Consider the following 259852-nt stretch of genomic DNA (forward strand, 5'->3'; position numbering starts at 1 on the left):
GCGCGTTCATAGTCCACGGGGCTTGCAAGGAGCCACGCATTTGGACCCAGTGGGGAAGGTGTAGGGCGAGGCACCTGTAATTTGATATTTGTAAAAATTAGTATGTAGTCAGCGGGTGTCGAGTGAGTGTTCCGTATTGTCCTATATGGCCAGACTGCTTAATATTCAAAACAATTAATAGGGTGGTCTCGACTAATATTGTCCCTTTGCTCATATTTTAATAATTTTTGGATCTAAATTGTGATATGTGAATATATGATAGGTTGAACTAAGTATATAGAGTACTTGATGAGAAAAATCACTTTAAACAAGCTCTATATTTTCATGCCTCACCTTACAAAGGTGATGATACTGGGTGGTGAGGTAGTATGTGAAAAAAACTAAGTGATGGGATCTATGTGATAAAGTGTAACATAAATAGAATGTTACTGATAAGTGTTATCGATCAGTGCCAAAAACGTGGGGTCTGTGTAATGAAATATAGCATAAATAAAGTGTTATTGATGTGTGCCAAAAACAAAAACAAAAACGTGTAAAAAAATGTAACAAACATGTGAAAAAGGGAAAAGAACTGAGAAGGCTGGTGATGTGTGATGGTGAAAACAATCTATACAAGGTGAAGTAATGTGAAGTGCCTAATAAAGGAATATCTAAGGTTATAAACAAGTGGTGAAAATAATAATACTGTTATTATTACTTATTATTGGACTATGTGTATAAGATGTCAATGTGATAAATGTATTGAGAAACCTAAATATAGGTTTATGAAAAGTATAAAGTAAAGTATATGAATATATTCCATACTATGTGAGCTGCGGCTGTCACTAGTGTCACTAAACCCACAACAGTAAAATCAGTCTGAATATGCAGTAAAGCATGCTTGTTATACGCACTGTGGAACCTAAGGGGTGAATCCTCTGCATTGTGTAAAAAGGCTGTGTGATCCTGTATGCACAGATCCTCCTCTTCTTCCACTGACTGCAAAACAGGTCCAGATAAAACGGAGTTACTGGAGTCAGGCTGCACATGCTCAGTTAGGTGTGTATTGCTAGAGTTTTTTTGGGAGAGTGCATGTGAACAGTACAGGGTCAATCAGCAATGTCCAGAAAGAGGGTCAGGGGTCCTGCAGGCTGATAGGAGACAATCGTGGGAAAATTAAAACTCCTCCTAAAAGCTTTAACCAGGCACTGATAGAAGTCACAAGACTGCTATATACTGCTGATGAGAAAAGGTATTTAGCAGTTTATATTTACTAAAATGATTGTATTTCCATGTTCTGTGTGCTGTGGAAGACCAGATATAATGAATGCAGAGTCCCGAGTTTAGTAACACTAACTGTCAGAGGTGACTCATTAGGGGTGCTGAATTTAATCACAGCATTGATGCATGTCCACAATTCAACATCAATGCCACGACCAGCATAATTGATTGTCGGATGATGATGTCATCCACACGCCACGCTGTGCCCTGCGTCCCTGAACGGGGCCACGCCTCTCCAAACAGAGCCGAAAGGAGCGAGGGCGTTAGCCGCGCCCTTTTTTCCCACCTCCCGCTGACGTCATCCAGGCATGGACTGGCCATCGGGACTACCGGGAGTTTCCCGGTGGGCCGATGGTTCAGTGGGCCAGTCAGGTGCGGTCCTGGAGCCGCTCCTCACTGACAGTGAGTGATTGCAATTTCACTCCTGTCAGGAGGAGCTGCTTCCGTCATTTGTTGGAGAGAGCATTAGGCATTATGCTCCCTCCAGCCTGCAGGGGGAGATGGACAGCCGGCAGACTTTCCTTCCTCTCTCCCCTATCACTTGTTATCACATGACTGGAGAGAGGAACGAGCCTTCAAAACGCTGAGTATATGTGGGAGGGGGAGGAGAGGGAGGACTCTCTGATGTGAAGGGGACTTCTGATGGGGACTCTCTGATGTGAAGGGACTTCTGATGGGGACTCTGATGTGAAGTGGACTTCTGGTGGGGACTCTGATGTGAAGGGGATTCTGATGGGGACTCTCTGATGTGAAGGGGACTGCTGGTGGGGACTTTCTGATGTTAAGGGGACTGCTGGTGGGGACTCTCTGATGTGAAGGGGTCTGCTGGTGGGGACTCTCTGATGTGAAGTGGTCTGCTGGTGGGGACTCTGATGTGAAGGGGACTTCTGATGGGGAGTCTGATGTGAAGGGGACTTCTGATGGGGACTCTGATGTGAAGGGACTTCTGATGAGGACTCTGATGTGAAGGGGACTGCTGGTGGGGACTCTGATGTGAAGGGGACTTCTAGTGGGGACTCTGATGTGAAGGGGACTTCTGATGGGGACTCTGATGTGAAGGGACTTCTGATGGGGACTCTCTGATGTGAAGGGGACTTCTGATGGGGACTCTCTGATGTGAAGGGGACTTCTGATGGGGACTCTCTGATGTGAAGGGGACTTCTGATGGGGACTCTCTGATGTGAAGGGGACTTCTGATGGGGACTCTCTGATGTGAAGGGGACTTCTGATGGGGACTCTGATGTGAAGGGACTTCTGATGAGGACTCTGATGTGAAGGGGACTGCTGGTGGGGACTCTGATGTGAAGGGGACTTCTGGTGGGGACTCTGATGTGAAGGGGACTTCTGATGGGGACTCTGATGTGAAGGGACTTCTGATGGGGACTCTCTGATGTGAAGGGGACTTCTGATGGGGACTCTGATGTGAAGGGGACTTCTGATGGGGACTCTGATGTGAAGGGACTTCTGATGGGGACTCTCTGATGTGAAGGGGACTTCTGATAGGGACTCTCTGATGTGAAGGGGACTTCTGATGGGGACTCTCTGATGTGAAGGGGACTTCTGATGGGGACTCTGATGTGAAGGGGACTTCTGATGGGGACTCTGATGTGAAGGGACTTCTGATGAGGACTCTGATGTGAAGGGAACTGCTGGTGGGGACTCTGATGTGAAGGGGACTTCTGGTGGGGACTCTGATGTGAAGGGGACTGCTGGTGGGGACTTTGATGTGAAGGGGACTGCTGGTGGGGACTCTGATGTGAAGGGACTTCTGATGGGGACTCTGATGTGAAGGGGACTGCTGGTGGGGACTCTGATGTGAAGGAGACTTCTGGTGGGGACTCTCTGATGTGAAGGGGACTTCTGATGGGGACTCTGATATGAAGGGGACTTCTGATGGGGACTCTGATATGAAGGGGACCGCTGGTGGGGACTCTGATATGAAGGGGACTGCTGGTGGGGACTCTGATATGAAGGGGACTGCTGGTGGGGACTCTGATATGAAGGGGACTGCTGGTGGGGACTCTCTGATGTGAAGGGGACTTCTGATGGGGACTCTGATATGAAGGGGACTGCTGGTGGAGACTCTGATATGAAGGAGACTTCTGATGGGGACTCTGATGTGAAGGGACTTCTGATGGGGACTCTGATATGAAGGGGACTCTGATATGAAGGGGACTTCTGATGGGGACTCTGATATGAAGGGGAATTCTGGTGGGGACTCTGATGTGAAGGGGAATTCTGGTGGGGACTCTGATGTGAAGGGGACTTCTGATGGGGACTCTGATGTGAAGGGACTTCTGATGGGGACTCTGATGTGAAGGGACTTCTGATGGGGACTCTGATGTGAAGGGGACTTCTGATGGGGACTCTCTGATGTGAAGGGGACTTCTGATGGGGACTCTGATGTGAAGGGGACTTCTGATGGGGACTCTGATGTGAAGGGGACTTCTGATGGGGACTCTCTGATGTGAAGGGGACTTCTGATGGGGACTCTCTGATGTGAAGGGGACTTCTGATGGGGACTCTCTGATGTGAAGGGACTTCTGATGAGGACTCTGATGTGAAGGGGACTGCTGGTGGGGACTCTGATGTGAAGGGGACTTCTAGTGGGGACTCTGATGTGAAGGGGACTTCTGATGGGGACTCTGATGTGAAGGGACTTCTGATGGGGACTCTCTGATGTGAAGGGGACTTCTGATGGGGACTCTCTGATGTGAAGGGGACTTCTGATGGGGACTCTCTGATGTGAAGGGGACTTCTGATGGGGACTCTCTGATGTGAAGGGGACTTCTGATGGGGACTCTCTGATGTGAAGGGGACTTCTGATGGGGACTCTGATGTGAAGGGACTTCTGATGAGGACTCTGATGTGAAGGGGACTGCTGGTGGGGACTCTGATGTGAAGGGGACTTCTGGTGGGGACTCTGATGTGAAGGGGACTTCTGATGGGGACTCTGATGTGAAGGGACTTCTGATGGGGACTCTCTGATGTGAAGGGGACTTCTGATGGGGACTCTGATGTGAAGGGGACTTCTGATGGGGACTCTGATGTGAAGGGACTTCTGATGGGGACTCTCTGATGTGAAGGGGACTTCTGATGGGGACTCTCTGATGTGAAGGGGACTTCTGATGGGGACTCTGATGTGAAGGGGACTTCTGATGGGGACTCTGATGTGAAGGGACTTCTGATGAGGACTCTGATGTGAAGGGAACTGCTGGTGGGGACTCTGATGTGAAGGGGACTTCTGGTGGGGACTCTGATGTGAAGGGGACTGCTGGTGGGGACTTTGATGTGAAGGGGACTGCTGGTGGGGACTCTGATGTGAAGGGACTTCTGATGGGGACTCTGATGTGAAGGGGACTGCTGGTGGGGACTCTGATGTGAAGGAGACTTCTGGTGGGGACTCTCTGATGTGAAGGGGACTTCTGATGGGGACTCTGATGTGAAGGGGACTTCTGATGGGGACTCTGATATGAAGGGGACCGCTGGTGGGGACTCTGATATGAAGGGGACTGCTGGTGGGGACTCTGATATGAAGGGGACTGCTGGTGGGGACTCTGATATGAAGGGGACTGCTGGTGGGGACTCTCTGATGTGAAGGGGACTTCTGATGGGGACTCTGATATGAAGGGGACTGCTGGTGGAGACTCTGATATGAAGGAGACTTCTGATGGGGACTCTGATGTGAAGGGACTTCTGATGGGGACTCTGATATGAAGGGGACTCTGATATGAAGGGGACTTCTGATGGGGACTCTGATATGAAGGGGAATTCTGGTGGGGACTCTGATGTGAAGGGGAATTCTGGTGGGGACTCTGATGTGAAGGGGACTTCTGATGGGGACTCTGATGTGAAGGGACTTCTGATGGGGACTCTGATGTGAAGGGGACTTCTGATGGGGACTCTCTGATGTGAAGGGGACTTCTGATGGGGACTCTGATGTGAAGGGGACTTCTGATGGGGACTCTGATGTGAAGGGGACTTCTGATGGGGACTCTCTGATGTGAAGGGGACTTCTGATGGGGACTCTCTGATGTGAAGGGGACTTCTGATGGGGACTCTCTGATGTGAAGGGGACTTCTGATGGGGACTCTGATGTGAAGGGGACTTCTGATGGGGACTCTGATGTGAAGGGGACTTCTGGTGGGGACTCTGATGTGAAGGGGACTTCTGATGGGGACTCTGATGTGAAGGGACTTCTGATGGGGACTCTCTGATGTGAAGGGGACTTCTGATGGGGACTCTCTGATGTGAAGGGAACTTCTGATGGGGACTCTCTGATGTGAAGGGGACTTCTGATGGGGACTCTGATGTGAAGGGGACTTCTGATGGGGACTCTGATGTGAAGGGACTTCTGATGAGGACTCTGATGTGAAGGGGACTGCTGGTGGGGACTCTGATGTGAAGGGGACTTCTGGTGGGGACTCTGATGTGAAGGGGACTGCTGGTGGGGACTCTGATGTGAAGGGGACTGCTGGTGGGGACTTTGATGTGAAGGGGACTTCTGGTGGGGACTCTCTGATGTGAAGGGGACTTCTGATGGGGACTCTGATATGAAGGGGACTTCTGATGGGGACTCTGATATGAAGGGGACCGCTGGTGGGGACTCTGATATGAAGGGGACTGCTGGTGGGGACTCTCTGATGTGAAGGGGACTTCTGATGGGGACTCTGATATGAAGGGGACTCTGATATGAAGGGGACTGCTGGTGGAAACTCTGATATGAAGGAGACTTCTGGTGGGGACTCTCTGATGTGAAGGGGACTTCTGATGGGGACTCTGATATGAAGGGGACTGCTGGTGGGGACTCTCTGATGTGAAGGGGACTTCTAATGGGGACTCTGATATGAAGGGGACTGCTGGTGGGGACTTTGATATGAAGGGGACTTCTGATGGGGACTCTGATGTGAAGGGACTTCTGATGGGGACTCTGATATGAATGGGGACTTCTGATGGGGACTCTGATATGAAGGGGACTCTGATATGAAGGGGACTTCTGATGGGGACTCTGATATGAAGGGGACTTCTGGTGGGGACTCTGATGTGAAGGGGACTTCTGATGGGGACTCTGATGTGAAGGGGACTTCTGATGGGGACTCTCTGATGTGAAGGAGACTTCTGATGAGGACTCTCTGATGTAAGGGGGGCGCTGTTGGGGACATTCAAAATTAAAGTGGGCCGGTCATGAGGAAGTCCAGGACCAAATTTTTGTCCCAGTCCAGCCCTGATGTCATCCCCAGCCTCCCGGCATTGCTGTGTTGCAGGCTGCTGCGGGAGACCTGAGCGAGCATCCCCAAGTCCCGATATACAGGGCTCACTTGTCCTCCTCCCAGTCTCACACACTGTCAGTGTCATCGGGTACTGAGTAAGGACATCAACTTCCCACTGATCTCTTTCTTTCTGTTTAACAATGGCTATAGACTAACTGTCATTTACCCAAGGATATGGTAGCAATCTATCAACAACATATGTATCTCCAGCAGCAAATAACCCAATAGTTTATCTACCCAATAGCAATACATTTACCTTTAGATGTATATATTTCCCCCCCCCCCCTGTAGTGTATATGCTGTACTTCTAGGAGAAGATGTACTTTTTTATTATTATAGTGTGATTTGTTAAAGTGATACTAAAGGGTATTATCATTTTTTCTTTAAAATAAAAAAGATATACTTGCCTGCTGACTCTCCTGTAATATCTCTGCATTGCCTGATCCTCTCTTGTACCATGTCTGCAGTCTCTGACAAAATATTACAGCGCACACATGCAAAAAAGACATTTACCTGCAGGGCCATTTAAAACACCTAGACATTTTAAAAAAACATTATCAAAAAATATGGGGATTTGGTCACTCCATATTGCTATATGGTACTTAAGCCCACTACTTACTGCGACAAAGTACCCCATGATTAGAGGGTCCTACACTATCCATAGACTGGGAGATCCTGCTTCTCTGAACCATGGGAGCCATACACTCCTCTATATGGGAGAACTAAAGGTCCCCACCTATGACACAGGTGGACACTAATGAGAGGCACTGATGAGGGAGTGGGGTGCTCCTGCCCAAAGGGATTTGGTCAGAATCCATACAATAGACAAACAAGATATTTGGGGGGCATTAAAGATGCATTAAAGATGGTGCTGCCATAAGACCATACAACAGAACAAAATGTCTGTATTCTCTGACCCTCTCTTGTATCATGTCTGTATTCTCTGACCATCATCTATAGTAGGTCTGCATTCTCTGACCATTTCCTGTAGTATGTCTGCAGTCTCTGACCATCTCCTGTATCATGTCTACAGTCTCTGACCATCTCCTGTATCATGTCTACAGTCTCTGACCATCTCCTGTATCATGTCTGCAGTCTCTGACCATCTCCTGTATCATGTCTACAGTCTCTGACCCACTCTTGCATCATATCTGCAGTCTCTGACCATCTCCTGTATCATGTCTGCAGTCTCTGACCATCTCCTGTATCATGTCTACAGTCTCTGACCCACTCTTGCATCATATCTGCAGTCTCTGACCATCTCCTGTATCATGTCTGCAGTCTCTGACCATCTCCTGTATCATGTCTGCAGTCTCTGACCATCTCCTGTATCATGTCTGCAGTCTCTGACCATCTCTTGTATCATGTCTGCAGTCTCTGACCATCTCCTGTATCATGTCTGCAGTCTCTGACCATCTCTTGTATCATGTCTGTAGTCTCTGACCATCTCCTGTATCATGTCTGCAGTTTCTAACCATCTCCCATTTCATGTCTGCAGTCTCTGACCATTTCCTGTAGTATTTTGGGGGGGCCTGGAGCTCCTCTTTAAGTTGTTCTGCTGTGTTTAGACTTTTTAGACTCTTTTTTTTTTTTAAGAACAGACTTTTAACTGCTTGAATGTTTTGGATGAAAACCATGCGCAGTTATCGTGATGCATCGTGGAATTGAATCGAATCGTTCACATGATAATCGTAATTGAATGGTAAGACCAGTGAAAATGCGCACCGCTAATGCAAATAGCATAGGAAGCAGAGAGTCACCACGGAAGGTGCTTTGGATTGAGGCTACTACACACTATAGAGGGCAGGGTGGATTTGAAATCAAGTCGATTGTGTGTGCGCACAATCTTAAGCAGGTCTGTTCATTTTTTACTTCTATATTTTCTTGTTACACAGAGGTGGAGGGAGGCTGAAGTCCTCCTTTCATCCACTTTCAGGCCTCGGTTACACTTGCCCTCTGGGGAGCGATCCAGATTGCTTTTCAGAGGGCACTTCACAGGCAGTGAAAAGGCATTATATCACCACCTCATTGTCTGTTTTAACTCCTTAGGCCGGCCATTAACAGTTCAAATCTTGGCTGGTTCAGCAGGAACTGTCTGATATTGGAACCATACATGGGCAGGCTGAATGTGCCAAGTTGATCACATGATCAACTTGTGTACAAGCATCCTGTCAGATTTTACATGTGATTATCGCTAGTGGCTGGTATTGTTGCTAGCAATAATCACTGCCTTCTCCCAGCAGGGACAGCTTCCCCCTGTCCCGGGGCATATAATGACTCGGCGGGAGGGATTCCCCTGTCAACCTGTGGTTGTAGGAAAGAAATTCGCTACCGTGTGGCCTACCTTAAACCCCGCACCAGTGCGCCATAACTGTGTGCATTGCATGTGTTTGCTGGGCACCCTTATACAGTTGAATGGGTCACATACAGCAGGAAGGACTGACACATGACAGCAGGGGATCGTGTTTGCCAAGCATCATGGCCTTGGCATATGCACTTCCTCTCTGCTGACTTTGCAGCATAAGGGAAAAGCGTTGGGGGGTGATAAAAAAAAAAATGCAACTCAACCACACGTCTTTACCAGCCCCCCCAAACACAGATGTAAAAGAGAGCATTTCTCTCATCCCCTCCCAGTGAGCAGCTAAGGATAAATTCCCTGTGGGGGGGGCACATTGGTGTTCAAAGTTTTTATTTTTTCCTCGCCCACAACTGGGTATTTCTCCTTTCGCTGACCAACGACATCAGACATTTTTACTCCCGCCGATAAATAAAGTCTGAATCAAGGTTTCTTTTGACTGAAATAGTTCATTTGGACCAAGCTGGTGCAGGCAAACTATTTCCTTTACTAAGAGATGCACCTGCTGTCAGCGCTGTATAAAGTGTATGTTGTCCGCCAGCTCCATACAATATACAGCACTGTGTTCCGACAGCTCCATACAGTATACAGCGCTGTGTTCCGGCAGCTCCATACAGTATACAGCGCTGTGAGTCGGCAGCTCCATACAGTATACAGAACTGTGTTTCAGCAGCTCCATACAGTATACAGCACTGTGTTACGGCAGCGCCATACAGTGCTGTGTTCCGGCAGCTCCATACAGTATACAGCGCTGTATTCTGGCAGCTCCAATCAGTATACAGCGCTGTGTTCGGCCACCTCCTTACAGTATACAGCGCTGTGTTTCAGCAGCTCCATACAGTATACAGTGCTGTGTTCCGGCAGCTCCATACAGTATACAGAGCTGTGTTTCGGCAGCTCCAATCAGTATACAGCACTGTGTTCGGCCAGCTCCATACAGTATACAGCGCTGTGTTTCAGCAGCTCCATACAGTATACAGCGCTGTGTTTCAGCAGCTCCATACAGTATACAGCACTGTGTTACGGCAGCGCCATACAATATACAGCGCTGTGTTCCGGCAGCTCCATACAGTATACAGCAATGTGTTCCGGCAGCTCCAATCAGTATACAGCGCTGTGTTTCAGCAGCTCAATACAGTATACAGCACTGTGTTACGGCAGCGCCATACAGTATACAGCGCTGTGTTCCGGCAGCTCCAATCAGTATACAGCGCTGTGTTCCGGCAGCTCCATACAGTATACAGCACTGTGTTCCGGCAGCTCCATACAATATACAGCGCTGTGTTCTGGCAGCTCCATACAGTATACAGCGCTGTGTTCCGGCAGCTCCATAGAGTATACAGCGTTGTGTACCGGCAGCTCCATACAGTATACAGCACTGTGTTATGGCAGCGCCATACAGTGCTGTGTTTCGGCAGCTCCACAGAGTATACAGCGCTGTGTTCCGGCAGCTCCAATCAGTATACAGAGCTGTGTTCCGGCAGCTCTATACAGTATACAGCGCTGTGTTTCGGCAGCTCCATACAGTATACAGCACTGTGTTCCACCAGCTCCATATAGTATACAGCGCTGTGTTCTGGCAGTGCCATACAGTATACAGCGCTGTGAGTCGAAAGCTCCATACAGTATACAGCACTGTGTTACGGCAGTGTCATACAGTGCTGTGTTCCGGCAGCTCCATACAGTATACATCGCTGTGTTCCGGCAGCAGCAATCGGTATACAGCGCTGTGAGTTGGAAGCTCCATACAGTATACAGCACTGTGTTCCAGCAGCTCCATACAGTATACATCGATGTGTTCCGACAGCAGCAATCGGTATACAGCGCTGTGAGTTGGAAGCTCCATACAGTATACAGCACTGTGTTCCAGCAGCTCCATATAGTATACAGTGCTGTGTTCTGGCAGCGCCATACAGTATACAGCGCTGTGTTCCGGCAGCTCCATACAGTATACAGCGCTGTGTTTTGGCAGCCCCATACATTATACAGCGCTGTGTTCCGCCAGCTCCATATAGTATACAGCGATGTGTTCTGGCAGCGCCATACAGTATACAGCACCGTGTTCCGGCAGCTCCAATCAGTATACAGCGCTGTGTTCCGGCAGCTCCATACAGTATACAGCGCTGTGTTCCGGCAGCTCCAATCAGTATACAGCGCTGTGTTCCGGCAGCTCCATGCAGTATACCGAGCTGTGTTCCATTAGCTCCATACAGTATACAGCGCTGTGTTCTGGCAGTGCCATACAATATACAGCACTGTGTTCTGGCAGCTCCATACAGTATACAGCGCTGTGTTCTGGCAGCTCCATACAGTATACAGCGCTGTGTTCTGCCAGCTCCATACAGTATACAGCGCTGTGTTCTGGCAGTGCCATACAGTATACAGCGCTGTGTTCCGGCAGCTCCATACAGTATACAGCGCTGTGTTCCATCAGCTCCATACAGTATACTGCGCTGTGTTCAGCCAGCTCCATATAGTATACAGCGCTGTGTTCTGGCAGTGCCATACAGTATACAGCGCTGTGAGTCGAAAGCTCCATACAGTATACAGCACTGTGTTACGGCAGTGCCATACAGTGCTGTGTTCCGGCAGCTCCATACAGTATACATCGCTGTGTTCCGGCAGCAGCAATCAGTAAACAGCGCTGTGAGTTGGAAGCTCCATACAGTATACTGCGCTGTGTTCCGCCAGCTCCATATAGTATACAGCGCTGTGTTCCGCCAGCTCCATATAGTATACAGCGCTGTGTTCTGGCAGTGCCATACAGTATACAGCGCTGTGAGTCGAAAGCTCCATACAGTTTACAGCGCTGTGTTCCGGCAGCTCCATACAGTATACATCGCTGTGTTCCGGCAGCAGCAATCAGTATACAGCGCTGTGAGTTGGAAGCTCCATACAGTATACAGCACTGTGTTCCAGCAGCTCCATATAGTATACAGCGCTGTGTTCTGGCAGCGCCATACAGTATACAGCGCTGTGTTCCGGCAGCTCCATACAGTATACAGCGCTGTGTTTTGGCAGCCCCATACAGTATACAGCGCTGTGTTCCGCCAGCTCCATATAGTATACAGCGATGTGTTCTGGCAGCGCCATACAGTATACAGCACCGTGTTCCGGCAGCTCCATACAGTATACAGCGCTGTGTTCCGGCAGCTCCATACAGTATACAGCGCTGTGTTCCGGCAGCTCCATGCAGTATACAGAGCTGTGTTCCATCAGCTCCATACAGTATACAGCGCTGTGTTCTGGCAGTGCCATACAATATACAGCACTGTGTTCTGGCAGCTCCATACAGTATACAGCGCTGTGTTCCGCCAGCTCCATACAGTATACAGCGCTGTGTTCCGGCAGCTCCATACAGTATACAGCGCTGTGTTCCATCAGCTCCATACAGTATACTGCGCTGTGTTCCGCCAGCTCCATATAGTATACAGCGCTGTGTTCTGGCAGCGCCATACAATATACAGCACTGTGTTCTGGCAGCTCCATAGAGTATACAGCGCTGTGTTCCGGCAGCTCCAATCAGTACACAGCGCTGTGTTTTGGCAGCTCCACACAGTATACAGCGCTGTGTTCTGGCAGTGCCATACAGTATACAGCGCTGTGTTCTGGCAGTGCCATACAGTATACAGCGCTGTGTTCTGGCAGTGCCATACAGTATACAGCGCTGTGTTCCGGCAGTGCCATACAGCATAAATCGTTGTGTTCTGGCAGCGCCATACAATATACAGCACTGTGTTCCGGCAGCTCCATACAGTATACAGCGCTGTGTTCTGGCAGCTCCATACAGTATACAGCGCTGTGTTCCGGCAGCTCCATACAGTATACAGCGCTGTGTTCCGGCAGCTCCATACAGTATACAGCGCTGTATTCCAGCAGCTCCAATCAGTATACAGCGCTGTGTTCCGCCAGTTCCATGCAGTATACAGAGCTGTGTTCCATCAGCTCCATACAGTATACAACGCTGTGTTCCAGCAGCCCCAAACAGTATACAGCGCTGTGTTTCGGCAGCTCCATACAGTATACAGCGCTGTGTTCCGCCAGCTCCATATAGTATACAGCGCTGTGTTCTGGCAGCACCATACAATATACAGCACTGTGTTCCGGCAGCTCCATAGAGTATACAGCGCTGTGTTCCGGCAGTTCCAATCAGTACACAGCGCTGTGTTCCGGCAGCTCCATACAGTATACAGCACTGTGTTCTGGCAGCTCCATACAGTATACAGCGCTGTGTTCTGGCAGTGCCATACAGTATACAGCGCTGTGTTCCGGCAGTGCCATACAGTATACAGCGCTTTGTTCGGCAGTGCCATACAGTATAAATCGTTGTGTTCTGGCAGCGCCATACAGTATACAGGTCTTTGTTCCAGCAGCGCCATACAGTATACAGCACTGTGTTCCGGCAGCTCCATACAGTATACAGTGCTGTGTTCCGCCAGCTCCATACAGTATACAGCGCTGTGTTCCTGCAGCTCCATACAGTATACAGCGTTGTGTTCCGGCAGCGCCATACAGTATACAGCACTGTGTTACGGCAGCGCCATACAGTATACATTGCTGTCACTTCATCCACCCACTTCTAATGATGGACATACATGCACCATTTTTTTTTAATTGTGGTGGTGAAATCACCTCTGACAGCGCTGGAGTCACGGCTTTATGTATTAATGATGGTTAACAATAAAACAAAGTAACATTAAAGTATAACGGTAAGACCTACCATACCTGCAAGGCAAATACAATAAAACATAGTAAAAATAAAACCTTTTTTTAACGCAATCTGTGCCTAAAAAATATATGCCGAAGCATGGGGGCAATCCACCCCTAATGTTAGGAGCAAATCGCTCCTCCACCCCTGCCCCCATGCTTCGGCATATATGATCTTTTTTTTGACTGTGGTGGTGAAATCACCTCCTACAGCGCTGATGTCACAAGTTTAAGTATCGTGGGAGCAAACGCTGTTGCTGTCAAAATAAAAAAACCCGTGGTGCAGCTGAATGGCGTACCTGCTAAGCAAATGATGGTTAACAATAAAACAAAGTAACATTACAGTATAAAAGTAAGACATAGCATACCTGCAAAGCAAATACAATAAAACATTACAGTTCTAAAATACAGTAACAAAAGAGAGAGAACAATAGAGTAGACTATAAAGAGCAAACGTAAGAGAGTGAACAATCGAGAGAAGAAAAATAAAACCACAACTATTTTTGGCTTTTTAATTTTTTTGTGTTTTTGTGTGTTTTTTACTTATTTTTATTTCTTTTACACTTTTATATAAACTGTATACTGTAAACGTTCCAGATTAGGGTCTCTCAAAATGTGATGGCCATCTCATCTTTCGAGACCCTGTGTTAGTATGCCTAGGACTGTGCAATGCTGTACCCTACGCTAATATTCCACTAGTGTGTGGTAGCGTTCGAAACAGTCACCAATGCAAAGACCAGGTTGGTCAGGACAGGAGGGACAATAAAAGCAGGTGTCATGCCTATATCCGTGTTTTCTGCAGACACATCTTCTTTGGGGATTTGTTTGGGTAGGGGTACCAGAGAGGACATGCGGAAAATGCCTCTCATGTAGCCGGCTCACTGCATTTGGATTGGGAAGTTGGGCCACAGCACGGTCTGGAAACAGAAGGGCTGTGATCTCTTCTTGGAATTTAAGGAAGGATCAAGTTCGTCCTGAAGCTTTGTATAGCACAGGGGTGCCCAACCTTTTGAGGAGCGAGGGCCACTTTATTGAATCTGGGCTTGCCGACCCGCCATCTCAGAGCAAGACATGGCGGGCCACATCGGAGGGCCTCCCTGGTATAGCACATAAGCATTCAGCAGAGCCAATTGAAATAAGTATACAGACACTTTTTTTGTACCAGCGTCTGGCCTTACAGGCAATTAGGCACGGCGCCAACAACTGGTCGTTGAGGTCCAACCCCCTATATTAAGGTTATAATCGCGGACACAGAGGGGTTTCTCCACAACACCAGTCACCGTAGGACCGTCGTGTCTGCATGAAGGGAGGACAGAACGAAAACATTCCTATTATCCCTCCACTTCACAGCGAGCAAATTATTACACTTCAAGCAGGCTCTCTCCCCCAGCTTAAGACGGGAATCTGCAAGCCGCTGTGGTAAGCCCCGGCGATTAGATCGCACGATGCCACAAGCGCCAATACCATGATCAAACAAGTGACTAAAAAGTGGCACGCTCGTGTAATAATTGTCCACATACAAATGGTACCTCTCACCGAATAAGGGTGACACCAAGTCCTACACAATCTTACCAGCACTCCCTATGTAGTCTGGCCAGTTCTCCGGCTCTACGTAACTATCTCTTCCCTCGTAAACCATAAAAATATATGTATAGCCTGTGGCCCTGTCACAGAGCTTATACATCTTGACCCCGTATCTGGCACGCTTGCTGGGAAGATACTGTTTGAATGACAAGCGGCCAGAAAACTTAAAAAGAGACTCATCAACGCAGACAACTTGATGGGGAGTAAACAAGGCTGCAAACTGTTGGTTGAAGTGGTTTACGAGGGGCCGAATTTTGTAGAGCCGATCAAATCCAGGGTCACCCTGAGGACGACAGAGTTCATTATCATTGAAGTGCATCAACCGCAAGATCTGCTTGTATCGTGCCCTGGTCATGGAGGTAGAGAACATGGGCATATGGTGAATTGGGTCAGTGGACCAATATGACCGCAACTCACTCTTTTTAGTTATGCCCATGAGTAGGGAAAGGCCCAGAAAGGACCTAAATTCGGAAACCGTAATAGGTTTCCAATCTCTGGCAAGGGTCAACTGGGGATTAGCGGCGATGAATTGACCAGCATATAAATTACTTTGGTTCACTATAGATCTATAGAGATCTTCCATGAAAAACAGCAAATAAAAAATCAAGTGGCAAAAAAATCAACAGTTTCCACCTGAATTCTAGGTTGGCCAGTGATTGGGGGAAGTACGGGTGCTGCAGAAGTGTCGGGCTCCCAATTAGGAATGGCGAATGCAGCAGGAGGGGCACTATGGGCTCGACGGGCCTGTCTTTGTCTTCTTGGTGGCTGCGGGATTCTACTCATGCTAGCTACCTCACCTGCTTGAACTGCACTTATGGGACTTGCCATGTCACCACGTGATACTGCAGTGCTGGATGTACAACCAGAATGTATTAGGCCGCTGGTGCTTGCCAGTTCACCAGAAGGGTGAGCGGCACTAGTACTGGCTCTCTGCTCCATACGAGAGCCCTGCGGTTCTTGCATGTCAACGCAGAAAAACGGGGTCGGGTACGCCTGACCTTGGCAGGGACCACTGCTCCGTCGTCAGAGCTATCTGTCAGGGTGCCGCTGCTGTCTACAGGTTCGTATTCTGAGCCTGAATCTGACAGATGAGTGACTTCCTCTTCACTATCTGTCATGCTCAGAAACGTGTAGGCCTCTTCACTACTGTACCTTCTATTTGACATTTTGGTCTCTAAATTTACTGGTACACTAGTGAGACTCACAGGAAAAAGAGCTCCTGACAGTCAGCGACTGATTCAAATGCTACCAAAAAAACTGTTAGCGTTCGCAGGGATCAGGCCTAGCTCTGCGAACGCTGCAGTTATGTGTGTTGTGTTTTGTAAGTGACAGTGATCGATTGATGCTGCACTTGGGTGGGCTGGGCAGAGGGGCTAAACACAGGTGCTAGCAGGTATCTGGGCTGATCCCGCTAACGCTGATTTTTTGGGAACCCTAAACTGCTGGCGACACTAATATAGTTCTGATCAGATCAGATATTGATCCGTTCAGACACTATACTACTAAGGGAGGTGTATGGTGCGTGCGTGGGTGTTAACACCACTGGCACTAATCTGACGCTGCCTGACTGACGCTAAAAACCTAACTGGTGTCACCCGCCGGGTGATCAGGGGGTTAAACCTTTATTGGGTAATATACGGCAGGTACCCTGACGCTATAAAAAAATATCTAACTAACCAGCGTCACCTGTGACACTAATACAGTGATCACGGGGTGATCAAGGGGTTAAACCTTTATTAGGGAGGGCTAGGGGGGGTCCCTAGACCTATCACTAAGTACATTAATGCTGATTAGTGTCACTAATGACACCATTATAGTGATAAAAAAAAATATGAACACTGCACTGGGTGACACAGTGACAGGGAGTGAACGGGTTAACTGGGGGGGCCGATCGGGGGGTGAAATATGTGCCTATGTGTACTGATGTTAGTGTAGTGTTGGTGCAACTCATGGTTAGATGTTATCTCTCCTCTCTCTGGAACGAAAAGGATTCCAGGAGGAGAGATTACATCACTTCCCCTGTCTGTGTTTACAGTTACACAGGCAGGGGAGGATTTCATTTGTCAGGACCGATCAGCAGGTCAAGGCCATAAATCATTGGCCTGGGCCTGGACACTGATCGGTTCTACAACTAATCCGATCGTCATGGCCGCATAGGGGGCATGCACGCCCGACATAACTTTGATTTGCCCACTGCAGCGGCTGGTCAGGAAGCGGTTAAGTAGCTGAGGCCACATACAGTTCAGTCATACAGTCATACAGCACTGACAGCACTGACAGCAGGCGCATCTGTTAGTGAAAAAAATTGTTTGTTTGGGTTCAAATGGTCCCAATAAACTATTGTGCATTGGCTTTAATGCTGGCAATGTTCTCCTCCTGCACTCTATACATTGGGTGCATTTACTAAAATTGGAGCAGAAATGACTGTTGTATAACAGATGCAACTCTACCACCACTTATATACCCCAACCTCTTAACCTTATTAATTGAGACCACACCAAGGTTGGAGTAACCAAGGCCGTAGCAGCCTAATTTATTTAAACAAATATATATATTCAAATTAACATAAACATCAAAACATCTGTTAATCAACTCATCTCCTAGCGTTGGTCTTTGCAGGAACTTCATAACCATCTGTGGAAAAACAATACTGCACTGCGGTACCTCTCCAAGTGTATTAATAGGCCTCAAGCCGACAGGCTGGCTCAGAGACAACCACTGACCGCAGTGCCCCATTACCACTTTCCAGCTAACCTCCGTTAGCTGGAAACCACCATCAGGACCCATACCAACGATAGTTCCTGAAGTCTTCCTTCTGAAATATCTTCCTTCCCCTGCAAAGACCAACACCCGCCACTGCCACGACATCCAGGATTAAACAAACCTGTCCTAAAAGAAAAGCAAGAAAAACAAAACAGCCAAAACAATGAAGCCAAAGGGAGGGTGGGCGGGAACTTTTCCCAAAACTGTGATGACTCATAGGGAGGGGCCTCCCTTTTATCTGGAAGAAGTTCAAGATGATGGTCAATCTCCCTCAGTCTGGGGCTCCATGCAAGATCTCACCTCGTGGCAGGGCCAGACTGGCCTACCCGGATACCGGGAGATTTCCCGGTAGGCCGCCTGAGTTGCGGCTGCAGTGCTCCCCTCTCTCCTGCTCCTGTGTGTCACGGAGCTGGCTGGGTCTGTGTTCGGCGGCCGCGCTGTAACACGGTCCCGCCCCCCCTACACCGGCTTGTGTGATAGTGGATAGAATCAGTGTTCCGCCTATCACACGAGCCGGTCTAGGGGGGCGGGACCGTGTTACAGCGCGGCCGCCGAACACAGACCCAGCCAGCTTCGTGACACACAGGAGCTGGCTGACACACTGCCCCCACAGTGCTCTCCACCTCTGTTCTTTTTGGACCCCCAGTGCTCTCAAGTCCCCCCCCCAGCGCTCTCCGCTCCCCATCCCTGTGATCTCCACTCCCCCCTGCTCTTTGCCCCCACCCATGTGCTCTCCAACCCCGCCAGTACTCTCTGCTCCCCCTTCTTTCCAGCTCCCACCCAGTGCTCTCCACTTCCCCAGGACTAGAGGACAGGCTGACTGGGGCCGGAAAATGAGGATGGCTGAAGGTGCAGGTGGCCAGGGACCACTCCATCTCACAGCAAACCGATCCTCTGGAAGGAGCACTGTCCCCATCCAAAACGAGAACAGACCCTGCCTGCTGTTGGCCATCATGGATATCCTGCTGGCATGCAAGGTACCGTACCGAGCATCAACAACACACCTTCCCACAGACAGGGACTGCTGACTGGGCCATGGGGCACAGGAGGGGCTGCAATGATGGGCACAGTGAAGCTGCATTCCTGGGCACAGTGAGACTGCATTCACTGGCACAGTGAGACTGCATTTGATGGGCACAGTGAGGCTGCATTGATGGGCACAGTGAGGCTGCATTGATGGGCACAGTAAGGCTGCATTGATGGGCACAGTGAGGCTGCATTTGATTGGTACTGATGAGGCTGCATTTGATGGGCTCTGGTGAGGCTGCATTTGATGGGCACTGGTGAGGCTGCATTGAGCTCCTGTATCATGTCTGCAGTCTCTGAACATCTCCTGTATCATGTCTGCAGTCTCTGAGGGAGTCTGCAGAGGAGTCAAGAGTGGGAGCACCGCCGGGACGGTGCACCTGAGAGGAGGTCAGTGACAGCACCGCTAGGCCAGTCTGAAGGGGGGGTCACTGATGTACGGGGGGAGTGAATACGATAATGTAAGGGGGCACCGATATAAAGCACAGCCTTATATCAGTAACCCACCCCCCCTTACCTTAGTGTATTCTTTCTGCGGAAGTTTGCTTATATATATATATATATATATATATATATATATATATATATATATATATATATATATATATATATATATATAAGCCCTATGTGATTTCATATCTGTCTTATCTATATATAATACACTCTTCAAATGTGCATTTTATGGTTTTCCCTTTCATGAACAAGAAATCAATGACGTTATGCTGTTGCGGTGGTATAATAATGCTGTGGGGCTGGTATGAAATTTTTTCCAGGGCCGGATGTTATTCCCAGTCCGGCCCTGCCTCGTGGAGCATCAATGATCATGAGGAAGATGACAGATCAGCCCAGAACTACACAGCAGGACCTGAAGAGAGCTGGGACCACAGTCTCAAAGAAAACCACTAGTAACAGGCTATGCTGATTAAAATCCTGCAGTACACGCAAGGTCCCCCTGCTCATGCCAGAGCATGTCCAGGCCCATCTGAAGTTTGCCAATGGCCATATGGATGATCCAGAGGAGGAATGGAAGCAGGTCATGTGGTCTGATGAGACAAAAATATAGCTTTTTGGTCTAAACTCCACTCGCCTTGTTTGGAGGAAGAAGGATGAGTACAACTCCAAGAACACCATCCCAACCGTGAAGCATGGAGGTGGAAACATCATTCTTTGGAGCTGCTTTTCTGCAAAGGGGACAAGACGACTGCACCGTATTGAGGGGAGGATGGATGGTGCCATGCATCGTGAGATTTTGGCCAACAACCTCCTTCAGTAAAAGCATTGAACACAACCCAAAACACACAGCCAGGGCAACTAAGGAGTGGCTCCGTAAGAAGCATCTCAGGGTCCTGGAGTGGCCTAGGCAGTCTCCAGACCTGAACCCAATAGAAAATCTTTGGAGGGAGCTAAGTCCGTATTGCCCAGCGACCACCCCGAAACCTGAAGGATCTGGAGAAGGTGGTCTATACGGAGCAGTGGGCCAAAATCCCTGCTGCAGTGTGTGCAAACCTGGTCAAGAACTACAGGAAACGTATGATCTCTGTAATTGCAAACAAAGATTTCTGTACCAAATATTAAGTTCTGCTTTTCCGATTTATCAAATACTTATGTCATGCAATAAAATGCAAATGAATTACTTAAAAATCATACAATGTGATTTTCTGGATTTTTGTTTTAGAATCAGTCTCTCACAGTTGAAGAGTACCTAGGATAAAAATTACTGACCTCTACATGCTTTGTAAGTGGGAAAACCTGCAAAATCAGCAGCATACTTGTTCTCCCCCACTGTACATAACAAAACACACTAAAAAGTACATCATTTGATTGTGCCGCAAACTATTGTATATAAGGATAGTAAATCAAAGCCATTCAAATGTCAGAATAGATTTTTTTGCAGAGCTGTAGCTAGCTAAATATGTAATGACATACAAAGTGGAAACAAATGTAAAAAATAAAGTTTTTAGAATACTATGCCGGAGGCATTGAAGAGATGATGATAAATTTGTGTCCCAATTCCTCTCTCACACCTTATGCGGTGAAAAACACATTATCCTAATAACATTTTGATACATTAGGAAAGACTTCAATACGTATCTTGCTGCATTCTGAAAACCTTCAAGCAGAGTTAAAATTACAAATTCTATGGTGAGAATGTCTCCAATGATTATAATATATGAGATTTATTTTTTTCAGACAAAAGAACAATGCAGGAAAGGTGTAAAGCTGTGAAAAAGAAGCTTTGATGAATTTGTATCACTTTCACAGTATCATGAGCTCAGAATCATAATAGTAAGAACTGTCTGATAATACAAAAACTTTAACCATTTGCGGACCGCCCCACGCACATATACTGCGGCAGGGCGGTTGCTCTGTGCCAGATCACATACCTAGTATGTGATCTTACCCTCCCGAGTCTAGAGCGGGCACGCGCGCGCCGCCGGCGACATGCTACCGCTGTGATTGGACAGCGGGAGTCAATCAGGGGTTCCAGCGGACTCGATGTCTGCCGGGACCCTTCACCCTTCGGGACACAGGGAGAACGGCAGTCTGCCTATGTAAACAAGGCAGACCGCCGCTCTGTGAGAGGGGAATGTACTGATCCTGTGTTTCTGCTAAGCAGGAACATGGATCTTTATCTTCCCCCGGTCAAAGCACCCCCCCTCCACAGTTCATGAGTACTCCCTAGGAACACATGTAACCCTTTGATCGCCCCTGGTGTTAACCCCTTCCCTGCCAGTGTCATTAGTACAGTGACAGTGCATATTTTTTAGCACTGATCACTGTATTAGTGTCACTGCTCACCAAAAAGTTTCAGTTAGGTGTCCGATTTGTCCGCCGCAATATCCCCGTCCCACTATAAGTCACTGATCGTCGCTATTACTAGTAAAAAAAAAATAATAAAAAAATATATATCCTTAGTTTGTGGGCATTATAACTTTTGCGCAAGCAATCAATATACGCTTTATTGGTATTTTTTTTTACCAAAAATATGTAGCAGAATACATATTGGGCTAAATTGATAAAGAAATTAAACTTTTTACAATTTTTGGGGGGGTATGTTTTATAGCAGAAAGTAAAAAATATTGTTTTTTTTTTTCAAAATTGTCGGTCTTTTTTTGTTTATACCGCAAAAAATAAAAACTGCAGAGGTGATCAAATACCACCAAAAGAAAGCTCTATTTGTGGGAAAACAAGGACATTTTATTTGGGTAAAGCGTAGCACGACCACTCAACTGTCAGTTAAAGTGACGCAATGCCATATCACAAAAAAATGGCCTGGTCATGAAGGGGGGTAATCCTACTGAAGCTGAAGTGGTTAAAGTAGAACCCCAGATGGTTTTCTTTTTTTTTTAGTCAGGACAGGGTAAAGAAGGGTTAGAATCGTTGTCAGATATTTAACGCTGAGGACCCACTGAGATTTCCCTTCTCTTCTTGTCTTGGTGACCACACAAAGAGTGATGGGGAATCTCATTAACAGCAAAAAACCTTCTCCACTCTACAAAGCTGGCCCCCACAGAAAAAAATATTTTCACTTCCTGTCTTAGTGACCACACAGGGAGTCTTAGTGACCACACAGGGAGTAAGGGAAAACCCAAACAGAAAGACAGAGAGCAATGAAAACCAAATGTTAACACGAGAGGAGAGGGACAACCGGCCGGACATCCGTCTTGTCGTCTCTGAACCAGCATGGAACACACTCCGAGACGACAAGACGGATGTCCGGCCGGTTGTTCCTTTCCTCTTGTGTTAACATTTACACAACACCATCCACTGGGGACCCGCTGAGTGACCAAATTATTATACTGTTATATGCCTATTGATCTTTATATTAGTGGGAGCCAGCTTTGGCCAGCTTTAACATGTATTACAATATGTTTGAACTAAAAATAATTTTTTTATTGCAAAGTTTGCTATAAAGGGCACAGTATATAGCAGTCCAGAATTTCTAGCTGGGGCTTCCAGGTGCAGCAAATGAGCAAATACATTCGTATTTTATGCTATACGCCCATATGCCTGTATTTATATCCCTGTACAGAAGCCCTAAAAGTCAGCAGCTACAAGTGCTGTAGCTGCTGACGTTTAAAAAGAACACATACTTTCAGCACAAGAAGTCCAGCTCTGACTTCCTTCAAACCTTAGTCTTCTGCTGTCTTCATTCCCCTGCTGCCATCTGGAATTCAGAAGTCGGCTGTGACCTCTATATCAGTTACAGCTGGTCCCCTACTGTACATATATGAGGTATGATGACTGGAGGAGACTATCCTGAAGCCTCCTGGGATGTGTGACTAGTGTCCTAGGAGGCTTTGGGCTGGGGGTTGTGGGTGAGTGTCAGGCAGTGGTGGTGCGTTCATAAGGGCGCACGGGCGCCGCCCCTTCTCTCCTGCCACCCCTCTATCACTAATAAATAGATTCATGCATTGTATGAATCTATCTATGGCCGCTGCTGCCACCCCCTATTCAGACGCTCGGCCCCCTTTTGGGCGCAGGGTGCCTGAATTACAGCGGCGGGGGTGGTTTTGAAGCACCTGATTAGAGCCACAGGCTCTAATAGGCCTCAAAAAAGGTGACCCGAGAGCGCCATGCTGGTCCCTTAGCTGTGTTAGAAAAGCAAATGAATATTCGCTTTCCTAACACTAAACCGCCCCTCCGCCAATCAGGTGCTCAGATCTGTTACCCGTCACCTGATTGGCTGAAACGACAGGCGCTGTGATTGTAAGCCAGCCGTCCAATCATAGCAGGGGACGGGTGGGGAGGATGGGAGAAGACATCGAGGAGCTGTCCCACCAAGACAGGTAAGTGCAGACAGTGGGCAGCACACTGGCAGCATTTGATATGGCACAGTGGCTGCGTTTGATGGGGCACAGTGGCGGCAATTGATGGGCACAGTGGCGGCAATTGATTGGCACAGTGGCGACAATTGATGGGCACAGTGGCTGCATTTTTTTTAGGGTACAGTGGCTGCATTTGATGGCACAGTGGCTGCATTTGATGGCACAGTGAGGCTGCAATTGATGGGGGTTTTTTCTGAATTTTTCAGTTTGTTGGGGCACAGTGGCGGCAATTGATGGGCACAGTGGCGGCAATTGATGGGCACAGTGGGAGCAATTGATGGGCACAGTGGCTGCATTTTATGGGGCACAGTGGCTGAATTTTATGGGGCACAGTGGCTGCATTTTATGGGGCACAGTGGCTGCGTTTGATGGCACAGTGGCGGCAATTGATGGCACAGTGGTTACGATTGATGGAACAGAGGCTGCAATTGATGTTTTTTTTTCAGAATTTTTCAGTTTGTTTGCACCCCTCAAAAATTTTGAGCGCCAGCCACCACTGGTGTCAGGCATTGCCATCCTTGCCTAGGTGAGGGATTAGGAGGAGGGAGCCAGTGCTGCTGGAAAAGGTACTTGCTATACTTAAAAAAAAAAAAAAAAATCCAAATGTGTAAAAGAAGAGGAGTGGGGTGGGGGGGCGCTAAGAATATGACATGGATAAAAGACAAATTAAAATCCATTTTAACTTCAAACTACTACTACAAATACAGAAACATATTACAGGACAAAACATTACTACACCTTTTTCTATATATTCAAAAGCTTTACTACAATTAGTTGTAACTTGTAGCAATATAACTCAACACTGAAAATTGTAAATGTTTCATGCAGATAAAACTGCAAGCCCTTATACTGCCATGTGGCGATTCCTAGCCTCTAGGTTGATAACAATTTGGGTGCAACTCAGAAAGTGGCGGTTTTTACTGGTAATTCAACTGTTTTGCAAGCAATCTTCATGTATGCAAACCGAATAGAGTAAATATAGGTCTCTTCAAGTTTTAAAGAATACTGAAATGAAATGTAAAGCAGCAGGAGAAATAGGTTAAAGATAATACAAAATAAAAGCAAATTGCTTGTGTGCAAAAATCCTTGACATATTTGTTTGCCTTCTTCACAGTATATCAATTTGTTTATTTCAAAAGAAAACAAACCAATATTTCACAGCAGTATATAACTTATGTCTGATACAGTTATAAAGCTTGTTGGAAGTCATGTTAAAGCGGAGTTCCACACAAAAATGGAACTTCCCCTTTTCGGAACCCTCCCCCCCTCCGGTGTCACATTTGGCACCTTTCAGAGGGGAGGGGGGTGCAGATACCTGTCTAAGACAGGTATTTGCACCCACTTCCGGCATAGACTCCCATGGGAGTCTGTGCCTCTTCCCGTCCCCACCGCGCTGTCTGCTGGGAACACACAGCTCCCAGGAGAGAGCGGGGACCACTAGGGACGCGCAGCGCGACTCGCGCATGCGCAGTAGGGAACCGGGAAGTGAAGCCGCAATGCTTCACTTCCTGATTCCCTCACCCAGGATGGCGCCGGCAGCTGCCGAGAACCGAGCGGGTTCTCGGCGTCCCCTGCCGACATCGCTGGACCCTGGGACAGGTAAGTGGCCATGTATTAAAAGTCAGCAGCTGCAGTATTTGTAGCTGCTGGCTTTTAATATTTTTTTTTTTGGCGGTGTGGGTGAACCCCCGCTTTAAACACACTGGTTATAAAAAAGGTAATAATTTTTGGAATCAAATATGGCTACAAATTGCACAGAAATATTAAGCCAAGTTAAAGTAACTTGATTGCTTAACCACTTCAGCCCCGGAAGGGTTCACCCCCTTCCTGACTAGATAATTTTTTGCGATATGGCACTGCGTTACTTTAACTGGTAATTGTGCGTTAATGCGACACTGTACCCAAACAAAATTTATGTCCTTTTTATCCCACATATAGAGCTTTCTTTTGGTGGTATTTGATCACCTCTACAGTTTTTATTTTTTGCGCTATAAACAAAAAAAATACAGACAATTTTGAAAAAAAGCCTATATTTTTTACTTTCTGCTACAGTATAAAACACATCCAATAAAAGTTTTATAAAAATCTAATTTATTAATCAATGAATGCCAATATGTTTTCTGCTACATATTTTTGGTAAAAAAATCCCAATAAACAGATATTGATTGGTTTGCGCAAAAATTATCGCATCTACTATGAGATATTTTTTAAGGCATTTTTATTTGTACTAGTAATGGCGGCGATTGGCGATTTTTAGCGGGACTGCGAAATTGCGGCGGGCAAAGCTGACACTAAGTGACACCAATACAGTGACCAGTGGTTACAAAAATGCACAGTCACTGTACAAATGACACTGGCAGAGAAGAGGTTAACATCAAGGGCGATCAAAGGGTTAAATGTACTCCTAGGGAGTGTTTGCTAACTGTGTGGGGAATGCTTTGACTGGGGAAGACAGAGATTCATGTTTCTGCTTAACAGGAACACAGGATCTCCATCTTCCCCTCTGACAGAACGGCGATCTGCCTTGTTTACACAGGCAAACCACTGTTCTGCCTCTCTCGGGAGAGATCCACGGTTGCTGGCGAACATCCGGTCTGCCAGACCCGCTGATTGGCTCCCACTGTGTTCAACCACAGCAGGAGCAGATTGTCGGTGGCACGCGCGCGCCCCAGACCCGGAAGAAGCCGCAATGTAAAGGTACGTGATTTTGCACTAATGGACCGCCCTGCCGCAGTAAAAGTACATGGGGCGGTCCGGAAGCGCAAAATCACATACCTGTAAAAAAAAAAAAAAAAAGCTTACAAAAGATCGTTAAAGCAACTTATTCACTAGAATAAAACTTTACAGGAACATTATTATTATTATACAGGATTTATATAGCGCCAACAGTTAATGCAGTGCTTTACAATATAAAAGGGAGACAATACATGTATAATATAATAAAATACAAGAGGATTAAGAGGCCCCTGCTCAGAAGAGCTTACAATCTAATAGGGTGGGGCAGGTGGTACAGAAGGTTGTAACTGTGGGGAACGAGCTGATTGAAGTGGTAAAAGATTTGTTTGGGACGTGATAGGCTTTCCTGAAGAGATGAGTTTTCAGGGATCGACTGAAGGTAGCAATTATGGTAGCTATAAACTACTGTACAAAAGTTTTAGGCAGGTATGAAAAAATGCTGTAAATTAAGAATGTTTTTTAGAAATAGAAGTGTTAACCACTTCCCGACTGGCGCACGCCGATGTACGACGGCAGAATGGCATGGCTGGGCAAATGGGCGTACCCGTATGTCCTATTGAATTTGCCGCTGTGCCATCGCGTGCGTGCCGCTTGCGGAACGCGTGCCGGCCGGGAGCTCCGTGAGTCGGGTCGCGGGTCCCGCGCACTTGATCGCCGCGGGGAGATGCTAATGTAAACAAGCATCTCCCCATTCTGCCTAGTGACAGTGTCACTGATCTCTGCTCCCTGTGATCGGGAGCAGAGATCAGTGACATGTCACAGCTAGCCCATCCCCCCTACAGTTAGAAACATTCCCCAGGACATACTTAACCCCTCCCCGCCCCCTAGTGGTTAACCCCTTCACTGCCAGTGTCATTTACACAGGAATCAGTGCATTTTTATAGCACTGATTGCTATATAAATGACAATGGTCCCAAAAATGTGTCAAAAATGTCCGATATGTCCCCCATAATGTCGCAGTCACGATAAAAATCGCTGATCGCGGCCATTACTAGTAAAAAAAAAATTATTAATAAAAATGCCATAAAACTATCCCCTGTTTTGTAAACGCTATAACTTTTGCGCAAACCAATCAATAAACACTTATTGCAATTTTTTTTAACCAAAAATATGTAGAAGAATACGTATCGGCTTAAACTGAGGGAAAAAAAATGTTTTTATATATTTTTGGGGGATATTTATTATAGCAAAATGTAAAAAATAGTGCATTTTTTTCAAAATTGTCGCTCTTATTTTGTTTATAGCGCAAAAAATAAAAATCGCAGAGGCGATCAAATACCACCAAAAGAAAGCTCTATTTGTGGGTAAAAAAGGACATCAATTTTGTTTGGGAGCCACGTTGCACGACCGTGCAATTGTTAGTTAAAGCAATGCAGTGCTGAATCGCAAAAAGTGCTCTGGTCTTTTGCCAGCCAAATGGTCCGGGGCTTAAGTGGTTAAAGGAGAAGTCCAGCCAAAGCTCATTTAGCTGGGCCTCTCCTATGGATCACAGGAGTGCAGATTGTTTTGCACTCCTGTGACCCGTTTTCAGCAGAGAAATCAGTCTAGGCACCCTGTCATCCCGACAGTGGAAGTCTGGATCCGTCAGGTGCCTGGAGTTATACCCGGCTCAGCCTCTCAGTGAGCCGCTGAGAGCCTGAGACGGCCCACTCCTCCCCCTCCACAGCCCAGCACTCCAATGAGCGTGGAGGGAGATGAGCAGAGAGCTGTGACTGACAGTCTACAGCTCTCTGCTCACGGAGCCCTGAAAACCGAGTGATCGGCGGTGTTCTATCGCTCGGTTTTCAGTTTAGAGGCCTCGGGGGACAGATGCAGAAGACAGTTCTGAATGACATTGGCTGTATGTTTGGGGTCGTTGTGCTGCTGCACAATACATTTGGGGCCAATCCAACACCTGCCTGATGGTATGGCACGATGGATAAGTATCTGCCTGTATTTCTCAGCATTGAGGACACCATTGATCCTGACCAAATTTCCAACTCCATTTGCAGAAATGCAGCCTGAAACTTGCAAGAAACCTCCACCATGCTTCGCTGTTGCTTGCAGACACTCATCATTGTATTGCTCTCCAGCCCTTCACAAACAAACTTCCTTCTGCTACATCAGTCCAGAGCACCTGCTGATATTTTTCTGCATCCCAGTTCCTATATTTTCATGCATAGACTTTTCACTTAGCCTTGTTTCCACGTCGGAGGTATGGCTTTTTAGCTGCAATTATTCCACGAAGACCACTGCCAGACTTCTCAGACAGTAGATGGGTGTATTTGGGTCCCACTAGTTTCCGTCAGTTCTGTGCTGATCGAACTTCTGGACATCTTCCGATGTCGAAGGGAAGTAAGCATGATCTGTCTTTCATCTGCTGCATTAAGATTCCACGTTTGACCACAGAGTCCTCAACTTGGCCCGTTTCTTTGTGCTTCTTCAAAACAGCTTGAACAGCACATCTTGAATCCACAGTCTGCTTTGAAGTCTTTACCTGGGAGAGCCCTTGCTGATGCAGTATAACTACTGTGTGCTTTGTTGTTGTGCTCAGTCTTGGCATGGTGTATGACCTGTGACATGAAACGGTCTTTCGCAACCACATCATAGTAGCAGAGTTTGGCTGTTCTTCACCCAGTTTTAAGCCTCCTACACAGCCGTTTCTGTTTCAGTTAATGACCGTGTTTCAACCTACAAATGAAAGTGACGATCATTTGCACCTGCTGGCTATAATTGGTTAATCATACACCTGACTCTAATACTACAAAATCCCTGATTTTGTGTAAGTGTACAAAGTGTGCAAGTGTAAGAATTGATGCTGGTTTAAAGCCAAAGGGTGGTCAAACCAAATATTGATTGATTTTTCATCTGTTCGCTCACTTTGCATTCTGTAAAGTGAAAAAAAATTAAATAAAGCTATTATATGTTTTTGAAAACATTCCTACTTTGCAACATTTTTTCCCACCTGCCTAAAACTTTTGCACAGTGCTATATACAGGATGTACTCATTATATGGCAGTGATGGCGAACCTTGGCAACCCAGATGTTTTGGAACTACAATTCCGATGATGCTCATGCACTCTGTAGTGTAGTTGAGCATCATGGGAAATGTGGTTCCAAAACATTTGGGCAGGGCCGCCATCAGAAATTTTGGGGCCCCTTACACAGTTTTGGGCCTGGGCCCCCCTTATCCCCGGACCTGACCATCAACATTCCCCAGGGCCAGCCCACTGGCAGTCCTACCAAGTCCTATACCATGTCCTCCTCTTTCAGTCTCATCTCCCCGATCCCATGTCCTTCTCCTCCTCCTCCTCCAGTTCCCTCTCCTCCATCCTAGGTCCTCCTCCTCCAGTCCCATCACCTTCATCCCATGTTCTTAGCCACCTCCATCCCATGTCCTTATCCTCCTCCAGTCCCATCGCCTCCATTCTATGTCCTCCCCTTCCCATGTCCTCCTCCTCCTCCAGTCCTATCCCCCATCCCGTGTCCTCCTCTTCCAGGTGGATAATTCAGTACAGACACAATGAACAGACACAACCAGCAGTGTATGAACACAGTGTTATATCCCTGATTCCCCAGAGCAGGAAAAGAGAAGAAACCTCCCAGTGGGGACTCCGGGTCTGGTGGCAACTGTCTCCAAGGGAATTTCTCTCTCACTACCTGCTGTCTCTATGGGACCTCACAATGGGACACAGATGGTAAAAAAAAAAGAATGGGGTTTTACCTCTTCCATAATTTAGCCAAAATGGAAAAACGGTGCTTGCTTTATATATAATTTTTATACATAACTAGAACATCTAACAGGATTATATCATTGCATGAGATTTCCCCTCACTTCCTGTCTTAGTGTCACCAGAACAGGAAGTGGGGGAATCTCCCTGTGGGGAAATAGCTTGCAATTGTTGCCTTATAATGTCCATATTTTATACATATATAGATAGATAGATAGATAGATATATCTATCTATCTATAGATAGATAGATAGATACAATTGCTGGCTATATCCTCACAGGGAGATTCCCCCACTTCCTGTCCTGGTCACACCAAGACAGAAAGTGAGGGGAAATCTCCTGCAATAACATAACCCTGTTAGATGTTCTAGTTATGTATAAAACTAAAGTATGTATAAAGCAAGCACTTTTTCACCATGTTGGCTAAATTATGAAAGAGTTAAAACCCCATTCATTTTTTTCCCCATCTGTGTCCCACGGGTTGCAGGAAATTTTTTTTATCTGCACTCTAGTTGCAATCTAAACAGGGGCCCCATCCAGTTTTTCTCAGCAGGGGATCTGTCTGTGGATCCCTTGCTGAGCGGGCAACTGACAGGTCTGTGTCCGCTCATGCTGTCCGTTTACACCCAAGTGCCCTCTGATCCGGTCAGACGAAGGGGAACGTGGGCCCATCCATCTTTTCTTTTTGCCAGATCAGATCGGAGGTAGGCGGGTGTAAACGGACAATTTTCCATTTAAATCTGCTGTTCCATAGAGAACAATGGGCGGTCCTATCAGGTTTGCCTAAAAAACAGACAGGAGGACCCAATGGGACCACTCATGTGAAAGGGGCCTGAAATACAATCCACTTGGATTGCTTTTTAGAGCATTGGCTAGTTTAGTGAACCTGGAGTAATAACAGTCACTGTAATGCTACCCATATTGCTGTCCTTTTAACATGGTGACATCAGCTGACACCTATACTGCACATGTGTAAATTTACTTTCACCCTGCTAAAAGGACAGCAATAAGGCTGGCAATACAGTGATTGAAATTAACACGGAGGGGTGGTGCACAGGCTGTGCACTGTACATGTCATCTAGAAGCTTCAGAGAAACACTTTTTTTTTTCACTTACCTCGATCTCTCCAGCAGAGGAATTCCGCCCCACCAGCACAGGAGGCATGAGGCTCAGCAGTGATGGACAGTGCACCCTGTGTACCTATTGGCTAAGGAGGCAGCAGGAGGCGGAGCAGCCCCTGCTGCCTCCTCAGCCAATGAGTAACTGAAAGGCTGTTAAGTCCCTCCCTCATAAAAATCTCCCGAGTCCCAGCCCTGCCAGCTTACTGTGCTTAGTATGTGCTTAGCCTACGGTGTCTCTCCTGCCCTATGTCTCCTCCGGCTCCTCTCTCCATCACACTTCCTGGTTTCCGGGCCCCTCCAGACACTCGGGCCCGGTACATGTGTATCGGCTGTACCCCCCCTGATGGCGCCCCTGCATCTGGGGTGCCAAGGTTCACCATCACTGTTATATGGAATGGAGGAGGTAATACCTTTACCCTCACATTTACAAGTATTGCTGATCCATTTACTTTGATCTTCCTGAACTTAGAGCTTACTCATGAGGATGGTCTAATTATAACCAGAAATCAAATAAAATCAGCAAGCGGGAACTCATATTTACATTTCAACAGTTGCCACCACCCTTCATGGAACAATAATATACTGATGGGACAGTTTATCAAACTTTGAAATAACTGTAGTAAAAAAAGAGGATTATACACAACAGACTACAGAGAGATAAATGTAAGAAAACGGACTATCCTAGTGACAGGTAATAAAAGCATACAACAAATATCGAATTCCTCATCAGAGATAAATTAAGTGACATAGAAAGTAGTATATGCTTCATTACCAAATTTAACCATAGTTACAGTGCCACAGCAAATAGCAAAAAACAAACAAAAAACTTGTATATTGTACTCCAATCACAGAATTCACCATAGGTGTGCGCAGGGGGTGTGCCAGGTGTGCCTGGGCATACCCTAATCTACTGATGCCACGCAGATTCCCCTGCTGATATTTCACCAAAGCCCCCCCAATGCAACTCCTAAAAAAATTGTAAGAAGTAATAAAAAAATAATAATTAATTAAAAACTACTGACACCAACTTCTGACCTACTGACAAGTCCACTGCTCTACTGACGCCATCCACTGCCCTATTAACACCATCCATGTTTTAATACATTTTGGGGTGCATATCCTAATGCAATAGGCTGCGCACACCTATGGAATTCACACAGTAGTAAACAATTACAGGATTGTTTACTGCAGTGACTGATCACTGTGATTGGTCACAGTGATCACATAGTACCAGGGCCGCTCACAGCAGCCCGGTACCGCAATTGGTAATCTGATGTGTCTGGTGGACGTAGCAGTTCACAAATTGCCCAGGTAACCGTACAAGTAAAGTATATCTAAATCCCAATTTTTTTTGTTGCCTTTGAAGTGCCATTTGGGAGAGTGGGACACAACAAACAAGAGGGAGTTTTTTCAAAGGGAGGGAATCTTTTCTTAGATAGTTGTCATCAAAACAAGTTTCCGCACTTCAATACCTCCACCTCTATCTCTGTTGCAGTGACAATAAAGTAGCTTACCATTCCCTGCTCTAACCAAAATGAATAAAAAAGTTTTAGCTTCAGATAAACTTTAATCTGTTCAGTTTCATGAGTGATATTACTGCCCAAGAACCAGCATCCAGTCCAGGAGTAAAGGAAGAATACCTTTCACCTTAGGAGTCTCACATTTTACTGTGTTGCATTTAATTCACATAAACTGAGAGGACCTCTTGGTAATACTATAAGGTCCACGTTTCCTGGATAGAATTAACAATTATGCCCTGTACACACGGTCGGACATTGTTCGGACATTCCGACAACAAAATCCATGTGATTTTTTCCGACGGATGTTGGCTCAAACTTGTCTTACATACACATGGTCACACAAAGTTGTCGGAAAATCCGATCGTTCCGAACGCGGTGACGTAAAACACGTACGTCAGGGCTATAAAGGGGAAATAGCCAATAGCTTTCATCTCTTAATTTATTCTGAGCATGCGTGGCACTTTGTCCGTCGGATTTGTCTACACACGATCGAAATTTAAAGGATCAGATTTTGTTGTCGGAAAATTTTATAGCCTGCTCTCAAACTTTTGCCCTGTACACACGGTCGGATTTTCTGACAGAAAATGTGTGATAGGACCTTGTTGTCGGAAATTCCAACCATGTGTGGGCTGCATCACACATTTTCCATCGGAATTTCCGACACACAAAGTTTGAGGGCTTGCTATAAAATTTTCCGACAACAAAATCCGTTGGAAATTCAGTTCGTGTGTACACAAATCTAACGCACAAAGTGCCACGCATGCTCAGAATAGATTAAGAGACAAAAGCTATTGGCTACTGCCCCGTTTATAGTCCCAACGTACGTGTTTTACGTCACTGCGTTCAGAACGATCGGATTTTCCGACAACTTTGTGTGACCGTGTGTATGCAAGACAAGTTTAAGCCAACATCCGTCGGAAAAAATCCATGGATTTTGTTGTCGGAATGTCCGATCAATGTCCGACCGTGTGTACGGGGCATTAGTGTGTCGGAAGGTCCGATGGAAAAAGTCCGATGGAGCCCACACACGGTCGGAATCTCCAACAACAAGCTCCGATCGCACATATTCCGTCGGAAAATCCGACCGTGTGTACAGGGCATTATACAATTTCCCTGGCTTAGAGTTGTTCCTTAATATCCCTTGAGAAATTTCCTTTTCATTATCTTATGCACTTCTTTGTACAGGTTATTCTACTGTCAGACTCCATAGGGAAAGAAAGCCTGTAATTACAACACAATAACAATACATTCAGATGACAGATTACCTGAATATGAACAAAGCTCGGCTGACAGTGTCAGGGTTTCGGTAAGCTTAACTGTTCCATCATGTAAAATATAGATTTTAAGGAAAAAAATGTTCATTTTCTTTTAAACCTATGTAGCAGTAACCAATTGCAGTATTTAAAATAAACTTAGAACTGTCACTGTAAATCTATTTAATGTTAATAGGTTTTCTGATAGTTAAAAATATCACATAAATAATTTGCTATAACAGATTCTACTGATTCTACAGATTATACTGAGAGGACCTCTTATTTTTGGAAGCTGTATCTTCCTAAATTTTTGCCCTTTTACTGATCAGTGACAGTAAATGACAATTAGTAGGGGAAGTCATCAAGAATTCAAGTAGTTTAAAAATGTTACCTTTAACTTTGAGGAAATAGGTGGGGTTTCCGCATGGCACCGGTGAGACGCATCTAAAGAGAGCTCCACCAGGGATCCTGCTGTTGATCAGGCTCACTGCTGCATAACTACTGTGAACTCCACACAAAAATGGGGAAAAGACCCAGAATACCCTCCTTGGCTAAGCCCTGCGATTCCGGGTCTATCAAGCACTTTCTAGCCCTGGGTACAGAGGATTCTTTGGAGGCCAGGGACTTGGCCATGCCACATGGCGTCCAGATATCACCGCCATACCAGGACGGCTCATGGCACAGTTCTCCTACTTCCTCCTGTGGATCGGATTATCTCTGTACTAGATACTCGGTCTGAGACATGGATGTGGCTGCCCTGGTGAGTGGTCTCCCCACCAAAAATTAGCTTGCCATCATGCTGCACAACCTGGAGTTTTCTATTAAGAAGAAAGTCTCCTTGTCATGAATGGGTGTGACCAGATTGTGTGGACTGCAAAGAGGAAACCAAAACGCATGTAAAGCGAATAAGAATAATGTTTATTTAAGATAAGTGATATAAAAAAGTAAACACCCCAAATACAAACAGTGCTCAACCAACCAACAGAAACCCACAGACAACAGATAATATATACAGCCAAAGGGAAGTACCGAAATCAAACACGTTAGCCAGGCCAGGGTCATACACAGGGAATCAGCAACTGAAAAAGGGCAGGATAGGAGTGGGAGATAATGGAATGGAATCAGGCTACAAGGGAATAGGAACACAGGAGGGACAGGATCAGGATGGGATCGGGTATAGGCTCGGGTACAGGCTCAGGTGCAGGCTCAGGTGCAGGCTCAGGTGCAGGCTCAGGTTCAGGTTCAGATACAGATCACAGGTCAGGGCGCAAGGAAGTAAGATACCAAGGCAAGCATGTGAGGGCTTGCCGGGTATTTATAAGGCTGCAGTAATTGACCTCAGGTTACACCTGAGCGCAGAGGGTGCTGTCTGATCCACACTGCCAGAGTACACAAGCTGGTGGACACCGGTACTACGGCCCAAGGATGCAACAGTGCCACCAGCAGGTGAGTCCTCTTATTACAGGTCCTAAGTGTTGGAAGACACCCACTGGTGGACACTGGTACTGTGATCCAAGAGACCGATAGCGCCACCCACGGGTAAACCTTTTCATGACAGTACCCCCCCTCAAAGGAGTGGCCTCCAGACGCTCCAACTAGATGAAATTGTCCAAAGTTTATGGCCTCAAACCGAACAACAGATGAGGGCACATCAGGCTGGGCATCGGGTACTTCAGGCTGGGCATCAGGCACTTTAGACTGGGCAACAGATATGTCAAACCGGACAGCGGGCACATCAGAGCAGACAGCGGGCACATCAGAGCAGACAGCGGGCACATCAAAGCAGACAGCGGGCTCCGGGGCATCGAGCTGGGCAACAAGCTCCAGGTCGTCGAGCTGGGCAGCAGGCTCCGGGTCGTCGAGCTGGGCAGCAGGCTCTGGATCATTAGGCCAAACAGCGAGCACCGTAAGGGCAGGCTGGATCACAGGCACTGGCTCAGCAGGCTGGGTAATGGGCCCCGGCCCAGTGGGCTGCATAACGGGCCCCGGCCCAGCGAGCTGGACACAGGGCACTGGCCTGGAAAGCCGAATAACGGGTACTGGCTTAACAGGCCGAGTGACGGACTCCGATTTAGTAGACTGAGTAAAGGGCACCGGTTTAACAGACTGGGTAACGGGCACCGGCTTAGCAGACTGGGTAACGGGCACCGGCTCAGCGGATTTTGTAACGGGCACCGGCTCAGCAGACTGGGTAACAGGCACTGAAACTTCAGGCTGAGACACGGGCACCGAAACTTCAGACTGACACACGGGGCACCGAAACTTCAGGCTGACACACGGGCATCGAAACTTCAGGCTGACACACCAATATCAAGACATCCGGCTGGAAAGCAGGCAAAGAGACAACAGGGGAAGGCAGGCAATGAGACATCAGGCTGGAAGGCAGGTACCAAAACATCAGACTGAGAAGCGGGCACATCAGACGGGGAAGTGGAGACATCAAGCTGGAAGGCAGGCACTGGGACATCAGGCTGGAAGGCAAGCCCCGAGACATCAGGCTGGAAGGTGGGCACATCAGACTGGAAAGCGGGCACATCAGACTGGAAAGCGAGCACATCAGACTGGAAAGCGAGCACATCAGACTGGAAAGCGGACACATCAGATTGGAAAGCGGGCACATCAGCCTGGAAAGTGGTGACATCAAGCTGGAAGGCAGGCACCGAGACATCCGGCTGGAAGGCAGGCACCAGGACATCAGGCTGGAAGGCAAGCATCGAGACATCAGGCTGGAAGGTGGGCACATCAGACTGGAAAGCGGGCACATCAGACTGAAAAGCAGGCACATCAGACTGAAAAGCGGGCACCCAGACTTCGGACTGGAAGGCAGGCATTGAGACATCAGGCTGGAAGGCAGGCATCGAGACATCAGGCTGGAAGGCGGGCACATCAGACTGGAAGGCGGGCACATCAGACTGGAAGGCGGGCACATCAGGCTGGAAAGCGGGCACATCAGGCTGGAAGGCGGGCACATCAGGCTGGAAGGCGGGCACATCAGACTGGAAGGCGGGCACCGAGACCTTGGGCTGGAGGGCAGGCATCAGGACATCAGACTGGAAAGCGAGCACATCAGACTGGAAAGCGAGCACATCAGACTGGAAAGCTGGCACATCAGACTGGAAAGTGAGCACATCAGACTGGAAAGCGGGCACATCAGACTGGAAAGCGGGCACATCAGACTGGAAAGTGGTGACATCAAGCTGGAAGGCAGGCACCGAGACATCCGGCTGGAAGGCAGGCACCGGGACATCAGGCTGGAAGGTAAGCATCGAGACATCAGGCTGAAAGGCAGGCACATCAGACTGGGAAGGGGGCACATCAGACTGGAAAGCGAGCACATCAGACTGGAAAGCAGGCACATCAGACTGGAAAGCAAGCACATCAGACTGGAAAGCGAGCACATCAGACTGGAAAGCGAGCACATCAGACTGGAAAGCGGACACATCAGACTGGAAAGCGGGCACATCAGCCTGGAAAGTGGTGACATCAAGCTGGAAGGCAGGCACCGAGACATCCAGGTGGAAGACAGGCACCGGGACATCAGGCTGGAAGGCAAGCATCGAGACATCAGGCTGGAAGGTGGGCACATCAGACAGGAAAGCGGGCACATCAGACTGGAAAGCGGGCACATCAGACTGAAAAGCGGGCACATCAGACTGAAAAGCGGGCACCGAGACTTCGGACTGGAAGGCAGGCATTGAGACATCAGGCTAGAAGGCAGGCATCGAGACATCAGGCTGGAAGGCGGGCACATCAGACTGGAAAGCAGGCACATCAGGCTGGAAAGTGGACACATCAGCTGGAAAGCGGGCACATCAGGCTGGAAGGTGGGCACATCAGACTGGAAGGCGGGCACTGAGACTTTGGGCTGGAGGGCAGGCATCAGGACATCAGACTGAAAAGCGAGCACATCAGACTGGAAAGCTGGCACATCAGACTGGAAAGCTGGCACATCAGACTGGAAAGCGGGCACATCAGACTGGAAAGTGGTGACATCAAGCTGGAAGGCAGGCACGGAGACATCCGGCTGGAAGGCAGGCACCGAGACATCAGGCTGGAAGGTAAGCATCGAGACATCAGGCTGAAAGGCGGGCACATCAGACTGGGAAGGGGGCACATCAGACTGGAAAGCGGGCACCAAGACTTTGGGCTGGAGGGCAGGCATCAGGATATCAGACTGGGAGGCAGGCACATCAGACTGGATAGCAGGCACATCAGACTGGAAAGCGAGCACCGAGACTTCGGGTTGGAAGGCAAGCACCAAGACATCCAGCTGGAAGGCAAGCATCGAGACATCAGGCTGGAAGGCGGGCGCATCAGACTGGAAGGCAGGCACCGAGACTTTGGGCTGGAAGGCAGGCATCAAGACATCAGACTGGAAAGCGGAAACATCTGACTGGAAGGTAGGCACATCAGGCTGGAAGGCAGGCACATCAGGCTGGAATGCAGGCACCGAGACTTTGGGCTGGAAGGCAGGCATCAAGACATCTGACTGGAAAGCGGACACATCTGACTGGAAGGTAGGCACATCAGGCTGGAAGGCAGGCACATCAGGCTGGAAGGCAGGCACATCAGGCTGGAAGGCAGGCACCGAGACTTTGGGCTGGAAGGCAAGCATTAAGACATCAGATTGGAAAGCGGGCACTTCAGACTGGAAGGTAGGTACCTCAGGCTGGAAGGCAGGCACATCAGACTGGATAGCAGGCACTGGGTTGGCAGGTTTAGGTGGGTCATCAAGTTCAACTGGCATGAACGCAGGCTGGAACAGGTTGGTTGGTGTGGAGGCAGGTTGGGTTACTGGCAGGATGGTGTGGGTCGGGAAAAACTTCTGTTTCTTCTTTGCCTTAACTGCTGATGATCTGTAGGTGGCTGTAGGACTGTAGACAGGAGGTGAGGCATACTGAAACGAAGGGCTGGGATATGGCAAGGAAGGGGGAACAGCGGCCAGAGGAAGTTTTTGTGGGGAAGTTGCAGGTATTAGAGAAGAGGCAGGTGGATTAAAGGCAGGATAGGTGCAGGAAGTAGAAATAGGGTATTAATACTTGGTGGGGAGCAGGGTATATTGGACTGTAGCTGAGGTTGCCAGGGGTGATGGGAGAAAGGACATATGAGCAGGCAGGTGTTTAGTAGCAGGTCTGGGTTGTGGAGAGCTGACAGAAGCTGGGCATAACAGGTCTGACCATGCCTGAAGTACAGGTAGCACAAAAGTGCACTTCATCTATACAATCTTTCAACAACTGTTTGGGACAATCCAAATAATGCTCCAAAAAGGATGCAGGGTCATCCTTCAACAGCCATACTAAGGACGCAACCTGGTTAATGCTGAAGGGGGGAGAAAAGTCATCATGGCCCTTTGGGATACAAGGCAGAGCCAGCTCTGTACACATTCCAATCGAAGGTTGAACATCCTCAAACAGTATACTGCCCTGATCGACACAGAGTGAGCTAAATGGATAATCTCCAGCAGCTGATCACTGGACCACCCTTTCAATGTCTGGCGGAGATATTCAGAACTCTCTGTTGCCAGCAGAGCATAATAAACAATTATATCTGAATTTGTCCCAGCAACGTGAAACAGAACCGAGATGGTTCCCCTGTGCAGCCACGTCTGGTCAGAGATGGCCTTGGTATACTGTCATGAACGGGTGTGACCAGATTGTGTAGACTGCAAAGAGGAAACCAAAACGCATGTAAAGTGAATAAGAATAACGTTTATTTAAGATAAGTGATATAAATAAGTAAACACCCCAAATACAAATAGTGCTCAACCAACCAACAGAAACCCACAGACAACAGATAATATATACAGCCAACGGGAAGTACCGAAATCAAACACGTTAGCCAGGCCAGGGTCATACACAGGGAATCCGCAACTGAACAAGGGCAGGATAGGAGTGGGAGATAATGGAATAGAATCAGGCTACAAGGGAATAGGAACACAGGAAGGACAGGATCAGGATGGGATCGGGTATAGGCTCGGGTACAGGCTCGGGTACAGGCTCAGGTGCAGGCTCAGGTGCAGGCTCGGGTTCAGATACAGATACAGATACAGATACAGATACAGATACAGATACAGATACAGATACAGATACAGATACAGATACAGATCACAGGTCAGGGCGCAAGGAAGAAAGCTACCAAGGCAAGCATGTGAGGGCTTGCCGGGTATTTATAAGGCTGCAATAATTGACCTCAGGTTACACCTGAGCGCAGAGGGTGCTGTCTGCTCCACACTGCCGGAGTACACCCACTGGTGGAAACCGGTACTACGGCCCAAGGATGCAACAGTGCCACCAGCAGGTGAGTCCTCTTATTACAGGTCCTAGGTGTTGGAAGACACCCTCTGGTGGACACTGGTACTGCGATCCAAGAGACCGATAGCGCCACCAACGGGTAAACCTTTTCATGAAAATCAAAAAGTCGCGCTGGAAACTGAGGGTGACAACAGGAGGTGTCAAAAAAATCTCATAAAAATATGAGGGTGAGTGATGATCACTGAGTGAATAATAGAAAATTTTGTGCTTATCAATGTAATTAAACACTGTGAAAATAAAAAATAAATCTGAAAATGACAATTAGTTGATGGGACACAGATATTGACCACTATGTCCGAAAAGAGTAATCAATAATAAGTGACACAATCACTAACAAATGAATAACTCAAAATAACAGAAAAAGTGATAATGTGACACATCTATGGAAACCTTTAGGTCTCCTGTTAGTAAGAGACCAATTCCATCTGGTAAGAGGCAGCATTTTTATTAAGAGGTGGAGGTCTATCTGCGCACTCTACTGTCATCACAGCAAGTTTATGTTCCATTTTCACAGAGCACTTGGAGACAAACTTGGTTTCATGCATGTCATCTAGCATGGATGGACTTTAATCATTATTTTTTCATTTGAGTTATGGACTTTTTTTGGGTTTATTTTTCTTTATTTCTATATTGTTTTTATATATGAATTATGGTATAGTTTCCATAGATGTGTCACATTATCACTTTTTCTGTTATTTTGAGTTATTCATTTGTTAGTGATTGTGTCACTTATTATTGATTACTCTTTTCGGACATAGTGGTCAATATCTGTGTCCCATCAACTAATTGTCATTTTCAGATTTATTTTTTATTTTCACAGTGTTTAATTACATTGATAAGCACAAAATTTTCTATTATTCACTCAGTGATCATCACTCACCCTCATATTTTTATGAGATTTTTTTGACACCTCCTGTTGTCACCCTCAGTTTCCAGCGCGACTTTTTGATTTTTATATGATTTATGGTTTACTACTTTCTAGTCGCAGCTTATGCCAATTAGTGTAAGCGCAGTATTTATTTAAACCTTTTCATGACACTCCTCCATGAAGTCTGAACTTGCTCACACGCTGCAGAATTTGGAAGACAGGGACCAGTGGCTAGATCATCACCAGACCGCGATTTCTGACCTCCAGACCCAGATGCACCATTTAGCCATGGCTCACCACATGGCGTTATACAAGTTAGAGGATCAGCAAAAATCGCAATAGGAGGAACAACCTCCTCATTAGAGGGCTTCCAAAGGCTATGAGGGATTAAGACTTCGCTGATGCTATCAGGGGGATTTTCAACTCCATCCTGGGAAACCTGGTCACAGATGCCTTGCCTTTTGATCAGGTACACAGAGCTTTCCGTCCCCGCAACCTCTCCACGGATGCCCTGAGAGATGTGATCTGCCAACTTTATTACTATACTGACAAGAAACCATCATGAAAAAATTGCAGGACATTCCTTCCTATGACATCGATGGGGCCACTATTACCATCTACCCTGACCCTGGAGTGTCAAAGAGCACCACATCCTTTACTGGACAAGTTGAGGGAGGCAAATGTGACCTACAGGTGGGGATTCCCTGCCTGTCTCATCGCTACCAAAGATGGCCACTCTGCCACTTTGCGATTCCCAGAGGACCTGGAGAAATTCTGCCAAGATATGCATATTGATCCACTGGATCTCCCGGGCTGGCAGGAGCATCTACCTGTCTTAACACCTTTTCCAGAGCAGCAATGGCACACAGCTTCTAAGAAACGTCGTTCAGGCACACCAGGTTCTTCACACAAGAATGAGTGAGATCTTATAATTATAATCTCTTTGTGAGCTATGGTTTCTGTTGAGCTAATTTAACCAGAGTCTGATGCTGGAACTCTAGACTTTGTCTACTGAGCCGTTAAATCAGCCTTTGTTTTCCCTGTTGGGTTGCTGTTCAATGTTTTTTTTAATTGAAGATTGGTTCTCTGCTGCTAATTTTTCCCCTTTAAAAGCAGCTGGCACAGTGTCCTTTCACAAATTATAGATCCCTATTGGATAACTACTCTACCCTTGAACTCACTGTTTTGATATGTTATTTTGTATTATACCATTACCTTTACTAGTTCTACTGAACCCCCCTATTCTGTACAGGGGCTCCCTTGGGCTTGCACTCATGGTGTTGGTGTTCTTGATGCCCCGTACCCTGGAGGATGGCTGGAGGGTAAACCCCCCTGTCCTATCACTGCATTTATTTGCATGACTTACCAGATGTTTGGTTCCATCTTTCTATATTCTCTGTCTCCCTTTTTCACTTAGGGCTAGTTCATACCAGATGCAGTCCAGTGTGTTTTTTTTTCTGCTTCAAAAATGCATACACAGTGTTTCCCATGTATTCCAATGGCTGAAGTTCACACCAGTGCAGTCAGTTCCAGCCAGTTTTTGGTGCAGAAAAAAAGGAGAACATGCTGCATTTTTTTCTGCACAGAACTGTACTGTAACATAGCAAAATGCATCAAAATGCACTGAAACAGAGTGTGGTGTGAACTGTAAGCACAGACGTATTTGGAATGCATCCGGGGTGCTTTTTTGTGGTGTGAACTGGCCTTTACTGCTTTTCTTTACCTTGCCTTCTTCTACACCTAGGTGCCTTTCCTTCCTCACTATACAGTGCCTGAGATCCCAATCTTGCATATTGAAAGCAGTCTCTGATCTTATTTACCCATGGAGACTATAAATACTAATTCCTATAATGACGGTGGCCTACATGCTGGCATCAACTAGTATGTGAGTTGCAGTGTCTATTCTGTGACATAGCGTTTCTACAAGAAACACACCTTAAACACACTACTTTCTGTTAGGATAACCTCAAACATTTACCCCACTTTTTATTATAGCCTGAGGATGTTCATAAAGCTAAAGGAGGTGCCATCGGGTTTCATGGGAACATTAGCTTCCAACTGCAAGACATGGTGGCGGACCCTGTAGATTATTGTTCCTGAAGGGACTCTCCGGGAACACACACTGCACCTTGGCAACCATTTATTCACTCAATTAACAGGAGGTTGAATTCCTATCCGAACCTCAGGGAAACTGTCCACTTTTGCCCAGGGTTTAAAAAAAGAAGAAAAGCAACGCCAACCTAGGTGCAGCATTAAAACACACACATTTTAATGTCAGTAGAAATGCACTCACTCTGATTATGACAAATACAGGCACATCAATAAAATCGGTCCGGGTAGGTCGTGTGGTGGGCAGCAGGGCTCTACAGGGGGTGATCCTTGTGTGCTGTGGTATTCTCGTCTGATCCCGTCTGGCGGCACAGGTGGATTCCAGTGTCAAAGGCTGGGGTAGAAGAGGCACAGCGTGGATCATCAGTATGTTTGGTCCCGGGTCGCGGAATGATGACGTTATGGGCGTGCACGCGTTCGGAGCATGCGTGCTCCTTCGTCGGGCATAGCAGTTCTTCATTTTGGAAAAGGTTTAAGAAGGGCGGGCTGGCCAATCAGCAATGGTGTTCCTAGGGGGGGGGGGGGGGGCAGAGGGGGCCCTGACCCCCCAACATTATGCTGTGCCCCACCATGTGCCCCCCCCCCCCCCCCCCAATTAAAAAAAAAATTTTTATTTTTTTTTACAAAAAGGCAATGTCTAAGAGGGAGAGCGTCCCCAGTCAGCTCCTGTGGGTGATTCCTGCCCCCTCCCTCTGCTCACTGACACTGCATAATGCGAGCACTCACACAACCACGGCCGCCCGATCTGCTCCTTCTCCTGCATCCTCATTGGCAGGGAGAAGAGCGAGTTGCAGGAAGGACTCCACCAGGACTCTCAGTTACTGAAAAAACAGACTGATTTCTCTCATCCTTAGGACAGGAGAACCAGCCTGTAAATTCCAAGAGATGCCAGACCAGCGTTGTCAATAGCAGGGGCAGGACAGCAAGAGGAGGCTGGGGAACCCCACAGTGGCAGAACACCAGGGCCCGGTGGCAAGACAACCTTTGCAACCCTGATAGTTCTCCCATATATCTACATATATCTCTTGTTTTCTGCCACCCTGGGGGGGGGGGGCAATACAGTAGGAAGGGAACTCACTGCAGAACATGTGAAAGGGCCATTGTGGGATCATAGTAAAGGGCCCCAGGATATATATATACGCGTGCACGCCCATAGCGTCATCATTCCTCGACCCGGGACCAAACATATGGACGATCCACGCTGTGCCTCTTGTACCCCAGCCTGCGACACTGGAATCCACCGGCGCCGCCAGACGGGACCAGACGAGAATACCACGGCACACAAGGATCACCCCCTGTGGAGCCCTGCTGCCCACCACATGACCTACCCGGACCGATTTTATTGATGTGCCTGTATTTGTCATATTTAGAGTGAGTGCATTTCTACTGACATTAAAATGTGTGTGTTTTAATACTGCACTTAGGTTGGCGCTGCTTTTCTTCTTTTTTTATCTTTTTCCAAAGGTGATTTCTGCCCTTCAGCATGCTGCCTCCTGTGTTTTGCCAGTAGTTTTCCGCCTGAGGTTACATACCCAGGTACCAGACTTTGGTTTCCCTCCCCCCCTCCCCCGATTCCCCCCCCTGTATACCCCCACCAGGATTTTTACCTATTTTAATTTAATTCATTTTATTTCATTTTATTTTATCTTATTTTTTTTGTTTTGGACTACTGTTCATCCACCCACTGCTGCTCCTGGACTTTTTCAATCCATCCGATTGTATTTATTCCACTTATACTTTATATTGATTTATTATCGATACTTCCTATACACAGCCATAATTTTGTTCACTCCATTTATTCTAGATACAGCTGTCATCTCTTACCGCAACAAAATATTGTGTATTTTTTGCCCAGGGTTTACTGGTGCTAACAGGTGAACTTAATGTAGCCCTTGACCCTCAGACTGACATGTCTCGCAGAACCTCATGCATCACTATAAAAAAACTAGCCTATTTACGTAGACGTCTAGATGAACACCAACTGACACCTGGTGGACACTACACCCGAATGGACGAGATTTTTCTTACTATTCTTCTTTACACTTCACCTATTCGAGAATCGACTACATTTTGTAGTCGATTCACCTGAAATGGCTCCGAAAGGCTACCATTGAAGTGTTTACTTTTCAGATCATGCGCCCATTACAGCACATTTCTGCATACCAACGATTCATCCAGACTGGCCAACTGGAAACTCAACGACCTTCTCCACTTCAATCCTGCTGATATCTCTGTACTTACCACTCATCTCCGGCAATATTTTGCTGACAATGCTGCTGAGGACATTTCCCCCTCTGTTCCCTAGGAGGCGCATAAATCCTTCATGAGAGGCAAACTGATGGATATAGGGTTTCGCAAGAAAAAAAAAAAAAAAGAGTACGCTGCTCTATTTAAGTAGACATTATGGCAGGTTGGCGAGTTAGAGAGTACTCACAAGTACACTAATCATCCTTCTATCTTTCTGCAGCTTACAAAGAAATGGGAAGAACTGAAAACGCTTCTTCATATAGAGCACAAACATGTTTTCCAGTAAATAAATCAGGAGTTTTATGAGTGGGGGAATAAACCCAGTCAGTTACTAGCTTATGCATTTAACTCAAAAAAATATTTTTATCTCCAAGATTAAGGCCCCTTTCACACTGCTGTGACTTGAAAGTCATGTGATTTTACCGTGATTTCACGGCCGCTATTTTGACGTGATATTAGTGGACCTCAACTCGCATCAAAGTTGGACCAAAGTAGTGCAGGGACTACTTTGAAGTCGGTGCGACTTGAAGTTGCATAGATATGAATGGTTATCATTGAGAATCATGGGGTACGACTTGTCATGCAACTCTGATGTCGGAAGTCGCATAAAAAGTCGCACAAGTGTGAAAGGGGCTAAGTCTGCTACAGCATGCCTCGACTGACATTGCCAAAATATTTAGGGATTTCTAACAGCGTTTGTACACTGTACAAAAAGAACATCCTGTGTCAGACCCTGATGTCTGTAAGGCACTTGTAGCTGACTTTTTATCCAAAGCTGACCTTCCTAGACTTCCCACCACCACGCTAGATCTCCTGGAGGCTCCCATTATGGAAGATTAAGTGAGTACTGCCATCAAAGCACTAGCCTCTAGTAAGGCATCTGGGCCAGATGGGTACATTGCTAAATACTATACAGCTTTCCAAGGCATCCCGCTTCTCCACTTAAAGCGGGGGTCCACCTATCTATCGTTTTTTTTTTTTGGAGTTCATTCACAAACTTTTCTTCTCATAATTATCTACTCACATGTTCTGTGTAATAAGTCCGCCTGTGTCCGATTTCGTTGTAAAGAATAACGTATAAAATTCACTGAAGGCGGTTTCCATCTTCATTGTGGGCATTTGAAGCCCACAAGCATGTATTTCCTGGATGCGGTGAATGCTGTGCTCCCAGCATTCACCGAGATGTTGTGATGACGCTGTTGCACAATGCATGCTGGGAAGCCTGAGACTAGCTCCCAGGGGACTGTGGGAGGTCTGGGAGAGGCTAGAAACATGCCTACTCCCATGGGAGGAAAACCAGGAAGTGCTAAGAAGATTAGAAAAAAAAAGGTAATTACAGCGATTTAAATTTTTTTACACAGCATGTCAGCATCAAGGCAAGGAAGAGAATGCATAGAGATAATGTTCAAAATTTGGGTGGAACCCCGCTTTAACACAATATGCCAACTTTGTATCTGGGGAGGGCCCCTTTAGACCTGAAACCCTTCATGCGCACATTACTATCATTCCAAAACTGGATAAAGACCCCACCTGCTGTGGAAGCTACAGGCTCATCTTGCTATTAAACAAGGATGCCAAAATTTATGCGAAAGTTCTACCGAACCGTCTTCTCCCCTTACTTTTAAAATAGGTCTCTCTGGATCAGACAGCGTTTATTCCTGGTAGGGAAGCTAAAGACAACTCTCTAAGGACACCGATGCTGATTGCACATACCCGAAATTGTTCCAAGTCCACCCTGTTATTTTCTACTGATGCTGAAAAAGTATTTGATAGGGTGGACTGGAAATATCTCTTAGCGGTCCTATTCCAATTAGGTTTGGGCCCGTGGATGCCTAATCGTGTAGTGGCCCTCTACAGACAACCCACCACACAAATCAGAGTCAATGGCATACTCGGTGATCCTTTCACCCTACACAATGGTACGCGACAGGGTTGCCCCTTATCTCACCTTTTTTTTTTCCCTCTCCCTTTTTACCTTTTCTATCCCTTATTAGATGAAACCCTAACATTCATGGCATAACAGTTGGACAAAAAGAACACAAATCCGCCACGTTTGCGGATAACATTCTTTTCTACATACAGCAACCCAGGATCTCCTTACCCAACTTTATGTCTGTATTCTCAGTCTTTGGTAAGGTCTCAAATTTCAAAATCAATCTCACAAGGTCAGAGATTCCTAACCTCAAGGTCCAAAAATAAGGAAGTTTAGGTCCTGAAAGAGTCCTTTCAGTTTGCTTGGCACAGTTCCTCATTAAAATACCTTGGGATTTCGCTCACCTCTTCCCTGTCTAGACTATTTCAGGCTAATTACATGCTCCTGCTTAATGCCATCAAACTTGACCTGAGTTGCTGGAATTCATTTGCATACACTTGGCTAGGTAAAAATAAATGTTAATAAGATTAATGTGTTGCATCGGTTGCTATTTATATTCCAAATGATCGCTTCCAGTGTCCCGCCAGGTTATTTCTCTCTTCTTCAGTCCATTAGGGGTAAATATGTCTGGAAACGCACTAAACCTTGTGTGTCAAGGTCAATTCTTTGCAGGTCTAAAAGTCAGGGGGGTCTTGCCCTACCAGATTTGAAATGTTATTTTCAGGCTGTTGTTTTGAATAGGATTGCAGAGTGGTCTTTTCAGTGCCATAACAAACTATGCATCCAACTAGAATATGTACTCAAACCTTGTTAAACTTACTGACCTGGATCCCGAGACAATATTCTTCCCCCCTAACTTATTAATCTCTGGCTATTTGGGACTTTATCCTAAAAAAAGTCACACAGAGTCTACAACTTACCTATGCTACCACTGTAGGGACACTCCTACTTCTATCCAGGTCGCATAGACACTGGCTTTTTCTCATGGGCTAACGCTTCGCAATTACTACTACACAGGGCTTTTTTTCTCAGACAACAGGTGCAGGAACTCCCCCTTTCCGAGTCACCCCTTTTCTCCGCCCTCCCAGTACCGTACCAGAATTAACATTAGATAGGCTGCCTCAAAAGCACATGATAAGGCCCCTGCATTTTAGGGCATCTCACAAGCTCTGACAGTTGCACAATTGAGAGTTCATATCCCTGAACCGGTAGAACCAACATCCCTTCATTACCTAATCAACATCCCCTCCCCCCTACTTGAACCCCTGTTCTCCACAATCCTCTTCTTAGGCTTTCCACAAGCACTCCACTCTTCCTTGCACCACCCACTTTCAGCATTCCCTTATCTACCCCCCTACTTGAACCCCTTCTCCCCCAATCCCCTTCTCAGTCTCTCCACTCTGCCTTGCCCACTACACCCCACTTTCAGCATTTTCTTAACTACCTGTGCTCTTGAGGTTCCTTAACCCCAATCCCCCACCCAATTTTCAGTATCCCCCTATACTGCACCCCTTTTTGGGGTTCTCCCACACCCACTGATGTGCCTTGTCTCCCAAAGCCCATTTCAGCATTCTTCAATCCATGCAGCTCTGTTCAGCAGTTACCCAACCAGTTGTGAGACTTTGTTTACCCTTTTTACCAGTCACTTCCCCCATCAGTTCCCATCTCCCCACCCTTTTTACCAGGCACTTCTTATCACCCCACATTGCAGCTCCCCTTATGGTGCCAAGCAATATAGGTCATTGTCTTCACCCAATTATTGAATTAAATCAAGCCGGTACTGGGATTTGAACTCACAACGCCTCGTTACCACAGCCTGTGCTTTACCCACTGCACCACCTCTGTAGGTACTTACAATAGGGCAGAAAAAATGGGGCCTTGTCAGACATCCTAACTGCATACTCTCAAAGGGATTTTATTACACCCTAGATCGCTCCATAAAGAGGACCTGTCATGGCCCATGCTTTCGCAAGCGTTGTTGTTCATCGCTTATGATAGGAATGCAGTTGATCAAAAAAAAAACCTCCAAAGGAACAGTTTAAATAAGAAATACATTTTAAAGTGCTCAAATGAGAACGCATACTTAAGTCACGTACACGGATGTAAATGGTAATCACCAGGGCTTTTTTTCTCAGACAATAGGTGCAGGAGCTCCCCCTTTCTGAGTCATCCCTTTTCTCTGCCCCTACCCACCTCCCAGTACCGTCCCTTTTAGACAATATAGAACCAAGTATCATTTTGAGGTGCTAAGTAATTTGTATGGAATTTGGAGGCTGAGCTCGTATAGATGATAGAGCGCAGGTCTACAACGAAGCGACGCCACTGATGTTGCAACAACGTTTCGGCGCATTCGCACTGTATACCACAGGCACGCGCCTTCCTCAAGCATTAAGGGAGGAAGGCTCATAGGAGCCTTATATGTGCCCAGTGTGCGGAGCCATCTAGTGGGGATTGTGTATAAATACACACCTCCACCAGAAACACTCCTCTAATGATAACATAAACTAAAAAGACTATAGGGACAATGAAAATACAGGGGGCTTTTTGGCGAATAGAAGAATTATTATGAAATTGCAAAGATTATATATGTGAAAAATATATATATATATATAAAGGAAAAATATATGAGGGGGGGAGGGGGGAGGGGAAAAAAAGGGGGGGGGGAAAGAAAAAGAAAAAAAGGGGGAGGGAGAATAGGGGGAAAGGAAATAATTATTATGGAATAGGGAGGGGGGGGCGAAAAAAGGGGGGGGGACCTAGGAAAATGATAATGAATAATTCTTATGGATTGTTGTGCTTGTTTTTTTCCAAAAGACCAATAAAGGAATATATTATGTAAAAGTATATATGAGTACACACACTACCCTCAGCAGAGGGATTATATGTAGTCTACAGTATATACATATTGTTAAAGACAATAATAAAAACAATGATAAAAACAATGAACTACATGGTGAAATAAAGATATATGAACCACTTCTACAATAAAACAATATAAAACATAATGAACATATATCCTGGCTCTGGTCAGGTAACAAAAATGTCTGGATGCAAATATGTTATTTCCTCAACGATCTCAATAGAAAATGGAGCTGACTACACAGGAGAAAGAAGGGGGAGGGAGGGGTTGATCAGACTACAGAGGAAGGAGATCAAAAAGATAAATTTAATATGTACTCAGGACAGAATCGTGGACAATTCCAAAGTCTCATTGATTCCACCTGGGGACAAAGTGTTGAGGGAATATATCCAGTATGTCTCTTGTTCGCACAGCCTAAAAAACCTTTCTGCTTCAGACAGGCTTTTAGGCATTTGTTCCAAAACCCACACTTTGAGGCCATGGGTGGAACCCTGCTGACATTTGGAGAAATGGCAGGGGACACTATGTTTATCTTTGCCTTCCTCGATCTTCCTGCGATGTTCCCCAAACCTTTGTCTTAAAGGGCGAATGGTGCGGCCTACATATAATAGTTGACAGGGACAATATAAGCAATAGACCACGAAATCGGATGAGCAATTGTAAAACTCACTGATATTGTACATCTTGCCTTTGGTGGAAAAATATTTCTGGCCATGTTCCACAAATTCGCAGGTTTTGCACAGAGCTTTTCTGCACTGAAACATACCATGTAGTGGGAGTAGGCATAGGCGGCGTGGGCTGAGCAGTATAAGTAGAGGTTTAAGATTGCTGGGAGCAACTTTATTTTTGACATTCAGTGCTCTTCTATAGGTAACAGTTGGAAATTTGGGCAATGAGGCCTTAAGATGGGGGTCCTCCAGAAGTATTGGCCAATGACTCCTGAGGATAGTTTCCATTCTCTTATGATCCCGGTGAAACCTGGTGATGAAACGGACTGAGTGATTGGTGGCTGCTTGTTTTTTGGCCTGTATGGGAGTATCTGCTAGGTAGTGCCTATACGCATTTTGGATGAGAGATTCGGGATATCCCTTGTCTCTCAATTTGGCACTAAGCACATGGCTTTCTTTAACATAATCTAGCAGCTTTTGAGTTGTTTTCTCTCACAGGGATCAGCTTAGAAAATACCTTGGGGTATTTGCTTTCCAAAATCTGGGCGATTTGTGGGTGTTCCCACTGTCCTTGGGCCTCCAAAAATGTGATAGGATATTAGATGAATAATTTATGCCCCTAGAAAACCTAATGGTGCTCCTTGGATTTTGGGCCTCTCTATGTGGCTAGGCTGTGAAAAAGACTCACCATAGTTTCACTATACTCAGCATTAGCATAATGTGTTTTGGGGTGTATTCCTAAGTATACTTAGGCTGTAAGTTAGAAATATCTTATTAATTAATAACTGTGTATAAAAATACATTTTCATTCTGCATTTTCTAAAAACTTGTGGCACAAAAATGAATGCAGTAGGGAAAGGAAGTCCTAAAAGTAGCACATCACAGCAAAACCCTGTGAGGAGTTGTATGACAGCCTCAGCCCAGGCCTCCAACACATTTTACTATGCCGCCGGAGCTTAATCATGGGGGGCGCACCAGTGCATGATGTCACAGAACTTCAGTGAACAGAGGCTTCTGGGAATGGGAAACATGTCAGGTGGAACTGCATCCATGAAGGAGTACACTTGGTCAGCAACAATGTTTAGGAAGGTTGTACATGTCAAGTAACATCCACATGGCAAAATCTAAGAATTCCCATCAGATCATTTCCCAAAGTATCACACTGCCTCCGCTGGCTTGCAATCCTCCAAATGCTGCATCCTATAGCCATCTCTTCCCCAGGTAAGCAATGCACATGTACGCAGTCTTTCTTATGATGTAAAAGAAAATGGGATTCATTACACCAGGCCACCTTGCATTGCTCTGTGGTCCAGTTCTGACACTCACATGTCCACTGCAGGAGCTTTTGGCTGGGGACATGGGTCATGTTTACTTGCTGCCTAGTAAAAACCAACCGACTCTTGTAAATAGAAAGGTCATTGCAAAAGCAACCAGATAGGGTTGTACACATGGCATAGCCACAAAGATTTGCTTTGAGGCATAGAAAAAATGATCAGCCTTGTCACATTTGCAACCCATTCAAGTGAATGGAGATGAGTAACAACTGTAAGCCAAACATTAGGCTGGTGGATGTGGTGAGGTGGACGTGGGAAAAAAAGGCATTTATGAGGTGCCAGCATCACTTCCTGAATGCCTGTCAACTGCTACTATTCTCTGAATAGTAAAGCACATGAAATCTGTTGGATGCTTACTCCCAGGAGTACAGGAGCAAACTCCAAGTGCAACAAGGCACGATGTATTGGTTGCTAACTGTGAATTTAATTTTGTGGGCAGGCATCTATGGAGTGGGGGAGAAGGACAAATGACCCACAGGTATGACAATGACATTAACATTTTACAAAGCTGCATACATTATTTGATACCCGTTGGGGTACCTTGACTGCATAGGCTATTATCTGAAAAGGGTGAACTTAGCTTTTAAGCCGTTAATGTATTTTTAAAAGGCATTGCTATTCCATTGTGCTTCTGTGATGTCACCCTGTTAGAAGGGCTTCTAATGGAAACTAGAAGAGATTATTTCAAAATAGTTATAAACAGTCATCCCCCTATCAGAAAACCCACCATAACAAAGGACATCCAGCCATCGCTGGAGTGCATGTAGGCAGGATGTGGCTCAAAAGACAATGCAATCAATCAGTAACGTTGAGGTGCAACAAATAATGAGATAATGAAAATTATTTATTTACATGGCAGTTGTGTATGATACACAGTGCTTTAGAAAAGCTAAATGTAATTAAATTATGGATTACATCCACTCTAAATCTGTACATTCAGATTCTAGTATAATCCTAGACATGACAGGTTCTCTTTAAGCAGCAAGGAACCCACACTTTTAGAAAGTAATGAGATCTGACAGAAGGTGAAGAACAGTCATTCAGCACAGAGAAACTCTCAAGCATGAAGACATCACTGCAGGATTATTTGTTTCTAAAATAACTATCCATTTCCAGGGCTGCCACATTGGAGTCCTCATTCTGAGATCTGCATAACTGCCATATCATTCACAAATTAAATGCAAAAGAATATTTCTTTTACCATCCTATCATCTTAAAGTGCAAATTACCATGATCTCACAGCCAGCATGATAAGCATCTGGTGAAGAACTGGAAAGCCTCTTAATTATAAGAAGCCGTTAAAGCTGAAATTACAAAAAAGAGCTGGTAGAAGGGAGCACACCTTTTTGGAGCCCCATTAAATAAATCAGACATGATCAGGTGTCCTTAAGACCTTTATAGTTGTCAAGTTAATGAGCCCCATGCAAGCCCATCATTACATCTGTCTGGGACAACTATTTTACAAGGCAATAATGATTAGCTTGCTCAGATTCATGTATCTATCTAGACCTTTATTTCTGTTTAAGTACAGGCCAGAGTGTGCTTCTTTCATGCAAAAAAGCTTTTTTTATTCAAAGCCAGATCTATAATGTGCTCAAACAATACAGAGATTTGAGTGCCAGGCACAGTATCTCCAGTATAATACAAATTCAAGCAACAAGAGCTTTCTAGAAGATAACGTATGGTTTAGATCTTTACATATTAGAGTAACACAAAAATTCTTTAGGATAATTCTGTATAAAGATCATCATCATTCAGAAATCATTCAGAAATCATTCAGAAATCTATACAACATCCACGTATTAGCGCCATTCTACCCAAGTTAATGTAAAAAATAACCCTGAAGCAAAACCATGACCCACTCAAAACAACTAGGAATCAAAGCAACTTAGGCCAACCATAGATGGTTTGAATCTCGGCAGATTCAGCAGGACGGGCAGGCTGAAAGTACAGTGATAACTCGGTTCGCGAACAGAAGAGATCAGAACCTTTTTGTGTGTTTTTTAGTACATACTGTACAGTACTGTACTGTACTGTACTGTACATCCCTGTGCACACTTGCTGTAAAGCTTTTTTGTGTGCTTTTTATCACATACTGTACTGTACTGTACCGGACATCCAGTATGGCTCCAAAGAAAAGTCAGAGCAACCATGGTGGTAAGAAAAAAGTGCGGAGCAGTAATGAAGGTGACAAGACTCTTCAGAGCAAGCATGTTGTTGAAAAGAAAGTGCAGAGCCGTAATGAAGGTGACAAGAATGTGCAGAGCTGTGATGAAGGTGACAAGAATGTGCAGAGCGGTAATGCAGGTGACAAGAATGTGCAGAGCGGTTGTCAGGATACACCCATCAGCAGACAGCCTCGAAGATGTCTAAGGCTCAGAGGAAGACATATTCCTGTTGCACACAGAAACCGGGCTTTGACATTTAGACGTGCGCATGCGCGAACAAGAGCGCAAACAGTGGCCGTCACGCATTCCTGAGATACGATCGGCACCCGTACACTTCCGTACGTATCTATCGCGCGCACTAGCGCTCGTTCACGTTGGCGCCAAACGTCCTATTTAAGTCCAGCTGGTGCTTGGCCTGGTGCTGCCTTGTCTTCAGCTTCTGAGTGTCCAGTAACCTGTGAACCTGTATCCTGACTCCTGGCCCGGCCTGTTACCTTTCCTTGAACTCTGCCTGTACCGACCCCGGCTTGTCCTGTGACTAATCTTCTGCTTTCTCCCTGGCTACCGCACTGCTGATCTGGTTTGACCCGGCTTGTTCCTGACTACGATCCTGCCTGCACCTAGTACCCGATTTGATCTACCGTGTATGACCCTGCCTGCCTGACCCTGCTGCTTGTCGTTGTCGTCTGCACCTGCTGCCATCTGCTAGTCTCCTGCGGAAGCTTTCCTGTGTCTCTTCAGCACGACCGGACCCGCTACCCTGCTACCACCAAAGACTTTCTGGCACTCGTGCGACTCTGTACTTTGGTGCCTCCTGTTTGCTCTATCAGGGGCCCTAAGTCAGAGTGGTAAGAGAGGCCTTGCTCCTCCATTCAGGCTCTTCTACCAGGTACGTGATAGTACAAGGCAGCCATGACTGAGCCTGAACGAGCAACCTCCTCCGTAGAGCAGCTGTGTCATCACCTAACTGCATTTACTCAAACAGTCAAGAGCCTGCAAGCAAGTTACAGCCAGCTGGAAGAACGGATTCATGAACTCTCTCCAACACCTACTCTAGTAATGCAGTCACCGGAACCCCGGGTTCCGATTCCTGAGAAGTTTTCTGGCAACCGTGGCAAGTTCAGGACTTTTCAGAATGCCTGTATCCTGTATTTTTCATTACAGCCCCAGACCTTCTCTCAGGAGATCACCAAAGTAGGGTTTGTTATCTCCCTCCTGCAGGGTGAACCTCAGTCCTGGGCTCACCGTTTAATGGAACAAGGCAATCCCTGTCTGTCAAGCCTGACCACTTTCTTTGCATCCATGGCTCAAATCTACGAGGACCCTCTGCGAACGGCCACGGCCGAGTCTGCTCTGCATGCGCTCCAGCAAGGCCATCGAGCCGCTGAGGACTATGTAACGGACTTTAGATGCTGGAGCGCAGACGTCGAATGGAACAGTGCTGCTCTCTGTTACCAATTTCGACTAGGACTATCCGAACCCCTAAAAGATGAACTAGCTCGTGTTGGAGTACCTGAATCCTTAGAAGCACTCATCGACCTGACAATTCAAATTGACAGACGTCTGAGAGAACGCAGTGCAGAGAGATCAACTGAACGATTCCAGCCTCTAGGGCTGCTACCACAAGAGTCTGGTCCATCTAGTCCATCTCAACCCAGCAGGTTCCATCCCTCCCTCTCTCCAGAGGAACGTCTGTACCGTCGTCAGAACCACTTGTGTCTGTATTGTGGAAGGGATGGCCATTATGTGAGTTCCTGTCCTGCCAAGATTCGGAAATGTCTGACCTTTCTCCCTGCCAGCCAGTCCTTCCGGCCTACCAAGTCTTCCCACCTGGCCGTACAGATCTCACTACAACTTTCAGGAAGAGTGATCCAAGTACCTGCTATTGTAGATTCAGGGGCTTGCAGTTGCTTCATTGACTTGACTTTTGCTCTTCAACATAAGATTCCTCTGCAACCCAAAACTCATGGACTATCTATCCACCTGGCAGACGGGTCACATATTAAATCCGGTCCGGTTACCCAGGAGACTATTCCGTTATTAGCTACTATTTCTGGTGACCACAGAGAACTGTTACGCCTGGATGCCATAGCTTCACCACTGTTCCCTATCATTCTGGGTATGCCATGGCTCCAGGCACATAATCCCTGTATCCATTGGGATGTCGGAAAAGTCGAGTTTCCCTCTCTCTACTGCCAGCAACATTGCTTCTCCAGACCCTTCTGTTATCCATCCCCCTTGCTGTGCATGGACTCAGATGATGAAACCCGTTCTTCCATTCCAGCACCCTACCAAGACTTTGCCGATGTGTTCAGTAAGAAGGGAGCTGAGATTCTACCTCCACATAGACCATACGACTGCCCCATCGAGCTCCTCCCTGGGGCCGAGATACCTTTTGGGCGAATCTTTCCCTTGACTGAACCTGAACTTGCCGCCTTAAAAATCTATATTGATGACAGCCTGAGAAAGGGATTTATCCGTCCCTCTACATCCCCAGCCGGAGCGGGGATTTTCTTTGTTGAGAAAAAGGATCTTTCCCTTCGCCCGTGCGTGGATTACCGGGACTTAAATAAAATCACGATCAAAAACCGATACCCCTTGCCTCTAGTACCAGAGTTGTTTCAGAGACTCCGTTCTGCTGTCATCTTCACAAAGTTAGACTTGCGAGGGGCATATAACCTGGTACGTATTCGTGAAGGTGACGAATGGAAGACGGCCTTTCGTACCAGGTTTGGACATTTCGAATACTTGGTGATGCCCTTTGGGCTATGCAATGCCCCAGCAACGTTCCAGCACTTCATTAATGATGTTTTCCGGGACTATTTAGACTTATTTGTTATTGTATATCTTGACGATATCTTGATTTTCTCTCCTTCTTTAGAAGCCCATCGAGAACATGTCAGAAAAGTTTTGGCTCGACTCAGACAGCACAGCTTATTTGCAAAAATAGAAAAATGCGAATTTGAATGCCCAAGCATCCAGTTCCTGGGCCTTGTTCTTTCCACAGGTGGCATTAAGATGGACCCCCAGAAGGTCTCGGCAATCCTGGATTGGCCGGCTCCTACGGACAAGAAAGGGGTGCAACGGTTCGTAGGATTTGCGAACTTCTATAGAAGATTTATCAAGGGGTTTTCCGCAATAATTTCTCCCATAACTCAACTGACAAGACAGTCCCAACGGTTCCAGTGGTCTTCCGAGGCGCAAACCGCATTTGAAACTCTGAAAGGTCTTTTCACAGCTGCACCTATATTACGTCATCCAGATCCTGCTCTTCCGTTCGTCCTAGAGGTAGACGCATCAGAGACGGCAGTAGGGGCAGTTCTGTCTCAACGCCAAGGGGCCAAGTCCCTACTACATCCTGTGGCATTTTTTTCCCGCAAGTTGTCCCCGGCAGAGAAAAACTATGACGTAGGAGACCGTGAGCTTCTGGCAATTAAAGCTGCTCTCGAAGAGTGGAGATACCTACTGGAAGGTGCAGCTCATCCGATCCTGATCTACACCGACCATCGAAACTTAGAGTATCTGCGAGTCGCAAAGCGCTTAAAACCCCGGCAGGCCAGGTGGGCACTCTTTTTTACAAGATTCACCTTTCATATTACCTACAGGCCAGGATCTAAGAACATTAAGTCGGATGCTCTATCCCGAATGTTTGGCACGACAGAAGAACCGGTTCCTCCGGATACCATTCTTCCTCCCGGAAATTTCCTTTTATTACAGGAAGATTTGTTGTCACAGATTAGACAAGCCACTATTGATGTCTCACCATCTCCTGAGATGACGTTACAAGCTAAAGATGGCCTGTTATGGCACAACAACAAGATCTTTGTGCCTGAAGGTCTACGAGTCCCCACCTTGGGTCTCTGCCATGACCATGCCCTTGCAGGACACTTTGGAGTCCACAAGACAACTGAGCTCTTACAGCGTACCTTTTGGTGGCCTTGTTTAAAAGAAGACTGCAAGAAGTACATTGAAACCTGCCCTACCTGCGCCAGAAATAAATATAGCCGAACAAAATCCTGGGGTTTGTTGAGACCCTTACCAGTTCCAGATAGACCCTGGCAGATGATCTCTATGGATTTTATCACTGAGCTCCCTCCTTCCGAAGGTTACTCTACCATCTTTGTAGTCATAGATCGGTTGTCAAAGATGGCACATTTCCTACCCATGAAGGGTACCCCGTCTGCCTCTGAGACAGCGCAGGTCTTTATTAAAGAAATCGTGAGACTTCATGGACTTCCTGCCAATATCGTGTCGGACCGCGGGGTACAATTCACATCTAGATTTTGGAGAGCCTTGTGTAAATCCTTGAAAATCGAACTATCCTTTTCCTCAGCTTACCATCCCCAGACCAATGGTCAAACGGAAAGGACCAACCAGACGTTAGAGCAATACTTACGTTGTTTCTCTTCCTTCTCACAGGATGACTGGTTGGCACTATTACCTCTGGCGGAGTTTGCGTATAATAATTCAGAGCATTCTGCCATCAAACAAGCCCCATTCTTCGCCAACTATGGGTTCCATCCCTCATTCTTGACTGCCTCCGCCCCAGAATGCCCTGTTCCGGCAGTTCAGGACACAATAAACTTTTTCAGGACCAACAATCAGTTATTACAGAAGACGATGACCAAGGCCCAGGAAGACTATAAAAAATCCTTTGACAAGAAGAAGCGGGGAGAGTTGATTCTGGAACCTGGTGATCCGGTCTGGTTAGCTACGACTAATCTGAAATTAGCCTGCCCATCCAGAAAACTGGGCCCTAGGTTTGTGGGACCCTTCAAGGTGAAGAAAAGGATCAATAACGTGGCTTATGAGTTGGCACTCCCGGATTCCTTCAGAATCCACCCAGTCTTCCATATCTCTCTACTGAAACTTGCTAGTCCAGATCCATTTCCCGAACGAAGTAGTAATCCTCCTGCACCTGTAATGATAGATGGGGAGGAGGAATACGAGGTCGAGGCGATCATGGATTGCAGGAAGAGACAGAATCAGGTCCAGTACTTGGTCAAATGGAAAGGGTACGGACCTGAGGAGAATTCCTGGGAACCAGAGGGCAATATCCATGCCAACAGACTTATCCAAGCATTCTGTCAAAACCATCCGGAGAGACTAGCTCAGTTGGGCATCCGGAGGCTGCCCATTGGAGGGGGGCAATGTCAGGATACACCCATCAGCAGACAGCCTCGAAGATGTCTAAGGCTCAGAGGAAGACATATTCCTGTTGCACACAGAAACCGGGCTTTGACATTTAGACGTGCGCATGCGCGAACAAGAGCGCAAACAGTGGCCGTCACGCATTCCTGAGATACGATCGGCACCCGTACACTTCCGTACGTATCTATCGCGCGCACTAGCGCTCGTTCACGTTGGCGCCAAACGTCCTATTTAAGTCCAGCTGGTGCTTGGCCTGGTGCTGCCTTGTCTTCAGCTTCTGAGTGTCCAGTAACCTGTGAACCTGTATCCTGACTCCTGGCCCGGCCTGTTACCTTTCCTTGAACTCTGCCTGTACCGACCCCGGCTTGTCCTGTGACTAATCTTCTGCTTTCTCCCTGGCTACCGCACTGCTGATCTGGTTTGACCCGGCTTGTTCCTGACTACGATCCTGCCTGCACCTAGTACCCGATTTGATCTACCGTGTATGACCCTGCCTGCCTGACCCTGCTGCTTGTCGTTGTCGTCTGCACCTGCTGCCATCTGCTAGTCTCCTGCGGAAGCTTTCCTGTGTCTCTTCAGCACGACCGGACCCGCTACCCTGCTACCACCAAAGACTTTCTGGCACTCGTGCGACTCTGTACTTTGGTGCCTCCTGTTTGCTCTATCAGGGGCCCTAAGTCAGAGTGGTAAGAGAGGCCTTGCTCGTCCATTCAGGCTCTTCTACCAGGTACGTGATAGCGGTAATGCAGGTGACAAGAATGTGCAGAGCAGTAATGCAGGTGACAAGAGTATGCAGAGCAGTAATGCAGGTGACAAGAATGTGCAGAGCGGTAATGCAGGTGACAAGAATGTGCAGAGCAAGCAGGGTGGTAAAAAAAGTGCAGAGCAGTAATGAAGGTGACAAGACTGTTCAGAGCAGGCATTGTAAGAGTAAGGTTGTGAAGAAAATAACCATTGAGCTGAAGAAGGAAATTGTAGAAAAGCATGACCGTGGTATTCGTGTGACTGATCTGGCCTCGGAGTACAAGATGGCGAAGTCGACAATCTCGACTATTTTGAAGAAGAAAGCTTCCATCAAAGGAACTGATGTGGCAAAAGGAGTAACGATGTTAAACCGAGCAGAGGACGCAAGTGCTGGAAGAGGTGGAAAACTTTTGTGGTTATGGTGTCCGTTTATGAAGCAGTAAAATCTATTCACTGCTTCACAGAGGAGATCTTTCTCCTCTGTGTTCCAGTTTATGAAGCAGAGTAGATCGCTTCTCCTTTGGAGGAGTGAAGTGATCTACAAACGCTTCCAACAGTGGAGAACGGCCCCTGATACTGGAATCTCGTGAGACTTTACGAGATTACAGCACCAGAAATTCACAGAAACACTGAGATGTCAGTTTATTAAGCAGTGATAAATGATCACTGCACAGTACACGGACAGACGGCATGGTTAATGTTAACAAAATAACGAGTCCCCCTACATTTTATATATATATATATATATATATATATATATATATATATATATATATATATTTTAGGTACATCACGGAGTACCACGATAATTGGGGTAATGATCATTATCCACAGTATAGCCATTCCCCAAGGACACCCACCAGGGGTAGTTGGTGGCAAGAATCGAATCATCTTCCAGCATCCAATTATCCTGGAAGGGACGGTCCAGTGGGAGGTGGACCCAGTAGGGTTTTTTTCATGCGGTCCAGAACAACAAAAGGGGCAAAACCCAAAAGGGGCTCCAGAGGGGGGAGGAGAATCCGCACAAAAAAGGAGGCGGGTCTGAAAGACGCAGGCCTCTTTAATCTCAGTAAAGCTATTCTTTCTAATGAAGAGAAACATGTCTTTAAACATGGCCTTAAGTTTGCCCCCTCTAAAGCTTTGAACAAATTCGAGACATTCATTGATGTCCAAAAATTTGTTCGCAAAATCAGCATCCAAAGCCATATGATGTGTAATCCCTACCACTGTAATATTGCAGTTTCAGTGGACATGAGAAATTCTAGATTGACTAATGCCTCATTATTTAATCCTCTAGGCCCTGTGGCACCTGCTATCACCGTTTTTAAGGATCTAGTTAACAAAGATATACATTTACTGCAAATTAAGAAAAATAGGAGGGAATACGCATTTAAGAAAGGACTAGAAATGCTCAAGGATAGGGATGATATAGGTGTACATCCGGCAGACAAAGGGGGGGGGGGTAGTTATGCTTGATAAGGAGGCTTATAATGCTGAGATGTCGAGACTATTGTCTGATCGCACTACCTATCTGCTTTTAAAAGGGAACCCTACTGCAAGTTATAAAAAATAATTTATTGTTCTTGTTGAAGGTTTTCAGAAGAGGATCATCTCTAAAAAGGAAAAAGCCTTTCTGATTCCAGTAGCACCGAGAGTTCTGGTCATTTACTATTTACTGAAGGTGCACAAAGATCCTGTTTGCCCCCCTGGAAGACCGATCGTTAGTGGCATCAATTCAGTCACTTCCAGGGTGGGCAAATATATTGATAATTTTTTGCAGCCTTTGGTCATTAAGACCCCCTCTTATTTGAGGGATTCTACCCAGATGATCAACTTGCTTCAGCATTTGGAATGGAAGGACACCTATATACTTGCGATTGCAGACGTCTTTTCCTTATATACCGTGATTTCGCACCAACATGGGAGGGAAGCAGTAGACCATTTTTTACAACAGGATACTCTCCATGTCCAACAGAGATTATTTATCTTAAGGCTTCTGGATTATGCCATGGAGCGTAATTATTTTTGGCATGATGGCTCCTATTATGTGCAGAATAGAGGGGTGGACATGGGGGCTAAATTTGCCCCAAGCATGGCTAACCTTTTTATAGCCAAATGGGAGGAGGATGTTGTCTATCAAGAGTCCAGGTCTGAGCTAGTACTCTGGAAAAGATACATAGACGACATCCTCCTCCTGTGGGATGGTAGTTTGGAATCCCTTGACAATTTTATTGTTGGTCTGAATAATAATGATAGGAGTATTCTCCTAACTCATGAAGCAAGCAGTGTGGAAATCCATTTTCTCGACCATAGAATTAGAGTGATCGAGGGACAGATTGTGACATCAACTTACTTCAAGGAGACCGATCATAACGGTTTCATTGACACCAAGAGTTGTTATCATAAGGCTTGGTTGGAATCGATTCCCAAAAGTCAGTTTCTGAGGTTGAGGTGGAACTGTACCAATCTGGATGATTTCAACAGAGAAGCCTCCATCCTCAGGGGATGATTCCTTGAAAAAGGGTATAGTGCAAGCGAACTTGATGCTGCACTCAGTCTGGCCCAAATGAGAAACAGAGATGACTTGTTGGTTGTTAAGCCAAAGGTGCAGGATGATTCTTTCAAATTTTCTTTCATCACTGGTTATTCCAATCAGCATTATGAAATTAAAAAAATAATGCAAAAACATTGGAAAGTTCTGCGAGGTGATCGAGTTTTGGGCCCGATTTTACCTGAATGACCACGGGTTGTTTACCGGGGAGTTCCCCCATTGAGGCTGCAGGTTGCCCCGAATATAGTGGATCCTCTGAAAAAGGTTTGGAAGGTTTCTACCCATGCAGGAGATGTCCTATTTGCAAATTAAACGCAAGTAGGAGAAGGAGGACAGATTCCTTCCAGTCAACTTCCACTCAAGAAATTTTCCTGATTAAACCCTTTATCACGTGTTCCACTAAATACGTGGTTTACGTGATTAAGTGTCCATGCGGGAAACAGTATATTGGGCAAACTAAACGCATGCTCCATATAAGACTCAGTGAACATGTGGCCAACAGTAGATGTGGCTTTCCAAAACACAGCCTTTCTAAGCATTATGCTTTGAAGCATGACTGCAACCCAGAGGGCACTAGTTTTCTGGGTATAGACAAAATTTGTGGACATTGGAGAGGCAGCCATATGGTGAGGGAAGTTTCACGCCTAGAAACAAAGTGGATCTATCAAGCACAGACTTACGCTCCCTGCGGTATGAATATCGAATGAGACGTTAATGTATTTATTAATAATGGGTAGAACACTTAGATTTATTGATTGTTCTGGACTTACCATATATTAATATGTGATCCCTTTGTGTGATTTCCACCATACGGCTGTTCACCCTTTTTTATTGGGTTGTTTTATTTTCTACTTTCTAGTTTTATTTTATTTTATTTTTGAGATTCTTTTGCTTTGGGGTTAATGAGGCTGCTATCTTATCCAATTTCTATTTATTTTCGCTAGGTTTATAGACCGTTAGTCAATTTTTATTTGGGTTTATTGTGTTTCATGTTTTATATCATGATGTATGAGCTAATGTTGTTTTATGTTTCATATTATGATGTATGTATTCTAGTTGCTTATTGTTTTATTACCATAAAGGTCGCCGCTCCATGAAACCTATACGTACTCTTAATCCCTCCTCCCATACTATACTCTATTGAGTTTCAAAGATTACTCAAGAATGAATTTATTCAAATTTTTTGAGATCTTTAGTAATATTTTTCTTTTTTTGGTTTAGGGAGTCTTTGTTTTCTTTTTTTGGGTTAGTTGAAAGCCCAATTTTATTATCTTATATGGTGGTTGCGTTCCGGTGTTTAGGAAGTGTTTACTTCCGCTATACGGAATGCACTATGTTGTTCTGTTTATCAACTCATTATGCCTTTCTTTTCTTTTTACTTAATGTGCTCCCGGGCCATGGCTGACAATCATCTCCGGTCTGTGGAACGCACTTTAGACTATTTTTCTGGGAGGTGCTGTCTAGTGGCCGGAAGATCACTACTTCCGCCCTGTGGAAAGCACATAACTTCCGGGTTGTGCGGTTCATTGGTCAGGAGATGATGACTTCCGCCCTGTGGATCGCACTCAATATGCGGTTGTGTGGTTCATTGGCAGGGAGGTGATGACTTCCACCTGGTGGATCACACACAATATCCGGCCTCACATCCAAGTCCGCCCCCAACAAATGGAAGCATCACACGTCATGACCATGCCCCTGAAGATGCACGTTTGTGAGGAAACATCAGGTTGAGTATGGGACGAGTGACGTAGTGGTGTGGACAGAAGAGTGGCCGCCGTCTTGTTGGTAGGAAGCGCGGGACGCTTTCTCTATGCCTGTTTTGCACACATCACATGTGAGTTGTATATCTAACTTTTAATGATATAAATTTACCCTTTTTTGGATGTCTGCGCAATGAGAGTATTTCTTTCATTTTCCATATACATGACCACCGTGCTGTACCTGTGGAGCATATTTCTTAGCCAAGGTGTTGAAAAGATTAAGCTATTTCTGGTGGGTCTGTGGAAGAAGGATCTCTTTGTGTTGGTGACGGTTCTCTCTTTCTTCATCTCATTGGAGTTTTCCAGATGGACTGTATTTTTACTAATTAATTTTTTATGCCATAGAATTTATTACTTATGAACTTTTTGCTCAGTCAATGCCATTTTTTAGCGCTACACCTTTATCCCCTATTTTTGTTATTGTGCCCAACAATATTGTGTTAGCAGCTATTAATTTTTCGTTCCTAGGTTAGGGCAAAAAAACAAATCTTCTCTCTCTCTCTCTCTCTCTCTCTCTCTCTCTCTCTCTATATATATATATATATATATATATATATATATATATATATATACATATATACACACACACACACATTATACATACATGTATATACACACACACACATATATTATATATTTTATATATATATATATATATATATATATATATATAACAGGGGGACATGGTTACAGTGTTGGGGGGTCTGAATGAGTAGAAGGAAATTAAAAATCTTCCTCCTTTCCCCTCAGATCCCCCCACATTCCCTCTTCACTCTCCGATTCTCCTCCTCTGAACTGGTGAATCGGGGAGGGTGAATTCTGACACAGATCGCCAGTGAAGTGCTGAGATCACAGCTTCTTAAACTGGCCGTTACTGTGTCAGTCAATGAGGATTCTCGGTGTGTGGAGATCATCGGCGGGAGAACATGTTCAAACACTTCTCCCCCGATTATCTCTGTTTCATAAACTGTTTATGGACTGTGATCAGCGGCGATCCTGGGGATCACCACTGTTCACTGCTTCATAAACGGACACCTAAATGGGAAACAGCTGGCATGTGATAGCATTAGTCAAGCTATGATCTGTGAAAAAGCCAGGAAATTGCACAGTGATTTACTGCAAAAACAACCCTTTGCAAGTGAAGACTAGGCCGGTGCAGAGGCCTACAAGAAAGAGTTTGCGGATTTCATGAAGACAGAAGGATACGTCGCTCAAAATGATGAAACAGGGCTCTTCTGGAAAAAGATGCTGAACAGAACCTATACCACGCAGGAGGAAAAGGCACTGCCGGGGCACAAGCCCATGAAGGACAGATTGACCCTTTTGCAAGCGCCCATCTGAAGATTAAGTCACTACTGGTGCACCATTCCCAGACCCCTCATGCATTCAGGAAACAGAATGTGAACAAGGCCAGACTGCCTGTCATGTGGAGGGCCAATGCGAAAGCTTAGGTCACAAAGCAATTGTTCATGGAATGGCTGCACGAGGTGTTCGCACCCACCATAAGAAAATATCTTTCTCACAACCAACTGCCTGAAAGGTGCCTTCTTCTGATGGACCATGCCCCGGCACACTCTCCAGCCTTGGTGGATGATATGGACGCTGAGTATGACTTCATAAAGGTCAAGTCCCCCCCCCCACACACACACACACATGACACCTCTTCTGCAGCCTATGGACCAGCAAGTGATCTGCAACTTCAAGAAGCTGTACACAAAGGCGCTCTTCACTGAAGAGAAGTCCTTGAGTCTGAAAGAATTCTGGAAGAAACATTTCCATGTTTTCCACTGCATTAACCTCATGGACAAAGCCTGGGAAGATGTCACTCACCGAACTCAAAAAGAACTCAAAAACATAAAATATGCAGTGCTGTGATTATAAAAGCTAGTTACATAAACATAAAAAACATAAAAATGTCCTTCTGTATTAAACAAAACAGTCCAATGATCCCACTCAGTAAGTACAAAAGAAGGTGTCTGACCACCATAAGGATTGAAGGCTTACCAGAATTTGCGGCTACACAATTAAGTGCAGCAAACACGCTTTGATAATGCCACTCATGTGGAGTATAATGAATTCTCTCCTTTAATCCTCATCCCTGGAACTCCAGATAGGCTGGAAAAATAAAAAAAACAAATATGGTGTAATATTGTTACCACTCTGAAAATTACACCCAAATGAGTAACACTCCTTGGATAAATATAAGTGCAACTGCCGATCACCAGCCTCCACCAGCTTTCACTGCAATGCAGTGCGCACTCACCAAACAAAAGATCATAAGACGCATCAAAGGTGAAAACGGGAAGTCCACAGGTTTCAGTACAAGGATTTCCTCTCATATTATCTAATTTCACGGGGTAGAGCTCCAGCCTGGAGGAAACTGTGGCCAGAATGTGTCACTGAACATGACTTTGAAGGGTCTGATGCAGAGGTAGTGGAGGAGATTGTGTCCATGGGCAACAGTATGGGTCTGGACGTCAATGGTGCAGCCATAAAGGAGCTTGTTGAGGAACAGAAGGAGGAGATGACCACAGAAGAACTTTCTGAACTCCACAGTGAGCAGCAGAAGGCACTTACTGAGGAGCATTCTACTGAAGAAGAGGAAGACAGGTTACATAGTTACATAGTTACATAGTAGGTGAGGTTGAAAAAAGACACAAGTCCATCAAGTCCAACCTATGTGTGTGATTATGTGTCAGTATTACATTACATATCCCTGTATATTGCGGTCATTCAGGTGATTATCTAATAGTTTCTTGAAGCTATCAATGCTCCCCGCTGAGACCACCGCCTGTGGAAGGGAATTCCACATCCTTGCCGCTCTTACAGTAAAGAACCCTCTACGTAGTTTAAGGTTAAACCTCTTTTCCTCTAATTGCAATGAGTGGCCACGAGTCTTATTAAACTCTCTTCTGCGAAAAAGTTTTATCCCTATTGTGGGGTCACCAGTACAGTATTTGTAAATTGAAATCATATCCCCTCTCAAGGTTAGTAGTGATGCCATAAAATCCATTATTGGAAATTGGAATGAGTGCCATGATTTTTTTGAGAAGCACCACCCCAACATAACTAACGAACAGAGTGTTAAATCTGATGAACAATAACGTAGTCTCTCATTTCCAGAGGGTTATGCAGCGCAGGAAAAGACTAGTGACATTGGACAGATTTTTCACCAAAACTGAGCCTGTAGCTAAGAGACAAAGAAGAGAGGAAACCCCTGAAGGAGATCTACCCAATCTCCTTATGAAGGAGGACTCTCCCTCCAGACAATAACTGCCTCCCACCCACCTTCCTCCACACCAGAAGTCGTCTCAAGCAAGGTTAGTGTTCTCTCTCTTCATACTGTACTGTACTTTGTTTCATATTTATGTGGTTCGAAAACAAAAAAAAAGTTCAGAACAGATTAACCTGATTTACATGGAACCCTATGGGAAAACTTGACCATTTCTGTTTGCGACCAGAGTCGTGGAACGAATTAAGTTTGTGAACCGAGGTATCAATGTACCAAGTTGATCGATCAACTTGGGTACAACCAGCCTGCCTGATTTACTTATGATTATCGCTAGCGGCTGCTATAGCCGCTAGCAATATTCAATGTCTGGGCAGGGGGGATTCCCCTGTCAGCACTGTCTGTGATGATGGGGGAATTATGCAAATTTCTTTCCTGCAGCCGTGGTTGCAGAAAAGCAGGGCTTTTTTTTTCTCAGCCAACAGGTGCAGGAACTCCCCCTTTCCGAGTCACCCCTTTTCTCCGCCCCCCCCCCCCCCCCCCATCTCCCAGTACCGTCCCTTTTAGACAATATAGAACAAGTATCATTTTGAGGTGCTAAGTAATTTGTATGGAATTTGGTAATGGTATCAAGAAAAGCAGTAAAATAGATCCCCTGCAGCAATAGATTAGGAGGTTGTAAGCTTTTTTTTTTTTTTTTTCTTCCCGCAAATGCTGATTTTTGCTTGTATATAAGCAATGTCAGAATGCAGCAGGTAGTTAACATTAGATAGGCTGCCTCCATGATAAGGCACTTTAGGGCATCTCACAAGCTACTCTGACAGTGACAAGCCCAGTGAATGATAAGTATGTGGTAGAACCAACATCCAACCATTACCTTATCTACATCCCCTCTACTTGAACCCCTTTTCTCTTCTTAGGTTTTCCACAAGCCCTCTGCTCTTCCTTGCCCCACCCCTTACCTACTTAAACCCCTTCTCCCCCAATCCTGTTCTTAGTCTTTCCACTCTGCTCTTCCTTGCCCACTGCACCCCACTTTCAGCATTTCCTTATCTACCTGTGCTCTTGAGGGTCCTTCACCCCAATCCCCCACCCATTTTCAGCATCTCCCTTCACTGCACCCCTTCTTGGTGCTCTCCCACACCCACTGATGTGCCTTGTCTTCCAAACCCCATTTCAGCATTCTTCAACCCATGCAGCTCTGTTCAGCAGTCACCAGTTGTGAGACTTAGCTTACCCTTTTTACCAGTCACTTTCCCCATCAGTTCCCATCTCCCCACCTTATTTACCAGTCACTTCTTATCACCCCACCCAAGTTGCAGGTCCCCTTATGGTGCCAAGCAATGTCACCAGCCCTATACTTGGGCAGGTAGGTCATAGTCTTCACCCAATTATTGAATCATACAAGCTGGTACTGGGATTTGAACTCACAAATCCTCGTTAGCACAGCCTGTGCTTTACCCACTGCACCAAGTCTGTAGGTACTTAGAATAGGGAAGAAAAAATGGGGCCTTGTCAGACATCCTAACTGCATACTCTCAAAGGGATTTTATTACACCCTAGATCTCTCTATGAAGAGGACCTGTCATGGCCCATGCTTTAGCAAGCGTTGTTGTTTATCCCTTATGATAGGAATGCAGTTGATCAAAAAAAAACCTTCAAAGGAACAGTTTAAATAAGAAATACACTTTAAAGTGCTCAAATGAGAACGCATACTTAAGTCACGTAAACGGATGTAAATGGTAATTGCACCACACTTAACAAAACTAGCAGACCTCAGGGATTCAAACTCACAACCCCACGTTAACAGTTTAGGCACTTTACCCACTGCGCCACCTCTGTAGTTACTTACAATAGCTAAGAAATAACAGAGCCTTGTCAGACATCCTAACTGCATACTCTCAAAGGGATTTTATTACACCCTAGATCTCTCTATGAAGAGGACCTGTCATGGCCCATGCTTTTGCAAGAGTTGTTGTTCATCCCTTATGATAGGAATGCAGTTGATCCAAAAAAAACCTCCAAAGGAACAGTTTAAATAAGAAATACATTTTAAAGTGCTCAAATGAGAACGTATACTTAAGTCGCGTAAACGGATGTAAATGGTAATCGCACCACACTTAACAAAACTAGCAGACCGCAGGGATTCAAACTCTCAACCCCACGTTAACACTTCAGGCGCATTACCCACTGCGCCACCTCTGTAGGTACTTACAATAGCTAAGAAATAACGGAGCCTTGTCAGACATCCTAACTGCATACTCTCAAAGGGATTTTATTACACTCTAGATCTCTCTATGTAGAGGACCTGTCATGGCCCATGCTTTTGCAAGAGTTGTTGTTCATCCATTATGATAGGAATGCAGTTGATCCAAAAAAAACCTCCAAAGGAACAGTTTAAGTAAGAAATACATTTTAAAGTGCTCAAATGAGAACGCATACTTAAGTCACATACATGGATGTAAATGGTAATCGCCAGGGCTTTTCTTCTCAGACAATAGGTGCAGGGGCTCCCCGTTTCCGAGTCACTCCTTTTCTCTGCCCCTACCCACCTCCTTACCTGGCTGCTGCTGCCCCTCAGGACATCCAGCCGCAGGTCCCGCTCCATGTGCAGCCTCCTGGATCTCGCCCTCCTCCGAATCAGCGATCTCCCCCTCTGATATGCTGTCCAGTGAGCTCTCAGCCTCTCTACGTTCCGGACAAGTAGCCTGCAACGGTGTATTCCTGGGAACCGCCAGGCGCCCTCCAATGATGTCATCACCGCGCACCGTGCCAGAACTCACTTCCCGCTCCACGCGGCCTCCTTGCTGGGCTCTGGGCCGGGCAGGGGAAGCCTGCCTAGCCGCCGACTGGGTCTGCTCCTCCACAAGGCCCCCACCATGTCGATGGGCTGCCGCCGACGCTCCTCTCCGCCCACGCCTGCCAGAATTAGAGGCCCCGGCCACTCCAGGCATCAGGCCGGCACCTACCAACTGGTCTCTCCCCCGCCGAGCCGCCCTCCGAGCGGGCGGGAAGCCAGCAGAGGCAGCTGCACCGGATACACAGTGAGTAGAGGGGGGGGTGAGAGCAGGCCGAGCAACATCGCCCCCACCCCGGGTCCACCGTGGGCTGGGATTCCTTCCGACCACCACGCTGGGCGAAGCAGGCTTCCTCTTGGCCAGGGGGTGTCGAAGGGTCCTGGGAAGGGCTCCCTAAATGGTCTTGGACGCCACTCGTCGCCTCCAGGCTTAAACGCTCAGGAGGCCTGGACCTCCTAGCACATGGGCGACCATGAGGAGGGGGACCCGCAGGTGCAACGGGGGAGGCCTGGCTGCGTCCCTGGATCAAACTAGAAACTGTGGCCTGTAGCCAGCCAGCGTAGCCTCTCGGAGCTGGGACAACAAGGCCTTAAGATCTCCCATGCTAACTATGTCCCAAATGAAAAATCAAGTCCATAGTAGCTGAAATCATTCCAAAATTGATAAGTGACTGATAAAAAATTAACGGATAAAAGCAGTGAAGGTGAATTAGGTCCATTCATAGAGAGTTCAGTGAAGATACACCAATCATATGGGAAGGGATCACATATCCACAGTTCGTTTAAACACAGCCCATGGAGATGAGAAAGGAGGGAAAAAAAAGGTATGAAGAAGAATCCCAGCAACCGGTGACTTCAGGGGGCAATAAGGATGGATCCTTACCGGACACGATGGACTTCCTAAATAGCAAGGTCTTGTGAGCGTGCAGATACAGCCCTCTGCAGGGACAGGTGGATGGCGGCGTCTGAATCCTAATTCCGACCGTGAGTCCATGAACACATGGAGACAGTGAGTGCCTTCCTCGAGACTGACACGCTGGAATTGCCTCCGGTCGGAACGAGGATTCAGACGCCACCATCCACCTGTCCCTGCAGAGGGCTGTATCTGCACACATAGATTTCAACAAAACCTATAAACAGTACCAGTGTTACAGTGTAAACCGACATATTTAAGCTCACCGCAGAGTTCAGATGTAAAGATGACATGTTCACTATTAAAAAGACACTGATGACTTTTAGGCACGCAGTCACAATTAGTCAGATTGAAAAATGATATCCACGAGTTTAACCAAATAACAAAAATAAAATGTAAAACCTTGCATGCTCATACCCCTTAACCCTTAAGTGATCCAGCAGAAGTGAAAAACCCTTATGAAGCCTGATCCAATTAGAACAAGCCAGGTGAAAAATTGCATTCCGACACCTAGGGCTGAGCTTTGGGACTTGATCTGAACTCAGTCTGCAGCCTTGAGCTTGCTTTTTAAATTGAGGTCCAGACCTGCTGGCTCCTCAACTGAGGAGCTACTAAACTCTTTATTAGTTTGCCCAACCCTGCTAATGGGGTACCCTTGTTAAAGAGCCTTTGTAAGATTTACTGGGGGGGGGGGGGGACCTTTTAAAAATTAGTTTCTCCATTTGTTTTGGGCACCAGCAAAAAAAGAAAAAAAAAAAAATAGGTGCTATGAATCTGACCAAAAATGAGTACAGTATATGTAAGTCTTTCACTATTAGACACTGTGAGAATGTTATGCTAATATATATATAAGCATGAGAAAAGTAAAGGTTAAGACATGGCTATGACGAGATACATTCTTTTAACTCCCTTTTGATTTTTACCATCAAATGTGAAATGTAGTTCCATTGCTTGTCCTCTGAAGATGAAAGACTTTTTTTTGTACTGAATAGGAGACTTTTCTGTGTGATGTTCTGTTTCTTTTTGTTCCTCCTAATGCAAAATCTCATATTTAAGGTCTTGTATGTCCATTGGGTAGACTATACTTTGAAACCGAAGGGAGAAAAGGAAGAGCAATGCAGACAGAGTTGTCATGGCAACTTCAAGCTGAAACAATGTGTCTAACAGATATTAGTATTCTAGAGCCAAGCCCCATGTAAAAAATATTCTATAGAAAAGAAGAACTTTCCTGGGTCTACAATCCTAAAATCTGACACATCTATAAGATTTGCTATATTCATTGAATGGTAACACAGTGTAGTAAAAAAAAAAAAAAAATCCATACCTATAGTATATGCAGAGTTTAAATTTTACTACAAAAAGACTCATTATTTTATACTTTTGCGCCCAGATTCTATATTGGCTGCTGGGTTCTTCTTCATCTGGAATCAGTTAATGGTTCACAAAGTCAAAAGGGACACTCACATCAGTCACTCTTGATGCCCACCATGTATGCCACTAACGTCAGGGGCAATAAGATGTATTCAGGTGAACAAATAAGTGCATACCCGCACACAGCATGGTGTTGGCCTTCAGATGGTGCTATCGCTATACAGTCACTAAGGGTCTGATTTACTAAAGGCATGCACTTTGCAAGGGAATTTGCCCTTTCCAAGGGAATTTAACCCAGAGAGTTTAGGGTTTCACTTTGCAAAGAATACCCAATCACGTGCAAGGAAAAAAAAAAACAGCCCCTTTTGCTTAAACAAGATTGGATGATAGAAGTCAGCAGAGCTTCATCTTATTCGCTAAGCTCTTGGGGCAAATACCCTTTCAAAGTGCAACTTAAAATCAACTACTAAACATCCACTGAATATCATTTCTTACCCAAGCAGACAACGCACTGGGAGAAAATGTAACCGGTGTATAAACAGAAAAGTCAGTGCTACTATCCATACACCACATAGATAGCAGAGCTGACAGGTGCTCGATCCACAGTCGCTGGCTGAGTAGAGTAATGTAGAAAAAATGATCCACACTTCGGTTGTTGCTCTTAAAATTTCTTAATTTTTTTGAATAGCCACAGTGAACAAACGCAGATTAAGTCAGTTGACGCGTTTCAGCCAATAAGACCTTAGTCATAACCCCTTGAAGTTCTCTTCTCATTCATTTCGGATAGGGGCAGCTTCGGAAGCAGCCAGAAGGGGCCTGGAGGATTCGGCCATTAAGGAAATGGGGAGGTGGAGGTCTAAATGTTTTAGATTGATATATAAAGCCTAATTTGTTTGTTTAATTTTCCAGACTTACACCGAACGGTATGGATTCTGGGGCATTCCTTTGTGCACTGGGCCCATAAAAGAGCGGCTCAACGTCCTTATTTTTTGAACTTACCATTACAGCCAGAATCCTTTAAGTTGCTTTGGAAGGGTGTGCGAGGCCTTCAGTGGCATCAATTATACTTTCCTTTGACAAGGTTATTTCAGGTGTGGCCTCTGCCCTCCATCTTGGTGGTTCATGTAGGGGGTAATGATTTAGGGAACATTAGGACTTTAGACTTGTTATTCATGATAAAAAGAGATCTTCACCGCTTCAAGATTACTTCCCCAGATACGACTATCATATTTTCCAAAATAATTCCGCGCCTTTCTTGGCTGGCCTCGCCTCAGAGGGAAGTGATGGAAAGGATGAGGAAATGGGTGAACAGGGCCACGGAGAAAATACGTATATATACACTTGATTCTGCACTTTCGCCCAACAGGCACGCACAGATCAGCCTAGGGGGCAGATGCCGATCAGCGGGTTCCGGGCCAATTGATGTCCACCGGCACCCGCTAATCAACAAGGAGAGACATAGGATTGAGCTCTGCCTATGTAAACAGAGCTCCATCTTATCAGTGGGAATGTGATGAATTTTCTTTCCCTGCAAAGGATACCTGCAGGGAATAAAGTCAATCACATCCCTTAGTAAAAACAACACACATAGTACACATAAACAGTAGTTACGCACACATTTGATCACCCTAGATTTTAAACCCCTTCCCAGCCAGTGTCAATAGTACAGTGACAGTGCGTATTTTTAGCACTGATCACTGTATTAGTGTCTCCATAGTTTGTAGACACTATAGCTTTTGCGCAAACTAATCAATATACACCTATTAGGATTTTTTTTACCAAAAAATATGTAGAAGAATACATATTGGCCTAATTTTTTTTTTTTTTTAATGGGACATGCTTTATAGCAGAACGTTAAAATTTTTTTTTTTTCAAAATTGTCGGTCTTTTTTTGTTTATAGCACAAAAAATAAAAACCCAGTGGTGATTAAATACCACCAAAAGAAAGCACTTTTTGTGGGGAAAAAATTACTAATTTTATTTGGGTACAGCTTTGCACGACCGTGCAATTGTCAGTTAAAATAACGCATTGCCATATCACGAAAAAATGGCCTGGTCATGAAGGGGGGTAAATGTTCTGGAGGGCAAGTGGTTACAATCAGGTTAGAAAACCACCCAATTTCAAGCAAGAAGTAGATGTATCTAAAACTCATGTTGCAGTGAGGAGCACAGGCCCAGGACTGCTGGCTCTATTACACCTGCTAACCGCATAGTAGGTTTGCAAACATGGGACGCTCATTAGGATACTGAAAACATTATTCTTCACTGGTCTACATACGCTTGTGATGTGCCTGTGCATCTTTTACCAAGTGTGAGCATAATGGTTTTTTATTTCTCATTGTGTTATAATAAAAGGATAATCTGTGCTAGGGTTGCACTTCTCCTTTTTTTCATAAGAAGAGAACAGAAAGGGCGGGACTTTGCATGAAGCATGTGTGCGATAAGGGTTTGGTTATTAGTAGGGTAATAGACATATCTATAATACGATATTTAACTTGATTTCACATAATTACTATCTAATTGGCTGACATTGCTATTGTTCAGACAATTACGTAAGTGGACATGGGAATAGATACCTACTAAGTTAAGCTTAATGAACTACTCCATAACAGAGATGAAGTAAAAGGGTATACAAAGATAAAATTTAACAGCTTTATTGTATAAATATAAAATAAAATATATATGGTATGAACAGGTCCATACAGTATTAAAAGAATATAAACAGCAATACATGAACAGAGAATATTGATAATGCATTATGGAAATACTGGTTGTGACACATAGTTAAACACATGATATCTGTTGGTTCTACGCGTTTCGCAACTTATTATCGCTTATCAGGAGCAAACATGTATTGTGTCTAGGGTGTCCATGTACTGCTGGCCTGGGGGCCCAGCCACCAACGCCACCAATTGCGGGCACCGTTGCCCCCCCGGGGCCTGAGACGGGGGACCCGAACGGCAGGCACCCCATACAGGGCACACCCAGGGTAGATAGGCATCACGCTATAGTGAAATGTATAAGCTGTTGGGTAAGTGAGAAGCAGTGGCTGTGCAAGAATCTGGAGGCGTATGATGAGTGTAACTCTGGAACGTGAGGAATAGCCAAATGCACTCACCATACGCCCTCATTTAAAGTCCCACCAAATCTTTCTCACTTCTCTTTTTTTCTTTACAGCTTGTACACCACCTATGGACTGTTGGAAGCTACACAATATTTAGAGTGGCTCTTAGACTACCGTATTTGGAGAGGAGTTTGGTTTGGTTCCAGTACAACACCACAATTGTTTTGGTTTTTGATTGTTAATTTTGGCAGACCAGAAGACTCGTGGCCTGACAGTGTCAGGTCATGGGAGGTGAGGCAGACCTGGAGTCAATCAAAAGACTCTGTTACAGCAGGTGGTTTAGACTGGGTCTCAGACTCCCAAGCCCACTAAATGGAGGGAAAACCTAATTATATCACTGCTCTCTGAACAATTGACTACAGCAGGGAAGTGACAAGAACAAAAAATTAATAAACTGCGCTAAACAAAAAATCTTATGTTTGAAATAAAGTGATAGTATAACCTAACACCAACAAATATTTAGAAAATAATATAAAGTCCAAATCTTCACAGTAGTAGGATGTTCAGTTTGAACGTAAATAGTAATCAAAATGAGCTATGATTGCTCTTACCAGAAATACCAGTGATATGAGCGGATGGCAAAAAAACCCTGCCAGGGCCTTTGGAATGATAGACCAGTCAGCACCGTTCGTTTTCAAATCAAAAACCCCTCAGTGGATGCAGGAGAAAAAACAAACAAAAGAAAACGGCTCAAGGTGATAAGCAGGCTCTAAATGAGTTGGAAGCGGAACAAAAGTTGGCAAGGAACACTTAGATTCATCCACATTGGCCCGAAGTTCACATCATCAGTACACCACCCAGAATACAAATGATAAGCTTTCCATGGTGAAGTACGTATAAAATCAAGTTTTAATAAGTAAAGTAATGCACTTACAAAATAAAAACACTTGTATCGCATAAAATATAAGTCGCCGGCCGGCATACAAACATGGAAGCGAAGCTCGTCCTACTTCCTGGTCTCGTGGTAGCGTCGCTGCGTGCGTACCCAGACGCGTTTCGTCATCAAAAGGACGTCCCCATTGAGAACGTCCTTTTGATGACGAAACGCGTCTGGGTACGCACGCAGCGACGCTACCACGAGACCAGGAAGTAGGACGAGCTTCGCTTCCATGTTTGTATGCCGGCCGGCGACTTATATTTTATGCGATACAAGTGTTTTTATTTTGTAAGTGCATTACTTTACTTATTAAAACTTGATTTTATACGTACTTCACCATGGAAAGCTTATCATTTGTATTCTGGGTGGTGTACTGATGATGTGAACTTCGGGCCAATGTGGATGAATCTAAGTGTTCCTTGCCAACTTTTGTTCCGCTTCCAACTCATTTAGAGCCTGCTTATCACCTTGAGCCGTTTTCTTTTGTTTGTTTTTTCTCCTGCATCCACTGAGGGGTTTTTGATTTGAAAACGGACGGTGCTGACTGGTCTATCATTCCAAAGGCCCTGGCAGGGTTTTTTTGCCATCCGCTCATATCACTGGTATTTCTGGTAAGAGCAATCATAGCTCATTTTGATTACTATTTACGTTCAAACTGAACATCCTACTACTGTGAAGATTTGGACTTTATATTATTTTCTAAATATTTGTTGGTGTTAGGTTATACTATCACTTTATTTCAAACATAAGATTTTTTGTTTAGCGCAGTTTATTAATTTTTTGTTCTGATTGGTGTTGTCGCACTGTTTACTGCTGCTTACCTTATATGCTTCTAGCGCGGAATTTTTTGTTATATACAGGGAAGTGACAAGACCAGTGGTCAGTGGCATAGTGTGTATAGCGGCCACTGGTGTGAGGGGGACTGAGGCCTGGCATGGAGGGAAATAATTTAGGGTTTCATAGTTTTACTATTCCCATGATTGAAAGAAACACTGAACTATGACCATGGACAGGATGTAAGTTGCGTGACATGGTATATCAGTGGCCAGTGGTCCTACAGACCCCCCTCTTGAAGAAAAATTGCTGGACAGCAACCTGTTCTTCGACTTGGGACTCATTGGGTCATAACTTTGCCCTCCTATACATGTTGGAGATGCCCGAGCTTGGAAATAGCCTCATTACTTTCACTTGTGAAGAAAAACCTGACTCTTTGCATACACCTTGGTAGTGGTGACCGTGGTAGGAGGACAGTCCCTACACTCGCATGTGGGGGGCCTGTTTGCACATTCCTTGTCCAGGGCTGGTGTCAGGCTTGGATCTGGGTATGTTCTGCAAAACTGGTCTTCCAAGGAAGTAGTTTCTAGACCAGGGGGTGTCAAACTCAATTTCACTGTGGGCCACATCCGCAAAATGGTTGTCCTTAAAGGGCCGATTGTATCTGTAAGACTATATAAATGTATCTATTCTTTATCATACTAAATAATTGTCTCTGCATTCGATTATTACTGGTTTTAGTAATAACTTAAAGTGATATTAAAGTCTTTGCTTTTTTTTTAAATAACAAACATACACAGAGCAGCCCAGATCCTCTTCTTCTCGGGTGCCTCTTCGGCACTCCTGGCCCCTCCATCCTGCCGAGTGCCCCCACAGCAAGTAGCTTGCTATGGGGGCTTTTAGAGCCGAGCCTCTGCTCTGTGTGTCCATTCAGACATGGAGCCAGGGCTCTGCCCTGCTCCCTCTCTCTCATTGGCTCGCTGACTTTGACAGCAGCAGGAGCCAATGGGGACCCACTGCTCTTTCAGCCAATGAAGAGGGAGAGTACCGGACAGCCAAGACTCTCAAGGCGTCCTCCTCTCTGCTGCCGACTGCTGAGACCAGGTTGGGGCGGAGACGAGGGCGAGGGGGGGGGCACAGCTGCAGGAGAGGTGCGAGAGCCACATGAAAATGGTCTGGTGGGTTGGTTTCGGCCCATGGGCCTTGTGTTTGAAACGTGTTCTAGACCCTGCAAAACGCGTTGAGACACCAAACAGAAACCATTTTCACAGAGATATAAGTTGGTGAAAAGTTCTCATGTGAGGGCTTATGTCCAATTAAATATAATGGTGCTGTAGTCTATGTACATTTAATGCTTTTTATGTATGGGAAATACTCATTTGCATAGAGTTTTAATAATTCATGTAGAATGTTTTAAATCAGGTTTTTTTTGTTTTTTTGTTTTTTTGAATTGTAACAATAAACTTAATAGGGGAGACTCCCATCTTTTAAATGATCTATGTGTATATGTTTTGTGGGCACCTCATAAATCTATTCAACATAATTTAACTTTCTGTATGATTAAAAAGAACATATTTTTTAATCCTTTCACTGCCACTAACACTGGACTTAGGTTGCAGCAGTGTAAGCACATAGACTGGTGGCACCTACGTACATAAGAAAACAGCAATTGTGTTAAATGTGCTATATAACGCCGCACACGCCAGAAGGAGGGCAATCATTTATGGATCATTATTTATGGTAAACTCTAAATTGATAACCTTTAAGGGCTTTCAAAGCCTGTCCTATGGAAAATATTATGTCATGAAGTTTGCACCAAAATTAAGGCTTGAATGTTGTATATCCATTTATTCAGTGCAACCTTAGTTTTTACTGTGACAGAAAATTGAATATATTCTTTCAGCGCAACAAGAACGAGTGTCTGGCTTTTTTGCAGCAGCAGAAACGGAGACAGATAAATCCTGTGTCTATTCACATGCAATAAGTCCATATAACAGGGGTGCTCAACCTTTTGAAGAGTGAGGGCCACTTAAGTGATCTGGTAACTGGTCACGGGTCCAACTCCATGCACTCTGATGCCATGGAATGTCAGGTCAGCAAGCCCAGATCGCCATCAATGGATTGCGGACCCTGGTCATTTGCTTCCCTGGTTTGAGGTCGATGGGCCACTTCAGCGAGCTTCGCGGGTTAAAGGTTAACCACTTGCCGACCAGCCGCCGTCATTATACGGCGGCAGGTCGGCACAATCCCGCGACCGTCGTAGCTATACGTCGGTCCCTTTAAGCGGGATAACAGGCGCGTGCCCACTGCACAGCAGGGGTGCCAATGCTCGTGACCGGGGGTTGCGATGACCACCGGCCAGGAGTGATCGCGGGCACGAGAGGCAGAACAGGGACGTGTATGTGTAAATACACACATCCCAGCTCTGTGAGGAGAGGAGAGAGGGATCGTGAGTTCCTACGAGTTGGGAACCACGATCTCTCATCTCCTATAGTCAGTCCCATCCCCCACAGTTAGAAAACACACATGGGGAACACAGTTAACCCCTTGATCGCCCCCTAGTGTTAACCCCTTCCCTTCCAGTGACATTTATACAGTAATCAGTGCATTTTTATAGCACTGATCGCTGTATAAATGTCAATTGGCAAAAAAATGTGTCAAAAGTGTGTCCGCCATAATGTAGCAGTCTCCATAAAAATCGCAGATCGTCACCATTACTAGTTATACCCCTATTTTGTAGACGCTATAACTTTTGTGCAAACCAATCAATATATGTTTTTTGCGATTTTTTTTATTACCAAAAATATGTAGAAGAATATATATCAGCCTAAACTGAGGAAAAAATTAGCTTTTTTTAAAAAAATTGGGGCTATTTATTCCAGCAAAAAATACAAAATAATGTGTTTTTTTCAAAATTGACACTTTTTTTGTTAATAGCGCAAAAATAAAAACCGCAGAGATGATCAAATACCACCAAAAGAAAGCTCTATTTGTGCAAAAAAAGGACGTCAATTTTGTTTGGGTACAGTGTCGCTTGACTACGCAATTGTCAGTTAAAGTGGCGCAGTGCCGCATCGCAAAAAATGGCCTGGTCATTGAACAGCCAATTCTTCCGGGGCTGAAGTGGTTAAGCACCCCGGTCATATAATATAATTTCAGTCAACACTTGACAAAAAGGGTTTTAGAGAGTAGCATTAAAGTGATAATAAATTCTAGTTTTTTTCTCTTTAAAAATAAACAAGTCATACTTACCGGCTCTGTGCAGTGGTTTTGCACAGAGCAACCTGGATCCTCCGCTTCTCAGGGTCCCTCGCTGGCTCTCCTGGCCCCTCCCTCCTGTTGAGTGCCCCAACAACAAGCAGCTTGCTATGGGGGCATCCAAGCTGAACCACAGCTCCCTGTGGCCATTCAGACACGGAGCCGTGGTTTGGCCCCCGCCCCTCTCTCTCCTCATTGGCTAACTGACTTTAAATGACCACAGCCAGAGCCAATGGCGTCGCTGCTGTGTCTCAGCCAATCAGGAGAGAGACTCTAATTCAGCCACTCGTTATCATTGCTGGATCAAGGTGGTGCTCAGGTAAGTATTAGGGGGGCTGCTGCACACAGAAGGTTTTTTTATCTTATTGCAAAAATGCATTACGATAAAAAAAACTAACTTGGATAGGTAAACAATGTTTTTACAGACTGTCTATTACTGCTAATTTATACACATCTTTTGACAAGCGCAGACTGAAATTATACTGTATTTTACCAAAAATTGGGCAACATATTGCAATAACATTAATTTTAGTCTATTTTTTTCCTTAAAATGTGTTTGATAAACAAATGTGCTAATATCCTGTAACAAAAAAAAAAAAAAAAAAAGTTTAATGCTAATGTACCTAGGGCTCCGTTCACATCTCCGTGTTACGAACTGCGGGTGGAATCGCTGCGATTCTGCCTGTGATTCGCAATAACAGCAAATTGTGGTATGCCTATGTGTTCCCGGCGCATTGCATATTGATTTTAATAGCACCCCAAACACGGCGCGATTTTCCTGCAATTCGTCGGGCAACAATCGCGTTAAAAGCGCGCAAACAGAATCGCCCAAAAGAAATACAGGAGCTTCTTTTGGGTGATGAGCATCCCATGATTCTGTTTGTGAGTTTTTACCACGACTATCGCCCCCTTACGCAGAGATGTGAACGGAGCCTAAAGGACAAAAAAGTGTGTATGTATAGCACTGTTTATGTATGATGTGGCCAGTTTCGTATTTATTTACACTCTATTTTGGCTTTTTTTAGGATAGATTAGCCTTACAAATTTGATCGAATTGATGGTGTGCTAGTCCACTGCTTTTCAGGAAAGCATCAAAATAGATTTTAAAAATGTGTATAAATTTATAAACACACACATACAAAAAAAATGCACTCCCGTATAGTACATACTTGCAAAAAGAAAAAAGTAGCCTCAGTAGTGTAATCCATTAGAGGGCACTGCAGCTCTGCAAACTGAAATCATTTAAAAATGAGTGGCTACAAAAGTGAAATTAAGTCAAATTCAGTACAAAGTAGGACTGCTTATTTACACAAGGCTATCAAACTGTCGATGGTACTATTACTGCGTAACCACATAACGTATAGTTTTATTAATACTGGAAAGTTTTGTTGCTTACTGCTATGCTAAATCAAAATCTGCAAAACAGAATTATACCAAGTCACGTTTTATTTGATAATTAAAAAAAAAGAAACAAAAAAAAAAAAAAAAAAAGAAATTCCCTAGCACTAAGGACCCTTGGTCAGACTGACCTTAGGGCCCTTTTCATACCTTGGCATCTTTATGCATTGTGTTATCGCCAGGGCTGTTTTTCTCGGAGAATAGGTGCAGGAACTCCCCCCATCTGAGTCACCCCCTTGTCTCTGCCCCCTACCCACCTCTGACCACCGTCCCTTGATTCCACCCCCTACCCACCTACCAGTACTGCCCCTTTTTAGAGAATACAGAACCAAGTATCATTTTGTGGTGCTAAATCATTTGTATGGAACATGTTGATGATAAAAAGAAAAGCAGTAAAATAGATCCCCTGCAGTCAGCAACAATCGAATCCCAGCAATAGATCCCCATACAACAATAGACTCCCCCAGCAACAATGGACTCCACCCCAACAATAGATTCCCTGCAGCAACAGTGAACTACCCACAACAAAATATCACACCCAGTAACAAAATATCCACCCAAGCAACATTAACCCCCCCAGCAGCAACAACAGATCTCCCAGCAGCCAGCATCAATAGATCCTCCAGCAGCCAGTAAAAATAGACCTCTCCCTCAACAGTAGATCCCTTCCAGCAACATAAGACCCCCCCCAGCAACAATAGATTCCCCATCAGCAACAATAGATCCTCACACAAAATCAGATCCCCACCAGTGACAATAGATCCCCCAGCGGCCAACATCAATAGACCCTCCAGCACACCCCACACCCCATGCTATTACATACATTCAGTCAGGGGCGGACTGACCATTTGGGCACTCGGGCACTGCCCAAGGGCCCCATGCCACTAAGGGGCCCCATCAGGTTTGCCAGCCTCAATAAAACCAGGGACAGTATGTAAAAATCTGTGTTTTTTAAAAAATCCCAAGATTATAGCTGCCCCGCCTCTCCAGTACCTTTTCAGTGTGTGTATGTGTATTATGTGTGTGTATACTGTGTGTGTATATTGTGTGTCTGTGTGTGTATACTGTATGTGTGTCTGTGTATACTGTGTGGCCCCATAATCTATTGCCTGGGGGCCCCATAATCTCCTATTGCCTGGGGGCCCCATAATCTCCTATTGCCCGGGGGCCCCATAATCTTCTCCTATTGCCTGGGGGCCCCATAATCTCCTATTGCCCGGGGGCCCCATGAGTTGTCAGTCCGCCCCTGCATTCAGTGCTGGAGGTGCCGGAACTGCGTTCCCCCGCGTTCCCGCTGAAAAAAAGCCCTGGTTATCACACTTTTTTTGCACATTATCATGCGTTGCATCAAGGCAGCCCATTCAAATAAATAGACTTTGTGGTGCAACAAAACAACCAAAAAACAGACACACGTATTTTGGCAATGCAGCACACCACAACGCACAGTAATATATTACAATGTATTATAATGCACTGTGGCATATTGCATTGCCAAAAATGGTGCACGTCTGTTTTTTTAATGTTCTGGTGCAGTGTAAATACCTCCGTTGGAGCTGTGTTGCTTTAGTATGATGAATGACAAAGTGGTAACACAAATAATATTGCCCACAATGCACCGCAGTGAAAAAAAAGTTTTGTCCCTGAATGAAGGTTAAACCTTTTTTTTTTTTCTTCTAAATAATAGGCATGTTATTATTACCAAAACCATTGCACAGAACAGCCCCGATCCTTCTTTACTGGGGGCCCCTGCCAGCACTCCTGACTCCTCCTCTTCTGCATGTGCCATCATACGAAATGCATTCAGCTTAAAACATGTAGCCTTTAGAACTACATTAACAAAGGGGTCTTAGTGCTCCAAAAGTTTGCGTTATTAAAAAGCTCTAACTTTTACAATACCTTAACTTTATTTTTTACTTATGTATAAATGTTAGAATCACTAAAAGGTACACTCCAATTAACAATGAAAAACTAAGATACCTTCAGGCAGCATAGCCTATCTTTCTCAATGCTTCAGTTATTTCGCTTGGCATTGCTGCTGTCCACCCCACTCCCTTTTATCACTAACCTGTGAGTGAGCTAGTACTGTTTGTGTTTTAACATTGATTGGAATGCATTATAAACGGCAAGACAAGTATCTCTACTGCAAACTTGATATTTTTGAATTGTATGCCTTGTTCAAACCTGGAGACAACGTAGCTACAGTCTAAAAGTACCCACCCATAGATCCAAGATGACTTTGGCCAGAGCAATTGACAATTTTAACATCAGAACTTTCAGACAACCCCCAGCCAACTGAAATTGAGGTAAAGAGCAATCAACTGATACCTTCAGCGAATCATTATTGTTACAGAATCCAGAGAAGGGATGGGCGAACGGTTCGGCCCGAGCATCTGTTCAGGCCGAACATTTGCCCGTTTGCTGAACATCCTAAATTGCAGGGAGTTCACTGGGTGTTCGCTCCAGCGAACACCCTGCAATGCACTGAGCGCTGCACAGTGTATTCTGCTTCCTGATTGGGCAAAGCTTTGCTCAATCAGGGTGCAGTGTAGTCTGGTTGTTAAGAAGAGGGGCCGGGAAGCTGGCTGCGGCGTCCTTAACAACAATGGGTTTCCCCGCTGACAGCTGAACAATAAAAAAAAAAAGTGCCTGTTAAAAAATAAAGATATAAAAATAAAAATGAAATAAAGATAAAAATAGCATGGGGTACCCCCCAGTTCATATCAGGCCTGGTCTGGTATGGATTTGGAGGGGAACCCCACACGAAAATGTTTTTAAAAATTGGCATGCCCCCCCCCAAATCCATACCAGAGCCTTATCTGGCCATGCAGCCTGGCAGGTCAGGAAAGGGGGGGCATGAGCGAGCGGCCCCCCTCCTGAACCATACCAGGCCACATGCCCTCAACATGGGGGGTGGGTGCTTTTGGGCAGGGGAGGCTCTGCCCCAAAGCACCTTGTCCCCATGTTGGTGGGGAAAAGACTCTCTACCCAACAAACCTGGGCTGTGGTTGTCAGGGTCTGCAGGCTTACTGAAATCTGGACGCCCCCTTAAACCATCGTCAATCACGCCGACCTGAAAAATAAAAAATAAAAATAAAAAAACATCAAAATCAAATCCGCCTCCTCTTGGGAGGCCTCCCGCAGAATGCCTCCTCTCTGCTTTGACATTTCTTATATAGGTAAGGGGTGGGGCCACCTAGCTACGTCACCCGGTGGCCCTCATGTGACCTCACATGCCCAGCATGCACTAGTCTCTGATGTCAGAAGGGGGCGGTGCCACCGAGTGATGTAGCTAGGTGGCCCGCCTCTTACCTATATAAGAAATATTAAAGCGCAGAGCAGGCAGTCAGCGGGAGGCGGAGTGTTTTTTATTTTTTCTCGTCCTGCGGGCAGCGTGATTGGCGATGGATTTACATCAAGGGAAACTATTTTTTTTTTATTAAAGGATTTGTCAAAAACTGTCTCTTATGTTTATTACTTTTTGCCACTTTTTTGGTGAATGGGTGGGGGTACTATGTACCCGATACCCATTCACATAAGGGGGGGCCGGATCTGGGGGGCCCCCTTGTTAAAGGGGGTTTCCAGACTCCGGTAAGCCCCCGCCTGCAGACCCCTGACAACCACAGCCCGGGGTTGTCAGGTAGAAGCCCCCCCCCCCCATGTTGAGGGCATGTGGCCTGGTATAGTTCAGGAGGGGGGGGTTCTTGTTCGTCTCCCCCATCTTTCCTGACCTGCCAGGCTGCATGCTGGCATAAGGGTCTGGTATGGATCTTGGGGGGAGGGACCCAACGCCGTTTTTTATTTTAATTTTGGTGTGGGGTTCCCCTCCAGATCCATACCAGTCCTGAAGGGTCTGGTATGGACTGGGGGGACCCCATGCCATTTTTTTCTTTATTTTTTTCTATAGCCGGGTGCTGGCAATTGCAACTGCTAGTCATTTTAAATGGGATTCAACTTTTTTTCTTTAGAAATGTCATTTTTGCTGAAGCATGTTTTATGCATGCTACAGATGCGCCACTTGACAGGCACATTAAGGAGGACCCCCGGGCACTATATTTAAAGTAATTTTTCATTTATTTATTGTTGCACTTTAAACATAATAAAATCACTGCTTCTGCAAAAAACAATTGTTTAAATAAAAAAAAATAATTTATACATGTCTCCCAGGCAAGTACCCAGACCACCTTTTATGGCCAATTACTTGCATACAAGCCTTCAAAATGGTCACTTTTGATTTTTCCTGTTCGGACCCCCCCCCATAGACTGGGTTAGAACATTTGCCCTGTTCGGGAGTTCTGCTGCGAACCAAACAGGGGGGTGTTCTGCCCATCCTTAATCCTGAGATAAACCTCTCGAAAGGCATCTGTTTATGTTTGTTTCTCCTCCATGAAATAACATACATAAACAGCTAGTCCAAAAGCACATGTTTAGGTAAAGGTGTTTTAGGCCCCCTTCACATGGGCAGGTCCGTTTTCAGACACCCGCTTGCTCAGCAGAGATCGCTCCGTTGATCCCTGCTGAGCCGGCAGATGACAATTCTGTCTCTGCACACTATGTAGAAACGGACGTGTCAGATCTCTGCTCACCTCTATGGGAGACGGTCCGTTTTCATCCGATCCGCCAGACTGATGGAAAATAGGGTTTCCATCCCTCTGGATTTAGCGGATCGGGGTGGATCAGATGTCAGCAGACATGTCACCGCTGACATCCGTCGTTCCATAGCGATATATCTAGTGTCTGTTCAGGTCCGCCTAAAAAAAAAACTGACATGCGGATCTGATTGGTCTGCCCGTGTGAAAGGGGCCTTAAAGTAAAGAATTATTTGTAATCAGAGAATCTCTATTCAATTTCTTTAGCTATATTTTGACCTGTTAGGGAGATTTCTCCCCACTTCCTCTACCAGGTCACTGAATAAGAAAATATGAGGGAATCTCTAAGTGTATAATTTTTAAAAAAAATGGCATAGGTTCTAACCACTGCCCATACTACTAAATTATGATCTTATTGCTGTTGTTCCTGTGGGTCTACTGAGACATTTCACCCCCACTTCCTATCCAGAGACAGCAATAAACATCTAACAGGTTCTGGCTCTCACACAATATCTATTCAAACTACAAACAAAAGGTTTCTGCTAAAATGCCGTATAAGATATAAAATAATCTGCTTTTGGTGAAGCTCATTATAGGCTAAAATGTCTCTCTTGTAAAAAAAATTCAAGAACTCTTTTCAATAGTCCCGTGGTTTTATGCTAAGCTCATTTACTACCTGGTTTGTCCCCTATTTATATGACAGCAGATGCTCACACCCACACTATAATTAGAAGGTGACAGATGTTTCGGCATGCTAGTAATTACAGGTTCGTTAGTGAAAGGCAGGGAGGATCATTATTCACATATGCTGCAGACTCCCTCTGTCAGATTCAGTATTGTTCTTTGAGGTCACTGCAAATCTGAATCCTGGTCACTTATGCCATAAAAGATAGTCTTTTCAGGTTAAGTTTGGTATTTTTTAACCATCAAAAATAGGAAGAGTTCAGATTAGCCAACATTCTACGTAATAGGCTTTACTTCCTGTTTCTAACTGCTTCTAACGGGCAAATCTGTAAAGCAAATGAGGTTCTGCTTTGAGGACACAATGGGATTTATTTATTAAATAAATGGAGAATGCAAAATTAGGCTCACTTCTGTATAGAAAACAATCAGCTTCCAGGTTTTATTGCCAAAGTTTATTTGAACAAGCTCAGGTTAGATGCTGATTGATTTCTTTTTTTTTTTTTTTAACAGGTGCTGGAGGAAACCTTGTAGAAACGATAAAGGCCGTAGTTTCTTTCGTCAAGCTGTCTTTTGACCAGGAATAATCAGGGGAAAGCGCGAACGCAGTCCCCCACTACTACAAATTATGCAGTCGAGTTTCCTGCATTTGAGGAAATCGCAGGGGTCAGCACAGCCGGAGTGCAATGGCCGAGATTGATTTCTATGCAGAGAAGTGAGCCTTATTTTGAGCTCTCCAGATTTAGTAAATAAACCCCACTGAACATTTAAGTGAAAGTTCACCCAAGATATACTCTATGAACAATAAACAGCTATATAACACATGTACTTTGATAAATGCATAGCACCCTGCTTGATGTCTGCCCACACTGCAGTTGTCCAGCAAGCAGCATTGGAAACTGCCAGTCATTTATCAGCTACACCATACAAACCACGGTGTTGCTCAGCCCCCCCCCCCCCATGCTTTCTATATCTTTATAGACAGTAAAGGTAGCGTTTCCGAGCGAGGCTTTGCAATCACAAGACGTAGACAGCATGAGGTGAGTGAGCGAAGCCATGGTGTTGATTTACTAAAGGCAAATAAACTGGGCACTTTGCACCAGAGCTTAGTGAATGTGGTGAAGCTTCACTTTGAAAGAATACCCAACCAGGTGCAAGGAAAAAAAAACAATTGCTTCCACACGAGTGATGGAAATCAGTAAGTATAAGCTCAGGCACGTTCGCAACTCCCCATGCTCGCGCCCGCCAGGAAGCTGCCACTCCACAGTGCTAAGCACAGGCAGTGAGACATTTCCTGATCTGTGCAGCCGTGGAACGGGAAATGTCTCACTGCCTGTGATTAGCTCTGCGGAGTGTCAGCTTCCTGATGGGCGTGAACACGCCTGAGCTCATCCTTAGAAATCAGCAGAGCTTCACCACATTCACTAAGATCTGGGGAAAATGAGTGCAATGGCACTTGCAATATTCACAGTTTATTTGCCTTTAAAGGGGTTGTAAACCTTTGTGTTTTTTCACCTTAATATATCCTATGCATTAAGGTGAAAAAACACCTGGCGGGGTTCTCGCTCTTGATTGGATAGATCATGGTTTCTCAACCAGGGTTCCATGGTACCCTAGGGTTTCCTCTAGAGGTTGCTAGGGGTTTCCAACAACGGGAGCAAACGACGGGAGCAACGAACAAGTTCTGCCTCCCAAATAAGTTCCTACTGACACCGTTGATCTTTTTAGCTATCCAGAAGGGGGCAATTCTTCCCAGCGACTACATGTGGAATGCCCCGTACACACGGTCAGATTTTCCTACCGGAAAATGTTCGATGGGACCTTGTTGCCACAAATTCTGATAGTGTGTAGGCTCCATCACACATTTTCCATAGGAATTTCCGTCACAGCCATTGGCTCCCCCGGCTGTCAATCAAATCCAATGACGCGGGGGGTGGGGCCGAGTCATACATTCGGTGTCTATGGATGCCGAATGATGGACTTGGGAGCGCACCCGCAAAGTAACCCCCGGGAGAGTGCTTCTTCTAGGGGGTTTCTGATGTGGGGAGGAGCCATGAGAGCCGCTGGGGGACCCCAGAAGAGCAGGTTCGGGGCCACTCTGTGCAAAACAAGCTGCACAGTGGAGGTAAGTATGACATGTTTGCTATTTAAAAAAAAAACTAACCCTTATGCCCCGTACACACGGTCGGACTTTCCGATGGAAAATGTCCGATCGGAGCGTGTTGTCGGAAATTCCGACCGTGTGTGGGCTCCATCGGACATTTTCCATCGGATTTTCTGACACACAAAGTTGGAGAGCAGGAGATAAAATTTTCCGACAACAAAATCCGTTGTCGGAAATTCCGATCGTGTGTACACAAATCCGACGGACAAAGTGCCACGCATGCTCAGAATAAAGAGATGAAAGCTATTGGCCACTGCCCCGTTTATAGTCCCGACATACGTGTTTTACGTCACCGCGTTTAGAACGATTGGATTTTCCGACAACTTTGTGTGACTGTGTGTATGCAAGACAAGTTTGAACCAACATCCGTCAGAAAAAATCCTAGGATTTTGTTGTCGGAATGTCCGAACAAAGTCCGACCGTGTGTACGGGGCATTACAATTACTTCAATAAATCAACTGCCACATGTTGCATGGTGTCACTAACTGCTGGACAAACAGAGTGCAGACAAAAGTCAAACATGGTGCTATCAAGATACACGTGTTGTATGGCTGGTTAACGTTCATAAAGTAAATCTAGGGTGAACTTTCACTTAGATTTTCATTGTGTCTTTTTGAGCAAAAGCTCATTTGCTTTACAGATTCACACAATAGAAGCAGTTAGAAGACAGGAAGTAAAGCACTGGCCAATCTGAACTCCAAAAAGTCCAAACCTAACTTTAAAGTGATTTTAAAGCTTCGTTGTTTTTGTATTTGTTTTTTTTTTAAATAACAAACATGTCATAATTACCTCCTCTGTGCAAGGGTTTTGCACAGAGTGGCCCTGACCCTCCTTTTCTGGGGTGCCCTCGCTCCTCCTCTTCTCAAGTGCCCCCATGGAACACTGCTTTCCATGGGGGGGCGCTCCCAACTCGAATCCTGCTGCTGCATCCATTGCTCATCCCGTTTCTGGAATGATCGGGCTCAGGTAAGAAAAAAGGGGAGGGGTCTGGGGGGGGGTGCTGCAACACAAAACTGAGGGCTCACAACCCCTTTAAGGCTCCATTCATACTTGTAGGACTCCAAACTTTGATGCAACTTTGGATGGGTGCGACTTAGATGTGACTTGTTGTCCCTCTGCAAAGTCGGACCCACTGTTGTATGTAAAACATTCAGGTCTATTAAAGTCTATTAAAGGTCTATTCAGGTCTATTAAAGTCTATGGTCCTCAAGTTGCATTAAAGTCGAACCAAAGTAGTGCATGAACTACTCTGAAGTCGCTACGACTTTGAGTTGTACATATATTGAAATTAAATGATCAAACACTAAATGCCTTTACCGTTTAGGTGCTTCAAGCTTTTTTTTTTTTTTTTTTGTGCTTAAAAGCTCCTCTCCTGAACACAGTGGTGATAGGTTTTGTTTGTGCCTGTAAAACACTCCACTTTTAATAGGCCTGTAAAGGCCTATATGTGCATGGACACACAGGGTAAGTGCGTTTTTTTTTTTTTTTTTTTTTACTTTTCATTTATTGCAACATTGTACAAAGTCAACAATAAACAAGCCAGATAAGTTACAAACTCATCCGACAGAGCATCAATGGTAAATTGCAGGGTTGGAAAGACAACATATAAAGGTTTCCTGTGACAATGTATCGGTTCAGGGTTCCGGTTCACCACCGGTTTGAAGAGGATGCATCCACAGGAAGGTCCTGATAGATTCAGCTAAAAATTATGAGATTGTAGGTCACACACCCTCCCACCTTAACCACCAACAGGATACTGCTAAATAACCACACCACACATTTTGGCAAAATATTTGGCCGCGGCACCTTTTATTAGTTTAACATCTAAACATCCTATTGTACTTACTTTATTCTCATAATAATATTACCAAATTATTAAACTGGCCAGTTTTCAGAACTCGGGCAGCCAGTCAACAACCTTCTTCATATAACAAACAGTCCCCCCCGGAAATCCAGGGTGACCCCACCACATAATAGGTGCAACAAGGGAGGGAGTACTTCTGCTGCTGGTTCAGTCCGGGGGAAATATGCCCCACCGCAGCTGCCATTTATAGGCAAACCAGGCTTCCAGCACCTTCTCAGCAATCCTATTGGATCTTCGGAACCTGCAACACAGAACCTCTTAAAGAGACAGTACCCTGCCTAACCATAACTCTTATCCTACCTAGCTATATGCCTATTGTAGGTGTGCTGGCCACAATCTCATGCAGGTGGGCCCCAATTAGTGCCCCCCTTTGTCAGGGGGATCTGACAAGCAACCACCTGGGAAAGGAACATGTTTTGCAGGCAGGGAGAAAACAGAAAGTACCCATCAATTTGCATAACAACTTTATATGACAGACAACAAAGGAGAAAGGAACAGATAAAAAAAAAGTGTGGGGAGGGGGGAGGGGTCCCTGTAGTGTAATTGCACTGCTTAATCTGGGTTAGAGGCCAACAGGTCGGCAATGTGAACGAAAATGACATATTGGAACTGGAGGAGCTGGGAGTACCTACCTGTGCATTAGACCTTCTTATGGTACATAAGAGGTCAAAAATTCTTGGTGAGTCCGGTACAATAGGAAGGGAGCATGGAGTGTATTGCACAGAAGAATAATGCACAAGTGACTTTCGTTCACAAAATGATTTATTGCATAATATATAGCTCCAAACTGTCCCTGATTTCGAGGGACTGTGGATTGTGGATTTAATTAACCTTTTTTTGAGGGGTTAATTCTCCTTTAAGGGGGTGTGGCAGGGGGCATGTCCTATGCCTACATCAGTTTGTTAGTAGGTGTCCCTCATTCCCATCTCAAAATGTTGGGAGGTATGCATAATAGACTGTGATATTGGAAACGTTATTCTTTGTATTAATTACAGAAAGGATTAAAGGATTACAAAAGATACAGTTGTGCTCATAAATTTACATACCCTGGCAGAATTTATGATTTATTGGCCATTTTTCAGAGAATATGAATGATAACACAAAAACATTTCTTTCACTCATTATTATTATCATTATTATTATTATTATACAGGATTTATATAGTGCCAACAGTTTACGTAGCGCTTTACAACTTGAGGGTAGACAGTACAAACACATTACACTTTAATACAGTAGGAATCAGAGGGCCCTGCTCTTTAGAGCTTACAATCTAAGCTCATGGTTAATGTTTGGCTGAAGCCATTTATTATGAATCAACTGTATTTACTCTTTTTAAACCATAATGGCAACAGAAACGACCCAAATGACCCTGATCAAAAGTTTACACACCCCAGTTCTTCATACCATGTATTTCCCACTTTAACAGCTTGAAGTCTTTTGTGGTATTTGTGGATGGAGCTCTTTATCTTCTCAAATGGTAAAGCTGTCCATTCCTCTTGGCAAAAAGCCTTCAGTTCCTGTAAATTCTTGGGCTGTCTTGCATGAACTGCATGTTGGAGATCTTCCCAGAGTGGCGCTCAATGATATTGAGGTCAGGAGACTGAGATGGCCACTCCCAGAACCTTCACTTTATTCTGTTGTAGTCAATGACAGGTCGACTTGGCCTTGTGTTTTGGATCATTGTCATGTTGGAATGTCCAAGTACATCCCATGCGCAGCTTCCTGGCTGATGAATACAATTGTTCCTCTAGTATTTTTTGATAACATTCATCTTGCCAACAATTTTGACCAAATTTCCTGTGCCTTTGTAGCTCACACATCCCCAAAACATCAGCGATCCACCTCCGTACCTTTCATCATAGGCCTTGTTGACTCCTCTCCAAATGTAGCGTTTATGGTTTTGGCCAAAAATCTCAATTTTGGTCTCATCACTCCAAATTACTTTGTGCCAGAAGGTTTGAGGGATGTCTCTGTGCTGTTTGGCGTATTGTAAGCGGGATACTTTATGGCATTTGCGTAGTAATGGCTTTCTTCTGGCGACTCGACCATGCAGCCCATCTTATTGTGCATTTTGAAACAGCCACACCACATGTTTTCAGAGAGTCCTGTATTTCACCTGAAGTTATTTGTGGGTTTTTCTTTGCATCCCGAACAATTTTCCTGGCAGTTGTGGCTGAAATTTTGGTTTGTCAACCTGACCGTGGTTTGGTTTCAACAGAGCCCCTCAATTTCTACTTCTTGATGTGTTATCATTTATATTCTCTGAAAAATGGCCAAGAAATCATAAATTCTGCCAGAGCACAACTGTGTGTGTGTGTGTATATATATATATATATATATATATATATATATATATATATATATATCCAAAAAACATGCCCAAGCTCATCTCTTCACCACACACAGCCACAAAGGCAAGATAATTTTTGTTGGGCAGTGTATTAGTGCTTGGACAAACACACTTAGACCGAATTTTAATGGTTCAAAGAATGTCAGGCAAAATGGTCAGCCCTCACGCATGTTCACTTCATAAAATCTGGCCTCTTTGAAAAAAGTTTGGACACCCCTGGCCTAGGCGATCTGAGTGTAAGTTTAGTCCCCCACCTCTTTGCCGCAGCCTTCTGGGACACGTCACAGGTCTCAGAAGGCTGCAGTGGGAAGCCTGCTGTAAAGCCGCAAGGAGTCACATCTAGCTTTACTTCGTAAACGTCGGTGACGGGGACCTGAAGACTGGTGAAGGACTGACCCTGGTGAGGATGGAGCTTGATCCTTGGACAGGTGAGTCTCTTTTTATTTAAAAATAACTGCAAAAACTGAAGCTGCTGACTTATTTTTTTTCATACAGCCTGAAGATCCTCTTTCATTTTGGGATCCACCCAAGATGCCTGACCAGCACCTGGCTCAGCCTTTCAGTATGCCTCTGAGAATCTGATCCAGCCGCTCCTACCCCCTTCATAGCCCAGCACTCAATTAAAACATGGAGGGGCAGAGCAGAGAGCCACCGACTGACAATCACCACTCTCTGCTCAGTGAAGACGGAGGACTGGGTGATCGGTGTTCACGTGACCGCTCGGTTCTCAGACTAAGAGCCAGCAAGGGACAGCTGCAGCATCGGATCGATACTGCAGGCTCATAGGCGAGTACAGATGTTTTGTTGTTTTTTTAAATCCTGCACTTCAACTTTAAATTAACACATAAGGGTTGATTTATTAAAACTAGAGTATGCAAAATATTGTGCAGCTCTGCATAGAAACCAATCAGCTTTCAGAGGTTTTTTTTTTTGTCAAAGCTTAATTGAACAAGCTGAAGTTAGAAGCTGATTGGCTACCATGAACACCTTTTGCACTCTCCAGTTTTGGTGAATCAACCCCATATGCCATACAATATATTATCATGAAAATCACCGCTCCAAAGTATCCAGAGCGGTCTGGATTCTTTTATATATCACCAATAATTAGAAAGGTTAAGTGGTGTCGACTGACACTACAGTAGCTGAAAACGAAATATAGGCATTTGTATTTAAATAAAGAAAAAGTAAAAGGTAAGCAGAAATCCACAGGAACTAACTACTGTATAATGTAGGTTTCAATCATCTGTTTAATCGTAAAGTGTGGAGAGTTATTTTACATGCTGTGAGTTACTGCACCTTTTTCTTTCTTCCACAGATGGTTTCTGAAAGGTTCCTGGCTCGGCTCGGATGAGCATATTAACAATTAATGAATTCATTTTATGTAATTGTTTCATCCTGTTGGATTTTACAGGATCTAATTGATGTCACCATCTCAGTCTGAGTATAGATCCTTTTTCACTCTCTTGCTTAAAGAGCATTTAAAGCCAAAACTTTTCTTTATAGTTTTGGATAGAATGGAACAAATACCCCTACCAGGTATTTATTGATGTCTGTGTCCCTGTTATGGTGGCCATATACAGTACAATCTGATTATAAAATCTCCTTTTGATTAAAAAAAAAAAAAATTATATATATATATATATATATATATATATATATATATATATATATATATATATATATAGTATATACATAGTATCTCACAAAAGTGAGTACACTCCTCACATTTTTGTATATATTTTATTCTATCTTTTTATGTGACAACACTGAAGAAATGACACTTTGTTACAATGTAAAGTAGTGAGTGTACAGCTTGTATAACAGTGTAAATTTACTGTCCCCTCAAAATAACTCAACACACAGCCATTAATGTCTAAACCGCTGGCAACAAAAGTGAGTACACCCCTAAGACCCCATTCACACAGGGGCAACACGACTTGCAGGTCGCCTCAGCGAGGCGACCTGCAAACGACTTCCGCGGCGACTTGCAAAACGACTTCTGTATAGAAATCTATGCAAGTCGCCCCAAGTCGCCCCCAAAGTCGTACAGGAACCTTTTTCTAAGTCGGAGCGACTTGCGTCGCTCCGATTAGAACGGTTCCATTGTACAGAACGGGAGGCGACTTGTCAGGCGACTAGGTCGCCTGACGAGTCGTCCCTGTGTGAATGGGCTCTCAGCGAAGATGTCCAAATTGGTCCCAATTAGCCATTTTCCCTCCCCGGTGTCATGTGACTCGTTAGTGTTACAAGGTCTCAGGTTTGAATGGGGAGCAGGTGCGTTAAATTTGGTGTTATCGCTCTCACTCTCTCATACTGGTCACTGGATTTTCAACATGGCACCTCATGGCAAAGAACTCTCTGAGGATCTGAAAAAAAGAATTGTTGCTCTATATAAAGATGGCCTAGGCTATAAGAAGATTGCCAAGACCCTGAAATGATTACATAAATATGAGGGGTGTACCCACTTTTGTGAGATACTGTTTATAATAGTAGGAGGCACCCAATCTATCCATTCAACCTGTATCCAATCTGGCAGGCCCTTGCACTACATAGTTGCGAATGCTAGTTTACAAGACCGACCGCTTCTGGCTCGTCCTTGCTTCCGAGCATGCGTGTTTGTACTTTTGTCCGACGGACTTGTGTACACACGCTCGGAAAATCCGACAACACACATTTATCCGCTGAAAATTTTAAAACCTGCCATCCAACATTTGTCCGCGGAAAATCTGACAACAATTGTCCGATGGAGCATACAAGCGGTCAGATTTTCCGCCAACAGCCTGTCATCACACAATTCCTGTCGGAAAGTCCGATCGTGTGTATGAGGCTTTAGGGTGGCTCATACCAACAGACTCAACAAACTGATTTGCAAGGCCAGCAATGTTGTTGGATTGGAGTTGGAGTCTTTGACAACATAGTTTTCGATAGTTTTAAAAAACTATTAGATAAGCACCTGAACAACCGCAACATACAGGGATATACAATGTAATACTGACATATAATCACACACATAGGTTGGACTTGATGGACTTGTGTCTTTTTTCAACCTCACCTACTATGTAACAGTGTTACAGAGGAGAATGTTGTCCAAGGTACGTTCTATCCTAGACAACTCCTTTCACCCACTTAACAATATGCTGGTTAGTTTGAACAGTATCTTCGATGATAGATTGTTACAACCACGATGCATCACAGGAAATCACTTTTGCCTGTGGTCATCAAATTATATACGGTAATTCTTCTTTGTGAGGCTCCATGCACATTATAAGCCAGAAAAATGCTGAATAAAAACTGCTGATAATAGCATTTTTGTGCCAGCTCCTAGTAGCATTTTCGTAGCTTTTAGAAGCTTTTAGGAGCAGTTAGGAGTTTTAGCATTTTACTGGCATTTTTGCAGTGAAGGGGGGAAAAAAGAAAAAGCTCAAAAAAAGCTGCCAGGAGCAGCTTTTTTTCTTCTGGAAAAACTCTCTAAGAAACTCTACAAAAACTCTTTTTTTCTCTGCTCCTAGAAGCTGAAGCTCAAAAAACGCTAATAGCCTAAAGTAGCTTACATGGACACATAAGATAACACTATTTAGCTTCTAAGAGCAGAAAAAAATGCTAATAACAGCTTCTAGGAGCTTAACCACTTCAGACCTGGAAGGATTTCCCCTTTCCTGACCAGTGCATTTTTTGCGATTCGGCACTGCGTCGCTTTAACTGACAATTGTGCGGTCGTGCGACGTTGTACACAAACAAAATTGATGTCCTTTTTTCCGCACAAATAGAGCTTTCTTCTGGTGGTATTTGATCACCTCTGTGGTTTTCATTTTTTGCGCTATAAACAAAAAAAGAGCGACAATTTTGAAAAAAAAGCAATATTTTTTACTTTTTGCTATAATAAATATCCCCAAAAATATGTATAAAAAAACGAATTTCTTTCACAGTTTAGGCCGATATGTATTCTTCTACATATTATTGGTAAAAAAAAATTCAAAATAAGCGTATATTGATTGTTTCGCGCAAAAGTTATAGCACCTACAAAATAGGGGATATATTTACGCATTTTTATTATGAATTTTTTTTTATTAGTAGTGGCGGCGATCTGCGATTTTTATCGTGACTGTGACATTATGGCGGACACATCGGACACTTTTGACACTATTTTGAGACCATTGTCATTTATACAGCGATCAGTGCTATAAAAATGCACTGATTACTGTGTAAATGACACTGGCAGGGAAGGGGTTCAACACTAGGGGGCGGTCAAGGGGTTAAGTGTGTCCTAGGGAGTGATACTAACTGTGGGGGGGATGGGCTACTACTGACATGACAGTGATCCCTGCTCCCGATGACGGGGAACAGTAGATCTCTGTCATGTCACAAGGCAGAACAGGGAAATGCCTTGTTTACATAAGCATCACCAAGTTCTGCCGCTCCTTGACACGATCGCATGCCCCCTGTGGACATCGAGTCCGCGAGACCCGCGGGCACGGTCACAAAGCACGCGGCGGGCGCACAATGCCACAAAATAAAGGGATGTACCTGTACGCCCATTTGCCAGCTGTGCTATTGTGCCAATGTACATCGTCATGCACTGGTCGGCATGTAGTTAAAAAAACATTAGTGTGCATGGAGCCTGAGTGCTGGATGTCAGGATTAATCCAGTTTATGAGCTGAATTTCTATGTAGTTTTTAAATGATGTTGATAATTGGTTAACTATGATTTTTGGTTAACGCTTTTTGGGAAAGTGATGCAATATTTGCATTTTGGTAGTTTGATTTTTATTTGACTGATGTTATTTTTCAATCTGTGTTATTTACTGTATGTAGCATTTTAATAGGGTGGTATGGTTTATTAGAATATAGTATTAACCTCTTGCCATCCAGTCCATTTCTGACACTTCTCTCCTACGTGTAAAAATAAAAAAATTATGTAAAAATTGGCTAGAAAATTACTGAAAACCCCCACACATATATTTTTTTAGCAGAGACCGTATAGAATAAAATGATGGGTGTTGCAATTTTTTATGTCACACGGTATTTGCGCAGCGGTTTTTCAAACGTAATTTTTTTGAAAAAAAAAAAAACACTTTCATGAATTAAAAAAACAAAAAAAAAAACCCACTAAAGTTAGCCCAATTTTTTTTTGCATAATCTGAAAGATGATGTTACGCCGATTAAATAGATACCTAACATGTCACACTTTAAAATTGCGCCTGCCCATAAAATAGCGGCAAACTACGGTGCCTAAAAAATCTCCATAGGCGACGCTTTAAACGCCTTTACAGTCCATCCAATTCAACCTGTGAAGGTGTGTGTGTGTGTAGAAAAATCATTTCCCATATCCCCCTATATTGTTTTCACTAAGATACACGTCCAAGAGTCTGTTACAACTATCCATACTTCCTGCCAACCCGATATGAGCTGGTTGGAAATTTTTGGAGAACAGTCTAACTACAACCCCAAATCTAAAAAAGACGGGATGCTGTGTAAAATGTATATAAAAATAGAATGCAACGATAAACCCTTTTTTTATTCACAATAGAAAATAGAAAACATATCAAAAATTTAAACTGAGAAAATGTACCATTTTAAGAAAAAAAAAGAAGGTAATTTTGAAATTGATGGCAGCAAAATGTCTCAAAAGAAGTTGGGACAGGGCCATGTTTACCACAGTGCAGCATCCTCTCTTCTTTTAACAACACTCTAAGAACTGCTGGAAACTGAGGAGATCAGTTGCTGGAGTTTTGGGAGAGGAATGTTGTCTCATTCTTGCTTGTTATAGGATTCTAACTGCTGAACAGTCCCGGAGTCTTCTTTGTCGTATTTTTCAAGATGAGCCAAATCATAGGCGTGCGCACAGGGTGTGCCGGGTGTGCCCAGGCACACCCTAATCACCCCATGCACATTAGTGTTATCACTCTGTGTAGCAGCAGGAACATGGGAAAGATCTCCCTCTTACTGGCTCTGCCATAAGAGAAGTGTCTATGATCTTCTCTTTCACTGTGCCGGCAGGGAGATCAATGTGCCGGGGGCATATATATGTAGGCACATACACATGCATGTGTGTTTGAGCTTAAGGGTGCACACCCTAATGCAATAGGCTGCGCACACCTATGAGCCAAATATTTTCAACTGGTGAAACGTCTGGACTGCAGGTGGGCCAGTTAAGCACCCAGACTCTCCTACTAATGCCCCGTACACACGGTCGGATTTTCCGATGGAAAATGTCCGATCGGAGCGTGTTGTCGGAAATTCCGACTGTGTGTGGGCTCCATCGGACATTTTCCATCGGATTTTCCGACACACAAAGTTGGAGAGCAGGAGATAAAATTTTCCGACAACAAAATCCGTTGTCGGAAATTCCGATCGTGTGTACACAAATCCGACGGACAAAGTGCCACGCATGCTCAGAATAAATAAAGAGATGAAAGCTATTGGCCACTGCCCCGTTTATAGTCCCGACGTACGTGTTTTACGTCACCGCGTTTAGAACGATCGGATTTTCCGACAACTTTGTGTGACCGTGTGTATGCAAGACAAGTTTGAGCCAACATCCGTCGGAAAAAATCCTAGGATTTTGTTGTCGGAATGTCCGAACAAAGTCCGACCGTGTGTACGGGGCATAAGAAGCCATGCTGTTGTTATACACACAGTGGGGGTTATTTACGAAAGGCAAATCCACTTTGCACTACAAGTGCAAACTACAAGTGCAAAGTGCACTTGAATTTGCACTGAAAGTGCACTTGGAAGTTCGCTGTAGATCTAAAGGGGGACATGCAAAGAAAATAAAAAATAGCATTTTAGCTTGCACATGATTGGATAATAGAATCAGCAGAGCTTCCCCTCATTTCAGATCTAACCCTTAGATTTATAGTGACTGCACTTCCAAGTGCACTTTCAGTGGAATTTCAAGTGCACTTTGCACTTGTAGTTTGCACTTGTAGTGCAAAGTGGATTTGCCTTTCGTAAATAATCCTCAGTATACAGTTTAGAAATATGCAGGACCTTCCCTTAAAAAGACAGTGGGGGTTATTTACGAAAGGAAAATCCGCGTTGCACTACAAGTGCACTTGGAAGTGCAGTCGCTGTAAATCTGAAGGGTAGATCTGAAATGAGGGGAAGCTCTGCTGATTTTATCATCCAATCATGTGCAAGCTAAAATGCTGTTTTTTATTTTCCTTGCATGTCCCCCTCAGATCTACAGCGACTGCACTTCCAAGTGCACTTGTAGTGCAAAGTGGATTTGCCTTTTCGTAAATAACCCCCATTGTCTGGATGGGAGCATATGCTGCTGTAAAACCCGGATATATCTTTCAGAATTGATGGAGTCTTTCCAGATGTGCAAACTGTCCATTCCATACGAAATAAGCTGCCCCCACACCATCAGAGATGAGGGCTTTTGAACCGCTGATAACAAGACGGAAGGTCCCTCTCCTCTTTAGTCCAGAGAACACGGCACCCATGGTTGCCAAAAAGAATGTCGAATCAATTTGTCTGACCACAGAACAGTTTTCCCACTTTGCATGATCATCACACACTTTGAGCTATTTTCTCCTCGTCACCATCTTCCCAGACAACAATCAGTTACAAATTATATGCAATCAAAACTGATTGTAAACACTCCGATAACCCTGCAAATTAAAAAAAAATAAAAAAAACGTATAAGGTACTAGGTATCCTTACGATCCTCTTATACTGTGATAATCCTCTCTATATGGAGCCAAATGGATAAAACAATCTTATGAAAAACACTACAATTTGTGCTTATTGGTTCATGATATCCATACAAACATGAGTACAATATCCTCTTCTTAACCAGTGATATGGGTATTTCTTTTTAATTTAGGTTGTATTTTGCACATAAAGGGGTGGTTAGCAGCAGGAGTATTTGTGTTATTGGTCAATCTGCGGCACGGTAAAAACAGACTTATAAACACCTGCAAACTGCCATAATATAATTACATTTCTAGTATAATTGTAATTTCCCAGTGTCAAAAATCTCCTACTTGCAAACACAATACTGCAGAAAAAAAAAAATTCTTACACATCCGAAAACCAGGGTGGATTTGATTTAAATCACTAATAAAAAGGTTTGATTTAAATCATAATTTTTAAAGAGCAACTGTCATCTCTGTCCCACAGTGGCTCCTCCTCTGACCCGCTGTTGACTCACCGACAGTCTCATTCACTTTAATGGGACGGCTGGTGATGCGGCACAACAAGGTGAGGGACGTGGTGGCGGCAGGTGATTGGACGCCCGCTAACAGGCGCTGCCATGATGGATCTGAAATGACAGGTGCTCTTTAAATGTAAGGACTCATTCTTGCTGGTAGTTAGAATCTTTAATATTTGCAAAGAAAATTAAGGTTTCCTATTTAGAATAATAAGCTGTCAGGTTAGTAAAACAGCGATATCAGAAACAATTCAATCATACAGTTTGTAGTGTACATAGATTTGCAAAACAATGGGATAAAGGGATATTCCTGTGCTTTGTTTTATCTCATGGTTACTGTGAAATTGTGTGAATCCATCAATGCAGTGCATGTTGTTATCTCAGCTTGCAGAGCTTGGATTCATTGAATGAGTTTACCAAAAATGTAAATATTGCAGAATATACAGCCCAATGCTACAGAACTAAGCTCCATTTCATGCTGAATAAACTAAATGATTAATGTATCCTAAATAGAAAACTATCTTTAGATAGATTTTTACTCCAAAAGCATTTTATTAAAATAAATTTTCATAAAAATCAATAAAATCGATTTAACCACTGAAGGACCAGAAAGATTTGTCCCCTTAATGACCAGGCCATTTTTTTGGAATACGACACTGCGTTGCTTTAAGCGATGTTGTTCCCAAACAAAATTTATGTCCTATTTTTCCCACAAATAGAGATTTCTTTTGGTGGTATTTGATCACCTCTGCAGTTTGTATTTTTTGCGCTATAAACAAAAAAAGACCGACAATTTTTTAAAAAAAAACAACATTTTTTACTTTTTGCTATAATAAATAACCAAAAAAAAATGTTTAGGCCAATATGTATTCTACTACATATTTTTAATAAAGAAAAAATCGCAGGAAGCATATATTGATTGATTTGCGCAAAAGTTATAGCGTCTACAAAATAGGGAATAGATTTATTAAATTTTTATTATAATTTTTTTACTAATAATGGTGGTGATCAGCAATTTCTAGTGGGACTGCGACATTGCGGCGGACAGATCGGACACTTTTTTGGGACCAGTGAAATTTATACAGCGATCAGAGCTAAAAAAATAGCCACTGATTACTGTATAAATGACACTGGTGTGGAAGGGGTTAACGCTAGGGGGCGATCAAGGGGTTAATTGTGTTCCCTGGGAGGTGTTTCTAACTGTGGGGGGACTTGAGGAGGAGAGAGATCGCTGTACTGACTTGAGGAGGAGAGAGATCGCTGTTCCTGATCACTAGGAACAGCAGATCTCTCTCTACTCCCCTGTCAGAATGGGGATCTGTTTGTTTACATTAAGGCTACTTTCACATTGGAGTCGCTTTACAGGCGCTACAGCGCTAAAAATAGCGCCTGTAAAGAGCCTCTCCTGTCTCTCCAGTGTGAAAGCCCGAGTGCTTTAACACTGGAGCGGTGCGCTTGCAGGACGGTAAAAAAAGTCCTGCAAGCCGCATCTTTGCCGCGAGGTAGGAGCGGTGTATACACCGCTCCTACAGCGCCCCTGCCCATTCAAAACAATAGGGCAGCAACACCAAACCGCCGCTGCTTTGCGGGCGGTTTCAACCCTTTTTAAGCTACTAGTGGGAGTTAAAACCGCCCGCTAGCGGCCGAATAGCGCTGCTAAAACGACGGTAAATTGGCGCTATGCCGACGCCCGCCCCAGCGTGAAAGTAGTCTGACAGATGCCCATTCTGGCATCTCTGCACATGGAACAGAAAATAAGGGAAGGAGCAGAGAAGGGGGTTAGAGGGCAGGCAAAGGGTGGAGTGACAGATAACCCGTTCTGGCATCTCTGAGGAGCGATCGCGGGTGGCTGGCGGACATTGCAGCCCGCCAGGCCTCCCGCATTGGCTCCGGCGTCACGAGAGCCTCCAATAGCTCTTAAAGCGGCCAACGTACAATGATGGCGGTTTGTGCAGCCGTGCCAACCTGCCGCAGTATAACTGCGGCGGCTGGTCGGCAAGTAGTAAAATAAAAAATCTGATTTAAATAATAATAAAAAAAAAACAAAAACAAATTAAACAAAAAAAATCATTGATTTTTTATTTATTATTTGTCCATACAAACATGAATTCAATAGGTATTTCTTTTTCATTTAGGTTGCGTTTTGCACATAAAGGGGTGGTTAGCAGCGGGGGTTATTGGTCAATTATTATTTATTTATTGCTATTGGTCAATTATTATTTATTTTTATTTATTTATTTATTGTTATTGCTCAATTATTATTTATTTATATTTATTTATTTATTGTTATTGCTCAATTATTATTTATTTTTATTTATTGTTATTGCTCAATTATTATTTATTTTTATGTATTTATTGTTATTGCTCAATTGTTATTTTTATTTATTTATTTATTTATTGTTATTGCTCAATTATTATTTATTTTTATTTATTTATTTATTTATTTATTGTTATTGCTCAATTATTATTTATTTATTGTTATTGCTCAATTATTATTTGTTTTTATTTATTTATTGTTATTGCTCAATTATTAGTTATTTTTATTTATTGTTATTGCTCAATTATTAGTTATTTTTATTTATTTATTGTTATTGCTCAATTATTACTTACTTTTATTTATTGTTATTGCTCAATTATTATTTATTTATGTATTTATTGTTATTGCTCAATTATTATTTATTTTTATTGCTCAATTATTATTTATTTTTATTTATTTATTGTTATTGCTCAATTATTATTTATTTTTATTTATTTATTGTTATTGGCCAATTATTATTTATTTTTATTTATTGTTATTGCTCAATTATTATTTATTTTTATTTATTTATTGTTATTGGTCGATTATTATTTATTTTTATTTATTTATTGTTATTGCTCAATTATTATTTATTTATTTATTATTATTGCTCAATTATTATTTATTTTTATTTATTGTTATTGGTCAAATATTATTTATTTTTATTTATTTATTGTTATTGCTCAATTGTTATTTTTATTTATTTATTTATTGTTATTGCTCAATTATTATTTATTTTTATTTATTTATTTATTGTTATTGCTCAATTATTATTTATTTATTGTTATTGGTCAATTATTATTTATTTATTTATTGTTATTGGTCAATTATTATTATTGGTCAATTATTATTTATTTTTATTTATTTATTTATTGTTATTGGTCAATTATTATTTATTTTTATTTATTTATTGTTATTGGTCAATTATTATTTATTTTTATTTATTTATGTATTGTTATTGGTCAATTGCTATTTATTTTTATTTATTTATTGTTCTTGGTCAATTATTATTTATTTATTGTTCTTGGTCAATTATTATTTATTTATTGTTATTGGTCAATTATTATTTATTTATTGTTATTGGTCAATTATTATTTATTTGTATTTTTTTTTTACTGTTATTGGTCAATTATTATTTATTTATTGTTATTGGTCAATTATTATTTATTTTTTTATTGTTATTGGTCAATTATTATTTATTTTTATTTATTTATTGTTATTGGTCAATTATTATTTATTGTTATTGGTCAATCTGCGGCACAGTAAAAACAGACTTATAAACCCCTGCAAATTGCCATCATATAATTACATTTCTAGTATAATTGTAATTTCCCAGTGTTATAAATCACTTACTTGCAAACACAATACTGCAGAAAAAAAAAGAGATTCTTACACATCCGAAAACTGAAAGCTACAGTATAGAATTGAGAAGAGTGAGTCTCAGAATGTATGTGGGAGTCAAGCAGTGACAACACAAGAGATAGATGTTATCATAGTGAAATGCACACAATTGCAGGGGGCACACAGCACAATTGCAGGGGGCACACAGCACAATTGCAGGGGGCACACAGCACAATTGCAGGGGGCACACACACACCTCTCCCAGCAATCAGAAGCAGCACTATAGAGGTGAGATCAGAAGCAGATCAAAGTCTGCTGAGCACATGGAACAGAAAATAAGGGAAGGAGCAGAGAAGGGGGTTAGAGGGCAGGCACAGGGTGGAGTGACAGATAACAGAGAACACACACAAGACAACTAGAGGCAGAACGAACTGCAGGAGAAGGAGGGAGGCAGAAGATGAGTGTAGGGGGGGGGGGAGAGATGAAAAGCCTTCACAGATGACAGATGACTGAGCAAGAAGAGGGCAGACACAGAAATAGGTGTGGCAGAAATAAGGGAGGGGGGTGGAGAGAGGGCTGGGTAAGATGAAAGAACACAGTGAGAGAGAGGAGGTGACCAAGGGAGGGTGACACTAAAAAGAGGGAGGAGAGAGATAAGGAAAGGAGGAGAGGGAGGGCAGAGATGAGATGGGAGGCTTGTTGCAAAACAGCTCTCTGGAAGTGATGACACCAACAGAAAAACCTTCCAATAACTTCCTATGAAAGCAACAGCAGTAAGGAAGAACTTGCACAGCACAAGTTTCCCAGTGGGGGTGGGGGGTGGGGGGGGGAGCTGCACTGCACATACTGTAGACACAGGAGGAGGGTGCAGGGTATGAGAAGAGACCTGAACTGTACAGGAGATACATATAGGAAGTGGCTGGACTAAGAAGAAGAGAAAGGACTGCACAAAGCTTACACATCGGAGGTGGTTGGACCCAGGACTGACTTACAGGACAGGCTGTGGACTGAGCTTTACATCTATATACAGAAGTTGGATTACTCACTTGAACAGAAGGTAGTAGTAGTAGTTACACACTGTGTGTAGGGGGGGGGGGGGAAGTTCCAGGAAGAAGAGAAGGGTGCCAGCATTACACCCAACAAAAAAAAGTTGCAGAAAAGGAGAGGCAAAGTTGAGGGGTCTACCCGGAGATCTCCAACACTTTCCAGGACTTTCACCAAAAGTGACCAAGAAGTCCATTGACAGGAGGAGCGCCCCTTTATTATGTCCACAAGGGGTGGTCTGCCTCCCCCTCTTGGAAACCAAATGCATATGATGAGAGGACCAAATCCGGGCTTATACCGACCCCCGCCGGGACCTTATCAGGTAATCTGCACAATGTACCGTCATTATTAATGATTAAATATTCAAATTGCACCAATAGCTGCCGAATAAGGTAAGGCGCTAACAATAAACGTATAGGAGATGGGAATGAGATTCTAGTCCCAAACCTTTTATTTTTACTTATAGGACAAGCTTATTATTTCTTGCCAAATTTGTTTATTGATTTTGAAAATATAAACATTGGTACAATTAACAAAATATTGATTGCATTAAATGGTAGCATTAGTTGAATTTACATATCAGATCTTAGTATTTCTTGTAGTTACAAGCAAGGTTATTATTTCTAATGCTTTGCAATATGCTGATATTAATTAACCCGGAATTTATATTTATTTACATCCAATGTGTTATCTATTTTTTTTTAACCAATGACGTGTGAGCAATAATATCTTCATTATTTTTCTAACGACCCCCCCAAGTCACGCAGACCAAATTATTTCCCAAAATGATTTCATATAAAGCAGTTTAAGTAATGTATATCTGCGTTGACATTATACAGAAAATGTATAATCATAATCACCAATATTAACCGCTTGCCGACCAGCCGTCGTCATTATACTGCGGCAAGGTGGCACGATCCCGCAAATCGCCGAAGCTGTACGTCGGCTCAGGGAATCGCTATTGTGCGCAGTCCCATTGGCCAGCAGGGGGAACCAATTAGCGGGTCCGGCAGACTCGATGTCGGCCGGCAACCCACAATCCTTCCCCGCAGTGACAGAACAAGGCAGATCTCCGTTCTGACAGGGGGGATCGCACAGATCCTGTCTCTCTGCTATGCAGGAAGATGGATCTGTGTGTTTCCCCAGTCACATCGTCCCAGCATTTAACCCGTCCTTGATGTTAACCCCTTCCCTGCCAGTGTCATTAGTACAATGTCCGTGCATATTTTTAGCACTGATCACTGTAATAATGTCACTGGTTCAAAAATGACAGTGTATGTGCGGGTGGGCGGTCCGGAAGTGGTTAAATAAACGCTGAATTACTAAATGCGCCTGGCGTTTATGAGCGTTTAACAGCATTCAATTTTTTTTTTGTGCTTGGAATTCCCACTCCTGAATGCGATTTTAGGGTGTTTCAAAAACTGCCTATAAACTCCTCTGCTGATAAACTGCTAAAAGCATCCATGTATGCATGTACACTTAGGATAACATAGAGGGGAGTTTAAGGGCAGAAAAAAAAAAACGCCCAAACTCTAAACGTTAGTTTAACGGTAGCAGTGTGCAGGAGGCCTAACACTCACTAAACTACTGTAGATCAAGACCTGATCTAACTATTTTTTTTTTTGTACAGAGGTTTACCTCTAGGCCACATATGTCAAACACAACACCTGCAGTGTGGCCCTCACCTCCAGGGGGAGGGGTGGAGGTGAGATGTGGACAGCCTGTGACAGAGAGCTGAATCCTGCACTCTGTGCATAGAACACCCCTAAACCCTGCACTCTGTATGTAGCCCAGCCCACTCCTCAACACTGCACTCTGCACACAGACCACCCCTCAACTCTACACTCTGTACATAGAGCACCCCTGAACTCGGCACTCTGTACATAGGGCACCCCTGAACTCTGTACACAGGGCACCCCTAAACTCTGTACACAGCGCACCCCTGAACTCTGCACTCTGTACACAGCACACCCCTGAACTCTGCACTCTGTATGTAGCCCACTACTCAACACTGCACTCTGCACACAGACCACCCCTGAACTCTACACTCTGTACATAGGGCACCCCTGAATTCAGCACTCTGTACATAGCGCACCCCTGAACTCTGTACATAGCGCACCCCTGATCTCTGTATATAGCGCACCCCTATACTCTGCACTCGGTACATAGCACACCCCTGAACTCTGCACTCGGTACATAGCGCACCCCTGAACTCTATGTAGCCCACTCCTCAACACTGCAATCTGCATGAAGCACACCCCTGAACTCTGCACTCTGTACACAGCGCATCCCTGAACTCTGCACTCTGTACATAGCGCACCCCTAAACCCTGTACATAACACACCCCTGAACTCTGTATATAGCGCACCCCTTTACTCTGCACTCGGTATATAGCGCACCCCTGAACTCTATGTAGCCCACTCCTCAACACTGCACTCTGCATGAAGCACACCCCTGAACTCGGCACTCTGTACACAGTGCACCCCTGAACTCTGTACATAGCACACCCCTGAACTCTGTACATAGCGCACCCCTGAACTCTGTACATAGCGCACCCCTTTACTCTGCACTCGGTACATAGCACACCCCTGAACTCTGCACTGGGTACATAGCGCACCCCTGAACTCTATGTAGCCCACTCCTCAACACTGCAATCTGCATGAAGCACACCCCTGAACTCTGCACTCTGTACACAGCGCATCCCTGAACTCTGCACTCTGTACATAGCGCACCCCTAAACTCTGTACATAACACACCCCTGAACTCTGTATATAGCGCACCCCTTTACTCTGCACTCGGTACATAGCGCACCCCTGAACTCTATGTAGCCCACTCCTCAACACTGCACTCTGCATGAAGCACACCCCTGAACTCGGCACTCTGTACACAGTGCATCCCTGAACTCCGCACTCTGTACATAGCGCACCCCTAAACTCTGTACATAGCACACCCCTGAACTCTGTACATAGCGCACCCCTTTACTCTGCAACCCTGAACTCTGCACTTGGTACATAGCGCACCCCTGAACTCTGAACTCGGTACATAGCGCACCCCTGAACTCTAAACTCGGTACATAGCGCACCCCTGAACTCCGAACATAAACACACTCCGAGTATTTATTTGCCCTTAAAGATCATACCAATGTAAGTAATTTGGCAATTTGGCCACAACCTCCATTCGATGCAGTTCGGCGATGGGGGGGGGGCTTGTTGAGCTCCTGCAACTTTTCTCTGAGAAAAAAAAGCCCTGCATAAATTTATATAGTCTTACAGATACAACCAGCCCTTTGAGGACAACAATAATACTGATGCAGCCCACAACAATGAAACTGAGCTTGACACCTGTGCTCTAGAGAAGTAGGAAAAGATACAATGTATCTTGTCCTCTTCACAGAGGAGAAACAACACAGGGGGAAGGGGGGGGGGGGTCATTACACTGTCAGTCAAGGTCAATGTGAGTGGCTAATCACAACAGTCACATGATTGGGATCTGGTTTTAGTACAAGACTAGGAGCTGTCACTGACAGCTCGGTCTCAGTGCTGGGAGTATGCCATCAAGCACACTTCCAGCACAAACACCTGAACACATATATGCAGTGCCCAGGAATAAAGTCCACTTCCTGGACACCTTATATACGTGCTACACGGTTGTAAACGGGTTAAGGGTGCATCCACACCAGGTGTGGCAGCTATTTCAGTGCAAAGCACACCGTAAGACAAGGTAAAATGCCTGGTCTTATACCTGTCCAGTTCCCACCACCGTGTATGCAGTGGTGTGTACAGGAAAAGGAGTACGGCAAACCATATTTTTTTCCAGCACAGTAGGAGGCAATCCATCACCTTGCATCACGCGGCAGCCAATACAACACAAAGAAATATTACCGTCTAACGTTTCAATAAACTTTGTTTAAGAAAACAAATTTGGAAATGTGGCAGTCACCCCATTACATCCTGGAATGCAGTGGCTGGTGTGAATAGACCCTCATGTGAAAGGTTATGTAAGATTTTAGGGATTGGGTTTACATATACAGTATATTGAAAATGAAGCTTTCCTTTCTTGGGATTCCATTAACCAGCTACAGTATCTCACAAAAGTCAGTACACCCCTCACATTTTTGTAAATATTTTATTATATCTTTTCATGTGACAACACTGAAGAAATGACACTTTGCTACAATGTAAAGTAGTGAGTGTACGGCTTGTATAACAGCGTAAATTTACTGCCCCCTCAAAATAACTCAACACACAGCCATTAATGTCTAAACCGCTGGCAACAAAAGTGAGTACACCCCTAAGTGAAAATGTCCAAATTGGGCCCAAAGTGTCAATATTTTGTGTGGCCACCATTATTTTCCAGCACTGCCTTAACCCTCTTGGGTATGGAGTTTACCAGAGCTTCACAGGTTGCCACTGGAGTCCTCTTCCACTTCTCCATGACAACATCATGGAGCTGGTGGATGTTAGAGACCTTGCGCTCCTCCACCTTCTGTTTGAGGATGCTCCGCAGATGCTTAATAGGGTTTAGGTCTGGAGACATGCTTGGCTGGTCCATCACCTTTACCCTCAGCTTCTTTAGCAAGGCAGTGGTCATCTTGGAGGTGTGTTTGGGATCGTTATCATGTTAGGATACTGCCCTGCGGCTCAGTCTCCGAAGGGAGAGGATATTGCTCTGCTTAAGTATGTCTCAGCTCAGTTTCAGGGTCTTGGCAATCTTTTTATAGTCTAGGCCAGCTTTATGTAGAGCAACAATTCTTTTTTTCAGATCTTTAGAAAGCTCTTTGCCATGAGGTGCCATGTTGAACTTTCAGTGACCAGTATGAGAGAGTTTCACACCTGAGACTTTGTAACGCTAACAAGTCACATGACACCAGGGAGGGAAAATGGTTAATTGGGCCCAAGTTGGACATTTTCACTTAGGGGTGTACTCACTTTTGTTGCCAGCGGTTTAGACATTAATGGTGTGTGTTGAGTTATTTTGAGGGAACAGCAAATTTACACTGTTATACAAGCTGTACACTCACTACTTTACATTGTAGCAAAGTGTCATTTCTTCAGTGTTGTCAAATGAAAAGATATAATAAAATATTTACAAAAATGTGAGGGGTGTACTCACTTTTGTGAGATACTGTATATCCAACAATCCTAATGTATCAACTCTGTATAGCTCTATGAAACAGAACCAATCTATATTTTCAATTTTCAGCCTATAGTGGCGTGACTGGAAGTGTCTAGGTGTTGAATATGTAGCCTTTGAGGGAGGATTATCCATAAACCAAAAGCTAGAAGCAAACACATTGATTTGACTGGAGAGCAGTGGTGCTGAGCAGGCCTTTGTTTGATGCATGTGTCTGAACTTGCCTTGGCAGGTTTGGGATGTTGTAATGGTCTGTAGACAGACTCTGAAGCGGCAAAGTAGTCAAAATAAGTATATACTTTTATACCTCTACTAATTAACTCTACAAAGTATTATAAGGGGATTTGTAACTTAGGGCAAAGAATATTATATATATTTTTGCTGTTGTAAATAAGCAGTTATTAATTTGCATTACGACTATAAGCATACAGTTGAAATACATATATAGGAACTGTCTTATCTGACAAAAGATTAGTTACTCTGTACAGCCAATCTAATGATCCAGGCTCCCCTGACAGGTACAGGTAAGTTATGTCCCTTTCCTCCAAAAGCTTGATCACCAACCCACCCTCACCTCGCTGACTGGACAATGAAGTAGCATTACCCCACATGCGATGGTATGGCTGATATCACATCGCATTCGGACCAAACTCGCACAGGACCCTTTTTTTGGTCCGCACCAGAATCGGATTGCATGGCTGTTCACACCCATGCGATCCGATTCATGTCCGAACTGTCAGTTCGCAGTGCGATATGCGAGCTGAAATGGGGGTGTCATTAACAATGTATTGACACTCCTGGCAGTTCGCATATGACAGTGTGAACTGCTGTGCGGGTCGGGTGCGATGCTGGAACCCGCAGTGGATTCTCAGGGTTCCCGCATCGCACAAGTGTGAACCGAGCCTTACTATCCAAAGTTAAAACAACAAGGGCAGAAGATTTAATAGATGGAAAAATGAAAAAAATTACTAAAGGTCCGCTTTAATGATTGTTAACGATCAAAGTTAGCTTTAGGCAGACATCATCTGCCATACTAACAATAATAGGATTTTTTACTCTCATTTTCTTGGGAGTCTATTAAGGCAGTGGTTCTCATCCCTGTCCTCAAGTACCCCCAACAGGCCATGTTTTGGGAATTTCTCTTAGATAAAATAGCTGTCCAAAATACCAAGCCATTGACTCTGATTTAAAGCACTTGTGCAAGATAACAGAAAACCTGCAAACATGACCTATTGGGTGTACTTGAGGACAGTGATGAGAACCACTACATTAAAGTGGTTGTAAACCCTTACAGAGCACTTTTACCTACAGGTAAGCCTAGATTAAGGCTTACCTGTAGGTGCAAGAAATATCTTCTAAACCTACATGGTTTAGGAGACTTTTCCAAAAGACAGGCACCAATGTCTATGGCGCATGCGCCGTAGACAACGGTGCGCAGGCGCACTGAGTGTGCCGTCTCTAACGGCGATCATGCCGTTAGTGGCGGCTCCAGCGCGGGAGTGACATCATCGCGGCTCCGGTCAATCACAGCATACCCGGAAAGAAGAAGGACGCTTCGTAGGAGAAGGGACAGCGGTGACATTGCAGGCTCCCTTGTCAGGTAAGTGACACATAATGGGCTACTATGCGATGCATAGTAGCCCATTATGCTTTACCTTTGCTGGGAAACAAAGAGGAAGTAAACTCATCAGGGTTTCCTTCCGCTTTAAGGGACACAGGGGTTCAGATGCAGTCGAGTAATATTGCCACCTACAGGAGGATGTGAACACTGGCAACAACTAAATATGTGGGAAGGCCCAGGATAACTCCAGTACGTCTCCTTTTTGTAGTAAGAAGTGGTTGGAGTAAGAACATAAACAAAAAGGGGTGGAATCTGTGTCCTTCAATAGGTTCCCAGAAAGTAAGTACAAAATTCCTATTTTCTTTCTCTTCCTTTGAGGGACACAGAAATTCAGATACAGTCAGCGTGTACAAAAGCAGTCCAACTGAGGGGTGGGCAACTTAACAACAACCACTGACTAATACCAATTAGACTACCCACGCTCCAAGAGCTACCTGCAAAAGCAACACCTGCAACTGAACCTAGGCAAGGGGAACCCACTAACAAAACCAGAGTGAGAGCACAGAGATTCAAACTGAAGCCCAGACCAGGATAGAAAATGTCGCTGTCAAGTGGGGATGACTCCATTTGGAAGGGAACACCAACCTGAAACAGCGAGAAGTTGATAAACCCAAACCCACCAGAAACAGGTGGAACAACAATGACTTCACATGTACAGAAGAAAAGATCCACAACTTGATGAGGTCAACAAGAAATCAGGCAACGCCCTTGAAAGGAACAGGTCCCATAGGGGAACCTAAATTAAAAAAGAAGAAGTCTTGGTGAAAAGACCAGCTTAAGCCTTTCATTCCTGACAGCTAGGGTCATGGGACAAGATAGTCAAAAGTGATTGTCTGGCCAATCACCTGACAGGCCATGCAAGCAGGCCATGAAATGAAATGGAATTGTAACACTGCAGGTCAGCAGGTATTTGGTCAATGTTGGCATGGTGCACATCTTGATGCTTAGCTTGTTTGCACAACCTAGAGCTAGCCATTAAAATGTCAGTCCAAAACAGTTATTTATGTTTTTTTGGTAGATGCTCGAGCGTTGAAACACAACTAAACCAAACTTGACCAATGTAACTATGTTTAAAATATCCATACCTGGAATTCCCCTTTAACTAGTTCTTCCCTTTGGACATACTACATACATACAAAGAGTGAACTGTTAATCACAAGCTAATGGCTGCTGTAGCAGCCATCAGCTTGTGTAGGGTTTTCTTCAGCCGCCTCCTGACTTCAAAGTGAAAGTGATGTGGCGGCTGTAAAAGTGACAGCGAGGCAGAGTGTGATTGCCGGGCTCTCCGGCTGCTCATACTGGGGCCCCAGGACCAAAACCACCGGTTTCAGGATGGAGAGTGATGTGAGAGCGAGGCATATCCATGCCAACTGGTTAAAAGAAAAAACTTTCAAACAACATTTGTGAAGTCATCTAATGCAGTGGTCATCAACCCTGTCCTCAGGGCCCACTAACAGGCCAGGCTTTATGTATTACCTTGGGGAGATGCAGACTAGAATACTGCAATCACTGAGCAGCAAATGATATCACCTGTGATGTATTTCAGTTATCTTGCAAACCTGGCCTGTTAGTGGGCCCTGAGGACAGGGTTGATGATCACTGATGTATGTACTGATAATTTTTTTTTTACTACTGTTTGTACCAATATTTGTACGGTAGTTAGTTTGAAAATCTATTAGTGTATGGCCAGCTTTACTCTCTTTATTTGTCCTTTGACCATTGTCTCCGGGACTGAAACTGAGGGAGCATGCAAAATTTGAAGTTGTTGCCAAAGCAGGAGACATTTTCACCTGGTGATCCTGCCAGAAACACACGTGCTGACCTGGGGTGACAACACTCACAAACAGACTGTATTACAGAAAGAGCAGTGTTGCCACCCAAGGGCAGGAAATGTGATAGGACTACAAAACAACTCCCCTTCCCCTTGACACCACAATATAGTGGGAAGTGTTTAGTATACAGAGAGAGTCACGGCTCTCTGCTCTGAACTGAGGAGAGAACTGAGCGATCAGTGGTGCAGAGCCGGCAGGGGACAGATGTAGCATTGGAGCTGGAGTGCCCTTCCGTTCTGCGCATGCGCGGGCACTTTTCGGCGGTGGGCACATATTGACAGAACACCTGCAAGGGACAGCTGCAGCATCTCACTGATGCTGCAGCATAGAGGCGAGTATGTATGTATGTATGTATGTACAAGTCTTCTTTAAGTCCAACGTGAGTAGAAAAATAAGCTAACTAGCACAAGGAGAACGTGTATTGTAAATCTGTAAAAAAAGACTACAATTTGATTAAGATTATAGCTATATTATGAAAAGATTAGAATTTTAGAATATTAGAAAATGTACTCTGTATACCACAAGATGAATGTTACTTGATTTGCATAAAAAAATTCTATCTTTGCATCCCCCTGCCTTAAAGCAGAGTTCCACCCACTTTTACAACTTGGTCTCAAAGTAAATACCACCCCTCCACCCCTTGTTTTTTTCTTTCGTACCTTTTTTGAAGTACATAGGGGGTTATTTACTAAAGGTAAATCCACTTTGCACTACAAGTGCACTGCAGAGTGCACTTGAAATTACACTGAAAGTGCACTTGGAAGTAAAGTCGCTGTGGATCTGAGGGGGACATGCAAGGAAAATAGAAAACAGCATTTTGGCTTGCACATGATTGGATAATAAAATCAGCAGAGCTTCCCCTCATTTCAGATCTACCCCTCAGATTTACAGCGACTGCACTTCTAAGTGCACTTTCAGTGCAATTTCAAGTGCACTTTGCACTTGTAGTGCAAAGTGGATTTGCCTTTCGTAAATAACCCCAATAGTGTACTTCCGCCCTAGCTCGGCCAGCGTAATTTCCTCTTCTGCGACGAGCCCTCCTTCTTCTCACCCACTGCCTTCTGGGACCCGAGTGTTTCCCAGAAGATGAAGGGGCCATTCAGAAAGCGCTTCCCAACTCGCGCATGCAAAGTAGGAAACCGGCTGTGAAGCCTGAAGGCTCCACTGCCAGTCTCCCTTAGTTAAAATAGCGGCGCCTGCACCCGATCCGGTTGCACGGATCGGCCGGGGGGGGGGGGACATCGCAGGCTCCCTGTACAGGTAAGTGTCCTTATTAAAAGTCAGCAGCTACAGTGTTTGTAGCTGCTGACTTTTTAAAAAAATACCTTTTTTGAGGGTGGAACTCCGCTTTAAACTGATGCAGTGAAGTGAAGAGAGTCAGTACAGCGGGCCTTTGAGAGCTCACGTTAAGGTCCCCTATGTTATGCATTGGATATACATAATTTACGTTGCTCATATACAGTATCTTACATAAGTGAGTACACCCCTCACATTTTGAGCCACAGAGAAGCAATAAATAAGTGAAATCTCAGCCTTCAGTGCCAGGATGTCATATTAGCTACTACAGTATCTCACAAAAGTGAGTACGCCCCTGACATTTTTGTAACTATTTTATAATATCTTTTCATGTGACAACACTGAAGAAATGACACTTTGCTACAATGTAAAGTAGTGAGTGTACAGCTTGTATAACAGTGTAAATTTGCTGTCCCCGCAAAATAACTCAACACACAGCCATTAATGTCTAAACCTCTGGCAACAAAAATGAGTACACCCCTAAGTGAAAATGTCCAAATTGGGCCAAAAGTGTCAATATTTTGTGTGGCCACCATTATTTTCCAGCACTGCCTTAACTTTCTTGGGCATGGAGTTCACCAGAGCTTCACAGGTTGCCACTGGAGTCCTCTTCCACTCCTCCATGATGACATCACGGAGCTGGTGGATGTTAGAGACCTTTTGCTCCTCCACTTTCCGTTTGAGGATGCTCCACAGATGCTCAATAGGGTTTAGGTCTGGAGATATGCTTGGCCAGTCCATCACCTTTATCAGCAAGGCAGTGGTCATCTTGGAGATGTGTTTGGGGTCCTTACCATGTTTGAATACTGCCCTGCTTCTCAGTCTCCGAAGGGAGGGGATCATGCTCTGCTTCAGTATGTCACAGTACATGTTGGCATTTATAGTTCCCTCAATGAACTGTAGCTCCCCAATGCCGGCAGCACTCATGCAGCCCCATACCATGACACCCCCCACCACCATGCATACACACGGTCGCATTTTCCGACCAAAAGCTCTCATCAGAGTTTTGCTGGCGGCATTTCCAATCGTGTGTATGGGGCATGAGAGCGATAACACCAAATTTTACACACCTGCTCCCCATTCACACCGGAGACCTTGTAACACAAACGAGTCACATGACATTGGGGAAGGAAAATGGCTAATTGGGCCCAATTTGAACATTTTTACTTAGGGGTGTACTCACTTTTGTTGCCAGCGGTTTAGACATTAATGGCTGTGTGTTGAGTTATTTTGAGGGGACAGCAAATTTACTGTTATACAAGCTGTACACTCACTACTTTACATTGTAGCAAAGTGTCATTTCTTCAGTGTTGTCACATGAAAAGATATTATAAAATAGTTACAAAAATGTCAGGGGTGTAATCACTTTTGTGAGATACTGCAGTAGCTAATATGACATCCCGGCACTGAAGGCTGAGATTTCACTTATTTATTGCTTCTCTGTGGCTCAAAACCAAGGCTCTCATATGACTATCTCATGACACGGACAGGACAGGGTAGGGCCACCCACACAATTAACAATTGCTATGCTGAAAAGACAAACGCGCTCTGCGTCTCCAAAAGTGCATTACAAATAAAAGTGTATTTCTGCAATGCTGTGTGCAGCTTTGCTCTAACGCGTTCTGGCACAGTGACACTGGACTTGTCTCTAACTTTAGTGAAAGAGGCGTTATGTGTAAGAGCCGTTACCCAGAAAGCACTGCACAGCCTTTGAGAAGAATCTGGTCTTTCCGGCTAGGTGAGATATGCACGCTGTACACCTGAGTGGGGGGGAGGACTAAAGAAAGGAGGGGAGAAGAGATGCAAATACAAACATAAGTGAAAGAGAAAAGGAGGGAGGGAAGGAAGGGACTCAAGGGAAAGAAGGCAAGTGCATGCGTTGCAAGCACATTTACTCATCATACCTCCCATGAGTCAAACTATTATCTATGTTATTCCTTTAAATGTAGTTGTAGCATGGTTAACAGCAGACCCCCCCAAAAAAATAAAAAAATAAATAACAATCCTCATGAAGCACAGAAAGAAAATTAGAACCAAAAAATCTCATGTTTCTAGATAAACTGTGTGTATGTATAACAGTCACCTGCCTCCTGTTCGGATCAAAGTCTTTTAAATCACTTCCGTAAACAAGCCAGAGCTCTTTCCTATCTTAAAGTGAACCCATACTTTTAATTCTACTGCATTTTAACCCTTTCACTGCCAGGTCCGTATGGCCCTACAGCACTGCTTCCAGCTGGCCAGCTCCATACACCGTACAGACCTCATTCCTCCTTCTGCTATAAGTTCATGGTCACTTTGCTGACCATGAACCAGGGACGCGCAGTCAGGGGAGGGGAGGCTTCCATTAACATATAAATAAAAAAAAATGATCGCGTTTCGAGGGTCGTAGCTCGGCGACCTGGGGTCACAGACACCCCAAAGTGTGCGGCATATGGTCTGAGCACTGACAGGCTGACCCCCCCACCCCTTCAACCTCTGCAGCAATGCTGGCAGCACTCATACGTCTATTTCCCAAAGACAACCTCTGGATATGACGCTGAGCACGTGCACTCAACTTCTATGGTCGACCATGATGAGGCCTGTTCTGAGAGGAACCTGTCCTGTTAAACTGCTGTATGGTCTTGGCCACCGTGCTGCAGCTCAGTTTCAGGGTCTTGGCAATCTTCTTATAGCCTAGACCATCTTTATGTAGAGCAACAATTCTTTTTTTCAGATCCTCAGTGAGTTCTTTGCCATGAAGTGCCATGTTGAACTTCCAGTGACCAGTATGAGAGAGTAATGCCCCCTACATACGAGCGGAATTTCTGTCGGAAAAAACTTGGATGGTTTTTCCGACGGAATTCCGCTCAAGCTTGGCTTGCATACACATGGTCACACAAAAGTTCTCTGAACTTTCGACCGTCAAGAACACGGTGACGTACAACACTACGAAGAGCCGAGAAAATGAAGTTCAATGCTTCCGAGCATGCGTCAAATTGTTTCCGCACATGCATGGTTTTTTGTGCGTCACAAATGAACGCATTTTTGGATAGGAATTTTTTCCGACCAAAAAATAGAGGACCTGCTCTGAATCTTTTGCTAGCTGGAATTCCACCAGCAAAAGTCCGATGGAGCATACACACGGTCGCATTTTCCGACCAAAAGCTCATATCGGAGTTTTGCTGGCGGCATTTCCGATCATGTGTACGGGGCATGAGAGCAATAACACCAAATTTTACACACCTGCTCCCCATTCACACCGGAGACTTTGTAACACTAACAAGTCACATGACACCGGGGAGGGAAAATGGCTAATTGGGCCCAATTTGTACATTTTCACTTAGGGGTGTACTCACTTTTGTTGTCAGCGGTTGTTGAGTTATTTTGAGGGGACTGCAAATTTACACTGTTATACAAGCTTATTTGTCTGGGGGAATCTGATTGACTGCCTGCGTTCTGACGCGCGGGTTTTTAAGCATAAGCCAAATGGCTGAAGATGAAGATGAAATTTTTCATCTCACAGCGGTCGGCTATGCTGTGGGGGTTTATTCACTAAATGGTGATGTGGTTGTGTATCTGGCTCTGATTCTAGCAAGAGCCTCACCAGCCACTGACCTCACCACACTTCCCTGCCATGAACTTATAGAAAAAATTTTTAGCAGACCCTGCTGAAAAAAATAATAGCTCTGATTAGTGGCTAACAAGCTACTGATCAGAGCTATTCACCTAAAATGTCTCAAAAAAGAGACATTAGTCTGTTTAGAAAAAAAAGTAAAAATATAAAAAAAAAAATAATACAATTATAAAAAAATAATAAAAAAAAGAAACCTAGTAAGGGTAGATTTAGACATGCGTCTAAATCTCCCTTGCCGCTGAAGCCTGACCGCATTCGAATCGCGCTCCAGAGGCTAATGACAGGCGATGAGGATGCTATTCAACGCCTCCTCACCACCTGTTTTAACCCCATTTTTGCCAACAAATACCCGGCAACCGTGTGCATTGCACACGGTTGTGGGGCCTTTGCGCCATTTATTCAAACTTGAATGTGTAGCTTTCGGAAGGCGACATCACTACGTCAGGTCAACTGTGCTGCGGGTGCGAAGCATCGAGGCCGCAGCATTTAAGCACCCCCCTCAGCTGCCTATTGCAGCTTATGGGGGGTGGTTGGCGGGCAGCGGAAATGCAGCTCAATCATGCATTTTTGCTGCCCCCCAACTGCAAGTGTAAACAAGGCCTAAGGCCTCCTCGTTCACATGGGTCACACTAGTGAGGCCGTACTTAGCTGCACAGGGATGCACAGGTGTTCTGTGCATTGCCGTCCCATTGATGTTAATTGGGACACAGCAGCTGCATGGGAATGCACAGGTGTTGCATGCATTCCTGTGCAGGCAGTCCCATCCATATAAATTGAGATGCAGCGTCTCCATGAACACAGCCACTGTTCCCAACTTGACATCCATGTGGGTGCATGTCACTGAACTCACACTGTCTGCATTTGGGGCCATGCACCTATACCTGCACAGATGTCAGATCTGTCCTTGCAGCTGCTGAGTCTCAACTGACATTCATAGGACTAAAAAAGAAAAAGGAAATACAGCGCTGTGTAGGGTGAAGGTGTAAATAGCAGCCAAACAGCTAGGAATTTAGCAAGAATTTTGTAGGTTATGCCGTGTTTATGTGTGCAAATAGGGATTTTAGTGGGTTTTTTTTTTTGTGAAAATCAGTAACACCTTTTTTTTTTATTCTACTGGTCATGTGCGTTCAGAAAATATATGGATTGGGGGGCTTTTACAAACTCTGAAAGCTGTACGTGGAAAAATGAAAACCTCCAGATGTTTAGAGAAATTTTTGCATATGTTCGATTTTCACCATTTCGCAAAAAGGCAAAATTTAAAATTTACAAATATTTGTTATTTATGAACTCCATACATGTTAAACTTTTTTATTTAGTAGCATGAAATGTTATTTTAGTAGGAATGTTGTAAAAATTGCTGTGTTGGTATCTGCTAGTAATGTTTTTAGTGTATTTTTTGTGAAAATATTGTTTTGATAAACATTTGCACAAATATTGTGGGGTCTTATAAATCAGTAGGACTTTCTTTTTATTTTACAGGTCATGTGCTTTCAGAAAATATATGGTTGGGGGGGGGGTCTTTCACAAACTCTGTAAAGTGCCCAAAAAAGGGCCCAAAATACATCCCTGGGAATTACAGACCAGTTAGCCTAACATCAATAGTATGCAAGCTCTTGGAGGGGATGATAAGGGACTATATACAAGATTTTAGTAATGAGAACGGTATCGTTAGCAGTATTTAGTATGGATTGATGAAGAATCGTTCTTGCCAAACCAATCTATTAACCTTTTTTGAGGAGGTGAGTTGCCATTTAGCTAAAGGAAGGCCTGTAGGCATGGTGTATCTGGATTTTGCAGAAGCATTTGACACAGTTCCCCATAAACGTTTACTGTACAAAATAAGGTCAATTGGCATGGACCATAGGGTGAGTACATGGATTGAAAACTGGCTACAAGGGCGAGTTCAGAGGGTGGTGATAAATGGGGAGTACTCAGAATGGTCAGGGGTGGGTAGTGGGGTCCCCCAGGGTTCTGTGCTGGGACCAATCCCATTTAATTTTATTCATAAACGACCTGGAGGATGGGATAAACAATTAAATCTCTGTATTTGCGGACGATACTAAGCTAAGCAGGGCAATAACTTCTCCGCAGGATGTGGAAACCTTGCAAAAAGATCTGAACAAATTAATGGGATGGGCAAATACATGGCAAATGAGGTTTAATGTACAAAAATGTAAAATAATGCAGTTGGGTGGCAAAAATATGAATGCAATCTATACACTGGGGGAGAACCTCTGGGGGAATCTAGGATGGAAAAGGACCTGGGGGTCCTAGTAGATGATAGGCTCAGCAATGGCATGCAATGCCAAGCAGCTGCTAACAAAGCAAACAGAATATCGGCATGCATTAAAAAGGGGATCAACTCCAGAGATAAAACGATAATTCTCCCGCTCTACAAGACTCTGGTCCATCCACACTTGGAGTATGCTGTCCAGTTCTGGGCACCAGTCCTCAGGAAGGAAGTTCTGGACCTGGAGAGTCCAGAGAAGGGCAACAAAACCGGACCTTAGTTATGAGGAAAGGTTGCGAGTACTGAACTTGTTCTCTCTGTGAGAAGAGATGCTTGAGAGGGGATATGATTTCAATATACAAATACCGTACTGGTGACCCCACAATAGGGATAAAACTTTTCCGCAAAAGAGAATTTAATAAGACACGTGGCCATTCACTAACATATGAAGAATAGAGGTTTAACCTTAAACTACGTAGAGGGTTCTTTACTGTAAGAGCGGTTAGGATGTGGAATTCCCCTCCACAGGCGGTGGTCTCAGCAGGGGGCCAAAAAACGATTAAATGAACACCTGAATGACCGCAGCATACAGGGATATACAATGTAATACTGATATAAAATTACACACACACATGGGTTGGAGTTGATGGACTTGTGTCTTTTTTCAACCTCACCTACTATGTAACTATGTAACATTTCTGGATCTCCCCTACAAAATAGCATATTCTTACTTTTAGAGTTTAGGTACCAACACGTTGTAATCAGTCAAAGGCAACTAATGCCGCGTACACACAAGCAGACTTTACGAAGGACTAGGTCCGGACTCCGTCGGACAATTCAACCGTGTGTGGGCTTCAGCTGACTTTTTTTCCCCAAAAGTCCGACGGACGTAGAAATAAAACATGTTTCAAATCTTTCCGATGGACTCGAGTCCGGTCGAAAAGTCCGCTCGTCTGTATGCTAGTCCGAGGGACAAAAAACGACGCTAGGGCAGCTATTGGCTACTGGCTATCAACTTCCTTATTTTAGTCCGGTCGTACGTCATCACGTACAAATCCGTCAGACTTTGGTTGATCGTGTGTGGGCAAGTCCGTTCATTCGAAAGTCAGTCGGAAAGTCCGTCAAAAAAGTCCGCCGGACCTAGTCCGTCGAAAAGTCCGACCGTGTGTACAGGGCATTAGTGTGCTGTATGGTAAAATGACTTCTGCCATATCTCAAAATCTTCTTTACTAGAAATTTTAAGTAAAAAGATTTATGTCGGGACTCAAAATCTACTGAACGCCACCTGCATATAAACCGTATGTAAGTAACCGATTCCTCTCCATAAAATTTACATTTGCTATGATAAAACTTACATTTGTATGCATGTGATTCCAACTTCCAAGCAGAATTTCCATCTTTCTGGATATAAATCACATGGAAGAATTTAATTCACATTTACTTGTATTCAGTTCTCGTCAGTGTTTGGACACAATTCAAATTCTTGCTGTAGGGAAGAAAAAAAAAAAAATCACATATATCAGGGTAACATTTTATGGTCCACGTATATATTATTCTGAGTCATATTTCTAGAATAATTTGGCCTTGAATAAAATTTATATCTAAGGACAGGCTGTAATAAATTGTTCTTGAGGAATAGTTGACATATATAAAATATACTTCACATCATTAATAAAACAGTAATATTGTACAGTATGTCGTGCCAAACCTGATACATCACTATTATTTTTTGAGAGTGCTTTCACACTGAAAGTGCGGGCCGTTAGCGCTAAAGCGGCGCTCGTTTTAGCGGCGCTTTAGCGCTGTTTAAGTGGCTGCTAGTGGGGCGCTTTTAACTCCCAAAAAATGGTTTTGTGGCGCTTTCAAACCGCTTTTCAGGCGCTTTGAAGGCGCTGCCCATTCATTCCAATGGGCAGGGCGTTTAGGGAGCGCTACATTCAGGGGGCTGCTGCTAGTAGTTACTCGTCATTTTTGTGTTTATTAAGTCTGCAGCTACAAAAACTATAGCTGCCGACTTTTTAATAAACACACACTCACCTTTCCCAGGATCCAGCGATGTGGTCACCCAAACCGTCGCTTCTCTCCCTCGCCTCTCCCCAGCAGCAGCATTTCAACTGTGGGCACCCGGCTGTGACAGCTTGCAGCTTCACAGCCGGGTGTGCACTGCGCATGCGCGTGTTGTGCTGCGCCTGCTGATTGGTCCGGCAGTCTTCTGGGACCTGTGACGTGTCCCAAAAGACTGCAAGGAGGGAGGGGGAGAGGAGAACTTCCGTTCGGATCTAGGGAGAGCGGGTACCTGTCAAAACAAGGTACCCGCTCCACCGAAAAAAAAAAAAAATGACACGCCAAATGGCACAGGAGAAGGGGAGAGGAGTGCTTAAAGTAGAGCTACACAATTAATCGTCAAGAATCGTTATCGTGATTAATCGTCAAGAATCGTTATAGCGATCTTGACTAAAGTGTTTCACAATTCTTGCAATGCAAAGAATTCTCTCTGCTCTTCTGAAGCCACAGCCATCAAAAGAAAGGAAGAGAAAAACCCGGGAGTCTGCCAAGAATCAAAACATTCTTTATCAGTTGAACTTAAGTATAAACATTGTAACAATTTGTCAATGGAAGGCTTGAATGGAGGAGAAGATTTGGATGCCGCACACCGGATGTAGTCAAAAAACTTCACTTTATTGAAAAAATGGGATCATCAAAGTAACAAGACTGTCATGCAGAAAGTACAGGTAAGCTGACGCGTTTCGCACTCAGGACTGAGTGCTTACTCATAGCTATGAGTAAGCACTCAGTCCTGAGTGCGAAACGCGTCAGCTTACCTGTACTTTCTGCATGACAGTCTTGTTATTTTGATGATCCCATTTTTTCAATAAAGTGAAGTTTTTTGACTACATCCGGTGTGCGGCATCCAAATCTTCTCCTCCATTCAAGCCTGCTTTGCTTAGCATTCAGCCAGCACCTGGAGCTCTTCTGCTCTGAAACTTCTACTTACACCTGGGTCAGTGTCAGCCTGAGCGGTGGAAACACTTTCTTAATTTGTCAATGGAATAGACTTCCTGTGCAAGTGAAAAAAGTTTAACCACTTAAAACACTAAACCTTTTTCTGACATTTGTTGGTTTCAAGTTAAAATCATTTTTTTTTGCTAGAAAATTACTTAGAACCCCCAAACATATATATTTTTTTAGTAGACACCCTAGAGAATAAAATGGCGGTTGTTGCAATATTTTATGTCACACTGTATTTGTGCAGCGGTCTTTCAAATGCAATTTTTTTGGAAAAAATAATGAATTAAAAAAAATAAAAAAATCTAACCAGTAAAGTTAGCCCATTTTTTTTTTATAATGTGAAAGACGTTGCGAGAATCGTGAGAGAATCGTGATCTTTTTATTCTAAGCAAAAAAATCGTGATTCTCATTTTGGCCAGAATCGTGCAGCTCTAGCTTAAAGTGGAACTTCCCCTTTAGGGTGGAGCTCCGCTTTAAGTATAATGCAGCCAATTATAGGAAGCAGTATGACGACTAATTTTTACAATGAGGGCATAATCACATAAAATTTGCAGTAAAAAAATGAATGACGTTTGCTGTTGCTTAACAGAAAATGCTGGTTTCCTGGCTGCCACTGACTTTCTGATTTATTGGCCTAGAACAAGCACATAGCAAGTCAGAACTTATGATCGGCTTACAGGATCTGCACACATGGCTCAGTAATAATTGAAGCCACTGAATCTGCAAGATAGCCAGGCAACTAGTATTTTCAGAGGCTAGCATTGGCTAGCCTCACGTACTAGGCACGCCAGATTGCGTACCTAGTAAGTAATCTGGCGCAGAGCGGCCGCCCTGCCACAGTAAAAAAGAAACCTGTACCTAAAGAATATAGCACTGGCCAATGCTAGCCTCTGAGTTTTTAGGCGAGGCTGCGGCTTCGGCCTCGCGGACTAGGCCGAAGCCGCGGCCTCGCCTAAAAACTCCTCTGCCCACAGCTCCTCAGGACCGGCGCGTTGAAAAAAAAAAAATCAATTAGCTTAACTTTTGAATCTATTTGACCTCTCAACTCGATTCAAGAGGAGCTGCGGGAAGGAGTTTTTAGGTGAGGCCGCGGCTTCGGCCTAGTCCGCGAGGCCGGACACCGCGGACTAAGCCGAGGCCACGGCCTCGCCTAAAAACTCCTGCCCGCAGCTCCTCAGGACTGGCGCGGTGTCCAAAAAAAAAAAAAAAATCTCGATTTGAATCGTGAATCGAGTTCTTTTTAAGAAAATCTCAGATTTTTTTTTTTTTTAGAAAATCTCCCAGCCATACCTAGGACACACTTAACCCCTTGATCACCCCCTAGTGTTAACCCCTTTCCTGCCAGTGTAATTTACACAGTAATCGGTGCATTTTTATAGCACTGATCGCTGTATAAATGACAGTGGTCTCAAAATGGTGTCAAAAGTGTCCGATGTGTCCGCCATAATGTCGCAGTCATGATAAAAATTGCAGATCGCCGCCATTACTAATAAAAAAAAAATGAATAATAAAAATGCCATAAAACTATCCTCTATTTTGTAGACGCTATCACTTTTGTGCAAACCAATCAATATACACTTATTGCGATTTTCTTTTACCAAAAATATGTAGAAGAATACGTATCGGCCTAAACTGAGGAAAAAATTAGTTTTTTTATATATTTTTGCGAGATATTTATTATAGCTAAAAATGAAAAATATTGCTTTTTTTTTGCAAAATTGATGCTCTTTTTTTGTTTATAGCACAAAAAATAAAAACCGCAGAGGTGATCAAATACCACCAAAAGAAATCTCTATTTGTGCGGAAAAAAAGGACGTCAATTTTGTTTGGGTGCAACGTCGCACGAATTTTTAGTCAAAGCGACGCAGTGCCGAATCGCAAAAAGTGCTCTGGTCAGGAAGGGGGTAAAATCTTCTGGGGCTGAAGCGGTTAAAAATGTTGGATTTCGTTTTTACAATAATAAACAAGTAATATGGTTGGTGATAGGTGGTAATCAGCATCCTGAGGGCAGCACAAGGTCTAAACAAAGCCCCAAAAGCACTGTTGATATTTAAAGCACCTTAAGTAGGTTACAACAGGACCCAGTTTACAGTCTTTGACTGCAAAGCCTCCAGCCGTGTTGCCATAATTTTGTTGTTTGTGTGCGAATCCCATCTGAACGTGTAATCCACATCCCTCTGTGCATTATATTTTCCATCGCAGCAGGATTCACATTCCTCTGGTTATAATTTATATCTCTGGATATAATTTCCCTCTCTTTACACATAAATCACATTATTTGTGTGCATAATTCAAAAAACTTCTTGTGTAAATTGCACTGCTTTGCAAATTTGAACCATCTTCAATGTAGATTTCACCGTACGCAATGTAATTTACAACCTTCTGGTTATAAATCATAGGGACATCTATGTGACACATGCACACTGTGAATAGAACCATCAATTTTTTTTTTTTTCTATTAAAAAAAAAAGGTCAACTATATTTCAATTTTTTTTTAAATTTTTTAGCTACAGGAGGGACCCCGATGGTCGGACTCACCAAATAGCTTCTATCAGAGGTGAGGTCTTCTCCAGCAGTCTCACACCCCCAGCTGCATTTTTCATCCTATAAGGGCCCATTTATACCAGCGTGTCGAGGTAACGGGTGCTAAACTCATTCTGAATTGCACCCCAATGCACCAGCGTTTCAGCGCACCACAAACCATGCGGTAAGACCCCTTTCACACTGGGGCCGCGTTCGTGGTAAAGCGCCGCTTGTTTTAACGGCGCTTTACCGCTGTTTAACCACTTCAGCCCTGGAAGATTCTACCCCCTTCCTGACCAAAGCACTTTTTGCGATTCGGCACTGCGTCGCTTTAACTGACAATTGCGCAGTCGTGCGACGTCGTACCAAAACAAAATTGACATCCTTTTTTCCCCCACAAATAGATCTTTCTTTTGGTGGTATTTGATCACCTCTGTGTTTTTTTTTTTTTTTTGCGCTATAAACAAAAAAAGAGCGACAATTTTTGAAAAAAACGCAATATTTTTTACTTTTTGCTATAATAAATATCCCCCAAAAATATATAAAAAAACTAATTTTTTCCTTAGTTTAGGCCAATATGTATTCTTTTACATATTTTTGGTAAAAAAAAATCACAATAAGCGTATATTGATTGGTTTACGTAAAAGTTATAGCGTCTACAAAATAAGGGATTGTTTTATGGCATTTTTATTATAATTTTTTTTAATTAGTAATGGTAGCGATCTGCGATTTTTATCGGGACCGCAACATTATGGCGGACACATCGGACACTTTTGACACTATTTTGGGATCATTGTCATTTATACAGCGATCAGTGCTATAAAAATGCACTGATTACTGTTTGAATGACACTGGCAGCGAAGGGGTTACCACTGGGGGGTGATGAAGGGGTTAAGTGTGTCCTAGGGAGTGATTCTAACTGTGGGGGAGGGGCTACCAAGGACATGACAGTGATCACTGCTCCCCATCTCCCCGTTCTCCCCGTTCTACCTCTCCACACCGCAATCACGGGCCGCCAGCGAACATCAAGTTCCCGGGACCCGGGGGCACACTCCTGTGGCGTGCGGCAGGTGGCAAATTTAAAGGGACGTACCTGTACACCCATTTGCCTGCCTGTGCCATTCTGCCGACGTACATCTGTGGCGGCGATTGACCAGCAGTTAATTGACGCTTTTCGGCCGCTAGCAGGGCGCTTTTAACCCCAAAGAGGTGGTTAAAAACTACCGTGTTGTGGCACTTCCGAAGCGATTTTCAGGCGCTTCGGAACCGCTGCCCATACGTTCCAATGGGCAGGGCATTTTGGGAGTGCTAAATACAGCGCTCCCAACCCGCCCCAGAGATGCTGCTTGCAGGACTTTCGGAGCGTCCCGCAAGCGCACCGCCCGAGTGTGAAAAGTCACACTTGAATGAATGGGAGGCGGTTTTCAGCTGCTTAGCAGAGGCTATTTTCAGCGCTAAAGCGCCTGAAAACCGCACAGTGTGAAAGGGGTCTAAGACTCCATTCACACCTATGCAGTTTGCTTTTGAGCTTTTCTGAAGTGCTTTTTTTTTTTTTAACCGCGATTTTACAGTGTTTTGCGGCGATTTGCGTTTCTGCAGCTTCTCCACTGAAGTCTATTGAACCACAAAAGCGAAAAAAAAAGAAGCTTTTGCATTTAAAAAAGTCCCTAACCCTTTCCAAAAATGCAGAGGCACAGAAATGCATTGATGTGAACGCGTTTCATAAGAACCCATGTTAAAAATAATGTTCTGGGTTTCTGCAAAAAACATGTAAAAACGCATCGTGTGAATGGAGCCTTAGGCAGCCCAGCAGCTGACCGGGCTGGTGTTAATGGGCCATAAAAGATGTCAAATCCAACAATGAGAACAATTTCTCTTGATGGCTGCTCTACATTCAAAGTGCTGGTGACTTGCCAAAAGATTTAAAAGACCAGTGAGTGATTAAATGAACTGGAACTTGCCAAAACCTTTTGGATGGACCTATAAAGATGCATGTGCTTGCATGATGGGATACAATTGATGTGCCAGAGCATATGACTTGGTCTCCACAGTAGTATTTGGATACAGTCAGCTGCCAGGATGTGCTTGACAATTTTTTAACAAGAAAAAAAAAAGCTGAATCTTTGCCTTGACATGTTTAAAGCATATGTAGCAGTCCAAACCTTTTTAAGTTTCGGATAGCGTAGGGAAGAGTTAAAGTAAAATTCCAGGCAAAACCTAACAATTCTAAGGCCCCTTTCACACTGTCGGACCTTTCAGGTCTGCCTGTCAGTTTTGTCGGCGGACCTGAACGGGCGCTCCATGCTAGTCTATGGAGCGACGGATGTCAGCGGTGACATGTCCGCTCACATCCGACCCGGTCCAATCCGCTAAAATCAGATGCTCCTACATTCGCATCCGTCCCTGGCGGATCGGATCGGGTGAGATCTGATGAAAACGGATGGTGTCCGTTTTCGTCCAATCGCTCCATAGTAACCAGTGGCGCTCGACAAGCCCCTCCCCGCTCAGTGAGCAGAGAGGGACCTGTCATCCGACGGCTCAGCGGAGATCAACAGAGAGATCTCCCGCTGAGCTGGTGGACAGAGGCGGACTCCGTGGCAGCGGATCCTCCTCGTGAGAATGAAGCCTTAAAGTGATTTAAGGCTCATTTTTTATTTATTTAAAATAACAAACATGTCATACTTACCTCCACTGTGCAGCTCGTTATGCACAGAGCGGCCCCGATCGTTTATTTCTGGGGTCCCCCGGTGGCTCTCGTGGCTCCTCCCTGCATCAGATAACCCCCTAGGGCAAGCGCTCTCCCGGGTGGTTACTTTGTGGGCGCACTCCCGAGTCCAGCATTTGCGTCCATAGACACGAGTGCCGGACTCGGCCCCGCCCCCCGGTGCCCGCGTCATTGGATTTGATTGACAGCAGCGGGAGGCAATGGCTGTGCTGCTATCAATCTATCCAATCAAGAGCCGGACCCCGTGGAGAGAGGGACAGCGCGTCCACACTGAAGGAAATACGGGGCTCAGGAAAGTAAAACGGAGGGGCTGGGGGGCCGATCACTGCCAGGTGTTTTTCCACCTTAATGCATAGGATGCATTTTAATGCTGTATAGCACGGATCTGAAGTAATTAAAAAACAGACAGCGTGAGGAGAAAAAAAGCCGATCACCGGCTTCTGTTGAATGGACATCGATCCCGAGCAGGGACAGGGGAAGCCGCCTCATATGTGCCCACAGTGCCCACCAATCAGTGCCCATAGTGCCCATAGTGCCCACCAATCAGTGCCCACCAGTACATCAGTGCCACCTATCAATGCCCACCAGTGGTGCCAATCAGTGCTTCATCAGTGCTACCTAGCAGTGTCGCCTACCAGTGCCGATCAGTGCCCATCAGTGCCAGCTATCAGTGCCACCTATCAGTGCCCTTCAGTGCCACCTATCAGTGCCCATCAGTGCCACCCATCAGTGCCACCTCAGTGCCCACCAGTGCCGCCAATTAGTGCCCATCAGTGTCGTCTTATCAGTGCCCATCAGTCCAGCCTATCGTTGCTCATCAATGCAGCCTATCGGTGCCCATCAATGCAGCCTATCAGTGCCCATCAGTGTAGCCTATCAGTGCCCATCAATGCAGCCTATCGGTGCCCATCAGTGTAGCCTATCAGTGCCCATCAATGCAGCCTCATCAGCGTACATCAATGAAGGAGAAAAATTACATGTATGCAAAATTTAAAACTGTTTTGTATTTTTTATTTTAAATTTGGTCTTTTTTAATTTTTTTAACAAAAAAAAAAAAAAACGCAGAGATGATCAAGTACCACCAAAAGAAAGCTCTATTTGTGGGGAAAAAAATGATAAAAATTTCATTTGGGTACAGTGTTGTATGACCGCGCAATTTTCATTCAAAGAGTGACAGCGCTAAAAGCTGAAAATTGGGTTGGGCAGGAGGGGGGTTTAGGTGCCCAGTAAGCAAGTGGTTAAATTTGTACTGACACCGCATTTGGGATGCCACGGACATATGTGAACAGGTACAATAAAAAGCAATGTTCCTTCACGTCATGTGAATTGGATGTGGTTCAAAACGCAAATATGTGAACCTAAATCAGTTTTTGACATGTCCATTGTTGAAGAATATAGTCATGGGTAAACAAAAAATATGTTCCTTGCCTAAAAACAGAAAACATTTTTTTACATAAAAGGACTTGGATGCAAGTGGATGTAGACAGATGTACATCTGTTTACATTTACCTCCTCATAGACATACATTGTAGTTGAGTCAGAAAAACTGACAGATGGACCCACACTGAACAACTTGTGTGAAAGGGCCCTAACACGGTGTCTGGTCTAAATGATGATTCATACCAATGCCCCGTACACACGATCCAAAAATCGGACGACAGATCGCCTGACGTTTTTCACTTACTAGTCGCAAGTAGAAATTCAATAGGTTACTAAAGTCATGAAAATTCTCATATGACAGAATAAAAAAATCAGAAGTGATGTCATGTGTTGTAGTGTATTTGTATTGTATTTTCCGACGACAACTATACTGACTAAACGAAAATCGTACAATCTGGTATCGTACGAGGAAATTTTTCGTACTTGTCTGACCGAATAATGTTGGATGAACTGTCGTGATCGGCTCTCGAAAGCTCTGTACTAACGATCCGAATATCGTACGATCGTAACGAAAGCGGTATTTTTCGTCCAATTTTTGGATCGTGTGTACGGGCCTTAACGGGAGACAGCTGCTGCATGGACATCGCCATTCTAATTTGACAGACGTGCAAGTCAGCAGTTTTGAATGTAGATCGTATGCATTCTGAGCCGCTCACACGCAACTGCACACCTTTCAATAAGTGTCTGTGTCCGTGCGGCAACGTGCAGCCACGTGCATCCCTATATACACTTAGGCTGGGTTCACACTGGTGCGACACGACAGCCGTCCTACTTTGGATCCGACTTTGCCCTGCGACATGAAGCCGGCATGTGTCCGACTTTCAATGAACGGGGATCCGACTTGGATCCCCGCCAATGCCGGCACTGTGTTTGGTATGAATCTTTAGGGGGGAACTCCGCGCCAAATTTTAAATGAAAAACCGGCATGGGTTCCCCCTCCAGAGGCATACCAGGCCCTTGGGTCTGGTATGGACCTTGAGGGGAACCCCCTACGCCGAAAAAACGGCGTGGGGGGTCGCCCCCAATCCATACCAGACCCTTATCCGAGCACGCAGCCCGGCCGGACAGGAATGGGGGTGGGGACGAGCGAGCGCCCCCCCCCTCCTGAACCGTACCAGGCCGCATGCCCTCAACATGGGGGGTGGTGCCTTGGGGGAGGGGGGCGCGCTGCGGCCCCCCCACCCCAAAGCACCTTGTCCCCATGTCGATGAGGACAAGGGCCTCTTCCCGACAACCCTGGCCGTTGGTTGTCGGGGTCTGCGGGCGGGGGGCTTATCGGAATCCGGGAGCCCCCTTTAATAAGGGAGCCCCCAGATCCCGGCCCCCCACCCTATGTGAATGAGTATGGGGTACAGCGTACCCCTACCCATTCACCTAGGAAAAAAGTGTCAATTTAAAAAAAAACACTACACAGATTTTTAAAGCATTTTATTAGACAGCTCCGGGGGTCTTCTTCCGACTTCGGGGGTCTCTCCGGTTCTTCTCCACGCTCTCCGGATCTTCTGCCGGGCTCCTCCGCTCTCTTCTGCTCTTTTGCCGCTCTTTTGCTAAAGCGGAGGAGCCCGGTCTTCAATCTTCTGCCTTCTGCCTTCTGCCTTCTGCCCTCTTCTCCTGATGTTGACACGACGCTCTCTGGGGCTAGAATGCTCTCTGTGCGCTCTGCTCTGACTTATATAGGCGGTGACCCCGCCCCCTTATGCCGTCACAGTCCCTGGGCATGCTGGGACTGTGACGTTTTAGGGGGCGTGGTCATCACCCGATGACCACGCCCCCTAAAACGTCACAGTCCCAGCATGCCCAGGGACTGTGACGGCATAAGGGGGCGGGGTCACCGCCTATATAAGTCAGAGCAGAGCGCACAGAGAGCATTCTAGCCCCAGAGAGCGTCGTGTCAACATCAGGAGAAGAGGGCAGAAGGCAGAAGGCAGAAGATTGAAGACCGAAGACCGGGCTCCTCCGCTTTAGCAAAAGAGCGGCAAAAGAGCAGAAGAGAGCGGAGGAGCCCGGCAGAAGATCCGGAGAGCGTGGAGAAGAACCGGAGAGACCCCCGAAGTCGGAAGAAGACCCCCGGAGCTGTCTAATAAAATGCTTTAAAAATCTGTGTAGTGTTTTTTTTTTAAATTGACACTTTTTTCCTAGGTGAATGGGTAGGGGTACGCTGTACCCCATACTCATTCACATAGGGTGGGGGGCCGGGATCTGGGGGCTCCCTTATTAAAGGGGGCTCCCGGATTCCGATAAGCCCCCCGCCCGCAGACCCCGACAACCAACGGCCAGGGTTGTCGGGAAGAGGCCCTTGTCCTCATCGACATGGGGACAAGGTGCTTTGGGGTGGGGGGCCGCAGCGCGCCCCCTCCCCCAAAGCACCAACCCCCCATGTTGAGGGCATGCGGCCTGGTACGGCTCAGGAGGGGGGGGGCGCTCGCTCGTCCCCACCCCCATTCCTGTCCGGCCGGGCTGCGTGCTCGGATAAGGGTCTGGTATGGATTGGGGGGGACCCCCACGCCGTTTTTATCGGCGTAGGGGGTTCCCCTCAAGGTCCATACCAGACCCAAGGGCCTGGTATGCTCTTGGAGGGGGAACCCATGCCGGTTTTTTATTTAAAATTTGGCGCGGAGTTCCCCCTCAAGAACATCTGAGCACAAGTCGCGTGCCAAAGTCGGATCATGCAAGACGGCAATCCGACTTTGATCCGACTTCAATGATAGTCAATAGACTGAAGTAGGATCAAAGTCGGACCAAAGTAGTACAGGGAGCATTTCTAAAGTCGGAACGACTTGTGTCGGACCAGTTAGGACGGCTCCCATAGGGAAACATTAAATTTCACACGTCATGCGACATGAGCTCCCAATGTCGGAGCGTTTGTCGGACCAGTGTGAACCCAGCCTTACATGGGCTGCCTGCTCGCCACACCTGCAGGCTCAAGATGCCTAAACCAACGACTATGAGCATCTGTGAACGAAGCTTTTATGGGTTAATTCACCTTTTACCAAAAAAACTGCCTATGCCTGTAAAGGACCTGTAGATAAACCTGACTAAAGTTAGGTAATGTCCTTGCTGAAGGTGTAGGCCATTTATGTACCTTCTGAAGTCTGGACGGAAAACTCCCAAAGATCGCATCATCCCACCCTTCCTTGTTGCTAGGACGTTGCAAAGACACTCCCAGCTGTTACTGTTCACCCCCACCATCACAGGAGCAGGCTCGTTCTCCAATTCACACCCACCTTGCATGCCCTCTTTCTCCCCACCGTCAAAGAAACTGAGTACTGAATATGGGGTATATTTTACCCCTACTCATTCAGCAAAACAAAAGTGTCAAAAACAAATAAAAACACAAAGCACCCCCTCCGCCATGTTGAGGGCATGTGGCCTGGTATGGTTCAGGAGGAAGGGGGGTGGGGGCGCTTACTTGTCCCCTCCCTTTCCTGACCTGCCGAGCGGCATGCTCAAATAAGGGTCTGGTATGTATTTGAGGGGGAGCCCTTTTTATTTTGGCGTTGGGTTGGCGTGGGATTCCCCTCAAAATTCAGACCCAAAAAGACCCAAAAGGGCCTGGTATGTAATGGCGTTTTCTTCACAATTTTTTTATTGCTGGCAATGTTTTTTTTTTTTTTTACATTCAGCTGTCCCCGCTGAAGTCATCCGTTGTTAAGGACATGGTGGCCAGCTTCCCGACCCGCTCCTTAAAGCGGAGCTCCGGGCTCCTTCGAGAAAAAAATGAAAAGTCAGCAGCTACAAGTACTTTTAAAGTATTACAACCTGCACAGTTCAGGAGATTTTGCCTAGTGTTTGTGGCAATGACATCACTTGCGCATGCGCATTTTGCCCCCCCAATTGACAGCACGCTCACTGTGCCGTCAGTCTATACATACAGGTGCTTTGCCTCCCTCAGCATCACGCCATGTCATTGCAATCCCGTGAGAGTGTGATCTGCCATGTCACAAGGGTGTGAACATTGTCGTTATGCATCAACACATGTCTAAGCCAATTGGTTATGTCGCCATGGTAACCGATAACGAAAACGAGGCTTGGTTAATAGTTACTGCGAATGCACAAGATTATGGGCATGAGAACAGAGAAAGGGCGGAAATAAACATTAAATCGGAAGACCACTGCCAATATGGCCCCGGCTTCAGCTGGAAGGGATACAAAGCTACAAAAATACTAAGAAACATGCTATGAGGAGAATTACTACTGCAGTGTGTTGGAAATGTTCTGCTTTGTGGTCCTATGATTGCTGTGGATTTATGTTCCTGAGTTTACTACCGCTAAGACCCCTTTCACATTTGTGCGACTTGTCCTGCAACTTGGGACTGCAAAATCGCATGAAAAGTCATACCCCATGATTTCCAATGAGTACCGTTCATATTTGTGCGACTTCAAAGTAGTCCCTGCACTACTTTGGTCTGACTTTGATGCGAGTTGAGGTCCATAGACCTCAAGATTACACAGGCATTGCTTCAAGTCACGTCAGAATCGCGTCAAAAAATCCCGGCCAGGTCGCACAAGAGTGAAAGGGGCCCTTTCACAGTGGGGCGGTTTGCAGGAGCTATTGCACTAATAATAGTGCCTGCAAACCGAACCGAAACAGCCGCTGCTGTCTCTCCAGTATGAAAGGCTCGAGGGCTTTCACACTGGAGCGGTGCGCTAGCAGGACGGGAAAAAAAGTCCTGCTAGCAGCATCTTCGGAGCGGTGAAGGAGCCGTGTGTATACCGATCCTACACCGCTCCTGCCCATTGAAATCAGTGGGACAGCGCGGCAAAGTGCCTCTGCAGAGGCGCTTTGCGGTGGTTTTTAACCCTTTCTCGGCCGCTAGCGGGGGGTAAAACCGCCCCGCTAGTGGCCGAATATCGATGGTAAAGTGCCGCTTACACTAGCGGCGTTTTACCGCTGATGCCGTCCCCGCCCCAGTGTGAAAGGGCCCTTAGGGTTGCACTGATACTAGAATCGATGCCGATACTGAGCATTTGCATGAATAGTTGTACTCGTTGCTCCGATGCTTAATGCGATACTGGTGAGGCGGAGGGGTCAGTTATAAGCATCAATCTACCTGTATAGCTTTCAATAAAGCAGCTGACAGTGCCTTCCCCTCCTCTCCCTGCCGCCGCTGTCAGCTGCTTTATTGAAAGCTATACAGGTAGATTGATGCTAATAACTGACCCCACCGCTCCACTGATCACCCCTGACTGTCCCTCGTGTCCTCCTCTGGCTTTCCGGGTCTTCCTCCGCATAGGCATTCGAGGGGCACTAAAACCGCCTGCTTTCAATGCCAATGTAAACTCTGCCTCTCTGAAATTAAGGCTACTTTCACACTGAGCCACCCGGCCGTTAGCGCTAAAGCGCCTCTCGTTTTTGCAGCGCTTTAGGTCCGCTGGCGGGGCAAAAACAGGGTAAAAACTCCTGTTTTGCGGCGCTTTCAAAGTGCTTTGCAGGAGCTTTGGTAGCGCTGCCCATTCATTGCAATGGGCAGGGCGTTTTGGAAGCGCTAAATACAGCGCTCCCAGACCGCCCCAAAAGATGCTGCTTGCAGGACTTTTCCTAACGTCCCTCAATCGTACCGCCCCAGTGTGAAAAGTCACACTGGAATGAATGGGAGGCGGTTTTCAGGCGCTTAGCAGAGGCTATTTACCATGCTAAAGCGCCTGAAAACCGCCCCAGTGTGAAAGGGGTCTTATGGAAGATTATTTCTCCTCCAGAAGCTGATTTTACCTCACACACAACACCTGCTGCACACATACAGCCCCTCACCCTTTTCTACCATAACTATAAAGCCGCTATAAGACCCCTTTCACACTGAGGCGCTTTTCAGGCGCTTTCACGTTAGAAAAAGCGCCTGAAAAGCTCACGACAAACTATTTCAAATCAATGAATGCTTTCACACTGGGGCAGTGCGCTGGGGGCTTTCACATTGGATTGCATTGAGCGGCTCTTTCAGGGCGCTTTGCAGGCACTATTTTTAGCACTTTAGCGCCTGCAAAGCGCCTCAGTGTGAAAGGAGCCTAAGTATAATAGGCCAAAAATATCACCAACCTCCCCCCCGTTATCACACAGACCTACTCCCTCACACCAGCTCCGCCTGAGGTGAATAGACAGCTCCACTCCACAGCGCGCAGAGAAAAAGGCGGGCTCCGCAGAGCGCAGGTAGTTCTTGTTGTGCGGTGGCCCGAGTTCAATACGGGAGAGGCACGCGGCAGGACTACAATCCCCGCAATGCAATGATTAAGTCACATGACACGCGCCAGCCTATGGGCTGCTCTGCACACCCTGGAGGTTCCAGCACTGAGCGTGCTGAGGAAGGTGTCGTGGTCTGTCAGCAATGTTTTGGTTTTGGGTGTATGGGGGTTGTCTGTATACATTGAATAAAGGTCTGTTTATAATGTTCCTAGCTTTAACAACACCAGAACATGTGCTGAAAAATGTTAGAGCTACAATATGGGTGTATATTGACTTTACATAGCTTATATTGGATAAAAGTGATTTAAAGTAGGTATTTTTCCCTTGTTTTAGGTAGCCTGGGTAGGTATTAAAGCCCCTGGCAGGTTTATAAGCTGCACATGGCCCTGTTACAGAGATTTCCCCTCACTTCCTGTTTTGGGGACAACAATTTCCAGACATGAAGTTGGTTTCCTGGTCCCCTATGTTGTCGCACTACATCATTGCAGGAGACATTAGTAATGTAGGTGCACCAACCACAGAGCAGTGGCAGATGTTTTTTTTTCCAGACGTAGTGACTATACCCATAAGCACCTGATACCCAACCTGTAGCACAAGGTCCACGTATGGCCCTCAGGACTTCTGAAGATGATGTTTTTATATTTTGGTGGTTACCCAAACCAGTATTGGAAATATATTCCTTTTGCTGGCCATGCATACTCCAATTCTGTCTGATTCCTGCTGAATCCTTGGAAATTTGAGTCACAAGTGGCATTAGCTGGTTCAATAGAGTTCCATCTGAAAATTGCCAGCCGAACAGTCACAGCAGCCAATCAGATGCAGCCACTGTTCAGGTATTCTGGCAGCCGCAGGAGGTGCGCCTATCAGAATAAAATATTGGTCGGTAGGGATGGGCTCAGGCGTGTTCGGATCCTAGTCTCAACCTGAAAAATCACGCCAGGAAGCCGTCACCACACACCGCCAATCATAGGCAGTGAGGCATTTCCCGGCCCACAGCTGCACATACACACGCCCTGACTAGGCTGCTCATGATTGGTGGTGTGCAGTGATGGCTTCCTGGCGGTATTGCTCAGGTGGGTTGGGACTAGGATCCAAACACGCCTGAGCCCATCCCTAGTCATCAGTGGATATTAGAAATGACCTCAGATGTCCTCCAAAACTCATTTCTATCCGATCATCAAAATCGCAAGCAGGCGATGGCTGGTTCATTCCCCGCCCTGCAGTTCATGTAAACAAAGGGGCGGGATCTTGATGATGTCAGTTCCCTTATATGGGACATGCCCATATTTATCCAATTAAATTGACTGAATACAGGCATGAGTCCATATAAGGACATTAAGGTCACCAGCATCCCGCCCCTTTGTTTACGTGTCCTGTAGGGAATGGCCCCAGCACATCTAAACAAAGGGGCAAGATGTTGGTGACTTCAATTCCTTTATATGGGACTGTCAACATTGATTAAAGGAGAAGTACAGCCGAAGCTTGTTTGGCTGTACCTCTCCTGTGTATCACAGGAGTGCAATTCGTTCTGCACTCCTGTGACACGTATTCAGCAGACAGCAGCCTGAAGCCCGCTGTTGGCTGTCACAGAGCCAGTCCAGGCTCGGGAAAGATCGCAAGTGAATGCGGGGAGGCAGAGCAGAGAGATGGTTAATGATAGTCAGCAGCTCTCTGCTCAGGAAAATCTGAGAACAGAGCGATCGGCCGCGTTTGATCGCTCGGTTCTCAGTCTTTGAGCCGGTGGGGAACAGATGCAGCATCAGATCCCCAGCATTTTAGCATTTTTTTTTAGCATTTTTTTTTTACACAAATAGAGCTTTCTTTTGCTGGTACTTGATAACCACTGGCTTTTTTATTTTTTGCTAAACAAACGAAAAAAGACATTTTGAAAAAAAAAACTTTTTTTAAAAGTTTTTTTCGTTTCTGTTATAAAATTTTCCAAATAAGTAATTTTTCTCCTTCACTGATGTGCGCTGATGAGGCTGCACTGATGGGCACTGATGAGGCTGCACTGATGGGCACTGATGAGGCTGCACTGATGAGGCTGCACTGATGGGCACTGATGAGGCTGCACTGATGAGGCTGCACTGATGGGCACTGATGAGGCTGCACTGATGAGCACTGAAGAGGCAGCACTGATGGGCACTGATGAGGCTGCACTGATGGGCACTGATGAGGCTGCACTGATGAGCACTGAAGAGGCAGCACTGATGAGCACTGATAGGCTGCCCTGATTATCTGTGTACATGTCCCCTGTCACACTTGCCAGTTACCGGCTCTGCTTTCCTCACGCTGTGACAGCGCATGAGGAAAGTACTGCCAATAACCGGCAAGCCTGTTTACATTGTGATCAGCTGTGATTTGACACAGCTGATCACATAATAAAGGGCCACTGTGATCAGCTGTGTCCCCAGGGGGCATGGTCCATGGACGCCCTCCCAGAACAACAGAACCATGCTGTAGCCATCTATCTGCTATAGTCCATTAATGAAGCAGGCGGCTGACAAAAGCCCAGGCACAGGACGCTATTTCTAGTCAACCTGACACCTGGGATTTGTCGAGCCCTGCATTAGTTCCTTTATATGGGACATGCCCATATTGATTAAATGTGGACATGTCTCCATATAAGGGCTCTGATGTCACCATCCTGCCCCTTTGTTTACTTGGGCTAAGAAGAAGTTAAGATGAGTTTGGAGGACGCCTGAGCTCATCTTTAGTGGAGATTCGTCCTCCGTCCACCTATGCTGTTTAGTACGCCTAATTCACACAGGGGTAATAAAAGCAAGTGGTTGATCCCCATTTTTACTGCTCCCCAACCGCCCACCTGCAAGTGGACGTGGCAGCCAAAGGGGTCTGCCCTATGCAGCCAGTGGTACACATGCTGCAGCAAATTTAACAATTTAGATATGCATGCAGAAGTTACTGCCATTATCAGGTTTAATACTGGTCAGAGACTGCATTGTCTTTTGAAGTATATTAGTCTGCATTATGGAGCAGTCACCTATTTTTCTCCCTTCCTCTATTTCTTCTTCAGGTTAGGAGTTTTCCACTGCTGATATTCATTTTTATGTTTTTTTTCAGAGACCTGGAATGCTTCCCGGAGCACGGATGCAAGTGCCAGGCATGCCGGTTGGTTCACCCATGATGCCAGGATATGGTGCAGGTTCTCCCATGAGACCTGGAATGAACCCTATGCTGATTGAACCGTTTAGAAAGAGACTTATGGCCCCACAAGGACATCCTTCTGTAGGCGCCCAAAGGAGGGGGTAAGTAATGCAGATGTTTGAGTTTTCCATTTTATTAAGCCCATTTGCAGTTATATTTATTTAGTTTTGGATAAACTAAAATTTTGGTCAGGTTTTCAATTCTGTCTGTGATCCCATGATGAAAATTTTCATCACTTCCTGTCCCTTTGAAGACAGTAAAAGAAATGGGCGGGTACAGGAAGAGCCCCCCGGTAGCAGTCATGGGGCATAATGGGTTTTATTGTTTCTGACTTGATGATTTGATCATTTACAATCCTGGTCTACTGATATTGACTAATGCACACCTCCCAACATTTTGAGATGGGAATGAGGGACACCTACTAGCAAATGTCTGTAGGCATAGGACACGCCCCCTGCCACACCCCCTTAAAGGAGAATTGACCAAAAAAAAGGTTAATTAAATCCACAATGACTTTTTTTTACCACTACTATTCCTTTATATTGTCTTTTAAAATTTACAAATGCAGTAATTTAGAAATTGGATGAAAGGTTTAGCACTGGGAAACACTTTTTGAAAGATAAAAAGTGCATTTTATATACAACTTTATAGATCAGAGCAAAATGAGGGACAAATGAGGAGGAATGAGGGACAGAAGGACATTGCTCCAAATCAGGGACAGTCCCTCGAAATCAGGGACAGTTGGAAGCTATGCTAATGTAATATTTTCTTGTGTGGGGTCCAAAGACAATTTCGAACAGGCATGTGTACAAAGCTCAATGACTGTACCATGTTGTCTTTTGAAGTATACTGGATTTAATTGTTCCTGTATGACTTGAAATTCATAAATAAAGATAAAAAAAAAATGGGTGGTAGAGGTAAACCATACCTCCCAACATTTTGAGATGGGAATGAGGGACACCTACTAACAAACGTATGTAGGCATAGGACACGCCCCCCTGCCATGCCCCTTAAAGGGGACATAACCAAAAAAAAGGTTATTTAAATCCACAAGATCTTTTTTTACCACTAATATTTCTTTATATTGCCTTTTAAAATTGACAAATGCAGCAATTTAGAAATTGGATGAAAGGTTTAGCACTGGGAAATACTTTTTGAAAGATAAAAAGTGCATTTTATTTACAACTATATAGATCAGACCAAATTCAGGGACAAATGAGGAGGAATGAGGGACAGAGGGACATTGCTCCAAATCAGGGACAGTCCCTCCAAATCAGGGATAGTTGGGAGCTATGGGTAAACTCAGACAGGAAAACACAGGAGGCAATAATAAATAATTGTAAAGATAAAAGTTTTTTCACCTTAATGCATTCTATGCATTAAGGTGAAAAAACATCCGACAATACCGCCCCCCCCCCCGTTTTACTTACCTGACCCCTCGAAAGTCCTGCCCTCGCCCCCGACATCCTCTTCGCCGCTCAGCCTGGCCGTTGATTGGTTACAGTGGATGGATTGAAAGCAGAGCAGCCATTGGCTGTCAATCACATCCAATCACGCGGCGCGCCGGGGGGGCAGGGCCGAGTGATACAGTGAGCGGCTATCACGGGAGCGCGCCCGCAAGCACTCAACACCATGTGAGGGAGCTCGCATGAAGGTGTTGAGTCCTTGCGGGGGGGGGAGCCGAGACAGTCGCCGATGGACCCCAGAAGACCAGGTTCGGGGCCATTCTGTGCAAAACAAGCTGCACAGTGGAGGTAAGTATAACATGTTTTGTTATTTAAAAAAAAAAAAATATATATATCTTTAGTGATCCTTAAGGCTGGCCATACATTATGCAATTTTCTGTGGTTGATGAAAAGAAAATCTCTTCATTCCCCCCATCAACACAGTCAGTATTGATGGCAGGATCCTTCCAGCTGTGCTATTGTATCAGACAGCTGGACTTTTCCCCCTCCGTCAATACACAATGATCACTGCTGCCGGCTACAGCCAGAAAAAAAACAAACAGAAAAAAACAACAGGCTAGTTGTCCTGAAGTTGATCGATCCAGACAGCCCATAGATGGATGGAAATTTGTCCAGTTCCAGCTGAACTGGCCGAATTTCGACCCGTCTATGGCTGGCTTTAGTCCACTAAAAAGGTATTTGTATTTGCCTCAGTTGAAGAGATTTCTTGTCACTTCCTGTCCTGACAAGAGATTGGGGGGGAAATGTCCCTTGTAGAGACACAGCGCAGAGTAAAAACATGGCAGAGGCTCTATCCCTTACCGGCTCCACCCAGAGCAAAATGGAAATGTATGGTTGGAGGTGAATCTTATTATTTTCTGCAATGTTAAAACACTGAATGTTCTTTTTTTAGAATGAAGAGAAGGAAAATGGCTGACAAGGTTCTGCCCCAGAGGGTAGGTTACAAATTAATGCTGATGATTTTAGGCAAGGTGATAAAAGATAACTTCAAGATCAGTGCTGTTCCTTCAGCTATAATCTATTAACCACTTGATCTCCGGAAGATTTACCCCCCTTTCTGACCAGGCATTTTTTTGCTTTTTGGCACTGCATTATGTTAACTGACAATTGCATGGTCGTGCAACACTGTACACAAATGAAATTTTTTTTTTATTACATAAATAGAGCTTTCTTTTGGTGGTATTTGATCACCTCTGGGTTTTTATTTTTTGCGCTATAAATGAAAAAAGACTGACAGTTTTGAAAAAATATATATATTTTTTACTTTCTGCTATAAAACATATCCAATTAAAAAAATGTAAAAAATCTAATTTCTTCATAAATTTATGTATTCTGCTACATATTTTTGGTAAAAAAAAAATCCCAGTAAGCGTATATTGATTGATTTGCTTGAAAAGTATAGCATCTACAAACTATGGTATAGATACTTGAATTTGTATTATTTTTTTTTTTTTATACCAGTAATGGTGGCGATCAGCGACCTATAGCAGGACTGTGATAGTATATGGCAGGCAATCTGACACTTTTTACACTTTGTGGGAACCAATGACACTAATACAGTGATCAGTGCTAAAAATGTACACTGTCACTGCACTAATGACACTGGCTGGGAAGAGAGTAAACATCTAGGGCGAGCAAAGGGTAAATGTGTGCCTAACCAGTGTTTATGTGTGTGCTGTGAGGTGCTTTCACTAAGGGATGTGCCAGTTTTTATTCCCTAATTTTTTACATTGACAAAGCTCTGTCCTGTCTTCCTCCTTGCTGATCAACGGGTACCGGCGGGGAATCATTAGTCGGTACCCACTGATCGGCATGCGCGTGCGCCCCCTACCTGTAAGTGCCGGATCATGTACTAGGTCTGTGATCTGGCACAGGAGAGCCGGTCTGCCACCATGATCCTACAAGAGGCGTTCGGAAGGCGGTTAAGAGAGGCAGAAAGGATAAAGTTCTGCTTCAGCTGGCTGTCCATTTGCACGAAGGGAATAGATCTGAACCCAATCACTATCATCTAATACTGTATACGCTTTAATATGCTATTGTCATTTCAAAAGTAGCTCTCAATCTTTTAAAATCTTCAGTTTTTGTTAAATATAATACGTGTTAGTCCTGTCATCTAGGTCCATGTTTGTGTACTTCCTGTTAAGGGTTGACAGCTCCCAGTTGTGCACCTAAACTGTCACCCAGTTACATACCTTCCTGGCAGAGACTACACGCAGCTGTGCAGGCATGGTTCACTGTTGTCAGAAAGTCAATCCAGAGCAATAATGTATAGATGACACTGGAGTCCATGTAGACAGGAAGTGGCTAGAAACATAGTGCTTTGGCAAACTAAATGTCATTCAGTTATGGTTTCGATCAACTTGAACCCTGGATTAGTTTTGCCTGATAATATGAAATGTTGTTTCAGGTTAATACACTAACATTACATTTCGTAACTTCTGTCTGTACAGATCCGAGAATTGGTCCCAGAGTCACAGGCATATATGGACCTGTTGGCTTTTGAAAGAAAACTAGATCAGACAATAGCCAGGAAAAGGATGGAGATCCAGGATGCCATCAAAAAGCCCCTGACTGTAAGTACTTCCTGATATTGAGAATTCACTTAGGAATTTATAGGAAAAACTATTTTACTGGCCACAAACACATTCATTTACTGTATTGAAAAATGAATGCATTTTTTTAAGTGGAATAATGGCAACGATAGTCAGATGAAGCGCATATGACTGTTATGCCCCGTACACACGGTCGGACTTTGTTCGGACATTCCGACAACAAAATCCTAGGATTTTTTCCGACGGATGTTGGCTCAAACTTGTCTTGCATATACACGGTCACACAAAGTTGTCGGAAAATCCGATCGTTCTAAACGCGGTGACGTAAAACACGTACGTCGGGACTATAAACGGGGCTGTGGCCAATAGCTTTCATCTCTTTATTTATTCTGAGCATGCGTGGCACTTTGTCCGTCGGATTTGTGTACACATGATCGGAATTTCCGACAACGGATTTTGTTGTCGGAAAATTTTATATCCTGCTCTCAAACTTTGTGTGTCGGAAAATCCGATGGAAAATGTGTGATGGAGCCCACACACGGTCGGAATTTCCGACAACAAGGTCCTATCACACATTTTCCGTCGGAAAATCCGACCGTGTGTACGGGGCATTAAACTTCTAGTTCCCCATTTTATTTTTAATCAGATTGTTTGTAAACAAAGAGAAGCCTTTAAATAATTAGAAGAGAATGCTATGTAAAGTAAAATCTGAATTTTAGGATGCTTTCCATATACAGTGCCTTGAAAAAGTATTCATACCCCTTGACATTTTCCACATTTTGTTAAGTTACAACCAAAAATGTAAATATATTTTATTGGGATTTTATGTGATAGACCAACACAAAGTGGCACATAATTGTGAAGTGGAAGGAAAATGATAATTGGTTTTCCAATTTTTTTACAAATGAATATCTGAAAAGTGTGGGGTGCATTTTTATGCATCTCCCTTTACTCTGATACCCCTAACTAAAATCTAGTGGAACCAATTGCCTTCAGAAGTCACTTAGTAAATAGATTCCACCTGTGTGTAATTTAATCTCAGTATAAATACAGCTGTTCTGTGAAGCCCTCAGAGGTTTGTTAGAGAATCTTAGTGAACAAACAGCATCGTGAAGACCAAGGAACACACCAGACAGGTCAGGGATAACGTTGCGGGGACGTTTAAAGCAGGGTTAGGTTTAAAAAAATCTCCCAAGCTTTGAACATCTCACGGAGCACTGTTCATTCCATCATCCGAAAATGGAAAGAGTATGGCACAACTGCAAACCTACCAAGACATTGCCGTCCACCTAAACTGACAAGCCGGGCAAGGAGAGCATTAATTAGACAAGCAGCCAAGAGGCCCATGGTAACTCTGGAGGAGCTGCAGAGATCCACAGCTCAGGTGGGAGAATCTGTCCACAGGACAACTATTAATCATGCAACCCACAAATCTGGAAAGAAGAAAGCCATTGTTGAAAGAAAGCCATAAGAAGTCCTGTTTGCAATTTGCAAGAAGCCATGTGGGGGACACAGCAAACATGTGGAAGAAGATGCTCTGGTCAGATGAGACCAAAATTTAACTTTTTGGCCTGAAAGCAAAATGCTATGTGTGGCACAGCACCCTGAATGCACCATCCCCACCGTGAAACGTGGTGGCAGCATGTTGTGGGGATGCTTTTCTTCTGCAGGGACAGGGAAGCTGGTCAGAGTTGATGGGAAGATGGATGGAGCCAAATACAGGGGCAATCTTAGAAGAAAACATATTAGAGTCTACAAAAGACTTGAGACTGGGCAGAGGTTCAACTTCCAGCAGGACAACAACCCTAAACATACAGCCAGAGCTACAGTGAAATGGTTTAGATCAAAGCATATTCATGGGTTAGAATGACCCAGTCAAAATCCAGACCTAAACCCGAATGAGAATCTGTGGAAAGACTTGAAAATTGCTGTTCACAGACGCTCTCCATCCAACCTGACAGAGCTTGAGATATTTTGCAAAGAAGAATGGGCAAAAATGTCACTCTCTAGATGTGTAAAGCTGGTAGAGACATCCCCAAAAAAGACGTGCAGCTGTAATTGCAGTAAAAGGTGGTTCTACAAAGTATTGACTCAGGGGGGATGAATACAAATACACCCCACACTTTTCACATATTTATTTGTAAAAAATTTTGAAAACCATTTATCATTTTCCTTCCACTTCATAATTATTTGTATTGGCCTATCACATAAAATCCCAATAAAATACATTTACGTTTTTGGGTGTAATATGGCAAAATGTGGGAAAATTTCAAGGGGTGTGAATACTTTTGCTGACTGTATCCATGTGTTTTTTTCTTCTTAAAAACACTGCATACTGTACACCTATTGAACTGTAAGAAATCCACAGTGAGCTCCTCGCCTTCTGCTAAAGCTAACAACACTGCCTCTGCTACACTGAAATCTCAGGCAGCGTTGTCAGTCCCAGCACTTTTCTTTGCTGGACAACAGAACATCCACCCATCTACCTATCTTTATAACATAACAGAAGCTGCCATTGTGTTGTCAACTCACAACACACAGGAGCTCACTGGATCTCTGGCAGGGCCAACTGATTTTTTTTTTTCTGTACTTGCAGTGTTTTAACCGATTCAGCCCCAGAAGAATGACCAGACAATTTTTTGCGATTCGGCACTGCGTCGCTTTAACTGACAATTGCGCGTGCGGCCTTGCACCCAAAGAAAATTGACGCCTTTTTTTTCCCACAAATAGAGCTTTCTTTTGGTGGTATTTGATCATCTCTGCAGTTTTTATTTTTTGCACTATAAAAAAAAAAAAGCGACAATTTTGAAAAAAACACAATATTTTGTACTTTTTGCTATAATAAATATCCCCATTTTTTGTTTTTAAAAAGCAACATTTTTCTCAGTTTAGGCCGATATGTATTCTTCTACATATTTTTGGTAATAAAAATCGCAATAAGCGCATATTGATTGGATTGCGCAAAAGTTATAGCATCTACAAAATAGGGGATAGATTTATAGCATTTTTATTATTTTTTTTTTTTTTTACTAGTAATGACGGCGATCTGCAGTTTTTATCGGGACTGCAACATTATGGCGGACACATCGGACACTTTTGACACATTTTTGGGACCATTGCCATTTATACTGCGATCAGTGCTATAAAAAAGCACTGATTACTGTAAAAATGTCACTGGCAGGGAAGGGGTTAACACTAGGGGGGCGATCAAGGGGTTAACTGTGTTCCCTCTCTGTGTTCTAACTGAAGGGGGGATGGGACAGTCTTGGGGAGATGACAGATCGCTGTTCACATACAATCAGTCTCTTCTCACCTCAGAGAAGCGGGATCTCTGTGTTTAGACACACAGATCCTGGTTCTCGTTGTGTCACGAGCGATCGCGGGAGCATGGCGGTCATCGTGCCCGCCGGGCACTCTCATTGGGTCCGGGGGCGAGCAGCGGGCGGCGCGTGCGCGCCCCTAGTGGCCACAGGGCGAAGCGACGTAACACAACGTCGTTTCGCCCAGCCGTGCCATTCTGCCGCAGTATGACTGCGGCGGGTGGCCGGCAAGTGGTTAAAGAGACTAAAACGTGAAGAAATGTGCATGTATGGCAGAGATGTACTGTATATTTTTCTTTTAACAAAGAATATTCAACAGTGTGCAAAAAAGGAGTTCTGTTCAAACAAGTTTACAATCTAATCCATGTAATCACTTAAATGGTGACTATAGTCTAGCTGCCTGTAAAAAAAGAAAAAAAAAAAGAATTTCTTAGTGCTCATTAGGCTTTGATGGAGAAGTTAGCTTCTTGATGAAGCCTGGTTGATGTGCTCTGGTTTTAATTCTATTTTTACAAATCTGTCCCTTATCCTCATTATCCAAGACCAAAAGTGCGCTTTTGATCTACCCGTCGTTTGAGAGGTGGCTTAATTGGATGGAGTAAGTGCAGATCTCACACTGCCTGAGACACGAGTTTCTGACAAAGAATTTCACTTTCCAGCAAAAGCGGAAGCTGAGGATATATATTTCCAACACATACACTCCCGGGAAACCTGAGGGAGAGGAAGCAGAGAGAGTCAGTTCCTGGGAGCTGCGGGTGGAAGGAAAACTGCTGGATGATGTGAGTAAAGATTGTACTATTGTAATGATCTTGACAAAGTTAGAAACGCTTGGGCCTTCGCCTCACAGGAGTAAGAAACAGGCGTCTGATTCTGGTTAATTAATGAAAAAAAGAAAAACATTCCCCTCTGGGTGATCTATATACATTGCAGGGATTTTAAACTTTGTTGCAGATTCCTACCTTTTGTTATTCTGAAGAAAGAGCTTTTTGTTTGTCTGTGTCCATGTGTAAAGTGAATCTGTATGGGAGTGGTTTTATAATTATCAGTCAGCTGCTGCACCTGCAGGGCTCTAATAAGGAAGGTGGCAGGGTCTGCATCTGTTTAGACGGTATTTCCTATTGGGAATATCACCAAAAATGACATTTTTGTTGCAGATGATGTCCAAACTCTGACTTGCATGTTAAAGCAGACTTCAGGGGAAATCAGTAAGCCAATTACATAAGCAGGAAATGACATATCTAGGGGGCGTTCTGTTCACCATCTGTGTACAGAACACCTCCATGTTGGCATATTGCATTGCCTTTTACAGAAAATTACAGGGCTGTAGATTGCACATTAAACATTCAATTACAGAATGACTTGTGTTGCAATTGTATATGCTGTATTTTTTTCATGTGCTATTTTTTCCCCCATAAACGTGGAGTTACCCATTAAAGCACTTGTTAACCCAAAAAAAAATGGATCCTGCTCCTTTAAAGCATGTTATATGACTCAGTGCTTGTCCTGTGTCATTTGGCCACCTGTAACACCTAAAAAACCTGGCTGATCTTGCCAGTTTCTCCCCACCCCTCTGTAAACTGACCACGGTGTATTATGGCTGCTGAGACCAGACACCGTGGTCAGATTACGTGCCTTTGTCATCAGCAGCCAGCGATCTGCTCTCCTCTCTGCTCTTGTGTCCTTCCCCTCCCCTCTTTGTCTGTGTAAATTGTGGTAGTGACAAGAGCTTAGTGGAAGAAGACCCCTTGCCCACATCCCTATACGACTACACAATGGGAAATTTCCTCTTGTGGGACTTTAAAAGGCAGGAGTCTTCAAACAATAATATATCAAAAAATATTTTATTACCAAAAGTTAAAACATGACAAAGATAAAAGAGATGGATGCAAGTAGAATCAGATGGTAGCAAAAAAGGGAGTATACATGTCTAGTACAACAATATAAGTAACACCACACAAACTGTCCTGGCAGTGGGCTGAGACAGGAAGGCCCGACGCGTTTCAAGGTTGTAAATGTTGAAACCTCTTCTTCAGGGGCTGATAGTGAGGTGTGTAATTATCGTGTAACTCCTGAGCCAACATCAAATAGCATCCAACTTCAAAGAAAAATGGGAATGAATAGTTTGCCGCCAGGGATCAGGTCCATGAGCCAACGCTTAGCACCGAGAGACGTATAAATCCAGCCCCCGGACAGAACACAGAGGGCGTCCTACCACTGGAAGTATGGCACCACTGGTTTCGGATACCATTGACTATCCTGTCATCTACTAATGCATAAAGATGAGAGACTCTTTTGTGTGGATGAAAAAGCGTCACATAAGCGCTGCCTAGTCAAAAGGTGATGTTGGTCACCCAAGTGAATAAATCACACAAGAGGGGACAGTGGATACATCTGGAGAGACAGCTTTAGGAGTAAGCGGCTACACGACCGGTCTGATGCCTGTACCAGCATCTTTGTCTGTGTGTGAGCAACCCCTGCCCCATCCTGCTGCTCTCATACACACTAACCTGTATACACCATTAGCACTGCCTCCTATTGCAGTGCCCCCCTCTGTGAATGATTTATAAATATAAATGCTGTAAATACCTAATTTCACAACCGAGGTTGCGATCACATGACCAGCCAGATCTCTCCTCCTCTCCTCCTCCCCTCCAAACTGACATCAGCAGAGGAATCTCAGCCCCTCCCACTGCATCTCTCAGAGGAGGAAAGGAGAAAGCTGGCCAGTCATGTGATCGCAATCTCAGCAGTGAAATTAGGTATTTGCAGCATTTATTTTAATAAATCACACACAGAGGGGGATACTACAATAGGAGGCAGTGCTGATGGTGTATACAGGCTAGAGTGGCTTAACAACCACTTTAAGCTTTCCAAATGCTTTGCAAAGCAAATGCCTATTCTTTACAGGACTACAGAATGGTCTTGTACACATTGGGGTTGATTTACTAAAGGGAAATAGACTGTGCACTTTGCAAAGTGCAGTTGCCCTCTTCAAGAGCAGTTGCCCCAGAGCTTGGTAAATGAGCAGAAGCTCTGCTGACTTCTATCATCCAATCATGTGCAAGCAAAAATGCAGTTTTTTAGTGTTTTTTTTTTTATCACATAGTGGCAATTTTGATTCTGTTACAACCTGCAGAGTTTGCCTTCGGCTTTAATGCAACTGAGGCTGGGTTCACACCATTGCCGCATGCGGCTCCCAGCAGGGGTCCGGTGCGTCCTGGTTCACCGTTTCACGTCCAATTTCAGCCTGAATTTTTGGCTAAATTCGGACCTGAAATGAACTAAAAGACGCACAGGGATCCTGTGCAAATTTGGACTTGGAGTCGCATCGGAGATATGTGAACTGGCTCCTGCTATTGCGAATTGGATGCGGAGAACCTGCATCCAATTCGCAATGCAACCCAGCCTTAAGGAAAGCACACCGCAAATGCATTATAAATGCTTCTAAGGTGAGTGGCCTTTTGTGTAGCACTATAACAAGGCTTCTTCCATGTTTTCCTAAAAAAAAATTCAAATGTTAGTTTGTGAGGCTTATTACTCTCAATGCCCATTTAAACCTTAGAGCTTATGTGAATAACACACCAACAACCACAAAAACCAACAGTATCTAAAATCCTCTTACACTAGTCCAGCTATGTTAAGAAAATTAGTACCAGGTTTTAGTGGGATGTAACTTGTCAGTGTTCTAGCCTATAAAATATGCCCTTTATGGTAGAAATAGGACACAAAGCATCATAGGAATACATTTCAACAACATAAGTAGTGAAAGAGGGGGGGCAAATTACTTACAACGACTAATTTTCAAAAAACTAAATCTTCTGGTATATGCTAATAAATTGGTGAAAAAGTGTCCTGGGAGGAGGACACTGATCACCTGACTTTGACAGGTCATGTGACAAGGTTTTCCTCCTATTGGGATGTGTTTTCTGCAGTGTTATGCAAGACGTTGCAAGACATTAGAGACACTCATAATTTTATAATTACAACAAAAAATTTCCTCCTATTCCTTACTTAATGTAACCAATGTGATTTACAGTCAGGGGAACTGAGTGATATTTGCCTCTATGGCTATAGTAATGGGAAGTTGAATACTTTAATAATTCCCCAGTTGACCCTAAACGCAGTCCTTTTTTTCATTCCTGCTTGAAAATGTAAACCGAAACCGTTATTGTTCTTTTCCTGTATTATCTTGTATAGTGAAAATATCTTGTATTATCTTTTAAAATTAGGGTCGCAAAAACTTAAAATGCAGGTGCATATTGGGATGTACTGCAAAATATAGATACCACTCTCCAATCTGGCAAAAAAATGTAAAATTCCCACAAACCCCATTATTTTATAAAACAAAAATGTTATTCAATTCAAGCAGCTCTGGGCGTTGTTGGTGTGGGGGAATCAGAGCCAGATGCTCCACAAGCCTATCTAGGTAAGAGCCTAGGACCCCATAGATGTCATGCAGACATGCAGTAAACCAGGGTGATAGCGCAACTGGTCAAAGCTGTGCACCTGCTTGCCACTTCACATACACTTGATAATCAGAAGAGCCGAGGGCCATGCCTGCACAGACAATGAAGATGGGGCTGCATTTATGTACCTAATGCAATCATTTTCATTGTCAATGAAAGGCATGGAGGGGTACCAAAGCTGCTACCTTGACTCTGGGCCTATTCTGCCTTATTCAGTCTCTGGGTGGAATGAGTAGGTAACACGTGTTGTATAGGTGGTCTGAAAAGGCTTTGATCGGTATGATGGTGTAACAGCCAGATTTTTCCTGTATTTTAACAGCCCAGTAAGCAGAAGAGGAAGTTCTCTTCATTCTTTAAGAGCCTTGTTATCGAGTTGGATAAAGATCTTTATGGGCCAGACAACCACTTAGTGGAGGTGAGTAAAATACCAACTGAAATAAGTCCTGTTCTTAAATCATAAGCAAAAAGCATTACATGCCTATTAAATAAAAATAATATTGTTCATTAAATTACTAGATATAAAAAAAATTACAATTTTTTACCCTGAATGGCTTGGCTTATATGTTAGGCTATGTTTCCACTAGTGCGTCCCCAAAGTCGCGCGATTTTGCCGCGATTTTTTACCGTGATTTTTCCGTGACTTTTTACCGCGATTTGAAGCAATGCCTGTATCTATGGACCTCAAGTCGCATCAAAGTGGGACCAAAGTAGTGCAGGGACTACTTTGAAGTCGCTGCGACTTGAAGTCGCACAGATATGAACGGTACTCATTGGAAATCATGGGAAACAATTTGTCATGCGACTTTTCAGTCCCAAGTCGCATGAAAAGTCGCACTAGTGGAAACAGAGCCTTAGACCAAGACTTACATCTAGAAAAATGTTGTGCCTGTGTCTGACCCCTCTGCTAAATTGTACTGGTTCAGCACAGGATAATATAATACACCAATTAAAGTCCATGTAGATGTTAATGTGTATCTATAGCCAAAACTTTTTTGTTCTAGATAGAGTAAGGAAAGGCTAGAATTTCTGTCAGGTTTTACTGCTATCTGGGGCTCTGTTAAAGAGATTTTCCCTCACTTTCTGTTCTGGGCACAGAGTTTTATCAGACAGGAAGCGAGGGAAAATCTGCAACAGTGAAACGCACAACAATAATACTCTAATGCCCTGTACACACGGTCGGATTTTCCGACGGAAAAAGTGCCCATCGGATTGTGTTGTCGGAAATTCTGATCATGTGTGGGTTTCATCTGATTTTTTCCGTCGGAATTTCTGACACACAAAGTTTGAGAGCAGGATATAAAATTTTCCGTCAATAAAATCCGATCGGTTAAATTCCGATCGTGTGTAGACAAATCCGACGCACAAAGTGCCACGCATTCTCAGAATAAATTAAGAGACGAAAGCTATTGGCTACTGCCCCGTTTATAGTCCCGACGTACGTGTGTTACGTCACCGCGTTCAGAACGATCGGATTTTCTGACAACTTTGTGCGACTGTGTGTATGCAAGATGAGTTTGAGCCAACATCCGTGGATTTTGTTGTCGGAATGTCCGATCAATGTCCGATCGTGTGTGTACAGTGCATTACAGGGATTCTAGCATTTCCCTACTTAAAGTTATTGTAAAGTCTCCTTTTTTTTTAGTTAAAAATAACAAACATGTTATTATACTTACCTGCCCTGTGTAATGGATTTGCACAGAGCAGCCCAGATCCTCCTCTTCTCGGGTCCCTCGTTGGTGCTCCTGGCCCCTCTCTCCTGTTGAGTGCCCCCATAGTAAGCAGCTTGTTATGGGGGCACCCGAGCCGAGTCTCAGCTCCCTGTGTACATTCAGACACGGAGCTGTGGCCCAGCTCCGCCCCCTTTCTCTCCTCATTGGCTGACCGACTCTGACTGACAGCAGCGGGAACCAATGGCTCCGCTCTGCTGTCTCAGCAAATGAGAAGGGGAGTTCCGGGCAGCCAAAACAATCCTGCAACATCACTGGATCTAGAGGGACTTCAGGTAAGTATTAGGGGGGCTGCTGCACACAGAAGTATTTTTATCTTAATGCATAGAATGCAAAAACCTTCTGCCTTTACAATCACTTTAACTACCTTAACAAGGAAAAAAATGTTTTTACTTCTGTAAGTGTTCGTGTAGGACAGTGAGTAGGGTGAAATCTTTCTAGCAAAGTCTCCAACAGCAGAAAAACCTGACAGGGGTTCTTATTCTTTCCGAATAAAATAAAAGTTTTGCCTAAAGACACATTTTAACCAATAAATACAACAACATGGTGTAATTGAGCCAACAGAAGCCTCCTTGCGGTGAGATTGAGGACCATGTCACAAAGGCGATTTTTCTTCTAAGCCTTCCACCAATCTATAGAATCGCTCTCTCGCTAGCCTGGAACGTTGCTGACATCTCCTCTTTGGAATGGGAATGACATCTTGCTCCCCTGGCTAGCAAGGGAACAACTCCATAAAAACAGGTAAATGGTCTCTTAGCGATCCTGTCACTGTTGAGTTGTCACTACCATCAAGTGTGACATGGCCCTCAGCTTTGCAGACTCGGAACAAGGAAGGGAACTCTGCCAGACACCAGGGCATGCTGAAATAGTTTGTTATATAATGTACACGTAAGTCCTCCTTGCTATCAAGACAACAAATATTAGTGATGTATGCCTCAGGAGAGTATTTGGTTTAATTACACCAATCCTCTTACTCCTTACATCATCCCGGACCTGACAAACCCCACCTACCCTGTCATCTCGTTCCTTAACAATATCTGAGGATAAAGTGTTAGAGCATTTACATTTTTGAAGAAAATATGAAAGCTGAACTAATTTTATCCATTGAATGGCACTTTATCGATTGTATGTACTAAACTCACCCTTTTATATTTCTGTACTTTTATAATAATAATGATAAACTTTATTTTAAATAGCGCCTTTAAAGTAGTTAAAGTGGTTGTAAACCCAAAAAAAAAAAAACCCTGCAAGACAAAGGTATAATGAGCTAGTATGCATCGCATACTAGCTCATTATGAAATACTCACCTTAGATCGAAGCTGTTGCAGCGGTTCCCGTACACCACTGTGACCGGTCTCCCAGAGTTATTTCCGGGTTTGCGGGCTCCAGCACTGTGATTGGCCAGAGCCACGATGACGTATATTCCAACGCATGGGCACGGGAGCCGCCGGTCACTGCACAAGAGCTTTAGAAACGGCACGATCGAGCCGTTTCTTCAGTGCGCATCCGCCAATGACGTCGGCACAAGCGTATATGGTAAATATCTCCTAAACCGTGCATGTTTAGGAGATATTTACAGTGCATCGCATACTAGCTCATTATGAAATACTCACCTTAGATCGAAGCTGTTGCAGCGGTTCCCGTACACCACTGTGACCGGTCTCCCAGAGTTTTTTCCGGGTTTGCAGGCTCCAGCACTGTGATTGGCCAGAGCCACGATGACGTATATTCCAACGCATGGGCACGGGAGCCGCCGGTCACTGCACAAGACCTTTAGAAACGGCACAATCGAGCCGTTTCTTCAGTGTGCATCCGCCAATGACGTCGGCACAAGCGTATATGGTAAATATCTCCTAAACCGTGCATGTTTAGGAGATATTTACAGTGCTTACGGGTAAGCCTTTTTATAGGCTTGCCTGTAGGTACAAGTGGTGTAACAGGGTTTACAACCACTTTAAAGGTAGCTTCTCAAAGTGCTTTACAAGGAAAACACAAAAAATACACAGGATAACATAAAGAAAGAAGGGACAATTATTTGAAAGCGTGTCTAAAGATTTGAATGAGTTTAGAGAAGATGACTCTCTGATGTTCTTTGGAAGTGAATTCCAGAATTTTGGGGCATAGCAGGCTCTGTCTCCCATCGAGTGTAGGTGAGTAGGGGGGACACACACAAAAGACAAGAATTTGAGGAGCGGAGATTACAGGGGGGGGGGGGGGGTTGGGATTAAGTTGATAGAAGTTCAGAGAGATAATGGGGTGCCAAGCCATGAAGAGCCTTATGGATGAGCAAGAGGATGTTAAGGATGTAGCTTAGGACAAAGCAAGGCAATGTTTCTCAAGTAGAAAAAATATGCCAACATGTTGTACATGTGGATCAAAGGTTAAACTAGCATCAAATATAACCCTAGATATTCCATTTTATACTGAAGCTCAAGTACACGCTATTAGGTCTGGCCTTACATAATTTATGGGGGGTGCCAATAAGCATGACTTTAGTCTTGTCACAGTTCAATTGAAGGACATTGTCGGCCATCCAAGGTTTTATATCACATATACAGTTAAATTTTTTGCTATTAATAGAAAAATAATTAACCATAAAATAGTTAGTGTGGGTATTACAACACAGCAGTGTCAGTGTCCTCTGGTGTCTGTTTTGTTTGGCTCACAGAGCAATTTTTTATACATGGAGCAAAAATAATCCTGTGGCATTAGTGAGAGAATCAAAACGATTTCCACTCTCTAAATACATTTTTACAAGAAAACTCCTCTCCCTTCAGTGGCACAGAATGGCAACCACTCAGGAAACAGATGGATTCCAGGTGAAGAGACCAGGGGACGTGAACGTGAAATGCACCTTGCTTCTAATGCTGGACCACCAAGTAAGGACGCTGAGATGTTGAGATTTTGCAGTGTTAAAAAAATGAATCCATCTGTTGAAATAACCAGACCAATATCCCATGCTCTTTTTTCTGGCACAGATTGGGGGCAAAACTAAAGTGCAACTTTAGCCGTTTTTTTTAATAGATTTAACATTCACAAAACTTCCTAACATGCTGATAAGAAGAGGGAGCAGAGTGAAATAAAGATTTGCTTCTTTAAGCCCTGTACACACGATCAGAATATCGTACAAAAAATACCGCTTTTGAAGCGATCGTATGATAATCTGATCATTAGTACACAGCTTTCATCCAAAATTTTCCGAAGGGACAAATGTGAAAATTGTTCTCATACGATACCAGATCGTATGGTTTCCATTTAATCAGCACAGTTTTCGTCCAAATATACAATACAAATACGTTACATCACTTCCGAAATGTTATTTTATCATACGGGAATTTTCGTACTTTAGTAACCTATTAGTGTTTGATATAAAGACTAGCATCTGAAAAAAAATGGACAATCAATCATCCGAAAATTTGAATTTAGGCTACATACCAGACCTCATCCTTATTTAAATACTCAAAAAAGAACTATAGAACCTTTCAGACTTTACTGGTACCAGAGAAGGACAGTAAGGGCCCTTTCACACTGGGGCAGTTTGCAGGCGCTATTGCGCTAATAATAGCGCCTGCAAACCGACCCAAAAGTGCCGCTGCTTTGATTCCAGTGTGAAAGCCTTGGGGGCTTTCACACCGGATCGGTGCGCTAGCAGGACGGGAAAAAAAGTCCTGCTAGCAGCACCTTCGGAGCGGTGAAGGAGCGGTGTGTATACCGCTCCTTCACCGCTCCTGCCCATTGAAATCAATGGGACAGCGCGGCTATACCGCCGGCAAAGCGCCTCTGCAGAGGCGCTTTGCGGTGGTTTTTAACCCTTTCTCGGCCGCTAGCGGGGGGTAAAACCGCCCCACTATCGACCGAATACCGACGGTAAAGCGCCGCTTACAATAGCGGCGCTATACCGCCGACGCCGCCCCCGCCCCAGTGTAAAAGGGCCCTAAAACAAACATTCATATCAAATATTTTTATTACAAAAAATTCCTTAAAATAGGAATAAATGTATATCTATAAAAACATCGATCAGGTGCTTATTTGGATGATACAGGCCAAATACTCAGTGCTTGTGGATAATATTCTTTGCTTTCGTCTTAAGAGGTTGATGCATTTCACAAAATTGCTTCCTCAGGACCTTATTATCTTGACTGCAAAGAAAAAAATGGCCTATCCAAAAGAAAACGAACAACAAATCAATATAAGTAGATAATATACGACATAATATATAGCAGCAAGACATACTGTGTTCATCTAGACAACTTACATGCACCCGTTATGAGCCCAGCAAAGACCAATGGTGTGCCGTGTGGCTCTAGGCTGTAGTATGCCCTGTGGTGCAGCATAATAGGACGATATACAAAAATGCTAATGGAATTATCCTGTGCAAAGGAGCATAAATACTGTATTTATTGGCGTATAACACTCACTTTTTCACCATGAAAATCGGGTGCAAATAGCGTGTGCGTGTTATACGCCAATGCTACAATTTCGGCTACCTCGGAGGCAACAGGGGGGGTGGGCGGGACGAGTGCCTCTCAGATTACATACAGTGAGAATCTCCTGTTTACTTGGTGGCCTCTGTAATAGGAAGTCAATAGATGGCAAAGCCAAGGCTGCTGCATTGATGGCAATGGCGAGGCTGCTGCATTGATGTGGACTAATAAGGCTCTATTTATGGCACTTGTGAGGCTGCAGGTGGGCATTGATCAGGCTGCATTGATGGCAATGGTGAGGCTGCAGATGGGCACTGACCCTTATTTTGCTTCAAAGTTCCTTATTTAAAATTTAAGTTTTTTTCCTGAAACTTCCCTCTTAAAATGAATGTGCGTGTTATATGCCTGTGCGTGTTATATGCCGATAAATACGGTAATTAGATGACTAGCTTCATACTTAGGCTAAACCAATATTCAACCAACAAAGGATCAAAAATGTTACATTCACTCAGTAAATGGGCCTCATAAAGAGAAGATCAACACTAAAAAAGAAATTGTATGGCAGCAGGTTGTTCCCCAAGAACTGATATGGTCTACAGTTCGTTAACAATTAGAGATGGCACGTCACCATTGATTTATCCTAAGAAACAATCATTCCTCCGATGCACATAAACGTCCGATAATCTCATCGTGTATACTAGGCTTTAGTCTTCTGCTTCTCCTTTCACTGTCCAATCACAAGCTTGGGCAAGGAACAAGATCTGGTAGTATTAATTTACCCCACTCTGTCCTGCAAGATCAAAATGAAGGTGTAAATCTTCAGTTTTGTGTTTATTATTATTATTGTACGTTACAAGTCAATGGAGGCACATGGCGCAATCATTTGGCTTTGTTTTGATCATGGCATATGGTGAAAACAACGAATTCCAATAGTAGTGCAAATCCAAAAATTTGTATAACCATATGTCAGTTTGCTTGCTGGTGACTATGCAAATCAGAAATAACTGATTTAAGTAAAGATGGCCTGTAAATAAACCTCTGTACTTGGCTCTTATATGTATAATGAAAATATTTTTGTTCTAGGAGTACAAGTTGCATAGAAGTGATTGTCCATGTAGTGTGTAGCTAAGATAGGGTACATAATCTGGATACAATCAGTTCCTTATTAATGCCTTCCATTGTGCTTTGGCAGCCTCCCCAGTATAAATTGGACACCCGCCTGGCTCGGCTCTTGGGTGTTCACACTCAGACCCGTGCCAACATCATGCAAGCTCTGTGGCTGTACATCAAGAATAACAAGCTTCAGGACAGCCATGAGAAGGAGTACATTAACTGTAACCGGTACTTCAGGCAGGTAAGGAACACTGGGGGCGACTCTCCATTTGTTATGGAATGACAAGTCCTAGCATGCATGCAAGGCCTTCCCATATATCCATTACTAAAGCCTATACATTTGTGTTTACCTATGCATTTGTCACACCTCTTGGCATTTCATGGTTTTCTGTGACCTTCATGATTAATTTTATCTCTAGGTATATATGTCATAAATACTTTGTGTGTAAAGATATATTGTTTTTTTTAAACTTAGCCATAAATATACACAAAAAATATACTGAATTTGTTCAAAAAATATACTGAATTTGTTCAGTTTTGTGCTTATCTGTTTTGGGTACTTACGAACACAGATCTTTAACTGCATCCGAATGAGGTTCTCCGACATCCCCATGAAGCTGGCAAGTCTTTTGCAGCACCCGGATCCCATAATAATTAACCATAATATTAGGTGAGTAAGAACCACTTCACTGAAAGAACTGCAAGTTCGTTTATGGCACAATAATAACTATGCCCATTAATTTGTAAAAGTTGAGAACCTTATTAGAAAAGAGCATATAAAAATTTAAAGTAGTATGTTAATAACTGCTGATTTCCTGCCCAGTCATAATGCCAACTGTCACCTCTCTTAAAGTGAACGAGAGAAAAGAAAGAAAGGGCGCACCAGCCATGTACATTATCCTTTGAGTGTAAATTTATTAAAAACAATGATAAAAAGGAACTATTTACAAACAATTGTAGAAGATCTCACAATGTAAATAGTCATCGACTAGCAGCATGCAGTCTAGGATGAGCGTAGCCCTCCAGAGGTCGTAAAGGAACTCACAGGGATCACTACCAGCTGACGCGTTTCGAAGGGAACATCCCTTCTTCCTCAGAGCTCAGCAGTGAACCCTCCTTCAGCAGTCCCTATACATAGATGTGTGCCCACACGCACCTTCAGTCAATCAGAAAGAATGCTTAGGGCCCCTCCCTCTTACGCCTCCAGCCCAGTGGGCAGTCCAATCAAACAATAAAAATAAAACTGGTAATAAAATGCCCATTATAGGGGCATAGCTAGACCCCTGTTGTAGGCAGTAGCATACCGTACATGTGATGTGTGAAAATGGTTGGTAGGAGGGCCCTCCCAGTCTGTGGTATTAGGGTAAACAACGATCCCTTCAGTGGCCGCTCATGGCATCCATATAAGGGGAGAAGAGGACCTGGCTCTGAGTGTGTGTGTGTGGGGGGGGGGCGAGATGAAGTGGGCAGAAAACACTACTGGGGGGGGGGGTTAGGTGGGTGGCTAGGTGGGTGATGTGACGGGGCAGAAAAGACTGCTGGGGGGGGTGATGTAAAGGAGCAGAGCACACTAATGTGTACTGTGGGGGGCGGTGTGTACCATGTGTATGGGTGGGGGTTATGTGAAGTGGGCAGAAAGGACTACTGGGGGGGGGCTGATGTAAAGGGGGCAGAGGACACTACTGTGTGTGGGGGAAGCAGAGGAGGACACTACTGTGGGTAGTGAAGTGAGAGGGGCAAAGAACACTACTGTGAAAGGGGGAGGGGAGCAGAGGAGGACACTACTGCGGGGGTGATGTGAGAGGGGCAAAGGGCACTACTGGGAAAGGGGGGGTGGAGCAGAGGAGGACACTACTGTGGGAGGGGCAGAGGACACTTCTGTGGGGGCAGTGCTGTGGGGGGGTGATATAAATGGGGGTTCAGAACACTACTGTGAAAGGGAGGGAGCAGAGGAGGACACTACTGTGGGGGGTGATGTGAGAGGGGCAAAGGGCATTACTGGGGGAGGGGGGTGGAGCAGAGGAGGACACTACTGTGGGAGGGGCAGAGGACACTTCTGTGGGGGCAGTGCTGTGGGGGGGTGATATAAATGGGGGTTCAGAACACTACTGTGAAAGGGAGCAGAGGAGGACACTACTGTGGGGGGTGATGTGAGAGGGGCAAAGGGCATTACTGGGGGAGGGGGGTGGAGCAGAGGAGGACACTACTGTGGGAGGGGCAGAGGACACTTCTGTGGGGGCAGTGCTGTGGGTGGGGTGATGTAAATGGGGGTTCAGAACACTACTGTGAAAGGGGGGGGAGCAGAGGAGGACACTACTGTGGGGGGTGATGTGAGAGGGGCAAAGGGCACTACTGGGGGAGGGGGTGGAGCAGAGGAGGGCATTACTGGGGGAGTGAAGTGAGAGGGGCAAAGGACACTACTGTGAAGGGGGGGGCAGAGGAGGACACTACCATGGGGAGGGTGATGTGGGAGGGGCAGAGGACACTTCTGTGGGGGCAGTGCTGTGTGTGGGTGATGTGAATGGGGGTTCAGAACACTACTGTGAAAAGGGGGGGGGCAGAGCAGGACACTACCATGGGGGGCTGATGTGGGAGGGGCAGAGGACACTTCTGTGGGGGCAGTGCTGTGAGGGTGATGTGAATGGGGGTTCAGAACACTACTGTGAAAGGGGAGGGGGGAGGAGCAGAAGGCGACACTACTGTGGGGGGTGATGTGGGAGGGGCAGAGGACACTACTGTGGGGGATGATGTGGGAGGGGCAGAGGACACTACTGTGGGGGGTGATGTGGGAGGGGCAGAGGACACTACTGTGGGGGGTGATGTGGGAGGGGCAGAGGACACTACTGTGGGGGGGTGATGGGGGAGCAGTGCTGTGGGGGCAGTGCTGTGAATGAGGGTTCAGAAAACTACTGTGAAGGGGCAGAGGACACTGATGTAAGAACGGGATTGTTATATCAGAGGAGAGGGGGCTGTGATGTGAAGTACTTGGACCTCTGCTGGAGGAAAATTTTACTGATCAGACCTCCGTGAATTTTTCACCCCATTTTGCCTTACACCCTGATTTCTGGTGCACCTACCTAGGCCAGGGTGATGTCAATGGGACTTCTTACGGGATTCTGGAAAAGATAAGGATTCCGATCTCAAAGTAAATCTATCACTTGTATACACCTAAACAATTTTTTTCCTCCATATGTAATTCATGTACACAGTAGAGCCCCTTGCATTTCCAGCATGTCCCCTAGTTAGTGTGTGAGTGGAGCTTGAGGGGAGAGGGTGGTCAAGCTTCAGAAAGATGGGTGATATACACCTTCATCCTAGTTCTGGGCATTCCTGGGTCTTGTTGCCTTTTAGTAACACACCTCCTGGTGCCTGCAAGCAAATAGGTATGGCAGTTCCAAAACAGTACATTAAAACCCCTTCTACTGGAAGAACACAATGCAGTGTCTGGTTCCACTAGAATTCTCCTTCACAGCGTTGTGTTTATTACAAAAAGTACAGCTGTGCTTTAATTGAACACTACCGAGTTCTATAGACAAACATGCAAAGTGAACTGTGAAAGGCGGGCAATACTATACATCCTTCCCTCGTTTTATAAGACAGATGCCGTAGTGCCTTCTGTTTTAGGAAGCACATACTGTATATTAGTGCAGGGGATTCACCTATTTTCAGAATGTTTTCTTGACACCCAACTGCAATCTACATAAAACCCCCACATACAAAACAGAGATTTCTCAGATTAATCATTTTCAGATCGGTATATGGAGGAAAAAACACCAGCATGCTGCTTACTGAACAACAGGAAGCATATGTGTTTTTAAAGAAGTGAAACTTCATGCTTAAATTTCAACACGTTTCCCTCTGACAGGCAACATATGCTCAGCTTGGCGCAGCATGGATTTGTACTAAAATGACTTCCCTTTAGGATTATCCAAATCTGGTTTGTTAATTTAAAGTCCTGACAGGGTGTAATGTACCTGGGGCTGACACTTATACACTTATATGATGTGCATAATATTAATTGTGCCTTCATCACTCCACTCATCACCGGACCAGCTGTAAACTGCTGGGGGGGGATTGCCAACCACCACCGCAACCAATGCCGCAGAGTATGCACACTGCTATACAGGACCATCTGTTTTTTTTTATTTTTTATACCTCTGAAGGGAAATCTTAGTTCATACCATATACATTTTGTAATGTATACGTTGTTAGGAAGGAACTGTACTTAAAAAAAAATAAAAAGTTTATATACATACATGTGAGTAAATTTTTTTTAAAGGGAAACTCCAGGAAAACTTAAAGGAGAAGTATAGCCAAAGCTCTTTTGGCTATACTTCTTCTGGGGCTTACAGGAGTGCAGTTCATTCTGCACTCCTGTGACCCGTTTTCAGTCACAGAGTTGGTCCAGGCTCTGAAAAGATCTCAACTGTATGGTTGGGATCCACCTAGAAGCCTGGACTGGCAGCTGGCTCAGTCTCTCAGCGATCCGCTGAGAGGCTGAGCCAGCCCCTCCCACCCCCTCCACAGCCCAGCACTCCAGTAAGCGCTGGAAGGGCAGAGCAGGGAGCCGGAGACTGACAGTCCCCAGCTCACTTCTCAAGGAACACTGAGCAATCAGCGGTCTTTGATCGCTCATTTCTTAGTCTTACGGCTGGCGAGAGACTGGTGCTGCATCCACCTAGGTGAGTATAATTTTTTTAGTTACCCTATAGTTCTCTTTAAGGCTGGGTTCACACTATCTTCGCATGTGGCTCACAGCTGGGGCCAAGTGCATATCCGTTCACCATTTCAGGTCCGATTTCAGCCCAAATTTTTATCTTAATTCGGACCTGAAATGGACCAAAAGACGCACAGAGCTCCTGTGCAAATTTGCACCGGAGCCGCAGCGGAGATATGTGAACCGGCATCCACTATTCGCAATAGCGTGAACCCAGCCTTAAAGTCCTCCCTTGCAGTCTGCAGCTCATTTATGTCTAGGGGGGACCAGGTAAAGCAGTTTTACTTACCTGATCCTCCACTCCTGCAGGATTCTTCACGCTGCTAGACCAGTTCTTGCAGCCTCTTCTTCCCATGTACTCCAGTAGTCAGATGCCTCTGATGTCCTCAAGACTAGTGCAGGGAACATAGACCTGTACTGGACGTAAGGACTCCAATGGACAATCCACTGTGAGAGTGGAGGAGAGTGCTTTCTGCTGGAGGAGCAGGGGATCAGGTAATTAAAAGTGCTTTTATCATTTGATAGAGCAGTTCACTATTGCAGTGCAGGGGCAGCCCCACTGCAAGGGGGGACCTTCAATTCTCCCGGATGTTAGCTGTAAAGGGTTGAAATATACTGTATATGGTCTAAAAAGAAAAGTAAACTGCATCTACTCTCCTTGGGGCTCTTTCACACTGGTAGACTACACCATTAGGTCTGCCTGCTCAGCAGGCAATCTCTCTGCTGATCCCCACTGAGCAGGTGGATGACAGATCCGTGTCCACTCCGCTTATGCAGAGCAGACACAGACACAGCTTCCAACCCGATCCGTCTGTTTTTACTGATGTCGGTGGGTGTAAACAGACACATGTTCATTTACATCCGCCATTACATAGAGGGCAATGAAGGGTCTGAACAGGTCCCCTAAAAAAAAACTTGGCCTTAAGGAGGCATTTAGTGCAATTACACAGATAACTACCATCCTCTTCCTCTCCTATCTTTCTCTCTATCATCCAGCGGAGGCCGGTGATAATTTTTTTTTGGGGGGGGGGGGGGCGGCGGCAAACAGTATGCGCCGACAACCCCCCCCCCTTCCTCTCAGTCGGTGGCTTCCCCTGCTCGGCGGCGGCCTTTCTGTTCCCCTCCTCCCCACCGGTCATCACGGCAGTGGCAGCTTCTGTTTCCTCCCTCCTCCTCGGCGGCCAATTGGGAGTCTTCTCTTTTCCGGCGATCGGAAAGCGGGTCCACACACCCACTTCTGATTGGCTGGATTATGGATCAGTGTTTCAACAGCAAATATTCATTCACTGTTGTAACACCTGGGTGGGCTCATGGCACAATGCTCTGCGCTCCGAGTCCACCCTATTTTGAAGCCTATTAGAGCCTAGGTGCTTCAAAAAAAAACACCCCCGCCACTGTAATTCAGGTGCCTGGCGTCCTGAAAGGGGCCGGACGCATGAATAGGGGTATCATCCCTCTCTCTCTTTCCCCTCTTTCTTCCCTCTCTCTTTCATCTCTCTCATCTTTCTTTTTTTCTTTCATGTCCCTGTCTCTCTCATCTTTCTCTTCTGCTTTCTTTCATCATATAGCCAATAAACGACACCTTTAGCCTAAAAAACCTTAATCATATTTTCCCATTACTCCCCTCTATTCTGTTCATACCATCATAGATAAAAGAAAATGGCATGAGTAGAGACATCCCTACATTGTTAGATATACAGCCACCGTTGAAGTTCTGCTTTGAAAACTAGGTTTTATAGTTGGCCTCTTCTTCTAGGGGAACGTACTATTTCTTCTATTATAAAAAAAAACATTGTATTGCTGATTTTTATGTTACACTGTTCACAGATGTTTTGTTAGTTGCTCTGCTGACGCTATTTAAATAAAAAATGTACGAAGGAAAATAAAAAAGAAAATCATCAACATCTTTATTAGGTCTTATTAAAAGCCACAATCAGGAATCCAAACACTAATGAAAATTCCGCAGCCATATACCCACACATTCTGGAGAAGAGAGTGAGACACGGGTTGGAAATAGTCCATCTGCTTTTGCTGGCATGAAACATCCTGAAGTTAAAACAGAAATGGCACCCTGCCTGGCTGCCATGCCCTTCTAACAGCTACAATACAGACACAAATTATTTTAAACCTGGGAAAGATGAGCACATGTATTTTATTAGATGGGCAAAGAAGGATGGCATAACTTTACAAGATGTAATGACGGGAAATAGATTATGCACTTTCTCTGAATTAACATAAAAATGGGGAAATAGACCACTAGATAGAGATATGCACAAATACTGCACTTTTCACAGACACTCCCCCAGCCGCTACGGGGAAGAGGTAATATAAGGCCTATGGAGAGGCTACTCTCTTCCCCCGGGGTGCTTGGGCCAGAGTATATCTAAAATATATAAAATATTGGTAGAAGAAACAGAACCTAAATACCCACCCTATTTGGGGAAATGGGAAGAGGAAATAGGTGACCTGCGGGATGAGGAACATAGGTGTAAGATTCTTAGGGTAGCGTGCTCTACCTCTAGGGATATTAAGACAATAGAAATGTGTTATAAACTGATGGCGAGATGGTAGAGACCTCACCAACATGCTGGAGGGGATGTGGTGCCCTGGGGACCTTTGCACACCTATGGTGGGACTGTGTGAAGATCCAGCCTTATTGGGAAAGGGTCATAGATAACATTTACCAAATAACAGGAGAGCATGTTCGGAAAGAGCCGTGGATATGTCTGTTCCATGATACGGATAAAACAGTAGCTCAATACAAGAATACCTTGGTACTCCACCTTCTGAATGCAGCCAAAAGCCTGATCCCAAGAGTGTGGAGAACTCCTGATCCCCCCATAATGAAAGAATGGATAGTAAAAATAGATTGGTTGAGATCAATAGAAGAAACAATACATAGAAGTGAAGACTCCATGGAAACATATAACAGTGTATGGGAGAGGTGGCTAGAGTTTAAAAAATCATCAGAATATATGATGATGGTGGAGTGTTAAGAGGAGTCATGAGGGTGGATGCATGGGGGGTGGGGGGGAGAGAGAGAGAGAGAAGGGGGGGAGGGAGGGGTGGTTATGGGATTTATTTAATTATCTACTAAACTTTGAAATTTTCTTTTCAGGTTATGTGATGAGGGATGGTATGTCTAATATATTAATGTATTGAAAATGTAAGGCGGAGATACCAACTTTTGTAAAAATGTAATAATTAACAAGGCTGTTTAACGGGTTCCCGACCGGCGCACGACGATGTACGTCGGCAAAATGGCACGACTGGGCAAATGGGCGTACCTGTACGTCCATTTGAATTCCCCATCATGCCATTGCGTGCGCGCCGCCCGGGAGCTCCGTCAGTTGGGTCGAGGGTCCCGCGGACTCGATCGCCGCGGGGATACCCGCGATCGCCTCACGGAGAGGACGAATGGGGAGATTCTGATGTAAACAGCATCTCCCCGTTCTGCCTAGTAACAAGTGTCATTGATCACTGCTCCCTGTCATTGGGAGCGGTGATCAGAGTAATGACACACACAGCCCACCCCCCCTACAGTTAGAAAACACTCCCCTAGTACTGATTAACCCCTCCCCGCCCCCTAGTGGTTAACCCCTTCACTGCCAGTGTCATTTACACAGTAATCAGTGCATTTTTAATCGCACTGATCGCTGTATAAATGACAATGGTCCCAAAAATGTGTCAAAAATGTCCGACATGTCCGCCATAAGGTCACAGTCACAATAAAAATCGCTGATCGCCGCCATTACTAGTAAAAAAAAAATTATTAATAAAAATGCCATAAAACTATCCCCTATTTAGTAAACGCTATAACTTTTGCGCAAACCAATCAATAAACGCTTATTGCGATTTTTTTTTACCAAAAATATGTAGAAGAATACGTATCGGCCTAAACTGAGGGAAAAAAAAGTTTTTTTATATATTTTTGGGGGATATTTATTATAGCAAAATGTAAAAAATAATGCGTTTTTTTCAAAATTGTCGCTCTTATTTTGTTTATAGCGCAAAAAATAAAAATCGCAGGGGTGATTAAATACCACCAAAAGAAAGCTCTATTTGTGGGAAAAAAAGGACGTCAATTTTGTTTGGGAGCCACGTTGCACGACCGCACAATTGTCAGTTAAAGCGACGCAGTGCCGAATCGCAAAAAGTGCTCTGGTCAGGAAGGGGGTAAATTCTTCCGGGGCTGAAGCGGTTAACCTGAATAACCTATACCAATAAAAACAGAATATACAAAAGCTACAATACAGTACTTTTTGAGTCACCAGCACAGAACAAATCTGACTACACTTACTACAAGCATGTAATGAGTCTGACTCAGAATACACAAAAAAAAGGGATTATCTTGGCTTCCAGCCAACTAGATGTCATCAGGTCATATTTCAGAGTCAAATAAAAAATCCCCCCCAGTCCCCCAAAAGTAGGGAGCACATGCTCCCCTCTTTTGGGGGACTGGGGGAGGTTTTTAAATTTGATTCATAATTGTGGGATGCCCGTAAGAGAAAAATGAAATGTGTATGGTCTGGAGGGTTCCACCACTCGTGATACTTTGATTGACATATTTGAGAGGTCAATAATTCCTTATCGCAGTACTTAGAAAAAAAGAAGAGGATTGGTAAATGTGTATGAAACCAGTCTGTCTAATCCAATAAAGCAGCAAAACAAGAGAAACCTGGTGCCATACGGCATGGTTGTACCCCTCAGGATTTTAGTAGACAGACCAGATATGTATAAAAAAAAGTAGGTTTATTACAAAAATATATTGTAAATACAGATAATGTTCATCATAAATAAATCAGTATAGTATAGTATTTTATGATGAACATTATCTGTATTTCCAATATATTTTTGTAATAAACCTACTCTTTTTATACATATCTGGTCTGTCTACCAAAATCCTGAGGGGTACAACCGTGCCGCATGGCACCAGGTTTCTCTTGTTTTGCTATCTCTGTACTTATTTCAGGTCAGTGACTTACAGATTATTGAAGGCTAAACATCAGCATCATAGGCAGACAACTCGCATTTCCAGAAAGAGAAATCAGCAGCGGCAGCCTACATATTTATATCCTGAAAGGTTCCCATTAAAGTAATAAAATATCGGGAGCTTTTATACACCATCACCCACTCAAAACTGAAATATCAATGGTGCAATGGTTAATGTGGTTCCTTGCTAGTGCTATTCCATAAGAATCAGTTTGGTTTTAATGCTTTATTTACCCTTTTGGTTTAGTGTGGACCCTAATGATCAGAAGAAGACAGCGTGCTACGACATTGATGTGGAGGTGGATGACCCCTTAAAGGCCCAAATGAGCAACTTTCTTCAGTCAACTACTAACCAGCAGGAGATCGCCAACCTGGATGTCAAGGTTAGATTTACCTACACTCTGCTAATTTTGTTAAAGGATACGTTCACCTTTGAGAACATGTTCCATGTTACACCTGTTTTTAAGGTAGAATATGTAACATATTCCCGCTCCTGCAGCCGCTCCCTGATCCCAATCCCCATGTGACAGTGGGCCAGGGATTGTCACTATTTGAAAAGAGAGTGGCCGTGCGGGGCTCCTCCCACATCGCCACGTCATTCATTCCTTCACAGCGTTCGGTGAATGATTGAACAACAAGTACTGACAGCCTCTGCAGCTGTTGTCTTGTAGTTCTCAGTGAACTACCAGGTCGCTATTGAGTGCTGTGGTAGTTCAATGATTCTTCCTTTTATTGTGTAACTGCCTGTATGATGTATACTTACACTGACAGTCTACAGGAGCACTGCATTGCACCCTTGATCTGCTCCTACAAAAAATAGTAAATGCACATTTTTTTTACCCTCAAAAAAATTAGCTTTTTTTTTTTTTAAAGGTGAACTTATCCTTTTAACTACTGTATATCAATTGAAAGGCGAGTTAAATTGCAGTAAACAAGACAAAAGTTAAAATATCTGAGCAATTGTCCCATTCCAGTGTGGCATCTTGCAAAGTGATTTGGTGTTTCAGATGACCTATGTCACTTTATGTCACATCATTTTATACTTGCTGACTGTGTTTTTTTTTTTTTTTTTTTTAGATTCACGAGACGATTGAATCCATCAACCAGCTGAAGACACAGAGGGATTTCATGTTAAGCTTTAGCAACACCCCCCAGGAATTTATCCAAGACTGGCTAAAATCTCAAAGCAGGGATCTCAAGGTGATTTGCACATCACAAGGGCAAAACACGTACAGTACTGTAGACGGGAAGGATAAAGGAGGACCACTTAGATCTATGTGAATACTAAACAATTTGGTTGTCTGCGCAGTTATACTTAGCAAAACGTAGTCACTGAAATAAGGTCTGTGTAGCAGCAGACTATTACCCTTTTGTGAGGTCATTGACACTTAAAAGCCCTGACAAAATATAGTAGTGTCAGGGTGGTTCGGTTAACTTGACTATAATTCTATAACTAATTTGCCCACCAAACAATCTTTATATATTTCTTTGAGGACATATACGGCCTTTATTTGATGTGCAGTTTTACTGAAAACTCTTTCTAATCAATTAATAATTTTTATTATTACTGGAATTGTATTTGGCCATTAGAGCTGATTCACGGCAGTAGTGTTGCTACTGGTGCGCTGCCCAATGCAAGAAGAAGGCTATTTGCCTTATGCCTTTTTTGCTTCATTTCACAGCAATGCTCTGTGTTAAGCTGAACAAAAGTAAGACATAGCATTTTCCACATCGCGTTTTGATGTGCTGTAACAGATCACAACACCATGCAGCGCATAAGAATCACATTCAAGTTGGGAAAAAAATAAGCACTGCAATGTATTTTAAAAAGGCACAGTAGCACGAATTCAAAATGCAGACCAGGGTGGAGGTTATGCAAACAATAACACGTGTGGTGTGAATGGCCCTTAACCTCCCTGGCGGTATGATTATGTCAGATTTTTGATGCTCAATGCGGTACATTGTTTTGCATGGAAATTTGGTGTTTTATATTGTAGGCCTGTAATTCTTATGCCGCGTACACACGGTCGGACTTTTCGGCTACAAAAATCCGACAGCCTGTCCGACAGACTTTCGACGGACTTTTGTCAGACTTTTGGCGGACTTTTGGCGGACTTGCGGCAGACTTTCTTAGGAACGGACTTGCCTACATACGATCACACAAAAGTCCGAGGGATTCGTACGTGATGACGTACACCGGACTAAAATAAGGAAGTTGATAGCCAGTAGCCAATAGCTGCCCTAGCGTGGGTTTTTGTCCGTCGGACTAGCACACAGACGAGCGGATTTCTGGGTCCGGCGTAGTTACGACGTAAAGATTTGAAGCATGTTTCAAATCTAAAGTCCGTCAGATTTGCGGCTGGAAAAGCCTGCTGAAAGTCCGCTGAAAGTCCGGGGAAGCCCACACACGATCGGATTGTCAGCCAGCTTTAGTCCGTCGGCGTCCGTCGGACTTTTGTAGACGAAAAGTCCGACCGTGTGTACGCGGCATTAGGAATAACTCACTTAAATCTGTCCAAACAAGAGCCTAGTAGACATCCCGAGTATGATAAAGTTTGAAACACGAAATCATAAATTATAATATAATAAATAACTATAAATAATTATAACAAATAATAATATATAATAATAAAAATTATTTAATAATGTAATCAAATCAGAAACACTGAAATTTGCTCAGTTGCAGAATTGTTGCTGTCATTACTTGATTGACGGATTTCCCCACGAATCCCTATCGCTCAATTCTGCAAGTGATTCTAATTTATTATCGCTGTTTTCTAGCTGGTCTAAAACATCTTTTGATGTAAAGGGATGCTTTTTGGTTGCTATGGACAATCTCCAGTTTCCAGGCAGAAAGAACAGTATATATAATATAAAACTGCATTCAGGGCACTGGACAAACCACTAGGGACAAAAGGGATGTGAAATAATTTGATACAGTTATGTAATCTGTAAGATTACAGTATACTGTATGTATTGTGTGTTTTTAACTTTTTGAATTTGGCGCTGTGCTCCGCTCCTGTGCGTCTCAACGTTCTCAGGGAACGGAGCTCGGCATTGTGATAGATCCAGCGGAGGACACGGCTTGCACACACAGCGGGAAGACATCGCAGGATCCTGGGGACAAGGTAAGTAAATTTGCCTGGATCCTGCGATGTGATCCCGAGTGTGGCTCGGGGTTACCGCTTTTGGTACTGAAAATTCACCCCCAAGCCAGACTCGGGAATACCGCTAAGGAGGTTAAAGTAATTAAACTAGGGCACACTGCAGGCTGAAGGCTTATTTTGTGAATGCATCTTCCAGCCTACATGTTATCAATGTCATAGTTATCAAATTATTGGTCAGACAGGTTGCATCTGTTGGTTATGTGATAAGATGAGGTACTGAGATCTTGAGGAATGTAGATTTCAGCTTTACTTGCATAATAATTTAAAGTAGAAGTATGGGGAAAGCTTGTTTGGCTGTACTTCTCCTGTGGTTCACAGGAGTGCAGTTCATTTTGCACTCCTGTAAATTGTTTTCTGAAGTCCGCTTTCTGCTAACATCATAGAACCGCTGAGACCCTGAGCTGGCCGCTCCGGCCCCCTCCACAGCCCAGCTCTCCAGTGAGGGAGCTCTGAGAACTAAGCGATCGGCGGTGTTAGATCGCTCAGTTCTCTGTGTTAGAGGCGTCGGGGGACAGATGCAGCATCCCCCTAGGTAAGTATTAAATAAAAAGTAAAGCTATACTTCTTTTTTAATTCCTGTGAAGAATATACAAGCATATATAAGCATACAGATGCTAGTATTTAACTACAGTGCCATCTATAGTCCAGAGTTCATAGTACATGCTGTTGCACTTCCAACTGCATCCATGCAAACTGTTGCTACTACCTCTAGAAGAGAGGACATAAATAAACATACCTTTAGCATAGGTTATTGCTCAGGGGTTGTTAATCCACAAATTGCAGGCATGAAAGGGGTTAAAAGCACAGGAAGGTTGTGAAATTTAGCATTATCATTATTCCTGTGTAACTGATAACACACGGGCAATTCTTCCACTAGCAACAGATTGCCAGTGGCAGGAATACTAAAAAGGCTGCCTATCTGTAACTATGGAATTGCTCCCTCTGTAGAGAGATGCAGCGAGGCACCGTTCTATCACTGTCCCAAATGCTGCTGAATCAATGACTAATGATGTGAATGACATCTCACTGCCTCAGCTGCAATGGGAGCGATTCCATAGAGACACAGAGGCAACCTCTTAGCCACTGCTGAGTTCCACAAATTGCCATCTGCAGGATTGCTAGAGGCAGAGTTGCCTCGGTGTCATCATCCTTACATATAACACCTGAGCTCTGTATCACGAAAGCCCTTTTAGCAGACAAGGTATAGCTTTTTTTTCTAACATGACAATGATGTTTTGTTATGCAGTCATTTTAGACACAAAAGTGTTTAAGTGATTTCTTGATGGCCTTCTTTAATTCTGTATTATATCTTGGTGCAGCTCCCTACAGTTATTCTATACCATATACAGTACACTGAGCAAAATGATAAATGCAACACTTTTGTATTTTCATGAGCTGAATGCAAAGATCTACACCTTTTTTCTATGTATACAAAAGGCCTATTTCTCTCAAATATTGTCTAAATCTGTGTTAGTGAGCACTTCTCCTGTGCCAAAATAATCCTTCCACCTCATAGGTGTGGCATATTAACCACTTACGGACCGCCCGCCGCAGTTTTACGCTAGCTGCCATAACCCCGGTCCGCTACAAGATAAAAGTGGTCTCTGCACCATATTGCGGTGGGCCCCCCCCCCCGCCACGATCCAGTGTCCTCAGCCGCTTACCGGAGCCGTCGGCAGCAGGCGGAGGCGATCGCGTAATGTCGAAACGTCACTTCCGCCCACAGCTGTTAAAGGGCCATTTTATTAAAATTATTTTTTTAAATTACAATTTTTTTATTGCATTTTAGTGTAAATATGAGATCTGAGGTCTTTTTGACCGCAGATCTCATATTTAAGAGGTCCTGTCATGCTTTTTTTATATTACACCACATATAAAAACGGTGTTCAAACCACACATGTGAGGTATCGCTGCGATCGGTACAGTGAGAGCAATAATTCTAGCCCTCCTCTGTAACTTAAAACATGCAACCTGTAGAATTTTTTTTAAACCTCGCCTATGGAAATTTTTAAGGGTAAAAGTTTGTCGCCATTCCACGAGTGGGCGCAATTTTGAAGCGTGACATGTTGGGTATCAATTTACTGGGCGTAACATTATCTTCCACAATATATAAAAAATTGGGCTAATTTTACTGTTGTCATATTTTTTTTTTTCAAAAAAGTGAATTTTTTCCCAAAAAAAGTGTGCTTGTAAGATACTTGCATGTAAATACAGTGTGAAAAAAAGTATTGCAATGACCGCCATTTTATTCTCTAGGGAATTAGAAAAAAAAAACAATATATAATGTTTGGGGGTTCTAAGTAATTTTCTAGCAAAAAAAAACTGTTTTAAACATGTAAACACCAAAATCTCAAAACGAGGCTAGTCCTGAAGTGGTTAAGATGCTGATTAGAGAGCATGATTATTGCACAGGTGTGCCTTAGGCTGACCACAATAAAAGGCCACTCTATAATGTGCAGTTTTACTGTATTGGGGGGGGCCGAAAACCAGTCAGTATCTGGTGTGACCACCGTTTGCCTCACGCAGTGCAGCACATCTCCTTCGCATAGAGTTGATCAGGTTGTTGATTGTGGCCTGTGGACTGTTGGTCCATTCCTCTTCAATGGCTGTGCGAAGTTGCTGGATATTGGTAGGAGCTGGAACACACTGAAGTATACGCCGATCCAGAGCATCCAAAACATGCTCAATGGGTGACATGTCCGGTGGGTATGCTGGCCATGCAAGAACTGGGATGTTTTCCCCTTCCAGGAATTGTGCACAGCTCCTTGCAACATGGGCCCGTACATTATCATGCTGCAACATGAGGTGATGGTTGTGGATGCCATCAATAAAATGCACCTGTGTTCGATGTCCATAGAATACGCCTGCCCATAACATAACCCCACCGCCACCATGGGCCACTCAATCCACATGGTTGACATCAGCTCACCCACACGAAGCCATACACGCTGTCTGCCATCTGCCCTGTACAGTGAAAACCGGGATTCATCCGTGAAGAGAACACCTTTCCAAAGTGCCAGACGACAATCGAATGTGGGCATTTGCCCACTCAAGTCGGTTACGATGACGAACTGCAGTCAGGTCGAGACACCGATGAGGACGACGAGCATGCAGATGAGCTTCCCTGAGACGGTTTCTAAAAGTTTGTGCAGGAATTCTTTGGTTATGCAAACCGATTGTTGTAGCTGCTGTCCGGGTGGCCGATCTCAGAGGATCTTGTAGGTGAAGATGCTGGATGTGGAGGTCCTGGGCTGGTGTGGTTACACGTGGTCTGCGGTTGTGAGGCCGGTTGGATGTACTGCCAAATTCTCTGCCAATCGCACGCTTCCTCAAAACTTGCAACATCCGTGGCATTGTGCTGTGTGATAAAACTGCGCATTTTAGAGTGGCCTTTTATTGTGGCCAGCCTAATGGCCCGTACATGAGATCCGATTATCGTACGACAGATCGTATGACTCTTTTCGCTTAATAGTTGCAAGTAGAAATTGAGTAGGTTACTAAAGTCACGAAAATTCTCATACGACAGGAAAAAAAATCGGAAGTGATGTCATGTGTTGTAGTGTATTTGTATTGTATTTTCGGACGACAGCTGTACTGACTAAACGAAAATCGTACAATCTGGTATCGTACGAGGAAAATTTTCGTGCTTGTCCGCTATAATATCAGAAGGATTGTCGTGATCGGCTCTCAAAAGCTCTGTACTAACGATCCGATTATCATACGATCGCGTTGAAAGTGGTATTTTTTTCCGATTTTCAGATCGTGTGTATGGGCCATTAGGTACACCTGTGCAATAATCATGCTGTATAATCAGCATCTTGCCACACCTGTGAGGTGGATGGATTATCTCGGCAAAGGAGAAGTGCTCACTAACACAGATTTGTGAACAAAATTTGAGAGAAATAGGCCCTTTGGGGGTTATTTACTAAAGGTAAATCCACTTTGCAGTACAAGTGCACTTGGAAGTGCAGCCGTTGTAGATCTGAGGGGGACATGTAAGGAAAATGAAACACAGCATTTTTGCTTGCACATGATTGGATAATAAAATCAGCAGAGCTTCCCCTCACTGCAGAGCTTCCACTCAGATCTACAGCGATCTACAGCGACTGCACTTACAAGTGCACATACAAGTGCACTTTCAGTGCTCTTGTAGTGCAAAGTGGATTTGCCTTTAGTAAATCAACCCCCTTGTGTACATAGAAAAAGTTGTAGATCTTTGTGTTCAGCTCATGATAAATAGGGGCAAACACAAAAGTGTTGCGTTTATAATTTTGCTCAGTATATATATATATATATATATATATATATATATATATATATATATATATATATATACAATCTATACCACATATTCAGGCATTTGTAAACCTGAATGAGGCAGTGCCAACCTATTCCTAAAAATTAAAATAAATTGCTGTATATCTTTAACCCCCCTGGCGGTATTCCCGAGTCTGGCTCGGGTTGGATTTTTCATACCAAAAGCGGTAACCCCGAGCCAGACTCGGGCTTGCATCGCAGGATCCAGGAAGAGCATACTTACCTTGTCCCCTGGATCCTGCGATGTCTCCCCGCTGTGATCGGCGAGCCGCTGTGTCTCGCTCGATTCACAGTGCCGAGCTCCGTTCCCTGCGAGCGTTGCGACGCACGGGGACGGAGTTCGGCGGTAAATTCAAAAGTGAAACACACAGTATAGATACAGCATACTGTAATCTTACAGATTACAGTACTGTATCAAATAACTACACATCCCCTTTGTCCCTAGTGGTCTGTCCAGTGTCCTGCATGCAGTTTTATATATATAAAACTGTTCTTTCTGCCAGGAAACTGGAGATTGTCCATAGCAACCAAAACTGTCTCTTTACATCAAAAGTGGTTTTAGAGCAGCTAGAAAAAAGCGATAATAAATTAGAATCACTCGCAGAATTGAGCGATAGTGATTTGTGAGGAGATCCGTCATCAAACACTAAAAGTAACAAAGGCTAAAATTCTGCAACTGAGCAAATTTCAGTGTTTTTGATTTGATTACATTATTGAATAATTTTTATTATTATTATATTATTATTTGTTATAATTATTTATAGTTATTTATTATATTATAATTTTTTATTTCGTTTTTCAAACTTTATCATACCCGGGATGTCTACTAGACTCTTGTTTGGACAGATTCAAGTGAACTATTCCTAAGAATTACAGGCCTACAATATAAAACGCCAAATTTCTGTGCAAAATAATTGTACCGCTTTCAGCACCTAAAATCAGAAATAATCATACCGCCAGGGAGGTTAAAAAGGTCCTGTGGCTAACACTATAGCTGCACAAGGTCATATTTTGTAACTTGAAGGTTGGCTTAATACAGTCTACAGATGATAAAATGAAAGTTATTTAAATCATGTATTATATATAAATTCTGCATTGTAATTAAGAAATGATGTACTTCCAGATCATGACGGATGTGATGGGAAATCCAGAGGAAGAGAGACATTCAGAGTTCTATGAAGAGCCATGGACTCAGGAGGCTGTGGGGAGATATGTTTTCTTCAAGGTCTGCTTTTCTTATTCTCTCTTATTGAAGCTTACATCCATTTCTAACTACATTTCCTACCAACTGCTTCCTTTTCAAGAAGTAAGCATACTTAGCTGGAAGGGGACATGTTTAAGTTTGAACCATTTTCAAAATGAAGAATGAAATCTCAATTGTGGTAGTAGCTGCATTATGAAAGCCGAGGGCTTCAGTTTAATGCATTGCTGGAATATTGATATGTATAGAAGCAGAGGCGTAGCTTGAAGCTTGTGGGCCCCGATGCAAAAGTTGACCTGGGCCCCCCGACTACTTCCAACGTGCGTGCAGATACATCCTCCGCGCGCCAAGGTACTCAAAGTGGCTTAAGAGTTTTGAGTTCCTCTTTACATCAGAGGACAAGGGATCACTGCTGGAGAATCAGAGGACAGGGACCCCTGGCAGGTCACTTGGCAGAGATCCTTTCCCATCCCAGCACTGTATACAGCTCCCCCCACACACTGCACAGGGCTGAAATCACATTCCTTTACACACAGTCTGTCAGTCTTCACAGGGTGTATCTGGCTTGTTATGTTGCCCTTCTGACCTGTGAAATTCTCTGGTTGGAACGGCAGTGTAGTTGCAGTAGGCAGATACACCCTGTGCAGATCATGGCTAACTGGATGTGCTGTAAAGAAATGTGAATTCAGCCCTGCGGAGGAGAAACAGTATAGAGTGCTGTAATGGGAAAGGAGCTCAGCAGCCGGCAATAGCATGCAGGGTGGAGGGGGTGGTCAGGAGGCTTTGGGGGGGGGGCAACTTAGATCTGGGGGGCAAAGCCATGTGATACAAAATCTGGAGCCTGCAGCCCTTCAAGGGCCCCCCGAGGAGGTGATAAGGGATTTGTTTTAGCAATTTCTGAAGATTTCTCTGTCAGTGTTGGCAGGTGTTGGGGGAAGGTCACCTCCCAGAGGTGTGTGTCTTTTCCCCAGTTGTCAGGGTAGTGGGGTAAGTAGACATCCCCGGGTGAGCAGTGTCATACCTCACCAGTGACATCGGTCCCATCGTCGCTACAGGATGGTACTCTCCTCCTCCTCCTCTCCTCCTCTTGCCTCGCTGAGCTCGGTTACAATTCCATGTTGCCAGCACACAGCACAAACACTTCCCCATCCTGGGCTGTTCTCACCTTGTGCTCCTCTCCTTTCAGGAAATGGCTCATAGCTTCTCCCCAGCCAAAGGGAACAGAGGGGTGTGGACTGTGGAAAGCAATGTAGAAGCCCAGTACTGGAGTGTGGCTGTGGGGCCCTAGGGCAGATCGGAGCTGGATTTTGTGGAGGATATGATAATATATAGGGCCCCCTGGAGCTAGGGGCAGGGTTGCGATTGTGACCCCTGCAACCCCTTATGCTACGCCCATGTATAGAAGGCTGTAAGATATTTCATATGTATTTGTATGTAAAGGAAGAAAAACGTCCGGACAGCCGCACACCAGGAGAATATAATCCAACGAAATTTCTTTATTGTAAAATCAGGAACAAATCATGTACAAAGCACCATGGATAGAATGTACAGATAATCATCTAACGCGTTTCACGCTCTACGGAGCACTTACTCATAGCTGTGAGTCAAAGCTATGAGTAAGCGCTCCATAGAGCGTGATTATCTGTACATCCTATCCATGGTGCTTTGTACATGATTTGTTCCTGATTTTACAATAAAGAAATTTCGTTGGATTATATTCTCCTGGTGTGCGACTGTCCGGACTTTTTTCTTCCCTCACAACATGGATTAGCATTAGCCAGCACCTAGGGGCTTTTCAACTCTGGAGAGCAACATTCAGTTTATACCTGGTTTGGATACAACCTGGTGCGGGGAAAACGCTTGTGCTGCAGTTGCATTCCGGATTATTGCTATTTGTATGTAAAGGCTGAACTTCAGGTAAACAGCTAAATATACAGATGAAATACATGTATGGGAGCTGTTTTACAAGTCAAAGGATTTGTATTTCTGCTCCTTCAGTCCTCAGTTTTACACAGCTCTGCCACACAGCATAACTACATCTGGCAGGACAGGAGACCTGATTTTGCTCTGCTGCAGTTTTATAACATTGAGGCTCGGTTCACACTTGTGCGATGCGGAAACCCTGCAAATCCACTGTGGGATACCGCATCACACCCGACTCGCACATCAGTTCACACTGCCATATGCGAACAGCTGGGAGTTACAATACAATGTTAATGACCCCCTCCCCCATGTCAGCTCGCATATCACACTGCGAACTGACAAGAATCACACTTATGCGATTCAATTCTGGTGCTGAATACGATGCAATATCAGCCATACTATCTGTATGGCTGAAATCGCATCACACGGACATCGCATGTGATTTGCAGTGCTGTGTGAATCACATGCGTTCTTGCACCATACACAAGTGTGAACCGGGATTTACAGCTCTTGTCCCTCACCCAAAAATTTGAAATGTTTAAACAAAAGGAGATACTCAACTATATTTCAGATACAGACTTATTGATGGGTACTTGCTTCAAAACCAACTAAATGGAAAAGATCCATATGTAAAGTATGTCGCTGTCTTCTGATATGTCATTTATAAAAGTCTATATTTCATTAAAATTCTTTTAATGTGGATCTTTACAAGTAAAGGCACCTTTATCCAAATTTACACCCTACCGTAACACAACAACAAAAAAACACTTAAGTGACTGCCTATATGTCTGTATCACCAATAATTGATTAGCACTATCATATAAAGTAAGAATCAGCCCCATAGACTGTAGAGCAGGGGTCAGCAACCTTTTTCCACTTAAGGGCCAGATTCAATGTTTGTGACTGCATGGACAGCCACATTCACCTGATACTAAATTAAGTTGGGGGGTACAGTGGTGGCTGTGGACTGGGGGGTGCAGAGGTGGCTGTGGACTGGGGGGGGTACAAAAAAGGCTTTAGATGGGGGGATACAGAGGTGGCTGTGGATGGGGGGTACAGAGGTGGCTGTGGACTGGGGGGTACAGTGGTGGCTGTGAACTGGGGGGGTAGAGAGGTGGCTGTGGACTTGGGGGGTACAGAGCTGGCTGTTGACTGGGGGGTACAGAGGTGGCTGTGGACTGGGGGATACAGAGGTGGTTGTGGACATGGGGGGGTACAGAGGTGGCTGTGGACTGGGGGTACAGTGGTGGCTGTGGATGGGAGGTACAGAGGTGGCTGTGGACTTGGGGGGTACAGTGGTGGCTGAGGACTGGGGAGTACAGTAGTGGCTGTGGACAGGGGGAGTACAGAGGTGGCTGTGGACTGAGGGGGGGGTACAGTGGTGGCTGTGGATGGGGGGGTGCAGTGGTGGCTGTGGACTGGGGGGTACAGTGGTGGCTGTGGATGGGGGGTACAGAGGTGGCTGTGGATGGGAGGTACAGAGGTGGCTGTGGACTGGGGGGTACAGTGGTGGCTGTGAAAGGGGGGTACAGTGGTGGCTGTGGATGGGGGGTACAGTGATGGCTGTGGATGGGGAGTACAGAGGTGGCTGTGGATGGGAGGTACAGAGGTGGCTGTGGATGGGAGGTACAGAGGTGGCTGTGGACTGGGGGGTACAGTGGTGGCTGAGGACTGGGGAGTACAGTAGTGGCTGTGGACAGGGGGAGTACAGAGGTGGCTGTGGACTGAGGTGGGGTACAGTGGTGGCTGTGGATGGGGGGGTGCAGTGGTGGCTGTGGACTGGGGGGAACAGTGGTGGCTGTGGATGGGGGGGTACAGAGGTGGCTGTGGACTGGGGGGTACAGTGGTGGCTGTGGATGGGAGGTACAGAGGTGGCTGTGGACTGGGGGGTACAGTGGTGGCTGTGGACTGGGGGGTACAGTGGTGGCTGTGGATGGGGGGTACAGTGGTGGCTGTGGATGGGGGGTACAGTGATGGCTGTGGATGGGGAGTACAGAGGTGGCTGTGGATGGGGAGTACAGAGGTGGCTGTGGATGGGGTGGGGGGTACAGTGGTAGCTGTGAAAGGGAGTACAGTGGTGGCTGTGGATGAGGGGGGTACAGGGGTGGCTGTGGACTGGGGGTACAGAGGTGGCTTTGGATGGGGGGGTACAGTGGTGGTTGTGGATGAGGGGGGGTACAAGGGTGGCTGTGGATGGGGGGTACAGTGGTGGCTGTGAAAGGGGGGTACAGTGGTGGCTGTGGATGGGGGGTACAGTGATAGCTGTGGATGGGGAGTACAGAGGTGGCTGTGGATGGGGAGTACAGAGGTGGCTGTGGATGGGGTGGGGGGTACAGTGGTAGCTGTGAAAGGGAGTACAGTGGTGGCTGTGGATGAGGGGGGTACAGGGGTGGCTGTGGACTGGGGGTACAGAGGTGGCTTTGGATGGGGGGGTACAGTGGTGGTTGTGGATGAGGGGGGGTACAAGGGTGGCTGTGGACTGAGGGGTACAGGGGTGGCTGTGGATGGGGGGTACAGTGGTGGCTGTGAATGGGGGTGCAGAGGTGGCTGTGGATGGGGGTACAGAGGTGGCTGTGGATGGGGGGTACAGTGGTGGCTGTGGATGGGGGGGTACAGTGGTGGCTGTGGACTGGGGGGTACAGTGGTGGCTGTGAATGGGGGTGCAGAGGTGGCTGTGGATGGGGGTACAGAGGTGGCTGTGGATGGGAGGTACAGTGGTGGCTGTGGATGGGGGGGTACAGTGGTGGCTGTGAATGGGGGTGCAGAGGTGGCTGTGGATGGGGGGTACAGTGGTGGCTGTGGATGGGGGTACAGTGGTGGCTGTGGACTGGGGGGTACAGTGGTGGCTGTGGAAGGGGGGGTGCAATGGTGGCTGTGGACTGGGGGGTACAGTGGTGGCTGTGGACTGGATCCAAACAATATTAAAGATTAAATAAAGTTTAATATTGTTATCTGCAAGTGTCTGTGTTATATAACAAAACTGCAGCTATATTACCTCATTAAGAGCGCCACTCTGTGCTCAGATTACTTGTTGCCTTTCTCTTCTCCTCGTCTGACAATTCGGAGGGTGGGGCCGAGAATGAGGTCAGTCAGGAGGGGAGGAAGAGAAAGGCAGCGAGTAATCTGAGCCCCGAGTGGCGCTCTTAATGAGGTAATATGGCTGCAGTTTTGTTCTATAACGCAGACACTTGCAGGTAACAATATTAAACATACAACCACTTCCTTGAATTAATCACAGCCACTGGTGTTAGCGGCAAGTACAGAATCACAATATATATAAAATAATATGCAAAGAGGTTGGGGGGAAGCTTCAGAATGGCAAAGATGTTTTTATTACAAATTAGGTGAGCAGACTGCAGTTCCTCTTTAAACTTTAATGATGACTGGCAAATAGGACACTGCAAACAAAACAAAAAAAAAACATGTAGGTGGGCCCAGGATAACCCCTCCTACTTCCAGCAAGTCTCAGAAGGCTGCATTTTTTTAGCTCTACTGTTAATGAAATTTTTTTTGCTGCCATTTTTCTTCTCTTTCTTATTTTTTTTTCTCTTCAATCAATTCTCTTCTCTACATCACTACTAGAGACGGTTATTATGATCGCAGCCAACCCGCGCTTTTTTCCCCCCAGCAGCGTGAGACTGACAGTTTCTGCATCACCCGGAGCTATTACTGCCATTATTGGTGTTATTTGACATCCCTGCAATTTGAGATGATGATAATGAACTTTATGATTGATAATATTGCAATCATATTGTGCATCCTGCTGCTTTTTATGTGTAGTAGTTGCTCACATTGAATAAATTGGTGTTAATTTTATAATTACTATTATTTATCTTTAAATGTTTAACTTTATACTTACGTGTAGATCTTTATTTATTTTTCTTTGTTTATCTTTATTATTGTTCACTGGGGCCCGAGTACCTAGTTTTGTTCATTTCATGTATAAAATGTTTTTGGAATGATGATAATATTCTGATCCTTATGTCCCGTACACACGATCTGAAATGCCGCCAGCAAAACTCTGATGAGAGCTTTTGATCGGAAAATGCGACCGTGTGTATGCTCCATCGGACTTTTGCTGGCGGAATTCCAGCCAGCAAAAGATTAAGAGCAGGTTCTCTATTTTTCGGTTGGAAAAAGTTCCTATGCCAAAATGCGTTCGTCTGTATGCAATTCGGACGCGCAAAAAATCACGCATGCTCGGAAACAATTCGAAGCATGCTCGGAAGCATTGAACTTCATTTTCTTGGCTCGTCGTAGTGTTGTACATCACCGCGTTCTTGACGGTCGAAAGTTCAGAGAACTTCTGTGTGACTGTGTGTATGCAAGCCAAGCTTGAGCGGAATTCCATCGGAAAAACCATCCAAGTTTTTTCTGACGGAAATTCCGCTTGTGTGTACGGGGCATTAGAGAAGGGGTTATTCTGGACCAGCCCATAGATTTATTTCATTGCCAGTGTCCAATTCCCCCTGCAGGAGGCAGTATAACTGAACGCTATCTAAATTCCTGTGTCCCTCAATGCACGAGAAAGAACGTTTTTATTATTATTATTATATTATTATTATTATTATTATTATACAATATTTATATAGCGCCAACAGTTTACGTAGCGCTGTTTTTATTTATGAGGATCGTTATTAATCTGAGTTGTACATTCTCTATTATGTTCCAGGTCCAGCAGCGGAGACAAGAGCTCGAGCAGGTTCTGGGAATACGTCTGACATGAGCACAATCTGGAGCAGCCTCTACTTAAATTTCATGTGCCTTAATATACATGTTATATACATTCTGTCACCTTAGAAAAGCTGTGTGTCAGTCCTCAGGTACGATAAAAGTTAGCTGCCTTTTCATTTACCGAAACTATGCAAAAATTCTGTCTCTGGCAACATAAGGAAAAGGTTGCATTTTCTGTATAAACCCTAAAATCCGATTAGACCTTGTTGGTTTCTAAAGGAATTGTCTAATTGGGTGCTGTGGGTTTAAACACACTAAACCCCATGGATTTGTTTCATGGATACGTTTCCAGTGTACAGCTTAATTCCTGTTATTGATTGTCAGCCAACATATGACACACTTTTACACAGAGGCCCGGAATGGAGTGTGAGGCATATATATGTGGGCGCAGTTTTTGGCTCTCCAGTCTTTAGGGCCCTACAGGTCCAAAAAAAAAAAAAAAGGCTTCCATTTTTGTTACAATACTTAGGGTGGGATTTACTAAAACTAGAGCATGCAAAATCTGGTGCAGCTCCGCATAGAAGTTATCAGGTAGCTGATTGGCTACCATGCACAGCTGCGCAGTGCTCCAATTGTAGTAAAGCTCCCCTTTTTTTGTTGTTTTCTTTAATATTGCTGTAAAGGGCAACTCCAGGTAAGCCTCAAACTTCACAGTAGAAAACCTTATCAATAGAATCTAAAAAGTAATGGATATTTTCTTTTTTTTTTTTCTTCCAAATCCCTGTTTCGTTAAATGGCTGCTTAGCATACTAATGTTCACCTCCAAACTGATGATGTCACTCTGACTTTGTTGTCATTGTAAGACCCCATACACACTATTAGATTTTCTGCAGATTTTTGTCTTCGGATTTACCAAAACCATGTAGTGCAAGGGCCTGCTTGATTGCATACAAACAAAAACTCTTATGCCCCGTACACACGATCGGACTTTCCGACAACAAAACCGTGGAATTTTGTTCGAAGGTTGTTGGCTCCAACTTGTCTTGCATACACACGGTCACACAAATGTTAGCCAACAATTCCGAACGTAGTGACGTACTAGATGTACTATGTGTTTTTTCAGCTCTTTAGCGCCACCCTTTGGGCTCCTTCTGCTAATTTCGTGTTAGTAGAAGTTTGGTGAGTGTTGATTCGCGCTTTTCTTTTTGCGTTTTTCATTTAGCGCTATTATTATTATTATTTTTATTCTTGATATCACTTGAAAAAAAAAAAGCCTTTGAAAATTAGTTTGCAATAACTCCATCAGTATCACCAGCAAAGCAGCTTCATTATTATCCCATTAAAGAAGAAGAGAATTGTGCGCTGCATTTGGAGATTCCATAATTTGCCGCGTCACGAATGTTAATTCTCCATTACGAACGCTAGTTTACAAGACCGACCGCTTCTGCTTCCGAGCATGCGTGCTTGTACTTTGGACTTTTGTGCGACGGACTTGTGTACACACGCTCGGACAATCCGACAACAAACATTTGTTGGCGGAAAATTTGAGAACCTGCTAGCCAACATTTGTTGGCGGAAAGTCCGCCAACAAATGTCCGATGGAGCATACACACGGTCGGACTTACCGCCAACAAGCTCACATCCAACATTTCCCATCGAAAAATCCGATCGTGTGTACGCGGCTTTAGGCCCCTTTCACACGAGGCGGACTCCGTTTCCACGGAGTCCTCCTCGGTCCGCCGGCTCAGCGGGAGATCTCTCTGTTGATCTCCGCTGAGCCGGTGGATGACAGGTCCCTCTCTGCTCACTGAGCGGGGAGGGGCTTGTCAAGCGCCGCTGCCGCCTATGGAGAGATCGGACGAAAACGGACAGCATGCCCGTTTTGATCAGATCTCACCCGATCCGATCCGCCAGCGACGGATGCGAATGTAGAGGCATCCGTCTGCTCTTAGCGGATCGGATGTCAGCGGACATGTCTCCGCTAACATCCATCGCTCCATAGGCTAACATGGAGCGCCCGTTCAGGTCCGCCGTCAAAACTGACAGGCGGACCTGAACGGTCCAACCGTGTGAAAGGGGCCTTAAGGTTTGACCTCATATTATATGGTTTTGGTAAATCTGCAGACAAAAATCTGTAGAAAATATAATAGTGTGTATGGAGCCTTAGGCCTTACTAAGTACTTCCTTGTCCCCTTATCAGCGTACAGAGCAGACCCTTGCACTGTAAGCCTGATTTAAACTTTTAGCCGGTGTGGGAATTCACTATATAATGCTATATTTCTGGTAATAATTGAATCACTTTGCCCTGTTGAGTTTTTCGTTTCCTGGAGTTGTTCTTTAATTCTAAAACATGAAAAAACATTTTTACCACCATACATCAAGTCCACATTGTGTATGGCGTATAACGCTTTTATTATAAATTTGGAGAGCCACAATTACCATAATGCCAAATTTATGAGACTGTGCTAATTGTGTGAATAAACAGCCCCCTATAACCTTATCCTTTAAATTAAAACTCAGGAATTTCCCTATTCAAATAATGCCAACTTAATTGAATCCAGTACTTGACGTTTATATTTTTTTATTATTATAAGGCAGTAGTAGCATTTCAGTCAGTTTTGGCGTAGTTTTAGGATTTGTGTTTGACGTTTTCTATATGCAAGTGTACTATTTGCACTATATGGTGGGGAAAGGGTTTAAAGCTTCTTTTTTTTTTTCTATGGTACTGCTGGGGAAGGATCTCTGCTTCCTGAGGAATACAAGGTTCAGAGTTTTTATTATATGTTCTTTTTTATTTCTAAGGTGGCCATTTGTTAGTCTTTCATATGCAACTTGTAATGCATACTTTTGCACTAAGTTTTGCAAATTTCCAGCAGTGATGTTTTGCCAGATGGTGGGAATAGCCAGATCACTGCTGGTGACATTGTAGCCTTTTCTGTGTTTGCTATTATTATTACCCCCCCCCCCCCCCCCAGCAAAAAGTGGAAATGGGGAGGTACATGCTGTGAATCTGCTGCGCAAAATGCTGAATGTGCAACTTGCAACCTGGAGCCATACTGTTTGTATCTCAGGGTGTGTGTGCTATTGATACATGCAAGTGCAAATTCATGACTTTGGACCAAATAAGAATCCAAAAAAAAAAAAAAAAAAAGAAAAGCCATGTGATTACTTCAAAGGTTTGAACGATTTTGTACTAAGTTCTTTTACATGAGGTGGGCTAATGTGATGTAAAACTGTTGGTGGGTGTACGGAAATAGAATAGCTATGCTGCTTCTAGACAGGAAACAAAGAGACCCGGTTCAAACGTCATTCTGGAGCTTCATACAGTGCTGGAGCCGCTGGGGGTTGTGCCAGGAATAATCCAAGTCTACGGAAAGGGCCCTCAGTAAGCCTATAGGATAGGGGACATTTACGCATACAAAAAAGTAGAAGCAAGCAAACTTGGTTTGCCCATGCCAACCAAACTGATGCCATTTTTAAAACATTTGAAAATCTAAGATTATTATCACCTACTATCAGTTATTAGTAACAGTTCCAAAAGAACCAATGAGGATAAAAAATATGAAAGCTACCATTGGCAGCGATTTTTAACCACTTCCTGACCGGCTCACGTACAAATACGTCGGCAGGTTGGCTATCCTGCGCAAAACGACGTACAGGTACGTCGGCTCCTTTAACCTCCCTGGCGGTATGATTATTTCAGATTTCAGGTGCTGAAAGCGGTACCATTATTTTGCATGGAAATTTGGCGTTTTATATTGTAGGCCTTTAATTCTTAGGAATAATTCACTTAAATCTGTCCAAACAAGAGTCTAGTAGACATCCCGGGTATGATAAAGTTTGAAACACGAAATCATACATTATAATATAATAAATAACTATAAATAATTATAACAAATAATAATAATAAAAATGATTCAATCATGTAATCAAATCAAAAACACTGAAATTTGTTCAGTTGCAGAATTGTCGCTGTCATTACTTTTAGTGTTTGATGACGAATTTCCCCACGAATCACTATCGCTCAATTCTGCGAGTGATTATAATTTATTATCGCTGTTTTCTAGCTGGTCTAAAACCACTTTTGATGTAAAGGGACAGTTTTGGTTGCTATGGACAATCTCCAGTTTCCTGGCAGAAAGAACAGTATTTATAATATAAAACTGCATGCAGTACACTGGACTAACCACTAGGGACAAAGGGGATGTGTAATTATTTGATACTGTACTGTAATCTGTAAGATTACAGTATACTGTATCTATACTGTGTTTTTTACTTGTTGAATTTGGCGCCGAACTCCGTCCTCATGCGTCGCAACGATGTCAGGGAACGGAGCTCGGCACTGTGAATCGAGCGAGACACGGCAGATCGCAGATCACAGCGGGGAGACATCGCAGGATCCAGGGGACAAGGTAAGTATCCTCTACATGGATCCTGCGATGCGATCCCGAGTCTGGCTCGGGGTTATCGCTTTTGGTACTGAAATCTCACCCTGAGCCACACTCGGGAATACCGCCAGGGAGGTTAGGAGCCTTAGTAGGGACACGCAGCATGGTGCGGGGACCCGATGCGTGTGGCCGGCGGTCGCGATGACCACCGGCCACCTGTGATCATCGGGAGAAGAGACAGAACCAGGATCTGTGTGTGTAAACACACAAACCCCAGTTCTGTCAGGAGAGGAGAGACAGATTGTGTGTTCCTATTAGTTGGGAACAGCGATCTCTCTCCTCCTCTAGTCACTCCCATCTCCCCCAAAGTGAGAACACACACTGAAGGAACACATTTAACCCCTTGATCGCCCCGTAGTGTTAACCCCTTCCCTGTCAGTGACATTTATACAGTAATTAGTGGCCATTTTTAGCTCTGATCGCTGTATATATGTCAATGGTCCCAAAAAAGTGTCAAAAGCGTCTGATCTGTCCGCTGCAATGTCGCAGCTCTGATAAAAATCGCTGATCGCCATCATTACTGGTAAAAAAAAATAAAATGTATCTGACTTAAAAGGATTTGCTGTTCTGTGGATGCTGGATAATTTAAATAAAGAATTTGAAAAAAAAAATTACTTTAAAAAAAAATAAATACCATAAATCTATCCCCTATTTTGTAAACGCTATAACTTTTGCGCAAAGCAATCAATATACACTTATTGCGATTTTTTTTTTTACCAAAAATATGTAGAAGAATATATATTGGCCTAAACTGATGAAGAAATGTGTTTTTTTTTTAAAAAATTGGGGGGATATTTATTATAGCAAAAATTTTAAAAATTGTTTTGTTTTTTTTTTCAAAATTGTCAGAATTTTTTGCTTATAGCGCAAAAAATAAAAAAAGCAGAGGTGATCAAATACCACCAAAAGAAAGGACGGGGGGAAAAAAAAGGACGTAAATTTTGTTTGGGTACCACGACGCACAATCGCCAGTTAAAGCGACGCAATAATTGTATCGCAAAAAATGCTCTGGTCATTAAGGGGGTAAAACCTTCTGGGGCTGAAGTGATTAAAAGATACTGGTTTCGGAAGCTGTAATCTTTTATTTCTGGTATCACTACCTAGCAGGTCACTGGCCTAACATTGAACAAGCTGCCCCCACATACCTTTTTTTTTTTCCCCCCAAAACAATGACTAAAGCAGATGTCACACAAGTGATGTGTTGCCAAGCTGCAGAGTGTGGGAGAGACTATCACACGGTTCATGGCCCTATATAGTGAAGCCAGGATCAATTAAAAGTCCCAGTGTTTGTATCTTATATCACATTAAAGTGACACTAAATTTTATCCTTAGGCCTCATATACACACAGAGCTTAAAACAGGGCTGTATACAGCGCTCCCAAAACGCCCCTGCCCATTGGAATGAATGGGCAGCGCATTCAAATCGCTTTGAAAGCGCCACAAAACGGGAGTTTTTAACCCCCTTTTTGGGGTTAAAAGCTCCCCGCTAGTGGCCGAAAAGCGCTGCTCTCCCCCAGCTGCCCCTTATACTTAAGCTCGATCCTGATCCAGCAATCTCTGCTCTCTCCCTCCTCATTGGCTCCTGCTGTTGTCAATCACAGCCATTGACGGCGGTGCCAAGTCCTGGGCTTGTTATAGGGGCACTTGGGGGGGGGGTTGGCTGCTATGTGCAAAACTATTGCACAAAGCAGGTAAGTATATCATGTTTGTTATTTTAAAAGGAAAAAAATTACTTTTATAATGACTTTAAGGATTGGTAAGCTGCAATATACAGTGCCTTGCAAAAGTATTCACCCCCCTTGGCTTTTTACCTATTTTGTTACATTGCAGCCTTCAGTTCAATGTTTTTTTAATCTGAATTATATGTGATGAATCAGAACACAATAGTCTAAGTTGGTGAAGTAAAATTAGAAAGATATATACATAAAACTATTTTTCAGAAATAAAAAACTGATAATTGGCATGTGCGTATGTATTCACCCCCTTTGTTATGAAGCCCATAAAAAGCTCTGGTGCAACCAATTACCTTCAGAAGTCACATAATTAGTGAAATGATGTCCACCTGTGTGCAATCTAAGTGTCACATGATCTGTCATTACATATACACACCTTTTTGAAAGGTCCCAGAGGCTGCAACACCTAAGCAAGAGGCACCACTAACCAAACACTGCCATGAAGACTAAGGAACTCTCCAAACAAGTAAGGGACAATGTTGTTGAGAAGTACAAGTCAGGGTTAGGTTATAAAAAATATCCAAATCTTTGATGATCCCTAGGAGCACCATCAAATCTATCATTACCAAATGGAAAGAACATGGTACAACAGCAAACCTGCCAAGAGACGGCCGCACACCAAAACTCACGGACCGGGCAAGGAGGGCATTAATCAGAGAGGCAGCACAGAGACCTAAGGTAACCCTGGAGGAGCTGCAGAGTTCCACAGCAGAGACTGGAATATCTGTACATAGGACGACAATAAGCCTTACACTCCATAGAGTTGGGCTTTATGGAAGAGTGGCCAGAAGAAAGCTATTACTTTCAGCAAAAAACAAAATGGCACGTTTTGAGTTTGTGAAAAGGCATGTGGGAGACTCCCAAAATGTATGGTGGAAGGTGCTCTGGTCTGATGAAACTAAAATGGAACTTTTTGGACATCAAAGAAAACGCTATGTCTGGCGCAAACCCAACACATCACATCACCCAAAGAACACCATCCCCACTGTGAAACATGGTGGTGGCAGCATCATTCTGTGAGGTTGTTTTTCAGCAGTCGGGACTGGGAAACTGGTCAGAGTTGAGGGAAAGATGGATGGTGCTAAATACAGGGATATTCTTGAGCAAAACCTGTACCACTCTGTGGGTGATTTGAGGCTAGGACGAAGGTTCACCTTCCAGCAGGACAATGACCCCAAACACACTGCTAAAGCAACACTTGAGTGGTTTACGGTGAAAGATGTAAATGTGTTGGAGTCAAAGCCCAGACCTCAATCCAATAGAAAATCTGTGGTCAGACTTAAAGATTGCTGTTCACAAGCGCAAACCATCCAACTCAAAGGAGCTGGAGCAGTTTTGTAAGGAGGAATGGGCAAAAATCCCAGTGGTAAGATGTGGTATGCTCATAGAGACTTATCCAAAGCGACTTGGAGCTGTGATAGCTGCAAAAGGTGGCTCTACATTGACTTTAGGGGGGTGAATAGTTATGCACATTGTCTTTTTCTGTTATTTTGTCCTATTTGTGGTTTGCTTCACAATTAAAAAAAAAAAAAAAAATCTTCAAAGTTGTGGGCATGTTCTGTAAATTAAATTATGAAAATCCTCAAACAATCCATGTTAATTCCAGGTTGTGAGGCAATAAAACACGAAAAATGCCAGGGAGGGGGGGGGGGGTGAATATTTTTGCAAGGCACTGTATAATGTTCTAGGTTTCATACAACTTTAAGTTTTACGGCCTACCCATTAGGAACAATTGTCCCCCGTTGGCCTGAGCTCACATTTTCCTGGGCCCGAGCACGCTTAAAGCAGAACTCCGGACAAATTTTTTTTTCCATGTCCTTGTTCCTGATCTCCTACTTTCACCAACTTTTCCATCCATGTTCTTCTGAACTCTGTAGTTCTTCTGTAATAGGCTGCTGAACTTGCTGAAAAATCGTTATTGCCTGCTGACTTCCTGTTTGCAAGACCGCTGGCTTCTATCCCTCTCCTAAGCTCAGCCAGCGGTCTGGCACGCCCCCCTTGTAAGTCCTCTAAAAGCCTGAGAAGGGAGTTCTATTTCCTGTAGTGGGCAATCTCCCAGCCCCCGGTCTGTGCCGTCCATGGAGGAGGTGTCCTCTCTCCTCCTCACTGCCTGGTGGTCCGCCCCCCACCTGCTATCTCCGTGCAGAGCGGGGATCATCATCAGTAATCAGATGTATTACACAGCGGGGATCTCCGACTGTGTCAGGTATAGTATAAGAGAACATAGATCACTGATGCCCGACCTCCCACTGTTATGATTGACAGCGCACTGTGCCGTTATTGGCACAGTGCGCTGTCAATCATAACGGCGGGAGGCGGGACCTCAGCAAACGTTGTTCTCGTATACTATACCCGACAGTGGTAGAACCCTGCTGTGTCATACAACTGATTACTGAGGATAATCCCCGCTCTGCACGGAGATAGCAGGTGGGGGGGGGGGGTTGTTGGAGTGGAGGTGCTCCTAGAATGTAGTTAGCAGATTTAAAGAGTATCTATACTGATAATAATCCACGTTCTGCACTGGTGGGACTGTCATGAGGCACTGGTGGTCCCTGACATTTGGCTCTGGTGGACACTGACACGTTGCACTGGTTTGTATTTATAAGGCTGTAACCTATCATACCATGTGTTATATATGGTTTGCTGGCTGCAGAATGAAGGGTGTGATTTATGTTGAAGTGGGCGAGTTCACATTTACATGTACAAGCCTCATGTACCTCCCACATTCATTCCCATCCCAAGTATTCATGGGAAATGTAGGCTAATGAGAGAGAGAAGAGGATATGATGCAATCACTGTTCTAACACCTCCTACCTGCCAGAATACAGGCTGCATTTTTTGAATCACAAAACTGACTTCCTGACAATTCAATCCGTCATATCTCTTAAACACTAAAAAAAATTCACAAATGTAATAACTGTTTAGTGTTGTGTGGGTTTTTTTTTTGAAAATCCCAGAGTTCTGCTTTAAGTAATCACCTGTCAGTCAGACCACAGGAATTCCTGCTTCCATGCTCGGGTGTGGTTAGCGATCGCAGTGTGTATAGTACCCGAGCCCACCCCCTTAAGCAGGCCAAGGTACAATACAGAGTGATAACATTAGTCAACCAAACTAGATTTTTGGTCAAATGTTCTCAGGCACAGTATAGAGATTGCAAATAGGAGTGTACTCACACTAGGCATTCAGAGTCCTTGTGTGTATTTCCAGTGTTTGCACCATAAAAAAAATAAATAAATGGCAGTTTTCATATTTGTAACCATGCAGGTCAACTACAAAAGAAATCAGTCATCTAGGTAGCGGCCTTAACGTAGACACACCTTACAGTTGCCTAAACTTGGGTAATAGGAAGCCCAGTGGAAAATGACCCCCATCACTGTCAAACAAGAACAGTGAACAAGGACCAATACTTTAGCAGTACAATTAAAATATGTAGGAGAGATCTTCTAACAAAGCCTGTAAAATGTGCCTTGGTAACATTCAAAACACTGCTCTTCGGGAAATGTGCTGAATGGTAGCAGGCATTTTAATGCGTTTTCCTACCAGCTTGTTGTTGGCCTGTTCCACATACTACAATTGCCAGCCCTGAAAAAAAAATTCCAAGAAAAATGTAGGCTAGGTAAAGTCAAGGGCTCTGGTGCAGCCTCATAGAACAAGTAACATTACGTAGACATAGGACACAAAACGGCTGCAGACAAATGTCTAGAAGCAGCAGGGACAACAAATAATGACAATATATTTTTATCTATGACTTTAATACATTGTGCAGTTTACATAGCTGTGGGAGTGGGGACCAAATATGTATAATAAAGAATTGTTTGCAAAAACTGTTGAATGTTTTAACAAATAAAAGCTTTTGTCTTTTTTTTAACTTGTTCTGTTCTTTATTAAAAACAGATCACAGAATGTTGTTATTAATGTTACAAAAAGAAATGCATTTTTAGTTTAACGATTACTGAAAAGAACAATACTGAAACCCATTCCCGCTTACATACTTCCTTACCATCTACACTACAGTGATCATATGGACACCTATCTTAAGCAAACCTTTCAAAACGGGGGGGGCTGCCATTGTTAACCTTTTCTAAAAAGAAGTTTTTATCCTGTAATGCTGACCCCTCTGGCTTCAAAACTTTTGGGCTGATTTACTAAAGGAATTGAGGATCTTCAAAACAATAAATTGTATGATTCTTCACTTCAGTTACCCAATCATGTGCAGATGAAAACCTGTAAACATGATTTGCTTTTTATGTGACTGCACAACTGAAGTGACTATTCAGACAACATATTACGTGAAGATTCTCCAATCAGCCTCCAGGAGTTAGTGTCCCAGAACAAACATGCAGATCAGGAAATCAAAGAGTCCTTATCTGAATACTTGTCCCAAGTCAACAATGGCAGCCTGCATATTTCTCACAATTGGTTTCCTAAATCAGATTCCTGGGGTAAAAAAGGGGAGCAGCAGAGACTGAAAATTACTGACTTTTCCAATCAAATCTTATATCAATGCTTAAAAACTTATCACTGATACGAGATTCCTTTTAAAAAAAGGTAGGTAAAAGGAAACTTGTGAAAAACCTAAATAAGCTAAAATTTGATAGCATAAACCATCAGCTCTCCCCCACCCCCACAATGTGCCCCCTAGTGCTGCCCACAGCTTATGCCATCAGCTACAGATAGGATTCAAAGTTTCCCCATGGGTTTGCTTTAAAATAACTCCCCTGGCTGCTTGAATGTTACAGAATGGTGGCAGGAGTCTTCAAGTGAGGTTTCACCCAGGCTGCACTATCACAATGCAGCAGCTGTACACAGACACAAAATGAACTGCTGACATCTTCCAAGGATTTGCCGATCATATTGTTATTTCCATAGTTTCTTTATAGACATATTCTTTTCACTGTCTTTCTGCATCACCTGAAAGAGAACGAAAGCTTTAGTTATAGGTACCAAAAAAAAAGTGTAAAATATTACCTTGTTCAAATATTTTATTGGTACAGCAGAAAAAAAAAAAAAAAAAGGGGAAGAAGTGCAACGTACGGACAGAATAAACTCTTGTGGATTAACTCCAATGAGAAAGAGTGTAAAACAGTGTTCACACTATTGCACCAATTTAGTAGGGACGCAGCCCATAACAAAGTAGGGAAAGCATAAAAAAACAATGACGTCAAACAATTAATGACTGTAGTATAGCACTTTATAGGAGAGTATGGTAAACCCCAAATGTCCAGCTAGGTCATGTAGGGAAGGGGGAAAAGGGAGAAGGACAACCCTTCACGACCGCTAAACACACATAATGTATTTTGCAAGGTAACAATCAAAGAGCAGTAGATAACATATGGGATATACAACTAAGGGTATTGGGCTTGAAAGTTTGCGGAAACTAGAAAGGCTACCTTAGGTAGTATGAGTGGAGTTGGTTTTGCACGCAATCGGGCACGGCCTGTTCAGGGTTGTCCATGAGTAACAGAGGTCAGGATGAGAAGAGAAGACAGAGGGGAAAGGCAGATGGAGAAGGGAAGGGGGACTAGAAAGCAGGGGGATGTAAGGAAAAGCAAAAACCAGAAGAACTATGAGGGGAGGGGGAGCAGGTAGAAACAGGTCCGGGGGGGGAGGTTGGGGAGTAGGAGAGGAGAATAGGGATCCTCATCCAAGGGTCTCTAATGATCTATATGAACAGTGTAAAATGTTAAAGCAGAACTACACTCTCAAAAAGAAGTTAGCTCCACTTTACCATTTCCCTTCCGCAGGCAGAATTTTATTTCGGTTTCCTATTCTTTTTAAAGTTTCCAGGTCTACCTGGTAAGAGATTTACAGTCCAGAACAGCTGAAGTCACTCCCTCCACTCCCTTACAGATTGGGGATTAGAGATTACTTCTGTGGAATGGTCATAATTTATGCTGAGTGCACAAGGATGACCTTACTTTTTGTCCATACAATGAAGCACATACCACTAATGGACAACACTTGGAAAGGTTCACATTATTGCTACAGCTTTTTCTAAGCTGCTGAACAAACCCGTTTGCTGCCAATGGCGTGTACCAGGGATAAGGCGCTCATGGACAAAATGGTTTGGTTAGTCGTTGATAAACTTATTTCCAAATATAACAGGAGTCTTACCTTTGCTACGGCCATTTCAAAGTCTTCTTGTGTGACGTGTACTCTCCTCTCCCGTAGCGCGTACATCCCAGCCTCCGTACACACACCCTGGAATCACATTGGCATGTTAAACAGATCAACCTACATCATAAGGACGCACATTTTGTAATACAACCTGAAGGTGAGCCTAGCACGATTAAAGCTACCATCTGGCAGACAAATCATCTTATTATGCACAATGGCATTTTACTGATGTACTGCAATGAAAATAGTTCATCTCCCAATAGCATTTGGGAGTCGCAGAATGTGGGGTTGGAGCTATGTTTTGGGAATAGGCAATGGTCCCCAGAGTGAATATAATTAACTATAGTTAAGAAACTGAAAAAAAAAAAAAAAAAAAAAAAAAAAAAAAAATGGGGAGGGGGAATAGAGGAGACCCAACAATGGCCCTCCTCACACAGATTACGGGAACACACAACGTTGCCACGGGGCTGGAGGCATTAGCGTTTACTAAATCTAAAACTTTTTCCCACGTATGTTTTGCAAAAAATATGGAACAAAGTTAGACAGCTACAGGGGATCACTGGCTTCACCGGCTACAGCCCAGTTTGGGAGAACCGATACTATGAGGAGTTGCAGTCCTTGACGTGCGCGATGGAAGTCCTTTGGTGTCACACATCTGGTACATATCATTACGAACGGGACAATAAGTTCCTTCCCAGAACTACAGGCTAAATTGGGCTGCCCCATTCCATGTATTTTTCAAATCTACAATTACATCATGCGGTGAGAACACAGGCAAGCGGAGAACTGTGGATACAATATCCGGCCCCTGTCTTCCACTACATGGAAGTGTCCCATTTTAAGGGTTTCATTTCCAGATCTTACTCCATACTTATGGCCATACATCAAGGCAATTTCCCCAAATAAAGTGATGGCCCAGTGGGAGGGTGACATGGGTACATTTGGAGAGGACCAATGGGAGGAGGTACTACACACTATACAACAGTGCTCTCTCAACACGGTGCAACGCCTGTCCCAGCTCTTTATCGTCCTGCGGGTACATTTTACACCTGCTAGACTATACAAGATGGGACTGGGGGAGGATGCAGACTGCCCCCGCTGATCCAGAGACCACGGAGACCTGATCCGACCGACTCTGGTAATGCCCAAAACTACACCTTTATTGGAGGGGAGTTGTAGCGACCATTAATCAGACATTTCAAGTTAACATTCCACTGGACCCCAAACAGTGCATTCTAAGCCCGCAAACTAATCCTCAGACACTGGAAGGCGACAGCCTCCCACTCTGAAAGAATGGGTGACCCAAATGGGAGTAACATTAAGGTTAGAAAAATACATTTTCCAGCACAGAGGCCATCCGGGAAAATTTGATCTGGTATGGTCCCCTTGGTTGAATACACCTGGCCTGACCGCAGCTGACCTTATTATGGACAGAATTCCTAGTTAACAGCAACTGTGGAGAAATTTGGGGAGGGAAAAATATACATGCAATGTATTTTGAGACTAGAGTGAGGAGGATTGACGATGACAACTGTGTGATTTAATGATGACTCTATAAATATAAAAAATAGGACTTCGTAAGACTTGTAAACTTGTTCCAATAAAAACCTTTTTGATAAAAAAAAAAAAAAAAAAGAAGAAAGAGACAAGTAGCTTCCTGCATCCAGGCACTAGGCATTCTTTACATGCTGAGATTGACTAAAGATAATCTGTTCCAACAACTGATGTCACAAGTTAGCCCTGTTTTCTTTAGCCAACAGTGACATCAGAGCACCCAGGCCTGGGAGTCTGCAAATTTTTTCTTTTTTACATAATTTATATTTTGTGGCTTTAGCTTTACTAGATATCCTTCTATAGAATGACTGTTGATGTAGCAGACACAGTTCTGCTCTAATATCTACATATAAGGGTTCTGTCATTCTTGCTGAGGTTCCTTTTAATCACTGAGAATCTGGCCTGTTAATAATTATAGGAGAACACAGTAATTTTTTGTACAACTCCCAGCAATACTTGGACTGGAATAAAAAGCTTTCATTTCCCACTAGCATTTGAGATTAAGGGATTCTCAGAATGTGGTTTTGGGAATGGGTGTTGAACACAGAATGGTCTGGGGGGGGGGGGGGGGGGGGAGACATGATTGCACAACAACATCTGGTTTCCAGTGCTCATACTCCAATCTGGGACTCTAGACAGCAACTAGTGCTACAAGAATTCATCTGCTCCCTATTAATCTATTGTTTACAAGGACCTGGGTTCCGGCCCAAAGACACGTCACCAAGTTTTTCTTCCACACAGTACATTGCAAGTCCCTCCACTTATTAAGGGTACGCTTACCTTCACCTCAGCCCCGGATGCGCCAGGCATCAATTCAGCAATCTTGCGCAGGTTGATACCGCGAGTCAGATTCATTTTGCGGGAATGGATTTTGAGGATGTCCAAACGTGCCTGCGTGAAGGACAGATCATTGTAGAGCAGTCATGGCCAATACACAGAAAGAAGGTGGAAATTTTAATTAACCAAAGCTTCTCACTTAAAGGGATTGAACACTAGGCAAAATTAATTTGTTTTACAGCAAACCATTCATGTAAATCAGAAATTCTGATGGGTTAGTATGGCACCAATACTGCATAAAAGACCCAAGTACATAAATCTGATTATCCTTATTTCAAACGTAGAGTCTTCCCCCATCTTGTTGATTCCAAAGAGGCTGCCTACTGAGACAAACTCTGAAATTACAGCCAGACTTAGGCGGGGGCAGTCTTCTGCAGAGACAAACTCCTTTTCTTGTGCCTAGAACTGGTTCAATCTGTGTGGCTGCTTTTAGCTTAGTATAAATAACAACAATGAAGTTCAACTGAATGGAAAGTCCTAAGCATTTCATAAGGAATAAAAGCAAGGAAAGTCACTTTCACCATTTTCCTTGGGTTTATTACTAGCAGACATAACCCTACAAGTTTCCAACAATGTGACTGTAGAGCTGTTAATTAATCAGCTGTACCTAAACTTCAGTTCCCAAAGAGCAGAGACGATATTGGAAATTCTGTTCTGGCAATAGTCATGGGACACTTTGCCAAGTTCCCTTCACCGCTTCCTTAAACATTGTCAATATCATGCAGACCGATTTTTAACAGTCTTTATTAAAATTAAAGTAGATTGGCATTAAGCAGACCTTTACATATTTTGCCTGTCAAAAATGCAAAGCCTAGACTGAAGTGCCAAATCCTAAATCTGAAGGTGAGCTAGGCCTCAATTTGAGGAACTATTATAGAGCGGAATTCTTAGCTGCGTGCATCAGGTTACTCAAAAAGTCTGGGTGATGCTGGAGAAAACGTTGGCAAGTCTTAATTTTACTCATGCCCCTCAAGGCCTTTTGGACACCAACTTTTTTCTCACTATCCAAACTCTAGGACAAAGTTAATGAGCTGGAAGCCTCTTGCCCACCAGCTTCACACCTCCTCCTACTAGATGGCCTCCTTTGGTTCCCTCCAGATGAATCTTTTTTCAGAACATAAGCAACTGATGGTGAAACAGTTTCCCTCAAATTCCTGCAAGGTGGTAAATTATGCCCACTGGAGGAAGTCAGAGATGTGTATAGAAGGTTCCCTATGGATGCATGGAGGTACCAGCAATTACAACATTACTTACCTGAGGGGCATCAGAGTGGTGGATTCTCTCACCACCTTTGAGTCCTTATGCAATCTCCTACTTATAAACTTTTAAACCAACATAGTGCCCTCACGGGTCTTAGATTCGCTAGAGTGTCATTTTACAGACTCTCAGAAATGCTAAGACTGGTGCATGCCTCCTCTATGTGTACCGAAATACAAGAGACTGACTAAACTCATGACAAGGTTGTATAGGGTCCCAAAGCTGTTAGCTCTAGTGTGTCCCTCAGTCTCAGTCCCATTTCCCTCATTCCCATTTTTTTGTTCCTTCCATTATTTTTGCCACAGTGTTTAGTTTTGTAGGGCAGACAAAAGATAAAATTACTTTCACTGTACCACTCTACTGTTTTAATTTTGGTCCTTAAAGATCAACTTGTCAATAAGAGTACGTGATGAGTATACTACAAACGACTACTACTGTACGTCCTGTGCACTTTTAGGCCTGCTCTTATCGTACAATGGACCCGTATACCCTGGACTATAGTCTGTACCCTCCTTGGATCTGTTTTTCTTTATATTTGTATATCAGTTCTTTTGTATTACTAAAAGATGAAAGATAAACTATATAAAAAATAAATAGTACAGGTCTGATGTAAGAAAATCATCTTCCAGGAAATGAAGAAAAAAAAAAAAAAAAAATAATGAATAAAAAATGAGGGATTAAAACAAAGACATGAGCAAGTCTTTAACCAATTACCTCCTCATTAGGAGGGGGGAACTCAATTTTTCTGTCAATACGACCAGGACGCAGGAGAGCGGAGTCCAAAATGTCAATTCTGTTTGTTGCCATGATGACCTAAGAAACAAATAACAGCGATTAAAATAATGACATAGCTAATACGAATTTAAAAATATGCATTTGCACTTCATTTAAGCTTCTGTTACATACTCGCAGCTGACTACCTTACCAATCTAACATTTTTCCCCATCAGGTTTAACTGGGATCTTCTATATAGTAACACAGGCGCCCCCAATTTCCAATGCCTCTACCAAAAGTAGGCACCCAAATATGTTTTTGTTGACAAACTGAAGCCTGCCCAACAAGGTACATCTTCTGACACAAAGAATAACTATACTTTAAGATTTCACAATATCAGATTTCACCTGTAGATAGCGCTCCAAGCAAACCAAAAACAGAACCCAGTACAAAAAAAAAAAAAAAAAAAAAGTGTATCTGCCTATACTTACACCCCCCCCCCTTAAGAAAGTAAAGTATGTGGGGCTAAGAAGGGGTGCATTGATTTGAACATGAGTAGGCAAAGCACAATTTCACTTTAAGGACAATTATTAAGACTCATTGTTATTTCTGTGCATTATGTGATCTACCTTAATGTTCTTGGTTGCCTCAAAGCCATCCAACTGATTCAGCAGCTCAAGCATTGTACGCTGGACCTCACTATCACCACCAGACCCTCCTTCTAACCGCGAAGATCCAATAGAATCAATCTCATCCATGAAGATAATTGAGGGAGCATGTTCACGAGCCATTACGAAGAGTTCACGCACCATGCGGGCTCCTGCAGATGTACAATACTGGTTAGTATACAGGCCTACACACTATACTGATAGTCAATAGGAACATAGTAGAGTAACATCAGAAAAGACCACCAAGTGATTCATCAAACCTGGCTCCTTTTAAATAGAAGTAAATATAAATTTAATATATATTACACTTTTTATTTTATTATACTATTGCTGCATATTATGACACATTGGGAATATATTCATGCAGTTTGGTAAAAGCACCGACAGGGCCCCTTTAAAAATATGATACAGTGGTTGGATTTGTTCTTTTACCTTCTCCAATAAACTTCTGTACAAGTTCAGATCCTGACACACGAATAAATGTGCAGTCTGTATGATGAGCAACAGCACGGGCCAGCAGAGTCTTCCCTGTACCAGGTGGCCCATAAAGCAGCACTCCCTACAAGAACAAAGTGTAAAGATTTAAAAAGGTGACAACCAACAGCGGGCAACAAAAATGAATGTCATAATTTTAGGGCAAAGAACAAACCTTAGGCTGGGCAATCCCCAGGGCCTCAAATAGCTCTGGATGTTTAACAGGCAGCTCAATAACTTCCTTGATTTCTTTGATTTGCTTATCTAAGCCACCAATCATTTCATAGGTGGAGTCTGGAACTTTCTCAACCATCATCAGTGACACCAATGGGTCCACCTTGTTGGGCAAAATCTTATGAAGGGTGTAACTGTCATTCCTCAGAGCTACTCTGCAATTTGGTGTTACCTATGGAGAGAGGCTGGAGTCAATAATATAGTAAATATGATTTAACCATACCATCATTTTGATCCATCTAAAATACTCACATCATTAATGTCAATATTCTTATCAATATCCACCACAAACTTCCCTTCTGGGTGGACCTAGAGGAAGACGGTACAGACAGATTTATGGATAGTTCACATAACAAAGGACCAAAATTAAGCTGGGAGGATTGAACTGCTTACCTTGACCAGAACCTTCTTTTTATCCATTGCCCTGACCACCTCGCCCACATAAGAGCCCTGTTCCTGAAGCAACTGCAGTTCTTCACGCAGAAGACGTACTACAAAGAGTGCATACAAGTAGTTTAAAAATTGGGTCTTCTCGATATTAGCAAGTCTAACATAGGTTTTTGAGGTAGCCCCTTATAAATAAAAAACAGGGGTGTGCAATTTTATACCAGCCAGACACTTTAAGGCAGAAAAATCTTCCACAAAATCTTTAGATGCAACTGCTGTAGTTTGGTTCTGAGGACCAATGGCTACTAACATCCATCAGCTTTGCCTCAGTCACGTTAAAAGTGGTTCTAAAGCTAAAAGGATTTTTTTTACCTTAATGTATTGTATGCAGTAGGGTAAAAAAAACCCTCCACTGTTTGTGCAGCTTCCCTGTTTAGGGTTGTTGTCTTACTGGAAGGTGAACCTCTGCCCCAGTCTCAAGTCTTTTGTAGACTAATAGGTTTTCTTCTAAGATTGCCCTGTATTTGGCTCCATCTATCTTCCCATCAACTCTGACCAGCTTCCCTGTCCCTGCTGAAGAAAAGCCTCCCCACAAAATGATGCTGCCACCACCATGTTTCACGGTGGGGATGGTGTGTTCAGGGTTATGTGCAGTGTTCGTTTTCCACCACATGGCTTCTCACAAACTGCAAACAGGACTTCTTATGGCTTTCTTTCAGCAATGGCTTTCTTCTTGCCACTCTTCCATAAAGGCCGGATTTGTGGAGTGCACGACTAATAGTTGTCCTGTGGACAGATTCTTCCACCAGAGCTGTGGATCTCTGCATCTCCTCCAGGGTTACCATGGGCCTCTTGGCTGCTTCTCTGATTAATGCTCTCCTTGCCCGGCCTGTCAGTTTAGGTGGACGGCCATGTCTTCGTAGGTTTACTCTTTCCATTTTCAGATGATGGATTGAACAGTGCTCCGTGAGATGTTCAAAGCTTGAGATATATAAGCTAATCCTGCTTTAAACTTCTCTTTGGCCTTCATGATCCTGTTTGTTTACTAAGGTTTTCTAACAAACCTCTGAGGGCTTCACGGAACAGCTATATTTATACTGAGATTAAATTACACACAGGTGGACTCTGTTTATTAATTAGGTGACTTCTGAACGCAATTGGTTCCACTAGATTTTAGTTAGGAGTATCAGAGTAAAGGTGGCTGAATACAAATGCACGCCACACTTTTCAGATATTTATTTGTAAAAAATAAAATAAAAATTTGAAAACCATTTATCACTGTCCTGCCACTTCACAATTATGTGCCACTTTATGTTGGTCTATCACATAAAATCCCAATAAAATACATTTACGTTTTTGGTTGTAACATGACAAAATGTGGAAAATTTCAAGGGGTATGAATACTTTTTCAAGGCACTGTAGATTTTTTACTTTAGAGCAGCAGAAGGAGGATTTTATGAATAAAGATGAAGTGTTATAGTAAATGTGTCTCATTTTTTTCTGCTTAGCATCTAATTGATAGGTCCCCTTCAAGGTACGACTACCTTGTCTTTTCTAGCTCACAAGGGTCTGTCACTAACAGCATTCTTTCCACAGCAAAATACCAATATTTTTTTCCAAACGAACGTCACGTTCTTAGATGACAATCCTGGGTGAGAGTAAGGTCACATTACTGCATGACCAGCCAGAACACAACTGATTACTGAGCAAGAAAGACAGATGACATCTCCTAGCCTGCCTGCAGCAGATGACATTTTCGCTCCCAGGCAGACTTTGAGAAACCATCTCAGGGTATAGTCACCTGACTGGAGTTCAAGGACTGCATTTTATCAATAAAAGATCGTTTATTTTTAAATTTCATTATTCTGTAGACTTGTTAGCAATTTATACGTTTATTAAAAAGACTCCAATGAGAGTCATAGCTGGTTAATGTGGAATAAAAATTGTTTACCTTTAGCATTCAACTCATTTCTTTGAGCTTGAAGACGTCTTAAATTTTGACTTTTTTCATTGACAACCAACTAGAGAATAAAAAACATGGTTATACAAAAGCTGCATCAAAAAAACACCTAAGCAGTCAAAAGCGTATCATCCAGAAAAACAGAAGTTCCATGGTGGCTGCATTTGTTAAGGCTTTTTTCTCTCTGTGAGAGACACCACTCTGGATAAAAGAGCACAGGGGGCACCAGCATTGTCAGTCTGGGGGGAGGGGGGTGTTATATCGATCAGCAGATTTAGATACACTAATAAATTAAAGCCAAACTCTAGCTCACACTGCAGTTACAGCAACAGTTTTTTTTTCCTTTTGGGATAAAGGTTGATTATTATAAGCACTCCAGTCAGTAGTAAATGGTTTGTCTCAATACTGATACATTTGCAGCACAGCTTGTTCTGTTGAAAATCAGCCAGAACACCAGATGAAAATAAAGGAAAAAAAGCCTAAAAAGGAAAACTAATGAAGCCATCACTTGAAAAACAGAATCGATAAGCTGCAATATAATACACATTTGCTTTTGGGTTTAATACTGCTTTACAGGATAAGTCCACCTTCCTGAACAGGTTATATGTTACACCCATATTAAGGTTACAAGTTATATGTTACACCCATGTTCAGCATCAGACCCCTCTCCCTGATTCCCAACTCCTTGCAGCAGCGAGCCAGGGATTCTCTCCCCGCACATGCTGCCATTATTCAAAGAGCGCGGCCGTGCGGGGCTCCGCCCACATGGCTGCGTCATTAAATCACAGATCCCCGAATCATTCATTAGATCCCTAATGAATAAACTACAAGTACCGACATCATTTGTGGCTGTCAGCTTGTAGTTCTCAATGAACTGGCACTGTTAAGCACTCAGGTAGTTCATTGATTCTTCCTGTCAGTGTGAAACTGCCTCTCTGTATGATGTACGGGCAGACAGATCACACTGACAGTCTGCAGGAGACCCGCATGGCACCTGTGATCTGCCGATTACTGCTGCACCACTTTCCAGTCTCCTAAAACAAAAAATAGTAAATGCACATTTCTTTACCTGCAAAAAAAAAAATTTGCATTTATAATTTTTTGTTAAAAAGTGAATTTATCCTTTAACGCAGTGGTTCTCAACTCCTGTCCTCGGGACCCACTAACAGGCCAGATTTGCAGGATAACTGAAATACATCACAGGTGATATCATTTGCCGCTCAGTGATTGCAGTATTCTAGTCTGAATCTCCCCAATGTAATACTTAAATTCTGGCCTGTTAGTGGGTCCTGAGGACCGGAGTTGAGAACCACTGCTTAAACTAGACCTAGCATTTACATAAAGTTTTCCACACATTTACTCTGCTTTGTACCAGATTTTCCTTTAAAGGAGAATCGCAGGATATCAAAAAATAAACATCTATACTCACCTATGTGGCGGCAGCATCAGTCAGATGCCACAGCTGCCCCCCACTGGCTCTAAGACCGAGAACTGAACAATCATATGACTGCTGGACGCTCAGTTCTTGGCTTTCTCTAAGCAGAGAGCAGTGACTGTCAATCACCGGCATTCTGCTCTGCCCCTCCAGTGCTCACTGGAGCGCTGGGCTGTGCAGGGGGTGGGAGCAGCTGACTCACTCTCTCTGAGAGCCTGAGCCAGCTGCTGGTGAGCCATGTAGGTCAGTGATGGCGAACCTTGGCACCTCAGATGTTTGCCACCCCCATCAAATCATTCTCTGCAGCTATTACCTTTTGTACCACCACCCCCTCCCCTTTAGAATGTAAGCTCTACAAGCAGGGCCCTCCTGTACCTTTTGTACTGAACTGTACTAGTGTTGTCCCCCCTATACATTGTAAAGTGCTGCGTAAACTGTTGGCGCTATATAAATCTTGTATAATAATAATAAATAATAATTTCCCATGATGCTCAACAACACTACAGAGTGCAAGAGCATTATGGGAAATGTAGTTCCATAACATCTGGGGTGCCAAGGTTTGCCATCACTGATCTAGGTGGATCCCAACCATAAAGTTGGGATCCCTCCAGAGCCCGGATTGACTCTGTGACATCAGCCTCCACAGCAGGTTTTAAGCTGGCTACACATTATACAATTTATTTTGTTTAATTTCCTTTATATTTATCTTCAACTATGTAGTAGAAGCCCTGCCTGATTGCATACAATTTGAAAAAGTGTTTAGGTTTGACCTCATATTATATGGTTTTGATAACTCTAAAGGAAAATTGTATAATGTGTACCCAGGTGAATCTGGGTCATAGGAGTGCAGAAATAGGTGCACCCCTGTGACCCAGAAGAGAAGTATGGCCAAGAAAGCATTGTCTATACTTCTTTTAAAGTAATTGTAAAAGGTACAAATTTAAAAAGTAAACAAAAAATAACAAACATATCGTACTTACCTCCATTGTGCAGCTTGTTTTGCACAGAGTGGCCCCGAACCTGCTCTTCTGGGGTCCCCCCGAGGCTCCTCCCCACATCCGATAACCCCCTCGGAGAAGCGCTTCCCTGAAGGGGTTACTATGCGGGCGCGCTCCCGAGTCCAGCATTCGGCTTCCATAGAGGCTGAATGCAGGACTCGGCCCCGCCCCCCCACGTCATTGGATTTGATTGACTGCAGCGGGAGCCAATAGTTGCGCTGCTATCAATCTATCCAATCAAGAGCAGAGAACCCCGGGCAGAGAGACAGCGCGACCTTGTGGGTCAAGTTTGAGGGCTCAGGTAAATAAAGGGGGGGCCGGTCAGTGACAGGTGTTTTTTCACCTTAATGCATAGGATGCAAAAAAAAAAACACGAAGGTTTACAACCCCTTTAACAAACCTGTGTAACTTCTACACACCGACAATGACAGGGACATTAAAATACAAATTGGCCAAAAGAAGGGATTTAGAACTCTTCTATATTCTCCTTGAGAATTTTGCTTACTATCTAGGATGATGGTGTGACATTGAAGAACCTTACCTGGAGATCCTCAATCTTAGACAAATAATACTGGCGTAAGCCAGTGCCGCCACGTGACTCGTCCATATCCATCTGTTACAGACAGAGAAAAACGTAGGTCAGAATAACATTTGTGTATAAATAAACTGTGCACAATTATTGCAGCCCAATTCTTGTTGGCATATAAAACACAAGGAAAGCTCGATCGATGTTCCATATGGGCAGATCATTCAGACATTGAAGGCTTGTTGAACCTCACATGGGTAATACAAAGAAGACAACTGGATATCTGCATTTTATATAAAACTGTTTATAATAACTGAGATGTGAGATTAAAGTGGTTGTAAAGGGAAGGTTTTTCACGTTCATGTATTCTATACTATGATTCATCAGTTTTTTATTGGACTTAAAGTATAACTAAAGGCAAAACTTTTTTTTTCGTTCTGGATGAAGCGGAGAGGGATTAGAACACCTGTCAGATTTTATTACTTTCTGTGCCCCGTTAGGGAGCTTCACCTTATTTGTCCGGGTTTACCATTATCTTTAAAAGTGAAAGAAAGTCACAAATTTTGGGTTGTCCACAGAACAGGAATAGAGTGAGAATCTTCCGATGGGGACACTAGTTCTGGTGACAACCAGGGATTCTCTCACTTCCTGTTCTGGCTATGGGACAGGAAGTGAAGGGAAAGCTCCCCCATGGGACACAGGTGGCAAAAAAAATAAATAAAAATGAACTGAGATGGGTTATCTCTCTCCTGCGCTATCCAAAATGAATAAAGAGTTGCCTTTAGTTACATTTTAATATTTCAAAAGTAATGCTCAATGTTTTTAAATCTGCACAATTCATTAACCACTTGCTGACCACATTATAGCTGAATGACTGCTGTGCGGTTGTCTGGTTCTGGGAGAGCTTCTATTGACGTCCTCCCAGAACGGTGCACCCGACGCACTCTGAACGTGTGTCCGTTGGACACAGCTGATCACAGATTGGGGTAAAGGACCAATCACAGCGGCCCTTTACCACGTGATCACACTTGCTGGTTATCGGCAGTACTTTTCTCACGATGTAAGGCACAGGCAGTAAGTGTGAAAGGAGACATCTACATTGATAATTAGGACACGGATCATCAGCGCCCCGTTGATCAGTGCTGCCCCCCAACCAGCTCCCCGTTGATCAGTGCTGCCCCCCAATCAGTGTCCTGATGATCAGTGCTGCCCCCCAATCAGTGTCCTGATGATCAGTGCTGCCCCCCAATCAGTGTCCTGATAATCAGTGCAGACCCCCAATCAGTGTCCTGATGATCAGTGCAGCCTCATCAGCACACATCAGTGAAAGAGAGAAATGACCCGTTAGTAAAATTTTATAACAATCTATTTTTGGTCTTTTTTCGTTTGTTTAGCAAAAAGTAAAAAAGCCAGAGGTTATTAAATACCACCAAAAGAAAGCTCTATTTGTGTGGAAAAAAAAAAACCAGAAGATAAAAGTGTCCTATGGGTACAGTGTTGTATGACCGCACGATTGTCTTAAGTGCGACAGAGCTGGAAATTGGTCTGGGCAAGGAATGGCGTAAAAGTGCCCAGTAAGCAACTGGTTAAATAGCTGGTGATCCTGCCATAAAGGTTCCTTGCTCAGGCACTTCCTGTTACAGGGTGACAACGCTCTGTCCCCTTCTCCTGCGTTGTCACCATCCGGAAACCCACCCTGACCAATGCCAAGGAGCCGTCCCTGGAGTGTATGCAGACAGGAAGTGGCTGTAAAGAAGCTGCAGGAGATCAGCAGCACTGAGATGTAACAAAACATTAAAAACAAAAATGTGTGTAAACCGTATTTTAGGACTATGAATGGAAATGATTTCTGATGCACACTGAATGTGGGTTAGCCAGGATCGTCTACATAAACTGCCCATGTCTGGGTGTGCTGTGAGGACCGGCACGACTGCTGGGATCTGTAGTCCCCACAGCAACCAGCTGGCCCCGGGAAGCCTGAGCCTGGAGTACACGGAGCACAGGCGGGACAGGCACACGGCATGACCGCTATGGACAGGGAGGAGTATACACAACAACACATGACCGCTCGAATCAAGAACAACAGCCGCATATTACCCGCACCTGCTCCACCGCTTCCCCCACCATCTTGTAATCGCCCGGCGGAGCCATTCTCTGCTTCACCGTGACTCAGGACCGGAAGCCGGAAATCGATGACTACTCTTCCTGACGTACTTCCGGCCTCCCGGCATTAGCCATAGACATTTCACTACAGCGCACTGGAGAGCCAAGCTGCCACAGCGCCTCCTTATGTACGGAGGCGGAACTAACGAGAGCGCCCTCTGCTCTCTGCAGATAGAAGAGGAAGTGCAGTGGCTCCCCTAGAAGGGTTCTCTTCACCTTCACTGTATACAGATCTTTAGTATGACATGTCAAGCTCCAACCCCTCTGTCCTCCTTCCATTTATAGATATCTATATACATTGAAGCACTTAACCGCTTCAGCTCTGGAAGATTTGGCTACTCCATGACCGGGCCATTCTTAGCGATTCGGCACTGAGGCGCTCTGACAATTGCGCGGTCGTGCGACGCTGCACCCAAACAAAATTGACATCCTTTTTTCCCCACCAATAGAGCTTTCCTTTGGTGGTATTTGATCACCTCTGCGGTTTTTATTTTTTGCGCTATAAACAAAAAAAAAAGCAACAGTTTTGAAAAAAACACAATTTTTTTGTACTTTTTGTTATAATAAATATTCCCATTTAAAAAAAAAAAAAAAAAGCACATTTTTTTCTCAGTTTAGGCCGATATGTATTCTTCTACATATTTTTAGTAAAAAAAAATCGCAATAAGCGTATATTGATTGGTTTGCGCAAAAGTTATAGTGTCTACAAAATAGGGGATAGTTTTATAACATTTTTATTATTATTATTTATTTTTTATTAGTAATGGCGGCGATCTGCAATTTGTATCGGGACTGCGACATTATGGCGGACAGATCGGACACTTTTGAAACGTTTTTGGGACCATTGGCACTTTTACAGCGATCAGTGCTATAAAAATGCATTGATTACTGTAAAAATGTCACTGGCAGGGAAGGGGTGAACACTAGGGGGCGATCAAGGGGTTAAGCGCGTTCCCTCTCTGTGTTCCAACTGAAGGGGAATGGGACTGTGTAAGGGAGATGACAGATCGTGTTCATACTTAGTAGGAGCACACAATCAGTCTCTTCTCCCCTCAGAGAACCGGGATCTGTGTGTGTCTCTCGGTGTGTCATGAGCGATTGCAGGAGCCCGGCGGTCATCAAGACCGCCGGGCACTTGCATCGGCTCCGGGGGCAAGCAGCAGGCACGCGCGAGAGCACCTCTGGCGGCGCGCGCGCCCCTACTGGCCGCAGGGCCAAGCAATGTTACATAACGTCGTTTCGCCCAGCCGTGCCATTCTGCCGCAGTAAATCTGCGGTGGCTGGTTGGCAAGTGATTAACATAGAACTATAGGCAAACGTTTTTTTTTTCTATTTTGAATAGTGTCAGAGATTGTTATAACCCCCATCAGTTTCTTTTTTGACATTTATGTCCCGACAGAGGTTTTTTTTACCTTCACTTCCTGTCCCACAGCCAAAACAGGAAGTGAGAGGAAATCCCCCCCAAAGTTATGGAATTCCTGGGTGTCATCAGAACCAGTATCCCCACTGGAAGATTTCCCCTCTATTTCTGCCCTGGTGACAACCCAACATTTGAGATTTACTGTCACTTATAGTGATATGACAAATAGAAAGGGTGAATCTCCCTAACGGGGACACAGACAGCAATAAAAAAGTGGACAGATGTTGTAATCCCTCTTCACTCTATCCAAAAAAAAAAAGTTTGGGCTTTGGTTATACCTTAACCACTTGCCTACCGGGCACCTTCACCCCCTTCCTGCCCAGGCCAATTTTCAGGTTTCAGCGCTGTCACACTTTGAATGACAATTGCGCGGTCATGCAACATTATGCCCAAACTAAATATTTATCATTATCTTTTGAGACAAATAGAGCTTTCTTTTGGTGGTTTTTAATCACCACTGTTTTTTTTAAAATTTTTTGCTAAATAAACAAAAAAAGACCAAACATTTAAAAAAAAAAAAAAAAAAAAAAGTTTTTCTTAGTTTTGGTTATAAAATTTTGTAAATAAGTAATTTTTCTCCTTCACTGATGTGCACGGATGAGGCTGCACTGATGGGCACTGATAAGGCGGCACTGATGGATGGCACTGATAGGCGACAGTGATAGGCGGCAATGATAGGCACTGACAGGCATCACTGATGGGCACTGATATGCTGCACTGATGGGCACTGATAAGGCGGCACTGATGGATGGCACTGATAGGCGACAGTGATAGGCGGCAATGATAGGCACTGACAGGCATCACTGATGGGCACTGATTGGCCGCACTAGTGGGCACAGACTGGCAGCATTGAGGGGCAATGTTGGGGCTGCACTGATCATTAGGACACTAATGATCAGTGCCCTGATTGTCAGTGCAGATGTCCCATAGTTGCCAACATTGTAAAAAAAAAATGTGGGACACTTTTGTGGCTGTAGGCGGAGCTGTCCAATAATTAGGGGGCGGGGCATTCACCAGCAGGCGTGGCCTATCAAAAACAGACAAAATGGGCGTGGTTTACGCGAAATTGTGGGCGTGGCTTAAATGGGCGTGGCTCTAGAGGGTGTGGTTAGAGTCTGAAATGAATGAGGGATGGAGAGGGGGGGAGAGGGGGAGAGAGAGGGAAATGACGGGACAGCAGCCCCAGATCCTACACAATAAAAATATGTGTATTCTAGAAAGTTTAACAATCAGCAGATAAAGATACTCCAAACACCTGGTGTTAATGCTTCAATCATCCCGGCACCATGGTTGTTATGGTGTCAGGATGATTGAAGCGCATTATTTCTATTATTACATTGTAATATAAAATGAAATCATTCAACTCACCATAATGCAGAATCAGTGGGATCCCTGAGCGTGTCACCTGCCACGTCGCCTGCCACCAGCCGTCCGTCCTTGCTTCAGATGTTCGAGCAGAGTCCGTCCTTGCATCAGGTGCCCCCAGCGGAGCCCCCCTCACACCAGGAGTCCCCGGCGGAGCCCCCCTCACATCAGAAGTCCCCAGCGGAGCCCCCCTCACATCAGGAGTCCCCGGCGGAGCCCCCCTCACATCAGGTGTCCCCGGCGGAGCCCCCCCTCACACCAGGAGTCCCCAGCGGAGCCCCCCTCACATCAGAAGTCCCCAGTGGAGCCCCCCTCACATCAGAAGTCCCCGGCGGAGCCCCCCTCACACCAGGAGTCCCCGGCGGAGCCCCCCCTCACACCAGGAGTCCCCGGCGGAGCCCCCCCTCACATCAGGAGTCCCCGGCGGAGCCCCCCCTCACATCAGGAGTCCCCGGCGGAGCCCCCCCTCACATCAGGAGTCCCCGGCGGAGCTCCCCCTCACATCAGGAGTCCCCGGCGGAGCTCCCCCTCACATCAGGTGTCCCCAGTGCCCCCGCCTCACATCAGGTGTCCCCAGTGCCCCCCCCTCACATCAGGTGTCCCCAGTGCCCCCCCACTCACATCAGGTGTCCCCAGTGCCCCCCCCACTCACATCAGGTGTCCCCAGTGCCCCCCCCCTCACATCAGGTGTCCCCCCCTCACATCAGGTGTCCCCAGTGCCCCCCCCACTCACATCAGGTGTCCCCCCCTCACATCAGGTGTCCCCCACTCACATCAGGTGTCCCCAGTGCCCCCGCCTCACATCAGGTGTCCCCAGTGCCCCCCCACTCACATCAGGTGTCCCCAGTGCCCCCCCCACTCACATCAGGTGTCCCCAGTGCCCCCCCCTCACATCAGGTGTCCCCCCCTCACATCAGGTGTCCCCAGTGCCCCCCCCCACTCACATCAGGTGTCCCCCCCTCACATCAGGTGTCCCCCACTCACATCAGGTGTCCCCCACTCACATCAGGTGTCCCCAGTGCCCCCCCCACTCACATCAGGTGTCCCCAGTGCCCCCCCCACTCACATCAGGTGTCCCCGCTCACATCAGGTGTCCCCAGTGCCCCCCCCCTCACATCAGGTGTCCCCCCCTCACATCAGGTGTCCCCAGTGCCCCCCCCCTCACATCACAGGTGTCCCCAGTGCCCCCCCCCACTCACATCAGGTGTCCCCTGTGCCCCCCCCCCACTCACATCGTGTCCCACAGCGGTGCGCGCGCTCACCCCCCACCTAGAACCCCCGCCCCTTTCCATATCAGACTGGCAGCGGGGCGGGGGGTAGGCGGGGCGAGGCGGAGCGGGGCGGGCCGAGGCGAGGCGGGGCGAGGCGGAGCGGAGCGGGCCGAGGCGGGGCGGGCCGAGGCAGGCCGAGGCGGAGCGGGGCGGGCCGAGGCGGAGCGGGGCAGGGGGTGGGCGGCGACGCAGAAGCTTCGTCTAGCCCCCCCCCCCAGCCGTCTTCCTGAACTCCAACAAAATGGTGGCCGGCGGAGACAATGTCTCCGCCGGCCGCCGACCTCTAGCGGCGGCGGCGGCGGCAGCGGCGGCGGTTTCAAAAACCGGAACCAAATTTTTCGGGACATTTGCCGGGACGCCACAAATCCGGGAATGAAGTCCAAGTCCCGGGAATGTCCCGGGAAATTCGGGACAGTTGGCAGCTATGATGTCCCCTGTGTGGATTTGCCGGTTTTCGGCTCTCCTCATGCCCAGTCAATGTGAGGGGAGGATTGCCAATAACTGGCAAATCCTGTCTACATTCCTGATTGGACACAGCTGATCACGTGGTAAAGAGCCACCATGATTGGCTCTCTAGCTTGATCTGTGATCGGTCCGATCAGCCAGACAGATGAGGACTAGGACCACCATCTGCCTGTTTTTGGTGGACAGGATCCGATCGAATGGCGGCGGGTGTCAGGGGACATGTGTCCACTGACATCCGCTGCTCCATAGAAGAGACTGGAGGGTCCAATGAGGTTTGCCTGAAAAACTGACAAGCAGATCTGATCGGACAGCCGTGTGAAAGGGACTTAAAGTGTTACTAAACCCAGGACCCGGCATTGACTATATCTGGTCTCCCGCATTACACAGAACATGGAAGTGTAATAGTTTTAATCAGGGCTTTTTTTCTCAGAGAATCGGTCCAGGAACTCAACCATGCCCGCCACACACACATACCTGCCAAATGGCATCGAATAGTAGCTCTTCCCTCTGCATACAACCCCCTCCCTCCACTGCCCTCATCTTCTCCCCCCTCTTTAACAGCTCCACCATCTATCATATGTCTTACCTTTGCTGAAATATAAAGCTGAAACACCTATCCGGCTGTAGTACCTCCCAGCATATTATACTATACTACAGTCACTTGCAAGGGAGATCATGCAGTAGGAGCATCAACAACTGGTCACCAGGGAAAAAATGGAGACCACAGAGGGTGCAGCCTACCACGCACCCTCTCCTGCCCATGACTGCACTGAACCCTGGGCACCTGAGATATGGTACCACTTGTAAATGCAGAAGCTGGACTTCAGTGTTACCAAGTGATAGTAGTGAGCAGGGAGCAGAAGACCTGAGCCAGAGGTGGTGGAATTGAGTTCCCCCTAGTTCCTGCTGAAAAAAGCCCTGGTTTTAATAAATATAAACTGCTAAATACCTTTTCTCATCATCAGTTAGACGCAGTGATGGCAAGCCTTGGCACCCCAGATGTTTTGGAACTACATTTCCCATGATGCTCATGCATTCTGCAGTGTAGTTGAGCATCGTGGGAAATGTAGTTCCAAAACATCTGGGGTGTCAAGGTTCACCATCACTGAGCAATCTTGTGACTTCTATCATAAGGTGACCAGATTTTTAAAATGAAATCTTATCGAAAAAAATATAACATGCTTCCAATGGTATACGTATTAGACCCAAAAGAGAGCAAATAAGAGAAGTTAAAGTGATTGTAAAGTCTTGTGTTTTTTTTTCTATAAAAATAACAAACACGTTATACTTACCTGCTCTATGTAATGGTTTTGAACAGAGCAGCCCAGATCCTCCTCTTCTTGGGTCCCTCTTCGTTGCTCTTGGCCCCTCCCTCCTGGTGAGCAGCTTGCTATGGGGGCACCTAAGCCGAGCCGCAGCTCCATGTATTCATTCAGACACGGAGCCGTGATTCAGCCCTGCCCCCTCTTTCACCTCATTGGCTAACTGACTTGGATTGACATTAGCGGGAGCCAGTGGCGCCGCTGCTGTGCCTCAGCCAATCAGCAAAGGAGAGTCCTGGACGGCCGAGGCACTCGTGGACATCGCTGCATAGAGATGGGGCTCAGGTAAGTGTTAGGGGGCTGCTGCATACAGAAGTCTTGATTGGTTCCAGTCAAGTTGGCATATCCCAGAAATACCCCTATCTCCATCCAAGTTAATAAATAAAATAAAAAAAAAAAAAAAAAAAAGCTGCATGGACTGTTTCCTGTCTCAATGAGCCTGTGGAAAATTCGGTGTGCCTGGCTGTGCAGAGTGGGGGATCCCTATCCACCAGCGGCTTCTACGGGGGTAGCGCTACATTTAATACAACTAACAGGCTGTCACAGGCTCTCATGAAGAGTGTTTGACAATTGACTATGCCCATCCTTTCCTCACAGCTGCTCCATTGATAGAAGCTGATGTTACAGCTTCTATGAATAAAACATGATCATGAATGGAAGATGGGCGGTTGATTGATAGGTCTGCCTCCTTCATTCATAGCTTGTGTTTCATTCATAGGAAAGAGAGGGACACATCCTACTGACTGTAAATTATGTCCCTTGTGCTGATTGTTATTTCTTTTAGTTTAGCTACACTTCAGCTTTAAAGCAAAACTGTTGCTGAATGGGCAAAGTGAAAATTTGCTTAAAGATAGAGCTGCACAATTTTGGCTAAAATGAGAATCACGATTTTTTTTGCTCAGAATAAAGATCACGATTCTCGCGGCATAACCTCATCTTTCACATTATACAAAAAAAATTAGGCTAACTTTACTTTTTGTTTATTTTATTCTTTTAATTCATTAAAGTGTATTTTTAAAAAGAAAAATTGCATTTGAAAGACTGCTGTGCAAATACAGTGTGACATAAAATATTGCAACAACCACCATTTTATTCTGTAGGGTCTCTGCTAAAAAAAATATATATAATGTTTGGGGGTTCTGAGTAATTTTCAGCAATAAATATTGATTTTAACTTGTAAGCAGCAAGTGCCAGAAAAAGGTTAAGTCTTTAAGTGGATAAATTTCCCTCATCTACAGGCAGAAGTTCATTCCTTTGATCTAAGAAGAGATGTTACTTTGTTTATACTTATCCCAATGTTGTGATAAAACTTGGCAGGGTGCCTGTATTTTTTTTCTTCAGCTGTGAGAACTCTCTGCACTTGTTATTGTGAAATGCTGTTTTGAAGATCAGGAAGGGAAAAGAATCGTGCTTTCGAGTCTTAACGATTAATCATGCAGCTCTACTCTAAGACAGTTATTATGTAGATGCTTTGACCTACACTGTATGAAGTAAAAACTCTGTACAGCAGGGGGGTACCTACAGGGGTAGCAATTGTGACCCCATGCTTCAGGGAGCCCATGTACCCCTCTGTACACCTAGGAAGGGCAGCCGGGGTGGCTGCATATAGACCAACCGATTCCCTCCATGTTTCTTCTGCAGCCACTGAAAGCCTGCTTCTCCTCCTCTCCCTCCGGCAGGCATTCAGCTGCTGCAGAAGGAACATGGAGGGGATCGGTTCACCTTTATGCCGACCTGCTGCCTCTCCTATTCTGGTCCTGCTGTCCCCAGGCCCCTGTGTTCTCTCCTCCCTCCCCGTGTGCTCTCCCAAATTGCACTTCATTGAAAAAGTTTATGTTCGTTATTCATACAGTAACAAGTAAAGGCAGAACTAAAATAGATGCTGGTCTGGTGGTGGAACCACAATATAAGTTCTCACAAACTGAAATAGACAGAAATGATAATTACAGATGAAGACTGGATTGAGAACATAGCAGAAGCTGTTGTGATTTTACAGTGGAGTTCATATAAGGATCTGGCTGACCATGAGATGACAGCAGAGTGACAGAGAGAAGCCCAAGTTGGGTCAAGGTGACATGCTGAGGACAGCATCAGGCGGGATGTACCTGTGTAGATTTATGGTCTGCTGTCTGGGGAGTTATGTCTTTGGAGCTGGAGCAGGTAAGTCTAGATGATCTAATTCAAAGTTATCCAAGTTTATATTGAGCAAAATGCCATTGTGGTCCTATACCCTGGGTAGCAGAGTAGGAGGCAGCAGCACTATAATTACGATCTTTAGAATAAGAATTTCCTTTGTCTTTTAATTTTGTCATGTCTGATCAAATTTTGTAGAAAAATCATGGTTCTTCCTACCATGAGGCTAGGTAAGAATTTATATTAGTTAGTACCCTTTAGGCCTCATGTACACTGCTGCTGGTAAACGGACGTTCAGAGGCAGTTGGACGCTTTTTCCAGCTGCCCCTGAACTCATCCAATGTTATCTTATGTGCCGTTTTTAGGCAGTTGCGTTTAGAGGCTTTTCTTTGAAGGCAAAAAAATGAGTTCAGACGCCGACTTTTCTGACGTTTCAGACGCCAGGCGCGCCTAAACGCGGTACCGGCGTTTAGGCGCGTTTTTGTTTAGAAGTGTTTTTAAAGGTGCCCATTTTTTTTATAAAACTACAAAACTTCAAAATGATAAAAAAAAACACTAAAAAAGTATTTTAAAAATTTGTAATTGCTTGCAATGCTTGATAGACCATTTAATATACCCCGAATGAGCCTTTGATTCAATTCAATACACCACTAGCATTGCTGTAAGCTGAAGTATGTTCAAATTTTGAGATTTGAACCAGATGACCCCACCATTGACCCCCTCCATACTTGATCAAACATAGTTGCATGAAATTTAATATCTGGCTGTTTTAATTTCAGTTTGCCCCCATGTTAAGTTTTCCGGCCTCAGCAACAGCAATGTCAGGAGCATTTCCTCACATATGCTCATTATGGGATCCATAGTCAAAGCACCAAAATGAAGAGAGGTATATACAAGTACACTGATGCTCTCTCAGCTGCTGCTACTCACTCTGGTCTCACAGAATGGCTGAAATAGTTAATAAATACAGTTTTTTGTGCTGTGGGAGGGTCTACTCATGTTTTCTTAAATTTTTTTTTCAAGCGTTTATTTTTTTTTCTAAAAAAATAAACGCTTCTAGACGCGAACGCGGCAAAATGGGCGTTTTCAAACGCCGGTTTCAAGCCGTCAAGAAAAACGTTCAGAAGAGGTTGCCTGGGTGTCCCGTGTACATTACCTTAAAGAAAGATGATGACCTTCGTTGCTGGCTTGATGATGTCTTGGCAATTGATGCAATGGCTGGGCTAGTGGGTGTGCTAGACCTATTATTAGATGGGCCACACACTGGCAGTTGGAATAGGAAGTTTTTCAGGACTGACTCAGGTGTCCCAGTGAATAGGAAGGCTTTTGGGATAAACATAGCTACAGAACCGGGATGGATGGAATAAGAGGGCGGTAAAGAAAAAGCTATAGTCTTTTTTGATTCATGTGATCAGGTTCATAAAAAACGTATTAGTAAGGGCTCATTTACACTTGCTTCGGCTTCAACACACATTAACAGCTAGTTTACGCTTCAAAACAAGGCTTCGGACTCGCTTTGTTAAAGCTCTTTGAACGCCAGTCAACGCTCCTGTCACTAAATAAAATGGTTAGCTTACAGTCCTGCTTACACCTTGCTTTTGCTTTGCTTTGCTTCAGCTTTGCTTCAAAAATTATACTCCATGTAGCTTTAGTGGTGCTTCGAAATGTCTTCAAAGCCTCCATAGAAGTCTATGGCAAAGCTCGCTTGAAGCCCCACCGAAGCCAGATCGAAGCCCACTAAAGCCTCATCGAAGCCCCACCAAAGCCTCATGGAAGTCCCACTAAAGCCTCATCGAAGCCCCACCAAAGCCTCATGGAAGTCCCACTAAAGCCTCATCGAAGCCCCACCAAAGCCTCATGGAAGTCCCACTAAAGCCTCATCGAAGCCCCACCAAAGCCTCATGGAAGTCCCACTAAAGCCTCATCGAAGCCCCACCAAAGCCTCATCAAAGCACCAAGCAAAAGCAAGGTGTAAACAGGACTGTAAGCTAACCATTTTATTTAGTGACAGGAGCTTTGACTGGCATTCAGAGAGCTTTAACAAAGCGTGTCCGAAGCCTTGTTTTGAAGCAAGTTTAAACTAGCCCTAACTTTCACTTGTGCATGTGTTAACGCATGCCATTTTGTTCATGGTGGTATGTTGCACTAAGATAGCTCCTTCATGGGGAATGGGCTGGTGGAACACCTGTGCAATGTTTGACATGCCTTCAGACCATATTCAGATATCACCAGCTCTCCATCGTTGATCAAACTTGAGCTTTGCTTATTCTGTTCATATTGCAACAAGGTAACAGTAACTATGCTTAAATGGGTCCTTATGTGTTTCCAAATTGTGGCATCCGTATCTATGATTTGTGATTGAATAAAGCTCATGATTGAGCAATGATAAAGTACTGGTGACATCTACATATGGATTGATTTGTGAGGAACAGCACCATCCATTATCTACAATACTTCAGCACCCACTATCTTAAATCTTTATACTACAGGTTACAACTCTAAGATTTTTTGGCAATGCAGCCCAACAAAACGCACTGTGCGTTAGCGCATGTGCTGAGGCATCCCAGTAATTTTGAATGGGCTGGCAACACACAAAAATTTGCAATTGGAATAACCCCTATCCTTCTCACACCCTCCACCAATCCCCCTTAGGGACACTCAAAGCCAGTATGATCACTGATGGATGTCCCTGTTACCCTGACAAACCACCCACAATCCACTAAATAAGAAGCAGAATCATTAAAAGGCCAATACCATCGCCGGCGGGTGTCCCTGTTACCGTGGCAACCCACCCACAATCCACCAAAAAGAAGCAGAGATATTTGTTTAGCCTCTTCTATGGTTGATTGTGGGTTGGTTGCCAATGTAACAGGGGTGCCCACCAGAGATTGTCCTGGCTTTTGAATGTTTCTGGTAATCCTGCTATATTGTGTGGTAAGGAAACTCTGGATGCCGCCCCATGCAGTCATTTTTGCCGCCCCCACTAGGATGCAGGTGCAGCAACTAATGATGCTGTGGCCCGGTCACCAGTTTCCTAGCAGCCAATGAAGCTGTGCCTCATTGGTTGCTAGGATGCTGGCAGCTGGGCAACACAGCATCAGTGGCTGCTAGGACATAGGTGACTGGTTGTTATGGTAAAGGCGGTACCAGCATCCATGAAACAAGCTCAATAATGCTGCATTGTATATACGGTAGGGATACTCTGGCATCAGTGCCAATCCCCACCAAGTGTTGCCATGGGTGGTCACCCTAGTTTGCCTCCCTGACAGCACACTCATGGCTGTAATACAAAGCTAGTGGGGTTGATTTACCAAAACTGAAGAGTGTAAAATCTGGTGCAGCTGTGTGTGGTAGCCAATCAGCTACTAACTGCGGCCTGATCAATTAAGCTTTGACAAAAAAACTGAAAGCTGGTTGGTTTCAATGCACAGCTGCACCAGATTTTCCATTCTCCAGTTTTAGTAAATCAACTCCGGTGTCTTCTTAACCACTTGCCGATCGCTGCACGCCTATATACGTCGGCACAATTACAGCGGTGGGCAAATGGGCGTACCCGTACGTCCCCTTTAATGGTGGGGTGTGACTGTGCCCGCGGGACCCGCGGACTCGATGTCGGCTGGTCTCCCGGCGATCGTGTTACGGAGCCGCAGAACGGGGAGATGCATTTCCGAGTTCTGCCTTGTGACATGACAGAGATCACTGCTCCCTGTCATCAGGAGCAGTGATTGCTGTCATGTGAGTGGAAGCCCATCCCCCCCACAGTTAGAATCACTCCCTAGGACACACTTAACCCCTTGATCGCCCCTAGTGTTTAACCCCTTCCCTGCCAGTGTCATTTACACAGTTATCAGTGCATTTTTATAGCACTGATTACTATATAAATGACATTGGTCCCAAAATAGTGTCAAAAGTGTCAGATGTGTCCGCCATAATTGCACAGTCACGATAAAAATCGCAGATCGCCGCCATTACTAATGAAAAAAAATTATAATAAAAATGACATAAATCTATCCCCTATTATGTAGACACTATAACTTTTGCGCAAACCAATCAATATACGCATATTGCGATTTTTTTTTACCAAAAATATGCAGAAGAATACATATCGGCATAAACTGAAGAAAAAATGTGTTTTTTTTATATATGTTCGGGGGATATTTATTATAGCAAAAAGTAAAAAAAATTGCTTTTTTTTCAAAATTGTTGCTCTTTTTTTGTTTATAGCGCAAAAAATAAAAACCACAGAGGTGATCAAATATCACCAAAAGAAAGCTCTATTTGTGGGAAAAAAAGGACGTCAATTTTGTTTGGGTGCAACATCGCACGACGGCGCAATTGTCAGTTAAAGTGACGCAGTGCCGAATTGCAAAAAGTGCTCTGGTCAGGAAGGGGTAAAATCTTCTGGGGCTGAAACGGTTAAACTAAGGTGACCAGATTTTAAAATCAAATCCGCGGACATTTTTTTTTTTTTGGCAAATGGTAAACTATATTATAATCATATTTTCCTCAAATTATATATGCAGTGTATGTGGTATGTGTTTATGGAATGATTTTATAATATTAACATTATTTCTCACATTTCATCCATGAGATTAAAAAAAAAAGATACTTCTTAGAATTTTTTGAGATATGACTACCAACCGTTATGAAGCTAAAATAGAGAAAAAACAGAGTGCAGGGCTCAGGAGTGCACTACATAAAGAATGCAGGGCTCAGGAGTGCGCTACATAAAGAATGCAGGGATCAGCTGTGTCCAGCAATGCAGCCTCACCAGTGCCCAGCAATGCACCCCTACCAGTGCCCATCAATGCAGCCTTACCAGTACCCATCAATGCAGCCTTACCAGTGCCCAGCAATGCAGCCTTACCAGTACCCATCAATGCAGCCTTACCAGTGCCCAGCAATGCAGCCTTACCAGTGCCCAGCAATGCAGCAATCACCTGTGCCGGGGATCAGAGATTAAGAGGAGAGCTGGTCGGATCAGCACGCAGGCTGGCATTGCCCACTGTGACAGCTTTAATTTGAATTGCCGGGTGCCCGCCATCACACAAGTCCCGCCTCCTCGATCGGCTCCTACCTATGATAGACAGCACACGTCCCAGCATTAAACAAGTGTGCTGTCTATCAAACCAGGAGGTGGGACTTGCATGATGGCAGGCACCTAGCGATTCAAATTAAAGCTGTAACAACGGGCAACGCTTGCCTGGCACCCCACAGTGTGTGGCACCTGGGGTGGACCGCCGCCCTCTGCCCCAGGACAAGCTTGGGATCAGCCCTGCATCTTTCGCTGCCCCTGCAATCCGGGGACAAATTCGGGGACTGACTGGCTTCGGGGACAGTGTCCTCAGTCCGGGGACTGTCCCCGGAAACCAGGGAAGTCTGGTCACCGTATCTTAAACAAACTGCCTACATTGTTGCTAGGAAGTTTACTTTAAGGGCTTCAAGAAAGCAGAATAGAGCTTATCAAATGTTTTGTATATGCTTACTGTATATGGTGCTCTTCAGAGGAATATTTGCTCTAATACTAAATCAGGCCCATGTGTTTAAGGCCTAAAATGATTGATGACGAAAGTGGGGAGCCTATAGAAAAAGGAGCTATTATTTCTGTGCTGCCAGGGCAGCAGAAACCCTCAATACAGCCGTAAGTTTATGAAAACATTTGCTGATCATAAATAATAGAAATGTGCTCTCATTAGCTGTACCTTCAGCTCCATTTGTAGGTGACGTGACAGGTGATGGCAACAACCTATTTCAGCTATTTGCAGTGTAAGTAATAAAGACTTAAGTAGATAAAAAAAAAAAAAACTGTATGTCATAGCAACCAATTTAATTTCCTTTGCTAATTTTAATGCACATTTCAGGGGGTAACAATCTGGCTGATTGCAGAAGGTTAAAAAGTTAATTGTCTGCATTTCCATTGCTGTAAGCAAGCCCGAAGAATGACACTGAGCACATGAGTTACGCTGACGGTATTTTAAAACTAAAAACATTTTGCAGACTTTCCTGAGTGAAATAACCTCTTTATTTGTGTAATTAACAGAAATCACAATTATTAGCTATATTAATGATATATTATATAAATACTGGCAAAGCTAATATATGCTTTGCTTATATCGCCACCTGCTGGCCAAAAACCACCTAGCCACCTAATATTTTACAATAGACTCGCATCACAGTAGGGTAGATTTACTAAAATCAGAAAGTGCAGAATCAGAAATCTGGTGCAGCGCTGCATAAAAACCATCACCTTTCGGGTTTTATTGTTAAAGCTTAATTGAATGGAAGTTAAAAGCTGATTAGCTACCATGTATAGCTGCACCAGATTCTGAGTGCTCCTGTTTTAGTAAATCTCCTCCACTGTCTTTATAGCTCAAGAAAACCTTTTGTTTGTCTTCCTGCCTTCTTCTGAAGTAGACAAGACTAAAAAAAAAAGGCCCATTCACACGTGTGACACACATAGCCACTCCTCAGAAAAGCAATCTGCAGTGGATCGCCTTTCCGATGTATTTGACAGGCAATGAGGAGGCGATATGAAACTTGCCTATTTCAACCCTCAAAATGGGTCACGTTTGGTGATGCTGCCACCTTCCAAAAGTGATATGCTGTTTTATTTTCGCTGTGGCATATATACAGCCCTGAGTGCCTGCATGCCCTTGGTTAGTTGGGTGGTCGGGGGGTGGTAAAACTGAGGCTCAACTGCCTGATTTTACTGCTCTCCGGCTGCTCATGTGAATGCAGCAGTATCAAATGACAGCAACTTTGTAACAAGTAGTAATGTAAACCTGACGAGAGATTAATAATCAGCCTGCCATTGCTGACCTGCTTTTGGAAGTGCTAGTTGCCTGACTGTCTCTGACTGTAAGGCTCCATTCACACCTGAGCGTATTGATTTACTGCATTTTTCAGGGGGTTTTAGGCTTTTTTTGTAGCTTTTTTAAAGCGTTTTAGAAACGTATTACAAGCGTATTACAAGCGTATTACAAGCGTTTTACCGCTCCAGTCATTTTTGTTTAGCCAATAGAAAGCACTAGGGGGAGGAGAGGGAGAGGAAATTAGGGGTGGAGAGCTTGTATTTGAGCAGAAAACGCTCATAAAACTATGGGGCCAAAAACGCCTGTAATCAGCCAAAAAGAAGCTCATGTACTTTTTTTGAGCTCCAGGCGTTTTGCTTCAGGCGACAGAACGCTCAGATGTGAACAGGGGCCATTTAAATGAATGGGATTTGGCTTGTTGAGAATTTTTTGTGGCCTGGTTCACACCTATGCAGGTTGCAGTTTGCATATTCCAGGTGCATTTTGCGTTTTTTCAATACATGTTTTTGATCCATTGAAGTCTATGGAACCAAAAACACAACCCGCTGGTCCCTGACCCTTTCCATAAAATGCACAGATGTGAACGTGACCCATAGGAAACCATGTTAAATGGACTGTAGTGTGTTTCTGCAAGACTGAAAACGCACTAAAAAAAATGCATAGGTGTGAACCAGGCCTTCGAGCTACAAGCTGCAGGCAGAAGATCGCTCAGGTGTGAAAGGGGGGGCCTTAGCGAACCTTGCATGAGAATCTACTTTAGGCTGGATTCACACCTATGCATTTTTAGTGCCTTTTGCATTTTGCAGATTTGCACTACAGAATGTGTTCCATAGGAAACCATGTTAAACGGACTGTAGTGCAAATCTGCTAAATGCAAAAAGCACTATAAATGCCTAGGTGTGAATCCAGCCTAATGACAGCCAACACCCCAAATAAAAAAAAAGTCTACAAAAGTGTGTTAAAAAATGTGTTATTGTGAACAAAAAAAAGAACTATCTTGGATGTGATGACTTCTACTTCCCGAGGCATACCTACAATGCCTCTGCTTAGGGTTGCCAACCGTCCTGAATTCACCCGGACAGTCTGGGTTTTGAATCATGTGTCCGGGTTTCAGGCCACCTGGAACCCAGACACATTATTCAGACCAGACTGTGCCCCCCCCCCCCCCCAGGAGGACTCAGATGTAAGTGGTGCTCTGCAGACTCTGATGTAAGGGGGGCTTTGGGAACCCTGATTTAAAAGGGGGAATGCTGGGAATTCTGATGTAAGTGGGGGCTTTGGTGAGCAGAAACCCCCTTACATCAGAGTTCCCTTTTACATCAGAGTCCACAGCATCCTCCCTTAAAAAAATAATAATAATTGCTGTGTGCCACTAAAGTATTCGGGTTTGGCAACCCTACCTCTGCTTTGGCCTCCTTTTGTAAGAGTTTTGTTTTTTTCCAGTTGGGGGGTGGGTGGGGGCTGTAATTAAAAGCATGTTGTAAAACAACAACGAAGCAAATATGCAGAATAAGAATGGCAGACAAGCTGGATGTCCTTATTTGCACACATCTTTCAGGTCAGTAACACAAAGCATTAAAGCCAGAGAGTAGGCACGGTGGCCAGGCAACTAGCATTTTCAGAAGGTTTCCTTTAATATGACTTTTAATGCCAATCACAGCAACAGGATAATTACAATTGTCATTAAAATGATGCAAATGCTTGTAATTAGAGATGAGTAGGCTGATTCTGCTCATTATTGATTGTTCTCATACTTTACAACTAAATTGTGAACATGATATTCTTGATATGCACCTGACACTTTGCTGAAACTGCAGAGTCTTGCAATTCAGCTATCCAGTTTTCTAGGATGTATATATTATACACAATGCCATGGATCCAATCAATTGACATTGTGGGAGAACTGGCCAATCGCAATTTAGCTTAAAAGCACCCTTTGAGAATTTCTGATATGCTGATTTTCTCTATATGCCAACATTGATATTCATTATTATTCATTCGTCTCAATTCAATAATCAAATGATATTCATTCTTCTCTGTATAAGTCCCTGTGACTTATGCACCAGTCTCATTAGCTTCTGAAGAAGACCAGTATTCCCTGATAACCGACAGTATATACTGTACACTCACTTTTTCACCATGAAAATCGGGTGCAAATAGCGCGTGCGTGTTATACGCCAATTCTTCAATTTAAGCTGCCCAGGGAGGGGGGCAAGATAAGCGCCGTCAGATTACATACAGTGAGAATCTCCTGTTTACTTGGCAGCCTCTGTAATATGAAGTCCCGTCTATTGGGCCGCCATTGGACCACTGTTCTGTCTATCATAGGAGATTCTCACTGTATGTAATCTGTCGGTGCTCGTCCCGCCCCCCTCCCTGTCCCCTCTAGGCTGTAGATGGGCATTGGTCAGGCTGCACTGATGGCACTGGTGAGGCTGCTGCATTGATGGCAATGGTGAGGCTGCTGCATTGATGGCAATGGTGAGGCTGCTGCATTGATGGCAATGGTGAGGCTGCTGCATTGATGGCAATGGTGAGGCTGCTGCATTGATGGCAATGGTGAGGCTGCTGCATTGATGGCAATGGTGAGGCTGCTGCATTGATGGCAACGGTGAGGCTGCATTGATGTGGACTGATGAAGCTGCATTGATGGCACTTGTGAGGCTGCAGATGGGCATTGATCAGGCTGCATTGATGGCAATGGTGAGGCTGCAGATGGGCACTGACCCTTATTTTGCTTCAAAGTTCCTTATTTAAAATTTAAGTTTTTTCTCTGAAACTTCCCTCTTAAAATGACTGTGCTTGTTATATGCCGATAAATACGGTATATGATTGTTTGTGTTACAATTCTAGCCATGAACATCTTGCAAAAACCTCCAACTAAACTGACCTCAGAGGTTTTGTTCAGTGACCCCGTCAGATTGTGGTTGCCTCATTCACATTTACCGATGGAGCATGTGGAAATCCTGGAAATAAGGGGCATTTTTAAAAAGATTGTAAAGTTTCAACAAAAGAAACCTAGCGAGGATATGATGATGATATTAAACAACAGAAAAAAGAAGCCTATAAATCTAAATAAAGGCAGAAAAAATTATTACATAAAAAAAAGACTGCCAAGTGGAAAGAACAAAATGATCATAGGCAATAAAAAAACAAAAAATGCCACCAGAAAGAAAATTCCCAACGGTCCTTTAATGAAGTGGAACAATAATAAATTTGTTAAAAGGCATTTCAGAAAGGCCAGAAGATCAAAAACACCTAACAAGCACCTATTCAGTGCAAAACACAGAAAGCCAAAAGTAATGATGGAACAAAAGGAAGATGAGATGTATAGCGAGGTCAAACGCAAGGCACCAAGAACAAAAAGTATTGAATTATTCCCAAGGCTTAGAAGAAATAAGGAACAAGTTCGAAAAAGGAAGGTACTGGACAGAAGAGCCAACTCTTCCAGTAAAGCCTTAGAAAGAACTGGATTATCGATTCCAGTGTCTCCAAATGGAGACAAACACCAAGAACTTGTTCATAGCGGTGATGGAGAAATGTTTTCTGAAGAAGAAACTATAAGTACCATAAAGAACGAATTGAGAAGACTGCATATTCATGATGAGACTAACACAAACAAAGAAAATGTTGAAGCGTTCTCCACAGTGGTCACAACCACATTTGATGGATTAAAAGAATCTGTCTTTTTGACTCATGCAACCACCACCCGTTCTGAGATAGTATCACAGCAAGAAAGTGTATTGTCCAAGGAGCTCCAGAAATCAAACAATGAATCAGAAAGCAGCACATTTTCCTTGGAAGCTACCACAGTCATGACAGTGATTCCACCTACTAGTACTCAGAATGAAATCATGTCTACTAAAGTGACTCCTTATATGAATGAAGTCAGAGGAGATGATGACACACTGGAAAAGACAGCAAACGGACCAATAACACTGAGCTGGGTCAAAAGAGTTTTGGAACCCAAAGAAGCTCTACCTTTACCTACAGCCATCTCCTTGGACCCCTGGATAAAAACAAACCTGGAATTACAACCTACAGAAATTGGGAGTGGCACAGTCAATGACCAGATAGAAATATTACTTCCTAACAACTCTGCTTTACATGTAGAGAGTAGTGGAGATTCTCACGTAGAGGTAGAGCTTATTCATAGGAATGGAACTCTACAGATGACAGAATCAACGTATGTGCAATCAACAGAAAGATCTTCTCTCCCGTATCCTACAGACCACAAAGATGGCAATATCACAAACACAGTCGCTGATGTCAGTGAAGAGATACATGATAATGTCTTCAGCCCCCTGGAGATGGTAATGAACTATGGCTCTGAAACAACATACTGCAAACCAGGATACAAATACTACGCTGGAGCGTGCAAAAGCATGTGCAATATGGAGGATTTCTACTGTGAAAATGGTGGACAGTGTGTGATCGTGGAAAATTTGGGAGCAATGTGCAGGTGAGAACATCAAATACATAATAATTAATGTTAATGACTCAAAAATAGATCAATAAAGTAGAACTATAGGCAAAACTTTGCTTTCATTTTGGATAGAGTAAGGGAGGGTTATTAAGGAAGGAAGGGTAACCCCTGTCAGATTATTTTTTTCCATCTGTTTCCTATTGGGGGAGATTACCCTTCACTTCCTGTCCCATAGCCAAAACAGGAAGTGAGAGGAAATCCCTGCAAATTAAGGGAATTCTTTGGGAACCCCCAGGTCACCAGAACTAGTGTACCCATTAGAAGATTTCCCCCTTTTCTAGGGGCAACCCAAAATTTGGGATTTTCTTTCACTTTCACTTTCAACGATAACAGCAAACAGGACAAATAGAGGGTGAATCTCCCTAACCAGGGCACAGACAGCAATAAAACTGACAAGCATTCTAATCCCTCTGCACTCTGTCCAAAACTAAAAAAAAGTTTTGCCTTTAGTTATACTTTAATGCCCTGGATTACCATAAGTACACCCAATAGAGGGATATGTTTTGTTCCTATTTCATGTCTGAGGTTTACAACCTCATTACCAATATAGAGAAGGTCTACTAAATAATATGTGATGGGACCTCTGCGCTACTAAATGAACGTGTTAAATAATCAAAAGTGTGTAAAATCATGAAAAGTGGTGCGCAAAATCAAATAGTGCTCACTGAATCACTATCAAAATAAATGTTGTGAATAGGATTTCGCGCAAACACATACAGTGAATAAAGATAAATAAATGTTGACTAATAAATCACATAAGTGGTGTACAACCAATAAAGACAATTTGAAAGTGTCCAATAGTGGTATAAAGTGCAGGCTTCTGGTTTCCAGTTGGACAATATAGTGAAAGATCAGCTGGATGATAAACTTCCATATATAATCAGTGGTTAAATAACTTCCTTCCCTTTATAAAAGGTCTCCCATTGCCCTTACCTTGAAGGGCTTAAGATAAAGCCTTAATGTAGATAAAGGTGATAATCTGGGAGTAGTTGGAAGGTATCCCCTGGTTGTGGTTCCTGGTGAGTGGATGCTTTAGCCGCTTCTGGTCAGGGGCAATTCAGGATCATGGGCTCCAATCCAACCAAGCAAGGGAAAAAAGAGAAGGAACAAGGGGGCTTCCAATGGTGTAGTTCGTTTAAAAGATGGTTTTATTACATCAAAAAGAATAACTTTCCAAAACGGTGGGTAAAAACATACACACTGTGGATCCAGTGTGGGGCGGTGACAGACAAAGATGGCGGCGGAACGCCGTCACCTGGTGCAAAGCTTCCGGTTCACACTGACAGCACTTCTGGGTTAGAGCAGTATGTAGTGTCGTATGCGATGGCTAAATGTACATCTACTAAATGTTCTTCTTGGCAATTAAATTGATTGCAACGACCATAGAACACTTCCTTTCAAAGTTTAGCTGCTGTTGTTTTTAGCTGAAACTGACACTTTCAAATCAATTCCCACTTCCAACACTTACAAACCAAAATAACGATATTTATTTTTCAAAAAATGTGATAGGTATTTTCAGCTGAAGCCAATGAGATTTGAAAATAACAGTCACATGGTCATATCAAAGATCTTTACCCTTGTGCTAGAGCTTTGTGAACTGAGCCTCCTCAGTGTTAAAGCAGAGTTCCACCCAAAAGTGGACGCTCTGCTTATCTGCCTCCTCCCCCCCTGTCAATGCCACATTTGGCACCTTTCAGGGGGTATGGGGGAACAGGTACCTGTTTTTGACATATACTCATCCTCACTTCCAAGATATCTTGCTGTGGCGAGGTCACTCGGAAGTTCACCCCCCCTCCTCCTTCCCCCGCTGCTGGGCCACTCAGGGAGCGCTTCATGCATGCGCAGTAGGGAACTGGCTGTGAAGCTGAACGGCTTTACTGCCGGTTTTCCTTACCACGTATGGTGGCAGCAGCAACCGAGAGCTGATGGAAACATTGGCTGGGGTACAGACATTGCTGGACTCCAGGACAGGTAAGTTTCCTAATATTAAAAGTCAGCAGCTACAGTATGCATAGCTACTGACTTTAATTTTTTTGCTGGTGGGGGCAAAACTGTGCTTTAAGTAAAAGAGTCTATAATTACATGACCAGTGTGTCAACATGCAGAAAATCTTTCCTTGGAAAGGTGTATAGAACACCCCTTCCGCTGCCATGGTGTCCCCAGTCAAAATGATGATGTAACTGCTGAGCATGCGCAGCTCGGTGTGCATTGTCAAAAATTGGGAACAGGCAGGTAAGAATCCTTTATTGCAGAAGAGATATACACACACACACACACATATATAAATATATATATATATATATATGTAAGGTTCCATTTTAACGGAAGTTCCTCCAACATGCATACATTCAGTAGCAGTGCCACAATCAATAGAAGAAGAATTATCTACAATGCAATGATGCTTCAGATGTGTCCTTCTGCCTAGTATATGACACCAATACTATCGTTGCGTTTCTTTTCTGCAGATGTCACCAGACAAGCAGCTTGTGTTACAGAGGAGAGTGTTGCCGGTTATCCCTGACACCCCTCCAGCTAATATGTGTGATTGGCAGCTGCTGCATCTTCGTGTCAGTTTTCCTGGGATCAATCTCTCTCTTGATCCGGAGAATGGATATCAAGGCGGTGTCTAAATCTGTGAGGACCAGGTTAGTAGGTGGACCATTGGTGTGCGCAGCCCATTGCATTAGGGTGTGCACCTCAGAACACAAACACACATGCGTGTATATCAGCAGAGCAGTGGATGGTGTCAGTAGTGTTTATTTTTATAATTTTTTTACAATTTTTTTTTTTTTTACAATATTATTATTATTATTTATTTTTATTTTTTTATAATTTTTTTAAGAGGGTTCTAAACAGACCTCTGGTGTCTCACTTTTGAGACAGAGATTCCCCAGTCCTTTTCTCTGCGGCCTCAGTTGCACTGGACAGTGAATGAATGGGAAGTGCTCTGTGCTGAGCGGCTTCCTATTCATTCACAAACTGAAGCATAGGAACAGGGCCGGTGCTACCACTAGGCAAACTAGGCAGCCGCCTAGGGCGCACTGCTGCCTAGGGCGCCCGGCCATTGGTGTTTCTACTCTCTTCTCTCTGCAGCAAGCAACTCAGCATCAGCAGCTACCTGCCACTCCATTCGCACATAGTGTCAGAGGCAGAGCGGCGGCTGAGGGCTGTGCCTGTGTCCCAACTCCCGAATGAATGGAAGCAAGCAAACATTCATTGATGGGCACTGGTAGGCTGCATTGATGGGTTCTGATAGGCTGCATTTGATGGGCACTGGTGAGGCTGCATTTGATGGGCGCTGGTAGGCTGCATTGATGGGTTCTGATAGGCTGCATTTGATGGGCACTGGTAGGCTGCATTGATGGGTGCTGGTGAGGCTACATTTGATAGGCGCTGGTGAGGCTGCATTTGATGGGCGCTGGTGAGGCTGCATTTGATGGGCACTGGTAGGCTGCATTGATGCATGCTGGTGAGGCTACATTTGATGGGCGCTGGTGAGACTGCATTTGATGGGTGCTGGTGAGGCTGTATTTGATGGACACTGGTAGGCTGCATTGATGGGTGCTGGTGAGGCTGCATTGATGGGTGCTGGTGAGGCTGCATTTGATGGGTGCTGGTGAGGCTGCATTTGATGGGCGGTGGTGAGGCTGCATTTGGAGGGAGCTGGTGAGGCTGTATTTGATGGGCGCTGGTGAGGCTGCATTTGATGGGCGCTGGTGAGACTGCATTGATGGGTGCTGGTGAGGCTGCATTAATGGGTGCTGGTGAGGCTGCATTTGATGGGCGCTGGTGAGGCTGCATTTGGTGGGCGCTGGTGAGGCTGTATTTGATGGGCGCTGGGGGGCTTCATTTGATGGGCGCTTCATTAAAAAGGTGGGGTATACATGGTCAGGGCAAAGGGGTTGGAGTCAGGGGTGGAGCCAAGGGAGGGCGGCAAAGGTTTTTCCTAGGGTGTCAAAAATCCTTGCACCAGACCTGCACCAGGAAACATAGTTGAACACAAGAGCGGATCGGTACAGATCACTCCCTGTGTTCATTCAGAAAAGGAAGGGAGTCTATATTTACTGGACCCTTCCCCCGCTCTCCATCTTGAAACATCTATCGCAGCAGCCAGTGGGAGAGGAGGGAAGCTGGCAGCACTGTAGGGGAGAGACAGGGGGCGCCAGAAAGCAGGGGAAATCGGCACTTAGGGTGTGCCCAGGCACACCTGGCACACCTTGTGCGCACGCCTATGAGCTGGACTATAAGCAACACACTGAGGGATTTATATCAAGGACCCTGTCACGATGTAGATTTGCTCAAGTTAAAAAGATTTAGGTTCTGTCTAATGTCTGAATATAAAATCCTATATCTATTTGGTATATGTCCTTGGACTCAGACCTCAAATCTGCTAATAAATATAACAAGCCTGGGGTTGGGTCAGTGATACTGCACATATTGTATATTTGCAATCTTAAAAGTAAGGCCCCTTTCACACATGCGGACAGTATGTCCGTATTTCATCCATCCGTTTTCGGATGAAATACGGACATACATGCATCCCTATGGGATAGCGGGTGTCAGCGGATGTACATCCGCTAACACCCGATGTTGTCCGGCTCCGCTCTCGTCCGATTCTGCGGACGGAAGAAAATCCTATCTACAGACGGTCCGTGTTCCTCCGATCCCCCATAGGGGAGAGCAGAGATCTGACAGGGCGGTCCCTGCACAGTGTGCGGGTCCCGCCCTGTCATCTGCCTGCTCAGCTGGGGAAAACGGAGCGATCCCCGCTGAGCAGCGGATAAACACGGGGCGGATCAACACGGATCTGTCCCGTGTGAAAGGGGCCTAAAACTAAATTAAAATTTTAAAAAAATGTCTGCACGTAAGGTTTTGCAAGCAATTTTTTCTCTTGTATACTGCTTGCCCATGCATATTGCAGTTTACAATCCTGGCATCTGTAGGACAAAGATAATTTACGTCATCGGTGGATGCACATTGGTCAAGAAAGGAAGACACCTGACCAGTGACCAAGAAGACGATGGCAGCAGTGGTGACACAGACCACTGAGGGGGGGAGTGCAGACCTTGCATCGCTGGAGGAAAGCAGACTTGTATATTATAGCAGCTGCTTTGTGGACCCAGGCAGATTTAGTGCTGCTTTTATTGCAAATTATTATCTGCTTTAGCTCCTTAGACACTAACAAAGTCATTTCAAAACTTCCTAAAGCCTACTACACATGTCGGGTGGCATTGGCCGATTCAAAAGAAACCAACTGACATTCGGCCCATGTGTACTGGAGTCGGGCTGGCATCTGTTGAAGGGGCATGACCGAAAAAGGTCTGCTGATCGGCTCCCAATCAGCGCTCTCAGCAGGCGAGATCGCTGTACTAACATTGGGTAGTTAGTACATCGGCTCCACCTGAGCTGTCAGTTGTTTTTTGTTCAGCCCTGCTGGGTTGAACGAAAAAAAAAAAAATACTAGTGTGTACGAGGCTTTAGACTGCTACCTGGGAAGGCCTGCCTGTTATAATTAAAGTGGTTCTAAAGGCTGAAGGCTTTTTTGACTTCATGCATTCTATGCATAAAGGTTAAAAACCTTCTATGTGCAGCGCCCCCCCAGCCCCCCAATCCTTACCTGATCTCCCTCCGATCCAGGGATGTTCACAATGACTTTGGCTGTCCTGGGACTCTCCATCCTCATTGGCTGAGACAGCAACGGGAGCCCAATCACAGCCAGTGAGTCAATGAGGAGAGAGCAGGGGGTGGGACCGAGCCATGGCTCTATGGGGATTATTTACTAACACTGAAGAGTGCAAAATCTGGCGTATTTCTGCATAGAAACCAATCAGCTTCTAGGTTTTATTGCCAAAGCTTAATTGAACAAGCTGATATTGGAAGCCCATTGGCTACCATGCACAGCTGCATGGCTTCTGAGTGCTCCAGTTTTAGTAAATCTACCCCTATGTGTCTTATGGACGCAGAGAGCAGCGGCTCGGGAGCAGTGCCCCCAGGGCAAGCCTTTTTGACTGGAGTCACTGCTCAAGGGGGAGGAGCCAGGATACACCAGTGAGGAACCTGAAAAGTAGCGGATCAGAGCTGCTCTGTGCAAAACCACTGCACAGAGCGGGTAAGTATAACATGTTTGTATTTTTTTCTTTTAAAAGGAAGATTTAATATCTCTTTAGATTATCAGTCCCATTGTTGTATTAAAAGAAAAATAACATAAATGCTTTCTCCAAATACGAAAAGAGAGCGATCACAGACCATTCGCATTTCAGGAAAATGATTTGCCCCCTGACGTTCTACAATGTTTTACTTTGCATGCAGTGTATAGGGCAGCATTTATTTATTACAGGATTTATATAGTGCCTACAGTTATACAGCACAGTACATGCTTTACATTCAAATCATTCTATGCCTCAAAGACTTTAAAATCGAATGTTGCTATCTCACATACATATTGTACATGCATGCACACACATATATGCGCCAATTTAGACAGAAGCCAACTATCCTAGCAGCATGTCTTTTGGAGTGTGAGATAAAAACTGGAGAATCCAGAGGAAACCACTAAGCCATTGTGCTAACTGCAACATGTAATATATCTGTACTCAGTACCACAACATACACAAGGATAACACCAAATGTATTTAACTTGTTGTTTTCCCAGCAGATTATGGATTTCCACTTTGATGCCGTCCTCAAGATCTTCCTCTTTTTCTAATTCAGTGGCATCAGAGTTCACTGCATGCTCAGAGTATGGTTCTTCAGATCCATCTTCATTTACTCACAATAAAGAGGTAAGGAGATGATCAAGCCTTAACCAAGGGCCACTTCATTTGATGGACAGCTCCAACCAGCTAGCCTCATGCCAGTTATGACGTTTAGATGTTCTGGGATTGTCTGGTAGATAGTACATTTAGGTTCACAGGGATTTTAAAGTGTACAGTGTGTATAGCCAAAACCCTTTTATATAGCTTTGGATAGAGTAAGGAAGGTTTAACCTCCCCTTCCCTTTGGGTAGATTTCCCTTCTTTTTCCCTTCACTTCCCACCAGAACAATTATTACCACTAAAAATGTTCCACCCTGTTCCTGTTCTGGTGACGACGGTAACATTTTGGATTTCCCATACATTTTCTCACTGACCATTGAGGATAAATAGAAGGGTGATTCTCCCCATAGAAACAGGCAACAGTGAAAACCAAACAAGTGTTCTAATCACTCCACTCTCTATCTAACATTTTAAAATAAAATTGGCTAGACATATACATTAACATACTGCATATTCTTACATATGTTAGAAATCAAGATAGCCTTAAACCGGAAGTTCAGCAAGTTTTTTTTCCCATCAGCACAAGGAATGGTACTTACATGAATGAAGAATGCCTTGTGTTTTTGTGGCTACTGTGTTCCTCTTTATTCCTCTGTCCACAGGTACTTTCACAGCGGTCATATTCCAGTGCTGCGGAGGTTAATATGAGTGACTTCAAAATGTCGACTATTATCCCACTTTCCGCAACCTGCTCCATTCATAGAAGCCGTCACTTCCAACAATGAAATGTACCCAATGAACAGAGGAGGTGGACATTTCTCCGCCCATCCTCCATTCATTAGTGCACTTTTCTTTGCAGGAACTGATAGTGCGGCTTCTACGAATGGAGCAAGGGATGGAAAGGGTTGGCGTAGTTGGCGCATTTGACAAGTTTCTGTGACAGGTGTAACTGCTCATAGGAACCCCCGCAGCACCGGAAGATCACTGCTGTGGGCAGAGGCATGTGCCAGGTGTGCCTGGACACACCCTAGTCACCCTGTGTTGTGCATATTCCCCCTATTTAAACCCCTGATATTTCACCATGGTCCCCTATGTAAAAATAAATTAATTAATTAATTAATTAATCTGTAAAAAATAATAAAAAATAAAATAATACAACTGTCCTCTGCTCTACTGACACCGTCCTCTGCTCTATTGACACCCTCCACTGCACTACTGACACCCTCCACTGCTCTACTGACACCGTCCACTGCTCTACTGACACCATCCACTGCCCTACTGACACCGTCCACTGCTCTACTGACACCATCCTCTGCCCTACTGACACCGTCCACTGCTCTACTGACACCGTCCACTGCTCTACTGACACCGTCCTCTGCTCTACTGACACCATCCACTGCCCTACTGACACCGTCCACTGCTCTACTGACACCGTCCACTGCTCTACTGACACCGTCCCCTGCTCTACTGACACCGTCCACTGCTCTACTGACACCGTCCCCTGCTCTGCTGACACCGTCCACTGCTCTACTGAGACTGTCCACTGCTTTACTGACACCATCCACTGCTCTACTGACACCATCCACTGCTCTACTGACACCGTCCACTGCTTTACTGACACCGTCCACTGCTTTACTGACACCATCCACTGCTCTACTGACACCGTCCACTGCTTTACTGACACCGTTCACTGCTTTACTGACACCATCCACTGCTCTACTGACACCGTCCACTGCTCTACTGACACCATCCACTGCTCTACTGACACTGTCCTCTGCTCTACTGACACAGTCCACTGCCCTACTGACACCATCCACTGCTCTACTGCTCTACTGACACCGTCCACTGCCCCACTGACACCATCCACTGCTCTACTGACACCGTCCACTGCTCTACTGACACTATCCACTGCTCTACTGACACCGTCCACTGCCCTACTGACACCATCCACTGCCCTACTGACACCGTCCACTGCTCTACTGACACCGTCCACTGCTCTACTGACACCGTCCACTGCTCTAGTGACACCGTCCACTGCCCTACTGACACCGTCCACTGCTCTACTGACACCGTCCACTGCTCTACTGACACTATCCACTGCTCTACTGACACCGTCCACTGCCCTACTGACACCATCCACTGCTCTACTGACACCATCCACTGCTCTACTGACACCTTCCACTGCCCTACTGACACCGTCCACTGCTCTACTGACACCGTCCACTGCCCTACTGACACCGTCCACTGCTCTACTGACACCATCCACTGCTCTACTGACACCATCCACTGCTCTACTGACACGGTCCACTGCTCTACTGACACCATCCACTGCTCTACTGACACCATCCACTGCTCTACTGACACTATCCACTGCTCTACTGACACCATCCACTGCTCTACTGACACCATCCACTGCTCTACTGACACCATCCACTGCTCTACTGACACCATCCACTGCTCTACTGACACCATCCACTGCTCTACTGACACTATCCACTGCTCTACTGACACTATCCACTGCTCTACTGACACCGTCCACTGCTCTACTGACATTGTCAGTATATATACACATGCACAAACACATATGTGTTTGAGCTTCAAGGTGTACACCTTAATGCAATAGGCTGTGCACACCTATGGCTGTGGGAGTATCCTGGGGCAAAGGAATAAAAATATCAAGTAACAAAGCTGCCACCAACACAAGGGACACTCTTCATTCATAGTGCTGATGAAAAAAAAAATCACTTCAGCTTTAATTAGAGACACAGGAGACGTGCCATTATATAACTTTTATTTCCTTATTTAGGTTATGACATAGAAATACTACCAAGTGTAGCATTCTCTGCATCTTCTGTCACAACCACTAGAGGTCAGGATTAGACCATATGCTTGTACAGGGTTTTAGTGTCAAATTGAGCGCTAATTTACACATTTGTGGCGCGTTATGTCGTGCTTTAACCTTGACTTTGAATGGGCTGCCAACACAGAGCAATAGCCATTAACACACTTGCACTTTTTTTTATTATTTATAGTTTTATATCAAGTTTTGACATAATGACACGATAAACAAGATTGATACATATATATCATAATCAAGCTAATAAACATAAATTGGCATGTATTAAAACCTCTTACAGAGAGCAACAATTGTCATTTCTACATCTCTTTATGTCAATTAAACCAATAAGATTACCAACGTTTTCAATAGTTTTATAGGTGTTGATGAAGTAAGGGCAAGGAAAGAAAACATAGAAACTGAGGCTCAGTTCACACTGCCCCGACTTGGGATCCAACTTGTGAGAACCCAAGTCGTGTGACATGTGAAATCCCATAATAGTCAATGAGAGCTGTTTTAAAGCGGTTGTATACCGCTGGCTGTTTTTTTTCTTTTCTTCTTCCTGCAAAGTAAAGTCATAATGTGCTAGTATGCATGGCATACTAGCACATTATGTAAAACTTCCCTTACACAAAGCTGTTTCAGCGCCGCAATGTCAGCGCGGCAGCCGCTTCCATTTTCACCCGTCTTGCTTCCGGGTTGGTGGGCTCCGGTGCTGTGATTGGCCGGAGCCGCGATGATGTCACTCCCGCCGCCATTCACAACACAGGACTCAGAAAGAACGGCACCGGTGGCTGTTCCTTCAGAGCGCATGGCGCTAGTGATGTCACTGGCTGCATGCAATGTGAATATCTCCTAAACAGTACACATTTAGGAGATATTTACACTGCCTATAGGTAAATCTTATTATAGTTTACTTCCTCTTTATCTAGCACTACTGAAGTCGCTTTAGAAAAGGCTCCTGTATTACTTCAAGGCGACTTGTGGCCATAGACTTTGATGGAAGTCATCTCCAAGTCGGATCTTCATTTTAATTGATGTGATTTGGATCCGACATTACAGGAAGATTACCCAGGCATTCACTGAAGTTGCTGCAAAGTTGCTTCAAGTCGCTTCAAAGTCACTTCAAGTCCCATCAAGTCGCCCAGTAAGTTTGCGGCAGTATGAACCGAGCCTCAAGTTCCCAGGGATTAGGAGGAAAAAAATAATAATGGGGGATAGGGAAAAGTAGGGTCAGTTGTGCCATCCAAGGGGGAATCTGCTGAAACAAAGAAGTGTAATTGCAGATATTCGTTAAAAAAAAAAAAAAAAGAAAAAAAAGAAGAGCATTTTGATTGCCTAAGTAGCACACCACAACACACATGACATTAAAAGGCATTTTTAATAAGGTGTATTGTGCCTCAACACTGTTGGGGCACAATTCAAAATGTATGGCACCGCAGCTTAATGCAGTAAGTTTTGTGCTTTATATCTTATTCATCAGTGATGTACCAAAGGTAAGGTGGTGGTGTTCTTATATCTTGGGTGCAGACAATAGGGGGTGCACAGCTAAATTGGGGTAGTAACTGTCATGTCTCTGGCAGGCGCGTGCATGTAATTCTCCACTAACAAAAAAAAAAAATATATAAAAACAATATCTATATGTTCTTACATTCTCTTGATAAGTGAACAGGGGCACAATAAGAAAATACTAAATTATGTTAACAATTCTCAATCAAAATTGTATGTTTTTTTCTGTATTATTGCAGGTGACGTATGAAGGTGGTACACTGAAATGTGAGCGTACACGACTTTGAGGGGTTTCTGCAGATATACCAGAAGCAGATATTGCAGACTTATAATGATTGTCTTCTTCATAAAACCCTCATAATTCGCTCTCCAATATTCCTCATTCCTCTGATCCTAGACCATTCTTTTTTTCTTTACGCAAATGCCTTGCAATGGTCATGTCGAAGACTTTAAGGGGTTGAAACAGGCAGTTTAGGAGCGCTCTTCAGAGCAATACATGTGTAAGTGAGCACTAAATCTGGTGCAATAGCACACATGGGAGTGCAGTGACTTTACTGGAGATACATATTTTATATATAGAGATATAGGGGTTGGACAAAAATATGGAAACACTACATGATTTGCAGGTGTTAAAGTGACAACATGTTTCTTGTTAAAAGCTGAAAGGGGAATTGTTCTATAATAAACAGAAATTATTTGAACATGGAGAAAGGGTCAGTAAACTATCGGCTTATTTGGTGCACCGTGAGGAGAGACCAGCAGTAGTAATCTCACTTAGTTCCCGGGGAGGTGAGCTTGTGTCTGAGCCTAGGAAAGTTACTGAGATTTTCAGAGAATTCTTTCCCTCACTATATACTTCCATGGTCTCGGAGACAACTCTACTATTGATTATTTTCTTAATGAAGTACAGATCCCACAACTCACATCACAACAAACGGCTGAGTTGGAGAAGCCATTATTGGCAGAGGAGATAGCTGAAGCCATAGCGAAATTTTCTCGATCTAAATCCCCGGGCTCCTTTTCAGGACTCAAAATCAATTGGGATAAATTTCAAATACTTCCCTTAGGCAGCTTCCCCACACCACAGGCTCAGGCCCACTTCCTTTACAAAGGGTAGACTGCATCAAGTATCTGGGCATACGAATGACTCGTGCACCTGCTGACTACATTATGCTCAATATACAACCCTTATTTGCAATGCTCAAGCACGACCTAGTCATGAGCCTCGTTACCGTTAGGAATTATGGGGTGCATAAACCTTGTTAAAATGGTGTTGTTGCCCAAAATTTTGTATATGCTCTAGCACTCCCTGGTCTACCTGGTGCTTAGACATTTCAAATCCTTGGAGGTCTTGCTTAAAATGTTTATATGGGCAAATAGTAGACATAAACTTTCCTGGGGCAAGTTGAAGAATCCCACAGATCTGGGTGGCACAGCTTTACCGGATCTCAACATGTACCACCTAGCAGCACAAATTTCACAGCTGTTTCACATAGTTAAAACTGACAGGGCCAGATTCTTGACCTTTCTGTGCCCCAAATGGTCGCACTCAACAGGGGAGTGATTGTTGCAATCACGGGGGGGAGTGAGGGGCTCAGAATTGATGGGAGATAGAACATCACTGCTTTACCACTACAGGTGCATTTGGGACATTGTGACAGACAAACTCCTAATGCATGAGCATACTCCGCTGTGGCACAATGTGACTCTGCCGGAATTTTGCTTAATCCCAGATTCTAAACCTATGGAGATCCAGGGTTTTTTTCTACTTATCTCATCTAACCCTAATGGTGAATTGAAACCCTTTGACAGACTTAGGTCCGAGTAGGAGTTATCGACTTGCATGTTTTTTAGGTATCTACAAATTCGACATGCTTTGGGAGCACAATTCCCGACTGGTACTCCTCAACTGGATACTAACCCCTTCATGGAGGTGAAAAAAAAGCTCTGACCCCAAAAAACTGATCTCTGTTTTCTATAATATGTTGCTACTACCTTCCTCCTCCAGGTCAGCACATGCATTGATAGCTAGATGGGAGGAGGATATAGGGGCAATGAAGAGTGAGGAATCCAGTGACGCTCTAGACACTTGCAAACTAGTTTCTCCTAAACTTTCTGATCGTCTCACACAGATCTATATAATTCACCATTCTTACCTCACTCAACTTAGAGTATCTAGGTATAAACGTGATCAACCTGCTAACTGTATGATGTGTAACCAGACAACGGGAACATTATATCACCTACTCTGGAGCTGTTCCAAGATCCAAGGCTTCTGGACACAGAATGTACAGTTTCTTCATGACACCATGGGTTCTCCCCTTACCTTATACCCCAAGCCGTGTCTTTTGAGAATATACCCAGAACCTGACATGGATAAAATTTACTAAAATATTTCTGAACGAATCACTCTTTTCTGCAAGAAAAGTCATAGCAAAACAGTGGATGAGGACCACCCCACCCGAGTTCAGTGCATGGTTAGCTGAAGTGAACAATAGTTTATTGTACAAAAAGCTTATCTACATGCATAGAGGCTGCCCATCCAAATATGCCAAAATCTGGGATCGGTGGCTGCAAGCTTCAGAAACCCTCAGCTGATAGGAAGACCCCCCCTTTTTTTTTTGCCAGCGCCTTGCATTCTAATATTTTTTCCATTACTCCATATCATATCTGTACTGAGATAAAATATAATACGGGATGTACCATGCATCATTTTATTATCTCCATGTTATACGTGCTAATATATGTCTCACTATGTAACATATTGTCTATGGAATGTCTGACCACATAACTGTTTGTAAAACTGTCAACCGCATCTGACATTTCCTACGCAAATGTACTATTTGTAAATTTAGTTTTTTTTTCTAATAAAAAACAGTTTAAATTGAAAAAGCTGAAAGGGGTTGTAAACCTTTGTTTTTTTTCTTCAGAAAAATAACAAACGTGTCTATACTTACCTCAAAACAATTGCACAGAGCAGCCCCGATCCTCCTCTTCTGGGGTCCCTCGTTGGTGCTCCAGGCCCCTCCTGTTAATCGGGTGCCCCCACAGAAAGTCGCTTTCCCTGCTGTCTGTGTCAATAGACTCAGCCCCGCCCCGCCATTCCCGTGTCACTGGATTTGATTGACAGCAGCAGGAGGCAACGGCCAATGAGAGAGACAGTGGCTAGAGCCACTGTGCTCGTGCACATCGCTGGATTGGATCAGGATCAGGTAAGAAAAAGGGGGGGTCGGGGGGGGAGCTGCAGCACAGAAGGTTTTTCACTTTAATGCATAGAATGCATTAAGGTGAAAAACCTTGAGGGTTTACAACCACTTGAAGTGATGTAACATGTGACGATAGGCGGCATAAACTCCAAACATGAAAAGAACACTAGACACACCAAACTAGATTAACGGCTTTGGCCTTGTTTACTGGTTTTTACAAATACTGTAACTCCTTTAATCAAGACATAATTTTAAACAAAGTCAGTGGAGCGCTTTTCAAATATCCCTTTAAAGACTGGCAAAGACCCACCTCAGCCTCTTGTTTAAATAGAGGTCCTGGGAATTTCTGGAATGTTCTAGGGGCTCAGGTGACCTTACCCTAGAGGACACTCCAGGATATTTCCAAGCAGTTATACTTTTTTGACCTATCACAAAACCCCCAATTGAAATCAATCAATAAGGGGCTTCAAACTCCTATCGCCACCATTCCATTAAGGGGGATATCCCCCCTTTCCTCACATTCTTTTTCTTCTGCTGCTGCTAAAAATGTTGGCTTACCAGGTGCACCCCATGGGGCAAACATTGTTTCCCTAAGACAGCAGGCATTTACATAGACAATGATGCTTCAATTCACACAGCTGGTGTTGTCAAACCGTGGTTTGATGAGCGTGCAGACTAAAGCTGGAGACTCACTATACAATTTTTTGTAGATTTTTTTCCTTTAGAGTTACCAAAACCATATAATATATGAGGTCAAACCTTAATGCCATGTACACACGGGCGGACTTTTCGGCATCAAAGGTCCGACGATCTTTCCGACTGACTTTTGACGGACTTCCGACGGACTTTTGAACGAACGGACTTGCCTACACACGATCACACCAAAGTCTGACTGATTCGTACGTGATGACGTACGACCGGACTAAAATAAGGAAGTTGATAGCCAGTAGCCAATAGCTGCCCTAGCGTCGGTTTTTGTCCGTCGGACTAGCATACAGACGAGCGGATTTTTCAACCGGACTTGAGTCTGCCGGAAAGATTTGAAACGTTCCAAATCTAAAGTCTGTCTGAAATAAAAGCTCTGAGGAAGAGGGGACTCTCCCCTCGAAACGCGTTAGCGGATTGCAACGTCTGTGCGTTCCGCCACGACCCTTGGAAGGTTTCTCTCATCCCAAATCACAGGCTGTCTACCGGTGTGATTTTATGTTGTACCTCCTCCACCAATCGCTTGTGAGTTATTTCTTTTACCATTTTTATTTAATAAATGTTTTAAAAGTTAATGCACAAGGCTGGTGCGCCCTTGTCTTCTTTTTATTTCGGTTTCTACTAGGATCCCCATCCTTGAGGGCAGCAAGGCCTGTGTTTACGTACTATATATGGTGATCCACCTGTGTGCAGGAGTTGCTTTTTTCTCTTTTGCTACTGCAAAGTCTGTCTGATTTTCGACCGAAAAAGTCCGCTGCAGGTGTGATGAAGCCCACACATGGTCGGATTGTCCGACGGATTCGTCCCGTCGGACCAGTCCAGTTGAAAAGTCCGCCCGTGTGTACAGAGCATAAGAGTTTCAATTTGTATGCAATCAGGCAGGCCCTTGCACTACATGGTTTTGGTAAATCTAAAGGAAATCAGACAAAAGTTGTATAGTGTGTATGGGGTCAAAGTCTCACACCTTCCCTGGGTGCTGCAGTTGCTGGACCTTAAAGTGATACTAAAGATTTTCTCAGATTTTTTTGTATAAAAATAACAAACATGTTATACTTACCTGGTCTGTTTAATGATTTTGCACAGAGCAGAGCAGAGCAGAGAGCAGCCCCAATCCTTCTCTTCTTGGGTCCCTCGCCGGCACTCCTGGCCCCTCCCTCCTGTGCGCAGCTTGCTTTGGGGGCACCTCGAGCCGAGCCGCCGCTCTGTGTGTCCCCTGCCCCCCCTCTCCTCATTGGAGATAAAAAAAAAACTTCTGACTTTACAACCACTTTAATATCATAGAACCACTATGGTCAAGTTTGGAGAACAAGGTTCGGGCTCACTTTCTGCCTCCAGCATCTCTGCGAGAACTGGAACGATTTTTGCATGAAGAGTGGTACCAGATTCCATTATCCACCATCCAAGACACACAGTATTTATAGATATACAGTGGATATAAAAAGTCTACGCACCCCTGTTAAAATTCTGTGATGTAAAAAAATGAGACAAAGATAAATCATTTCAGAACTTTTTCCACCTTTAATGTGACCTATAAACCGTACAACTTAGTTGAACAACAAACGGAAATCTTTTAGGTGGAGGGAAGTAAAAAATAAAAAAATAAAATAATATGGTTGCATAAGTGTGCACACCCTTACACTAATACTTTGTTGAAGCACCTTTTGATTTTATTACAGCACTCAGCCTTTTTGGGTACGAGTCTATCAGCATGGCACATCTTGACTTGGCAATATTTGCCCACTCTTCTTTGCAAAAACACTCCCAATCTGTCAGATTGTGAGGACATCTCCTGTGCACAGCCCTCTTCACATCACCCCACAGATTTTCAATCGGAAACAGGTCTGGGCTCTTGCTGGGCCATTCCAAATCTTTAATCTTCTTGTTCTGAAGCCATTTCTTTGTTGATTTGGATGTATGCTTTGGGTCGTTGTCATGCTGAAAGATGAAGTTCCTCATGTTCAGCTTTTTTAGCAGAAGCCTGAAGGTTTTGTGCCAATACTGACTGGTATTTGGAACTGTTCATAATTCCCTCTACCTTGACTAAGGCTCATGTTCCAGCTGAAGAAAAACAGCCCTAAAGCATGATGCTGCCACCACCATGCTTCACTGTGGGTATGGTGTTCTTTTGGTGATGTGCAGTGTTGTTTTTGTGCCAAACACATCTTTTGGAATTATGGCCAAAAAGTTCAACCTTAGTTTTATCAGACCATAACACATTTTCCCACATGCTTTTGGGAGACTTCAGCTGTGTTTTTGTAAAATTTAGCTGGGCTTGGATGTTTTTCTTGGTAAGAAAAGGCTTCCGTCTTGCCACTCTACCTCATAGCCCAGACATATGAAGAATACAGGAGATTGTTGTCACATGTACCACACAGCCTGTACTTGTCAGATATTCCTGCAGCTCATTTAATGTTGATGTAGTCCTCTTGGCAGCCTCCCTGACCAGTTTTCTTCTTGTCTTTTCATCAATTTTGGAGGGACGTCCAATTCTTGGTAATGTCACTGTTGTGCCATATTTTCTCCACTTGATGATGACGGTCTTCACTGTATTCCAAGGTATATCTAATGCCTTGGAAATTCTTTTGTACGCTTCTCCTGACTGATGCCTTTTAACAATGAGATTCCTCTGATGCTTTGGAAGCTCTCTGTGGACCATGGCTTTTGCTGTAGGATGCGACTAAGAAAAAGTCAGGAAAGACCTACTAGAACAGCTGAACTTTATTTGGGGTTTAATCAGAGGCACTCTAAGTTGTGGCAGATGTGTACTGACTGAAGGCATTTTCACCCCCTTCCTGCCCAGGCCAATTTTCAGTCTTCATCGCTGTAACATTTTGAATGACAATTGCGACATGTAACACTGTACCCATGTAAAATTTTTATCATTTTTTTCCCCACAAATAGAGCTTTCTTTCAGTGCTATTTGGTCATCTCTGCGGTTTTTATTTTTTGCGCTATAAACAAAAGAAAAGCGACAAGTTTGAAAATAACACAATATTTTTTTACTTTTTGCTATTATAAATATCCAATTTAAAAAAAAAAACAAACAATTTTTTTTTCTCAGTTTAGGCCGATATGTATTCTTCTACATATTTTTGATTAAAAAATTGCAATAAGCGTTTATTGATTGGTTTGCGCAAACGTTATAGCGCCTACAAAATAGGGGATAGATTTATAGCATTTTTATTATTATTTTTTTTTACTAGTAATGGCGGTGATCTGTGATTTTTATCATGACTTTGACATTGCAACGGACATATCGGACACTTTTGACACTATTTTGGGACCATTCACATTTACACAGCAATCAGTGCTATAAAATGCACTAATTACTGTATAAATGTCACTGGCAGGGAAGAAGTTAACACTAGGAGGTGATCAAGGGGTTAAATGTGTTACCTAGGGAGTGATTCTAGCTGTGGGGGGATGGGACTGACTTGGGGAGGATATATAAAGAGAAAACAAATCAGCGCAATGTAAAAAACATTTTCTATGGAAGCTGCTTGACACCAAGGGTCAATAATTTAAATCCCTGAAGCAAAAATCTAAAATATCCGCTGACGAAGTTCCGCCCACTGGGACGTAACGCGTACGGACGGACGGAAGTCTCGTGACGACACCCGCGGCCATCGCAGACTCTGTTTACATATATGCTGTTGTACCAGGCACTTGGTTTTAAGTGCCATATTTGTAAGTTTTATTCTGTTTTTAGTACCATTAAATACTTTATATCTGCAGAGAGCACTATGTACTGTTTTATATTTGCATGATCCATGTTGCTTTGGAGTGGAAAGTTTTTTTTTTTTAACCGCCCAAGGAGGGGAAGTTCCAGATTGGCTTGCTGCATCTTTGATTCATCATCATATACCCAGAGTGGGAAAGTGTATCAGACCCTCTATAATTAAAGGGTCCATTCTGTGAGCTGCCATTTCCATCATTGGTGGAGGTTCCGTTTTCCCACAAAGTCACCTGCATGCATTGTCTGTAGTTCATCACTGAAGACCTCACGGATTGTCTTGTTTTTGATTTATGGACTTGTTCTTTTAGCGCTGCATTGTCTTTTTATATTTTTGACTTGGGGAGGAGACCGATCGGTGTCCCTATATACAAGGAACACACGATCAGTCCCCTCTCCCCTGACAGGATGTGGATCTGTGTGCTTACACACACAGATCCACGGTCCTGCTCTGTAACGAGCGATTGCGCGTGCCCGGCGGTCATCGCGGCCGCCGGGCATGCGCATCGGCTCCTTGGTGACGCGGCGGGGCACGTGCATGCACGCCCCCAATGCTTCCGGTAAGCCAAGGACATCATATGACACCCACCCAGGATGGGAGATCCCATCTGCGGATGTCATATGTCTATGGGCGGGTAGGGAAGTGGTTAACATGTTTGAATGTGATTGCTTAATTCTGAACACAGCTACATCCCCAGTTATAAGAGGGTGTGCACACTTACGCAACCACATTATTTTATTTTTTTTATTTTTACTCCCCCTCCTAAAAGATTTCAGTTTGTTTTTCAATTGAGTTGTACAGTTTATAGGTCACATTAAAGGTGGAAGAAGTTCTGAAATGATTTATCTTTTATCTATCTCATTTTTTTACATCACAGAAACCTGACATTTTAACAGGGGTGTGTAGACTTTTTATATCCAGTGTGTATATATACACCCACACCTTTTATTCCCTTTCCTCTATCCTTCTGGATTTCTTCAAGCCTCCTTGGTCCTGGCTGTCATGTGGACTCAATGACCTAGAACAATTATACAGATAAGAACTTCAGATATCTTCTGACTATTCTGCTTGAGGTGATTGTAGCTGTATTAGTGCACTTGTGACAGAAACAATGGAGTACTGTCTCTGATACTTTTTTTATTTGCACTAACGTACAATTTTTTAGGACAAGCTTTTGGGGTATGTCCCCTTCTTCAAGGTCCCAGCAGTACTGATTCACAAAAGTTTTAGCAGAATGTTAAAAAAAAACACAAAGGGAAACAAAACACAGAGGGAAAGAAAAAAAATAAAAGAAAAACAAACACACACAAACAAGTGTACATGGCAATGGTAATAAAAACTAGCATTGTTAATGAGATAAGACAGAGGGAGAGCTTTACACCCTTTTCACACTGGAGGCATTTTTCAGGCGCTTTAGCGGTAACAATAGTGCCTGTAAAGCGCCCGAAAAATGCCTCATCTGCAGTCCCAGTGTGACTTTCACACTGGAGTGGTGCACTGGCAGGATGCTAAAAAAAAGTCCTGCAAGCAGCTTCTTTGGGGCAGTGGAGGAGCGGTGTATACACCGCTCCTCCACTACTCCTGCTCATTGAAATGAATGGGCACCCCTGCCGAAGCACCTGCAAAGTCGGCCGCTAGCGGGGGTTAAAAGCACCCCGCTATCGGCCGAAAAGCGCCACTAAAACGACGGTAAAAACTAGCGGCGCTTTACCGCTTACACGGCTGCAATGTGAACGCGCTCTTAGACTAGGGGGGGGGGGGGGTTGACAGTCACAGAGGGGGTTGTATAACAGTAGGATAATTGGTAAGGAAACCCATATCTAAAATTAGGCCGTTATTTTTTGTGTCAAAAAGAAGTATCAGTACTTAGTTCAAAAGTTTTCCTTTCCAGGATAGTTCTGAAATTCCTTTTAACCACTTGCCTACGGGGCACTTGCACCCCCTTCCTGCCCGGGTCATTTTTCAGCTTTCAGCGCTGACTCAGTTTGAATGACAATTGCCCGGTCATGCTACACTGTACCCAGATTAAATTTTTATAAATTTCTTCACACAAATAGAGCTTTCTTTTGGTGGTATTTAATCACTGCTGGGTTTTTTATTTTTTACAAAAAAAGACCAAAAAATGTGAAAAAAAATCTTTTTACTTAGTTTCTGTCAGTAAATTTTGTAACTAAGTAATTTTTCTCCTTCACTGATATGCGCTGAACTGGTGGGCATTGATGGGGTGGCACTTATGGGGGCACCGATGAGGCGGCACTAATGGGCACTGATTAGGTGGCACTGATGAGGAGGCACTAATAATTTGCACTTATAGGCACTGATAGGTGGCACTGATGAGCACTGATAGGTGGCACTGATGGGCACTGTTAGGTGGCACTGATGGGCACTGATAGGTGGCACTGGTGGGCACTGATAGGCGGCACGGATAGGCGGTACTGATGGGCACTGATGGGTGGCACTGATGGGCGACACTGATGGGCATTGATGGACAGCAGTCATGGGCATTGATGGGCAGCACTGATAGGTGGGACTGATAGCCAGCACTGACTGGCATCACTAATGGGCACTGATTAGTGGTACTTATGGGCAGTGGTGGGCACTGATTGCTGGCACTGATTTGTGGCACTGGTGTCGCTATTGTAATCAGAGTACTGATGATCAGTTCCCTGATTACATGTATAGATGTCTCCTGTGAGGAGATGCCGCTGATCAGTTCTCAACACATACTCTGTCAGTGTGAGGCGAGGAGTGCCGATTACCGGCATCTCCGTGTTTACATGTGACCGGCTGTGATTGGACACAGCCGATCACATGGTTAAAGAGCCACGGAAGTGGCTCTTTACAGAAATTGGGGTTGCGCCGTGCCCTAGCAACATGGCACGGCCGTGATCGCTGCGCCATTCTGGGACGCCGCCATATGACGGCGGCCATCCTGGGACGCTGCCATATGGCGGCATCCCAGGACTAGAGCCGCACTACCGCGCCATCATTTGACGGTGGCAGGCAGCAACTAGTTAAGAACTAAAACTTTGAGGTTTTCTATAGTGTGGTCCGGTTGTGAGAAGTGATGTCCCACAGGTGTGCAGGAACTTCTTTATGTTCTTTGAAGGTATGTCTGTGCAAATTCATCGTCGCTTGCAACTTCTGTCCTTTTCCTCCTTGTCCTGTCTTTTACTACACTTTTTGCATTGGATGAGGTACACAACATTACTGGAGGTACAGTTGTATGATTCCGTGACTATTCTGATATACATACTTGTTCTGGGCCAGTGACTTAGGAAGTCTTCAGGTCAGCATACTAAGCATTTAGCTATCAGTGATTTCCCAGTGAAATATAGCAAATCAGGATATAAAGTGAATGGAACTTCATCAAGTAAAAGGTGCAGGTTAATAATTTACCTTATAAGTACAGACTAAAAACTGATGGAAATAGAGTGATGAAGGCCTGTCAGGCTGATCACATGCCTCTTAATAAATAGATTTCAAACTTTCTATAATTTATTAACTCTGTTGTGGTGCTGCTCAGACTTATCTTTGTACATTGGCTGCCCATGCCCTGCATTGATATATCATGTCCAGCTACATACTGTAGGTTATTATTTATTTGCTTGTAACTGTGAGTTGATAAGCAGTAGCACCCACACTGATAGTTATAGCCAAACTCAAGTTAAACAGCTAAAATGCATATAAGGATGCTGTTTCCATTGCCAAAAGAATTTATATTTCTTACCATCCAGGCCTGAAATTCACACAGCTCCATCATATATGCTAGCTCTGAGGAAACAGAGATGAAGGGCTGGCCACGCTTCAGTGATGTAGCAGATAAACAAAGTTAATTTAAATCTTCAAAGCGTAAAAAAAAAAGCAAACATCACAAACATGCCAATATGGACAGAGGACAGTTAACGCATGCACATTTTCGTGAAACGCGTTAACTGTTTCACTGCTTGAGCATATTTTCGTGTGAAACGCGTAAACTGTCCTCTGTCCATATTAGGAGCTGTGATGTTTGCATTTTATATGCCTTGAATATTTCAATAAACTTTGTTTATCTGCTACATCGCTGAAGAGCAGTCAGCCTTCCATCTCTGTTTCCTCATTGCTGTGACCTGCTGATGTGTGGAGGGGCGGTTGGTCTATGCACCTGCCTGGAGCAGTGTTTTTTCTCCATATGTGCTATGTCTGTCTAGTAGGACAGGAGAATTTTTTTTTCTGCTGCACTTAACCACTTCAGCCCGGAAGATTTTACCCCCTTCCTGACCAGAGCACTTTTTGCGATTTGGCACTGCGTCGTTTCAACTGACAATTGCGCGGTTGTGCGATGTTGTACCCAAACAAAATTGACGTCCTTTTTTCCCACAAATAGAGCTTTCTTTTGGTGGTATTTGATCAGCTCTGCGGTTTTTATTTTTTGAGCTATAAACACAAGAAGAATGATCATTTTGAAAAAAAAACAATATTTTGTACTTTCTGCTATAATAAAAATCCCCATTTTTTTTTTAAAGAAAATTTTTCTCAGTTTAGGCCGATATATATTCTTCTACATATTTTTGTTAATAAAAATCACAATAAGCGTATATTGATTGGTTTGCGCAAAAATTATAGCGTTTACAAAATAGGGAATAGATTTATAGCATTTTTATTATTTTTTTTTTTTTTTACTCGTAATGTCGGCAATCTACTATTTTTATCACGACTGCGACATGTTGGCAGACACATCGGACACTTTTGACACATTTTTGGGACCATTGTCATTTATACAGATATCTTTGCTATAAAAATGCATTGATTACTGTATAAATGTTACTGGCTGGGAAGGGGTTAACACTAGGGGGCGATCAAGGGGTTAATTGTGTTCCCTAGTGTGTGTTCTAACTGAAGGGGGGAGGGGACTGACTAGGGGAGATGACAGATCGCTGTTCATACTTTGTATGAACAGACGATCTGTCACTTCTGCCCTCAGAGAACCAGGATCTCTGTGTTTACACACAGAGGTCCCGGTTCTCGCCTGGTTACAAGCGATCGCGGGAGCCCGGCGGTCATCGAGACCGTCGGGCACTCGCAACGGCTCCGGGGGGGGGAGCGACGACGCACACGCGCCCATAGTGGCTGCCTAAGGAAGTGACGTAACATAACGTCGATTCGCCTGCCCGTGCCATTCTGCCGCAGTTAAACTGTGGCGGCTGGTCGGGAGCAGGTTAAGTAACACAGGTTTTGTCCCTCCCCTAGCCTGTGATTGGATAGTGAAAGGAAAATCAGAAGGCTGATTACCTTATCTTCCTTTCACTCTGCTGTCTCCTCTTATTAACATGCTCATTGTTAGCACTACAGTACAACAGACTGGATCCTCGTGCTGCTTCTTCATCTTTCAATCTGAGCTTTGCTGTACAGGGACTGCAGGAGGCTGATACAAGGTCAAATTCAGGTGCCTACGCTATTTGCATTCTACAGAGCTTCATGAATTTGTGTCTTTTATATCTGCCAGAGATTTGGCCTTAACTGATCCCTACTGAATAAAATTTATTAACCGCTTCCCGACCGCCTCACGCAGATACACTGCGGCAGAAGGGCACGTACAGGCAGATTAACGTACCTGTACATTGCCCTTTAAGAGGCGGCACGCGGGCGCGTACGCCCGCCGGGAGCTCCATGGCTGCGATCGCAGGTCCCGCAGACCCGAAGTCCCAGTCTCACGGTGAGGAAGAACGGGGAGATGCTAATGTAAACAAGCATCTCCCCGTTCTGCCTAATGACACTGTCATTGATCAGCTCTCCCTGTAATCGGGAGCAGCGATCAGTGACGTGTCACACATAGCCCCTCCCCCCCACAGTTAGAATCACTCCCTAGGACACAGTTAACCCCTACAGCGCCACCTAGTGGTTAACCCCTTCACTGCCAGTGACATTTTTACAGTAATCAATGCAATTTTTTAGTATTTTTAGTATTTTTTTGTATTAATGCCAATGGTTCCAAAAATGTGTCAAAATTGTCCGATGTGTCCGCCATAATGTAACAGTCACAATAAAAATCGATGATCGCCGCCATTACTAGTAAAAAAAAAAAATTATCAATAAAAATGCCATATTTTATCAATATTATCAATAAAAATGCCATATCCCCTATTTTGTAGACGCTTTAACTTTTGCGCAAAACAATCAATAAATGCTTATTGCGATTTTTTTTCACCAAAGATATGTAGAAGAATACGTATCGGCCTAAACCAAGGAAAAAAAATGTTTTTTTAATTATTTTTTGGGGATATTTATTATAGCAAAAAGCAAAAAATAATGTGTTTTTTTTTTTTTCAAAATTGTCGCTATTTTTTTGTTTACAGCGCAAAAAATAAAATCCGCAGAGGCGATCAAATACCACCAAAAGAAAGCTCTATTTGGGGGAAAAAAAAGGACGTCAATTTTGTTTGGGAGCCCCGTCGTACGACCGCGCAATTGTCAGTTAAAGCGGCGCAGTGCCGAATCGCAAAAAGTGCTCTGGTCAGGAAGGGGGTAAATTCTTCCGGGGCTGAACTGGTTAAAGGATGGTATTTTATTCATGCTTAGAACTTGTTTCCATTTGTGGATCTGTTCTACACATATTTTATATAAATGTTTGGTAACTACATTGTTTTGTTTTACCACCTCTCCAGGGCATAATCCTCTTTTCTACAGTTTGCATAAACTGAAACTGTTTTTTTTTTTGTTCTAAATAAAGAGCCTAAACAATCAAAACATATTGCTCAACATAATATACCTGTCGTGCCCAGAACGTTTTATTATTTCTTTCTATATGCTATCACATTTTTGTAACGCAATTGGAATACATTACTTTTATTGATTTTTTTTTTCTATCAGAGACAAAGAATACTATTTTCCCAAAATATTGGAGAGAAGTCGAAAAAGGCAAAGGAAATAAGATATTAAAGAGAAAGTAAAAAGGAGGATAGGACATTGATTAAATATGATAATCGATGAGTAGAATGTTTTAACAAGATATATGGGGTGATGGAACCCCTGCCCATATTCAATGATTTACAGTGGGTAAAGAAAATAATCCCCCTCCTTTACAATAATCACATTTTGTTGCTTTGCAGCCTGAAATGAAGACAGATATTGTTGTCACATGCACACAATGACCATTCTTTGTCATAAATTTCTGCAACTGCTTTAGAGTTGCTGTAGGCCTCTTGGTAGCCTCTCTGACCTGTTTCCTCCTGGATCCTTCATCCAGCTGGGAGCGACGTCCTGATCCAGGAAGGGTCTGTGTTGTACCAAATACCTTCCACGTCTTAACAATAGACTTCACTGTGCTTCTAGGCATTGATAAAGCCTTTGAATTTTTTTGTATCCATTTCTTGACTTGTGCCTGTCCACAAATTTATCCTGGAGATCTTTTGACAATGCCTTGCCACCCCCAGTTGAAAGTCAAATGGCTTTGTGTGCCATTGAGAAGGTGATTAGCTACACCTGATTGAGTTTACAGGTCGTTTTTAGGAGGGGGGGGGATCCTTTTTCCAACTCAGCGATCCTGTTTTTTAATTTTTTTTAAAAAAATTCTGAAATGGTGTTATATCTTTCACTTGGATGTTATAAGCTGCACTGAAAGAATGCAGCTGGATAAAACAAAAATGGTGTCTGTCTTCATTTCAGGCTGCAAAGCAACAAAATGTGATTATTTTAAAGGGGGTGATTCTTTTCTATACTGTATGTACTGCTATGTATGTCTAATTCAGCTACTGGTTGGGTATGGTGCCAATCAAGTAAAAACGTGTTCGTCTTTTCTCCTTAGAAAATGAACCAATGGGCTGCAAAGAAATTTCACACTTTGGCAAAACATTTTATTGTGATATTGTATACCAGGGTTGTGGATAAAAGTTGTAGTTGTAATAGAAATAATAATACATTGTAATAATAATAATAATAATAATAATAATATCAACCATATTATCAGCTGTCCTATAAAGCTCAGGAAAAATTTTAGGATTTTTGCCTGCATTACGGAGTTATTTTTTACGTTTTTAATTTTTATTCTGTAGCAGATGTTCAGAGGGCAGTAAATCCTCACTACTAAAACAACTAAGCATAAGCTTCTTACTGCACAGAGCCCTTCTGTACTGGAAACTTAAGAGTTGAATTTTCCTTTACAATTCATTTTCCTCCGAATGGGGCTCCCGCCTACCCTAGGCCCTAGAGTAGCCGCGTGGGCTGCTATGGCTATTCTTAGGCCACTGACTGCAACTCCACTCAGCCCAGTAATCCTCATATCCATTGCATGATTTACTTTTATTAGGCCATATACAGTATCTCACAAAAGTGAGTACACCATTCACATTTTTGTAAATATTTTATTCTATCTTTTCATGTGACAACACTGAAGAAATGACACTTTTCTACAATGTAAAGTAGTGAGTGTACAGCTTGTATAACAGTGTAAATTTGCTGTCCCCTCAGAATAACTCAACACACCACCCCTTCAACCTCTGCAGCAGTGCTGGCAGCACTCATAGGTCTATTTCCCAAAGACAACCTCTGGATATGACGCTGAGCACGTGCACCCAACTTCTTTGGTCGACCATGGCGAGGCCTGTTCTGAGTGGAACCTGTCCTGTTAAACCGCTGTATGGTCTTGAGCACCGTGCTGTAGCCCAATTTCAGGGTCTTGCCAATCTTCTTATAGCCTAGGACATCTTTATATAGAGCAACAATTCTTTTTTTTCAGATCCTCAGAGAGTTCCTTGCCATGAGGTGCCATGAATTTCCAGTGACCAGTATGAGAAAAAGAGAGCGATAACACCAAATTTAACACACCTGCTCCCCCTTCACGCCTGAGACCTTGTAACACTAATGAGTCACATGACATTGGGGGAGGGAAAATGGCTAATTGGGCCCAATTTGGACATTTTCACTTAGGGGTGTACTCACTTTTGTTGCCAGTGGTTTAGACATTAATGGCTGTGTGTTGAGTTATTTTGAGGGGACAGCAAATTTACACTGTTATACAAGCTGTACACTTACTACTTTACATTGTAGCAAAGTGTCATTTCTTCAGTGATGTCACATGAAAAGATAATAAAATATTTACAAAAATGTGAGGGGTGTACTCACTTTTGTGAGATACTGTATGTCCTTTAGTTGACGTTTTTTAATTTTAAAAGCTGAAAAAGAGCCAAAGAAGGCAGTGTAATAAGGAAACATCTGAATAACATAAGAATGTTTTAAAGCCCACCCAAATCTGATATCTCACTTTTGATTGGAAATTAGTTGGATGAATCACCTGTCATTACATATTTTACAGGGTGTTACTGCCATGCATAATAATTCACATAACTGAGGGGTATTGCAAGGCTATTGATTTTTAAATGGCATCCCAGCAGACAACAGCGCATGTGTATTTGATCGCACCACAGTTCACAGATGTAAACCATCTGTACACGGTAGACTCAGTGTGTATACTGAAGGTGGTCCATTCACCTCCAGGGTATTCAGGTGCAAGCACCACTCATCCAGTCATGTGGAACAAATGCAAAGGGATCCAATCGGCTGCACAATTGAAAACTGCATCCACTTTCTTGGTAATCTTTAAAATGCCATATACAGCAACACATAGGCGTGCACAGCCTATTGCATTAGGGTGTGCACCCGAAAGCTCAAGCACACATACATATATATATATTGTCAAAAGTATTGGGACGCCTGCCTTTACACGCACATGAACTTTAATGCCGTTTTAGTCCGTAGGGTTCAATATTGAGTTGGCCCACCCTTTGCAGCTATAAAAGTTTCAACTCTTCTAGGAAGGCTGTCCACAAGGTTTAGGAGTGTGTCTATGGGAATGTTTGACCATTCTTCCAGAAGGGCATTTGTGAGGTCAGGCGCTGATGTTGGACAAGAAGGCCTGACTCGCAGTCTCCACTCGAATTCATCCCAAAGGTGTTCTATCGGGTTGAGGTCAGGACTCTTTGCAGGTCAGTCAAGTTCCTCCACCCCAAACTCGCTCATCCATGTCTTTATGGATCTTGCTTTGTGCACTGGTCCAAATCATTTGGTGGAGGGGGGTGTGGGGTTGTTTTTCAGGGGTTGGGCTTGGCCCCTTAGCTCCAGTGAAGGGAACTCTTAAGACGTCAGCATACCAAGGCATTTTGGACAATTTCATGCTCCCAACTTTGAGGGAACAGTTTGGGGACGGCCCCTTCCTGTTCCAACATGACTGCACAACAGTGCACAAAGCAAGGTCCATAAAGACATGGACTTAGCAGGGGTGGTGGGAAATTAACTTCAAGTGCAATAATTCACATTATAACTGTAACTAAAACATTAAAATTAAGTGTAACACTCTAAAAAATAAAAAATCCAAAGTGCTATAATGGTGTGAACCTCCCAACTAAAAAGTTGTTGCACTCGAAGGTAATTTGTATTGCAATTATCTGTAGAGGGGTTTCCACCATCCCTGCTAAGGCAGCACTGATGGGCACTGATAGGCAGCACTGATGGGCACTAATAGGCTGCACT

At 44.2% G+C, this 259852-nt stretch overlaps 3 protein-coding genes and 1 non-coding gene across 6 annotated transcripts; 2 read left to right on the forward strand and 2 right to left on the reverse strand.

Moving 5' to 3' along the window:
- Window positions 1-88375: 88375 nt before the first annotated feature.
- LOC141114620 (U1 spliceosomal RNA) lies at window positions 88376-88536 on the reverse strand. The gene has a single exon (XR_012236951.1). It is a non-coding gene; the product is annotated as a U1 spliceosomal RNA (small nuclear RNA).
- An 18222-nt stretch (window positions 88537-106758) lies between these two features.
- Window positions 106759-195874, forward strand: SMARCD2 (SWI/SNF related BAF chromatin remodeling complex subunit D2). 2 transcript variants are annotated; one of them, XR_012236877.1, is made up of 14 exons: window positions 106759-107326; window positions 141683-141867; window positions 144125-144167; window positions 145683-145805; window positions 149764-149883; window positions 153890-153985; window positions 158075-158176; window positions 160914-161075; window positions 161407-161504; window positions 170791-170926; window positions 171621-171743; window positions 179151-179252; window positions 185824-194122; window positions 194427-195874. XR_012236877.1 is itself a non-coding variant. In XM_073607639.1 (13 exons), exons 1-13 carry the CDS (start codon window positions 107225-107227, stop codon window positions 185875-185877), a joined length of 1446 nt encoding a protein of 481 aa, XP_073463740.1. In that variant the 5' UTR covers window positions 106759-107224; the 3' UTR covers window positions 185878-195874. The 2 variants fall into 2 exon arrangements, 1 of the variants encoding a protein (XP_073463740.1); XM_073607639.1 differs by having other exon boundaries at window positions 185824-195874.
- PSMC5 (proteasome 26S subunit, ATPase 5) lies at window positions 195740-211427 on the reverse strand. 2 transcript variants are annotated; one of them, XM_073607641.1, is made up of 12 exons: window positions 211271-211427; window positions 209183-209254; window positions 206200-206269; window positions 204255-204352; window positions 204114-204170; window positions 203803-204033; window positions 203586-203712; window positions 203115-203305; window positions 202486-202584; window positions 200458-200568; window positions 198121-198207; window positions 195740-196917 (listed from the first exon to the last, which is right to left on the reverse strand). In XM_073607641.1, exons 1-12 carry the CDS (start codon window positions 211316-211318, stop codon window positions 196864-196866), a joined length of 1245 nt encoding a protein of 414 aa, XP_073463742.1. In that variant the 5' UTR covers window positions 211319-211427; the 3' UTR covers window positions 195740-196863. The 2 variants fall into 2 exon arrangements, with proteins under 2 accessions (XP_073463742.1, XP_073463741.1); XM_073607640.1 differs by having other exon boundaries at window positions 211265-211409.
- A 7756-nt stretch (window positions 211428-219183) lies between these two features.
- Window positions 219184-235653, forward strand: LOC141113334 (uncharacterized). Its single transcript, XM_073606394.1, has 4 exons — window positions 219184-219333; window positions 228972-230580; window positions 233070-233249; window positions 235548-235653. Exons 1-4 carry the CDS (start codon window positions 219249-219251, stop codon window positions 235651-235653), a joined length of 1980 nt encoding a protein of 659 aa, XP_073462495.1. The 5' UTR covers window positions 219184-219248.
- Window positions 235654-259852: the final 24199 nt, after the last annotated feature.

The sequence above is a fragment of the Aquarana catesbeiana genome, linkage group LG12, assembly GCF_042186555.1.
Source record: "Aquarana catesbeiana isolate 2022-GZ linkage group LG12, ASM4218655v1, whole genome shotgun sequence".
NCBI lineage: Eukaryota > Metazoa > Chordata > Amphibia > Anura > Ranidae > Aquarana > Aquarana catesbeiana.

Excerpts from the sequence above, each read along its gene's own strand:
- SMARCD2 (XM_073607639.1), top strand. The coding sequence starts at position 107,225 with ATGTCCACAAGGGGTGGTCTGCCTCCCCCTCTTGGAAACCAAATGCAT. Across the intron at positions 144,168-145,682 it reads ACAAGGTTCTGCCCCAGAGG|ATCCGAGAATTGGTCCCAGA; the intron begins GTAGGTTACAAA and ends CTGTCTGTACAG. Across the intron at positions 170,927-171,620 it reads TCGCCAACCTGGATGTCAAG|ATTCACGAGACGATTGAATC; the intron begins GTTAGATTTACC and ends TTTTTTTTTTAG.
- PSMC5 (XM_073607640.1), bottom strand. The coding sequence starts at position 211,318 with ATGGCTCCGCCGGGCGATTACAAGATGGTGGGGGAAGCGGTGGAGCAG. Across the intron at positions 206,270-209,182 it reads CTAAGATTGAGGATCTCCAG|TTGGTTGTCAATGAAAAAAG; the intron begins GTAAGGTTCTTC and ends TTTATTCTCTAG. Across the intron at positions 202,585-203,114 it reads AGGCAACCAAGAACATTAAG|GTCATCATGGCAACAAACAG; the intron begins GTAGATCACATA and ends TTTGTTTCTTAG.
- LOC141113334 (XM_073606394.1), top strand. The coding sequence starts at position 219,249 with ATGCTGAGGACAGCATCAGGCGGGATGTACCTGTGTAGATTTATGGTC. Across the intron at positions 230,581-233,069 it reads AATTTGGGAGCAATGTGCAG|ATGTCACCAGACAAGCAGCT; the intron begins GTGAGAACATCA and ends TCTTTTCTGCAG. Across the intron at positions 233,250-235,547 it reads TCTAAATCTGTGAGGACCAG|GACAAAGATAATTTACGTCA; the intron begins GTTAGTAGGTGG and ends TGGCATCTGTAG.